At 39.9% G+C, this 288,358-nt stretch overlaps 7 protein-coding genes and 1 long non-coding RNA gene across 21 annotated transcripts in view; 3 read left to right on the top strand and 5 right to left on the bottom strand.

Moving 5' to 3' along the window:
* LOC142059756 (thiamine transporter 2-like) overlaps nucleotides 1–3,255 on the top strand; it is a 9,305-nt gene extending 6,050 nt beyond the window's left edge. For all 3 annotated transcript variants that reach the window (XM_075098783.1, XM_075098781.1, XM_075098782.1), the window contains 3 exons: nucleotides 1,174–1,366; nucleotides 1,906–2,047; nucleotides 2,816–3,255. In XM_075098783.1, coding sequence (XP_074954884.1) covers nucleotides 1,174–1,366; nucleotides 1,906–2,047; nucleotides 2,816–2,938 — 458 coding nt within the window. In that variant the 3' untranslated portion in view covers nucleotides 2,939–3,255. The remainder of the gene's footprint in view (nucleotides 1–1,173; nucleotides 1,367–1,905; nucleotides 2,048–2,815) is intronic.
* A 3,792-nt stretch (nucleotides 3,256–7,047) lies between these two features.
* AGFG1 (ArfGAP with FG repeats 1) lies at nucleotides 7,048–43,910 on the bottom strand. Of its 4 annotated transcripts, none has more exons than XM_075098776.1 (14): nucleotides 43,523–43,813; nucleotides 34,105–34,198; nucleotides 23,714–23,829; nucleotides 23,041–23,203; nucleotides 22,017–22,173; nucleotides 16,041–16,160; nucleotides 15,344–15,415; nucleotides 14,169–14,378; nucleotides 13,135–13,318; nucleotides 12,347–12,426; nucleotides 11,969–12,061; nucleotides 8,856–9,014; nucleotides 8,163–8,254; nucleotides 7,048–7,797 (listed from the first exon to the last, which is right to left on the bottom strand). In XM_075098776.1, the coding sequence occupies exons 1-14, from the start codon at nucleotides 43,687–43,689 to the stop codon at nucleotides 7,738–7,740; spliced, it is 1,767 nt and encodes a 588-aa protein (XP_074954877.1). In that variant the 5' UTR covers nucleotides 43,690–43,813; the 3' UTR covers nucleotides 7,048–7,737. The 4 variants fall into 4 exon arrangements, with proteins under 4 accessions (XP_074954877.1, XP_074954878.1, XP_074954879.1 ...); XM_075098777.1 differs by having other exon boundaries at nucleotides 8,856–9,011; XM_075098778.1 differs by lacking the exon at nucleotides 15,344–15,415 and having other exon boundaries at nucleotides 43,523–43,910.
* Nucleotides 43,911–64,420: 20,510 nt separating this feature from the next.
* On the bottom strand, nucleotides 64,421–68,382 carry MRPL44 (mitochondrial ribosomal protein L44). Its single transcript, XM_075098780.1, has 4 exons — nucleotides 68,128–68,382; nucleotides 67,279–67,747; nucleotides 66,010–66,188; nucleotides 64,421–64,752 (listed from the first exon to the last, which is right to left on the bottom strand). The coding sequence occupies exons 1-4, from the start codon at nucleotides 68,334–68,336 to the stop codon at nucleotides 64,581–64,583; spliced, it is 1,029 nt and encodes a 342-aa protein (XP_074954881.1). The 5' UTR covers nucleotides 68,337–68,382; the 3' UTR covers nucleotides 64,421–64,580.
* A 1,660-nt stretch (nucleotides 68,383–70,042) lies between these two features.
* MFF (mitochondrial fission factor) lies at nucleotides 70,043–94,676 on the bottom strand. 7 transcript variants are annotated; one of them, XM_075098766.1, is made up of 9 exons: nucleotides 94,378–94,610; nucleotides 89,489–89,706; nucleotides 88,400–88,572; nucleotides 87,433–87,521; nucleotides 83,352–83,426; nucleotides 79,726–79,884; nucleotides 73,866–73,928; nucleotides 71,079–71,163; nucleotides 70,043–70,728 (listed from the first exon to the last, which is right to left on the bottom strand). In XM_075098766.1, the coding sequence occupies exons 2-9, from the start codon at nucleotides 89,703–89,705 to the stop codon at nucleotides 70,597–70,599; spliced, it is 993 nt and encodes a 330-aa protein (XP_074954867.1). In that variant the 5' UTR covers nucleotide 89,706; nucleotides 94,378–94,610; the 3' UTR covers nucleotides 70,043–70,596. The 7 variants fall into 7 exon arrangements, with proteins under 7 accessions (XP_074954867.1, XP_074954868.1, XP_074954869.1 ...); XM_075098767.1 differs by lacking the exon at nucleotides 94,378–94,610 and adding an exon at nucleotides 93,717–94,225; XM_075098768.1 differs by lacking the exon at nucleotides 83,352–83,426 and having other exon boundaries at nucleotides 94,378–94,676.
* A 5,428-nt stretch (nucleotides 94,677–100,104) lies between these two features.
* Nucleotides 100,105–167,553, bottom strand: COL4A3 (collagen type IV alpha 3 chain). Its single transcript, XM_075098775.1, has 52 exons — nucleotides 167,132–167,553; nucleotides 153,415–153,471; nucleotides 150,474–150,563; nucleotides 148,861–148,905; nucleotides 148,334–148,378; nucleotides 147,976–148,038; nucleotides 147,175–147,228; nucleotides 146,307–146,333; nucleotides 145,614–145,691; nucleotides 144,533–144,595; nucleotides 143,995–144,030; nucleotides 143,838–143,879; nucleotides 142,300–142,377; nucleotides 140,751–140,813; nucleotides 140,433–140,489; nucleotides 137,986–138,030; nucleotides 136,491–136,544; nucleotides 136,054–136,095; nucleotides 134,659–134,746; nucleotides 133,535–133,570; nucleotides 133,024–133,188; nucleotides 131,800–131,892; nucleotides 130,943–131,038; nucleotides 127,304–127,374; nucleotides 125,888–126,076; nucleotides 124,802–124,970; nucleotides 123,456–123,548; nucleotides 122,248–122,352; nucleotides 121,288–121,385; nucleotides 119,722–119,872; nucleotides 119,477–119,590; nucleotides 118,573–118,740; nucleotides 117,365–117,454; nucleotides 116,665–116,799; nucleotides 115,924–116,022; nucleotides 114,486–114,575; nucleotides 113,966–114,105; nucleotides 112,808–112,934; nucleotides 112,458–112,538; nucleotides 111,394–111,492; nucleotides 110,354–110,404; nucleotides 109,187–109,372; nucleotides 108,516–108,646; nucleotides 107,990–108,062; nucleotides 106,463–106,534; nucleotides 106,221–106,340; nucleotides 105,067–105,165; nucleotides 103,668–103,880; nucleotides 102,819–102,996; nucleotides 101,661–101,775; nucleotides 100,515–100,687; nucleotides 100,105–100,239 (listed from the first exon to the last, which is right to left on the bottom strand). The coding sequence occupies exons 1-52, from the start codon at nucleotides 167,213–167,215 to the stop codon at nucleotides 100,155–100,157; spliced, it is 5,016 nt and encodes a 1,671-aa protein (XP_074954876.1). The 5' UTR covers nucleotides 167,216–167,553; the 3' UTR covers nucleotides 100,105–100,154.
* On the top strand, nucleotides 167,253–244,487 carry COL4A4 (collagen type IV alpha 4 chain). The gene is made up of 49 exons (XM_075098774.1): nucleotides 167,253–167,558; nucleotides 171,574–171,651; nucleotides 172,737–172,935; nucleotides 175,383–175,422; nucleotides 178,438–178,515; nucleotides 189,342–189,476; nucleotides 190,375–190,419; nucleotides 191,347–191,463; nucleotides 194,280–194,348; nucleotides 194,574–194,609; nucleotides 195,374–195,436; nucleotides 195,914–195,949; nucleotides 196,119–196,160; nucleotides 197,193–197,273; nucleotides 198,464–198,517; nucleotides 199,731–199,790; nucleotides 200,467–200,511; nucleotides 201,487–201,540; nucleotides 206,143–206,212; nucleotides 207,722–207,826; nucleotides 208,411–208,575; nucleotides 209,136–209,228; nucleotides 209,564–209,727; nucleotides 213,429–213,501; nucleotides 214,800–214,906; nucleotides 215,358–215,541; nucleotides 216,312–216,380; nucleotides 217,421–217,525; nucleotides 218,051–218,269; nucleotides 219,191–219,352; nucleotides 220,011–220,181; nucleotides 223,073–223,216; nucleotides 223,903–224,010; nucleotides 224,274–224,452; nucleotides 225,598–225,661; nucleotides 226,759–226,833; nucleotides 227,297–227,404; nucleotides 227,728–227,835; nucleotides 230,623–230,694; nucleotides 231,484–231,612; nucleotides 233,417–233,524; nucleotides 234,995–235,150; nucleotides 235,810–235,908; nucleotides 236,177–236,185; nucleotides 237,056–237,187; nucleotides 239,299–239,415; nucleotides 240,148–240,336; nucleotides 242,096–242,382; nucleotides 242,967–244,487. Exons 3-49 carry the CDS (start codon nucleotides 172,880–172,882, stop codon nucleotides 243,228–243,230), a joined length of 5,046 nt encoding a protein of 1,681 aa, XP_074954875.1. The 5' UTR covers nucleotides 167,253–167,558; nucleotides 171,574–171,651; nucleotides 172,737–172,879; the 3' UTR covers nucleotides 243,231–244,487.
* Nucleotides 197,174–271,362, bottom strand: LOC142059752 (uncharacterized). The gene is made up of 7 exons (XR_012661508.1): nucleotides 271,263–271,362; nucleotides 242,921–243,164; nucleotides 242,051–242,236; nucleotides 240,129–240,299; nucleotides 203,337–203,459; nucleotides 198,691–198,764; nucleotides 197,174–197,255 (listed from the first exon to the last, which is right to left on the bottom strand). It is a non-coding gene; the product is annotated as an uncharacterized LOC142059752 (long non-coding RNA).
* Nucleotides 271,281–286,495, top strand: GYG1 (glycogenin 1). 3 transcript variants are annotated; one of them, XM_075098765.1, is made up of 8 exons: nucleotides 271,353–271,548; nucleotides 274,809–274,944; nucleotides 276,834–277,008; nucleotides 277,401–277,563; nucleotides 281,298–281,424; nucleotides 284,555–284,774; nucleotides 285,420–285,470; nucleotides 285,693–286,495. In XM_075098765.1, the coding sequence occupies exons 1-8, from the start codon at nucleotides 271,368–271,370 to the stop codon at nucleotides 285,861–285,863; spliced, it is 1,224 nt and encodes a 407-aa protein (XP_074954866.1). In that variant the 5' UTR covers nucleotides 271,353–271,367; the 3' UTR covers nucleotides 285,864–286,495. The 3 variants fall into 3 exon arrangements, with proteins under 3 accessions (XP_074954864.1, XP_074954866.1, XP_074954865.1); XM_075098764.1 differs by lacking the exon at nucleotides 285,693–286,495 and adding an exon at nucleotides 285,553–285,676; XM_075098763.1 differs by lacking the exon at nucleotides 285,420–285,470 and having other exon boundaries at nucleotides 271,281–271,548.
* Nucleotides 286,496–288,358: the final 1,863 nt, after the last annotated feature.

The raw sequence follows: 288,358 nt of genomic DNA, 5'->3' as shown, positions 1-288,358 counted from the left end.
TAGGAACTTTATCTCACATTTCTACAGGGAACTCTCAGATTCCTCTTCCTCCCTGCAATCAGCATTAAAATGCATTTTACTGAAGCTACCCCAAAACTTCTCAGACTGCTGGCTTGAACAGTATTCCCAAAGGCTTTCTTGCTTTTGCACCCTCTGGCACTTGATACTATTTCAGAGTACAGAAAGCACTCACAGTACTAGGAACCTCTGGATATAGCAGTGATAGGCCAAAGGAGTAGGCCTGCTATGACCTTCTGAATTCTGATGAAGAGCACATGCAACCAGTAAATGAAGTTCAATTTTGTACTAGTGCGCTAGCCTGCCTGAAAACATCTGGGCAACTGGCGCTCTCTGGACTCCCATAACCCGCTGCTGTGTAACCTGGCTGGACCAAAACTTCTCTTTGCATTTGAGCTACTACAGCATATTGTGTTTCAACGAGCTTTCATACACCTACAGGAGGCCCTGTGCTAAAGAAGCATAAAACCCCCAAACCATAGCTGGATAACCTTCTTGCAGCAGTAAACAGTTTTTCTCTAGAATTTATATGGAGAGAAAAGTAAACCTCATCATTATTCCAGATATTAAAAAAAAAAAAATCAAGGCACTGGAGTTTGTTATACCATATGACGCTCAAGTAAGGGCTTTTGTTATACATGATGGTCAATAAGCTATTGACAAATACAGTTCATAAGATTTTTCACCAGAAACTGAAAAAGATGCTTTCGTAAAAAAAGCAAAGCATGAAGGACTGCAATAGATTTTAATTTCATAACGATCTTTACATGAAGGAATTAAGCTCCATTATGCATGTTTTGGCAGAAAATGCTTGGTGGGATTGTTCTTCTCTTTGCTTACAGCTTTCAAAAAAATGGAGTAACAATAAACCGTACACTGCTGCCTCCAGCCTTAGGCACGAGGCACTTTCTCTGTAAAGGCTCTGCAAGCAAGGTTAAAAAAAAACAAACAAAACAAACACACACCACACCCCAAACCCCCGCACCCAAAAAAACCCACACCAAACCACCAAACAGAAGACTTCCACACCACTAATACAAAACATAAGCCACACTGTTAACAAAGCCCATTGTGGCTGCAACAGTCTCAAGAGCTCCTGGCATGATCCAGGATGATAATGTTTCAGAGTTTTGATTATTACTTTCAAATTTTTAGGTTCAGCAACATCCATGGCAGTTGGATATGTCAAAGTAAACTGGGATCTTTCTGGAGAGCTGGCTTTGGGAATTTTCTCTGCAATGGATGCTGGTTCTCTGTTTCTCATGCGCTTTACTGACAACATCTGGGCATGTTATGCTGGTTACCTTGTGTTTAAAGCATGCTATATGCTCCTTATAACAATAGCAACGTAAGTATAATACACAACTGTTCTAATTGAATTGATTTAAATCAGTGTCACATTTTAAATTTATCAATTTTACTGAAATTTTTCCTAGAAATAAGATTTTAAATAGGTCATGACAACAGCACGTACTATTTCTAGCTTATATAAAATTATAATCTAGTTTATTAAAAAAAAGTATATGACCTAACCATTACAGTAGGTTACTCCAAGTCAGAAACTACCTTATTCTGCATTTGGCTGTTCAATGATCTAGGTACAAATATTCCTTAGATGATCAAATAAACATACATAGGTCTTTATTTCACAAAAATATCCACTCAAATAAGTAAAGTAAGTAGGATGCATGGAAGTGCTGAAGCCAGAAAAAAAAAAGGGATTTCTGCCAAAATGAAGCTGGTAAAGCTTATTAGCCAAGACTGAAGAGGCTTTATCCTATGAAAAATCCACTGTGCACATTAACGTGTGCCCAAACTTCCTCACATAAGTCAATTGCAAGCCTCCATGTTCTCCATAGCTTAACCAACCTGTACATCCATTTTCAGGTTTCAGATCGCTGTCAATCTAAGCATGGAGCGTTACGCCTTGATGTTTGGCTTCAACAACTTTGTTGCACTGGTGATTCAGACAATTTTAACTATTGTTGTAGTAGATTCAAGAGGTCTGGGACTGGATATCAGCACTCAGGTAAGTTACGTTACTCACACTGCACTCAGTTCCCCTATTCTCCTCCAAAAGAGGATTCTACTCCAATATTAGCCTTTGAGAAGCTATTAGGGAATGGGCTATCTTAGGACAGTTACTGACTTGGAAAACAGGTTTAAAGTGAACTGGCAGTAGCTACAACCTACTTGTCCTCTAGTCCTGCTAATTTTGCATTTCTCCAATAATTTTAAGAATATTTTCATAGAGCAGAAGGGAAAGACCACCACCTATTACTCACGTGGTGGTTGATTTTGTTTTTGTATTTAAAGGCTTACTATTCACAAGTTTATTGTCAATATACCCTAAACAGAAGCAGGAAGCAAGCTGAAGCGCAATCTGTGGGTCTATTACTAGAGTAATTCTAAATGACAGTTTCCTTGGATGAATCTTTAAGTTACTGTAATTCAGCAAATTAACAAATCTCATGATTCCCCATTAAATCTCTGGATTTAAAATTTAAACGTACATACTGAACAAGGTCCAAGCCTCCAGCTTTCACCTTTTCAGAGAAGGGACAGAAAGCGCAGGGCAGCTGTCCTCCTCCCTTATTCTCTCCCCCTCCTTTTACAACCACAGACTTCCTACAGTATGAAGGCAAGCAGCCAGACTTCTTGAATCCTTTCAAGATGGGATCATTTTGGGCATGGGTGACAGGGAAGGGAAGGTGACCATGGAGGAACACCCCTTTAGTTATTACCTAACAGCAAAACCAGTTTTTGACTCTCCTTCCTCCCCACCTCCATTTCCCAGTTTCTCATTTATGGCAGCTACTTCACAGTCATAGCTGGAATTTTCCTGATCAGAAGCATATACACCATTATCTCTATCAAATGCAGAAATAACAGCGTGGCTGGTGAAAGCATTGATCATTAACAAAGGAGACAAGAAGAATGGCCGCAAGCAACAGGACAGAAGGCTGCATCATCTGAACAATGAATTAGGAGAAACAATGCTCAACCAATTTCACTGATCAATGGTTAAACAGGCTGTTTATACAAGCCTACATCACAAAGAGCTTCATCAATAGGATGATGCATTTTGCCTATTTTCTTCACCAGTAGCTCTAATACCAAACAACCCTCAATCTTTTATTTAAACTAAAATTTAATGATCTATTAATGCTCGATAAGCACAAGCAAGTGAATACAGATGCCTGAACCTCACAACAGAACAACTTACAGGACACAGCCTTTGAAACACACAGTAGAGGTAACAGTTCAATTAAAGGTAATTTAGTCATAGGTTTAAGACCTTCAAAAATTCCTAGATGTGCTGGTTTTGGTGGGGATAGAGTGAATTTTCTTCACAGTAGCTGGTATGGGGCTCTGTTTGGGATTTGTGCTGAAAAGTGTTCATAACAAGGATGCTTTAGTTCCTGCCGAGCAGGGCTTACACAGAGTCAAGACCTTTTCTGCCTCTCGCCCCACCCCACCAGTGAGGGGCTGGGGTGCACAAGACGCTGGGAGAGGACACAGCCAGGACAGCTGACCCCAGCTGACCCAAGGGATGTCCCACACCATATGGTGTCATGCTCAGCACATAGAGCTGGGGGAGATGGAGGAAGGGGGAGGACTTTCAGGGTAATGGCATTTGTCTTCCCAAGTAATTGTTACACATGATGGAGCCCTGCTTTCCTGGAGATGGCCGAACACCTGCCTGCCCGTGGGAGGCAGTGAATTAATTCCTTGGTTTGCTTTGCTTGTGTGCAAGGCTTTTGCTTTACCCATTATTTATCTGTCTCTATCTCAACCCAGGAGTTTCCTCACTTTTACTCTTCCGATCCTCTCCCCCACCCCAGCAGAGGAGTGAGCAAGTGGCTGGGTAGGGCTTCATTGCCAGCTGAAATTCAGCCACAACACTAGAGAATCTAGAGAAGCAGTTGCCTCACAGCAGCAAGGTGATCTGTTGGAAAGCTTGTCACAGAAACCTTTAGAAAGGCTTAAGACTTTCAGTTGGAAGTTGTGACATGCATTTTGAAGCAAGTTAACAAATAGCAATAAACCATTTTTTTCCAAAAAACACTACTATATGTTCAAAGGTGGATTACTACAATGCTACATAGCACAGCAATGCTGTCACTTCAGTTTACAAACAGCCAAATGCAGTAATTTCAGATTCCACCCAGACCATGCACTCCTCAGAAATCTGAGGTTCCAGGACTAAGAAAAACATGTCACTACATACAGATAAAGTGCTAGTGATGCAGTGACAGCTTTACTGTGAATTTGTTGAAGATATACGAATACAACACACTAAACTTCCCTTTGAGGGTCTGTCTGGATAAGCATATGCATTAGTTCTGTCTGACAACTGTCATGACCCACATGCTTATCTTTGGAAGCAAAAACCCTCCTGAACTAGATATTTATTTTTAAGCCATGGGGAGTCACTTTAAGTGGTGGTATTTAAGTAAGACTGTCTTGTATAGAAATTAAAGATTAGATATAACTTAAAGCTAGTTATGGAATGTTCTTTCAACTATGTTCAGCAACGTCCACTTTGGAGTCAACTATCAGACAACAGCAAATTCCAGTGTGTTCCTTTACCACAACTTACAGATTTGCCAAGAGTCAGAACTAATGTTTTCTCCAATTCAGCTTACAAGTAAAAATCATTAATTCCCCTAAAAACATAATTTTTAGAAGCTGCTCGAGCTTGCCTTTATGCCTTAATAAGTTTTCCCTTCAAGAAAGCAGAATACTTGCACCACATTTATAATTATTTTTCAGGAATTCTAGCTAAATTTGGTCCTTTTCAAATTAATTTCTTGCTTCAACATTCGTTTGAACACAGCGCTTGGGAGTTTAGAGCCATTAAGTAACTTTGAAGTGCGGAAACTGAGCATCACATCTGCCTTCTAGAACTCGGGATGTACCTCTTACAGCATCTTCTGACACACAAGAGCTGACCTATTAGGAGTAAAAGTATTAATCCAGAAGATCCCAAAATTAATTTCTGTATAAAAGGGCTAAAGTTATCAAGTGCTTTAATGCTAAAGAAGCTACTGAAAAGCTAGCTGAAGTATAGCTTTTTGGCAACTATGCTAGCTGCATGAGCAATTACGTGAACAACTGTAGAGATTTCTACGACAAAACATTTATAATCATGGGTGAAGAATCCATTTTGGAAATACAGCTATTTAAAAAATCTAATCAACAAAACAAGTATGGTGTTGGTTTCTGCTCAATACAAAGGACACTCAAAACAATACAAGATCTTCAGCCACTTGTTTGGAGTTTGACAAACTTCAAGTTAGTGAACACACACTAAACAGATGTGGTTGTGTATGATAGAAGTTGCCAACCTTTCTTCTGCATTCAAACTAGTTACAAAAAATAAGGTATTCCACTATTTCTATAGCATCACCTAAAACTGCATGCCTTGCATACTTAAATGAATTTCAGTATCTCATCAGCTTCATTAGGATCACAACAATTTCAATAGATGACCTCATTAGCCCTTGCCCAAAGCTTAATTTGCATCAATTTAGGTGAAGGAAGCACAGGATTGTTCCTCTTCCACAAGGCTATTCCTCATCTCGTTGATTTGGTTGCTTTGGTCCAGTTCCCTGCAATAAGCATATTTAAGCATTCCAGAAGTCCTTCGGAACCCTTGCAGCTCCCCACTCTCTACTACATTTATGTGTTACTATCCCAAACCAGGTAAGGTCAACAACAGGGAAGAACTACAGCTATTTATACTATGCTAAAACACTGGTGAAAGCAAGAGCATCGCTAACACCCTGGAAACCCTCAATTGCTGGAGATTTTAGTGAATTTCCCAAAGAGTCTTGGGAATTAAGCCATACACCATACTCTGTCCAGCAGTCCTCATCAGAAGGAAAAGAAAGACTTCAAGTCTCTTAACTTTAAATATGTCAATAGGACAAACCCAGACATTTAAGCGAGGAATGCTACTATATAAGCAGCTTGTATAACCTGCCTGTCTCCTGCTTTGGGATCTTCAAAGCTTAAAATAAGTATAGAAATTACTACCACCCCATAGGCAAGCAACAGAAGTCAAAAGCACTGGCATAAAGAGTGTCTAGAAGCAGTGGTTGAGTCTTTCAGCTCCCCTAGAAATAAGCAGATCTAACACTCAGGCAGTAAAGTACAAGGGAAATGTCTTACCTTTAAGAATTTTCGTATTTGCCTCAAGTGGGTTTGCACATCCTTTTGTCAAAAGTCATGCGACAGCTGATCTTATTTATTCCTGTTATCTTGAAAGCTGTTAAGAGTTTTGTTCTCTGGCTGGTCAGAAACCTTTAAGCTTGCAGTTTTTGTATTCATAATATATTTACATTATTTTCTTAGCTCTGATATTACACTTGAACTCAAGCCAGTTACGTCTGTGTTTTAAAACACCATCACCAACTACTCTGATGCAAAGTTATATTTTTCTTGAACCTTCTTACTATTACAGACTAGACAAGCCAGACATTTTTTGCCCCCTCTACAAATTGCATTTTAGTATGACAGAAAATATTCCAGTAAATAAAAAAATTGATGAATTTAATATTCCACAAGAGGTCTTACTAATATATATCAATTTTTAATAAAGAGAGTGCTGTTACATGTGTGGTACCTTGGCCTGCTATTACACATACTGTTCTGATCACAACTAAGTCTTGTTCAAAGACTGTCCTTAGCTACCCATAATTACATGGGTAATTATCGCAGCTAACCATTTCTCAAGTAACTACTCTCCTCAGTGCTTCCAGTGTCCTTCATTGCACAGCTATTCTGTCAAAATAATCCAAGTTCACTTAACATTTTCCTGTTCAATAGGTCACTTCACTTGAGCTAGAACAGCAAGCTTAATCACTAGGACACAAAGAAACATATCCAAGTAAGGCATGCAAAAATTTTAAGCTTAACTCACCTTTAAGCATATTGCTTCTGATAACTCATCTGTGTATCAGACTCACAATATGAACATTTTAACACAAAAAAGTGTTATTGCACAGAAATAATGCTACACAATTGTTTTTTCTAATATTTATTTTTTTCACCTGCAAACTGTAGCAAAACATGATCAGCTTTATTATGCAGACAGATATCCCTCTAACATTAGAGATTTAGGCATGTATAAATAGAAGAGCTCTTAGGAAAGGAAAACATTGTGTTGAGAAATGAACAAACCTTCAATTTAACTTCATGACTTCCAATACCAATGGTTAAAATGATGTAGCTCATTCATTCCAAGAGATACAACAGCACCTTAAAGTGGCTGATCTATTTCCCAGTAACATTTTTCACATAACAATGTGTTAAAGTTACAAATACTGATATGCACAAATAGCTATTTTCTAAGAAAAATATGTACAGTACTGCAGCATAATGAATGTGGTATCTGCAATAACTTATTAGCCAATTTTAATATACATGATACCGCTACTTTTTACCTGCCAGTTCACAGGTTCAAGGATGTTACCACAGCCCTCTGTTTTGCACGTTATTACCTGGTGGGGGGGGTTGATTTTCTTGGATTTTGTGGTTTGTTTGGGGTTTTTTTTAATTTTTTAAAGGTACACAATGCAGGCTTTTATTTTTACTTCTTAAAGACTTCTTTTGTGTTTAAAGCTAATATCAGTGAAACAAGACAACAGTGCAAGAGGCGCAGAGATGTTATGTGACCACATAAGAGTTCTTTTGGGTAAAGTGTCTATAAGGCTATAAGAAAGGATTGGTTGATGAGCTTCCCGTTGGAAATTGTCCTGTTGGTGCACCAGCCTGGGGGAAAATGAAAGAAAAATAAGAAAAATATTCAAGATCTTTTCCATATCATAAATCATATATGCAGGATACATAAAAAAGAAACAACCTATTAGGAAGTTTTTCTGGTTTATGTTGCAGCCTTTTTTTGTGGTTCTCCGAAATGACTGCTGTAAAAGCATAGTATACAAGTACCTCTGTTTTGATTTTAACAGTCTTAAAGATGCCATGTCATCATAACATTGAATTGCACTTAGGAGATCCACATGCTGCCTTCCCTTATTTGAAGCAAAAACCCCCCTTTGTGTCTCTAAATTAAGTGTTACAGATTATGCCCCTTCAGACATACAGAAGTTATTAATATCATGCAACAACGCACTCACCATAAAAGGGTTACTAGATACTCCAACAGCTGCAACTTGTCCAAAAGGAGTTACTACAGGCTTTGCCTGTCCAAATGCAGCAAAACCTGCTCCTTGGAAAGATAAGTAAAAATATTAATATTAGTAACCAGTCTTCAAAGAGTTCTTTGCTGCAGCTTCCACACAAAAGTAAGTGAAAGCTTTGACTGCACAATCAGGATAATTGATCCTACTTAAATACTATCGGGAATGCAAGTGGAAAAAATATGGCTAGGCTTTGTTTTATTTTCAACTGCTCAGAACTAATCAATTTACAATTTTTACATATGCACTTTTTTCAATGTTATTTTATCATTTAAATTTAGGGAAAAACTACTTTCCAATTTTCTCTTGCCTGTATTCTATGAAGTTAGCGAAAGTGTTATAATCTGCTGCAGACACTCCAGATATGAAGACAAAACAATCCTTCTTGAATAAAAACCCTTTAAGCCTGGGAATACTTATTTTAGTATCAGATTATGGTAAAAATTCAGTTATGTCACTGCACAGAGCCAAGTCAGAAAGCTCAGCCAAAGGGCCAAAACAGAATGTGGGAATCCCTTATCAATATTATCAAGTTAATACCAAAATAAATACACACCCATTGTTGCTAACTCAGATAATTTTCTCCATGTTTCTGATTTAAACAAGATTATCTAAAGTGTATAGACCTACCATTTGGCTGCTGAGCAAAAGCAGTCTGTTGAGGGAAAGCTGCCTGGGTCGGGAACGTGGGCTGCTGGAAGTTGCCACTAAAACTAGTAGGAAGACTGTAGGAGGCAGGAGTTCCAAATCCTGCAGGCATACTCATGGACGCAGTACCAAATGTTGCTGCTGGTAGGCAAAAAATAATATTCAATTATTTGTAAGAAATCACTTTTTTCATGAGACGAATTACTATAATGTGATGTTAAGAAAAAGTCTCCTAATGCCTCAGTGACGATACAAAGTTAGGTTCAACTTCTACACTGAACTGATTCGTTAGCTTGGATCACCACCAACATGGTGCATAATTTACTTTTGTGCTTTAAAAAAAATGAATGAAATTATTTAAAATTTACTAGATCCAGCACATTCAGATATACTTTCTGAAAAGGAAATTATTTTTTATGTTCTCTGTGTTATCATATACTTCCCGCAGAGTTTTTCTGGTAAAAGCCCATACACATCAGAAGCAAGCACTTTCAGGCAGCATAAGCCCCTCTGTTTTTCTCCTTCTGAGAAAAGCATGAAAGGATCTTCCTTACTTCAAGCTGCACTACAAGAAGTTACAAGTAAAAAAAAAGAGCTAAAGGATACATGCATCCCCTCTCTCTTCATCCCATCCTTAATGTCACTTTAAGGAAGTTTTTACCATGCATATTATTTGCACACAACGTTCCTATTGCAAACACTCTTACTGTCGAGGTAAGACTTAAAACAAAAAAAACCCGAAAACTTTTCATCTGATTCTCTGCTGAACATTTCAAGTAAAGAAAACACAGCTCGTGTGCTATTCCACATGCCTTCAACAAATAAACAGGAGCACATCAAGTGCAAAAGTGTAGTAACAAAACCATTATTCAGTCTTTTGGGAGTTATTCTTGAAAGGAGAAGCGTATAGAAGTTTTTTTTGGTACAAATACAGACACCAGGCATTTTATTCGTGGAACATCAGACAGGACTTTTAAAATATTACAAGTTAGGTTTTATGCAAGCTCAACTGTTTAAAAAAAATGATATATTTAATGAATATTGGGATAAATTTTTCAACTGATAATTACACTGAAGTACTCAAGGGCAAGACATTATACACACATAAACTGCTGACAAAGTACACGCAAAACTGATGTACTAACATTGTTCTCAAGTTACAGATAGCAAAGAAACCATTCCACAGGAAAACTTGCTAAAACAGCAAAACAAAAGCACACAAAAAAAGAGCACTGATATCCCAAAAGGCATCAAGCTACCGTTGGTAGAAACTTCAAGAGTCACTCGACTTGTTAGCATTATATTGTGACCATGGAGGAGATCAATAATGGTTTTGTTTTAGTTGCTTAATAGGTTGTCTATGTATGTTGTTCTCTCCCTTTGTCCATACCCGCTCCATTTTAACACACAAAGTCTTGTGAAATTCTACAGAGAACCAGATAGCTATCAATAAGCTTTTACAAGCAAGAACAATTAGCCACAAGAAACTTGATACCAAATGTGGCCACCTACCAAAATGAGCCTGAGGAAATATGTGAGAGTGCATTGCTCCCGAGAGGCCTTATGGAAGCCACAAAGAGACCAGACAATGTCAAATCATTTATACACTCTTGAACAGTTATTTCTTAATTTTTTATATATATTTACACACACAAAAATATACACACATATGTGTACCAAACAATTTGTCCATAGCTTGACCAGCAATAGATTAAGCTAAGGAAACCATTAGAAATAAAACGCTACAAAACAGATCTCCCATGTAATAAATAGCAAAGTTCATGCAGAAAGAAAGCTTAGCATAAAAGGACAAGCTACAAGTTTACACCTTACACGGGGTAGAATGTTATCTTTACTTATAGTCATTATCTCCATTACCTAGTACATATATAGCTGCCAAAGGGTTGGAAACTCTGCAAGCCAAGGACAGCAGTTTAGAAGGTGGAAAGATAGAGTTGCCATATTCGAACAAATTTATCTAAAGAGGCTAAAAGTTCTTAATGATGATCCTAAACAGCACAATTAGAAATGAGATTAAAATAAGGAAAAAGATATTCAGCTATTTAATGCCCCAAGTAAGTTTAACGGCATAATATCTCAAAAGGGACTGAAACCAGAATTCATTTCAGCAGAGGACATGAATTTGATCAACTCAGTTTTAACTCAGACTGATCAGTTTAATTAAATCTACCTAAAACTCTGAGCAAAGCACAACTCAGTGTTAAAATTAATACATCAGCAGATTTAAGTCTGTGGGAGTCCACTTAACCAATAAGAGTGCCAAAATTTAGCAGTGCCTTTGGAGAGGAAAATTAGCATAATCTAATAGTCATTTAAATCCAAGTTCAGTGTTTTAAAGAAAAGTACAAGTCTGTTTTTTAAAAAGTTATGTTTTTGTCTATGCAATTATGAGTCTACAGAATCGTCCCCCAGAAATTTATGTAAATCATGAGTGTAAAGATTATATTTAAACATGTGCTTTACTGTTTTAAGAGAGAAAAAATAAAGGACACCACCAATGTACTGAGTAAGTGGACTGGCAAGGAGCTAACAGCCCAAAAGCCTTGTCTTTTCCTGGTTCTATCCCCAGCTCTTTGGTTTTGAGGGCTTTAAAGGCTTTGAAACAAAGAGAGGAAAAAAAAAAGCAAGTGTACAAGCTTAGCAGCAGGGCTTTCAAGATCCCTGATTTCCAGACAACCTGCGATGAAGGATGCTTCAAAGCCACAGTTACAGTCTTGGAGGGTAGTCAACTCGTAATACACAGACTACAGGTAGCTTAGGTAGTTTTAGAAGATCTTAAACAGATCCTTCTGACATTTTTCATGGCCACCATTTGAAATCCTAGGATTGGGCCAGAAACAGGAAACCAGTGTCCTCAGCTCAATAAGAAAACATCACTTACCTAAAATAAGTTGATTTCGGCAGCCTATTCATAAACATTGTACTCTACATTGGACACACACACACACAACATGTCAAATAGACTAGACACAGATAATATAGAAAACCTATATGGAACAAAGTTACACACTATGAAAAAAAGAATCAATGCAAGTCTTGAAAGTTTCCCCAACACTCTGGGTTTTTTTCCTAACCTGTTGCTCCTCGGCTATTGGTCTGGAATGGATTTGTTGAAGGTGCCACTGGGGCAACAGGGGCAGCTACAAATGGATTTGTGGAAGGTGTTGCTGAAAGATTAAAAACATTTCATTTAATATAGTCTTTTAAAAGTAGCAAATCTGACTCACATGAAGTTTATACAGCTTTTATACAGATACATAAATATCTAAATATCTAAATTACATGAAAAATTAGGAATTGATAAAATGCTTAATTTGAAATGCATCACAACAATACTTTTTTGACCCTTTAGTAACTTCAATATCACTAGTGTCAAAGTACAGCATTATCAACTAAAAATCAGTAAGATATTTGCTTACAGTCCACAAAGGGTGTTAGTAACACTTATATACCTCCAAACGGAGCAGGCACACTTGAAGATGCAGGCTGTGTCTGTGCAGTAGCAGCCACGGGTACTGTTCCAAAAGCATTGCTGAAAATAATTCATACATTCAGTGAAGTCAGAATTGCTTGTTTAACAATTAAATACAACTTACAATTATTACTGTTGGTATGTAAAAGAAAAGGAATGCTTACATGCAGTTTGCAAACTGCAATATAATTCATGGTTGCCAGGAACTAAGCCCCTGATGCCAGAGTCACAGACTGTAACTATTGCTGAGCAATGAAAAGTCCTCTCCACCAAAAGCAGGAGAAAGAATATTCAACAGAGGCTATCAGCATAAAGGTTGCAAAGCAGAAGCTTCAGGGGTGTTCGCAATACCAAGCAGAGCTATAACAGGCGTTTGGTATTTATTACTTTAATGAGCTAAAAGATAAGTAGTTGGGACCATTCACATTATAATTATCTGAATTTTCTTTTTGCCAGGGATGATGCTATGATTTTCAGTATGCATGCAAATACCCTGTACAGGAAAGTGTTACCATCTAACAGCTTAGCATGTAATGGCTAGAAAGGTGCAGAATTCTGCTGACAGCAGGTATTCTTAATTTTCTCTTATAATATCCTATCAGACAGTACTGCTATTATTTAAAAGAAAGGATGCAGTTTCAGTAGTACCTCTAAAGTCGTTCAACATTTCCCTATTTAGATAAGAAATTAAACCAGATTTGAGAAACAACTTTGAGCTGCTTTTCTGCATATTGCTGAGGTCAGTGTAGAAAGTACCTAACAAAGTACCTGCTAACGTTACTGGTGGACGTATATGCGTTACTAGAGGTTGCTGTGGAGCTGAACACGCTGTCTAATTCTGCTAGAGCTGCATACTTGTCTGAAGACGCACTTGACTGATTTGGGGCTGATAGTGCAGGACCTGCTGATGCTGACACCACTGTACTGAAGCCACTTCCTTGCTCACTACCACCTAGAAAGAAATCAGATTAAAAGTGATGAACATGGTTTCACTTTCTGCCCTACCAACATTGAGAACTAAATGAAAGTTCATGGACAGTTTAAGCTTCAGGCTTAAAAATTAAATATGCACTATGGCATACAGCAAAAAAAGAGATGTTTAATCAGCCATTAGCTACTAGAAAAGTGTCATCCTTTTATAGATATTCTGCAGCTCCAGAGAGACTCTGGTTTCCCTGGAAAATAATGACTCAGTACTACCATCATTTTCAACTAAAAAATTTAACAGAACACATACCCTCAAATTATCCATTTCAGAACAAACATCTACATTACAAACCAATCCAAGTTTTTATATGCCTTTTGAGAAGAAAAACCTAGTTGTTCTTTAATTTTTTTCTCCTTAACTTAAAATCAACTAAATCCAAGTATCACTGCTACTAGTTTATAAAAAACTAAAGCCAACTCTTTTTGTGGCAGAGAGGTAGGAAAGCTACCCTGGCAGTTCTCTGCAACAACTGTACTTCTCCAAGAGCCTCCATTATAGGTTTTAGCACAAATATGAAATACATACTTATATTTTTATACATTTTTATTATTGCAGTAATAATTATTTCCACTTAGAGGTATTCATCTTGGCAGCAAGTAGGTTTCCAAAAAGCAGTATTCTGCTGACATCCTTTCGGCGCGATGTTAGTCTTAAAACTTACATCTTACATGTTAAGGATACCAGTTGAATTTCATGCCAGTGTAACTTAAAGAATGGACACTTTGAAATACAGTTACCATTTTGAGATGCACAGCCACCCTTATGGTAAGTATACACATGGAGAATTAGCAAGTCAACAAATGAAGTTTAATACCTTGCCCTGCACTGAAGATATTATCTAAATTAGCAAGAGCTGCATATTTATCAGCTGACTGGAGGTTCGGTTTATTCACTGCAGCTTTACTGGCTGCAGTTGCTGTTGTGTTGCTCTGAGAAGCATTGAAGGCTCCAAAATCAGCACTGGAGGATTTGGGGAAGTTCTCAAAGTGAGCAAAGTTAGCGTTCACCGATCCAGCGCTTCCACCTGTAACAAAGTTAAACATCATCAATGCTCCAAAGCTAGAGAAAGTCTCTTCAACTCTAACTGACAGCACAATAATCCCACCTCTTTGTGGTTACATGAGGCAACATGTTCCCCTACCCCATCCCACACATTTAAGACCCTTTCCCATTTCCTTCAAAGTTACATTGGGTCATCATAAAAAATAATTTTTTAATATTTTTTCAGTCTGCAGATCAGGGACAAAAAACCATCAAGCTTCAACAGCTTAAATCACAGTCATAATTTGGTCTGGAAAAACTTCATGCTATTTATTAGCTGTTAAAGTAATTTAAGCCATAATACTTTGCTAGAAAAAAAAAAATCAGTATTTGCCTGAATCCTTAATATTCAAAATACAGAAGCTTCATTTTTGTGTCATATGTTCTAGTGAATAGCTACTATTTGCATTTACTTAATAGTACAATGTTGAACCATTTCAGATGTCAGTCATTGTTCCAAGAAAAAAAACAGTGCCTAGGATTTCAAAAATAGTATGATTCCATGCCAAGGTTTAGAGAGATAGTTTAGTTCTCTGTTCTCAGATTTTTAGACTACATCCAATCAGGAAAGTGATGAGGGGGAAGACACAGCACAGCTCTTTTTATACCAAGTCTCCACTGATGTAAGAGATACATAAATCAATTTTTAAAATCTTACTGATGTCCATACAACTGAACTTCAGTTCAAATATGAAACCAGGAGCTTCCATCTCTTCAGTGTCCAAACAATTTAATCTCGGCAGGTCATATACTTAAATTTAGATGAGTTGTTCCATTAAGCATACATATCACATTTTATAACGGTTGAGGATTCCACTCATACTACAGAATACACAACTTCAATAGCATAATCAAGAAATTAAAACATATGCAACAGTAGGAATGAAAATGCTATACTACAATGGCATAAAAAGTAGCAAGCTGAGTTTTCCACTGCGTGGAACTTACTGTGTACAGCCTGGAGAGGAAAAGCTGAAGTAAATTCACCAAAACTGCAGCTAGATGAAAGCGTTCTGAACGCTGGACAGCCAGAAATTGTGTGTGGGTTAAAGTTAACATAAGGAGGGAGAAAGAAAATTTGAAAAAAAGTTTAAAACGACACCACACTCAAAAGAAAAAAAAAAAAGGAAAAGAAAGTCAGTCAGCCAAAGATCTGGACAAACAGCAAGTGTAAGCTCAAGCAGAAGTTCTAAAGCACGATCAAATTAAAGGAAAGCAAAACAAATCCTAGCAATAGGCTCTACACATGAAGTCAAGCATACTGCAGTGTGTGCATATGTTATACACAGACACACCCTGTTTTTGGTACTGTGATGTGCTTTTGGGTCTACTGAAACATTTCTCTTACAAGATAAAGAGTCAATTCAATATTTCTCAAAAGCAAGTATGGTTTACTTTTTTCATAGTTATTTCAGGTGTAGAGCTAACAAACACATAGTGCCAAATCAGACTTCTGAGTAGCATTAGGGAAAAAAAAAAGAAAATCAACACCAAACAGAAGGAATTAATTTTGAGTTTCCCCAGAGCTTCAGATGGCTTGATTGCATTAAAGCAAGCAGATGCAAGAAATAAACTCAAGTACCTTCCAACATAAAGGTAAGGATTATTTCAATTAAGTATTAATCAAAAGTGCTAGGAGTTCTACCTGTATTTTGGGGCTGAAAATAAGACTGACTTGCTGTGGGGAAACCTCCAGAATTACTCGAGCCACTAGACTGTCCAAATGCATCAAAGTTTGCAAAACCTGCACTTGCAGAGTTCTGCGCTGTAAATTGCAAAGGAACAAAACATGTTAATGGATATGAGAAATAAACACAAAAACAGATGTATTAACTGAATTCATGATCATGACAGCCTCCAAGGGTTACGTCCTACCTTGTAGTTTCTTTTTACATGAAAAAATGTGATATTCTATGACTGAAAGTTGTCTTTCAACAAGCTTTTGCAAATCACCTTCACGGAGTTGTACCAGTTAATGCTACTTCTCCTCATATATGCTACTACTCACAACTGCATGACCTGATGAAGTCCAGTTCAGCTTAACCCTAGAGTGTTTGCAGTGGTGGCTGGTCAGGGAAAAACAGCCCAAAAGTACAGAATACTGACATATACCCATAGAATCAAAACCACATATCATTTTAAATGCTAGTTTCTAAAACGAGAATTTGTTGACTAACTGAACACTTCTTTGAGACTAAAAACTAGAAGGTATTCTTGTAAAATAGTGATGATTTGAACTTCTCATATACAAAGAGCTTCTTCATTGGGTGAATTTAGTTTCGCAACAACTTGAATAGTTTTGGCTAGGTTTATAAGTTAATTTTGTTGAAAAATTCATCTTTTAGAAAACTAAATCAGTACAGAAATATGGAAAAAATCAATACCAATATCAAGCAGATAGCAATCAAACTGTAACCACAACATAAATCTATGGAAGTTTCAAATAGAATTTCAGTTTTCACCTTCCTTTCATGCCATACTATAGGAAAAAATAAAAGCTAACACCCATCTAACTTCAAAGAGCTGGACGTTCAAGCATCCATAGATTCAACAGGAATTGCATGCCTAAGTAATAAGCTCCACAGAAAGTCTTGAACATTGTTATAAGGGAGAAGGGAGAAAAATGTTTTTAATCAAATGCAAACCAAACCTGTATATATAGGTAACTTGAGCTACCATCTAAAGAAAGCCAACAAAACACCTTCTGGAATAATAGATGCAATGCATTGTATTTTTGGGTCAGGATTTGTTTAATCTGCAGAATCCCTCCAGGATAAGTATATACATTATGTATTATATTACACTGTACAGATTATATACGTATATAAATTATGCTGATTGTTTAAGTACTGTTACTTAATAGCCACATAATGCTAATAAAAAGTTGCATTATTTCACTTCTATTTAAAAAGCACCTGTAATACAGATTTATAAACTAAAGGGAAACGCAAAACTACTGTATTCCACAATGCTGCTAACAAACGGAAGCGCAAGTATTTCTTCACAGGGGATACTGGGAGAGAGGGTGAGGTTTGACTTGACAATACTTTTTATTAGAAGTGTGCATACATGTGCATACATATTGGGTTTACATGGCACGGTTTTGGTAGCAGGGGGCTGTAGCAGCAGCCCCTATGGGAAAAGATCAGAAGCTGGCCCCATTTCTGACAGCCAAAATAGACCCACTGCTGCCCAAAGCTGAGCCCATCAGCAATGCTGGTGGCACCTCTGTGGTAACATATTTAAGAAAGGGTGAAAAACACTGTGTAGCAGCTGTGCGAGAGTGGAGTGAGAAAAATGCAAGAGAAACAACCCTGCCAACACCAAGGTCAGTGAAGGAGGGGGAGGAGGTGCTCCAGGCACTGGAGCAGAGATCCCTTTGCAGCTCATGGAGACAACTTTGGTAAAGACGGTGGTTGCCCTCCTGCAGCCATGGAGGACCATGGTGGAACAGATATCCACACTGCAGCCCATGGAGGACCCCACACCAGAGCAGGCAGAGATGCCCTGAAGGAAGATGGAGCTTGTGGAAAGCCCATGCTGGAGCAGGCTCCTGGCAGGACCTGTGACCCTGTGGGGGGCCCATGCTGGAACAGCCCATGCTTAAAGGACTGTACCCCACGGAAAGGGCCCACGCTGGAGCAGTTCTTGAAGGATCTATTTGTATCCATTTGTTTGTAGCCTATTGCAGGTGAGGGACACCACAATGGCGCAGGGGAACAGCATGAAGAAGGAATGGCAGAGATTAAGTGTTATCAACTGACTAATTCTCGTCCCCCATCCCCCTGCACCACTCAGGGAGGAGGGTAGAAGAGTCAGAAGTGAAATTGAGCCTAGAAAGAAGGGGTGAAGGTGGTTTTAGTTCTGTTTTTATTTCTCACTATCCTACTCTATCACTAACTGACAATAAATTAAGTTAATCTTCCTCAAGTCTGTTTTGCCCATGACGGTAACTGGCGAGCGATCTCCCTGTCTTCATCTTGACTCAAGTCTTTTTCATCGTATTTTCTCCCCTCATCCTGCTGAGGGGGGGAGCGAGAAAGCATCTTGGTGGGCACCTGGCAGCCAGCCAAGGTCAACCCACCACAGCACGGAAGTCAGCAAGCAGGGGAAGGGGAACACAAAACAAAAGCCCAAACAAACAAACAAAAACACCAATAAGAAAGCAAGGTCTCAAGAAAGTTCTGTCCTAAAATGTCACCTTTAAAGTGTGCAAGGAGAAAAAGCTGACACAGAGGCAAAATAGTTTCTATTATACCCTCTGTATTGGTTCAAACACCATTCTACAGAAACTCCAAATTCCACAGTTTGGGTTTTTGTTTGTTTTGTCTTTAAACCAGGAGCTTTTTAAGAGGAATAGATTAAGAATTTAATTTGCTTTAAAGTGAAAGCATTGCTTTAAACCTGATGCATCAATTAGATAGGGGCTACATGAAGACTGACATTTAATTGACCAAATATGATTAAGTACATAAACATCGCTCCTAGAAATGTGAAAAAATTTTTTATTTTAACCACTCACACAAACAGACTATAATGCCACGAATCTTAAATGAAGTATTTTTTGGGTCTAGATTAAAAACTGGAACATACTATATTACAGGCCACTTAATTTTATTGCAATCAGCTGACACAAAGTATGACTTGCAAGTGGACCCCCATTAAAACCGTAGAGCTGTGGACTCTTCTGCAGAGCATTCAGATGTTAATCTTGCTTTATTTTATGTGGTAAAGTTCAAACTTATGTAAAAGCGGCACAAAGGTAAAGACCAGGTAAAACTTGTACTTTCTGTACCTGAACAATATGTAGATTGACAATTCCAAAATGCAGCTCTCCGCAGGGAAACCCAAGAACAACCCTAAGTTAAGGAACTGCAGTGGATTGCAGATCGGCACAGATTTACAACTGCTGTTGTAACTGCAGACCAATGGGGCAGTACAAAAGCTAGCTGGCTAAAGCTGGCTCAAGTATGACAGCACCACGGCAATGCAAGCTGCCCCTACAATCTTTGCATAGTTTCTTCTCTGAGGTTTGCACTAGGTAGAATAAAGGCATGAAACATTGCAAAGCCAAGAAAACCTAAATAAAGTCCACATATATTCAACTACAAAATTGAAAATAATTCTCCAGAAGACAATAATTATGTCGTACTATTTTATTTCTTTTGGGTAAAGCCTCTTCTCCCCTCTTACCTATCACAGCATTGTGCTGTGTCACTACGCTTTTTTTTGATCTTTTGTGCAGGTCTTCTATTCCATTAGTTAATGGAAAGTCTACATACTAAAAATTATCTTTTTGTTACCATTACCAGTCTGTCAACTACAAAGAACAGCTACCATCATCTTCAAAATATCATTATTTTGCAGAAGTTATGGAACTTTGTAAATTAAATAGACAGTAAACATAAGGTCAGCATGTTTCCCCTTCAACATGCAACAACATCCTGTGCCAGCTTAGAACATTAGAAAACTCAGAAAAAAGGAACACATCAGAAGTTGCACTTCCTGCATAATTTTCAAGCTTTACATATACACTTTACAGATCACAGCACAAGTCTGTTAACATTTTCCTATCAGCTGCTGCACTCAGGTTGTGCCTTAATTGCAGAAACAGTAACTTATACTGGAAGACCTTAAATTTGCTGGTGCTCTTCAGTGATTTCTTTAATCATAGTGAACATGAAGGGAAAGAGAAAAGTTCATTCCCTGTAGGCATATCTAAAACCAAGTCCTAAAACAAGAACACTGGACCATAAACTGCAAAAGTAGTGCTGCACTAAGTGCAAGTTCTTCCATCCTCTGCTGTAGCATGTGATTGCTAACAAAAATTACATGTTTGTACAGCTCCTTGAATGAGCATTTAAAACTCATTTTTGCCAAAGCTGGCAGACTGGTCAGCTCTCCTTGTGTTCCAAAGGGAAGAGTCTATAACATTTCATTATTAGTTTCAGTTAACACTACCCTGTGGTTACTGCACATAGCACAAGCCTTAGAAATGTTTTACCCTTACAAGTCAGAAAACACCTTCAGATAAACCAGTCTGCAATACACATTCAACTACCACACGCTCAGAATTAGATTTTTGTCTTTTAGAAACTGATTTACCCGCCCTGAAACTGTTTTGGGTTCTAAAACTAATGGAAAGGAGTAATGGGAATTACCACAAAGGTTAATTATTGAAACAGAAAACAAGTCAGTACAGCTGAGCATTCCTCTCAGTTTTGATTTTCATCACTTATTTCAACCAGAAATTAAGACTTTAAGATTATATTTTTTCTTGAGCGTTCATATTGCTTTTTATCCTTTTAAAAATTACCCAACAGAGGTGCAGTGAAATTTTACCTGGATTTGGAACATGGTATTGAAATGTTGCTTTAATGGAATTTCCATCTCCTGAAACCCACGAGGAGTAATTACAGGTATATAAATACAGAATCATTCAGCAACAAGTTTGGAAAGAGTAAGTTATTAGAAAGAATTAAAGATATGCAGCCTCTTCAGTAACACTGTGCTGACTGGCCAATGTTGTACAAGGTCTCCCAGTTAAATATACCTCCAAAAAGATGATTAACATGAAAACTTATGTTCAGGATTCTACCAAATCCACTGCAACAACAATTCATATTCTGTATTATTGAATTCAGCCAGCTATTTGACAACATACTTTTTTTTGAAGTTAACTCTGAGATAGCCTTGATACTTCGCTCAGTTCCCCGGGTGGGCTTTAAGTCCCCTCCATCACACTTCCTCCCAGCTGTTAACAATTTCAGGACTGATTTGCAAGAAATCTTATTCTTGTTGGCTTAGCAGCATCAGTTTCTCTCAGAAAAACTAGATGAAAAGCCCATTCAGACAAGGCAGGCAAAGGTACTTTCCCACAATTACAATGCAAGTTAGCAACAACATAGTTCAGTGACCACAAAATCAACTTTTTCTTTAGGAGAGACTTCTATGGCTCAAGATCTTTGGCTGAAAATAAACCCTGAGGGCTCAGTATATTTTACTGAAGTCATTCTTTAAGAATTCAAGGCCTACCCCCACCCTCAGTCAATACATATGCTCAAAAAGCTTGTTTATTCTTCCTGAAACTACAGAATACTACCCACACAGATAGTATTCAGTTTTCAAATAGACACACACACAAAGAGGAGGTCATTCTTTAAACTGAAGAAGCCTTTGTTTTTCCTTTTAAAAAATTGACAGTTATTGTCAATACATTTGAACTCCCTTAATATCCTTAATATCTGCTTTCTTTCTATGAACGCTCTTCCTAATAATTTTCAGAAAGAAAATTGAAGGTCTAATATCAGCTTCTCCCTACATTCTGTTACTCATCCTCTCACTCTCTCCCCTGAAGAATCTAAAGTTCTAGTAGTAGGCAGGAACAGTCTAATCATACATATAGAAAATAGCTATAGCAACTCCCGCTTCAAAAAGCGGGATTATCAGCCTTTGTCTTCAACCTTTCTTTATAAAGATCTAAAGGAAATCTTGAGCAATACAACAATCTCAAGGCACAGAAGTTACATATACCTCGTGAATAAGTTTTAGACTAAAAGTAATCAAAAATTAAAATTACATTTTACACTATTAAAATGGATACGCTGCTCAGAATACTTACCTGTATGACTGTTGAAGTGTGCAAAATTAGCAAAATTTGCTGTAGCAGTTGACTGAGGCGGAGCAGCAGCAAAGATATCTGAGCCAAGGTCACTGAGGAGGTCAAATTGTTTCTTTTCTTGTTGCTGCTGTCCTTGAGATCGAACTACAACAGGAGACTATAAACAACATTTCAATTAGCTAGTACAAAAAAGCTGATATTTTACCAAACTGATTTTTTGAAAATACTAGAATAGACTACGCATATTTAACAAGCTATTTTTTCCTGAAGTTCAAGATGCTGTATACATCACAGACCTTCCTCTTACAGTATGAGGAAGACAATATATTTATGCTACTATGGTGGCTTTGAAGTTTTCACTGCATTGGGGAAAAAAAGTCTTTAGAATTCACTATAGGAGAAAAAAAATGAAGAATTCCATAGCAAGGCTGCAAGCTGCAGATTTCTACTATTTGAGTCTTAAGAGGTCCATTCAAGAGCTGCCTGTATCCTAGAGGTAAAACATTTTTTAAAATCTGTCTTCCCTCCAAAATCTAAGTACATAGTGTTGTTTGGCTTTATATAACAGCATACAGACACTCCCTGAAAGCTTCTTAATAAGACAGGTCCAGAATTCATAGCAAGTAATAATGAACATGCATGCTTTTCATCCACATATTCATGAATCTCATAGTTAACAGTATCAGCCTTTGTTTTTTTAAATAAAAAGGAAACATAAAAACATATCACATTAGATTCAAAGTTTTAAAGCTATTTAAGCAAAAGATATTCATAACTACACTTGTCAATCACACTGGAAGATTCTGCTTACTGAAAATAACTATAAAAAAATCAATTTTGTCAATAGAAACAAACTTAATTTAGAACCTGATCTGCAAACATCTGTATACTGCAATAAAATACATAAAATAAAGTTCTTTAGCGATCATATTATTAGACAACAGTTCTTACGTCAAAAACTCATGTGCCACTAAAAAAAAAGTACTGCTGACCAGTTCTCTGCTCTTCAGCTGTCATTACTCACTTGGCTAGGTGTGCCCTTGTTTAAGTGCAGTGTGGGTGCAGCTTCTCCCAAGAGGGATTTGAGTGGCTTCACCTCAGGTGTGCTGCTTGTACTACTAGCAGAAGACCCCGATATGGACGCATGGACTGATGCCACCACCTTTGCTTGCTCTGGAGGAACATACCTACATTCAAAGAGAGCAACGTTTTTAGAGGCTTACCATGAAAAGCTCTGTTCAACATTCGTAAGACTCAAGTGAGAGAACTGGAAGATCTCAGCTTTGCTATTTTAACCACTGATGCTGCAAAAAGTCCTATCAGTAGCTTGCAAAATACCCATTATTTAAATATGCCAGATATTTTTTAAAAATGAACTAGAATTCCAAATTACCAATATTTTATAGCACAAACCACATGGTTTCCACCTCTTGATAAAAGCCTGCAAATGCCTTACTTTACACTGTTGTTGACATCCCCTTAGGCCACTTCTGTTCCATCACTATGAACTACACAGAGAAACTTCAAATAGTTTGTCTTCTCTGAGCTCTGAACAAAATCCAGAAATGGTTTTACTTTATAGAGCTGTGCAATCTAGTCTACTGAGCACACAAGAAGGAAAGCACACTCAAAAACACGATAACTGTCCATCTTCACTTGTCATAGATGTAGTCTTTGTAATTGTAAAGCTATCTTACCATCTTTTCTTCTCATATTTTTCCTGTAGAAATTCCTTTACTTTCTGTGGATCCCTGAAGTCTGGAATTGCTGATGATCTATCGTCAAACAGGCCTAGCCAAATCTGTTTGCACACCTTATAAAAAAACACAACCATGGGTTAATCAGAGAAAATACCTTCATTGAAAACCTATTTAAGTTTACAGTTGTTAATACATGAAACCATTAAAAAGTGTGCGGCTGCACATCTTTTGTTCCAGACTGAGTTGCTTTAACAACTTACTGGTGCACCATGTACCGGTCTGAAAGACCATCTGTCACAGCAGGACAAGCAAATGCTAGCATCCAATTTCATGAGTACATACTACAAATATTTTGCAAAACAGTATTTGATGGTGAAGGGGCAATGCACCTGATTTCTACTTGTGATCTTTAAGACACTTCTTCATCTAATTCTACATATTCCCTTACCTGTACTTCAGTATTTCAACTGTTTCAACAGATTCTATATGCCATAAGCCCCGGATGGTAGCTTTTAAAGGATCTGACATTTAGTATTTATAATTACTATTTGAGTATAGGAACTTTTTAAAAAACAGCCTTTCTTACCATGATGCAGTTTCTATGGTATCATATACACTTAACTTGAGTGAAGATATGAAAGAAGGGGGAAAAGTATTCTTGCTCTGCTTTAATTTTCTAGGTGTAGTTGCGAGCAAGCAAAAGTTGAAGCAATTACAAAATTCTCAGTATGTTCAGCTTCGCTTCCTGACCAAGACAAGAGGAAAATCGTGACTGTTCTCTAAACAAGACACAGGAGTTGCCACACTTAAAATATTTTCTTTAAGCACTTTAAGACTATTCTGCCAGTAACCTGACTATGTACCCAAACGATATACCAAACATTAGCTACCCTCCAGAAAAAGACTCTTACCATTTTAAAAGTTTTTTTCCAGAGAAGCAGAGTCAAAAAAGCTTTGTTTTTATGATGTATACCCTCTCTTCCCACATGCTTTCTGAAATAGTCCTGACCATCCCTCTTACATGCCCCCTACAAATGTTGCCCTCTCTCCCTGCAATAGTGGCAGGTTTTCAGCCTTGTCCCCATGACCTTCAGAGGAAGCACATGTGCTGACAAGCAAGAGCTGCATAAACCAATTGCCCTGAACGTTGGCAAATCAAGGTAGAAGCTGTAATACTTCCACTACATCTTCCCCAGAGAGGTTTTCTTCTTCTCTACCTGGCCAGCTAATGTCACCAAACTTGCAGCAATGTAGCATCTTCAGGAGCACTAGTTATCAAGTGTTATCTTATAGGTCATTTCGAAGATTGCTTAGGATTAGAGAGATTAGACAGACAGCGTAAATATATATTTTGTACTCGATGTCTCAATTTTATATAGCCTGCTTGTATGTCCAACACTCCAGTCCTTGCTGTCATCTATTCACTAGAGACACAATGGGAAACAGATCTAACTATCAAAGGATAGCTCCAAATTAGTGATTTAAACTCTCATCTAAAAATAAGTTCAGTAGTTCTTACTTCAAATACACTCAGCTATTCAGCATTCATTCAGCAATTACACTCCACAAAAGGGTTAAGTTCTACGCACTAATTTGAGTTTGCAAATTTAAACAGTTATTTGCGGTATGGTAGTAGATTAAATGAAACTGAAGGTATTTAATACTAATACTTGTTCATACAAAGTTAGAAGATATAAATTCAGTCAAAAAAGTCGCAAGTCTGTTCTAAAATAATAGCCAATAGCATGAAGCGCTATTTTAATAGCGGTAATCTTTCACATAAGCGCTACTTTTTGCTGACAAAATTTATAGTCAGAACATTTATCAGTATAGCTTTAAATATCTGCAGTCAATAGTCTGATGTGGGCCAGCAGTAGTATTTCTATACTTAGATTTGTGAGTATAACTGTACCAACTAGTAGGCACATGATTGCTAGGAGGAAGAGAAGTCCTGCTTATGGCTAATTACAGAATACCTGGCAGCAGGAGTTGGTGGTGTCCAAGTCTACAACAGTCCCCTCCCACCCTGCCCCCCCACGACACCCCCAACTTCAGTATCGGGAGGAACAACAGGAAACAATACAGAGAAGAGTTGTGCCTAATTTCAGAGAAGCAGAGACAGATGTTGGAACAGCCCTTACTTGATCCCAGCACCTACCAGAATAATGCTCAGGGCTATATTATGATCAGTTTGCATCCAGCCTAAGATGTGCTAGCAAATGAAGAGGGGGTCCTCTTCCCCACCCATATCAATCCATTAAATTATTCCTCCTTCTCCTACCACCCAAAACAAGTCAGATCAAAGAAACTCATCACAATTACCGTATCACTAGTACCACTCAAACCTGTACTGAGATCAGCTCACAGCAACAGCCAAACCACAATCCAGTTTTTCACCTTTCTCCCTCCCACTTTTCTGCTTCATCCTCACCCTGAAGTGTGTAAGCATTCAAGGACGGGGGAGGGAGGACGCCAGAAAAAAAAAAAACACCTCCACGTCAAGTAGTCTTACAGCTTCCTGACCACTACAGGCGATTGCTACAAGAAATTTGAAAACAAGGTCCTGTGTGACTTTAGATCACTTAGTAGCTATGCAGATATAGTAGATAAGTTTATGAGTATGCAAACAGGTATGAAGGACTGCACTGCCTAAACGCACTGTTGGTTTAAAGTGATGCAAGCTTCTTAAGGGCATCAATTCTTGCACTGCATTGCAATTTTTGGAAACCTTCAGAGCGCAGGCTTCTAAAAGCATTTCCTGGAGCAACTAATTTCTTCCAAATACTTAGAACAAAAGCAGTAACAACTGAAATATGCCTTAAGTCACTATTATAACTTACTTAAACCTGCCGGGCACTGCTTATCGGTTCTCTGTTACTGGTAGCAGAGAGAACAGTATTACTAATGGGCAACACACAACCACCAAGCAAAAGAACCTAGACTTGGCTGCACATGCTTCAGCAAGGAGTTCTCATTTTAACAGAGTCTGACAGCAGTAGCTATACAAACACAGGTTAGAACGTTTACTTTACCACACCAGAGATGCAAATTAAAATTTTACATAGGTTTCTTTACCTAAGAAGTTCTCAGAGAAAGTACGATTTCTTACAATGCTTAATTACAGACAAGTCCTTTAGAAAGCCAAATTTTAAAGCTTTAATATCACACAAGAAACTATTAAAAGGCACAGTTTTGTCTGTTTCTGTATGAAGTACCACACAATGCTTTGATCATCAGCAGCCATTCCAAGCAAGCATTCAGAACACAATAAAAGGCCCGTTGTCTTTCCTTGTTTGCTGGTGACCTGTCTGCTCTTTCTAGCTATACTTTTGTTACTATCATCTGACTTGACAGGGATCCACAATACTGCATTGATTATGCTTCAAGTGAGCCATAATACACAATTTTCAGCTATCTACAAAGAAGAAAATGGTAGTGTGCTGTGCAATACCATAGGATGAAATAAAAATTGGAAATTTAAAGAAATATTGCCAGAGACAGAACTCACCTCATCATACAACTGTTTTTTTGAAACAGTTATCTTTCCACAGTCTTAAAATAAGTCACTAACAGTACTGAAATTTGTTCAGAGAGTTTGCTGTGAGAAATGTGAATATTTTTACTGATCAGGCCATCACCATTTTTTGTTTATTTCAAAGCTATTTAGAAGTTACTCTTATGATAAAGATCAAGGAAATTTATGCCATACAACTTGCTGTTGAGTTATGGTGGGGCATGATCACTCAGCATTTAAATCTTTGCTACCCCAATTATTTTATTCCCCACTACTCATAGCTTTTAAATCCACTATCCGAATTTGACAGCACTTGAGATACTAAAAGATTAATCATTATAAAAAATTAGTGGATATGTAGAATAATCTGCCAATCCTTCAACATGAGCTTCAGCGCTGTCTGGCCTGACAGCTGCCTGGGCAGGACACCTGAACAAATTAGCACACAGTTATGCACAGCACGTGCTGACTCTTGCCCAGCCATTACTTGCAGGACAAGGGGAAAAAAGTGCAAAAAGGCAATAAAGGACATATAAATCTGCACAAAACCAAGCTTTAAGCAACCAGTCACTCTATTAAACATGAAATTTTCTTCTTAGTTTTCTAATACAAACACTATTTGAGAAAACAAAGAAGTATTTTTCAAAAGAAGCAAAAATTCGGAACAATGCAGGCTTTGAGAAGTTTGACCTAATATCCCAAAGAGCACATATTTCAAAACATGTCTCCACTCTAACTATTCCATATATAAATTAGATTTGCAGAGCTGACTCAGAAAATACTACTGCCCAAGTTTCATGATACATCTTAAGGTCCACTTTAAACAAATTACTCATTCCTTTGCTTTTACAGATAATAGATGAGGCAGCATCCCAACTCACCACAAAGTTACACAAGATTACTATTAAGGTACCAGGCCTAAAAATTCTACAGCTTTCTGAAATCCTTCTATATTGCACCATCTTCTTGGTAACACTCTGGTTCAGCCATTTAATATTGTTCTTTTTGCAACAGCAGCACAAATAAGCCTCTGCTCAAAAGCTCTGTTCATTCACCAGAAGCCTTGCTATACACCTCCTTCTGATAACCAAAGCTCTACTAAACAAAATGCTCAGCTTAGGGGAGAAGAGCCTGGCAAGCTGGAGCCAAGAGTAAACATTCAAGTTATGTGGAAGCCCCTAGAAACAGTGGAACATATCCAACAATCCATAATCATTGTCCACTGTCCCCGAAAAGTATAATTAGTCCATGTCCCACTGGTTCACCAATGCAGCAAGACGAAAAAAGACAGCATTGAAGTCAGAATGATTAAGCACATGCAGCATTTGAAAGTCTACTTTTGTTGAAGGGTTGACAGAAGCAAGACTTTGAAGTTTCGCCTGCCTCTACTACATTGTGGGAGCTGCAAAGTAACAAGGCAAAGCAAAGTTTTATCTTGTCAGGTAACAATAAGTAGAAAACAAGATTCAGCAGTTATCTTCATCAAATTTGAAAGCTCATGAGAATCCTTTTACAACTAGTTTGGGAAGAACAGTACCTGTTCTTTGCCAACAGGCTCCAATCCTGCAAGGGATGCCATTAGACATTTAGCAACTAGATACTGGGAAGTTCAGAATTAGATCAGTAAGTACAACATGAATCAAAGAGGGAAAGAGAATCACAACCAGCTTCAACCTACTCACCCTGACCTAAATAAAAACCCAGGAGGTAGCAAGGCAGAAACTGTGAGTTGCCATAACTTAAATATATCTTTGAAAGGAGAAATTGGGCCAAGTGCATATTGTATGTTATAAAAGTCTTTACCTATATTTCTCTTCATTACCATCTGCACTCAACAGCTATTCTATTTGAGGGAGAAACTGTTTTTCCTAGAAAAACTGCATTTACCTGTCTTGTTTTCCACACACTATTTACATTTGTAGTCCAATAGTTTGAGTAATTACCCTTGTTTTCTGCTTTAACACAAAAGGAACAAAGAACTCATCCTATTCATTGCACATCTGGTAATCCACAAAACAAAGCTGACCAGAAAGGCTTCCAGTTTAAAACTCAGCCTCATAGTAACATTTCATGCCTTCAGGAGTTCTAGGCAGGGCTCAAAGGCAGACACGAACATAAACATACCTGTTTTCCACAGATGTTTAGCTTTTGGTTTAGTTTCTGGGTTTGTTGTCATGTTTTGGGGCTTTTTTTGTGTATGTTTTTACAGAGTCAGGAACATGGGGAAGGACAGGCACACTAAAAAACTGTAATGAAGAAAAAAAACCCTCACTCAGCAGCATCCATCAAATTTTGCAGAAGGCCTCTGACAATCTGCAATTTCAATTATTTGTATTTCAGTGCTAAATATTTCAGCTAGCAAACAACACTTTACCATGTCATAACTATTTCACTGATACAGATCTCCAGTGTGTGTGGGAAGAAGGATATGGGAGAGACAAAGGCCTTCTGCTTAGACAACACATTGAGCCACCATACTTTAGAAACTCCTGTTAGCATGGCTGTGCTAGTTAGAAATAATAAAAATTCAGTTGGGCAGCAAAATTAAGTTTTTGCTCATGAAGCCACCTTCTCTCATATGCAGTGAAGGCAGCACAGCAAGGAAAAGCTATCACAGGGCAAGTTCTTCTGCTGGTAGAAGCTGCATTTCAACTAGAAAAAACACCACTAGACCTACAGGAACAGAACACTTCTTGTTTAGACCCAGACATACCATTGCATAGAAATTACACTTGTCAGTCTAGTTTAAAAAGTTCTAATGAGATATTGCATTTCAGGAGTCTGGTAAATACCAAATTAGATTTCTTCTTCTGCCCCCCAATAAAACATCCTCAGTTATGCACCAAATGTAATGCTGACAGTGCAAAGAACTACAGATTACAACACAACAAAACTATGTTCCAAAACATAACACTCACCACAGGAAGAAGGATTTGGAAACAGTTCCCTTATGTAAGCAAGCTATAGCTTTGTTTAGTAATTCAGCACTTCTGATGTCAATATTATTCATTAATCTCTGTAGGTTAAAAGAATTTTATACCACCAGTATACTGATTTCGAAGCAAGTTTAGGTCCAGAAACTATAGCTGTTTTCCTAAGCACAGAGTCCAAGCTAGTAAATCCTTCTAATGAAGACATTGTTCTATACACAATCAGCTCATGTATCTCTATATCGCATTAGCAGAACCAGGGATGTACTACAAGGACACCTGACTGCACAGCGCATTCTGTCAGGACTCGGCAGCTCTTTCCAATCCAAGGTTTCTAGGGCATGTCTCGTATTAAAGCAGATTCTAGGAAAGCATTTTGGTCAGGCCAGACACCAGCTCTGAACAAGACCCATGCAGTTCTGCAACTGTAGGTTCTCCTGGAATTTAGAGTGGTAAGAAACACTTGCACAGGTACTATCAAGAGTCAGAAAGACTGGCACAAAACCAAAACTAAGCACTGATAAGGTAATTACAAGCAGCTGAGCATACCCACGTAGTATTCTATTCATTAGCTCAGGTAAACATGCTCTTTGCCCCCAGGTGAACAGATTTTTCCAAATCCGAGACTAACCAAATCATTTTCTTTCACCATATGCGTATTAGGCTATTTGTAAAGGTTCTAAAACATATGGAACTTTTCAAAAGTGTAGTAGAAAAGTTAACTTTGTAACTGGTTTGCCTCATAATACTATCTTTCAGCTTCAGGGGAAAGCTTCTGAATAAATATTCACAGCTATAACCGCAACATGAGATGAGTACCACCTCCACTTTCTGCAGTGAGTTCACTTTCTACTATCACTGCACTACTGAATCAGAGGCCTAATCAACATTAGCATCATTTGATTATGAGTATTCAAACAGAATCTTCTCCATACCACTCTCTCCTCATTATTCCTAACATGAAAATACAGTGTGAAAATACCTCTCTTCATGAAGATAATGAGGATGGGGAAAATCCTACCCAGTGAGTCAGAATTGCCTTTATCCTTCAAAAGGACTTCAGAAGGAGCTTAAGGAACATCAGCTTGAAGATGTCTCCATTCTTGCTGCAAAAGTGAGCTAACCCCAACATTACACAAAACCAGAGTCCGGACTTCTGTTTATAGTTGCAGATGAATAAGCAACACCAAAACACAGATGACTTCTAGTACAGTAAAGAGGTTTAAATCTGTATTTTAAGCAGTAAAAACTCATCCAAAAAAGAGTTCAAGTTACCTGTGCCAGAAAGACATTCCTTGGAGGTGTATATACTGGGAAGGAGATGGTGTCTCACACCTGAATAATCTCTTCCCAAAGCAGTTGCTTTGTGGAAGGCTTTCACTAACTGAATGTTTTACCCATGTCTGTCAAAGATGTCACTTTGTGACAACCGGGGAAAAATTATTCTATCAGAGATTAGGAATTTTTTTTAATTAATTAGATAACTTAGATAATTAGATAATCCTCATACAATACTCTTTGAAGGAGTGGAAAACTACTTCCTCTAGGAAGGACTCACCCCCACCTTAATAACTATTTTATCTCAGGGAAGCTTTCTTGCTGTCTTCCTTTCTATTCAGAACAAGCTCCCTGTTGTACACCATGATCTGCTCATCTGGAAGCAAGAAAGCTTACCACAGAGACCTTGGCCATGCTGGAGAAAGACTGGGAGGACAAAGTAGGAATGAGAGTATTTTACAAACTACAGAAAAATGGAAGTTAAACATACTAGACTGTAAAAGGTTGATTTATATATATATCTAGAGCTGCAGAATGGAAACAACTGAATGTTACAACACCTAAACCATTTAGTGACTGTAGAATATGGACGTGTGAAACGAAGTAAAGTTTTGGACAGTTCCATGTTTGAACAAGTTTATCCTAGAAAATTTCATTTCTTTATATACACAAGAGCCACCTATACTGAAAAGCAAGATAAGCAAAGAAGAAGTTTTTTTGTGAGGTCAGATGAACTTAATCAGCCCAACAGGTTATCTTATCTGCAGGTGAGTGTTCCAAAGTCCAGTACCAACAAGAGAAAGCAAAATGCTTATTAACTACTGCAACATACACTGTGACAAAGTGAAAACATGTTTAACTAAGTTTTAGATCTCTAACAGTGTCTAAACCAATATAATTTCTGTTCAGTATTTGAGCTCCTGTTAAATCTACCATCTGCGATTATAAATCTGTTCAGTGTTACTTCAGAATTAAGGCAATGCACTGCTATCCAATAACCCAAAATTAAACTTAGGACACCTTCATTTATGAGGTAACTCATTTAAATCATTGCAAGACTTTAGAGGAATAAGTACTAGAAACACAAAGACCCCTGCTTTTCAAACATAGTATAGCATTGGAGAGACATGAATTTTTTTATGTCAATACTAAATCATGTATCAACTAAATCATTATGATTGGCAGACTAGTCAGGTCTGTAATGAGAAGGACAACTATACTAATAGGGGATCACTTAAGGCTTCAAATCAGTGAAAAATGAAACCAGTAGCATTCTCTAGCCATTGCAGATTCAATGAAAAACTGAATGAAAACAGATGCGGGGGGGGGGGGGGGGGGGACACACACACATTTTCCTTTACACTTGTGAAGCTTAAAGCAAAGTTTGAGTTTACAATCTAATCTTATGGAAAGAGACTCCAACATACTATATTGAAATCCATGAAAGATTTGTTATTATTCTCCCTGTGCAAAAAGTCAGCAATATGCTATATGTGTATATACACACATATGTACATACATATATACGCAATGTTATACAGCTTTAACATGCCAAAACAATTTAAAAAAACAGTCAGAGCCATTAAGAGTATTTTATGATGTCTGGAGGAGTTTAGACTTTGTTGTAGACATGTCTAGAGGAATCATCCACTAACAGTCATTTCAACAAATAACACACATTTACCAGGACAGAAAAGGAAATTGCTGCTTCTATTTTCATTCTTCAACCTGACAGTTATGAATGGGCCAAGCTTAAGAACGTCATGTATCAGCATTTTCGCTAACGATGGGATTTATCTCTACAAAGCTTCACAAGAACACGTTGATAAGACAGTCTGTAGCCTACAATCAATAGTTCTAAAACAGAATACAGATGCAAACAAAGTGAAATAGAACTTTTTCTAATTCAGAACCAAAGAAAAAGCTTCCTCTAAAATCCTCAATGCTATAGTATGGTATTAAAATATAAACACATCATCCTCAAATTGAGGACAGCAATAGCCACGTCCAGGATCTATGTGCTCCATGTGTCCCCACAGAGCCAATCCAACATTTACCTCAGATTTAGTTTTCATCTATTAAAAAGACCAAAAAGGCAGTATGCTAGAACTTCTTGTCTTCAAAGATGCCCAAGCCACTCTAAACATAGACACTTAATAGATAATAATCCTTAGATGAAAAAAATTCTCCCTTTCCCTGCTGTCTTCAAGAACCTTCAACACTGATATACTTTCATTAAAGAAAGAGGATGTTGAGACTACTAGAAGACTTTAACATCTACTCTGAAGAACTACAGCTATAAGCAACAAATTTGTTTTTGTCATGGTATGCTCTTTCAGGAAACTCTGCTGTAGTCAGTCTCAAGGTCTGGGCTTGCAAGAGAAAAAACCAACACAGATGCATGTTGCCTTACGCAAAAGCTAGAGAAAAACTAATTCAGAAACACTGATCATATGAATCTAGATTGTCTGGGCAATAACATGTAGCTTTATGGTGATAAGCTACCCAAGTGAAACAAGCTCTTTAGAAGCATCACTTCAGACGATGTTGGCTTCAAAATACTTCTTTTTTCCACCAAAAAGCCAAGTTTTCCTTAAGTAGTGTTTTAAAGTTTAATTTAATATTAAAGTGCCCAAACCACTTGATATTCTCCAAATGATACTTACTTCATTTCCATGTTTCTGCAGAAATTCTATTTCCTGTTGTGTGAAAGTAGTCATTGAAATTGACTTCACTCTGTGGGGTGGATTCAAGCCCCGTCTAAAAGAAGAAGCAAGAAGTATTTAGTCAGTATTCAGGAAATCTGTCATTATACATTTATAATGTTCAAAGTGATTGTAAGTCAGTTTTAAACTCAGGCGCCATCTCTGTAAAATGCACTCATTTAGGTACTGCTAAAGAACTTAAGGCTGTGTAAGCTCACCTCAAAATAGCATTCAGCATGCAAAGTCTAACTGAGCTTTCAGGGAGACTAACTGCACAGGGCAACTCATTCTGATCCTTTCTATTGAAATTTATGAAAGCATAATTAGACTTTTTTAGAAAATGCTAAACTAGTTCCCCAAACTTGTTCACCTTTGCCTCTACCTTTCATCTCTCAGTCTTGGGCCCCTCTGTTGTAGTTTTCTTTCCCACCAACTCCTCCCTCACTTCAGTCTATTCTTACTACAACTTCTACCCAACAGCTAGATTTCTTCAAGCTGAACTCCCCAGCTCAGGTTCTTTCTTCTCTTGCTTTAACCCATGCTTCCTGTTTCCTCCCAACACCCTTTTCTAGTTTACTTTTTGCCCCTCCATTCACAGGTCGGTCTGTTTTCCTCCTCCTGAACACTACACAAGCAACAGCAACAAAAGCAAAAAGACAGTGGTTTTATTGTGCTCCTGAATGAGAGATACCATCACTAATGCAATAGCTCAAATCTTCCGCAGCTCTGCCTTAAGCAAAGACTGGCACCATTCTCACATTCACACCAGACTGCTGCAGCAGAGCTAACAGAAACTCAAGTCACTTATGCTGCCAAAGCCTGACATTGTCAAACCCAGTTCAGTCAAAACCTGCAAGCATAGAGAAAAATCCTGCTGAGCAACAGTGCCAGTGTAAGAAAAAGCTTGCTTTCTTTTCAAGCTTTTTCTTTAAGTACATGCTAACTACTGCTTTTGCCCACAAATACTTACAATTAAAATCAAGCCCTGTTTTGCTCAATGGAAACAAAAACATTACATCCCACACACACCAAACAGTGGAGACGCTAACTCAGGCAATACAATGGGGTTAGTTTAACACTCAAGTTAATCAGGCCTGGATTTTTGCGATACCATCTTAAAAAAAATAAATATACATTAACTATGAGATATCAAAGAACACAAAATTCTGTGGTTATGCATATGAGAAGAAAGTTTCCTGAAAGGAAGTTGGGGGAAAACTTTCCAGGGATGTAATACAGGGCTAACAAATTGCTGACAAATCAACTGATGAGATTTAGCTTTATTGCTTATTTTTGTTACTTCACTGTAATTATAAATATGCTACAGATTGCTTTTAGGAATAAAAAAGATAATTGACATCCAAGTTAAGATGACTAGTAGTGATTGTTCCAAGAACGCTAACTATAAATTAAATTGTTATTGATCAAAACAGTGAACGGCAAAAAACTGGTGTTCCAAATAAAGACTTTCTATTCAGCTTTCAAATATTTTTAGTACTTTGAGTTTCTAAGTACAATAAGAAAAAAATTGTTGTGTATTTAGCTTGCAAATTCACCTTGACACAGAAATTCACACTGTACCTGTAAGACGACAATTCTGATTCTGTGTTAAAAAAATTTCCACATTTTTAGTTAAGACTTGGATACTGATTAGTATACTAAACAGTAACATTTTAGCCTAAGTTTCATTAAAAAAATAGATTTAAGATCCTCAATATCTGAAACCCTTGGATAAAAATACATTGCATTTTGCCAAGAAATGCAATGAACTTAAGAGTAGCTTAAAAACAGAAGTCATATACAAACCTATTGGCATATGAGAATTAATTTTACAGAATGCTATTTGCTTAAGCAAATTTTTCAAATCTGAGCATCTAAAATTAGACTCCATGGTTCAGCACCTCGACAAGGCGGCAGAAGTTTTAAGGTTATGAGAGAGGTTTCAAGGGAGTTTATTCAACTCAACCATCAGCAAATTTATTTCTTGCTGCAAAGTTTAAATTTAATGCTAAATTGAAAATAGCAATTTAACATCTTTCATCTAGTTGTAAATCAAATCCACATCTACATCACAAATAAACAATACTTATTTAAATACTCTATTATTTTCTAAGATTTTTTTAACTACATAGTAATTTTAAGATGATGCAACTTCAAAAAGTCTTCAAGAGTTCTATGCAATTAAAATTCATTGTTTCAGAACTGGTGCTAGTATTAGATGTAGTTGTTTGGGCTTTGGCAGGTTTTTTGTGTTTTTTTGTTTGTGTTTTTTTAAACACCTTCTTGGTCTGTGCATGTGTAATTATATTTCACTAAGTGACACTGTAGAACTGCATATTAAGTGACAGCACAGAAACAAAGATGGCATCGGCCTGGCACTTCGCATAAATATTCTCCATCAAATATTATATGATAATCACTGTTCCCTTGCTTCTACAGTAAAAATAAAAGTGGTTCTGTCTACCTTAGCCTGTTCAGTTTAGTCTCCTCCTATTAAGATACACAGATACTTGTAAACTATTTAATGACTATTTTAAAAGCTTGGGTTATTCACTAACACATTCACGTTTTTCAGCACAGGCAGTATATCTTAACTTTCATGCTATCTCCTGCTGGAAAATAATTTTTACAAGAAGTATAGTTCAAGTGCTATACTGTACCTGTGTTTACAATTTAAAGGCACTGCACAAATTATTTAAGCCGTATCTACTCTACATTGATCTACAAGGGCTCTTCAAAGCATTTACATCAGCAAACACATATCTTCAGTTCTGTTAAGCAGCAACATTACACGTCCTTAAAGCATAGACTAGATTTTGTTTAGGCTAACTAGAGACTTCCTACATGCCTCTCTCCGGTGAAGACTGCTCTAGAATTCTAAGGTTCAAGTTATAAAGTTCACCGATTTACACATTGTATCTATGATGTGGGATAAGATGAATTCTCATTTCTTTTACACCCTCCTGCTGAAGGAGGAAGACATGCCCCACTCCTAAAGGTCAGATCACACCACAAAAGTGTCAGATGGCTTGTGTTATGAAACACAGCATGTCACCACATCAGTGGTCCAGGAAGATGGGAAATCCTGAACATAACTTTAATAACCATAAATGCAAAATCAACTATCAAGCTGCAATGCTATATGTACATGTAATTTTTATGTTTATTTTACATGGCAAGGGGTGGGGGAAAGCCTATGAAAAACCTCCTCTTATGCTAAACCAGTGCAAGAAGTCAGACTGGTACAAGGAATTCAAGTCAAGAGGCTGTATTACGCAGCATACGAATACAACCCAAAACATAATGCGTTATGTTCCTTAGATAAATTACTTTGACTCTACCATTAGAACAACTAAAACCCTGGTTTTTTTATGATTTCTAACTAGCATGAGCCACTTTCTAGTCAGTTCATGGGTCTAATGTTATTGGATCTCCCTAAAACAGAGCAGTTGTCAGATTTATGAAGCAGAACTCGAGAAGCAAGCTGAAGTACTAAAGCTACTCTTACTTCAAAATCCTAAGATATTTTTTACCCTTCCTTACCTACAGAGGTTGCTTGATGACCCAAATGATTCAGAAATAACTCATCTGCATATGGGGGAAGCTTGCTGGCAGACAGCCAAGTACAGTTACACCTTATGAAGGATTAACAAACCTTTTTTATAGGAAAAAACAAGCTACCACTTGCTTTGTTTGTTTCTTTCAATATATTTGACAAGTGTTTTGCACAGTTCTAGCACTTTGCAGTATTCCCTATTTAACAGTAGAGAAAATGGATTACAGTCCTAAATTTAAATTGACGCTGAACAAATACTTACAACCTGTACCCGTGCAGCGGTACCAGTTACTCCTTTTTCTACTGGAGTTCCGAGGAAGACAGCAACCAAATGCGACCTCAGCGCTTAATCCACATCACAGCTATCTCCTAAGAGGCCTTGGGGAAGATGACCGAGTATGACTATTCCACCATCTGCTCTTATCCAGCACACCAAAGCTGGAACATCCCACATGTAGATCCCACTCATCGCTGCCAGCTTCTTCATGCTCATCAACAGTTATTTCTGTGGAATAGCACTGTGACCAGAACTTCTAGCTATGAAACTATCTTCCACTGACCCTCCACAGAATCAGTCAGCCCGACCTTCTAGTGACAGAGCCTATCATAGGGGCAGGTACAAGGAATGTGAGCAGAACATGAGATCTCTCTCCTTCAGAGAACACTGTTAAAACTGGTGCTGCCACAAACAAATAAAGCTTTAAGGCCACTGATGCAAGATTCTGAAGTCTGGCGACTGAAATATTAAACACTCAAAACACTGTCAACCAGCACTGAATGTTTGTTACTACCATAATTTAGTAGCAAATTATGGTTGAACTTGTGATTGTTGGCAGAGCAGCCATTCCTGCACTCATCTCAAACAAACATTGGCAAAGTTGTTGAAGGCGAGGGTAGAGAAAAAAAAAAGAGTGGACTCCGCTGGGATAGAGGGTCCCTTCATGGGAGGAATGGTGGGCAGATGGCTACTCAACACCACTAATGCCCCCCTGTATCAGATTCTAACACTATCTGAAGTCTAAGCCAGCAAAATCTGATCCCTTAAGAAGCAGGAAGTTAATGAGGCAAGTCAAATGCCAAGCCATCGTAGAGCACCTACATCCCCAGGTGTCTGGAAAACAAGTTTTAAAAAACCCGATGTTACAGCATTCATTATTATTTCTATGCTACTGTTATTAGCAAAAGAGAATATAAGCAGTACTGGCCATTGCTGATACTTGTAGGCCTCCCTGGAGACCCTCCACCATCTCACAAGCTCATTTATTTTTAACAGCAAAAAGCTCACATACACACTTAGAAGGACAGTCAAGGCTAATTTGACTTTTTTTTCTAGGAAAAACACCAAAACACACAAACCCCAGAAACAAAACAAAAAACCCATCCTTTCTGAACTGCATAGTATTCACTGTGGTATAGACATTTCCTTTGCTCTCCAGCCATGACACTGAAAGCAAGAAATACAGTAATATAGGAAATACGCTTGGAAAAAATACATATACACACACATGTATATAACACATGGAGCCATTTTCCAAACATGGTCCAAAGGAAAAAACGGGACTGGTAAGTCATGCCAACACAGCCAAAATCACCTTCGCTTTAACACTAGACAGTTTTCATTTTTGCAGAGCTTCTTTTGAGGAAAGGGACAATAATTCACCACCATTGCAAAGACTTATTTTTAGTCTGTTACTAGTATCTGCCATCAAATACTCCCATCTGGCTGACACAGAAGTCTCTTAGCCAGGAAAATTTTAAATTTAAAATTTCAACTAGGAATATCATAAGCAGCCAAAGGAAGGCCACATGATCCAATAATTGTAAGAAATAGCATAAAAGGGCTTCAGCATTCCGCACAGCGACCGTATGTTCTAAACATTCTTTGTTGCTCCTTCCTGACACAAGCCAGAAGTGCAAACATCTGAACAAGAGACTTCCTCAGTAAGTTGGGAGAGTAAAGAGGGCACCAGTGAGGGAAAGGGTAGAAAGAGTGTCCTAACTATCACAGCATTAAAAAAAATATATTTAAAAAGTCAAGATTAAATACAAAATTTCCATAGTACGAAACATGTGGAAGTGGACTCTTAAGTCAAACAGCAATAGTTTCCATTCAAGAATTTAAAGACATGTTAATTTTATGGAAGTTAGGAGCAGGCTGACCAGGAGTGGTACAGAAGTGCTTGAAAGCAAAGATATGCATAGACAGCTGAGAAGTAAGATAGAGAGGCCTCTGATAAGACAAAGGGAAGGATGTCACTGTCAGCAGGACACATGGTAGCATCCAGAGACACAACAGACATAGCTACCAACGTAATCCTTTGAACCAAAGGACTTCTGACAAACCAGAGGAATCTCTCTGCCAACATTTCCTGAGATGCGGTTTTGCTATAATAAAGAGGAGTCTTCTGGTTTGCTATTACCATAATACTTGGCCTGAGAAGACTGATCCTCTAGAGCATCTCCTCCCACTCTCGGGAAAGAGGAAATTGTCTGTATATTTCTACACATCCTATATTCTTGTCCAACACCAAAAAGTTGAATTAGGCACAGCTTGTGTGATACTAGTGTGCTTCCCTCCCCCCACTTCCAAAGCGAACAGGGAACAAGCAGAGGTATTTTACCAGGAAGCCACTATCCACACCACTATCCATGAACCTTCTCCTGCATGCACCATGTTGCACAGCAAAACTTTTGGTCTAGTAAACCCAATCTGATGGGAAACTTAAGACTTAGGTATTACAGAAAAGGACCTCCTCCATGTTATTCATTCTTTTAACTTGCCAAAACTCACCTTCATCACTAAAATCAGAAAGATCTTTTTAGCAGAGTCACTAGTTCTTTCATTTTTAGCAGTATTTGAATAAGGGATACATACTATTTTTGGAAACAGTTAAGAAAATTGTATTTTTTTAAAGCCAGATCTAGTAATAAATAGTATCGCTCTCTTTCTACACATAGAATCATTCCTGGAAATTTATGATGGATCCAGAATGAAGGTTTGGGTTTGAATAGACTGTCCTTACTAGGGCAGTGAATAAACACTGCAGAAAACTTTTAAAATCTGAAGTCTAACTTTTTTTTTTGCAAGTTTAGAGTTAACCATACTTAGAACAACATGCCTGTCTAAGACTGATGTTAGCAACCACTTTTAATTAATTAAGTAACCTTTCTGAAGGAGACTTGTTAATGTACTAGTACTTCAACCTTGCATTGGGCACTTCATACTTGAAAGAACTGGTCAACTCGACTCCAAGAATACTTCCTGTACCAGATTAGAAAAAATTAATTAAAACAAGAAGCAATGCAAGTCCTTCACATAGCATACAAACAAGATGAAGTAATAAGATTATTAAAGCCTTACAGTAAAGAAAGTATTACAAGGTAGAATGTAAGCAGCCATTAAGCACTACAGAAGCAGCAGTACTGTTACACTTATTTGCCATTATGTGGTTTCTTCCCAAGTAATTTCCCTCCACTGTGGAATTCTACAGTGAAAAGCATTTGGAAATAAGTTGCATGAAGGACTATTCTGATAGACGTGTTAAAAATAACAGTTTCTAGTTATGAGACAGACACAACCTATCTCTACACTAAGTCTCATCGCTAACAAAGATATTCCACTGGCTAGGTTCTAAGGTGTTAACCAATACATATGATCTTGCACACAAAATTTATGAAAGCATTTCCAAATCAACATGAAAGAACAAGCCCAAATTTATTTCAAAAGAAAGCTTTAAGTCCTCTTAAGTCCTCTACTCCAGCTTTAAGGGTAGGTGTTACTAGCTGCAACAACGAAAAATGTTGTTTGAGGTTTCTTTTTTATAGCAATTAAAAATCACTGCATATTTAGAATGAAAGAGCTATTTGCTTTTTATGAGAATAACAATATATTAACAACTGTTATTCAGAAAAAGTCCTCCTCCTCCTTTAAGCATGTTAACATCCAAATGATGGCCAACTTAACAGCCAGCGACAGCTGTCCCCTGCTTACTAGCTGTTTCACCACATCTACATCCTTTTGGTTACTGTAAATTGGACTATGGACTTAGTAGTCCATACCTCCCAGCCAACAGATAGAAGGAACGAATCCCACGGAACCCACATTAAACATCTCTGCAGCACTCACAATATATTTGTCTATTAAGGTCAAGAAACTTGAAAAATAAAGGAAAATATTTTCATGAAGCAGGTTTATCATGCTGTCAGTTTAACCAGTAAGAACACGTGCAACCATTAAATAAGCTCTGTGCAGTAGCTTAAAATAGTTTCACATGCCAGCACAAATAACAGTTTGCTAACAGAGCAAACAATAGCCAGAGCTGGCTGATTAAGTAGCACATATATGTCAAAAACTAGAGTCTCTTTTCAGTTCCACAACCTGAATGCATTTTGTGTATTTGCATCAAGCCTGTTCAAAAGTCTACACTAAGTAGAAGTTAGAAGGAAAAAAACCCCAAGACTAATTAGCTGTCTAGTAATATAAAAGGCAGCTTGTTCCATGTAAATTCAGCAGAGAACTAACATGTTTGCTTTGGTTTGAATCTCAATATAATTACCAACCTTGTTCTAAGACACCAGATCTTACTTGGAAGGCCTGTGCGGGGTACTTAGTCCTTCTTAGTACGGGGACAAAAAGTAGTTCAGGCTCCTGAATGTCTTTTATGAACTCAAACCCTTACAAACACAAGCCTGTATCCTCGGACATACTATTTATTACCCACTTTGGCCTCTCTCTGATTCTGCTCCATTCCATAAGCACAAGACCACAGAAACATGAACAAGCAAACAGATTTAGTTACAGGAACAGTAATGCTGAAGACAGTAGGGCTTGTTCCCCCCCCCCCCGAGTTATGCATATGTAACTGAGCTTCAGAACTGACTGATCTCAGCTCTTAGTTCATAGACACTATCGCGGAGGAGGAAGGGTGGAAAAGGGAGGAGTGGAGGGGAGGCCCATGCAGGAATGAGGAACAGGAAAAATGCAATCCACTTTATCAGCGCCAATCCCTTTCTAAGGTTTATATATATAGCTTGTAGGAAGTAACAGATCCAAGAAAAAACCTTCTACTCCTTTTCTGATCAAGTATATTGAACTATTAAGGCTAGAGTTTATCCTCTAAGCTGGAGCTTAAAGAGTTATCTTACAAACTACTGCCAAGAACAATTTGATACACAAAAGGCGAGGCTGGTGAGTTAACATTATAGTAAGATTTTTGAACGTTAAGCTCGGCGTTCACGACAGGGTTAGTCTCCCCGGCGTCTTCAAGAGTGCCACGAAAGTGAACCGCTCAGCCACGTGCCCCCTTCCCTTCCCAAAACGGTTCTCCAAACGCTTAATTAACGGCACCTTCGATGACTTCCAGGGGAGTGGCGGTGCTCCCCGCTCCCCGAGCCCGCCGAAGGCAGACGCTCGCACTCCCTACGTGCGGGGAAACACCTCACCAGCAGCAGCCGCAGGACGAGCCCCGGGCTGCCGCTGCCCGGCCCCGCACACACACCCGGCTAGCAACCCGCACCGCCGGGAAGCCCCCCTGGCTGCCCCCCGTCCCCGGGCAAGCCCCCGCCGCGGCTGCCCGGCACAGCCCTGCGGCAGGCAGGAAGGGCAAGCCCATGGGGGGAGCGGCCGGCGCAGCGAAGCCAGAGGCGAGGAGCTCCAGCCCCAGGAGCCGCCGCCCCCGAGCAGAGGCGTCTCCCGGCGGCGAGGCGAGCCCAGGGGGCGGCGGCGGGCAGGGGTCCCCCCGCGGCACCGGGGCCGCCCTCCCACCCAAGCCCCCGGACCGGCCAGAGGAAGGCAAGCCGAAGGCCGGCACCGGCCGCACTCACAGGATGCCGGAGCAGGAGGTGCACACGAAGCTGCCCACCGTCATGTCGGTGTAGGTGGGGCCGCGCTGGTCGCAGTCGAAGCACTTGCGGTTGGGCGGGAGGCTGCTCATCTCCCGCAGCAGCTTCAGGTGCTTCTCCTCCTGCTTCCGCTTGGCGCTGGCGGCCATGGCCCCGCCGGCGAGGGGACGGCCCGGCACGGCGCCGGGCCCCGCTCACAGCCCGACGGCGGCGGTGGCGCTCCGGGGCCCGGCCGGCGGGAAAGGGGGCCGGGGCGGGGGGAAGGGGGGGGGGGGGGGAAAGGAAGGGGCGGGGAGGGCAACCGGCGCCCGCCGAGGAGCCGGGGCGGGAGCGCGGTCGCCGCTCGCGCCGGCCAGCGGCACCGCGAGAGAGGGCGGGAGGGGGCGGGCCGGGAGAGGCCGGCGGCGGTGCCAGGCCCGGGGCGGCTGAATGACGAACCCAGGCGGAACCTGCGCGACACCTTTATGAGATCAGCGAAAGAGATGGCGGCGGAGCTGAACGCGCTTCCCCGGGGGCAGCGCCCCCTCTCGGGTGGGAGGACGCACTCCCTGCGCGACCGCCGCCGCCCCGGTCCGGGGGCCAGGACACAGCGAATGCCGCCGTCGCCCCCCACCCCAGCGCTCCCACCGCCCCCGGAACAGGACGGCCCTCCCCTCCAAACGCCTGGAAAGCCCGTCACGGGAGCTCGCGAGAGCGGGGGCTGAGGAAGGTGGTCTTGGAGGAGGCTCAACAAAGCCTCGCCTAAGCTCCCGGGCGGGAAGGTTTCACTGGGGGGGCTGCAGTGTGGCGCCCGGGGAACAGGCTGGTGGCCGTGGTGCTTCCCGAGGGCCCGGGTGTACACTTAGTGCGATTTTCACAAGGCAGCGGGATTTGTGAGGAGGACGTTGTTATGCGTCTCTTTTTCGTAACGGAGATGAAAAGCGCTGAGTTTCCCCTTGGGAATTTGGCTGTCGGTGCCCGGCTGGACGCTTTCCTCATCAAAGGAAAGAAAACAGAGCCAGCAGTCACGTATATCTGCTGATATCCTTGAGGAACCCTTGGCTCTGCCTTGAACTCAAATCTGCCGCTGATCTACAAAATATGCGTTTGTTCCTTACAAAGGTGCCTAAAGGAATATTCTTCAACAGAGCACAAAATATTCTGATAGAAAAAAGAAATTCAGTGTACTTTATCGGTGATTTAATTTGCAAAACTTCCTGGCAACACTGATTAAAATATTTTAAGGTTAAATGACTCCCAATGCTGTCTATTTAAGGTCAAGTTTTGCACTTGTGACATCAGTGTATATGTTAGCACTAGCTTTTGTAGTAGGAGCAAGATCTGATCTGCTGTATTTTCCTCATAGTTCTAGTTATAAAAAAATGTAGGACTAGGTGTTCAGCATCAGTAGTTTGGCATTCCTCTGATTCCTCTGGATGTGCTGATTTACATGAGCTGATCAACCAGTCCTAAGTTTTAAACCCAGAGTATAATGCACAGATTTCAAATTTTCCTGATATGGATGGCAGGAGTTGTTAATACTGAAAAATCAACATCAGGAAATAATAAAATAATCACAAATGCTTAAACAGCATTCTTAAAACTAAACATGAAATATTTCCAGTCTTGTAAGGACCAAATTCTCACTGCTTCCTCTAATTTTTCACTTCTCTCTGAAATGCTGACATTCTTGTTTTTCAGAAGTTTTCAATTTTTTTGCCTTGTAGAAAACATGCTAACATTGGAGATTTGCCAATGACCTAAATGACCTAAAGTAGATGACCTAAATTTAGAAAAAAAAAGTTTAAAGGTTAAAAAACAAGGTTTTTTTCCTGGAAAATACTTTGGAGAGCAATGATCGGCCACACCACCTGCTGCAGCAGAGAGTTGCTACATACAGTTGGGTTTTGCTTCATCAAGAGTCAAAGGTGCTTTGTAACTGAAGCAACAATGTCCAACTTCAATTACTTGTGTTGCAAACGTGCTTACTTGAATAGTTCTTCATAAAAACAATATTGTTGTCATTGAAGTTGTCATTAAAAGGTGGAACTGAGCTCCCAGGGAAAATCCTGGTACTGTTTAAGTCAATCATGCAGATCAATAGGAGTCTAATGGATTTCATATTACTCTAGAGCAGGCTCTAATTTCCTTCATGAAAAAACAGTACTGACATTATTCATGGTCAGCCCCAAGATGGATTTATGCTAGTAGATAAATGACCTTTATTAACATTAATTTGGTTTAGAAATCACTTTTTAAAAATGCCAAGTCTCTCCATTCTATCTCTTATAAAGCCAATTTACCCCAGCAAACTGCATAAAGAGACTTCAGAGGGTTGTGAGGATACACCCTTCTACAAATATGCATAAGCTCTCCAAGATCTGGATTCTTCTAGAGACTGTGAGCAGATCTGCTCCAAATCTTGGGTTCCTACAATCAAGCATCTAAATCTCACCATCTTGTTTCTCATAGGAACCAGTGCTTGAGAAATACAACTACCTATGTATAAATGCATTACACTGTTGACTTATATAGGTCTGAAAATTGGCTGTGTTAGCTTCCAGCCCTGTTTCACCTCCCCGCAAGCAATAATGTAACTTGGGCTGCTCTTCTACTCCCTCCCTTTCTATTTTTTTGTTCCTCACAGCTAGCATTAATTTACTCAGAACAGATGGCTTGTGTTTTGCTAAATTAGTAAGAGGGGAAAAAATCAATGAATAAAACCTCTACTCTTCAGCTTTACTCTTTGGTTTTCTTTGCCTGATATATTCTTCTGTTCCTCTACCCTAGGACCGGAACTTCCTTTCCAACAGCTCCTCTGTCCAAATTTGTTCTTCATTCTCTCCTCCTAACGACCAGACTTTTGTGGTTGGAAATATACTGGCCAGCTGTTTATTCTGGAAGTGCTTAATCCCTGCTGCACCTGCTACAGTTTTTAGCATTAAAATTAATGTCTTAACAAGAGGTAAAACAATGATTCCCTATGCTTGCAACATAAAAAACAGAACTTAAAAGTTAGCCCAGTCATGGGTAATAATATCTGAAAGTCGTTGCCTCAGTAAGCCCTTAAATATGGGCTAATAGGGTATAAATCATAATATACAAGCACATAATCTAGGGGACTTATTGTCAGGACCAAAAGAAATAAGAGTCTAAGAACGTACATTTGGGAGATGAATAAGACATTCTCTGTTTGTCACTAGGATTGAGGTCAATAATATCCATTTTAAAGCAATTAACCCAGCAGGCTAAGTGACACGAAAATTATCGTGCTGAAAGACTAATGGGCTATTAAATCCATCTTGCTTCACTACTGATGGGCACACAAAATTAATCCTGGGATTAGGTATATCGGATCTGTGGTAAACGGCTACTGCAATATTTGTATCTGAAGGGTTTTCTGAAAATGCTAAAAGAGAACACGGCAAGTGTATCTGGCAGGAAGGCTCACTGATATGCTCTATTAAAGACTCAGTCGACTGAGTAGAAACTAGTGTGTCTGTGCCTGGCCTTATTTAAGCAGTAGCTTTTTGTTAATGAATAGATATATTTTAGTAAGAGAGCAAAACAAGAGAAAGCCATAGTAATGTTTATATAAATCATGATTAATTGTTGACACTTATTTAAAGCTAGAAAATGTAACTGCAGGAAATGGTCAGACAAATATGACTGAATTACAAAACTGTTTTTATTTGAAATTCCATTTCCCTTTGACATTTCCCACCCACTGCTGTGACATTAACATAGTAGAAAAGGTAAATGATCGATAGCCTCGCCTTTACCCATAACAGCTGTTGGTAGGAAACAGAACTCACAATAAAGAGCAAGCCACAGCCATAGCAGCTTGGGTTTTTGTAATGCAGAAGTTAGTGGTCTTTATTTTTTCCTTTTTAAATGTCAGGTTTTATTAGTGTGACATACACCTAATTTGTTTTGAGTAATGTCACGTAGGAAGTGATTTTCAGCCACCACAGCAATGAAAGTCTGAGATTCAAAGCCGAAATGCTGGCTCTGAGGATGACGTGGAGGCGGTTCCAGGTATGGGGTGAGAGACGCAAAAACAAGAGCTAGCAGAAGAGCAGGAAATATCAAAAAGACCAAAAACATAGACAGAAAAAGCAGTTCTTCTCTAGACTCTTCCTTCAACAGTTTATGGCCTATCTACTATGTCTTTATTACTAGAATAGCTTTTACAGTTTCCAAGTGAGACAGACTGAAGCTGTGTAGAGCCAGGTATCAGGCATTCATAGCAAGACGCGTACTCTCCTTGCTGCAAAGTAAACTAGAATTTTCCTGTTAATCTGAACAAACCAGACAGGTTTCAAGAAGAGGACCATAAAAGGTGTAGAATGCCTTTCTGAAGTTAACACAACAGACCAACATCAGAGGCGGTTAAAAAGCCTTAAGTATCTATCTTTCCCCTTAGCTTGATGTTCTGCTCTTGGTGATGATCGCTAAGAATGATTGTCAATAATAATTTAGATGGGCTTCTTGCAGTCATTAGTTTGAGTGGAAAATTTGAATTGCAATGAATCAACCAGTGACATCCTAAAGTTAGTGTTGTTAAAAATATGGTTCTTTTTGTCTGAATTAAATCTATTACCTTGCAGTTCAGTTCAAGCTATTTGAAGTTTCTCAATGGGAAGGACTGAGATTTCCTGGATGGACTCCCAGGTAGCACTAGTTATCCTGTACACCTACTTCTCTTCAGTTTTTCAAGTTAACTAAACTATTAACATCTCTCTCATGGAAATACACTCATTGGGCTTTCTTCATCCTCTACTTCTGTTTTCTTCTAAAGAAACTAAGAAAATGAAATAGAAATCCATTGATAAGATAAAAAAAAAAATTCTGTTATTGATTTTTAGCTGTTTAGAAAGCAATTCAGAAGAGTGAGCAGCTCCTGCATTACTTAAATTGTGCTTACAGTTATTAACTAAACACTGTGCTCTCCTGGCTGGCCTGGAACTACTAGGGGACCTTGTGAGCCTGTCTTGCCTAAGATTACAATTGGTTTACTGCCTTAAGATTTACAAGCTCCTTTGGGCACTGTCCTCGGTGAAGAACAGATTTTATTATTTTTCAGTGAGGGGGTTTTGAGTGCAGGATTTTCCCAGCTCACTGTGTAATCCAGTCTAGTTCAACAGGAGGTTTTCATATCCAGGGAGGACATTTCAGCAGATTGACTTGTTCCAAAGGTACAGGAATTTTTCGTTTTTTCATTTTTTCGTTTTAGTCATAAGTTTTGGTAGCTCAGGAGGCATTATTCTCTTCGTGCTTTCTAGCTTGGTCAGTGATGTTAAAAGGTTATCAATATTTCAACCTTACCCCTTTATTTGACAAAGATCTTGAATTTCCATCGTGCCTTAAGTGTACAAGATCATATTCCAGTTTGTAATCACAGACTAAGTACTGCAAAGAACACGCCTATATACAGTTGCAGTGAAGGCAAAGCATCTGTCATAGCAATATCTTGTACATGAGTAAATGTGTTTTATTTTTAAGTTTGTCTTTACAGTACCTTTAGTTTTAGGCTACGTGCCAAAGTTTCTGTTACTGATTTTGATTTGTACTGGTTTATCATTACTCTGCAAGATCCTGTAGTTGAATGACGCTTTATAAACCGTACCACAAATCACAGGACTGTTTGTAAAATGATTGTTTCATGCATCCTTTCAGAGGAACACGCCAGAGGAGAGTGGAAGCCTTTAAACTTAAAAGGGAGTATATTTATGTTTGATCGTATAAACAGCAATAGAAAAATAACGGTAAGCCAAATCATATTTTACATTTGCTGGAACTGCCCACGGGAATGTTAGCAATACAAAAGGCAGCCTAGAGCCTGTAGGAGAAGAGAGAGGTTGTGGAGCTGATATGAATAAAGCGAGAAGGAAGCAAACAAATGTCCTTAGGAGGCAAAGAGCTGAAAGACAGACCTCAATAGTGGAAAGACAGTTTAAATCTGTCTAACTTTTGGTTCTAAATTAGAAGAGGGAGAGATGGAATCAAAAGATACCTAAACCACCAAAAATTTCTGTAGCATTTGGCTACATAAAGTACTAAACCAGGAAATGCTCTCCCAGCTCTCTTTACAGGAACAACTTAATTTTCACATTAAAATTTATATAATATAACTTATTTCTTGACCTATGAATGAGATTTGTATTTAAAAGCCAGTGTTATTTTCAAGTTCAATTCTTCCTTTTCTACTTGATGTTGAGCATTTCCTGCCTGTTTTCTGTAAAACTCCCATGGGAATGAAGAGAGGCCTTTGTTCCTCTCCACTAATGAATCTGAATTATTGATTAGTCAGTCTAATTTGTGGGAACTACTCTTGGTTAGTGCTGTCTTGGAACTGCCTTAGATTTGGCAAAAAGAATTACAGGTAATAGGACAAGCATCTTCAAAGAGGGAAGCAATATTAAAAGAGAAGTAATATTCTCAACCAGTGTTCTTTTATTTGCCTACCCTTCACAAACCTCTTCTAGTCTCCTCCAGACTTCCCTAAAATTTTAATTCTTCTAATAAACATCACTTGAACACTGATTTGGGGAACACTAGAGCAGGCACCCTTTATTGCTCATGGTAATCCTGAAGCGGTGTTTACAACTGGAATCTACACACAGGAAACAGGTCCAAAACTTTCTACTTCTCTAAATCAACCTGAATATATAAAGAATGAAAAAGGTCAAAAAGGAAGGAAAAAGTGGGCCGAGTCTAAGATGGCAAGACAAGCCATGAAATACCTATCATGCACTCCATTAGCTGAAACACTGAGATGGTAAATCAGTGACTCCAATGTAGTAGTGTTTGAATCTTGCCTGATAAAGAGTTTTGTACATTGCACTGAACAAATCAATGAATATAACAAGTATCACAATAACTAAAAAATCAGAAAACATCCATTTGGATTTGAAATGGGATAAAAAAGAACTATCTTAAAGCGATGGAGATGGACATAAAATAGGGAAATTTTGGAAATAGAGCTTTCAGATATCATACCAAGAGAAGAATAAAGAAAATAAGCTATGTAATGTAAGTATAGGAAAATTCGGTTCTTCAGCCATCCCATGTCTGAAAGAAAGTATTTTAGAAGTAGACTACAAAAGGAAACCAAATCCTTCAAATTTAGTGTAATGTTTCTCATTACTCATTTAAAATCTGAGATATTGCCACCAATATTTTTTCCATGAATCCCTGAGAATTTCCTCTTTTTCCAAATTGCAGAGAGAAGGGCTTTACAACTGGTACTATTAACAGGTTAAAAGTTGCAGGGATGAATGTCACGGACTCCTGACAGATGTTTTGCAGAAGACCTTTATTGTCAGATTTTCACTGCTTATATATCTTTTTGACACATTCCTCACGTGATCACGTGCACAAACAATTTCTGTTATTCGTCAGCTAGCTCTAAGCACACGCCTTATGCTACATTCTGATAGGCTGTTCTATTGGCGCTACTTCGTTTTTGCTTACTTAAATTCTTCTTGGCATTTCCCACATTCCTGTCACTGTTTTTTACTGCCACATTGCTTCAGTTCAAGGACGTGTCAAACAGTGCTAAGTTACTTGCAAATTCATCCCCCACATCTCCCCCAATTTTATTTTGTATTAGCCAGACATTTTTTACTGTTCTCTCTCTTAATCGCTGCAAGCACTGACAAAAGAATGGCAAAATTGAAAGCAAAATTAGGAATATTATTAGAAATACTATAGCTGTTTTTACTATTTCCTTGAACCATCCTGTGATTCCCCATCCAGTCAACTATGAGTCCCCACAAGACATGTTGTAAAGGGGTTATCCGCGCTGGCTGAGGACAGGCATATCGACTCCTGTCCCGTTAAGTTTGCGAGGGTAACCCAGATGTTTTTTCGTGGTTGGACGGAGACCCACGAATGGCAGAGGCTGATGATGGCGAGGAAGGTGATGAGGCTGCAAGCCATGGTTTCACTCCTTTTGCTGGAATCCCTTGGGGACCGCAACCTGTGGAGAGACAAGCATGCCCTCTCCCCCAAGTTATTAGTGGATGAGGGGCTTCCCACAGGCCCGTGCTTAGAATTTTTGTCATTACTACGGGCTGTTCTCGATGTTCAATAGACGTTAGGGCTTTGCTTAAGGATTTATAGTGTTTTACTGTAGGTGGCGTATCATTTTGGAATGGTAGTGACAAATGGTTCATCACATATAATATGTTTGCTAATTGGTTGTGTGGGGTTTCTTGGCTATCTCCCCCTTTTTGGTTTTGGAGCAGTTGTTTGTGCGGTGTGCTCGTTCTACTATAGCTTGACCGGTAGGGGAGTGGGGAATGCCAGTAACATGGCGAATACCCCATTTGTGAAAAAAGGTTTTAAGTGAGCTACTGCTGTAGGCTGGGCCATTGTCAGTTTTAACTTCACTTGGGATTCTGAGTGCAGCAGAAGCGTCTCGGAAATGGGCCTGTACATGCCTGCTAGTTTCGCCAGTGGCGGCCGTTGCCCATATTGCATGAGAGAACGTATCAACGGATACGTGAACATATTTAAGTCGTCCAAACTCAGGAATGTGAGAGACATCTGTTTGCCACAGGTGGAGGGAATGTAAACCTCGAGGGTTCACCGCTAAGGCGGGTAGACACACAGGCTTGACGGTCTGGGCAAGTTTGCACAATTAACTTGGCGTCAGCAATGGTGATAAAGAATTGTTTCGCTAAAACCTTTGCTGATTGGTGGAAAAAATCATGAGAGAGTCATGCTTGCGGCCATACATTCGGTATGGGAGCAACAAGGGTTACATTAGTTAAAATGTCAGCACGGGCATTACCATGTGTAAGAAAACCCAGTAATTGCGTGTGACTTCGAATATGAATTATACAATAGGGGTGTTTCCGCTGTTCGATTAAAAAAAGAAGCTCTTTAAATTTTAAAAATAGGGTTTGCTTTGTTATATTTTTAAGATGAGCTCTTTCTATTCGTTGAACCACGCCCACCACGTACTGGGAGTCAGAAACGATATTAAGAGGGGCGGTAGGCCAGAATCGAAAGGCCATTATGACTGCGTGCAGCTCCACTATTTGTGGTGAGCCGTGGAGAATCTCAACTTCATGCTTCCAGACTCCTTTCTCTTCCCACATTACCACTGCTTTGCCTGACTTCCCTGATCCATCGGTAAATACCGTACGGCCATCGACCGGCTGTCTTTGATACAATGGTTGATTTTCTATTTTAACATTATAATAAAAGGTAAACATCTTATGTGGGGGAAGATGGGTATCTAGCTTTCCACTAAAGCCCGCTAAGGCTAACTGTAGTTCAAGACTATGTTGAATACTCCAAGTCAGATAAGTTTTTACGATAGGTAACACAGTAAGTGTTGGTTCTTCCCCTGCAAGCTCTACTGTTCTCTCCCGTCCCTTTTTAATAAGGTCGGCAAACATTTCTATTCGTGTGGCAATGGTCTTGGCAGGTTGGTGGGGTAAAAGGACCCATTCTAGAATAACAAGAGGGTCGTTACGTCGTGGATCCCACTGTCCAATTATAGCAAGAGGCTGCTCCTCTTGGTTACAGACAAACCGTGTGAGCGGGATGTCTTCGCTGCGACGATGGCATTGTTGATTCGACAGTTTGTCGCTGATTATCTGTAGCGCTTGTTGTGCCTCTGGTGTCCAACTTCGTGGTGCATTTATATCGGTGTCTCCCTTCAACAGGCCAAACAGGGGAGTAAGAGTGGCGTCATCAACGCTGCATTGAGTTCAAATCCAATTAATATTACCTAATAGTTTCTGTACATCATTTAAGGTCTGAATATTGGCGGTTACTCCCACGTTTTGAGGCTGGATAGTTTGTTCCAAAATTTTCCATCCTAAATACCTCCACGGAGGTTCAGTCTGTATATTTTCAGGGGCTATCTGAAGTCCTGCATCCTGCAGTGCTTGCTTTAAGGCCTGAAGGGCCTCTTTGAGCACAGTACGAGTTGGTCCCGCTAACAATAGATCGTCCATGTAATGGTACATGTAAATATTTGGATAACATTGTCTAACTGGCTGAATTGCCTTTGCAACATATGACTGACACATTGTTGGGGAGTTTTTCATTCCCTGAGGGAGTACAGTCCAGTGATATCGATCCATTGGCTCCCCCTTATTAAGTTTTGGCACCGAAAAAGCAAATTTTGGAGCATCGTCTGGGTGCAGCAGGATGGTACAAAAGCAGTCCTTCAGATCGACAATGATTATATTCCAATTGGATGGAATCATTGTAGGTGATGGTAGGCCAGGTTGTAACGAGCCCATATCCTCTATGACTGTGTTTATTTGCTGTAAATCATGAACAATCTCCATTTTCCTCTTTTCTTTTTGATTACAAATACTGGGGAATTCCATGGACTGTTTGTTGGTACCATGTGTCCTTGTGCAAGCTGGTCCTGGACCAGCTTCTGTAGGGCTCCGACCTTTTCCTGGGTAAGCGGCCATTGATCCACCCGTACGGGGGTCTCTCTTGTCCATTTGAGGCAGAGTGGCGGTCGTGCCTCGATGGCCGCTACCGAAAATTTTCAGGGGTGGAGATGGTAAATCTGCACTGTCCCATCACATCACGTCCCAGCAGGCTGATGGGAATTGGTGTGATATAAGGACGAACAGTACATGTCGTTCCCTCTTGGGTCTTTATCGTGAGGATTGTAGAACTCTGAAATGCGCTGGACAGGCCTCTGACTCTTACTAATCCGCTAGCTGGGGATGCTGTAGGCCATGTGGAAGGCCAACCTTCGGCTGTGATAACTGTAACATCTGCGCCTGTATCTACTAGCATTGTGCATTGGCTCGTCTGTGGCTGCTCGGTAGGATTCCACAGGGTTACACGTATGGTTGGACAACGTCGCGTGATATCTGACGTCCAAAAAACAGCCGGTTGCCCTGTGGATCCAAACCCAGCAGAGCCGCGGCTTGTTTCACTGGCTGTCGGTACTATTGCTGGAAAAAGTATTAATTGCGCAATCCGGGTTCCTTTCGGAACTGACAGCGGTGGGGCCGGTGTCCAAAACAGGCCTCTGTGTCAAACATTGTCAAACAGTGCTAAGTTACTTGCAAATTCAACCCCCACAAAAAGTAATAGCACTAAGCAAGACGCACAACAAATAAAAGATTCCCTGGAGAGTGTAGCACAGGCCAGCACAGTTGCAGTGAACAGATACAGATAATCCCTGGTGGCTGCAAATATCCTCTTAACGGAGGTTTTCTGCAGGAGAAGCCTAATCTCAATCCAGACATGGGAAAAATACTGCAAAAACTAGTAACACATTCGCACTTTATCGCCATGTCACTTAGTTTGGAAGTAAAAGGGCAAACCCTCAAAATGTTGTTTAGAATAATTAATTTAACAAGAAAAGTGAATCCCCTGACATTAAGGCCTCTTGTACATTCTGCTGTGCAGCAAGAACATCTGCAGTTTCTTGCCTTGAACTGTTTTCAACACTGCAAGCCATAGTTATAGATAAAAACAGCTTGAAGAAAAAATTAAGATTCCTTTCAAGAATGCATTCTCTGGGTAAGTGGCAATGACGGGCATGTCTCCCTGAAACAATGTGGGTGAATTGCAGTTAAGAATGCAGATTTTGAAACTATTTGCCAATTAGAAAAACTCCTTCTTAACCAAGAGGAAAAAGAAAAATGCTCATCAGCATGTGACTTAACTAAAATGACTTGACATGAAAAAGAAGCTTTTTCCATGACATGACAGGAATATTTCGTATTTACTGGTTACATGCTTAAATAAATTAAATTTAAAAAAAAACAACCAAAACACAAGAGAGGCATAAACAAATTAACAATTAAGGCATGGTGGGCATAGTAATATTCCACCTACTGTGTTTTGGCAACTGGAAAAGGGTAAGCGTTCAGAACATTATTGCAGCCTGACTAGAACAAAACCTTGTTTTGGTTTTTTTTCCCCAGTTTGGTTTGTGGACAAGGGAGTTCATGGACGAGAATGAATAAATATGCTGAAACACCACAGTGAATGAAAAATTCAGGATGTTGTCTGCTCAGAGCAATACCCTAGTTATTGAAGAGCAGCGTCTTACTGACGGAAACACAGGGATTTAAGAAATACAGCCCCCAATGCGCACGAGTTTCAAACAAATGGAAAAAACTAAAACAAGTTCCTCCAGAGTACCATGAATGAGGAAAACTGGCAGGGAAAAGGAACCTGACAATTAATAAATCACCACAAATATGGAAACAAAAGCATGACAGAAGCTATTAGGTATTTTTTACAACTTAGAACTTTTAATCAAGTCTCTTGTAATTGTTAGAATATATGACACTGTTACTATCACTCCCTTACAGGTCTTTAAGTGTACCCTGACCTTCCTAAATTATCGAGATCCACTTTATGAATACATAGGGGGTTTTTGCATCCTGCTTCTCTTTCTGTGGGATTGTTTCAGACCTCAGTACTTTACTACTTAAGGTCCAGTTTTCCAATTTTTCAGGTTCAATGTATTCATAGCCAGCTTATAAATATTGCTCTGATGCCAGAACTACCCTTCAGCTTATTTTTCGCTCCCTGTATGTACCTTTGTGCACACAGATAAATGCCCAACTGAAATGTCAACACATGCAGGCAAGAGATACAGGAGGTCTGTGCCCAGCCGTGCTGATTAGCGAACAGCTGCTGTTCAGTGCTGTGCGGCTGGCTCTAGGTGCTGACTACAACTTTGGTAACTCAGTGTGCTGGTTTTGGCTGGGATAGAGTTAATTTTCTTCACAGTAGCTGGTATGGGGCTCTGTTTTGGATTTGTGCTGGAAACAGCATTGATAACACAGGGATGTTTTAGTTCCAGCTGAGCAGGGCTTACACAGAGTCAAGGCCTTTTCTGCCTCTCGCCCCACCCCACCAGCGAGGGGCTGGGGGTGCACACGGGGTTGGGAGGGGACACGGCCAGGACAGCTGACCCCAACTGACCCAAGAGATGTCCCACATCATATGGTGTCATGCTCAGCACATAGAGCTGGGGGAAGAAGAAGGAAGGGGGGGGACATTTGGAATGAAGACATTTGTCTTCCCAAATAACCACTGAGCATGATGGAGCCCTGCTTTCCTGGAGATGGCTGAACACCTGCCTGCCCATGGGAGGCAGTGAATGAATTCCTTGTTTTCCTTTGCTTGCGTACACAGCTTTTGCTTTACCTATTAAACTGCCTTTATCTCAACCCACTGGTTTTCTCACTTTTACCCTTCTGATTTTCTCCCCCATCCCACCGGGAGGAGTGAGCGAGTGGTTGTGTGGGGCTTAGTTGCTGATGGGGTTAAACCACAACATTCAGGGTTAGGATTATGAGTCTAATAATTCAAAAATAAAACAATATAAGCAAAGTAATTATTAACAGAGAAAGACTTCATATTAATAAATGAAAAGTTTCAATTTTTTGGAAATAACTAGATCAGAATCTAGACATTTCCCTGGGTAAACTCTTGTTTTACACTCCTCTTTCCATCATTGATAGAGATCACTGTGCAAACCCACCTGTCAAAGGGTTTAATTCTATTTCACCCTCATTACAAACTAAGCGCCCAACAGTCAATGAATTTTCAGAGTATTGTCCACAATCTCAGCTTTGCTCTGAAGTACCACATTTTCTTTCTATGCTAGCGCCTCTTAGCACTGCCAGGCAATGGCCACAATTGCCCTCGTTCCTCTTTACAGCGAATTTCATCCCCTTGTATAATGAAATCCAAATAACCATTCGTCAACGCAAACTCTTTGGAATGACATCTTCATGGTAAAAGGATGTATTGTTATGCTTCAAAAATGGAAATTATGTTGAAGCATGAAAAGCATTCATTGCAGGTTTCAAAAAGAATCTGGCACGAATCAGGTAATTCAGCAGTGGATTCTGTCACTAGTAGCAAATCCCATCTATAACAGGGAGAATCCTTCTCTAAAGGAAAATTTTGAAGCTTATTGCAAATTTTATCATACTTTATTATTATTAGTTATGATTATTTTCATCTAGTCCCTGATATTTTTGGTTACTAGGAAATTATTAGTATAGTACTCCAGTCCAGAAAAGTGTTCAAATTTGTTATTTTTAAATTGCCCATTTTTACCTCTCATGAGGTAAGGAGATCACCTAAATTCAATCTGATCCATGATCAATCATCTCCTAATCACTTGGTCTTACAGCCAAGCTCCCAGTAGGCAGCTGAAATAACCAGTTAAGAACTGACAAGTTCAAAACGAATCTTTCAGAGAAATAAACCATGAAATAGATTACCTACCTCTGAAACCTGGCAACAATCAACAGCTTTGCTACTGGTCTAGATTTCAATGAGCTTCAGCAGCCTGTCTGTTGTTCATGCGGCACACAGACTGAATCACAAACCTCACTTTGACATCATACCTGAAGTCACAGGACACTGAGCGTCAGTGCAGATTCCCAGCAGCTGGAAGAAAAACATGCAATGCCATGGGTCTTGAAGTGAAACTTTATGGATATGCGCATCTAGGGTAGGTTCATCCTAAACTAATAAAAGCAGCAATCGAAGCAATAATGAATTGCCATGTGGGCATCTGCTAAATGCCAATGTGAATGTCTTTTTATTATTTTTTTTTTTACCTCCAAAGTATTTTCTCTACTTGGCGGATACAGGCTGTTGAACATGTCTGCCTGACTTAAAACATGCTGAAACAGCACCACATCGTATTTGAGATAGAAACATTTAACATATATTTCTACTGCAAAAGAAACATAAAAGCAAAACTGAACTGTACTCTGATATTATAAGCAGGAAATGATAGGTAAACCACTACAGTCTAAAACCATTAGCCCCCTAGTGATGAAAGCCCAATCAAATTACAAAAGTAGTTCTACTAAGCTCATTGCCAGAGTCATTACTTGATGCAGGAAGCCCATGTAATGGAATGAGCAACCTTTGGATACACACTTTTAGATTAGGCAACCATTTTTTCTTCTGATGGCCTATAGAAAAAGTTATTTTGTAAACATTTTCAGTTTCTATCAATTGAAATTAAAGGGAATTATTTCCATTAGTGTTCAGCTAGCACTCAGCAAATGAAGCCATTTTCTCTCTGGACTCTTTTCCTCCTTACACGTTCTCTGACATTGGAATTGCTTCTACAAATCATTTTGTTACATTATCATCACAAGCACTGATAATTTTGCCCCTAACTTAAGAGGATGAAGCTGTGCCTCCTAGTTCTTTCTACTGAAATTATCATTAGAGCAACGAAATTTCTTTATTGGACCAAGCCAGGACTTTCAGACAAATTATTGCCCTCTGGTGGTGGGAACGCTTCCCCCGGTTAATCCTCTGCGCTTACAGGACTAATTCTGTGATACCTCCTCAGTTTCATTACTATTTTCTTAATTATGTAGGGTTGCCTCCATGAAGGAGATACTCCACAAGAACAGACTGCAGAATGGCACCCGTGAACTCCAATTACTTGAATTTGCTGTCATAGGCTTAGATCTAATGTAGGACAGTAGTGTTCCACTAGTGTGCTTCTTCCAGACTCGAGGAACACCTGATTTTTCATTCAACTAGGCTTAATTATTTGTTTGATCTGGCAATATGCCCTGCATTACCTCAAAGATATTTGTCACAAATCTAGATATGTCCCCACAAAACTGTCAGCTCAACGTGGCAGGGGGTCTGTTATCATGTACTATGGAAATGGTGGCACCATTCTGTAGAAATGGTCAAATGAGCAAGAGCAGAACATTTTAAAGCTTCCAAACCTAGCAACTTCAGAAACTGACCTCCCACACCAGGCAAAAGTATTTATTTTCTCACTTCTATAAGGTGGAAAAATTGCCAGCGGCACTTCCCACCACCCCCACCCCCTAAGTGCTAGCCACAGCCTACAGAAAGAGACAAATATACTGGCACTGATGAACCAAAGATTTGATTCAATACTTTCCTAAATATGTGTGAATCATGAAACTATAGAATCTGTTCCCAGAAGTGACGGACTACAGCTAACCATTGTCTCTCTCTACTGAAACAACTTGCATTAAATACTGTTAAAGGTTATTTGAAGCTGGATATCAAAACATTCTTTCAGAAATTTTTTTTTTTGCAAGTATGCATGTTTTTAATTTAGTTATGCTACATAAAAATTTACCACATCATCTGAATGACTATTGAGAATACGGTCTTTTAATAGACACACCCACCTGTTGATGCAATGAAATTTGGTTGCCTGCATAAAGTACCAAAATGAAGTACTTCAAACCAAAATCATGCCTTCAGGACAAAGAGAATTAAACTACAGATGTCAGGTAATGATTAGTCTAAAATATGTTACTCAAGTTACAAAAACAAATGTTGCTCTGATTTATAAAAGCATCCCAATCTAATTAGGGGAAAACATAGCACTGCAGAGCTGTTGAGATACCCTATAAAGGGGAACTCTCAAGCACATTTGAAACTCGATGAAATTTTCATCTCATTGAAATTAAATGCAAAATTCTCCCAATGTCAATAAAATTAAGATTTCTTCTGATAAAGAACCCTGGTATAAGAACAAGTGAACACAACTGGCAACTAATACTTACAGAGGTAAAGCATAATTTTTAATTTCCGTATCAGAACAGTGAGGTTCTGTAATTGTTCCCAGCTGGAGCAACAGGAGCAAAATACCCAAGGCTTCTAAAATGGAGCTCAATCTCTCTAGGAAAAGGATCATATGACATAGCTATGATGATGACAGATTGTCTTGATGATCCAGGAGGTCCCCGACAGTCGTGCAATACCTGGGCTGTAGTAATTCAGATAACATATTTGCACATGAAACTGGAAGTTCAAGAGCACAGCCACAAGCATAGCTGCCGCAGATTGGCAGAAACATTACACTTATTACACAAAAATAGGAAGGGGTGATAACATTTGCCTTCTCCCTAGAGCTACCCTTTTCCCAAGGACCAGCCCCAGTTTTTAGGTGCACCATGAAGTGCTGCATTACAGTATGACCCAAGACTTAAAGAATCACCGACAGCCCTCAATGCTCTGATTCTGTCAGGCAGATCAGACGTGTTTCCCCTGTGCAACTTTGCACTATGACAGTGGCTATTTACTGACCATTCTATCTTCCTAATTTATCAACAATTTCTTAGACAAGCTGAAACAGTGAACACACAAAACCAGTGCCATTAGATCAGCGGAATCAATTTGAAAAGATAAAAACAATCTGTCCTTAGATGCTTGCTTCTCTACACTAAATGCGTCTCTTTAATATTAAACTTCAAAGCTCAGATGTAAGAGAAACCAAATAGTTTAGAGACTGTTTAAAGTTTACCTCAGCGCTCAGTAAACTTAAGGACAAGAAAAAGTAGGGCTTTTCTAATGTTTCTGTACTGCATCATCCCTTTCCCCCGCCCTACAAAAAAGAATGACAACACATCTTTTGATGTTTTGAATTCTTCATGGCTTTTTATAGCAACATAATACCAGAGCAGCTTATTTAAATTTTTGATTTATCATAAAACCCAGGAGTTTGGTATAAGAAATTTCAATTCAAGCTTTAACTTTTCACCAGCAATTTCAATCTCCGAATTAACATGGAGATAACTGTAAATTGATTGTATTTTAACATCCTGCCTTTAAGTCACAGCCACAATTAACAGAGGAATTATTCCTGAACTTTTTCTTTACTGAACAGCTTGTGACACATGAGCAAAAGCACATACTGGGAACAGAAGTAACTTAATAAAAGAGCATGAAAGCATATTAAGAAGTTTTTCTCCAATTACTTAGCTGGGACCAATACAGTAGAACTTCTTTTACCTTTCTCAAAATCACTTTTAAAACACTTTCAAGAAAAAGACAAAGGATCTAGATGAGAGAAACAGAATAATCTAAGACTATTCACACACCAAATTTATTTAACATTTGGAGTAAAGTCAAGTCTAGACCAAAATCAATAGCAAAACTGCCACTGCTTTTAATGGATTAATGACTAGTAGTGCATTTATTTCATAATTTGACTGATATCTGCGTCTAAGCATATTAGCACACTTATGTGAATTAATACAAAGATCAAGAAGGAAAAGAAAGCTAAAAAAAGGGTTAGCTTATAGCACGGTACTTTTGTCAAAATGTAGCTGTTAGTACACACATGACATCATATTTTAAGTTAGCACAGAAATATTGTTATTTTTGTTCTGGTTTACCAATTATAACTTCACTTAAAAAAAATCTTGATTATGAGAAGGTTTGAATGAGTTAAGGGAAGGATAAATGCAAATACAGTAACAGAAATGTCTGTATCAGATAAGGTTAAAAGGTAGCATACAGAAAACCATAATCCAAGATGACTCGAGATGATGTTAATGTATTCCAAAATTCCATAAATGCTAAAGAACATGTTTTCTACTCTTAAGTTTACAAATGTAATATTCATAACAATAATCAATGACTTGTTCAACGGGCTGCAAGAATAAACTGTTCTGATTCCTTTCTGTCAATTATTGATACGCTGCTTGATCTATTGTCTTCTCTGAAAAATAAATAAAATGTGATTTTAAGACAGGAACAACCACTGGGAGATGTAAATGCACTTGTACACAGCACCTAGGTCAGAACCAATGCAAGTAGCTTACAAAGTACTTTTCAGACATCAAAACTACCATGGAATTTCATGAACAATGTTTCGAGTAGAAGAAAAGCTGCCATTCTCACCAGAATTTGTAGATACTGATTTCTGTAAATCTAAGACATCTTGTAATGCCACTTAGATATTGTTTATGGCTACTGAATCAGAAAAAAAAAAGGAAGAAAAAAAAAGAAGTTATGAATCTGAAATATGTAAGTGATCCCACTACTGCAACAGTAAATCCTTAAATATATGCTTGAGTGCCAGAAATTAAAGCACAGATACTATATAAAATGCTTTTCTGACCTTTCGAAGCTTGAAAGTAGGACACATTTTCTTATAAAGACTCCTTTTTCACTGACACCTCTATGAAGACCCAGTCCTTTCTTTCTATGTCCCCAAACTGTCTTTCCATTTGAGCTCAAGACATTCCATACATGTACTACACAATAAATTGGTTTATCTTGTGTTACTCATTTTTCTCCCAGCACGCTATTCAGTAATCCATTTTTCCTAGGACTTATGCCCATATTCCAAACTGGAAAGACACCGTAAGCAGATCTTAAATATTCTTTTAAGGTAAAGTGCCTGAAAATTGCTTTTTTCTCTCTCTCAAAATACATGAACTTGTATATATATATAAAAAAGTAGGTAGAACAAACTTTGGATGTAAAGAACCCCACCTTTACTATTGTCCTTTTAAAATAGGTAAAGGTAAGAGAAACACCTCATCTGGAAACTAAAAATAGCATGAGTAATTTCTATCCTCTTTTCAGATTTTGCTGTTATTCCCCTGGAATATAGTGACCTTATTGGCTTTGCTTATGTAAGTGATAACAGATTACCTAGCTAGAATTTTTCACTTAAGCAATTTTACGCTGGACTGATCTTTCTGCTCTCTTTTTTATATTCACGCTTTTGTGCATGTGACCTCTCATGCCAGAACACAGAAGAAAGGTTTCACTTCTATCCAGCCACATAAGCGTTTTATACACACTTAAGATGCGGGTCACACAAAATACTGAAGACACACACAGATCACAGACAACGAGTTCTTTTGCTTGAATACGCTAACACTGTTTCCATCAAGCAGACCAGAGTCAGAACTCATTCTCACCCCAGGGGCAGCAGGGAATGTGCCACCTGCACTGTACGCCAGATCTGCTTAGGAGCCACAACTGCAGCTGGGGACCTTTCGCTGCTACATGTCCCTCACATAAATCCATCCTGGGGGACGAAGGCAATGGATGCTTGTTGCTGTGGACAGTAACATCCAACCTGTCTGAACGGCCACCTGCATATTTTTTCTCCTCCAGATTAATGAAGGCACATTTACCTGCTGTCTTTTTTCACCACCAGTGCTCACAATGGGATAAGGCAGGAAACACTTTAACCACCGTCTTACATTCAGCTTCTTCCTTTGAGGGCTCAGTCCCAGTTTGTAACAGATGCTCACTCAGTTTAAAAGGAAATTATTTCAAAAGAGTCACAGCCCTCATGCATCTGTTGTTTTCTGGTACACAAACTGAGTTTCTATGACATTTAATAGGAACATGGTACAGGTACCAGAGTTATTCTTAAGTGACCTTCCATGTACTTGGAGTTGCACTGGAAGAGCTACAGCTGGTGCAAACAAAACAAACACTGATTTCACTGAATCAAACACTTCAGTCACGTGACTGCTTAAATTAAGCAGCCAAAAGACAGGAAGAAAATGAAGTATCTGGAATAAACAGGAAAAGTAGCAAAAAGAAAAAAGAAAAGCCTATTATTAAATCATGTTCTCCAATTTCTCTGGGTTCAGGCCTTCATGATCCTTATTTTCACTTATTCCTAGTTTTGCAACAGAGAAATTTCTACAAGTTTTAAAATTGAAAATACACCCTCTTTCAGAGTATGCTCCAATAACAGAAACCAATGTATACGGCAAACAAAATTCGTATGCAAGCAGTAAGACCCCAAGAATGCCATCTGCGCTTTTTTTTTTTAAATTGGATCACCAACAGTGTCAGTATCACCAACATCATATTTGATGTTTTCACAGGGTCAAGGACAAACGAATCCAGATGCAATCCACAGACCAATGTTGCATATGTAATTCAACTCATCTTATTAATAATACCCTCAAAACAATCTCCAAGTAAGCATTCATGCAACCTCTCTCTATACAGTGAGATTTTGTCACACCTTATTAAAGATCATTAAAAAATGGTCTCCTGTGACGTATGGGAAAAATTCTCAGCCAAAAGTAAAAAATTCAGAATAAGGGTACTTTTGTTATGTTTAGGAAAATGAGCAAATATTAAACATTGTGCAAAAGGAAAAGACTTTATTTTAATACCATGTTTGATTTGAAAGTTTCAAGCACTAAGATCAGAAAACCAAACTGAATTTTGCTTTCCAAATTACATATATTTTCAGCATGGAAGCCACTAATTCCTAAGAGAAATCAGAAATGTCTTTTATCACCTAGTTACTGCCGATAGCCTTGTCAGCTGCAAATCCCTGTTTGGGTCTCGAGTAATCCCAAGGTCTCCTGTTCTCTGTATACCCATATAGCTTCCGCAGTGCCACGCGGGCAGCTTCTTCCTCTGCAGCAAGCAGCGTTTCACCAGGACCTTCAGCTATAATCTTCTTATCGCTTGGGGGGAAAAAAACAAAACCAAAACCAAAACATTTTCATCATGAAATCCTGAGCACTGCTGTGTGTCATGAATAAGGGTTGCTAGATTTTTTTTTCCTCTGTTGTCTGTGAATACTGAAGGTAATTTCTATATATACGCAAATGCAATCATTTCCGTTGGGCTTTCCTGCAACGGTAAGTGATTGTATATTCAGTCGTGGAAACTCAAATCAGAAATGCGTCCATTTCCTGGAAGAACACTATACTGTGTTCATTTAGATTCCTAACATGTCACTGATTCTTTACAGTGTTCAATTTGTTAGCCGTGTTAAAAATATGCAAATTCATTACTCTGATTAGTTTAAATGAAGAAGTGAAATGCTTCTGTCTCTTCTCCTCCCCTGGTAATAAAGCATTTTAAAACTTCTTCAGAAGGATTCACAGAGAAGTTTATTTTATGAAGTATGTTCTCAGCTCTATTTAATCAACATCTCTAGACACTGAACAGGAACAGTTTGTGAAGGGACACCATGGATTGCTGAGAAAATATAGTCAAAGTTCCTTTCTTTTATGTAAGATAATAAATCTTTGGAGGCATATAAATCAAAGCATGATAAATCAGAACAAGCTAAGTCAATCTTACCATGCGTTTATCTGCAGCTCATTTAGCAAAGCAACGATGTGGGTTTTGGTGCAAGAAGGTCCTGTCCTGCTCCAGAGGAGCAATGTTAGCCCTGGGCAAGAGACCAGGACAAGCACTGACCACACCTGAGACAAGTGCACCAGGGATGACTGGAACTTCCTAAGCCTTGTCTGGATACAGACACTCCTCTTGCCTAGTTTACAGTGCCCATGATTTGAAAATTAAAAAGCTTATCTGGAATATAAAATAAGTCTCTCTTCAACCCCACCTCTCCTGATGTCTATCTCTCTTTACCCTTCTCTAAGCCCTGGATACAGCTGTGGACCCTCTGAAGCCATTCAGTTACGGTCTTTGCAAAGTTCCAACGTCAGGTGACCCAGAATATACACCCAGACTCTCCTGTGCACCCAGCTTAGACTTTGAAGCCCTTTCGTCAGATACTGTCTTTTTATGCATCACCACAGCAAGCTATGGCCAACACTTAAATGGCTGATTTTATAAGGATGTCACTGTGAGGTTTCTTTTCTGTAATAACTTGACCAAACAGCATGAGTAGATAAGCAAAAGATCATCATCTTCCCTCCTCCCCTTTCCCCCAGCTTAAATCCATTTCACTTTAACATTGTACTAACCAGTACAACCCAACAAAGTACAGTGGTAGAACCGTGCTGACTCCCAACTGCCTGGTAATTCTTGGTTCTGGAGAAGAGATATTCCTCTTGGTCAGTTCTTCCACTAGTAAGCCCATAGGATTTACAACTTCCCAGATCTCAAACAGGTCTTTTCCAATGAGTTCAGGAATAAAAAAATCCTAAACAAGAATATTTAGAAGTTACAATTAATGGGAAAGCTAATGAAGGCTCTAGCTTCTGGTGTCTCCTAATAAAAACACAATATGAAGAGGCATTAATACAGTTGACAATAAATCGCTGAGATGAATGATGAAACTGCTCAGCGCTCCATCACAGCTAAGCACAGCTAACCAGTGTCGCTACACATTGCAGCTCTGGTTCCAATTTAGCCCCTGACAGGGTGTGTGCCTTGGGCAAAGTCAGCTGCCCAGACCTCAAGAAGGAGCAGCACCAGCCCAAGACAGGGGTTATAACAATACTTATGCACAGCTCCGAGTACGAGGTAAGCAACTCAGTGCTGCTACCAAGCAAGAAGCTGTACATCAGAAGAGTTCTGCAAACAGGTTGAAGGGAACGTGCAAACCCATGGGACTTTTCACCTGTTGGTGAAAAGTTTGGACTGCTCTCTTGCCTGTTAACGGCTACTTGCTCTTGGAGACCTCTCAAGGGGCTTGTATCAGAAATAAGATTTTAACAAATATATCTCCATTGCAAGACTAGAAATAAGTGAAAAGGACAACTAAAAGGACAGTAGCTGCTAAAACTCTTTTGTAACGCTACATTTTAACTGAACATTTTTATGTGAAATACCTTTAGGTGCTTGCGCTTCTACATGAAAAGCCTATGAACTGAGTGCCTGCTTTATATAAAATGTTAATTTTTTTTAAATTGAAGATATATGTGACCTGACATGGAATAATTTCATTATTTGCTACTATAGTGCATGGAATATAATACTTTCCCTTGGCAGGTGTCGGCAAATACTGAAATATCACCATTATAAACCCGAAGTATATAAGTTTATATACTTGACCAGCCTGTGCTTCCTAAAGAAAACAAAAAACCCACAACTCCAAAACCCCACCCAACCATCGCCACCAGATCTCATTGTCAAATTGTCTTGTTACAGGTATTACCAAACTTCTGCCAATCTCTGGCCATCAAGGTATAAGAAAATATTGGGGGGTTTTTGCCTTCTTTTCCCCTGTAACTTCTGAGACCCTTAGATGTTGTTTTTGTCAGTACAAAAACATATAAGTAATGACTTACCCTGACAAAGATCCCCGTTTTCTCAGGCCCACTGCTATTGAGCAAGGCTCCTATTACAGCAAAGAACGTCCTCTGTAACACATTTGGTGGGACAGGAAACTCTTTGCAAAGCGTCAGGTCCTGTATAGACAGGTTTTGAGCCACATAAGAAACAAGTTCCTGACTGGTAAGAAAATCAACGAGTGCTCCTATCCCCTTTGCAGGCAAAGCTGGGTAGGCACCTTCAAAGCACTGCGTCAGGTAAGAACGTGAAAAAGACATCCCTTGTTCAGCAAGTTTACTGTTATCTTGTAGATTAAGAGCAGCTGCTTCTTTGTCTAGCCCAAGTTCTTGGCGTCTTGCCTTTTCACTTTCAACATAACAAGAATTAACAAATGCAGTCTTGAGAAGATCCACAGAAAAATTTTCATGTAGCCGGTGGCTGAAAGCTTGTATCTCTGCCTGGTAATCCCAGTTGGGCTTCTCCGATCTACAGGCATGGAAAACAGATTCAGAAACAGAACAAGGAGTTACCCGTACTGCAAGCATCGTGCCTTTCAGATGACTGAAAGGAAATGAAAAACTAAATTGGCTTTGAAGATCAAAACTGGTGTTTAAAAACCCTAGCGCCAAGCACTGCTTGCCTGCCACAGGACGGGCCCCTGCCACGGTCAGAGACGCGGCTACGCTGACCTCCGGGGCTAAAAACATTCTGCTCCGAAAGGCGACGTGGTGTTTAAACGCTTTGATTTTACCTATTTGTCAGCCTGTTGCGCTCCCCCTCTCCCCCCGAGCCCCGCCGACACCGCCACCGCCACCGCCCTCATCCGCCGCCGCCCGCCCTCTCCTGAGGGCCGGGCCGGCTCTCACCGCCGCTGGGGGGGCGCCTCCAGCCGCTGCTGCTCCAGGTAGGCGCGGAGCCACCGCTTCTTTTCGTGGGGCGGCGCGGTGCTGAGGGCAACCCGCCCGGCCCCGGCCCCGGCCCCGGCCCCGGCCCCGGCCCCGGCCCCGGCCCCGGCCCCGGCCCCGGCCCCGGTCCGCAGCCACTGCGACGCCCGCCACAGCAGCCGAGCGGCCATGACGGAGGAAGGCCCCGTCCCCTGTCCCCCCCGGAAGCACAGCCCCCGCCCCGCTAGTTCCGGGCGGAAGCGTTCCTGGCCGGGGACAGCAGCGGCGGACCAGCTCCGTCCCGCCGCCGGGGCGGGTTCCTGCCGCCGCTCGGGGCGGGGCCGCGGGGCCGCCGTGGGCGCAGCCGCGTTGCGCTGCGCGAGCCCGCAGCTCCCCCGCCCCGCCCGTCACCAGGAGCTCGGCCCCCGCAGGGCGCGGTGCGAGATGTTTTTAAAATCTGCTCTTTGTTACTTGGGTTTCATTTCCACTTGCAAGGCAAAGTCTTCCCTTAAAAGAAGCTTTATTTCTTCCTGTTACCCATACAGCTCTCAAATCTCTAATCTGTAACCTTCTTTTGCATCATCAGAGTTCATACAGTACACCTTTAGCTTAAAGGTCGTGGTATAAACGCCAATACAGGAAAGGTGCAAAGTGGGCCCCTTCCTTATGTGTTTCCATCCCCTAGAAGACAAAGGTGCACACTTTCACAGCGAGAAATCGTGCACAGTGAGTGCCCTAAATAGCCAGTGGAGTCACGTAACAGTGAACAACGCTTAAAAACAATATACGCAACAGAAAAGCGCAAGGAAGCATGCGCAGCAGCCTAATCAATAGTGCAACAGCCCGTGACACCGGGTATGCGCCCTGTTTTAACTTGAGAGCACGTGGAACAGATGAGAGCAGCATTCCTTAACCAGGCACTCACAGCCAACGTTACCAAAATCCGCAGGGCTCCTCATACTCCCTGATCAGCCCATCCTTACCAGGGCACAGCTCCACCGCCGCCAAAGCCGAGCGTGCAGCCACCGGGTGCCCAGGCATACCCATGACCTCCGCAGCTGGTGGGGGTCTCTGCACAAAGGTAGTCCTGCTACTGTTCTGCGGCCTCTGCTGCTGCAGGGCAAGCCGAGGACATCACTGATAGAGGCCCCACATCCTTCTCTTCCGCAGCCGCTTGGTACCATCATCTCCTCACCAGTTTGTGCACTTCAGAGCCCAGAAACGGTCCTGCACAGTGGGCTAAGTCTAGCTGTTCTAGGAAAGGTCCCCCCTGAAGAGTTGTTTTGATATCATGGCACATCCTCTCACACACCAACACTACCAGTTGTTTCATCCACCCCCAGGGAAGGGGCTGTGGCCGCTACACCACTGCGTGTGAGTGGAAGCAGCAGCTGCAGCCATGCAGGGGCAGGAAGGCTGAGATCTCCCCAGCAGCACCATGTACAGCTCAGCACTCCCTGATAGTAGCCACCAAAAATGTAGTAGGTCGTGGGACTGAACAGGGGATGTTTAAACTGCCCACAACACGGGGGGATGCCAGCCAAGCTTCCCATACCTGCACACTCACCACACGCACAGAGAACAATCCCACACGTGCAGCGGGTGGTAGCCTGCAGCAGGCTGGTAGATGCCCACCTGCTACTTCTAAGTTGTTCAGTCCATCACTGCTACTTACTTCAAAGACCGATAGTTTAGATGAAGCCTCAAATAAATATTCTTAAAATAATATTAAACAATGGTTTGGGATTTTTTTTTTGAGAATTTTATTAAATATACTACATCAGTATCTTGTACTCCATAATCTTTTGATCACTCACGGACTGACTTTCTTAAAAGTGTGTTTTATAGAAAAACATATGCAAAATTAAATTAAAAAAAAATACATATTACACACCTCTGAACAATCTGCATGTTAGCAAAGAATACGTTTTATTATTTGACCTGAACATGTGCTTAAACAAGGAACATACTCATGAGACAGGACACACTCCTTGAATATGGCACACTTCAAACTACTCAGACTAAAGGAAAACTAGTGCAATCATGTTTAATTGCATCTAACAACAGAACAATAAAAACTACTTTTTATTCCTTTGTTTTTATATTTTTTCCAAACCCATTCCATTTGTTCTCTTCCCACCACAACAAAACATCCAGTGGTTATTCCTGTAATCACTGTCTTTACATTACATGAAGCAAACTTCGTATCAGTCGATCCATATTTACATCGAAGCATGCAAAAGAGGATACTGCAAGTATTTGCAATACAAATTATTAAATACATTATAACTGAACAACAGGTGTCCTTTTAACACTGCAATTCTATAGCCTTTATCTGTGGTGGAAGTTTCCAGTGTATGAATTATAAAACAGCATATAATTCAGAAACAGAAACAAAGAATTTTGCAAATTGTTTGTATTTTCAACTATTAAATCCTTCCAAGAGCTCATCTAGCGCCGAAACCAAAGCCAGCTGTTGAGTAGCCAGAAAGCTACAGTAATTGAATACATGATCATTTCCCTTTTAGCACGTTCTTTGTTTTCTTCTTCCAGAAGCTGTAGACGGCGATTAAGTTTGATTATCTAAAAATAAATAAAGGCTTTTAATATTTCATTAAAAGTTGCCAGACTTTCTAAGCCATGTAAAATTAGTATCTCAGATAAATGGATTTTAAACACTTGATAATTTGGCTTTCTATCTTCAGTTGCTAGTGATCAGATCTTGCTGTCCCTAATAAGTAGAAACAGAAATGGGGTCGGACTCTCCGGATTCCCAAAGAACACAGGATACGTGAGGGCAGTCTGGCAGGGGTTCAGAGGGGATCTCTCATCATATCTGTTATGGATAGCTTTGCAGCCACACAGAAAACCTGTTTCCCCCACTTTACAACTAAGCTTTTTCTTAATATGATCAATTAATGCGCTTTACATACCTGTCTTCTTAAGGAGGCAGCATCTACAACTGTCATGTCATCTGGTGTTCCTTCAAGCATAGTATCCAAGGTGGAAAGACCATATCTATCAAATAAGGGAGATAGCTTAGCTGTCTCATCCATGCAAAGATAGCAAGTGCCATATTTTATCAACATTCTAGTAGATGTATTTGTTGGTGGTGACGGAGAGAAGAATTATAAAACTTTTTTCCCAGCTTTTACAGAGTTGTCTATTTCAATAGGATCCTAACTAAGTAAAGCATGAACACATATGAAGTGGGCAAGTGCTTGATTGAATCTGGGTTTATTGCTCTCCACGCTGAAATATTTTTGAAGAGGCTCCATGCAGACAGACTTCTTGCTGTCACTTGGTCTCTCAAAAGACTGTTTCCAGTTATGTAACTGATTAATGAAACCTGAAAATTGCCTGAGCTAAAATGCCAAAGTTGCAAGAGACCTGGCAACAGATTAGAAACAACCAAATGAAGACTTGGAAAGAATTGGGTGTCTTACGCTCGGGTACCTACTTAAACACCCCGAGTGGACACCTACTGAGATTAATGATCTCAGTCACATTAATCTCAGTATTGTAGCAGAGAACCTTGCAAATAGAGTCTAGTGTGGGGTCACTGCTTGCTGAACTTGGCATGCCTTAGAAAGTTTGTTCCCAGAGCACCTCTCAGTTTTCTTAATGTAGCAATTCCGAGAAAGCATTGTTCTAACTCCAGGGCAGTTAATTAAATACAGCACGTTTATTACCAGTTGGGAAGTGGCAGAAAGTCTACGTAAAGAATGTGTTTTCATCATCCAAATGCTACCTTTTAACCAGATACTTTTCCAACAACTAACAGGTAAAAGTAGTTCCTGATGCTGCACCTACCACTGAGTTTCTCAAACCCCATCTTAAAACCTCAGTTTCCAGTATTAGTTCCCTTTGACTTGCTTTCTCATTAGGACATATGAACAACTGCTGGAAACAGCTTAGGAAATGGAACAAAATAACATGAAGGCTACCAAATCCACAACAAAATACACCTAAAAGAATGTTTAGCATTTAATGACAGTTAATGGTCGAATACAAGTAGAATTCCTGAAGCTTGCAGACTGCACTGAAGTGCAGATACTACTTCTGCACTGCATGCTCTTTCACTGCTTCCAGCAAACATCTATAGAACGCCCTCAGCTCAGGCAAGATTCCCCCCAACCCCAACAGACAACCTCTCAAAAGTTTCCCAGTATCATTTTTCATTAATATGTTGTTTCTAAATAAGAATTGCTGTTTGTAGATGAGAGTTGCATTAGTCTGAACTTCAGTGAGATCCTTAAACAACACTGTATACAAGACAGGAAGTTAATTACATTTTGATCTGTGTGGTTTTTGGGTTGAAGGGTATACAGGGAGAGGGAAGCCTTCTCCAGGTGAGATTAGGATAAAAACAGCTTTTAGTAAGGGAATAGTCAAATAAGCAATTGTCTGTCAACAGAGCCATAGCTGTTTTAAAACACAGTATGGGATGAAAAAAGAAAAGTTTGTGCAACTTCTTTTTTTGGAAGATTTTCTCATTAAGGCTATTCATTTTTTATTCTAAGGAGACTTCAAACATTCGCTTCACTGTAATTTATGCTATTTACTACAGTTTGGGCAATATTAAAAGACAAACTGTTGGGTTGGTTTGTTGTTTGGCTTTTTTTTTTAATTTCCACAGTACTGTGAAGCTCACATTGCTAACTCAGCAGTTATTCTGAAATAAACCTGTTAATTATAAAACAGTTAGAACATTTCTACTGTTAAAAAGAAGTCTGAAGCTTTGCATACACACACAAAAAAATATCACGTTTTCCTTACTGCTACAGGTCCTCTGAAAGCCAAAGAGATTTCCAGGGAGGGGGTTTTTGTAGCCATTTTTTAAAATTTGTAGTAGGTGGTAAAAAAAAATTAGAAAACCCCACCAGATCCGCAGCATAGTTGTCCCTCACCATCTCTTGGGAAAAGCAGAGGGTCATCATTTCGGTGAGATGGGCACACCTCCCTCCCAGGTCACATAAATTTAATATGAAGTCACAGTATGTCACTGCCACTCTACCAACTTCCAAACCATTCCATATATTAAATCAAGGAGGTTATCGGCAAGAAATCCCTTGACACAATCTCTTGGACCGTTACAAAAACTGAATTCCTGATTTAGAGAAGAATCACCTGCTTGAATCCAGTGTCTACTAAGCACAAATGTAATCTCCATTTTGATGAAAACAGAGGTGTAGTGGCCAATGGGAACAACAGATATGGAAGGAACTATTTTTTTCCTTCATCCTGACCATGAGATTACGTGCGAATCTTGTATCCAGCTTCACTGGAACGTCGTCAGTCTGCCAAGATAATGGCAGTGAAAGGGCATCCAGCCACAACTAACAACCACAGGCATGTTACTGAGAACACCTGGAAAAACTAAGGTGATGCAAGGCCAAATTTTCTAGCAATAAAAATATAAAACTCACTACTAAATAGAAAATACGTGAAGGACACTGCTAATGTAATTTAAGAGCCTCCCCTCACACATTACTTTGAGTCAGAATTCTGTAGCACGTTGTATCTATTAGACAAGTGAGGTCTTTGCAGGTGACTTGGATGGGTAACGAACAAAGGCCTGAAATATCTCAAGAGCTGAGAGGGAGGATAGAAACAAGTATTGTGTTTTAAAGTAAGGACACTAGAAATAAGGAAATAGAAGTCTGAATTTTAGAATCTAAATTAGTGGATCATGACTAACAAAAAAACCCACTCTTTACCTGGTGTTGTCATGATGAGGGTTAGAGGAAGTGGTAGCAGCTGACCCACCACGTAACACTGGCCTACAGCAGGATTTGTAGATAGAAAGAACAAGACAGAAACAGGAAATGACAGAGATAAGAGGTAAAACACACAGAAGAAAGGAACATCAAAATACTTTCAGTTACATTGTACAATGTTTCATTACAATATAGTATCTATTTATTTTGTTGTAAATTGCACTTTCATATTTCTCATTCAAATTTAATCAACACTGAATGTTTATGCAGCTAAGACATCTAGGTAAGCTTTCTATGCTATAAACTCATTTATGGAAGACAAACTGTTGGAACAGAGATTTGGGAGGAGGTTGTCAGCCTTATTTTTTATAAAATAGCCATGCGAAACTTCAGGTTTTTTTTTTTAAAAATTGCTCCCAAAAGTCAAAACCCCACCCAAGTACAATGGAAAAAAAAAAAAAAAAATGTGTCTATACACACTTATAAAATCCTTTTTAATCATCCTGTCCTCCCTCTAGGGAAAGGGGAGATTTGTCTTTTCTTTATTCATCTATACTAGATGTAATACAGAAAACCTCGGGGAGTAGCCTAAGGACCAAAAATAGTCCAAAAAGAAGCAGATCTCTCCAGGAAGACGTGACTAAAAGCTTCAAGTAGATGGTATGAACATAAGTGTTGCTCTTTCAATTTCTTTTCATTTTCTTTGTAGGCAGAGAAGAAAAGGTAGAACTTTTAAAGTTGCTGCAACTGTATTATATACATTAACTTCGCAATTAGAAGTTACTGTGTCCCAATCTGCAGAAGACACGAATACCAGCAGATCTTCTGACAAAGCCGGTACTGTGTCTTTTCAGTCCCTCTGGTAATGAGGCATTAGTGTTCCACATCTATGACGTGTAACAAACTGTTCAAGAGACTGAAAACTTTTTTCAATTCCTTCCATTTTCCCCATGCCAAGAGGAGGTACTTGTACCACACATTTAACCCCTGTATACTCCAAGCTATAAAATTCCTAGAGAGGCTAGAGAATCTAGGTGTAAAGATCCTTACAGCAGGTACATGTAGGAGGCAGAGGCTTGGTGCTGAGGTGGCTGGGAGAATGCTGTAGCCTGGCCTACAAACGAGCAAGAACCATGCAAAAATATCACAACCACTCATTTCCTTTAAAAGAATCAGGATCTAGGAGCCTTAGCAAACTCTGCAACCCAATACAATACTTAGTGGGATTAGGTCCTACTCTAATCAGCACCATAAGTGCATACCACAATGTTTTTCCATCTAGCACATGAAATAAGCCAGCATGATGTGTTTTACAAAGCAGAAATTCCCATTCCCAATACATACAATAAAAGAATATTCTTACCTAAATGCATGAGGCCTTGCAGAAAGTTATGAAAAAAGGTATTCCTATTTTTTAATCAGAGTAATAATTCATCTAGTCTAAAGTCTTGTGTGACAGATGCTAGAACTAAATACTTTGAGAAAGCATAAGAAATTCAGCAAACAGCAGCTATGGAACAGGTCACAGAACTTCTCTGCGAATAAAAGTCACCTGTAATTAACTAGCAGATATGTGACACCAGCTTGTCAGTATCCAGCAGGCATTTCCCATACTGTCTGACACGGGACAACAACATTTGGATTTTGTGTAATGAGAACGATAGGTCTCAAATGCTCTCTAAACTCTTGGCCTCTGTGGTATTTTGTGGCAAACAAAGTTTTACAGCTGTTGTAGAACTAATCAATACTAGCTAATTCACCCTACCCTTCCAAGGAAAGCCATGGGCTTGGAAGTAGCTGAGGGCTACAGCAAGAAACAGAACTAGAGCACTCTGGGATCTGTGTAAATCAGGAATTTAATCTAAACTAAAGACAAGCCTTCAATCCCATTTCCCAGCACAGCCAGGCTGTTAAGAAGCTGCACAACTTCTTCCTTTTCTTTGCAGTTGACATTTTATTTCTTTACACATAGGCCCAAAAGGATCACCAGAATATTCCTGTGCCTCTCCCACACTTTTTACTTGCTTGGTTTTATATATCCACAAAAGAATTCATTATATAGATCAAAGTGGCCTCATAACTGAGAACACCTTACCCCCAAATCAGCAAGTTTTTGGTAAATACAGAATGCACAAGTATAATATCATCAAGCTATTAAATACATGGCCTTCATTAAAAAACTGAGTAAGAGTACATTAAAACTTTGAATTTTCTGGCTACTTCCGTCAATTCCATCCTAAATATTAACACATGATCAGAAGAAGCCATAACTCTGAGGTCATATAAGCTCAACACTTAACTATTTCACTGCAAATATAGCGGAAGCCTGAAACATGAAGGGAATGCAGAGTAATACAATTTAGTAACAGTGGGAAAACAGGTGATCAGGCAGTGACCAAATGAATCTGGTCTGTCTTCCTCTGCTTAGAGCAGAGCATGCAATGGAAATACCACAGTAATGATGCAATCATAAACACGTGGTCTGGGAGGAAAACAAGGTGTGGACAATCCAGGTAACTGGGTCCAACTTCCATTGCTTCTGTGCATTCACGCAGGGGACTGAGGCCAGCACGTTCTCTTTGTTCAGCAGAGGTATCAACTGTGTTCACCTCTCACTGTACTTTAAAACACCTCCAGAAATCTCAGAAAGGCCATAAGAATAGGCACTAGGACATTACAGACATGTTCTGGACATGAACTAAGTGAGAAGCTCAGCTTCTAAAGTACAGAAAGAATTGCTGAATTGAAGAATCAGTGATGGGCTGAAACTGCTCTCCTCGCTTGTCTTGGTGCTAGAAGTGGTTACTTCAATAAAGCAATAGGCTACTGGTTTTCCCAGGCTCCTTCACATTTGCAGACCCACTGCATTTTCTTCTGAATTATATTACCCCAATCCAAAGTCCTATGTAGCCCTCTTCAATGCTTTTAAGTCACATCCCATTTTATTTCTACCATTAAACTTGCTCAATATAAAAAGTTATAACACCTCAGGATATGATTATGTGGGTGAAGTTCGGCATTTAAGAAGGATAGCGGCTTTTTAGAAAGGGCTATCCTGAAGAAAGTGAATAGTAATAAATTTCCATAGTTTTTTTTCATCCTAAATTAAAAGATATTGATCCAAGAGTTGAAAAATAGTTCTGATAAAGTACAGATTTCAACAAAACTCTATTCAGATAGGAAATAGCCTTTTTCCTTGCATTTAAGACATCGCTAAAGTATCTTTAAATGTAAAGGGTTTGCGTTTTGGGGTGGTTTTTTTTTGTTGCCTACAGCATAAAAGTTCAGTCTCTAAAAGACACTAGGTATAGGCCCTATAGTCATTCAATAGAAATTGAAACAAAAATGGTTAGAACTGGAAAACAAAACTGACCTACTGTCCTTGTCCAAGCTGAAGGAAATGCAAGAGTAAACAGATAGTGTAAACAGTGATCATTAAATTGTGCCCATTTAAATAACCTATTATGCGAGCAGTGCCAGCTAAACTAGGCATAATTCATGACCTGCAGCAGTACAATCAGCACCTGAAGTCAGCACTTTTAGTGGATTGGAAAATATTTGGGAAAAAAAGAAAAGCAAGCCATGAAACAAGTTTAAAATATTTCCAGTGAGTAACACATAGTCAGAGCTTGTTCATTTTAAAAGATCTCTTCTAGTATTAAGCATTAAATGTTAAAATATATAAGGTTTTGAGATAGAAAGCACATTACACCGAGCAAAAGAACAGACTGCAGGTTTGGAGCAATTTAAAATGAACAATATTTTGCAACCATGCAAGTGGATCATCCAAATTTCACATTCCTACGCCAGCTGTAGAGTAATGGTGGGTATCTAAACACCCAACCACAAAGAATACACTTTCACCTTATTGAGAAGTTAATTTTTTTGGCACCTATTTTTTCATAGGTGACTATAAACAGGTTTCCCATTTCTTCTAGGAAGGTTAGTAAGAACCCCTCAAGAATTAATCCAAACCAGGAAGACTAATGCAGCTTTTGAAGTATTCAGAACCCTAGAAATTCTGATAATTGAAGTAAGTAGAAAGTGTATGTATGCACACATGTATGTTTTCCAGAATCCAAGAAAACATGGGCAAGAACATGCCTAATGGAAGCCAGGAATAAAACCTGTTAGCTTCACTGCAGGCTAGGGAAAGGGCTAGAATTTCAGTTTATATTTTAACAAGGACTCTGAGCACAGCATCTGTAAGTGCTATTATTCACAGACAGTAGAATCCCTCCTTATCTGGGAGCTTTAATTTTGTAAAACAAAACAGACTTGTAATTCTGTCTAAACTTTAATATTGACAAGGAAAAAAGGTATTGCTGTCCAAATGTTGACAGGCACCAAAATGTTAACAGCTACAGCCTGAAATTTCAGAGTCAGGCATCCAACATTTTTAAGTCCCAGGATAAGAACATAAAGGCCAGCAAGACTGGGCTTCTATATGATTCAGGAATATTAATATGGGCATTTATATACTGTCAGGTCAGCAAACATGGTGAGCTACAGGAGGTGCCAGTTTGAAAAGTAACTGCAAACACACAGATATTCGCAATAAGATTGGATTGATAGTCAGATGTTATTACCAAAACAACTAGAAAGCAAATAATTTAACTTCATGTTGCAAAATATTAGGAGTGCTGCTGGGATATTAGCAACCAGAGGCAGATGGCAAATTTCAAATAACTTCCTAGCACAGGCCACACTGAAGTGCTGCAGGAGGAATGAGCAGTTCCTCACAATGTTCTTGCCAGCTCTCTCCTCTAATTCAACCTCTTGGCAAGCCCTAGAGGTCTCAGCTAGCCTAGACTAGAGTCTAACTGTGTGTAATTTTTACCTGAACCTCTGTGCTAGCATACTATTGAAATGAGAATTACTTTCGGTAAATTAACCTTGCCATTACTAGTCTTTATAAATGTTTCTGTAGCATTCAACGTGCCATTCTTGTAATGCTTAGAAGTGCCAAACCAAAACAGTCCAAGGATATATCAACTAGGGAAAACTCCACTGAAGAAAATGGAAATCATAGAATCATTTAGGTTAGAAAAGACCCTTAAGATCATTGAGTCCAACTGTAAACAACACTGCCAAGCCCACCACTAAACCACGTCCCTATGCACCTTGTCTACACGTCTTTTAAATACCTCCAGGAATGGTGACCAATTGCCACGAGGCTTGTGTTGGCTCTTCACCTCTCAAATTGTCAGTTTATCCATAAAAACAGAGACAGCAACAGAGACAGAAACAGAGGAGCAACCAGCTTCTCGGTATACATTGCCTTTCTTGCTCTGAGCATCCAGAAAAGTGGTCGCCAGCAGTCAGGTATCAACCAGAGATAACTATTCCCAGAATAAACCGAAACAGACTAAAGTCTCAATTTGTTATCAGAAACAGTGTCTGCAATGCCCTGCATAATATTCTACCCTGTTTCTGCACATTTGTTTTAATGATTTATGACAACATCAACCCAATCTTATTGATTTCCACCATTGCTCACCAACAGAAAAGCAGAAGACAAGGCTAATAAATTTGCAGGCTCAGGGTCAAGTATTAATTGCAGAGAACACTGACAATCTGGGAACAGCAAAATCCTTTGCAGTCACAGACTAACACTTCCTATTTTGATTTTTATTTGGAAGGAAACCAAAACAATGCTATATTTGACCAAAACAGAAGCATTTTGAAATGTGAAATTTTGGACAATTAAATTGCTTATGAATAGTGAAAGCAAAGGAAAGCAAAAGCAAATAATTTCATCTCATTATTTTGTAAACAGAAACCAAACTCCACTAAAAAGGAGAAAAGAAAAAAAAAAAAAAAGCAGCAAAAGCTGGCAGAATCAGTGACAACCAATCACCTGCGGTTTTCATCCAGCACATCCAAGACCTGCTGGTAAGCCCTACGAGTGGAAGACTGGATAAACGACAAAATGCCACGAGCAGAGTAAAGATTAGTTCCATCTTCAGGTAACATATTGGGAGGACAGACACGAGCCTGTTGCAGTGATGGTGTCACACTGTTCGTACAAGCATAGTAAATGAAGAGAGAAATACTATAGTCAGATTTTAAATTAAAAAACGCTTTTCAGATAGACCCCATTCCAAAATGCTCATCGCTTGCTTTCGGTTTACCCTTCTCCCTCCACTATAAGGTAACACTCCCAAATTCTAGTAGCATAGGGATCATGGGCTACATTTACATATGTTGTTCAGAAACAAACACAAGTAATAATCCAAGGACACAGTAATGATCTGTTACATAAGTTAGTTTTAGAAAGTCCTTGTCGAGCTAAATCTGTACCTGTTGAAAGTCAGTATTCAAGTCCTCACTGACAATCAGAAAATTGTTTTTACAATCAGTGGCATTTTAAAAAATCCTACCCATACTCTCTTTCAAAACACAAGCCTTTTTCAATACAGAGAATCTCACACAGAACCATCAATAAAAATTTTTCTACAAGCTGTGACTAACGATGAAGATCATATTTTGAATTGCACATAAACAAAGTTTAAAGGCAACTGCAAGAAATTAAAAAAAAAAAAAGACACAGAATTCATATACCAGGGACAACAAATTACATGATCTGAGTTTTTGACTATGATGCAAAAATATTTAAAATACATGGGACTGAAATTCAAATGTGACCATTTGGATTATACAAACTTCAACTCTGTCTGACAGAGTTTAGTTTTGATAAACTGCCTTTGATTTGCTCATGTTTACATTCAACCTGACTATACACCTTGTCCGTCACACATCAAGATATTTTTATTTATTTTTTTTTAAATCAGGAAACTTTAATGAAAGGTGAGATGCTTTATCAACAGGAATTAATTTATGTTAACTTAGTTGTAAATATTAACACAAATGCAAAACAAAGTGAGAGTCACTGTACCCTTTAAATCTTGGGATAGTTTTTATTCCAAGATTAGCATCCCTAATTCAACACATTTTCTTTCAACTTGCCACTTGTGCTTTGCTCCAACAGTTTCTGAAGTTAGAATGCCAATCTTCCCATTTTTGGCATTTTTAAGAAATTAAGTAAAGCATTAGTGGCCAAGTGCTTGGAACCAGGTTTGATATTTGGAAAATCTCTAGATGAGTCATAATTCTATCAGTACTCTAATCTGGGGTAGAGTTGCTCTGCGAGTGGCTGGCCCCAAGATCACAAAACTGAGTAAGGAAGAAAATTCAGTTGAAAAGACAGATTCAAAGCATGTTACATGGATGTCACTTCACCTGCAGAAAAGTTCAGCCATCCTGTGCTTCAAGACACATGGAAAGACAGCAGTGGCTGGTGCCTGACCAATACCGGTCATTATTTATTACTTAAACTGCAAATATCTTTTCATGTTGCTGTAGAGTACATTTGGACAAGAGAAGGTAAAAAGGAGAAGGAGACATTAATGAATATCCACTTTTCTTCTTTACAGCTTTGATTGTTCTCCAAGACTTGTAGGATCCGTCTTTCTTTTATATCTATCATGACTTCTATTTTGCAATCAGTGGTAGTGTTCACATCCACACATTTTACTCTTGAATTGCATCGGAAATGTCAGTTTTCACCAGAAAAATACCAAGAAGCAGGAGCAAGTGTGGAAATACTGCCACTAAAGTGAATTTATGAGAATTATTACTCCTTTGTGGATTTGCTGGCTTGAGGAAATGAGGTGAAGGCTTGAACTCATAGTATGTTTTATATTAGAAGTAATTTTTCCTGTTCATCACTTCAGATATTTACAGAATAGGCTGAAAACAGCTTAAAAACCAAAGGTAACAAACAGTGTTTAGGCATATTGCAAACTGGAAGATATCGTGGAATTCCTGTTGTCCAGAATGTATTACTGTAAATACCACAGTAATGTTATTTGCATACAAAGTCTTCTGTAGATACTGAAAAAAATCCCCTAACAACTATTTAACGAAAACAGCACAAAGTTCTCTAGAAGAAAGTTACATGTGCTGATTAAATGGAAAGTGCATATAATAAAGGAAAATCAAAGTGGACTCCAGAACTAGATAATTCCTAACCCTATAATCTAGTTCCTGAACTATTTTATGCTCGTCATTTTATAGGTGGCTTGTAAGAAAAGGCAGTTTCAAGAGATTACTTCATTCATTTTAAGATATTATTTAATTCTTACTGAAGAAATGTTTAGTTTCTTAAATTATTAATTATTTAAGAGACTATTTAAATCTATTTGCTCCTGGATATGAGCTAAACTGTAGTGCTGCATGAAATTACTCAGATTTTCTCCATAAAGGGTATTGCCTTTATGAATAAAAAAACCAACCAAACAAATAGAAGCCAAATTTTTCTTCTATCCTCCTTTTCAAGATTCAAAATTATTATCCTGTAAACATGTGTCAGTCCTTGGGACTATGTCAGAGACCATGGAGAAGAAATATTACAAGGCAAATATCTGATATACAAATCAGCCAAGATGACATAAGAAAAAAATCTCCAACATAAGGAAAATTCTCTAACATTTAGTATGACTACTTAGCATTAGACATCGTGGCTATCCCACTTCTCTCCTCCATTTGTAGTTAAATGGTCTTAGTCCTAGGTACAATTTCCTTTCAAATTTCTGAAAAGAACTCTTACATACAGCTCCAGCCACTTCTTTTAGCACTCCCTGGTAACAAATGCCAGTTAACCCCAGAGTTTGGAACCAAAACAAACAACATGGAATTACAAAACTTACTATGGAAGAGCACAGTAACATTCTCCTATATGCGGAGTTTTTAGCTTAGCAGTAATCTCCCCTAAACCTTCTCAAAACATTTGTGATGTACTCAGGGTTTATTTCAGATATTTCTCTGACTTACAGTTCTGGAAGTATCAACAAGAGGTAAACAGATTTAACTAATCAAGGTTACTTTAAATTCAACCACACAGGCAGACTGTATTTTCATTAAAGATGTGCACACCATTACCTTTTCCCCCACGACTTGCATCAAGAACAGAATTTCTCAAACTGTTAAAATGAACTCTCTAGAGAGATGTGTTTTTCTAAGGGAAAGGCTGGACCAGAAAAATAATGAAATGCTGTCCTCTTTTCTGTGTGCTCTCGGTCATTGTTGACTTCCAAAGCAGGAGTGGGATCCTCACATTCAACATTGGCTGGCAATGGCCCACAAAAAGCTTTGTTTCTCCAGCTATTCAAAAACAGCCAAAGAACCAAACAAACTAAAGGTATTTTGAAATTTAGTTTTTCTTTACAAATTGGTTCTTATTCGAACCTGTCCCTTTCCTTTTGCTGCCAAGTGTTTTTCCCTATGTTCTTTACATAGGGAAATGATTTGGGAAAGTTTGAGAAACCCTGAAGCAAAATTAGAAACCACACATTCAGTGTAGCAAAGGCTGTTTTAAATTTTATAGTCTAAACTACAGATACTTAGTCAGAAATTAGTATTGCAGAGAGCTACATAATTAAACACACTCTTGATTTTCATATACCAGGTAACATTTAGGCTTACGTGCAATCCTTAGTAGAAAGACGTGACTGGAACCGTGGCATTTTATTTCTTGGAACAGTATCTGATCTGTGCCACCTTGAATAATAATTGTAATCTCTTAAATAAGCATCCTTATAAATAGAGGGATTGTAATTTAGAGAGCTGTCATTATTGCTATGCAGATATAGTTATTGTACAAGCAGGTGCCTACTTGTTAGTCTCAAGTTTTTTTAAAAAAAACATTTGAGAATTGCTGTCCTTAATAAAGCCCAACTCCCGAAAAATTATCAGAACTGTCTCTGCATGCAACTGGACGACAAGAAGAGAAAAACAACGGAAAAGAAACAACTATTTGTACCATGCAGAGAACACTGTGATAGGGAGACCAGCCAATTCTTTCGCTTTGATCTGACAATCTATTCCAGAATGTTTAATTTTTTCACTTTGTAGGTCAAGCACTGCAATTTTCTGCAGTATGTCTGAACATTTTGTCCAAGGAGGACAGTAGTGTTCCAGATTAAAACTTAAGTATTATAGTCCTATTTAGAAAGCAAAGGTTTTAAAAGGCTGTGCTCCGTGTGCCTTTCCAATGGGGTCCTCATCACAGCATCCAAGTAGACTATCATGTCTATGAGGAAGTTGAATCAAGGAGGTAAGAGAAACAAATATTAGAAAAAAAAACCACCTAAAAAAAGGTATTTTTTGGATAGGAATTAAATATTTGAAGTAAAACATGGACCCTCTTTCCTATTTGAAAATGTAAACCTGACTCACACAAGCTCAGGAACAAAGAGCTGATCTTTGCCAAGTTAGAGTACCTTAGTATTTGCTACTGCAGAAGTAAACTACTTCGACATGATACGAACTTAAAAGTCAAGCCAGTTTTGATGAAGCAGCAACGTATCACTACAGTAATTAGAACAAAGACCATTTCTTTCAACCAACACCACCGGAAACAGGAACTTTAGGAGCAGCTGGTTTCTTGTGGTTTTGTACCACTAGGAAAAAAATATTATTACTAGATGTTAAAGAATTTTCAAGATGACATAAATGAGGCAACAGGTATACAATTACATTTTCTGTAGTGCAAAGAATACATTTGTAGTAGAACTTATCTACTTAAATGGTCTAATTTATCAACAAGGAAGCTAAACTTAGAAGACATGCATCACACTTACCATGAATCTCTAATAGAAATAGCAGTCTACGAGCTAGGTGATACCCAGTACCATCTGAGGTAGCATAATTTACATCAAGCAAGTTTGCCTATATTGCCTATTTTGAGCTATACAATAACACTTCCACATGGGTAGCTTCTCTAAGTAGCTACCACAGTGAAAACAGAATGCCAGGTTATCAATTTTTTTTGTAGAATGGCTACTTCCGGTTTTATTTACATGAAACTTGCAAAATTTTTTTTCTCTTTATAGTATATGTCCTGTGGGCCTAAATTGTGAGGAAGCAAGAGCCAAGAGATATCTTTTTCACCAAGCACAAAAGACTTGGCTTTCCTGCATTTGTGTAAGCCATACAAGTTCCACTGTGAACACAGTGTTTGCATAAGCTGAATTCACATAACATTCTCCTGAGAGTTAGCCAGGTACGTAGTCACATTTTCCACTTGAGGACTGACAAAGCCTGCGTGAGGGAGAAATGCCAGACTAGGCATCACTGAGAATGCCACAGCACATTCAAAGTGATTTCTTTTTTTGGATCGCACTGAGTCAGAAGAAGCAATGATGACAGAAAAAGAACCAATTTCTAGGAACCTCAATGATATCAAAGCAGATGATCTACATGTTAGGCACAGCATAACTTCTGTCACAAGAAAACAAGTACTTGCGAGGACAAGAGGCAAATGAGATTCTACTAAAATATGTTATCTGCAGGTCAGCAAGCGTGGAATGCTGCAGTGAAGAAAGACAGCTTTTTCCACATGGGCAGCAGAGAGCACAAATACAGCAGGCTTGGTGTTAGCTAGCTGATATTTTTCATACAAACAAAAGAGAATATATTGTGGATCAATCTACAGTTTATATAATTTTCCTGAAAGACACTCATAATGCAAACTGCTTGGCATCAGAAGTTTGATTCATATGATGGACATTATGCAGGCACTAGCACTGGCAGCAAGAGAGGAAAACTAACCTCTAGAGGTGTCATAATTTCCCAGCTTTTGTACATGATAAACTGAGTCACACAAGCTACCAGTTTTATGTTCATTGATCATATCCTTTTTCAATTTACAGGATTCCAAGTTCGTATTGCATTGCTAAGCCTCTGAAGGACTACTTGTAGATTAATAAATTGTGACAGCAAATAATATTCAGACCATTTTAAACCAGTAATTCTGTATGTATCTACTGAGCGACAGCAAAGCTCACAGGTGAGTTTTAGAAATTTATGATTTTTGGATTCAAGAAGTCCAAACATATGTGAGAAATCTGACAGCAACTGTCAAATCCGGTCAGGGCTGATCTTGCCAGTTTCTGAGGTGGCTGGCTGGGCAGACACAGCCCATGACTGTTGGAAGACTAAACTAACCTGGGGAGCAAGGATGAAGTGATTTCAAGGAACTGCAAGAATTCATATACCTTCTGTTTCTCGTTTAAGGTCAACACATTGCAAAGCAGAGCTGGTAACACCAAAGGGGTAAACTTTTTCACAAGCAGCTTCCAGCACATGAAGACCATCAATTCCAGCATGCATCATGTGCAAACTATCAGAGAAGTAAGTGAAGGCCATTTCTGCAGTGAAATTCTAGTATGACTGGTCCAACAGGACATAACTGGATGACCGAAACCACAAGGAACTTGGGGACTTAGTAGGCCACTAGAATATTTGGAGACTGAGCTGATCAGGAGCTTATGGATGTGAATCTGGTTTTGCCAGCTCGGTGAATATGTATGACTCAGAAGACTTGAGTACCTAGACACATGCAATCTATAAGCTTGTATGAACCAAAAGCCTGATTAGATAAGAAAAGGAAGATATGCAACAATATTTCCATGAAGATCTGGGAGGAGAATTGAAACGTGTCTGGAACATGCATCAGAGTACACTTCACCAGTTTTAGACAAACTAACAGGTAGACAGATATGTAGTACATATAGTACCTCCTAGTGCCCCTGCTGTAAATAGAAGAAAACAGACATTTCTAGGACATAATTCACTTGATCTATTTTAGACTAAGAATAGGTAGACCTTAAGTAGGTCGTGCACTTATTTTCCCTCTAGTTACTGAAATTAAGTTTATGGTGCTTTAGCAATAGCGTTATACAGTCTACATTAAAGCAGATGAATCCCATCTTTTAGGTCTTAAATCTAAGATCCTTTCAACAAGGGAAAACATTCTTCATGGTAAATGTATTAGGAATCTATTATATAAGAGTTTTAAGTGTTACATTGCAAAAACAGTTACTGCCAGATGGAAAGATGCTGTCACTCAGAATAAACTGTAACTAATCAAAGACTATCATATCTAATAAAAATATGCAGACCTGTATGTCTTCAGAAAGCACCACAAGAATTGCTACCTCAGATGGTATCGATAGATGAAGTTTCCTATTCTAAATGCTGCTTGCCATTTTGGTCTCAAAAAATTAAGGTATATACTCACAGATTCCAAAGCATTAAGTACATTGACACCAAAGAAAAATTATGTATTCTAATATTTATAATACATATTCCTTTTCCTATGAATGAGAACTGTCACATAATATCAACAGTGAGAGAACCAGGAGCGTTTTCATGCACAAAGAACTTAGTTTCCTGAAAAATCAGGGGAAAAAAATATTACACTAGCTCAGAAACTGAAAAATCCCCTTAACTTCACAATAACTGGTGAAACCAACTGTGAGCCCACAAACACTCCCACCCATCCACTGCAAGAAAACACTTCACAAATGAGTGAAATGAGTGACCCCACCAAACAAAAAGCATAGAAATTAAGAAAAATGCTGGCCTTATAATATTTAAAATTATGTACTTGCTACAACGTACAAAATATTAGTGGGAGAGGACAAATAACGAGAAGATAAGAAACAAAGGAAATATGTAATCAAGCCATAGTTGTGTCCCTGCACCCTGTTGCTCTACTCACATGGAATCATTTCGGGCCAGCTGGCCATTCTGCCGAGTGGCGTTTTCACTCATGGAACGTTCCCTCTTCAGTCTTCCCACTGAGCGTACCTGCATACAGGGGGAGAAAAAGGGAGATAAAAGACAGGGGATTCCAGGAGACATTTAATAACTTGCATTGGAGACTTGTAAATTAGATCTGCCCTCATATGCAAAGGCACATTTTCATGGGTTTCACAGTGATTAGGAGGAAAACAACTGATGACAGGATCTGATACATGGTACATGTAAAACCAAGGTCCTAACTTATTGCAATCCTGTCGTTCTCTATCCATATGATCCAATTCCAAAAGTATGAACAGAATTTTTAATATGTATGAAAGCACTATTGTGTTTAATATTACTTCCTATCACCATAAATAAATATATTTCTTTTTTTATTTGATGAGTCTATAGAATACACAGCCTTATAAATATCCTTCTGTTTTTAAGATGTCCATTACACATCCTCCACCTGGATGCCAATGTTATGTCATTCTTGGAAGCTGGCTTTCAGTTTTGTTAAAACTCACTAATTCTATGTGGTGTTATATCATCTGGCCACGAATTCCAAAGGTTAACTGCACTCACTGAAAGACTCTTAGTTTGTTTTCTGATAACCTGCAAATTAAAAAAATCTTGCAGCTTTCTCTTCAATCACAAGAGTATTTTTTTTTCTTAAAAGTATTTTAAGTAGTTCTAATTATGACTTTATTTTTGTAAGTACTGTGTAAGCTTACTGAGCATGGCAACCCCTAGCCATCCGCCAGTTAAATATGGACTTCAAAGTCATAATTAGAACTACTAGAGTGCTAATAAAAATATTTCTACACTTCCCTAACTTATTTTAACACCAAGTAGATCTGCACCACAGTAGAGAAATAATTGGTCACTTCACTTTCTTTAGTAGAATGCTTCTCAACTAAGGCAAAAGCAAAATAAGTACTAGCCTCTTCATTTTGAGGTGTTTGCTGTGGAGGTTTTTCTAGGTCCAAAAAATCTAGCGGTCGATCACTAAGAGAAATAACACGGGGAGGAGTTTTCAATGCCAGCGGTTTGAATGGAGTAGACTGAAGAAGGTCAAGGTCTGGTGGTCTGGAAAATGGAATGTCTTCACTATTACCTGCAAGAACATCAGTTGTCAATAGAAAGCAAGGTGTTCTGAGGCCTGAGGGCCAATGCTAAAGTTCAAAGAGACATCACATCAGTTACTTCCCCTGACTATGCCAAATAATTAAGTATACCTTTCTTTAACAGGGCTTGTATGTTAAAACCTATAGTTAAAGCTCTCATAAAGACCACATTAATTGACACTTATTTGAGCAGTTTCTCTGAGAACAATGATCCTGAGTAATCCTGAGCAACATCAACTGTTATTGCAAGTAAGGGCACTTTTAATCTGAAAACATAGTCCTATTAAAGGTGTATTTGTTTAGAAATACAATGACTGGGGATGTGAAGATATCACTCTTTCAAAGCATCAAATATCTGCATGTCACACATTTTGCAAATTGTAAGGCCTTCACCAATTCCAGGTCTGTCACTGTAAAGCCCATGACCATAAATACTAAAGTAGTACTGATAGAGCCCACCCAATTATAGACAGATCCTTAATATAATTAGCACTCTGACTATAACAAAACACATTTTGCATGGCTCGTATATAGCACATCCCCAAAAAACTTGTTATAGGTACTATAGCCTTTAGTTAATTAAGAAAAATCAAGTGTAAACCAATAAACATGTTTTTTGCTCCAGATGTGGTTCAGTAAGATGAAAAGTCTGCATTTAAACTTTCTGTTCATAATTCACTTAACTGTCTCAACTACAAGCTATACCAAAACTACTCATGAAACATTTTCCAAGTTTAAGAAACTTCCTAAGTCAGAGTTGATGAGCAGCAACTTGTCTGAAAGCCAGAAAGCATTTTACAGGTTCTTCTTTTAAAAATATATCAATATAAATTTTTGTCCATCCAGAAATTTGGGGAACTAATTTAAATTTTTGCCTATTTTTTTTCTATTGAGATGCAGACATACCTGCCACTACAATCCGCTCTGGAACCTGCATAGTTACACTGGCATTTGGAAATCCTTCTTGGATGCCCTTCTCAAGGTCAGCGTTTTGAGGAGCTACTTTGAGTTTTTCTGGGACCCTCATGCGCTGACTGATTCCTTCGGTGTATTCCATTTCATACTGAAGGCGATTAATTTCTGCCATCTCAGCAGCTGGAGATGGAAATGCAGCTCCACTCATTCTGGCAAAAGGAAACCAACAGTTATAACAGCAATATAAGAAACCAGCAGAAAGTGCATAAAGAAAACTCTTTGTTCTGATTACTAGGCAAGTGGTAGATGACCTCAACTGAACAAACTTAGAGAAACAAATTATATAAGATTCATAGGACACATAGTCACAAGAGGCTGAGAGTTAGGGGCAATGACAGAAGAACAAAGCAATGCTGTAGGCAATGCTGAAAGCTGCAGTGAGGGTCCTCAAATCGAGCTGTGACAAAACACACATAGAAATTCTGCATGTAATGTACTATCCCTGCACTGGCTGGCAGGAAAAGAAAAACAAACAAACTAACAAACCAAACAGAATTGGCAGGATTGGTAGGAAATCTATTCAGGATTGGTAAGAAATCTGAAATATTGATCTGTATTTACACATATCCAGTGTACCAATATTTGAGAAAATGGACAAAGCCTTACAAAACTGCATGTTGATGTAGGGGAAGAAAAGAAAGGGCTCAGCTTCGGCAGCAGCCTTCTGCTTGCTGTCAGTCACCCAGATCTCACTTCATCTTACAAGGACAAAGTACCTTATCAACAGCCTGTCAAATCAGCTTGAAAACCTAGCATATTCACAACCAGTTCCCAATCGCAAGCAATTCTGCAGACTTCTCACTTCTGAATTTTTCTGTAAATGAAAATCTTACTTTCGCAGAACAGATACAAGATGGGCAGAGAGAGAACAAGACTTTATTTACACTTAAAAGGGTTTGCCAATACTTTATATATACACATTTTCCTAGAAAAGCAGGGGAACTTCATACGAAGCAGTGGGGGGAATTTCATAGAAACTGGGTTGTGAGAAACTTGCTAGAACAGCAATTGCTGGGAAACGTATCGAAGACAAAGACCAAGATAACTGGGTTTTTTGAGGTTAATTTTAAGGTTGAGACAAAAAGAAATCCTAGAGCTGTACTTGGGCTGGAAAGGGGCTGCTGATGGCAGCTGTGGGCTGGAAAGGGAACCTGGATGGCTGAGAGAAGTTGTTCATCTGGGCAGTGGCTAGTGGACCTTGTAGATGGCTCAGGACAAGATTATGGTTATAGGCTCAGTCAAGACAGAGAGACATCCTGGAGCTGCAGTTAGAGGGGGGCTGGAAAGGGGCTCCCCACAGGGAGCTGTGAGCTGCAACAAACTTTTCATCCAGGCGATAGCTGGGGGGTCTTGTCAACAGCTCAGACTGAGATAACAGTTATTTTTAGGGTTAGGATGAGAGAAATACATATTTCTACACATATATGTACCCACTCAATATGTAAATATAGTTATCCTGGCAAATTCACCTATGGGAAGCACAGCTTACTCTAGCAAGAAATCTTTTAGTGGTATTGCTTGAAGTCGTTCCCTAGATGAGGTAATCTACCCTGGCAAAAAGGCAGGTTTTGCCACTATAATTGCAACTACATTCTTTTACTATTTTTGGCAGCAAGGCAAGACTATGTCTGTTGCTGCGTGCGTGCCTTCCTAAGCTGAACGCACCAAACGTTGCAAACAAAATACCTCAGTGCGGACCATCTGTGTGGCAGGTGAGACGGACCACAAGCCATTCCTCCCACCATCACGCAGAGCAATGCTTTCCATATTTATCAATAAAACCTCAAACTAATAGTAACCTTCAGACAACAGAAAGAAGCACACAGAATGATCTGGAGCATGTAACACTATATTGAATGCACTCATTTAGTATATTCAAGATGTGATCCATTGGGCAATCCATCCTGGGATCCTCAGTGTTATTTTCAGGACTTCCTATCACCACAGGTCAAATGAAAGAATCTCATTCATCTCAAAGTCTCACTTCAGCCCAGTAGGAGAACTGGGGTCAGGGAGAAGGCAAGAAGGTCACTGTTCTATGTAAGCTTAAAAAAAAAGTAGTTATAAAGGAAATACCTGAAGCGATGCAGATTTAATCTATCTGTACTAATTCTTACTGTTGGTATGTATCAAGTAACTGGAACAAACCATTTAATTAAACTCTTCATAGGAGTTCAAGAGGTGCTTAAGCAGCTCTGTCACTTCAAAATTCTTAAGATTTCACTCTGGGGCTTTTTTGTCCCTGCCCTTTGGTCTTTCGAGCTAGATTTGTCCCTCTTGCAAGGCATTGGCTAGATCAGCCAGTGAATTGAAGAAAGTACACAGTCTTCTGACACTTCCACATTCCAAAAGGCGCTTTTCATTTCGAAACATGATCTATGACCAGTAAAGCACTTCCAGATCAACAGAAGTAAAAATCATAATGTCAATACAGAGACTGAATTTTAAGAACTTGAAGTACCCAGAATACCCACTGGCAGCAGCTTAAAGAATAATTATTGCTCAGAAGACTTGGCAAAAGGTGTTTCACTGCTTGTTCACCTTCTCATTTTGAAATACCTGTACAGCTCTAATTTTTACAATCAAGTATCGCTACACTGCGGCAGCGTTTACACCACAGCTTCCCTAAAGTTTGGCATTGCTTTTGTCTGCATGACAACTGCTTTCCAGCTGTAAGGTAAAACACACACAAAAAAGGACAGGATTAGAACAGTTGCTTTATAAACTATTTATAAACCAAATATCACTGTGTGGGCTTGGCTGTACTTGCCAAGGACCTATAGATACAATACCACAACGCCTTCCTACTCTTGCCTAATTCTCATCTACTTTGCAACATTGAGAATTGTATTTTCTGTCAAAGTGATTTCAATTTTTACCCCTTTTTACAAGACAACAGCAGAACAAGAAACAGTGAGGTTACAGCAACAGAACACTTAAAATACTTAAACAGGGCTTGTTAACAAAACCCCCCAATTATTTAAAGAGAACAGAAATCAAAGTTATATTTTTTGTAATGTTCTTGTTACACAAAGCATTTTACAGAACACATTAATGATAAGCAGGGAGAAGGATTTTAAAATTAATATTTACAGAACTAATTAACTCTAAAGAGGCATGATAATAGAAAAGTCTGAGAATAATGAGACAATAAAGGTATAATCACAAATACAGGATAAATAAAGGACAGAGAGTAGCTGAAGCACAAATGAGCATCAGTGGCATTTAATGAGAGAAAGGAAGGAGAAAATCCAGGAGAAGAATAAGGGAAGACAGAGGGAGTGAAATTATAAGGTGAATTATGTGTGTTCAGAAAGACATAGGGGTCCTTCCTTCCCCCTCTCCTAAAGAGGAACAGCAACAGAAGAGAGGAGGCTGAAGCAATGCTTAGGAATCTGAAGGATGACTTTTTGTCAGCATTCAGGCAATAATCAGACATTGGCCATATCTGTGCTGCAGCCAAGAATGTTATGCACAGTATGAATCACATAATTACAGAACGCTGGGGGTTGGAAGGGACATCTCGTTCAGCCCCCCCTGCTTGAGCAGGCACACCCAGAGCAGGGGCACAGGCAGGGTGTAAATGTCTCCAGGGAAGGGACCCCACAGCCTCCCTGGGCAGCCTGTGCCACTGCTCTGGCACCCGCACAGGGAAGAAGTTTTTTCTCATATTGAGGTGGAACTTCCTGTGTTCCAAGTTCATCTGAGACACATGAAGATGAGTACTGGTAACACTACAGCTGTGCCAGCACCGAGATCAGAGCAGGTTTTACAGCCTACACAGAACTAATTGTAACTTCTCCAGCTACGTTACTGTTTGTTCCCAATGTGGCTACTTTACAGCTAGTCTGTTCACCTGCACCTAAGCTACAAAGTGCTCCTTTGGCAAGTGTCTAGATATCCTTTGGCAAGTAAAAGGGGAAGAGGAGGGCTTAGAGCAAAGTTGAGAACACGTATGTATTATAGGATCCAAAGGACCCTATTTTGGGACCCTAAAACCATCAGAACATACATCACAGAGGTATTTGGGGCCACAGGCTATGAAATAACAAAGCACTAACGGAACAATTTGAGGGAAAGAAGAGCTAGGGGTAGGCTAAATGCTGAAATCTGTTCTGCATAGTACAGATACATGTGTTGAACTTTTAAAATATATTACCTCCTCTTCTTGGTACAAGGATGACGTGAACAAAAAAATATCTATCATACATAAACAAGGCTATGGGATCACAAAACACTTAAGGCTGCGTTCTTTCAAGTTTGAAACCTCCAGCTGGAGCTTTTAAAGCAAAACACTTTTTTAAAAAAAAAATAAGAAAAATACTGGAAATGTTAAGAGGAAAAAAAATTGTCACGGTCTAACAACCATTTCTCTGAAACACCCAAATACTCATCGTGTTGCGGCAGCCTTAGGAGCGCGCGGCGGCGGGCCCAGCCAGCCCCTGTCAGAGGAGGGTCAAAGAGGAACCGGGCGCTCGGGGGAGCGGCGCGGGGGCCCCGGGCCTGCCCAGCCCCGCCCGGCACCTGCGGCCACCCCGGGCGGCCCATCAGTCGCCTCAGGGGCCGAGTCCCCAAAACGCGCTCCCGGAGCCACGGCAGGCGGCTGCAAGCGGCGCTCGTCCCGCTACTGAATTTACGCTTGCATTAAGGCGCGGGGAACACAGAGCTGAGGCCGCCGGGAGCGTTCGCCGGGGGGACGTACGTCACGACACGACACGACCCCACCCAACCTAGGCCGAGGGGGCGCTCAGGGGGGTGGCCCCCAGCCCCCTCGGGACAGTCCGGGGGTGCTGCCGCCAGGCCCCGCAGCCCGTACTCACCCAGAGCGGCGGGAATCCGGCCGGCCAGCCCCTGCCCTGCCCCAGCCCTAGCCCTGGCGGGGCCGCTCCTCCCGCGCTCCGGACCCCGGAGCTGCCTCAGGCGGGCTGTTAAGCGGCACGGCGCGCCCCCACTACGCTCCTCAGGTGAGAGGCACAAACCGGGCCGATTGTCCCCATCGGGCTCCCGTAAGGGCTGCCGGGCCGGGGACCGCGCGTCATGTGACCGAAAGAGGGCGGAAGCGGCTCTCGTTGATGCCTCACGTGCGAAGGAGCCGCAGGGCATCCATTTTTAGTGAGGGAAGGCGGGCGCCGCGCAGGCGCGCTGGGAGGTGTCCCCGGGCCGCGGCGGAAGGTCACCCGCGGGACGGGGGCCGGGCCCGGGGCTGCTCTTCGGGCGAGGGGCCTCCGGTAACCCGTGGTGCCCGAGGGGAAGACCCTCGGCTCCCGTTGCCCATCGCTGGCCGCGGCTCGCGCCTCGCCGCCCGCCCCGTCTCTTCGGCAGCAGGGCTTCGCGTGGAGCCCGTGCGCTCCCTTGTGCTGCGGGGCTGAACGTACCGGTGTAACAGGGACACGTGGAGATGTAATTGTGCGTTAAGTGGGTGGAAAAACCTGCCGGGTGTGCGATGAACCTGGCGTGCCGCCCTCGGGCCCCAGGGCAAAAGGCCGGTCACTTCAGGGCGCCGTTTCTGAAGGATGGGCAGTTGCCGAGCTGCCGCTCAAAAGCAACCCCACACTTCAAAAAACCCGGCTGCTAGCGAAGGTTCGGGTCTTACCAGCTGGTGGACTTCACAGAGGCTGTCCTGTTAAACAGTGTCTTTGCTGTATCAACCACCACCCCGTTAGTCGTACAGAGAATTTGTGAGCAAATGTGGTTGACGGAGCCATCCGTTAAACCCAGCTGCGGGTCAGTTCTGACGGCAGAGCGCCCTCTCCTTGTGTTCGTAAAACGCTTCCAAGGGCCCCGCTCGGTCACCCTTCCTGAAACTGGCTCTGGCTGGCAGCAGAGGCTGCCTAAGAGCAGCTGCCTCCCTGTGGTGTAGGTAACGATCAATTTTCCAATTCCATACAGAAAAATGAAAAATGCTACTATATACAGAGGTTCATTTTTTAACGAGAGGAAAGTAGCCTCTGAGCTTTCCTTATATTTTCATTTATGGTCAGAATACATTTTGGAAGTCAAAATGAGTAGCAATGCCAGAAGTATTGAAGGGTATATTGATCCAAGGCCTGCAATTTGCTAATTCAGTTCTTCACAAATACCAACACGCACTGTTTTACAGACAAAAGTAGCCTGAAATATAATCTCTTACTAGATAAAAATAAAAGTTGTGTAACATTAGAGATAATTCTCAAAGGCAAATAATGTATATGATCTTACATTTGACATCCTTGAAACAGATTGTTGGCCTGAGCACATCTTAGCAGGCAATCCCCATCATTCTGTAGGATACTCCTCCTCAGTTTTACTTCTCCAGGCTCTCAGATTTACAATAAATAGTGATTTAGTCTTAAAAAACAAACAAAACAAAAAAAACAGCAAACACAGACCTATAAAAGGTCTAAACTGGTTCTTGAAGCACGCTAGAAATATGGTCCTTCTCCCATGGTTCCCCATATATAACTTTATGTTGAGGTCAGTTATGTAACTATTTCTATCCCATTGAATATGATTTATTCAAATTCAGGGGTCACACAATAAAAGCGGGCACAGACTAGTCACCTGGGTTCTTCTAATCCATAGGAAATTCTCCAGAAGAGCCCCGGTTGTGATTTCTAGTGCAGTATCATGTATGAATTACCACTAGTAGATCTTGGACTACGTCAGCCTGTCCAGGCCCCATGTAGCTGTCAGATCTCAAACAGAATTGCATCAGGCTGTACCCTCACCCCCTTCAGGATGCCTTTTCACCTTTTTTCACTGTGTAGAAATCCTAGCACAAATAATTTTCTTTGAGTTTTCAGACCTCTCTGCAGATATCCTTGATTTTCTTGTTCAGTGATTCATGCTGCATGCAACACACTTCTATCAGCTTGATTTTCAGCTATGTCTTCCCTATTTTCACACTGAAATCTTGATGATAAATTTAGGTTTATCCTTTTCTTTCTGATGCGCACAATCTGCTTGTTTGTCTGTGTACACTTAGAGAATACTTCTGGGTGCTGTCTTCTGTCTGAGGAAATACTACAATTGCTACTCTTTTTTATTTTTTACAGGTTTTGGCTTCCTTGGTGGCCAGGCATTTCCTTTCTTGAACCTGGAGTTACAGTGGTTCCCTAGGCAAGTTGTGAGTGTTTGGCAGCAAGCTGCAAGAGTGGCTTCCTTCCACGGAGGAAGACAACCCCAGCCTAGGCAGGGCAGTGACCTCTCCAACAAGGGCACAGCCCCACCATACTGGGCACAGCAACACGGAGCCAGGCTGGTGACAGTAAAAGGTTCCGTTCACAGTCCAGCAACCATCAGGCAAATGCACAGTGACAAGTCAGATCCCAGGCCAAAGACAAGTGAAGTTGGTAGTGTTGGGGAGATGACTGGGCATGGGTCTACCTACAGCAGAGCTCAGCCAGGGCCTGGGATGGAGCTTGGATGCAGCGCCTGGACCTGTGTTGAAGGGCCAGGCTGGGCAGGGTACTCTGGGGCTGCTGGTGCGCTCAAGGCCCCATCAGCCAGCCTTCATCTTCCTAGTTTTTCCTCACTGTCATCACAACCCTTTCTCTCATACTATTTCTGTCAACAGCAACTTGCCACCCACCTGTGCTTCATGCATATGAATCCAGCAGAAAATACAAATGAATGCAGTAGAAGAACATGGCTGAGTTGTTCCAGATCGAAACCACTGTCTGTCACCAGCCCATCACAGTATTCTATGCAGAAATATGTCTGGGAAGAAAGAGAGCGTCCAGCTTGGGTATCTATACTGAAGTGCTAGACTTCTGGTGTAGTCTAAGTAGAAGAGAGTAAGTCTCATTCTGAAGGCAAACTCCACCTACTGTCTTTTGATCAGATGACACTTTTTTGGGGAGGTAAATAATATTACACATAGGTTGTGGAAAAGATCATTAGCACTGGGAATAACAAAAAAACCCCAAGTGAAATGGGTCTTTTATGTAGTCAAAATATTTTTATTTGGCTCTATTTACCAGAAGGTTTGCTTTCCTCCTTTTTCTGCTCCCCCATTATTTGCTCATTTCTGATTTCTCATGCTTCCATTCTTTCAGTACAATACAGCACCTTGCATCTCTTCAGCACTTTCCAGTTAAGGCTCTCAAAGCATTTACAGACATGAGTTAACTAATCCTCACAACTATCATTAGCAGTAGGGAAGTAAAATGATTGCACCTGCAGACAGAAGGTAATATGAACCTTTTTGCTAGTTTTTCTTTTATTTTCAGTGTCCAACTTGATCAACATATGTATCCCTGCAGTTGTATGTCATGCTTTTGAAAGAAAGACTGCATTTGAGCACTCAAAATGTAAAGCTATTTATAAAAACCTTTTAGGAACTTGTTGAAGGCCACACAGTAAGTGGGCAGCAGAAGCCAAAACTGGGAACAAGGCATAACTTTGAGTTATGTGCTATACTATGAGACATAACTCTTTGTAACTTACCTTTGGACTTTAAAAGCACAATCCATTCCCTTCTCCTTACACATTATCGTCTGCTGACCATTTCCAGCAGACTTCAACCTCTGATACTTATATTCTTTATTTTACTAGCAATTTTACATGAGGGTCTCCACAGTCATCAACTGTATACAGGATGCAATGCCTTTGGGTGACCGTAAGGAGCCTTAATTGGGCGGGGGGCGCAGGGGAGCCAACACAAAACAACAAACCAAACTAACAAAAAAACCCACACCAACGAAAAAAAACAACAACAAAAACCCCAACAGCCTAACAAGCAATGGGTGTGGATTTTATCTTTGAGAATTTAAAGCACACTTCAGAGTTTATGGAAAAACCTAGTATATGATTGTTTTAAAGAGAACAGCCCCCATCCCCAAACCTGGTTCTAATGGAAGACTAAATATTAGCTTGACATTAATACCTTATCAGTAGTGCATCTGCAAAGACATTCTTCATAAAAGCCTGCAAAATCACAATTACACCTTGCAAACAGAAGTACTATGACTGTTCAAGCAAACACTAATTTTAAAATATCCATTCAGTTCATGTAAACGCTATCTTCACAGCTCCATTGGAAGATACTGGCATGAAACACAGATGAAACTTTTTCTGCATTAGGTTAACACTGAAAATTCAGTCAGACAAACACAGTGCAAATATTTTAACAGAAAAAATATAAAATTTCACTGGCTTAAAAAAGATCTAAATGAGAAATCTTTTTTTTTTTTTTCAATGAATTGCTAGACCCTACATTTAAAATGATGCATTTACAGAACTATTCAGATGAATTAGGCTTTTTCTATAACACTAAATACTGGAATTCTGAAAGATTATGCAAGTATTAAAAATATTAACATTTTAAATGTTAACTTTGTTAATTTTAAATAATCCTACAAGTGCAATGTAACAAATATTAAAAAAACGCTCAGAGCTACAATTTTATATAAGTTATATGAGTAAATGAAGGTGCTTTTCAAGTATTTAAATTCATTTACAGTTGGATTCTCTTGTATAAGTCAGTGCTCAGATGGTACAATTTAAATATCAGTCTTTTTAAATTTTGGACATGTGCATTTAACTGGATGGATTAAATAGTTTCATTTGCAGAAATGTGTGATAAATATTTAAATACAGAATATAATTTGTGATAAATATTTTTAAATGGACTATTATAAAAAGTGAATATTATATATTTTGTTTTCTATTATGAATAAAATAGAGATCACATCCTGATGGGCATGTAATAACCTGATAATGCCATGGGAGCCCTTGAGCCATGCAGTAATTGTTAATTCCATCAAAATCCCAAATTATGATATGCTAAATAGTTCTTCAGTAGAGACAAAAGCATGTGATCATAATAAAGGCCCAATACTGTCAATGTTTGAAGAATTTAAAAGATCTCATGATCTGTATCAAAAGCCATGGAATGTAACAATACACTTCCAATTAGCCAGCCCTTAGCTGCAGTCACTCTGGAGAGCACAGCTAGTGCGTGTCACCACTGTGCTGCCTGCCCAGCGCATGGCGCGGCTCCCTGTCTGGCTAGTCAAGAACCATCACTATTCAGTGATACAAAAATGACTGTATTCCTGTTTGCCAGCCAGAGGAAGGGTGAGGTAACTGGGGAGATACTTGTTTATCAGACAAGAAAACCAAAGCAAAACAACCCTAAATAAATAATGATATTTAAATGTGCACTGAAAATATTTCTTATTGAACCCTATCTCTCCTAAGTGCCAGATTTTAGCCTAATTTATATCCATTTTGAACCTAACATATATATGTAAGCTGACATTAGACAATTTAGTTTGTCCTGCGGTTTGAAAAGCACACGACACAAGGCAGCATTAACATCTTTCATTAAAGATCTGATGATGCCATAGTTTTATCATGAAGATGCAGCTTAGAAGTGACATCATTCAGCAGAAGTTCCTGCAGACTGCCATTACAAGCTTTCTCCAGCAAAGTGCTTTGTTATTTGCCAAAGACAAAAGTCAAACTGTTGCTCTACCTCACCACAGTGCTGCACTGGCCATTTATGATTTTCTTTCCAGATGCAGTTGGACATCAATAAATTGTAGCTCTTCAGAGTTAGGCAATTTTTTGTAATAAAAGCAGAGTTTAATGTTCCATCAAGAGTGGCCACTGTTTAGACTGGTCTCTTCATGCAGACCTGACAACGGCTGATGATATTTTCTAGTTCTCCTGCTTTCAAAGTCTGTGGCACAGGTTTCCTAAAAGAAAGAAAACAAACATTTGCATTTTTCTTTAAAAAAACAGGGAGAGATGATGAAATTTTGGATATGGAATTATTGACAACAACATTGAAATCCTTGGCTCACTCAAGGCACTTTTGTGTTACAGAATGACCCCAAACCTCATGAAGGGGGATGTCTAAATGGAGGGGAATCACTAGGGCAGCCCCCGTATGCTCTGCAAGCAGTTATTGTCGCTTTGGGCACTTGCAGCATGGACACGATGCGTGTGGATGCAGGGAAGTACAGTTTACCTGAACATTCTTCTTGGATTCAACGATGCCAACCAGAAGCTGTAGGAATTTGTGTAGTAGTTGCACGTCCCCCTGCCATGGCACTCTATGAATGGGATAGCTCGAAATTCTTCCAAACAAGATCCAGGAGAGGCCAATGCTTGGCCGGAAGCTTCTGAGCCGGCACTTGTATACTGTAACCACCAATACATTTTTTAATGAGAACTTGTCCATCAGCCTTTAGTAAACTGCAGACAAAAGAAAAATCTCCTTCTAAAATATAGCATATGTTCTGGGTATATCTTGGACAAAACAAAATGAATACAGATGAGTTTTATCAGACTTCTAATGAAGCACAGAACCTTTCTGAAAATTCAAGCACAGTTATGGCATTTCTTAACTCCCTGCCCAGGCCTTTTTCTGCTCCATGAAAAGGCATGAAACTGTAACCAGTAGCAAGACTAGAAAGCAGCTGGTTTCTGTCCAGTTGAAGACTAAAGTAACTGAACTACAAATAAGCCAAATCCCCTATCTTGTATGTGTTCACATCTTTTGTTGCATTGATTGCTTCTCCAAACACAAAAAGCAAAGGCGGCATTTTCCTTCTCCAATATTGGTAAGTGGTTGTAGAAATAGCTCTAAAATAATATATGACAGTAGAAAATTGGCTAGAAGATACCATTTAGAATTGCTGATGTTGGAAACAAGCAAGTGATTTTAACCAGATGCTGCAAAAATGCTCTCATTCTTTTCCAAGATTATTATTATTGTTGTTGTGGTTGTTGTTATTATTACTCCTGCTACTATTAAGAGCCAAATCCCAGGAGAGGTGTATTTGTGTTCAGGACAGGTTTAACCACTCCACTCCCCAAACCTGTTTCATCCTAGCATGACACATGAAAATGAGAGCATGCAGTTATTTTTGTCAGACTAAAATCCTGTGGTTGTCCCTCCATCCTTACCCCTTTTCCTCCTGCCACTTATTTTTGCAGACAGATCAATGCTTCTGGCATTGAATTAGAGTTAATAGAATTATTGTCTGCTTCTTGGCAATGGAAAAAAACCCAGAATCTAACAATTATTAATTAGCAAATGAGGTATGAGCAGATGAACACCAATGAAAGTCAGAGGACACAGAATTAATAATACAAGTGTTTATATCCTTACCATAACAAAAGAAAAACCCTTCCAGAGAGATATCCAGCCTTCTGGACATGCAGGAACTACAGTTGTTTGGCTGTGAACGGCTATTACCATTGCAGCTCCTTCACAGACAACACACCTATAAGAAGAAATGCACATGCAGTCAGTGCAGATATGAGGGAAAACAAGAGAGCAGACAAAAATTCTATTTTCTAGGATAGTACCTACCTAATGTCGGGGCTTACTATAAATGTTACAACTCACATAGGTTTTCACTGTTTCGTGAGGAGATAAATAAATTGAAGGTAACCCAAATACCTTGTTTTACAAATGCTTTGAAACCTCTACTAGTAACGCCAGACAAAAATTGGTGTAATATGGGAATTAGTCCTGGGACATTTGAGCTTCCTAATTTTGCCTTTACTGAAGGAACAAGCTCTATTTTACCTCTTCATGTGATCACTACTTTCTGTTGTTATGGTTTAGATCAAAGCCCTGTGCCTTTAATTTGCTAAGATTAGAAAAAGTAAACTTTATTTCCTAAACAAAGAAACTATGAAGCAGAGCTACTAGATTGCAACAACGGGGTACGGCAGGCTAGAAGACAGAGCGCAAAGCTTGCCTTCCCATCTTTGATTTTGCTTCTCTTGGTCTTTCCTGCTTTTAGAGCTTTTCCTATTAAGATGCTCTTCATCCATCTTAGCTGTTCTAAAGCAACTAGAAAAGGCCACATTTGCAACAACAGTGTTTCATAGCAGAGAACCTTCAGCCCCAACTTACAATGTTCTTCACCAACTACAGTAAATGTATCACACATAATTGAAAGCGGAACTTGATTCCAAATAATGAAGCTGTCTTTATTTAATTTAAGTCTGCCTCCAATATACTCAACAATAGGTTTTTAAAAAAACATCACCACAATCAGTAGGATCGTGTGCCATCTTCTCACGTCATCTATGCCGATTAAGCCCTGTGGTGGGACCCTAGCTTTAATCTAACTTTTCTTAGAGTATATCACTGAATATCTAACATATTCAGGTGAGTAATCAAAAATCAGGTGGTTAAAAACAGTGCTTGTACTGGCTGAGATGGACAGGCCTTTGCCTAAGATTTGCCGTTCAAAAGAGTTTATGAAGTCTTTATAGTTCCAGGCCAGAAGAGCTAAAATTCTTATACTCTTACCTGCTTATATGGGACTCTAGGGCCCTGCCAGAAATTGGTTCCATGTCTACTGGCATTACTGCTGCAGCTGACAGCCAGTAGGAATAGTCATTGCGAGAAGCAAAACTACAAACATCATTGGTGTTACAGAATAAGAATGGCATGGTAGTAAATCTCTGCAAGCAACTACCAGCTGTTCCTAAATGACAAAAGAGGAGAGTTTTGTGACGGATAGGAATTTACATTTAGTGCAGTGAATGAACAGAAGCTACAAATGATGGCATGCAATCCACTATAGTGAGAAGTAAAACAGTAACTATAACGAGAATTGTCTGTACAGTGAAATTATCTGAAAGCAAAATGCTTATGGTATATATAAATATATTTATGTAAAAATAAGGGATAAGGACAAAATCTGTTAAAGCAGTAATATCTTCTTGAATGGAATCTATCCCTGACATCCCTGGCAGGGATTCAGCTGCTTAAACAAAAGCTTCTGGTGCCATTTTTGACACCCTAAAACATCCCATTTGGTCTCCAGAAAAGCAAGATTGTCTTTCAGAGCCTGTGTTGTTACTGTCAGACCTGTGCAGATCTTGTGAACGTTTATACTAAACATTGACCCACAAGTAACTGAATTCTTCCTCAAAATGTCTAGGGATAGCAAAAAGGGAATATAGGAGCGCAGGAAAGAAAGGTGTCTTTCAAGCCACGGTTCCTGAATTGCCTGAGAGCAGCAGAGACCACTCTGGAGACTGATGCTTGAAACCAGTGTTCGTCTTAGACACGTACTGTGAGTTTGGTTTCATGACAGCTTAGCATTACTGGACTCTAAAGAAAATGATCTGAAAATTTTTACCAATACAGTACCAAGATCTTGTCCATGTGCTCGTTCATTTCCTTGTACAAAAAGCAGTGAATAGCCAACATAGATCTGTGATGTCCCATGTGGGCATGAAGGAATCTTTGTTGATTGGCTATGCCGGGTAAAGATAAACCCTCTTGTTGTTGGACCAGCAATAGTAGCACCTGGTGATCCAGGTAACCCCTGTAGACCTGGAAAGCCAATCAGTCCAGGTTGTCCTGTGGAGAGAAAAGAAATATGACTGCAACCTTATACTTTTATTTGAACTTTTACTTCATTTAAATTAGCAGAACCACTTGAAAACTAACAAAAAATTATCAATAAGAAAATTGTACTGGTTTTGACTGGGGTAGAGTTACTTTTCTTCACAGTAGCTGGTATGGGGCTCTGTTTTGGATTTGTGCTGGAAACAGCATTGATAACACAGGGATGTTTTAGTTCCAGCCGAGCAGGGCTTACACAGAGTCAAGGCCTTTTCTACCTCTCACCCACCCCACCAGCGAGGGGCTGGGGGTGCACACGGGGTTGGGAGGGGACACGGCCAGGACAGCTGACCCCAACTAACCAAAGGGATGTCCCACACCATATGGTGTCATGCTCAGCATACAGAGCTGGGGGAAAAAGAAGGAAGGGGGGGGGACATTTGGAATGAAAACATTTGTCTTCCCAAATAACCACTGAGCATGATGGAGCCCTGCTTTCCTGGAGATGGCTGAACACCTGCCTGCCCATGGGCGGCAGTGAATGAATTCCTTGTTTTGCTTTGCTTGCGTACACAGCTTTTGCTTTACCTATTAAACTGTCTTTATCTCAACCCACTGGTTTTCTCACTTTTACCCTTCTGATTCTCTCCCCCATCCCACCAGTGGGGAGTGAGTGACTGTGTGGGGCTTAGTTGCTGGCTGGAGTTAAACCACAACAAAGATACAACTTGAAAACTCATAGTATTTGTTGCTAGTTGCATTAACTCCCTTCAGACCTAGCTCAGGTAGCTTTACATTGCATAGTTTAATGGAATAAGGAGGTATTTTGAAGAACCATGGTCATTTTTTACAAAAAAAGTGGTAAAGTAAAATCATTTTATGGTGACTAAATGAATATATTTAGTTCTATTTTGATGTCATAAAGGTACGCTGATACCTAGGGATTTCAGGTGGATAAATAAACATGATTAATAACAGAGGAGCACAGTCAAGGCATATTTTTTTAAATTATTATTTCAGTTGTGAACATGCATGTGTGAAAGCTAGAATGTGCTTACTTGTGCTTGCAGTCCTTCCTAAAGCTACTGTAAATGTTACAAAATATCAATACATGCAAGAGGAAGGATTTACAGAAATCAGGAATAAAGTTTATTTGTAAATTCAGTAGTAGCAGCAGTCAGAGATGTCTGCTTCCCTGTACCTCTTTGTCCCGGAAATCCCCTGTCTCCTTTTGGACCAGGCGGTCCTGGTTGACCTGGATGACCAAAACTTCCTGGTAGGCCTTTTACTCCTTTAGGTCCTAAATTATAATCAAGAAAAAACCAGACTCATATAGCAGTAGTTATTCTAGATTTTAATAACTGTTAATGAATAAAGTTAAAATCCTTATGTAAATGTAGCTGCATTAGAATAAAAACATCAGCATGAATTTACTAAGTTTTGAGACTGTCTGTAGTGTTACTGTCACTGTATTTCCTATCAGGAAGATCACAAGGTAATATTGAATGAATTGCAGAAAAATAATATCCTCATAAGAATGCTCACAGAAACCAAAACCAAAAAGCTATTTGCTTAGCACGTGTCATACAATGGAAATATTTTAAAAAATACAGTAACAGGCCATAATCATCTTGGTCAGTGTTTGTAATCCTATAAACAATGCAGCTCCTCTGTAAAACAACTTTAAGGGAAGTGTAAAAGAACCATTCTTTAGTGACTACTTTGTTATGCCGGAGGCAACTGTCATTCCTGAGTGGGGCATGCCTTCTGGCAAGCCTGCATCCCTGAGGAGCTCCTTTCCTGGGGTGGAAAGCTGTGGTATTGAGAAGGGTGGCCAAGTACCCACTGCACATCCACCTCATCCTACCTGCTCCTTGCTTCCCCGTTCCTCACAGCCACGGCAGGCTTCACTTCTAGTGCCAATGGAGAAGTAGCCAGCCTCTCCTTTCCCTTCCCACCCCCAGACTATGGCAGACACAATCGCTTTGCAGCACATTTAGAGTACTTCTATTCCTTGTGGTAATTTCCCCCAGAAATTATAAACATCCTGAGCATGGTTCTGGTTGTATGAAAATGGTGCATGTTTTGATCCAAGTTTACTTCTTATTCCATTATTTTGCTTAGGCTCATTTCAGGGAGAAACTTACTCACTGACTGGGAGGAGTGTAGGGCAAGATGGAATGGGACAGGTTATAAATACAAAGTTGTTAACAAGGTACAAAGAGCTATTTTTAAATATGGGGAAGTATTTTTAAAAACATGTCAATTTTCTATGCAGACACGTTTTCTGACCAAACCAAAATGTTCCACTAAGCAGCACACACAAACATGTACAGAGATAAAAATATAAAGCACCTTGTAGTCCAGGAATCCCTTGAACTCCTTCATCGCCTGGTGTTCCTGGGACTCCTGGCAGTCCAGGAGGACCCTTGCGTCCTGGGATGGAGAATACTCTCCCAGAGACTCCACGTGGACCTAGCAGCATAAATATAACAAAAGAGCTATTGCTTTCTATTAGAGGGAAGCAAACAAATTACAAAACAAACCAAACAAATCAACCTAAGTCAGCTGGTATTAGAATGAGAAGGGTTGGTTACCACGCTGGCCTTTTGGTCCCCTTGGCCCTTCTGCACCTTGTGGTCCAGGGGGTCCTTGGTTACCTTTTTCTCCTAAGAAAGATCAGGGATATATTTGTCTGGTTTGAAATGTCAAAACAACTGTCAAAGTTTCAGAGGCTTATTTAAGAGTCCTGCATAATCCATGTAACCTTCCCAAAGAATAACATAGCCTGTAGACTCATCTGAAATGCAAAATCGGATTTATACATCTCTGCTGCTACTGTATAATTTATAGGCCAAGTGCAGTCAATTTATCAGAAGATGCTTCCATGCCTATCTTCATATAATGGCTGGTCCATAAACCTGGCTTTAAAAATCTCAGCTTTAGACTATGTCCTTTTTATCTCATGCTCTTTTGTCACTGAGTTTTCAGGTCAAGTGCTGCTTTCAGTGATGCTGTGCAGTTCAACTCCCTTTAAACACTACTGTCAGTTATGCTGATGGCTGTTAGGAGGGTTGTACGGTTTTTCAAGTGTTTGAAACTTAATAAGCAATTCTTTTCACTGTGCAAAATATGAGGTTACATACATATTACACACCACTCTGCTGGAAATTTAAAAGAAAAAAAAGTATTTTGATCCAGTCAGGAGATTTGACTGAATATGCCATAAAATGAGAGCTTTTGCTTAAGAAAGTATAATTACTGTCTGTACGGTGACTTTGAAAATTAGAACAAATTTAAAATGCACAAAAATTAGCATGGAACAAAAACCAGTAGGTTAAACAGCTAATGAAAATTTTTTGTCATTGTAAGTCATGTAATTGAAAAATTAGAATATTGGAGTAATACAGACCTGTATCAGATTTAAATCATTAGAAAAATGTCTAAATTAAAAAGATTTTTAGCCAGTTACTGATCCAACTAACCCTCAGGAATATGAGCAGAGTCTGGACAGGGTGCTGGGCCATCTTGTTTAGACTCTGCTCTTCCTAGAAAGGTTGGACTAGATGATCCCTGAGGTCCCTTCCAATCTGATTCTGTGATTCTGTGAAATTAATAAAGCCAATATATTTAACAATTTATCTGTTGACAAACTGATAAATTAGATTGTAATTGGGACTATTCTTACGGCAAACAGAGGACCCAGTGCTCTGTGTTTTAATTATGATTAAATGCTCTTGAGTTCTATAGCTAAGAGGCTGCCAAAAATTCACATCATCTAGCAGTGGTGTGGCATTTCTAATTAGCAGACTCAGTCCTAAAGTCCTTACACATTATTAGCCACTAAGGACAAACTTATTTTGAATTTGCCAGGAATGGAAGCCATTGAAGTTTCAGCCCCTCCTCACTTTAACATCAGTTTGGGCACACCCATAGCACCTAACTCAAGGAAAATGCTCTCTTAGTGAACACTTTCATTTATAGCTGACCTAAACTCTGCTCTTGATGGAAAAACCCCATGTCTGTAGGACCACATCTGGTAATATTACACACAAACTATTATAACGCAAATGTAAGTGATCGTATTTGGTTCACAGTCATGTATGTAATAAATATATTAATACCTTTTACACCTGGGAATCCAAGAAATCCAGGGTCCCCTCTGGCACCAGGATAACCTGATCGACCTTCTATTCCCTGCAAATCAGATAACACCAGTAATAAACAGGAAGCAGCATCTGCAGGCTATGAGGTACATTTTCTTTTTGTCCAGAATATTCAAAATGTTATGTTCCCAGAACATGCTACAACTAGAATTATCTGCTCCATTTGTGAACTTATTAGAAATAGTTATATCATGGTTAATATTATTTTGTAATACAGAACAGACAAGGAAATGACATGCCAGAAATTCACAATAATTTCTTTTTAGTCCCCTTAAGTCCATAAAAACTGCTTTTCATATCCATTTTAGTGTCTTTCCTCTATGACAAGGAGTTTTGGGGAGGATGCGGGGCTGTTTTGGTCTGTTGTTTTGGTTTTGTTTTGGTTTTTTTTTTTTTTTTTTTTTTAATTGTCCTGGGTGTTATTTTCATGGTAAGAGCAATATTAGCAATGGAGTAAGAAACAAGCAATGTTCCTTTCACTGACTTTTGGACCAGGAGGACCAATGTCACCGGCTGGGCCTGTTGGCCCTGGTATGCCATCTGCTCCCTTAACACCTTTGCTTCCTTTCATGCTGGGAGTAGGAAGACCAGGAGGCCCTGGAAAACCGGGAGCACCTGTACAGAAACATCGGAGTAAGTGAAGAGTATAGCCAACAACATTTCACATACATACAATTCAGTACAACATTCAATGACTCTGTAGTGGTACTCACGTTTACCACCCCAGTGATTCCCAAGAAAATGCACTCATTTCTATAAAAATCAACCTATTTTTCCCAGCCTGCTAATTTAGTCTGAGATTAGAGCTGAGTTCTTGCAGTACTCTATAGCACTACAGTTTTCTGAATATCCTCCAGTTGTAGTTATGCCTGTAATTACAGTCATGCTATCTCACTTCTTTAAACCACGTGGGAAGAAAGCAAAATAATGCAATTAAGTGGGCCGCAAAGCTTAGCATTATTTTATTTTACATCATACTGCATAGACCATCACGGTGTTTGCAATAGTAACACTGCATTAACTGGTAAAGCAGCTACCTGCTTAATTATGAAGTTTTCTTAGGGCCCCTTTCAACCCTGAGTTCTGGACAGGCTGAATTTTGCTTTCAAATATCAGTGTATCATTTCAGACAAATAAGGAGTTATAACAACACACCTGGTCTTCCATCTGCACCAGCAACACCTCTGTTCCCTTTCTGGCCAATAATTGCCATGCCTGTTGCACCTTGAAATCCAGGTAACCCTACTAAGCCAGGAGGTCCAATGGGTCCTTGATCACCCTGATGACCTTTCATACCTGGTGGCCCAGGGAAACCAGGCAGTCCCATGTCCCCTTTGATTCCTGCAAAGTGTAAGTATTACATGTGGGGAGAGCTGTCAAGACAGTAACATGATGTGACTACACAGAATATGTGCATTTACAATACCGCAAAGGTGGAATTCAGCCTTTGTTTTCAGTATGGAGAGTTCCCTTGCTACTGTAGAGCAAAATAGTTGTGAGAAGACAGGGATCACCAAAAAAGAAAATCCAAAAACCCCAAACAAACCCCCTCAAAAAAAATCCCACCCAACCACCTCCACTTCAGAGATTGCTCACACAAAGGAATAAACTTGAGAGGAGGGTAGAATGACCAGAGCATCCCTATTTCTTGATGCATGAGTAGAAGAAATGCTTCTTTGAACATGAGAACTGGCAAATAATTTTGAACTATATTCCAGCTAAAAGCATCAATATGAGTACAGTAAAATAAAAGACAACTCCAGAAGGGTATTGTTCTAAGGTTGATCTTACAGTGCATGATCTATATATGAAGGGTATGAAGAGAGAATTTTTTTTTAAAGTAAAGCAAATTAAAAGATTTCTACCAGTACTAGAAATACAATGCAAAGGCCAAAAAATGGGAAGAGTCCCCTCAGTCAACTGTTCATCAATATAAAAGGGGAGATAAAATTAAAATGCAATCACTGTAGCTTTCTTAAAGTATGCTTAGTATTCAGCAGCATCATGTTTTCATTAGAACATACCCTGTTAATCTAATTACGTACCAAAATGAAATTTCAAAAGCTCTAGAGTGTGTCTATCACCTTCACAAAACCACAGAAGTTAGCTTCTTCATTTCCCTTTTACAATAGTCTTTACCAGCAAGAACTCTTGACATTTAATATATAGCACAAAATCATTGATCAAAAGCACAGAATCACTCTTGATTTCCTCTGGCACTTTTAGTGCCTTTTCAAGCATCCAAAAGCATGAGGCAAAAGATGAAGATGATGATTCTGGTATTTAAAAATTAAGCTTTTGCTTTCTGAAAAGACAACTCACCTCTATGACCAGGAATACCTCGAAGGCCAGGGATTCCTCTCCCTGGTGCTCCTATTAAATATTAGGTAATGTTATACTCAAAGTCCTGAATAATTGTTAGAAAACATCATAGATGTCTAATATTTCATAAATTTCTTCACAATTCACTGAATCAAAATGTAGATTTTAGTTATATGTAAAATATAATTTATTGGTTATTTCCATTTCTTCTATCCAGAAATACAAGTTAAATTTATAAGTTTTTCTTTATAGTAGGAACTCTTATTGATCAATCACATCTGAGGTACATTCTATATTAATGAAGCTTTTTCTTTTTTTCAGAGGAAAAAAACAGAAGAAAATGTGCATTTAAGTTTCTTACTAAGAAAAATAAAGGAAGAAATGTAAATACCTAAAAAAGAAAATATGTTAATAGTGATTACTTCAAACTTAATATGTAAAAACTTAGTAAATACTATGAATGCCTTCTCAGTATCCTGTTTATATTAATATGCAATGAAATGTTTTCACTGGAAGTATGAAAACACTTTCTGTCAGAATTCAGTGGAAGACTAAATCTATCTGTGGACCTTGATCACATCTTGAGTGACATTTAAAAGAAAGATTTACAATCCAAGGGTCAGGTCATGAAAACCTTCACTATTCATGTAAGTAAACACTGATTCTTTTTATCTTATTTCCACATAAGAGAGGAGACTCCCTTAAAAGTATTTTGGTTCTTTTCATCTCTTTGAGATTAAACACATAAAAACAGTTAACAGCTATACTTTGACTCTTGCAGACATTAACATTTTTAGGGGAAGTAGTGACAAATCACATGTATAATAGAGCAGTGACATATGCATTTGGGTTGTTAACAGCATTTACAATTGTTACATAGAAAAACCTGTGAATTATGTAGAAGTGAAAAACCTTCTACTTAGAAACTTATCTTTGGCTCCACAGAAGGTCCTTATTAATCCTTCCCAAATAATCCTGTCAGTTTAACTAGGGAAAAAAACCAATTCTAAAATAGAATGAAAATATTTCATTGGTGTTACCTGGTTCTCCCTTTACTCCTGGGGGACCAGGCATACCATCCTGACCTTGGTTACCTCTTTCACCAACAAGTCCATTTTTTCCAGGGTCTCCAACAACACCTGCAAATTATAATGGACCACAATATCATCTTCACTTCTATTATTTTTCATTTAAAAGGCAAAAGATATGAGTCCCCTTTATTAAAATATAATTAGTTAAGCTACTTCAAAGATAGATGTAATTGTGTTGGTATATAAACATTTGTAAAGAGCAGCATGTAATTTTTATCAAGCTCACTGGACCTCAGTGGATTTAACACCCCCACTATTTTCACCGGCAATAACTTCCTGTCTTTCAAAGACATTTTAGGACCCTGCCTTTGATTTAACCCATGCTAGCGGGAATCCTTACAGGCAGCGTGGTTTCTCTCCCTGGCTTTATTGCAAATTCAGGGTTTCTCTAAACAGGGAGTAGATTCTGATCTTCGCTAACTCTGCTGGTAAGTCAGTGCAAATTCACTAAAGTCTACAAAACCACATCATCATAATTTTGATGAGGATCTCTGAATGCAAGAGCATTCAATGAACTTTTTGAAGACAGTGACTGGCACTCACTTTAATAGTCTGCACTGCATGCTTCTCTTTTGCTGCGTATTTACACATACCCCCTTATGTGTATTTTAAATGGTTTGTCTTTTCTGTTGCTTTAACAGACAACTGCAACTCTGCTCCCTCTCTTCCTCATCTATTATTCTCTTTTAGGAGGCAGAACAAGCCTTTCTTACAATCGTGTAGATATCACACCTTGAGACCTCTGGATTTAAAAAAAAAAAAAAAAAAAAGGCAAAAAGCTTTACAATAGCGAAGCAAAGTTAAAACCTCTTGCCCCAGTTGAACTGAAATCAGGCTGTTAAAGACCTCAGCTGGAACTAGAAAAAGGTAAACAAACCCTGGAACTAACATAAAAAGAGACTGCAACTGCATCGGTTAAATTCCAAAAAGTTCAGAACATCATCAACTGCCTCATTACAAAGAAAATAACAAACCAGGGGGCAGTGATTCAGGAGAGATGCTATATACCATACCAGGAAGGCCTGTCATGCCTTGCTGTCCAGGGCAGCCCTGCCCCCCTTTAACACCAATATCTCCAGGAGGTCCAAGCTTCCCTGTAAGAAGAGTGTGGGAAAGGAGAAAAGGCATTATCATTAGATCCAGACTCAGTCTGAGAATTTCGCTATAATTTCTGCTTTGAACAGCTGCAAAAGATATCCAGCTGATGTAAGCTAGCTTGGCTGCACTGACTAGAAAGGAGCAATTCAGGTTTGCAGCAGTTGAGTATGAATGTGTCACCCCACAGGTACCTTGTGTAGTTTATTGGGAAATTATCTTCTAGAAGCATGCCGACATCTTACTACCCCTCCAAAACAAAACATACCTGGGATTCCTGCACCTCCAGTTTCCCCTCTGATCCCATGTGGTCCTGGTACTCCTTTATGTCCTGGATGACCTCGGGATCCTTTTTCTCCTTTGCTGCCCAAAACTCCTGGGGAGCCTGGATCTCCCTGAGAAACAGCAGGTAAAGAATTACATTACACTAAATACATTACATTCCATATTTGAATAGAGAAATCGTATGTAATTTTAAAGATTAAGTAGGTGAAATGGTTCATTATGATTTTCAGACAAAACATCAAGGTAAACTAGTCTTCTCATAATAGCACTGATCCTTTACACATAGCTAACAAAAAAAAAGATCTTTCTTTAATCTGTACAAAACAACTTCAGTCTTTAGATGTTTTCACCGGCACACAGGCTTTGCTTCAATTTTATTCTAACAGCTCCTCTTTTGATCAAACATACATTCCTTACATAATATGTAGCTACATAAAATACTGAGACACATATATTTCCTTGAATTCCTACTGACTTTCACAACAGTGATCTCATTGTGGCTACCCAGCTAACACAGAAAATAAACAGATAATTTTGACAGATTACAGGAGTTACAGTACAGTTTACAGCCTCAACCATATATTTCCGATAATCTCTCATGTAAAAACACTCCCAGTTGCTCAACAACCAGAATATGTTGAATAAAATTGTACACAACTGACCTAACTTAGATGCTGGGTTTTTTCTTAGTAATATATTATATTCAGTAATAAGAAAAAAAACAATTCATCTTGTGTAACGATATTACTAGACTGTCAAAAAAACCAGCAGTACAATTTCAGATTACAAAACTTGCTAAGATTAGGTTTTTCTGTACTTTTTAACATAAAAGTATTCCTACTGGTGACTTTTTAAGTGCAAGTCCTTGTTCGTAATGGATTAGCAACTTTTATAGAAACAAAGTTATTTCCAAGATGTTCCATCTTTACAAATAAGAAATTCTTGCACTAAGAGAAAAATGAAATATAATGAAGTAAAAAAAATTTCTCCTGAGTAATGACACAATAGGATTTTCATGTTTCTTGTCACTAACAAGTCACCTCCTTCTGCAAACTCTGCAGCTCTTGCTTACATGTTCTGTTTCTACAGTCAAAGGCTCTGCTTATTGCCTAACATGACAATGTTTCCATTGCCTTTATACCTTTGGACCAGGTTCTCCTGGAGGCCCAGCAGATGGGTACCCAGGGTCTCCTTTGTCACCTGGAGAGCCACCATAGCCCAGTGGACCAGGGTCACCTGATGGTCCTGGAAAGCCTGGAGATCCCTTCTGCCCCTTCGGACCTGGAAAAATACAGATACTGATACAATTCTTAACAGGATAATAACTGTATACCACACTTCATGTTTCGTAAACTCCTGCTTGTACATTCAGATATTCATTCTTCATTAATTTACAGCCAGTGATTTTATTTCTAAAACACATTAAAAAGAGGTTCTTATGTATAACAATATGTACATTAAAGAAGTTATATTTCATTTAGAGAGAGGGAGAACTGCATTCTGCCAGTCAAGCAAATGCTGGGGTGGCGAGGAGTTTATAGGTACTGCAAAGAATAAATTAGTCTAAGTATTGGGTAGTGTGCTTACAGCAACTGCCCAGATCTGTGCAAATGCTTCTATACAGCTCTATGAATTTGTAATATGGCTTGATAGAAAGTGACCTGGAATTCCCATGTCCCCTTTGTTTCCTGGTACACCTGGGAATCCTTGTCCTCCGGGAATCCCTGGAAGACCCATAAATCCTTTGACACCTGCAAGATGAAGAAATAAGTGTCATCTTCACATGTTTGCTTTAGGCACTGGCTGGCTGACAGAGCTGTCATTTATACAGAATCCTCTACTGCCCACCTTGTCATGGTATCTTATTGTTTTATAAATCAACATGCAGCCAAAGTATAATTCTTCCTCTTGCCCCAGACACAGATAAATTATCATTATTGTCAGAAAGTCAAGCAAATAACAAGCATCTTATGTATCAACATTAAAATTAAGGTTTCTGACCACAGCACTTAGGGACAGCAAAGGAAATATACTTTTGCAAATTTTCAAGATCATGAATATATGTTTACACACCAGACTCTCCTTTCGTTGTCCCCGAGTCAGCCTGGTTTCCGTGCATGTCACAATCATGTTATTACTTACTCATTATACACTTCTCATAACTAGTATACTCAAGAGCTTTTTTTTATATGGCTTAGGCACTTCTTCCCCTATTCACTTATCTTCAGCTTAATTTAGCTAAATTAGCATTTAGTTTAATGACTACAAGATCTAGCTGCATTTAGAATGTCCCGATGTCTTAATTCCAAGGTAGTAGCAATGCTTGAACATTTATGCAGGTGAGGTCTTATTTTCTTCCATAAAAAGTTAGGGAATAGTGGATCATTTGCAATTTTTCCTGCAATGGCAAAACTGCAATGACTACACAAAGTATCTTAATGACAGAATATAGCAGTGATGCTATAATGACATACAGCACAGATAATTGCCATCATGAGAGCAGCCATTTTGATTACAAGTTTAAAATTATTTCTAATTGTCACCATTTTTCTGTATCTAATTATAGTGTCATACTGTTTTCTAGAAAGAAGTTCTCGGCTTTTCAGTGAAGATCTCGTAACTTTCAAAATATAAGCCAAGCATGTAGGCTTTTAAAAGGGAATTAGAATAATTCTGGAATAAAAAAAAGCTTCTGAAATATTTTGTGAACAACTGTAATGCTCGTATTTTAGATTTTTTTTCATAATATTGGGAATTCAAACTTCTCTTTCATTTTTGTAAATACCGATTTTTATTCATTGGCCTCATCAGCTTTTACATTTCAAAGTTATAATTATTCAGGATTTAATATTATTTTCTATTTATCACCCCAAACAATGGTCTATATTTGGAAGGAAACAAAGAATCACTTGGTGGTAGTTGTTCTGATTTTCAAATAGCAGCTTTTGAAACTGCTGTTTCAGAATTCTCAGAAAAGCTTCAGAATTAACACACAGGATGCAGTGCTGCTGCTGGAGCAGAGCTTATGTGCTAGCATTGAGGCAGTAATATCTCTACCCTCCCCATAATACAGTAATTTTCAGTATACATATTCCACACCTGGTAGACCAGGTAGTCCTTCATACCCGTCAAGACCTGGGGGACCTTGCACACCAGCATCTCCTTTTTCTCCTCTTAGTCCCATTCTTCCTTGAACTCCTAAAACAAAGTTTCATTTAAAAATATTACAAAACAACATCTTACATTCTAAGTTGCATGTAAAGTTTAAAGTTTTGTAACTCTTAAAACTAATGAAGCAGAAGTGGAGCATAGGATTTTCACTCTGTGAAAACACACAAGCAAGACACAAGCTCACAGTTAAGGCCTTCTATACTTCTCATATGGAGACAGAAGGAAGTTTCTGAACACTTCCATAGGAAACTGTCTACACAAAAAGCCAGATAGCATTAGTTAAGCATGTACAACTCATATACAGAGAGTCTCTATTAATATTGCAAACAAAGGAATTCTTCTGACAGTCATGTATTTCTGAACACACTCAATTTCTTTACAATCCAGCATCTAGTTGGTAAGCACACTCATTGCTGTGCTCACAGCCTAGTAAATGCATACAAACATGAATGTATAGCATACACACACATAAGCCTCCTAGTACTACTGAAATATTAATACTGGTTTAACATCACAATAAGAGTTTTTTTAAGGAATACGGACTTGTCAAAATGGAAATAAATATTCAGTGTAATATCCAACTATCCCATAAATAAAAAGACAGTTACAGCATTCAGCAATAATTATTTCAAAGCCATGTGACATAATGACAGAACAATGAACATGTACCTTTTAAGCCTTGTTCTCCTTTAGTCCCAATACCAACCAAAATCTCGGATGGTCCAGGAAAACCTTTATCTCCTGGTTCCCCTTTTGCTCCAAGAAACCCTTTTCTTCCCTTTGGTCCTGGGAAGCCAGAAGAACCTGCAAGAAAATATCATGAAATTTACTGAAGAAACCTGACTAGACAATAGCGTAAAGGAAGCAGTGAAACTCCTGCCTTCAAGGGCAGCTGCATATGTAAATATAAAGTCCAAATCAACAACCTAAACTAGCTTAATTACTACAGTCATCAATAAAACATCTATGAGCACAATTATGGCAAGAGATGGTAATTATTTCCTATGGTCAATATATGTATAATTTTATATGTGTTGCATAGATATAATAATGATGATATTTGGAACACGAATGGGATAGAAAAAAAATATAGAGAAAAAAGCTCTCTGCTCTTTATTTAGCAAATCACCAGCCACTCTCACAAATACCAGTGAAACAAAAGGTAGCAATTCAAAACTGCTAAAACACCCCAATGTTGTCATTCAGTCTGTAGACTGTACATACACAGAAGTCAAAGATTTATCAAGACTCAAAGAAATTCCAGTATGACACGTGTACTCAGGAGTGATAACATACATCAAGATTGATCACAAGCATGGAAGTTCCTATATTCTAAGTAATAATGAAGACAGATACTATGGCCACTTGCCTCTGACACCTGGGTTGCCTGGTCTTCCAATGATGCCAGGGGCTCCAGGAGTTCCTAACCGGCCCATTATACCTGGCTCTCCCCTTAGGCCTGTGGAATTGAAGCAATAGGAACATATTTGTTAGTATTTGACCAGTGAAACAGAACATTACTTCAAAAAACTGCACATGTGGCTGTCATTTAAGTGTTTGCTTCTTTTTTTCTCCATTTCTGCAACATAATGTGGAAGTCAGTTTTCTAGTCTTTAACCACATGAACAGCACTTACACAGTAACCCCCAGACTACCTAGATTAGTAGCTGCAACAGTTTCTATCAATGAATGAAATAACTGGCAGTGAGGAGAATGTGTCTGATATATGGACAGAGAGATGGGAGACCTGCCATGGGATGTTCTGGCTCAGGAGATGAAGGCCAGATGGGACACGAGAACTCCCTTCAAATGACATCAGAAACCAAGGTTTGCATTACTGAGTCAAGTGCTACATGTTTATCATTAGTTTTACAGGTCGTATATATAAAAATGTGTGTATCATCTCCTTCCCACAGAATAATGCAGGACTGGATAGTAATGAAAAAATCCTTGTCAGAGATAAGAAGCATTACATACCCTATTTCTTTTAGTCTACATATCAAATTTGAACACATTTTTGAAAACAAATAACCAAACAAAACCGAAAAAAAACAAAACAAAAACACCAAACCAAAACCCTACAGGGATTACCTACCTTACTTAAAGTTAGCTCTGCCTGACATGACAGAATTTGATCTGACTCCACTCTGTCACACTCTAGATCTGAACTTGCTTTTTAAGAAAATGAAGATCGCACTAACAAGCTATCTGTTTGAAAAGGGATGGTCAGTAAGAACTACTAAACACTTTACACTTCCATTATGCTGGGGAGTTGCTTTGAATGTTGACTAGTCCTATTGCAGGATATTACTGTACCAAAAAAAAAAAGAAGTAAGGCAGCCTTCTGTTCTCAGAAGACTGTTACCAAAAATTCAGTACTATGTCATGACACTTCAAGGTATGCTTGACATTTAGGGAATGATGATTCATTTGTTTTCCATATAGATCTCAATGATATATGAAAGCTATTGATGGAAAAGTATTTCAGCATCTTCAATTTGGAGAAGCATGACCGACACCGTTTTGCAGAGACTGACTTAATTTCTGTGTCAAAACAAGTTTTTTGGAAATCCTTACCTGGCACACCAGAGATTCCTGGCCTTCCAGACTGTCCCTTGGGACCAGGTAATCCTGTATTTCCCTGAAGACCTACTAATCCAGGTTCCCCACGCTCTCCATAGATTCCCGGGACGCTCAAACCAGGAGGACCTAGGTTTCCTTTTGAACCTTGCAAACCTCTTCCTCCTAAGAAAAATGCATTACAGTGTAGTATGGTACATCTGTCTGGAAAATAAACTTTCATCTCTATCTTTACATCACGAGCATGAAACTATTTTTGAACTCTGGCTGTTTGGGGGCTAAACGTTAGATCTATAAGACAATGTATATGTTCAGAAAAACATTAAAAGACTTGTGGTGGTGTTTTATTTTTTTCTCAGAAAAAAAGAGAAAGAACCAAACATGAAAACCCCACCAATGCTGCATTCATTCTCAAAAACAAAAAAAATTCCTTTCGAGATTGCATACAGGAGAAGGACTGTGGTGCTGGGTACCCAAATGTGTTTCTCTTGGAACAGAAATCACATGCAGTGTATGCTGGTACTTTTGAGTCCCTAAACTGGTTTTCTACCTACCTGAGCTCTTCGTCTGTTTTGTTTATCAATCACATTGCACCAAGGAATCTAAGTTCAGCCCCATACAGGAGATGTGACTGAAATATCCTTTTTACTGCGGAATTCGGGCCAGTTTGTGATTACTTTTTGTACTGTACAATGGAATCTGAATCTTAATCCATCTTAATCAGTGCCTGTGTTTCCTCCCATCTCCAGAAAGTGTATCTTGTAAATGGGGTCACATTTTGTCACATGCCATCCTATAACCAATACCTAAAAACAACTTCAGCTTCCCCAGGCCATTGGAAGGCAGAAACAAAACCCAGAACCACCCAGCCAAATGGCACATTTGATTCAGAAAGTCCTACCTGGTGGGCCTGTAGCTCCCTGGCCACCTGGCAAACCTGGCAGGCCAATAAGACATTCGGCAGGTTTCCCTGGAAAACCTGGATCTCCAGGAACTCCAGGTGAGCCACGATCTCCTAAAAGAGAGGAGACTGGATTAACAATGGAATAAGTAGAATTTTCAGGCTTTGTGTGAGCATTGTTTGACTTGGCTTCCCTTTCCTTAAAATAACTTGCTGCACTCCTTTAGCTTGTTTGACAACAGTACCTCTTAGGCCATCATCACCATCACGTCCAGCACGCCCTGGTAGGCCTAGAAGTCCTGGAAATCCAGTATCACCTTTTGAGCCAGGAATGCCATGACCTCCTGGTGAACCCAGTCTACCTGGCTCTCCAGGAATAACCATGCCTGGGTCACCCTGCAACACAGAGAAATGTAAACAATCCACCAAGTACTATGCTTTGCAAATCTACTGAAATATTTTCTCCACTGTGTGATCAATTGAATTCTTAGGTTAATTTTCTCCATTCCCTGGGAATCTTTCACATTATAATTTTTAATAGCTCTGATTCAGCAGACTGCTGGATGTTTCTTATTGACCAGCTGCAGGTTCCATACCAGAGGAGTAGTTTGTCTAGACAGCTTTTGAACTCTGTCTCCTAACTCTAAGAAATTGCTACGAAGTAATGCAAGACGCTTCCCTCCATTTGGCCTTTACTGCACTGTGATGCTTGCTGTAGCTGTGAAAAGCTTTGGACCTGTACCTGAAAATTTAGTTGAAGTCTGTGCAAATACATTTTTTCTTTTATTTTATATGACAGTCACATTTTTATAAAAAAATTTATTTAAATAATTAAGGTCAGCACCCAGATGTTTCTCAGAATACCCAAAGTCAGTTACTGGGGTTTTTTTAATCATTCTTCTAAACATTGCTTTCCATGAAGACTATTTTATCACAAATGTCCCAAGTTTATGCCTGAAAGGAAAGTTTGAATTGTTTTTTTTTTGGCTGACTGAATTGCTGCTTGTTTTGAATACTAGCTTTGAGTACCAGCATATCAATATGTTCATAAAACAGTTCAGCAGAGCTGAGCTTATACCAGTCACTGATGATATATTTGGGCTACAAAGGCCACTCCACATCCAGCTGTTCTGTGGCATCAAATGCAGATTAAATAATAACTAAAAAAAGAAAAATAAATCCACAAACCCATACCCCACAATTTGTCATGTCAAAAAAACCCACAAAAGAATGACATATAAGCACACACAAAAAAGAAATGCCACCTTTTCAAAACATTTAGGTGTTACTATTCTATTCAAATTTGAATCCTGACTACAGAGTAGTCAAGAATCCTACATTTACATAAGCCATCAGTAGAGTAGCTTCTGCTAATCAGCAAGAGTGGTTGCTTTTACCTCCAACCTACTTTTACACTTCAATCCAACAGAGCAGTTGCTTAAATTAAATACATCCTTACTTGTCACTGACCTCCATCAAATATGTGCTTAATTGCAACTGCTGAATAGTCATCTTTTCAAAAGCTGTGGCCTTAATTTCTTGCTGTAAGCAATGAAATATCCTCCTCATGCTCTGGAAACTGAAGTATCAAAACATCCCAAATACTTGGGGTTCTGAAATCCTGTATCTGAATTTAATATTTTGGCTTGAGCCCCTGTATATATCTAAACAATTTCATTTCTTAATTTGTGCATCACTGGTCAGGAGATACAGGAACTCCTATTTTCCTTACAGTTCTTAATTTATTTGCTCAGTGTCACATTTAATGAATGGGACCTATGGAAAAGTCTGTGCTGTATTTCTAACCAAACCTTTTCTCCTGGTTGTCCTAGGTTTCCAGCTCGGCCTGGATCTCCAATCTTCCCTTCACAACCTGGTGACCCTCTGCCTCCTGCAAGTCCTTTATCTCCTGCATAAAGAATTAAATGGCAGTACAGATGCTATGGTTACGACCTTATCTTACAAACGGCTATTTGTACGGATGCAATTGAGAGCCTCTGACACTAAAGTATCTTACATGAGCTAAACACAACATCTTGATTTCAGAATTTACGTGACACACTGCATCTTGTTCCTTACATATTCACTCAACATTGACTGTAACACTGCTTGGTTCCTGGCTTCAAATCAGTTGTTTTAACATATCTATTTTATTTTTTTTTTAAGTGAAGCTATTCTGATGTCAGTTCCCTACTGTTTTCTTTAACAAGCAGCTTGGCAGGAGTTTTAGTATCAGAGCTTTCTTCTCCTCCTCCCTGCACCTTTGACAGGATTATGAGAATAGTTCTTAATATTTTTAGTGGCTGAAGAGGGGTATGACTTTGCATGAGAAATGGCCAAATACACAGAATTCAAAATGCTTTTTATTACCTGCACGTCAGAGCAGGAATTGCATTGTACATAACCAAAACTGTTTAAAAATAAAGTACTGGCACTTATACAGTTCGGTCTCTGTAACACATATCCAGGTAAAGAGAATCCATCTGAAGTAAGCATGGCACTCAGATGAGCTACACCTGTTTAGGCAGTATTCCAGGAAGTATCAATGTCTTTTAAAATATTTTCCTACTGCCAGCTTTGATACTTAATTCTCTGGAATACATAAAAAACTTTCAAACCTGCAATTTGTAATCCTGAAGGCAGTAAATTACAAGAGCATTAAAAACACTTGCCTGTCTGATTTTTTTTAACTTGTTGATTGTTTTTAATGCAGACTAAAAAAAAAAGACCTTTTTTTTTTTTGAAGATGAAGATCAAAATTAGTATTTTACCTTTTGGACCTGTTGTTCCAGGAAATCCAAGCCCTGGAAAGCCTGTGTCACCTGTTGGCCCTGGATGTCCTGAATCACCTGGCTGACCTCTTGCTCCAACCTTACCTGTACAAAGAAAAGTAGTAAACTGTGATGTATCTTATGATAGAACATCAACTTGTAAGATTAGATGTTTTATAGTTTATCTTTATTAATTAGGACACCACTGTAGATTGTTAGAACTTAGACACTATTTCTCTTCCACAGCAGGTTTTCGCAGTTAAAATGTTAATTGTGTTCACAGTATCAAAGCAGACATGAGTCTGTGACTTAAGTTTTTATGCAACCTGTCCAAATTCCAGAATTCTAGGAACAACTATATGCAGATACAAACCTTGCACTTGTTGAGAGCATACAAACACATATTACAGGGGTGAGACTTGGAACAGAAGCAACTACAAGAACAGAAGCTACCATAAAGCTGCCGAGAAATTTTCCTATGCTATTCAGGGCATTTTTAAGGACTATTGCAAAATCAAAGCAAAGATGCCTTACAATTAGCCTCAATGTCACTTACTGTCCTTCAGTGCATTCAAAAATTCTGAAAAATTTAAAACACCAGGAACCAAAAAAATCCCACCTAGAACCCAAGCCCAAAGCCCACCCAAAAAAGGAAACTCAGGTTCTTACTATCTTAGAACAATGGTTACTAACAGTCACTTTGAAAAGCAACAAGGAACTTAGTAATACAATTACTTTTTTGACTGTGCCCCTGCAAAGCATGAGAAGGACTAAGGGCTTCAGGAAGTTTAAGAATGCTTTAACCTAATTTTGCTCCTTCTGGTTTGAAGGTTGCAGCACTCCCAGCATAATTTAGGATAGGCTTTTGTCAGAATTATGCCAGAGGTGCCCTTCTGGATATACAAGGTGTGGCACATGCATCAGATGTTTCTGGTTCTTGGAGGAACCAAGTCATAGCACAGGACTGCTTGGAATCTCTGCCATACTGCACACCATGGACATGGCCCTGTGTGCCCTTCCTATTCACATCCACTTCCCCTAGTCTTCTTGAAAAGGATGTTACAGATAATTCCATAGTTTCTGTACCACAGAAATGCCTTTTATAGTTATTTCAAAGTATCCCAACAGTTTTATCTGGCCAGAGCTGGGAGAGAAATTCCAATCAGATCAGCTCTGATTTTTACTGTATTTAGTGCAGATGTACTCACCAGGCACTCCTGGGGGTCCAGGTAAACCATCTGGTCCTTGAGGTCCTGGCAATGCAGGTAATGGAGTTATCCTACTGGTCTCTCCTTTCAGACCTTCAGCAAATACATAATCAAAGATTACAAAGGCTTATAGGTTGGCAATATGTAATCTTAAGCATTTAAAAATATTAGTGATCAATCTAACTCTTTTAAAAATGCAGTCTTCTACAGTTCCAATATTTCTGAAACTCTAGCAAACTTTGAAAAGCCTTCAGATCCTGGCTTCATAAAGCAAAAGAATTTTATTGACACCAAACCCACTTGCAGCCTTCCTCTCAGCCCTTCCACAGTCTACTGGAGACCCAGAAAAGGAAATACAAAGTCAGCAGGAAAATGATGCAATTGAGAAATGCTTAATCTGCGACTCCATTTCATAAAGATTTAATGAGTATTCTCTTTCAGAAACGTTGTCTATATCTGCCATCCAACTTTGAGTTCTTCCAGATAGTGCTTGCCTATAAATACATACACTGGTATGTTTTCAGCACTCAAAAATGGTTAAGTCCTTCATATTTGGCTGAGGGGAGACCTTATTGCTCTGTACAACTATCTGGAAAGAGGTTGTAGTGAGGTGGGGGTCAGTCTCTTTTCCCAAGTAACTAGCGACAGGATGAGAGGAAATGGCTACAAGTTGTATCAGTGGAGGTTTAGATTGGATATTAGGAAAAAATTCTGTACTGAAAGAGTGGTCAGACTCTGGAACGGGCTGCCCAGAGAGGTGGTGGAGTCACCATCCCTGAAGGCGTTTAGAAAACATGTGGACGTGGCACTCTGGGACATGGTTTAGGAGGCTTGGGGGTGTTGGGCTGACAGTTGGACTCGATGACCTTAGAGGCCTTTTCCAACCTTAATGATTCTATGACTCTATGATTTTTCCCTAATGACTTAGCTCACGCTGACGATGATGATGACTGGATACGTATTTAAAGACTTTTTTCATGGTGAGGACAGTCAAGCACTGGAACAGGTTGCCCAGAGATGATATGCTATCTTGGTCCTTGGAGGTTTTCAAGGTCCAACCGGATAAAGCCTTGAGTAATTTGGTATGATCTTATAGCTGACCCTGCTTTGAGTGGGAGTTTGGACTAAAGACCTTACAGGGTTGCTTCCAACCTCAATTATCTTATGACCCTTAGGCTATTGCTATTATCTGCAGTGAGACCAAAGTTGGAACAATGCTGTGTAAATCTCGTCCCAAGAAAAACTTACTGTTTCATGATCATGTCTTTGACTTCAATCTATCTCTGCAATTTTAATCAAGTGCTCTGTAACATAGGTAGAACATGGTAAAATAGGAAGTTACAAACCAGCTCCTCCAGGTAATCCAGGTGGACCAGGTATTCCTTTAGAGCCTTTGAAACCTCTTATTCCTTGTGGTCCATATCCTGGCAGTCCAGGAAGCCCCATCTCTCCAGGAAGACCAAGACTGCCAGGCAATCCAGGTAGTCCTCTATCTCCTTTTGAACTAGCGAGTCCCTATTAATGATTACACATGTGTGTATACCAAGCGTTACTTGCTTTCCACACCAGCTTCCATAACAACACGACCGATACTCTGTCTGACTGTAATCTTGCATTACTTTAGCAACAGAGTAGCTGTGCTAATTTAAGAGCAATTTTTCCTCTGATTTACTTGTGATTAAAGGAATATAAATGTTCATATCAATGGTTACGAATAGAGGGCTATTATATATAGTACAAATAAATACAACAGCTTGATTTTTCAATCACTGTGTCATTACACCGTACACTTTTTTTTTCTTTTTAAAACAGGTTTGGTTAAAAAAACCCAACGAACCCTCAGCTCTAATCCTCCTTGAATACTGTCAAGTGAGGTTTAGAGACTTATATCTGAATCACTTTTAGAGTTTCTCAGCCAACAGAATACAACAATAATTGTTACTTTTTGTTTCTGCTGAACAAAGAGCTCTGCCCTAATGATTCTAGTTTTCTGGTCAGTCCTCCCAGCTTTTGTGGTTTCTCTCAGCCCTCACTGAAGATTAAGTCCTAAAGACTGAACAGAAATTATTTGAATTATTATGTCCGTTTAAGCATTATAAGTAGTCAGTTTTTAATCTCATTCATCATAAGAATCCAAGACAATGGTCCAGTATAAATATCCAAACTAACACCACAACAGACTGCCAAGGTTTTTCAGCAACATGTATCTATGCTAGCCTCATCTCTCTGGTATTACATCATTACTCTCATTCTTTCATACATATTGGTTATGCATATTGGTTGCTATAGGTGAGCATAGTACCCCTAAATCAGGTAGGTAGAGGATATTCAGTAAAAGTATCTGAATAGATAAACCAGACTGTTGTACAAGATTTAAACACTGACTTAAGTTTTCACAAATTCTATATTAATTGCAAATGGTGCATACCTACCTCTTCACCCTTAGAACCCTTGGATCCTTTAGAGCCAGGTCTTCCTGGAAATCCACTTGAACCTTTTCTTCCTTTGTCTCCTTTGGCCCCTGGATCTCCTTGCTCACCTTTTGGCCCTTCTGGATACACATATCCTGGCTCACCTTTTGATCCTTTATGTCCTTGATCTCCTCTAAAACCTGGAGGTCCCTGGAACAAAGCAATCAGAAGAATTTCAGTGCTAGACATATGTCTGCTTTTTTTTTTAAAAAAAAAAAAAAAATCAAATACCTGAGAGTGGTTCTCTTTATTCTCATCTTTATTCACTGTAATGGTACACTTCAACGAACATGGTTTTTCAGGTTTGTTTTTCTTTTTTTTTTTTTTTTCTCCTGCCTTTACTGCTTTTGGCTCTGATTATCATTTCATTTATAATACTATAAGCAAGAATGATGCAGGATCATTTAATGGATCAGACTGTTAGCTACCTTTCTTGCACAAAAGGGCAAGAAAGTACCTTAAAACCTAATTAGAGATTTCTCCTTCACATGGGAGTATCTCCCCAGGGACACTAAAAACAACCACAGTTGGCTCTGTTTGCAATTAACTTCTCCTCTCCCTTCTTTCCCTCTCAAAGTGGGTACTCTATCCTAGCCAAAACTAGTACAAGCTGAAAGTACACTGGGCTGTAGTAACCTTGGGCTCATGCACTTTTGGGAACCTTCTGAAAAAAAATGATTAGCAGACCTTTCATTCTGCAGCTGTATGGCAACCACCACAACTACTTGCACATGACGTTTTTTTATTGTTCAGCACCAACTGAAATCTCCCACAAATAATTACTACTACAGGTACAAGTTAGAACAACCAAGCGGTATGTCTGTTACAGCAAGTGTCAGCATTCCCTCTCCGTAATGTTTCCCAATGGGAATGTCCTTTGCAGCCCTGAGGAGGGTATTATGAGAAGCAAGTTTCTCTGCACAGCTGGGGCTTTAGCAAGTCCCGAGTATGCTGGAAACAAGAGAAGAAGTCTGACAACGATCACAGCACACAAAACTATATATATGCTTTACAGCCACTACCATGATTATAGAATTATATAGATGAACAGAAGTTAACTGTGAACTACCCATATCAGGCAGAAAAAGCAGCCTAGCCATCATGAAATACAGCACAGGTTAATCACACAGGTATTTACCTGCCTCACTGCCTGGGCTGAACTTATCACTGCACTGAACAAAACAGGTTAGTAAAGCTAGGTCAGCTGTGTACACATTACAGTCTCTACCCAAGCCTCCCATGCAGACACATTCATTACTACAGAAAGAAAACTGTTGAGATCACCCAGTAAGACAATGCATGTAACACCAGCCATGGGGTTTCTTTGAAATAATTCTTGCGGGATCCAAAAAATAATCTGAAAAACCTGGGTCTTACTTGAGCTCCTGGAAACCCTGGTGCTCCTGGGGAACCTGGAGAACCTTTTGGACCTGTTGTTCCTTCTCTACCTGCAAAAGAAACAGCATATTTTGTAAATAAAAATGAACATAAGGACATAACTCTTCCATGTGGGCACAAATGACGCTGCAAGCCAGAGCCTGGGCAGAACTAAGCAAGACTATAAAGCTCTGGGAAAGTAAGCCAAAAGTATTGGTGCCCAAGTTATCTTCTACTCCATATTACCCGTTGGAGAAAAATGGGTGATTAGAAATAGGCAAATAATACAAATCAACTCCTGGTTCTGTGGCTGGTGTCAACGTGAGGGTTTTGGTTTTTATGACGACAGGAGGTTTTTTAACAACCATAGGCTGCTAGAGAGGGATGGACTCCACCTGTCTGGAAGGGGCAAGGGAATCTTTGGCAGAAGGCTGGCAAACTTGGTGAGGAGGGCTTTAAACTCAGGAACTCGGTGGGAGGAGGACAAACTGGCAATGCTAATGCCACCACACACAATGGGGGAATAAGACAGGACAACCTGAGCAGTGATAAAGGTGCCATAGTGGCCCCATGCAATGGCAACTAGGAGACCAACCACCTCAAGGGCTTGCATGGCTATACTAGGTCCTCATACACCCCTCTGGGGAAACCTGTATGCTCAAGTACCTTTCTGAAACGCCTGTACACCCACGCACGCAGCATTGAGTGCGTGCATTGAGCTCTGCCTTGGAGTGGAAGAAGAGCAAGTTGAGAGCTTATGGGTAAAAATTAAGGGACAGCCAAATATGGGTGACACTGTAGTGGGCTTTTGCTACAGGCACCTGATCAAGAAGAGGAAGTTGACGAAGCCTTCTACAGACAGCTAGAAGTAGCCTCACAATTGCAGGTCCTGGTCCTCATGGGGGACTTCAACCACCCTGATATTTGCTGGAAAAGCAACACAGCAAGCCACGCACAATCCAGAAGGTTCCTGCAGAGCGGAGGACAACTTTTTGATACAGGTGGTGGAGGAGCCAACGAGGCAAGATGTACTGCTCAACTTTATCCTAACAAACAAGGAAGGTCTGACTGGGGATGTGAGAGTTGGGGGTAGCCTTGTCTGCAGTGACCATGAGATGGTCAAGTTTAGGATACTGTGAGGTAGAAGCAGGGCTACGAGTCAGGTTACAACTTTGGACTTCAAGAGGGCCAACTCTGGCATCTTCAAAGACCTGCTAGGAGGAATCCCATGGGCTAGGGCTCTGGAAGGCAGGGAGGTCCAAGAGAGCTGGACAGCATTCAAGGACCACTTCCTCCAAGCTCAAGATCGGTGCATCCCCAGGAGGAAGAAGTCAGGCAGAGGAGCCAGGAGACCCGCATGGATGAGCAAAGAGTTTCTAGAGAAGCTCAGATGGAAGAGGGTGGTTCACAGTATGTGGAGAAAGGGACTGGCCACTTGGGAGGAATATAGAAATGCTGTCAGGGTATGCAGAGATGCAACAAGGAAGGCCAAGGCCCACTTGGAATTAAATCTGGCAAGGCATGTCGAAGATAACAAGAAGAGCTTCTTTAAATACACCAGCAGTAAAAGAAAGACTGGGGATACAGTGGGCCCACTGCTGAACAAGGAACAGGCCCTGATGACGCAGGATGCAGAGAAGGCAGAGTTACTGAATGCCTTCTTTGCCTCGGTCTTTACTGCTAAGGCTGGCCCTTGGGCATCTCAGCCCCCAGAGAAGAGAGGAAAAGTCTGGAGAAAGGAAGACTTACCATCGGTTGAGAGGATTGGGTCAGAGATCACCCATGCAAACTGGATCCTTGCAAACCCATGGGGCTTGATGGGATGCACCTACGAGTGCTGAGGGAGCTGGTGGATGTTCTTGCTGAGCCACTCTCCATCATCTTTGAAAGGTCGTGGAGGACAGGAGAGGTGCCTGAGGACTGGAGGAAAGCAAATGTCACTCCAATCTTCAAAAAGGGCAAGAAGGAGGACCTGGGAAACTACAGGCCAGCCAGCCTCACCTCTGTCCCCAGAAAGGTGATGGAGCAGTTCTTTCTGGAGGTCATCTCCAGGCATGTAGAGGACAAGAAGGCTATCAGAAACAGTCAACATGGATTCACCAAGAGAAGCTCATGCTTGACCAACCTGATAGCCTTCTATGATGGCATGACTGGCTGGGTCGATGAAGGGAGAGCAGTGGATGTTGTCTATCTTGACTTCAGTAAGGCATTCGACACTGTCTCCCATAGCCTCCTCACAGGCAAGCTAAGGAAGTGTGGGTTGGATGAATGGATAGTGAGGTGGATTGAGAACTGGCTCAACAACAGAACTCAGAGGGTCGTGATCAATGGAGCAGAGTCTGGATGGAGGCCTGTCGCTAGTGGTGTTCCCCAGGGGTCTGTGCTGGGTCCAGTCCTGTTCAACATATTCATCAATGACCTGGATGATGGGATAGAGTGTAACCTCAGCAAGTTCTCTGATGATACCAAGCTGGGAGGAGTGGCTGATACACTCGAAGACTGTGCTGCCATCCAACGAGACCTGGACAGGCTGGAGAGCTGGGCCGAGGGGAACCTGATGAAATTCAACGAGAGCAAGTGCAAGGTCCTGCACCTGGGGAAGAACAACCCCATGCATCAGCACAGGCTGGGGGCTGAACTACTGGAAAGCGGCTCTGTTGAGAAGGACCTGGGAGTGCTGGTGAACAACAAGTTGACCATGAGCCAGCAATGTGCCCTTGTAGCCAAGAAGGCCAATGGTATCCTGGGCTGCATTAAAAGGAGTGTGGCCAGCAGATTGAGAGAGGTTATCCTCCCCTTCTACTCTGCCCTAGTGAGACCACTTCTGGAGTACTCTGTCCAGTTTTGGGCCCCCCAGTTTAAGAACGACGTGGAACTGCTTGAGCAAGTCCAGCAGAGAGCTACCAATATGATCAGGGGGCTGGAGCATCTCCCTTATGAGGAAAGGCTGAGAGAGCTTGGTTTGTTTAGCCTGGAGAAGAGAAGACTGAGGGGAGATTTCATCAATACCTATATGTATCTAAAGGGTGGGTGTCAGGATGATGGGACTAGGCTCTTTTCAATAGTGCCCAATGACAGGAGAAGGGGCAACGGGCACAAGTTGGAACACAGGAAGTTCCACCTCAATATGAGAAAATACTTATTTCCTGTGAGGGTGCCAGAGCAGTGGCACAGGCTGCCCAGGGAGGCCGTAGAGTCTCCTTCCCTAGAAATATTCAAAACCCGCCTGGGCGCGTTCCTGTGCCCCCTGCTCTGGGTGGGCCTGCTCAAGCAGGGGGGTTGGACAAGATGATCTCCAGAGGTCCCTTCCAAACCCTACCATTCTGTGATTCTGTGAACTTTGACAAACTCCATAATCACACCCAGCATTGCATGTTTCTTCTTGTCACATTGACTGCATCATCATAGACTGGACCTGGCTTCAGGGTGCACCTAAGCCTATTAGCACTCTGACTTCACTTCTTTTAGGGCTTGTGCTCCTATCAGTGGGTGGAGCTGCATCAGGCACTCACACTCATCACAACCTCAGGGCTAATTCAAGACCCGCATGCTGCAGACATGCCCATACCCGATTCTCATGCTAAAAGCAAAATCACTGGCATTTCCTACTATCCTGTTAGAAACAACAAGATAATTTACCAGGCATGCCATCTTGGCCATGTGGCCCAGGAGAACCAGGAAGACCAGGTATTCCTGGAATATAGCTGCAATCAGTACACACACAAGCTTCATCACCTAGAATGAAAATAATTCATTAGTTGTTCCACAGCAAGTCATTCCCAAGCTTAACTAATGTGTTACATAGTTTGTTATAGAGAACAGCTAAGACTTTTGGCCAGGGAGCAGTAGGAACATGGCCTTAGTTTTAATAGAAGATCACTTCCAACACAGTACAAAATTACCTGTGGTCAGAGGGTGAATCAGAACTGATTACATATCATTTAGAATGCAGGAACATTTAGTTTAAATCTCATTATTTTTTTCAAGTCTAGTTTTAGTAAACCATTTGGATGTAGTCACTCTACTAATAAGCCAAATTCTTTCAAAAGAAGAACGGGATGTAGGCTTCAAACTAACATGGCTCGTTAAGCACCTGGGTAGCTTTAATGACTGGCAAGTGGCAAAGAGATTCAGCAGCTCCTGTGATGATATTTGCAGAATTAACCTTCTCTCAGAGAACAATTGTTGACGTTGAATGTACCAATAGGAGAATATGAAAGCCCTACCAACCTGTAATAATTGTTTGTCCCAGTAAAAATCTACACCCTGGCTGCAGTGCTGTACTACCAGTGTGCAGCACTGGCACTTGCGCTGCTTTTTTAGCTGCTGTTTACCATAAGGGGAGGAAGACATCTTGCTATCCCTAATAAATTTTCTTAAATGTTTGAACTCATCAAATGGCTTAAGAGGTAAATTAAATTCAAAATTTCATGAGGATCCATGAAGATTACTGGATTGTACCATCTATCTCTGAGTGATAGTTTTCTGAAACTGACCTTTCATGCCAATATCTCCTGGAGGTCCCGGAGGTCCTGTACACCCTTGCTCTCCAGGAAGTCCTGGTAGCCCTGTTCTAAATGTTACTCTACCTGTGAATGAAATGAGCATGGCACCATTACATCAGCAGATTATTCTGACAAGTCTCTATTTGCTAAGAGAGAAAAAAAGTTGCAGGGATAAGCTGGAGACAGTATTCTGATCCTTATGGGTCCCTTCCAACTCGAAATATTCTATGACTCATTCAAAAGAGACAACTACCTGGATAAGGGTAAATCCAAAACACCAGTAACTGGAAGTACTTGAAGATAAATATGGTAATGCCAAAGTAAATCTCAGCAGATTGTTGGACCCATCTGTTTGGCCTTTAAAAAGCGTAGTCTCTTCTGGGGAAAGTATTTCCATTTTATTTGAATAAATAGAAACATAATTCTTTCTTTTACCAGGAATGGAAAGGAAACTTATCTTTTAATCTAAATTATTAATGCTGCCCATGTATCTTTGACAGAACTATTCTGGTGTATTTACTATTAGTTTAGAAAAACAGAACATGCATTGAGCACTTCCTAAGGTAATATATTTGGGGGATAGCTATATTTTTCAGAGAGGGAGAGACAAAAGAGAAGCACTACATTGGTACTGGTTCAGAAAAACTTCTTTTGGCAATACCACATATAAAAGAAACATGATGCTGTTGGTACTCCTAGTTAAAGAGGTGTTCCTGGTTAATATGTTTTCTGGAAGTTTTAAGAACTGCTACTGTTTTCTCTTCATGCTGCCAGAACTTCAGACCTGCTCTAAGGCCCACCAAGAACTCTGGATGCGTGCAAGTGATTTCTCTAGCTTTCAGATTAGCCCCTTCTCAATTTAGTTTCACAGATTTACTACAACTTTTGGAAGAAGTAATTTTAAGAACAGATTTTCTCTCATTCATCTTTCCTGTTTTTATGCAGCAGATTTTTATAGTCCCAGTTATATAAAAAGGTGAGAAATCTTTATACTGGGAAGCCATTTTATCTTCTCCACAGAATCTTATTAGTGATGAAGCACAGACCTTCGCTTCATGAATATCCTAAAACAAAATTTCCAAAGAGAAATTCTATTCAACCCTATTACTCCAAATACACTGTAGAAGTAATGTATTTATATAATCTTGTATATTAGCTATCAAGGTGACTCTCCATTTGTTCTTGTTCATTATATATACAATACTGAAACATCACCTGGTTCTCCTGGAGGACCTGGTAATCCAACAGAACCAGGTCTGCCTGTAATACCAGGTAGTCCTGGAGGGCCTACAATACAGAAGCCAGTTTGTCCTTTCTCTCCTTTTGTTCCTTTTGGCCCAGGAAATCCTGGGGGACCTCTCAGACCAGGTCTTGACACACCTAACCAAAGAGGAAAAAATAAAAAAATGAAGTTAAGGAAATAGAATTTTAAAGCAAATTAAATATTCAATAGGATGAGTGAGAGACAAACATACCGAGTTCATCCCACAAATGATTTTTATCTTGCCAATATATTAAATAATCACAATGACAATGTAAAGACATTTAATAATTATCTTTAACCTCTCTTTAAATACTTAGCCCATCAAAGCTTTTGGGTGACAATTTTTTACCCCTTAGAGATATGTTTGAAGTCATCTGAAGTTAAGATTCCACAAAGCTGATTCAGTATAATGGGCAGGAAGAACAATGTATTTTATTGCTGGTACTGGGCTATTACACGTACCTGGTCTACCAGCATCTCCGGGAGGACCATGTGGCCCTGCAAAAGCAAAATATTTAGAACGTGAGTTAAACCACTGTGGACTCTGCAAAGTCTCTACTCATTAACACTGACTGCAAACTTTGGCCTTCTGCATTTCAAGCGTATTTTATCTTTTAAGAATTTAGTTTTGCCTGAGTAGACATCTACTGCATATGCAACTGTTGCATACTTACAATTCTCACTGAAATCTGGCAAGACACAGACGTTTACGACAGGTAGGAATAGGATCCACTGCATTTATCTTAGATCGGGATGCACTCAATTACTTGAGAATGACTTACAGGCCTGCAGACTTGCTACTCTCTGCCACTATTTGCTCTAAAAATATACCACCTCTTAACAATGCATTAATACCTTTGCAAGGCTCAACTTCCCTGTTGCCATCCCTTGGAAGCATATAAGTAGATTTATAACAACAAAGAGTATTCACTGAATGCAACACGATCACTTGGATACATAAATATTTGTAAAACTAGAACATCAAAACACAGAAGGCAAGGATTTGCTGGATAAGCATGAGATGTAGCATACAAGATGCTGCCTCAGAGTTCAGCCCCCAAGTCCTTGTTATATTGTGACACAGCCCAAATAACAAAACAGTACATTTTAATTTTACAGCACAGCCAAAATAAACAAAATGAAAACTTGCAGATTTTTGTTATTTTGGAATGAGAGGCAATAAAAATGGCATAAGACAAACTATGAAAGCTACAAAAAAAAAAAAAAAAAGATAAAAAAGTGCATGACCTTTAACAGGAGCCCTAGTGGTTTGTCTATGGCATATGCAAATAATGTGCTGATGCAGTAGTCCACTAAAGTCATGAGGAAGGACACCAGTGAGCTTAAGAGCTCTAGTCAATTATCTGCGCAAAATAGTGTGCCAGCTTCATTATTTTTAAGAGGAAATACAGCCACAATTCAAAGTCTCAGGATACATTTCAATTCTGGAAGTCAATGGGAGTAATCTGGAAATACTCTTATAAAGGCAGAAGCAGGTTTTCTGGGTGCTCAAAAACCTAGCCTGGAACAAGCCCTTTGAGTGGACAGCTCTTGCTGAAAGATTCTAGTTCTGGTGTCCCACTCACCAGGCATGCCACGTTGACCTTTTGGTCCTGAAGGTCCAGGGGATCCTTCATCTCCTTTTTCACCAACCACATAATCATAATACTCTGTCTTAAGAGAAAGATGGTAAGAAAAGAAAGAATAATAAGAATGAAGAGAGCAGCACAGTGCGTCATATAGAACATTAGCTTAGAACAATGTTATGATCTCATTGATAATTTTGATGTTATGATACCACAAGACCTCTCTAATCACATGTTAATTACAAGCAGCCAGAAATGTAATCATAATTGTTATAGACAGATAATCCTAAGAGACCTGTACAAACAGATGGAGCTGGGATTTCAGCCCAATTCCTCAACTCCCAGAGAACACCTCTGTCTGCAGATGTGATTATACAGGCAAGGTATAAGTTGAAGACCCAATCACGAATATTACAGTAGCATGAAACAGAAAATATTATCTAGGAAACCGCTAGGTTTCCTATTCCATTGGCTCAAAGCAGCACCAGCTGTATCTAGACTACTCTCTTAAATATCCATACATGAAAACAGACAAAAATCAACTACTTAAATCACATGTGCATTAAAAAGACATTCCTACAAAAATTAATAATTAAGTTTAATACTATGTTATTTCAAAGTTTCTACAAATGACAGGCAAAATCAAAATGCAATTTGCTGTAACTATTTTTTTTTTTAATAACCACAAATTTTTGCTCTTTTATGGATTATTTTGCATGGGCACTATTACCAGCAAATCAGTATTGTAATGATATATAAACATCACACTGAAATTTAAAGGGACTACTAATGTACCCATTATAAAAGGAATAAAAACCTGCTTAAAATTAGAATTTAAAATTTTTACTTCTCTCCTATTGATTTTTTCAAAAGCAGTGTTTTTTTGAGTACTCTGTTAATATCACAAATGATTTGACTTTTTACAAAGTTCTTTCTTTTGAACAATTTGGGCAGAAGGTTTCCATTAGGTGCGCATGGGGCCTTTAGGAAAGACACTGGCGAGACAGTGTAACTAGACAGAGAAATTATAGCATCTCTTGCTCTCTTGAAAAAGTCTTCCTAGGATTCTACAATTACCACCACCTGTTCTGGAACTGATTAGAGATTAGTTTAAAAATTAACCTCTGTGAGTTTTTGTAACTGTTCTGTACAGTCCAATCTCCTGCCAAAATTGCTGTAACTCACTGAGGCCTAACCAGGCCCTGATCACGTATCCAGGTCTACATGAAGGAAGATGCCATCTCTGTGAGACTCTTGGCAACATCAGCATTTTGAGAGCACCATGCCTTGATTAGAGCACCACAGGACACCTGTTATTGCCTCATACAGCCAGTTTAGCTTATTCTTATTCTAATGGTTTAGAAAAATTATATGATGAAGATAATTTATACTTACTCGACCACAAGCTCCAGGTGGACCAGCATTTCCTTTCATCCCCTTCATCACAGGACAGAGATGGATTTGTTTATTAAAAACAGTATATGACATGATATTTGGCACCTGCTCTTACTTCAGTACATTGCTCATAACATTGAAGACGACCTTCTGGTCCTGACCAGTCCTTCACCACCCCTGTCTCTGTTTCTTATACAACTACTCAGTCACATACACCAAAAACTACAGGAACACATCAGCAGGCATAGATGGACACCATTTCAAACACATGATCTATTTTAGCTGATCCATATCCTACTCCATGGTATCATTACTTGTCATCTTTTAGGTAAAGCAAAACATATTGTGTACACAGTGATAAATAAAATGATGTAACACCACCAAAAACGTACCTTATCCTCATCCTCAAAAGCAACAACCAAACCATCAGACAATACCTTAGCTCCTTGCTTGCCAGCCAGTCCTGGTTTGCCCTGTTCACCCTTTTGTCCCTGCAGGTGACAGTACACAGTTTTATGAGGATTAATCTTTTAGCACTGTCATCAGTAAGATCTAAAATGGAAAGTTTTACTCTTTCATGGAGATGGCAAGGTAAGTGTGACTTGTGACTTGCTCAGGGGAGTAAATGTCAGGAAAAGAGTCAGTCTGGGGAAAAGAAAAATCAGGAAAAGAGTCAGTCAGTTCCATGTCTGTGGGAAACACCACAGGTGTCTCATCCAAGCCTGCCTTTGTAATGGCGCACTCCACCAATCCCAAGGCGGAGCTGCTCTGGATAGTACAAGTGTAGGAGGCTCTGGTTTGTCCTCCTCTACAAACAACTATTTCTAAAAGGGGAGAAACTGAAGACAATGTGAGACTCACGATCAGCAACTCCCTCTCCCAGAACTTTGTCAGTCTACATGACGGTGCTGATATCAAGAGGTGTCACTGAGACCAGGAGGGAAAATAGTGCAGGCTGCTGCTAAGGCTTTCTGCAAGTGCGTACAGGCCAGGAAAAGGGACTTCTCAGAGGTTTATGCAGTTGAATGCACCGCCAGTTAGTAAAGTTGAAATGGGAACAGAGCAATGATGTGTCTTTGTCATGACAGGAATTTTTCTTTCTGTTAGCTGAGGCAGTAGAGCTTTGTGTTCTGTCATTCCATGTTCTTTGTCAGACTGGAATATGTTTAGACTGTCTGTGAAGGTTGTTTTGGTGCAATGAAGATGTTTTAGTAAGATATACATGAAGTTAGCTATTCTGACTATAAGAATTTTGGTAAGATATTTGTAAGGTCACTGTGACCCTACTGATGATGTTAAAGTGGAAGTGAAGTAAATACAAAAATAATTTATATTTAACCAATTGAATTCAGTATTCCAAATACATTTGAACAACTTTATTTTTAAAACTAATACACAAATAAGATAATTTAGGTTCTAAAATGGCATATTTTAAGAATTATATGATGACAAGATGACAGTTTTAATATCTCGTTTCAGGCCAAGGCAGCTGTGACCTTGACAATAACTTTTCTTTGTAAAATAATGTCTTTGATCCTAGAGAATAAGAACTATTCATTTTGCTTCTTGATACACGAAGTGAGCTCTTTTGCAAAAATGTCGATGTGACTAGCCAGAATTAAACTCAGTAGAATTAATTTTGCATAACTTGGACCATGTCTCAAACTCATTAGATAGTCAGCAGCAAGCAACAGGTCTTTTTATTTCACACAGAAGAGACAATATCTATGAACTGAGCCACTCTATTTGCATGAAACTATTAGGACACGGTATGTCCCAAGGCCAGCTGTGTGAAAGGAAGTGTTTCACAGTATACTCAAGTCAACATTTTCAAACACATTCTGCAATAGGAAGAAGCTGTGACAGGAAGGTATGACCATGATAAACAGATGACTATTACTTAGAAAACATTTAGAAGGCTTCCTTCATTACCGGTAAGCCAGGTGGGCCTGGGGCACCTTCTTTTCCAGGTTTACCCTGCAAAAGGAAAACATACAACAAAATTAAAAAAAAAAAGATGATCAAAAGAGGGGTCATTGCATTCAAAGAGCATAACAACTAAATGCCATGCATATAACTGTGTTTTAGGTCTTTATAAATTTTGAAAAGCCATTAAGGTTATTTTTAAAATGTTGATTATGACATTAGTTATGATTAGAAATAAAACTCTACAAAACAGGGAGTAAGATATTCCCTGGACATTCCTCCTCCTATGGAGAATTAGTTGAGGTACTCCACCAGCACAAAGTGCCAGGCAAGTGCAAAAACCTTGGTGCAAAATCAGGTCCTTGCAGAAGCAAGACAAATGATAATACAGCAGCTAGCAGCCCCCCTGATGGTGAGCCTGGAAAGATACTGAAGGAAACCTTTTCTCTTACAGGAAATGGGGTTATGCGATGAAGATAAATTATTTAATCAAAAAGAATAGGGAGTGCACTTCAAAGTTATTTTAAGTAGGGAAGTAGATGGAAAAGTGAACACAGAAGTGCCAGAGGTATCTGCTATTTTCTATGGGGCACAGTAAATTAGGCAGCTTTCTGCTGGGGTCCTGGCATCTGGTGTGGCAACAATACATGTTAAGCAATTCATAACGACAAAAAAAGAAGACAAAGGGAAGGGAGAGGAGGGGTGAAAATGGGGAGAGAAACAGAAGAAAATTAAACCATAATTCTGAATGTGGATACCTTATTTGCCACCCTGAAGGCAGAAATGAGGAAAACCTGGTTCATTAAAATTGACGGCAGGAAGGTAGTGATAATATAAAAGGGGGGTGGACAACTATGAGCTCAGAGGAACAGGGGAGAAAGTACATTTTAGAAATTTGCACAAAATAAATCAATGAAACTTAAGATAATTTTGAAAAAGATGACCAGACCATGAATTATGATGCAATCATCAGGAAAAAACAGCAATACTCAAAAGATGGCAGAACTTAACCAAAGGTGATACGCCAGAAGAGAAGAAGGGGAGCTGGAATGATGTCACCACAGGCTCAAAACTCATTTGCATAAAATAATTTTTTTTCCTAGAACATAGAATCCAGAGCCATTTGGTATTTTGTGCTCATTGATATAATTTCAATAGCAAAAGGAAACATTTTGTTTTCATTTTAAAATAGCCAGTCAATGTCGTAACACTATTTGTATTTCCTTAGCATTCTTCAGGGTCAACAGGCAGAAACGCAAGGGTGCTCTACTATTTGCTCCACAAAAAAGGAAGGGAGACGTAAATTAAGAAGACTTCTAAAATACACCGCATGACAGAACAGAGCTTTTGCAAACAGATGACATAATATGGAAGAAACACATAAGATGAAGAATAACACACATTGGATAGCAAGAACTTTTAGTACTTTACACCAGTAACTCAAATGTAAATTAAAATTTTCATAAGGTATAGGAATAATAAAAATAACAATCAAGTTTCACTATAGCATCACCATCATTATAGCACCATACAGCTGAACAAAGAGCAATCTAGGGGTAGTACTGGTCTTGTCTTGCTACCTTTCCTTGTTGAAGAAAATTTATTACAACAAGAAGTATGGGAAGTTTCAAAAGATATATGTTTAGACTGAATATTTCATTTGAAAATTATTTTTCTTAATATTGCTTCCAAAATGTATTCAGAATCAAAATGTTTTGTTCAGAAAAATGTCACAAAACATTTTGATTCATTTGGATATTTTACAGTTCTTCACCAATTACATATTGATAAACTGTTATGAATTCATAAAGTTTTAGTTACTAAGAACCTGCATCTTTCATTGATTAGGTTTTATCTGGAAGTTTGAAAGCCATGTGAATGCAAAGTATTACCTTTCTATTTAATTCTGTTAAAAATGTAGATATACTCAAGTAAATTACACTTTAATGCGTATGCTTTTAAAAATAAACATATTTTTTATCATGTGGCCATAAAATTATGTAACATTATGCTGTTAATAGAATAACTCTTATGACAACATTCTGCACATTTCCACCTACCTGATGGTTGAGCATAATAATGTAAGTCTATTGCCTGAAGTAAACCCAGTGTTTTAAATTCTCTTTCTACGTATACACTGGCACTATAAAGTCAGTATGTGTTCAGAAGAGCACTTTTTTTTTTTGTACACTAAGTTTCAACAGTAGAACCTTTACAGCAAAACAAATAGAACTGCATCCACCATCAACTGATCCTTACTTCATGTACTCACAGTATGCGACCCTACAAGAACAGGCTTTCACCTCTCTAGTCTGGTTTACTGGATGAAAGAGTTTTTGAATCTAAGAAAATTTGCTCTGAGTGGCATTGAAACAAAAACTGGAGAGCAACACTTGAGCAAAACTGCTTTTCAGGAATGACTACCACATGTGTATTCAATTGTTTGCACATACCTGTGCTCCAGGTTCTCCTCGGTCACCCTTTTCACTCTGAGAATCACCAACTGGCCCCTGTAACAAAACCTCCATCAAGACACCCATGCTTTGAGACTCACATTTTCTAAACTAAGTATATCTTTTATAATTTTACCTTTAAAAAAAAGTACAAAAATAAAGCATAATTAGGATGTTAATAGATATTCTATTCATTAGTTCTATTTCACTCAGTAAAGGTTGGAATAAGTAATGTAAATACTGGACTCTAAAGAGAGCTTTTACAAGGTGATGCTGCCTGAACATCTAAATTTAAGGGATTTACTTCTGGTCACTTACTGTAAACCCCATCGGCCCTGGAAGTCCTCTTGATCCTTTTTCTCCTTTCTCTCCTTTCAAGTCCTATTACACAGAATATAAAAAAAAATTAATATGGTCTCTTGCATTTTTCTGTGCTTACCATAACACTCTCAAGTTTTACAAATAGGAAATCCTTATGTTACCAGCAAGCTTCTTCAAGCAGGCATGGTACCACTTAAATAACTAAAAGAAACAGAAACTTCATATCAGCACGCCTGCCTAAGTCTATGATGTTTGAAAAAGAAACTGGCTCTGCACATCTGAACATAGCGAGTTCAAAAGGACCCACCTGAGACTGCACGCAAGGGGACTGGAGTAAATACCCCCAGAAATGGCAACAAATTGCAAGTGAAAAACAAATAAACCTTAGCTGCTAGTTACCTAGCTGGAGCTAGTTACCTCCAATATGTAAATGCAGTGCCTACCCACATGATCCTTGCCTCTGTGGCTTCAAGATTAGACAACCCTACTGTGTCGTACTATTACGTATTGGGCCACACCTTAAGGTTGTTGTAAAGCCAAAGTTTATGGACTACCTAATCATCACCTGGTTAGACTTATACCCAAACCATTTATATACAGAGTTTTGAGGGGTTTTTAAACCTTAATGCCTAATGTGTCTCAAAAGTCGCCAGTCACCGGTCATGAACTGCCACAGCTGTGACTGGGAAGTGCTCCAGGTGGTCCATATTTGATTTAAACAGGGAAGAGCTGCTGTGCCTAAAAGCTGAACCTTGCTTCTGCAATCTTTCTCTTTCCTCCTCAACATGATCTTGATGCAAAATCCACTTTTTATTTTAGCACATAATTGAGAGGAAGTTTTAGTAACTCTATAGATTAGATACAAATCAAATAAGGAAAGCAGAGTCAAGAAGAGGTTGAAAACTTCTTCTGTTAATATATGAAGACTTCAAACTGTGTATCAGCTACTGCTGTTTTAAGTTCTATAAGAACAAAATGCAAGAATTTTAATTCACAAAGCAATATTTAAAATGAAAGTTGAATCAGAGTATTTCCTTTCTCCAATGCTCATTGTTCTCCCAATGCTTTCCATGATTACTCATGTTCCAGTAAAAACAGTGAGAAAATGAACTATGAAATGTAAGCAAACATGTTGTAAGCTTTTGTGAAATTCTGGTAGTTCAGAGTCCTGATATTTTCAGTGATGAGGCCAGGAGGTTAACACAGCTGTGGCTTTGATAGCCATTCAGGAAAATCCATGTTGATTTGGTGAAGCTAAAAGTGATTTACTTTTCATGTATGCAGAGATCCATAGCAGGTGGGTTACTAATAAGCATTTAGCATTCCACTGTGCACATAAATATTTATGTGCACGTAAATACAGAGGCCTCAGCTGAGTTGACTCTACAGACACACTCTAAGAAGAGCTTAGTACCTAACTAAAGTCTGAAAAATGTTAGGATGGGTAAAAGGAAATATTATGGGAACAATGAAGATGAAAACGTCCTCTCAAAGTAAAACCTAGTAGAATGGCTTATCTGAATTTGATATTTAACCATTTTACTACCGTCACGTTGTCTGGTCCACTTAATGTCACAATAACGGTTCCTGGTGGTCCAGGGGGTCCAGTTAACCCAGTGTCACCCTTCAAAGAAAAAAGAAAAATAGAGCAATTACAACCAGTGTGTTTTTATTGTTTCAAATATCTGTCACTATATTTCTGACATTGTGAAAACTTTTCTGTCATTACACTTAGCTGTTAATACAGTTTATATTTCTCTTTGCTTGCTATTTTTCTTCCAGTAAAAAGGCAGACGGAAGACTTAAGACTACTACTATGACAACCCTCTCCTAGCTAAGAAATATAAAAATGCATATGCTGATTTCTGTTAAATTATCTAGAATTAACTTAAATTTTTAGTACTATTTGTTTAAAAGTTATACAACCATTTTAACTCTAAAACAGATTTAAAATCTCCTTGATTACAATTTTTCTCTCAATTTGATTTAGTCAATCAATCAAATACATGAACTGTCTTTAATGACATCCTCAAAACTGCAGTCTATGTATTACAGGGAGAGGATTGTAACATAGTGCTGACAGATAAAATTAGCTTTCATGGGTCCTTAACCAAAAACATTAATATTACAGTACACTTTTTCATTAAGGGTCTTTCAGAACAGGGAAAGTCCTAAACGTGATCTCTCCTATGGAGCTCGGCATAACAACATCCATAATTTCCAGTGTTTTTAAGCCAGTGGAATGCCTTTGCATGCACTGGCACTGTAACATCAAGGAATGCATCACTCCTTCATAAGGAAGCAAGATGCTCCATGGTCACCTGAGCTAATGCTAACAAATAATCAGTTCTATTTACTGAAATCTTCCTGGGAAACTTCTAGCACGTTCCTGGTAGTAATTACAAAGTTAAAACCAACCCACTGACAGATAGTGCTGTTTCGGTTCACAGCTGAATCTCTGCAGGTCAGTTAGCGCAACTGTGAGATGCCCCAAGTTCTTGAAAATGTCCTGTAAGGACATTCAGACTGACTATGCTGGTCCTCCAACTGCAGGCTGAGATCCCAAGAGACAATATATGTATTTGTAGTCATTTCTAGCTTAACGTCAATTACATGGGATACAAAGTAAGAGCGTGGATGACAAGTAATTCAATTTTTATTAAAGATCTGGGAGGTTTTCAGGCATCATAAAGGCTGACACTGAAAAGATGATGACCATAGGAAGTTGTGAGTCTACAGATGCTATATATTTACCAATATTTACATGCTTAGATAAGCATTTAGGAACACTCTGCAAATGATATACAAATGAACTTAACGCCATGTGTCAGTAAATGTTAACTGCTGGTTTTTCTTAGGTTTTTACCCTTTCATCAGGAAGTTTATATCATTGGCTCTTATGTTAAAAGTTTGTCCTTAGATATTAATTGCTATGTTTCCGTTTTCCAGTAAAAGACTTCCACATATGTACTGAAAATTATTTTACAGTACGTACTTCCCCAAACATTTCACCATAGTATTACAGAAAAAGCAGAAAACAGAAACAAAACTTAGAAGAATATTTTAAGCATTTTATACAGTTACCTTTTTTCCTTTGGTTCCTATTACTTTTAGTCCCATAAGACCCTGTAAAAAAATCCCCAAATGTTATTTTTTTTTAATGTTAAAAAAACTATAAAATGAGTTAATAGATGTTGCACATAATAGGCAGTTTTCATTTTTATTACCAATCTGAGACTACCTTAGGTCCAGGAGGTCCTGCTTTCCCTGGCATTCCCTACCAAAAAAGAAAAAAAAAAAATCTCAATTTAAAAATTACAATCTTCAGCATCAATATAGCTGTTTTGAAGCAACCAACCCAATCTTCACATGAGTTACATCACTATTTTTATTCTTTCTTCCACCTTTACAACTGCAATTTGTTTTAAGTGGGTTATAATGTCTATACAGTCTAGTTGCAAGCATACACATATCTCCTAGAGTTATACAGGTTATTGTTTAAAGTGAATTTATGGGTAATTATTTGAAAATTCAAATTTATGCCTACATGGAAAAGGATGCTTCTGAAAACAGGGAAATTATCATGGATAAAAATAATCAAAATAAACTAAGAAAAAAAAAAAAATCGATGTGTGCAGAAGGATATGGATTTTGCATACACATGTCTCTAGACGTCAGACAAGCCTGGGAGAGTCAGGTACTTCTATTTGTGCAATTCTATAGGTTTCTGGGAAAAATCAAAGGTTAAAGTAACAAGTGAGACATAAGTTCATACTCACTGACGCTCCTGGAGGGCCCTGTGGTCCAAGTTCCCCAGGATACCCTTGAGCACCCTGGATACCCTGCATATTAAAAAAGAAACAGGAATAAATCTCCTGGCAAGATTATGAACCAACCACAACGTTAAGTTCAATGAACTGAATAACAAACAGAGGAGCAGCACTGCCTCTGATTTCCTTTTCATGTCCCAGGATAACACTGAAGTATAATTCCTCCACACTGCTTCATTGGTTGGCATATGTTTTGAAACATGAGAAAACATACCTGTTCTAAAGTTAAACTACTCAAGTGAGGGTGTATGTCCTGTTTAACTGTGGACATTCTCATAATCTATATAGTCCTGTTGCTAGCCTTTAATCTTCTGAATATTCTACACAATAAATTCTACACTTTAAAGCTTCATTTTCAAAGAAATGGAAAATCAAAAATTGTTATTTTGCTTTTATTTTAATGTCCTCCATTTATTATAACAGCCAAAAGAGATGTCTCTTCTGCCTTCTATAAATCTCCATTTTTTAAATATGGATCATACTGTCCTTTGTTGGTACTCTAGAAGTTGAGCTGGTCTAATCTGTTCTATATTAATTCATGGGGAATTTTTGCAGTGGGACTTGATGGTCATTGTAGGTCCCTTCCAACAGACCTATTCCATTCTATATGTAGGGGTAAACCTCCAAATCTATGACTAGTTTGTCTCAATTTCTAAAGTATTGTTGTTTGTCTGCAATCTAACCTCCCTATCTCACTTTGCTAACACATAATCGACACTACTGATTCTGATGGCAAAATTAATTACTGTTGTCTTGGTGTACTCTGTTTTGTGAAGTCAGAAGAAAGACTTTGAATATACTGTATCAAGCAGATTATATAAAGTTAATATTTTTTAAAAGACGCAGAATTATTTTCTGGTTTAGAAATCAGTGAGATACATATTTTTATATATAGTATTTTTTACAACACAATAAAATATACACAATATATAAATATTTGTATATACACACATATTACAGACAATGTGTTTTATATAGATAATTTCTAGATATAGATATAATCTCACAGTCTGAATTAATTCTGAATTACCTGACATCCAGGCATTCCTGGCAATCCAGGATCACCTTTTGCACCATACCCTTGGTTGTATCCATCTGCAGGGCACCCCTGGACAATTAGATAAAAAGGAAGACAAAAAGTTATGCTGTAGAACTCTGTAGTGGAACAAATCATCTAATACAGTTTGTAGGGAAATAACCAACATCAGAATTGCTTAGTGATGACAACTGTCAACTATGGATAGTTCTAACTTTAAAATAGATTTTATTAAACAGGATATACCTTTTTCAGGCACTCCAGTTCTTTGTTAGGAGCAGTCTTCATTTCAGACATACATACATTGCTCACCCACAGTCCTGACCTTCAATTTTTTATTTGGTACTTTTTATACCTTTAAAATACTCTAGTGCATCTGCAGATTTCCATATGAATTCGTAAGCTGTTTGGGGGAGGAGCTTAGTTATTTGTGTGCTTGACAGGGTTAAATTCATTACATTCAATAACAGTAGTTAAAGAGGAAAAAAAATTAAATACTGTTTTGTAACCCAGGGTGACTGCAACGAACAGACAAAGCATCAAGTTTTGTGATTGATTCTTCAGGAAAGCAAACCTTCCGTTTCCCCATGAATGGAGATGTTAAGAACTCTCTTCCAGCAGCGCGCACACACACAACCCTGTTGACCACCAAGAAATATTTCACATAATATGGTGTAAATAACTGACCTTCTCTCCTTTGATGCCAGTAATACCCTAGGGAGAAGAACAATCACATTAATAAAACCACAAAGTAAAGGAGACAATGGTGAAAGGACACATTCTAAATATTCTCTATGTTCAGTGCTCTTGAAATGATTTATTTTCATGGACTCAGTGTCTAGCCAGGTACATGTTTACTGTGCCAGCCTTCAATTTAAGAAGAAAGTGCATATTGTTAAAAAATAGTCCAGTCTCACAGTTACAACCCTACAAGTGAAGGCAGAGCAGTTTTGAAGCCTGACTTTTATAAATTAATAAATAAAATCAGGAGAGCTGGTAAAGTAAAGATCACATTTAGAAGTTATTAGATGCGAAGCCACTGGAACTTGACAGGCAGCATTTCTTTTCCATTTGTTTAGAAGTTTCTTTTAATAACACATTTCTACGGAGAAAAAAACCAAATCCTAGGGTTAAAGCAATGCAGCCAGCATGAGAAGTTCTGGGTTTAATTCCTGGTTCTTATTGACTTAATTATGCTATATCCTCAAAGATATTTAGGCTTGAACTGAAACGGCAATCTATCAAATATATATTGGACGTGTTTAGAGATGTGCGTGGTAAATTTTCATTAATATCTCTTGAGACACTAAAGAGCTAACACCAGTCAATGAATTTGCATGCAGTCATTAACTAAGAAGTTGAGGCCCAACATGCAGCTGATAAAGCATTAGTTTTAACTTTGGTTTCTTTACCACACAGTTTTCATATTAATAAAATGAGGCTACCTATGTATTCCAACTGTTTTCAATACCAGCTAATGTGAGGCTTTACACTCCTACAGTGACTGGCTTTATGGGATAGATATGCACAAATACTGAATTTCACAGACACCTACTGGAACCCCTGGAGCACCTCTTCTACCTGGAGGACCTGGAAAACCTCGATCACCCTGTAAGTAGTAAGAGTGACTATTAATGGATATTATTGCTTATTATTTGGTCTAATTCTAGCAAATGTGATTACAAAAGAAGTTTTTAATGTCATCATACTAAAACTGTGAGTTGCATTACCACCATATTTGGTAGAAAGGGCACAGCCTCATTGTATGGGTCTTGACTTCTATCCCAGACTCCAGGCTTAATTAGCTGTGTCAGATCACTTCACTATTTCACTAGAAACATATGATTTTCTGTAGCAGGCATTCTTCTGACTCCCTCTTTCAGAATGCTGGAAGCATTTGCTCATCCAGCAAAAAAAACCCCTAGTAAACCTGTAACTTAACATTAAGCCTTTTCTTTTAATTGCTTTCAGGACTTATGACTTGTCAACTGCATGCTAGATACAAAATAAAATAAAATAAAATATAAGATAAAATAAAATAATCTGTCTCTTCTATTACCCATTTCAACAGAAAGACAGGTTGGATAAAATTGATTAGGTCTTCCGGATTTTATGAAAAAGTTTTATCTGTCAAACTATCAAACATTATTTTTAACTTTTTTGCAAAGGCACTAACATGTATTATTTAATTATCTACCCTCTTTCCTCTGGCCTCATGATTCCAATTTTTCTAGTTCATAAAGTCACAAAACAAAACAAATCAAAGTTGTATATTGGAGGAACGATTCAGAATGCTTTTTGGCCATTCCTAAGCACAGCCAAACACAATCTCCGTAACATTCAGCTTGGTTTCTACCTTTGTGCCGTTGCATCCTGGAACACCCGGGCGCCCAGGAGGACCAACAATTCCCGGTTCACCCTAAAAAGAAGTGCTCAATTGACATAAGCTTTGTTTTTGCACATTCATATTACCCTACAGCAACATTGAAAGAGTTCATGCTGGAGCAGTGTTTCACAAGACTTGACAGATTACCATGTGTTCTTAAATTATTACAATGCGTAAGAATTGCTGATACTAAGATTTTTATCTCTAGGCTAATTGACAGAGACAATGCTGATGTTGAGACTAGAGTGAACACATTGGGTTGAGGATAATTGTGTACTGAAGACTGTAGTAAGAGAGAAATGGTTAAATCAGTTTCATTTTTACTTACTGGAAGGCCAGGGGGACCTGAAAATCCAGGTATTCCTGGGATTCCCTAATGATATAAAAACAGAGGAATAATCTTACAAATATTAAGCAAAAGCTCATGATGCAGGGTTTTGGTTTTTTATTTTTTAATCGCATACAGAAGGAGGAGTGCAATTATGACTCTATGAAAACATCACTATTTCCTTAACCCTTCTGACTGTGAACCAAGTATAATCGTAGCTTACACACTGTTAACATAGACTAGTTTTGCCCACAGAAAAAGCCCCAGAACAACTCTGCATGGAATTCTAGTCTGACTTTTTCATAGCACACCCCAATACAGAATACATACAGCATGAACCTCATACAAAAGGTGTATCAAAAAAGGCAAAAGTTCTGAAAAATAGATAATGTATGTGCATACTCCATGTCATAAATTTAAAAAATACTTTAAAATCATATATAATGTCTTGGTTTTATTTTTCACAAATTATTGAACCAAATTGGCATTCAATTACCTACAAGTTCTTTTAAAATATGAATACTTACTCGTATACCTTTGGGTCCAACTAAGCCCATAAGCCCTGGGGAACCCTAGATCACAAATGGAAAACAATGTATTTCAATATAATTGAGAAAAAGCACATATTCATCAATAGGACATGCAGTATTTCTATTATTTTACCAAAACCAACATGCCCACACTAGACTATATAAATAAATAAATGATTTGCCTATTACGGACACTAAAGCAAACAAGCATTTAATACAACTTGCAGAAATCGTGGCGTCTTACCCTCCCTTTCAGTGTTTACAGGAGATATATCTCGTTATAGGTCAAAAAAATAACAGTCAGGGTATGCTGAGAAAGCAGTTGCTGTGGATCTGTTCGAAGTATGATACGTGGAAGTGCTTCCCTGTGAGTAAATAGCTGGAAGACTATCGGTGATGTCCATGTAATGATCAGGTATATGAATGTACCAGCCTCTCTCACCTGCGCTGTTGTGCATGGAAAGGAAAGGCAGGAGCAGGCTGAAAGGGGGCTAAGCTCAAAAAACTCTGGGCAACATTTCATTTAAGATAACATACAGGCACTGAACGGGAATAGCTAACTGGAATACACTACAGTAGATTGCATTCAGGCTAACAGAGATGTTCTTGTTAGACAAATTATCCTCACTTTTTGCTATTCTTGCAGCAGTTATTATCACCTATTAAGAGGGAAATGCTCTACTAAACGCTCTTCAATGAGTTCAAATAAATGGCTCATCAACATGTATGAGATCCACCATGAGTATCAGTTCCACAAAGTATTGTAAAAACATGATAAGACAGAATAATACAACAATACCCAAACAAATTATAACTAGAAAAAACACTTGTTTAAAGGTGTGGATAAGTGCTGGAGCCACATTAGTGCAGGTCCTAGACATAATGTGATTGTGGCAGTACCTTCCTGATTTATACTGTGGCTGAATTCACACTGTATTTAGACACAAATAATTCTTTCACCAGAATCAATTTATTGATGACAGTTCCTCAAGACAAATATAAACAAAATGTTCTTTAATGAGCAACTTATTTGCTTTTTCTGCTCATGCAGGAGTAATTGAAAATCCTTATTCAGCCTCAGTTTAGGCATACAGGAAAGAAAGAAAGCCCAAGTCATTGAAGTCACTCTCTCCATACTGCAAGCAACTAGGTATTTCCTAAACAGACCAAGATTTACCTTAAAAACCATCTTTCCCTTCAAATTTTCTTAAATATATTTTCACATTTGCCTCAGTAGTAGCTTGTTTGCTCTCTTTCCAGCAATAGATGTCAGAGTATACTGTTAAGTCAAAATTGAGGTTATGCTGCTAAAATCTATTTAGACCCATGTTCCTTGCCTCTGGCAGCTCAGTCCAGGTGCTTTAGCACTGGCCAGTGGACAACTGACAAAAAAAGCCCATGTTCATATCAGCTACTTCGACTCAGTCAAAAATGACTGTTGCAGCTGATAACTACACAACATCCCTCACCAAACAGGAGACTCTGAAACAGGTTTTGGTTTGTTTTGGTTTTGTTTTTTAAAACAGAATTCTCTACCCAGTAATATCTCACTTTCATAGTCAAGCACAGTAGTTTCTCTGTGTCTCCCTGTCTCTCACATACATACCTACCTTTGGTCCCTGTGGCCCTGGCGGCCCTTCTGGACCAGGAAAGCCTCTATGACCAGGTGGACCTGGCACACCAGGAAAACCTTTTTCGCCCTGTAAATGTTAAGAGAATTAAGTTCTTAAAATATCCTTATTTCTAAGGCATTCATTACTTTTGGCACCTCTTAACTTCTACACATCTGTCTGCTGCTGTGGCAGATACATTACCCTTGCCCATACTGATCTGTCTTTGTGGTCCCACATAAGTGCAGCCTAGGCCACATGATACCACTGAAGTAACATGCTCATAAGATTGAAGTTTATATCTTCAGTTGAAGATATCAGAAGACAACAGTACTCAAGATTTTTCAAAGTACAGAAGTTAACTGGCAGCATGTAAAGCTTAAGAAAGCAGCTGATACATATTCCTTGTTTATATATCTATATCGTGTTTAGTCCCTACAAGCTAAACAAATCCAAATCCATCACAGCAGCCCTAATTTGTAGTTGGCAAACTTAATAGCTGCTGCTATACCACAAGGTCAATTCCAAATCATCAATACCTCCCTTCACGCAAGCCATGGGAGTCAAATGCAACGAAACCGTTCAGATAGAATAAAAGACATTTGCTTTAAGCAACAACTTTTTAAAATTGTTCTGAGTCTCAGAGATTAAGACACCCAATTACTTTTTCATGTATTTTTAAGGTCAAATTCAAATAACCAAAAATATAAAGGCAACATAGAAGATTAAAGCTACACAAATAGCATATGGGAGGCTAAGTTACAGTGGAAGGGGCATTTTCAGTTTTTTATTGAAATATAATGAAGATGCAGGTCTTATCTTAGTAAAAAATAGTGTTTCAAGCCTAGAAACTCACAGAAAAGATGTTTCAGCTCTTTAGATACCAGCAATTTAGCATGCTCAATTTTTACATCAGTGAAGAGCTGCCTATTTGAGACCTTTTACATCACGGAATGATATGGGAGATAGTGTATGGGATTATCGATTCTCTCAGTCAATTTTCCTATTGCTTTATCAAGGAAGAGTTATATAAAAAAGCATTTGAAATTCTGCTGTGCAGAAGTTCCGGTTTCTTATTATTTGATGTACAAGATAGGATCCAAAATAATTCTCGGGGAAGCCAAAATACCTTGGCTTGTCCCTCCACCAATTCTCGCCCCTCAAAATCCCACACTCACCAGATTTTAAATAGGTTCTGAATTAAAAAAAAAATTCCAGAATATTTTAACAAAAATTAATATAAAAATTGCATTATGAAGTATTATGAAATCTGTATCATAAACCGGCATAGCTTTTAATAACAAATAATTTATTTCATCCACCAGCGTCCCAAGAAAGGCAAAAAAAGGATCATGCCATACCAAGATGTGCCACTGGAGGGGGTGTGGTACTAACTCACATTAAAACGAAGGAAGTCCTTGATCTTCCTCCACTGAGCTGCTACCCCCTCACTGCAGCAAGCCATAGGGTGCTCTGCAGATACAGAGCAGCACTGCGCTCTCCTGACAGCTTCACTCCCCTCCATACAGTACAGGCAAGTTTATCCACACTTTCTTCTTGACAGATCAACAGAGGATTCTCAGGTTGGAGAATTTCTTAACACTGAACAGTTATCAAAAAATATTGATTAATGCAATTGTCCTGACCTTCCAAAGCTGCCTGAAAAACTTCATCAGTGTAAACAATGATGAACACTTACCTACTAATTGCTCAGTTGCTTTAACATGGAACTGATGAAGACAAGTTGCAGGTGTTCATTCTTATTGATATTTCTCTTTTAGTGGGCAGCTTATTTTTTTCTAATTTTTCAACTGATCTCTATTTTACTCGTTAGGACAAAGTCAGGTTAGACCAACTAGGAACATGAAAAATAAGCGCTGAGATTTTACTAAAGACATGAGTATTCTCCTTTCCCACTTAAGAAAATATGTTTTAATAATTAATATATTTACTTAGTGAGAGCTGTCCTTCACCACTGAAACGAAGCTTCCTACAGGCAAGGCTACCAGTCTTTACTGTGGTGCAATATGACATTTTTTCTTGGTAATAAAAGTACATGAGTGAAGTTGTAAGTTATTCTTTACCAGCCAGATGCGTCCATCAATGGGACTAATCACAACCCTAAGCCTACACAGACATCTGGAATCTACTGATAAGGTGATGGCAATCACTGTGTCCACAGTTAGCCTGAATTACAGCCATGGCTTCTTTAATAATGCCCCTTTCATTTGTGAATCAGTTGTTTTTCCAACTACAAGCCGGAGTTTGAAAGAATTTTTTGGCACTTGTGTAATTCAGGTTTGTCTAAAAGCCACTCCGAGCCTCTGCCAAGCTGCTATTGGCAACAGGCAGAGCTGCGGCTCTCTTATAATGGATTTGATGCTGTTCCTTCACTGCTGGCAAGGTGGTTGTGATTAGGACTCAGAAACCCATCCCCTGTGTCAGTCTGCAGAAGATATATCTGTCTGATGCCAGCACATGTAGCTTTCCTTCAGGAACCAGAAAAAGGGGGAAGGGGTAGAAGGGCATGGTCCAAAGATGAAAAGGGGAAGCACTGAACATGACACTCTTGATGGCATTGTTAAATTTGTAACAGCAGAGCTGCTGCCAGGGTTATGGTATCTGTGGGCATTTGTTAGGAGTTTGTGAAAAAGAACCTAGTGCTTCAGACAGTTGTTCTGTTGGTTTTCAAACACCAGGCAATGCTGTAAACAAACTAATGCATTGAAAAATAAAATAAAAAATCTTAGTTGAACATTGTCCCCAGAGTTATTTTAACAGATTTTTGTAAGGTAATGCAATCCTTTTACAATTCTCTGTAGACTGTGTTGACAGAATACCATCACACAATAAATTCACTCACTGTATCAACTCAATTAATGTGTTAACAATTTCCAGGTATAAGATAATCTTAAAAAATGAAAAATATATCTGTTCTTACCTTATTACCTTTCATGCTATCACAAAAGCAGGGATTTTTACCTTTGCATACACAGCTCTGAAAAACAAAAGGACAAACTTAATAAAATTATTTTTCTCATTGTGCTGTTTGGTGAGGGGCAAGTAAGATCTCAGTGGTTTTAGTAAGGTAATTATTTCACAGATAACATAACTTTAAAAAAATGTTCATGAAGAATGCCAATTCTCAACAGCAGAAGAACTCATTAATCCTCTGTACTGTCTTTTGAGACAGATAAGGACACTAGTTCAATTTTATAGTCAGGGTGAAGACCAAGAAGCTGTGTCTAACACCACCAGGGTTATAATATCAGTATGAATTATAAAATTCAAGAGCTTGGGCTAACAGCACTAAACATAGATGATTCTTTAAAAAACTTACTATAGAAACAAACATATATGTTGGTATTGTTTTAGACTACAATGATAATTCTTTTTATTTTAATCTATTAACCAATAATTTTCTGACATTTTGTAGCTGCATTGATCTCCTGATCCTGGCTCATGGTACCTAATACAATTAAAAAGGACCCTCAGCTTTGTTGTTTCTTAATTCTGGAGGTTTCCTGAGCCAAGCTGTGTGACAGTGAGTGCACTCACACAGCCGTAGCTGTTACCCCATCATGTCCATGTCTTCAGGTGAGCCTGGAGTTCAAAGCCCTCCTTGGAGGGCTGAGTGTTGAGTCTGTGACCTCTACTGCTGGAGTATGGCATGGCTTTCTCGGAGCAACTACAATTTGGGAAAATTCAATGATTAATCAAGTATGAAGAGACATTTAGTCTTTTATTGTTCACACTTAAGTGAAAAAAACAGCCAAACAAAAACCCAAACAAGGATAGTTGGTATGTAACTAGATAGACAGCATGACTAAATTAGCTAGCTCTAGGTAGTTGTGGTAGCAGGGAGCTAAGCAGAGCTGCAAAGCAAATCTGAGATCCTGGGTGAATGTGAGAACACTCAACCCTTCTGTGCCCTGTTCCTGCTACAGCTATCACGCGCTCAGTACCTGAGCTAGCCCAGCCTGGCTGGGATAACTCTGCAAAGGACTCTTCTACGCTCATGTAGACATATCCTATTTCAGTGGAGTGGAGGAGAAAAAAAAAACAATCCTTTGTCAACATAAATATTATATATACACTAAAATATCACTGAGGCTGTTGAAGCCAGGTATTTCATATAGATGTAGAATAAACTGCATTCTTTGTCCTTCTTCGTACACTTAAAGTCTTTGTTTTTGAAGCTCTTGCTGAACAATTTTTTCAGTTGTACTTGTGTAGAAAGAGGGTTATTTTTCAGTTTATCCTCCCACTTTAGTATCTTTGTTTATCACAATGACCATATACTATGGTATAGTTACAGACAGAAAGGGAAAAATATCACATATTAGTATAAAGATATTTTTCTAAGTTGCATAAAATTAAGGAAAGAAGGAAGAACTGTATTTTTTTCTTACAAGATTAAAGCTTTTAAGATGGAAATTTCTATTTAGATCTTGAAGACAGAATTAATTAGCCCCTACAGCTGGTCATAATACAACAGCAGCACTGTTCCAAATTTATAAACTTTCCAGTGGTGTTCTTAAAAAACAGAAAACAAAAGGGGAGGGGAAATGTTCTTCATTAAAATGATAATGTCAGATTGTCATTAAATTTAATTTTTCCTGTAGCAATCTGTTCAGGTAAAAAATTTTACAGAATTAAAGCATCTTTTCTTCCCACAAGCTAGGATCAATTTATTTGATCTTTATCATATAAAACCGAGGTATACGGTATCAGTTAGCTGCCTTCATTTCTTACACTGTTCATGGCGTGTGTCTCTTTCCATTGATGACGCAAGGAAACTTGACATGTAAGTTTGGAACAACTCATCCAGTCTCTTGAGGTGACTCTTTTAGGATGGAGGAAAGATGCTGCAAGTACTTGCTGTTCTTTATGGACTAGACAATTACTGACAGTAGTTGCCTGTCTTTTAGGTGGCTGAAGTTAGGTGAGATGGTGCCATCTATTAATTTAAAAATAGATGCAGGGGGTGTTCCTCAAGTGAATGGCTATTTAAACATTCATTTACAAATTAAAACAGAATTAGAATCAGTTGGCCATAAAAAGCAAATCCCCCAAGAAACGATTGCATCTGCCTGTGTTCTATAGACAGATCAGTAGGTGACTACTTGATGTTTCAAGCTAGATTTTTTAAGAGTTGCAAACATTAAATACTTAATTCTTTGGCATATTTAAAGACAACTCTTTCTTCCCCTGACCTGACAGCTAGAATTCAAGTGGCACTGCATCAGAAATTTGGAGAACAAGGATGTTGTGTAAAACAGAAACCATGTGACTATGCTACATTTACTATTATTTTGATCAATATGATTATGTCACCAGAGACACAAGAATAAACACTAGTGCAGAAATAACAACAAACAGTATCCTGATTTCTTCTCGGTGAGGTCTATCAGTTTGGCACTAGATAATCTGAATTCATCAAATAAGTTATACGACTGATATCTTAAGCCTTTAAGCATAAATACCAGAGGATAGAGTGACATATGTCAAAATAAGTTTGGAATAGTCTATAAGACAACCAATTTTCTTGCTCTCTATTCAACAACAGTTCCTTCCACCCCAAAGTATTCTCTTCAAAACAGGTAACAGGTTATTGGTACATGTCTGCTTAGCAGTATAAAAACAGTAACTGTTCAACATTCAGCATCTCAAGGAAAGATATAGACACAGTACACAATAAAAGTAGTCTTAAACTGCAGGCACTGCATTTTATTGCTGTATGGGGCTGGTGAGTGACTCAAGCTACCACATTCTTAAGGCTTATGTATTAAAATTTTAAATTAACTACAAAACCTATGAGACCCATTTACTCAGCAATCTCAACCACTGAAGCAAAGATTTAGTGTACAGATTTAGAAGACAAATGTCTGAGTCCAGAAAAGGTGCTAGTTACTGCGGAAAAAAGTGTTTACAGTACTCCAAATTCTCTGAATTTTGTCAGTGGTAGCATATCCTGGCTGACAACAGAGAGCTTTCCTGAGAAATAGCCACAGATTGCTTCTAATCTTCCTAGTACCGGTTGTTTACCATTATAGTCCTATAGACCTTCCTGGAGTTGCACCTTATTTCTATCTGTGAAAGTAAAGCTAGAGCAATTCTTTAGAGTATTTGTATGCAAAGCACATTTTTCAGGACATGTAGATAAATCGTGAAATGAAATTACTCTTCTATAATAGGTATAATCTGCAGAAGCATTGATATGTACAGGTACAGAAGCAACTTTTTCTTTTAACTTACAATCACAGATAATTCAATGTGAAGTTAAATGCATGAACATGTAGAAACTTATGATGCTACATAACTAAACAAGGTTATTAAACTACTTAAAGAAAAAGAACCTTTGCTCTTCAAGAAGTCAGAATGCTTAGAATGTGTTAAATTTGCCATTAGTAAGTTGCAGATCAATTTATGCCTTTCTGTGTAGGCATATCACTTTAAACTGAAATAACCAAAGACAATTTTACATTACACAGTCAGTTAGATGGATAATACTAAATGTTTTGGCATATGAATTTTACGTAAGATTAGATTCTGCCTTCTGTAAAAGAGCTTTGAACCAAAAATCATTGCTCACTGATACTACTGGATGTTTCCACATCCTTGCAAAAATGCCTGCAGCTCCTTTATCAAAAGACCATAACAAAACAACAGTATATTGCCAGATTATAAGATAAGGAAACTGAGTATTAGTTATTAATGGCTTATTCAAAATCCTGACAATAAAATCTACATAAGTAAACACATTACCAAAGCCACTGTTTTACTGCATGGTTTTCAGTTTTGTGATTTTTATAACAATCACCTACATTTATTTAAAATATTTAGATAAGGTAGATGGCACTAGATTTTTGATCTAAAAATCTAGGCCAAAGGATAAAGTCAGATCATTATATGAATAACAAACCAAATTAATTTACTGATGAACCAAAATTTTAAGAAAACCCAACACTTTCTTGGAGTAATTTATGGAGGACCTTTCAAAAGTGTTTTCAGTGATTGTAGTAGTATTCTATGTTCTGTAAATAGTTACAGTTGTACATACTGAAGCACATCTTCTGCAGCAGTTAATGTTTTGTTCAGTGGGTGCAACCTTATCTATAACACTGAATTGCTCTGCTTACGCTATGGGATTGGATTCCATGGGGCTCTGACCTCATCCTGCCCCCAAATCAGAGACTAACTTAAGCATCTGTTAAAAAAGTGTTCCAGTCCTCTACTTCACTTAATCCCTCAAAGAAACGACTAAGAAGGAAGAAGTAACATACTACATTGTCACCTATACACCTTAATGTAGATTCAACATGACACTGCTACTCCTACCATTGCAGCTGTGGGAACTTAATTTGGAGTATCAGAGAGAATCCTACACAGCTCGCAGACATTTCCCAATAGAGCTGGTTACACAAAGGATGTTAGACAAGATATTTTGGGATGTTATCAAACCTGAATATGTCAAAAGGAGATCACAAAGCATTAATGTAAGGAAAAAAGCAAACAATGATAAGCATTTCTATCAATAGCACAGGCTTTGAGTCCTGTCACTCATATTTTTGGGACAATACAGTCATACTGGGAATGATTTTAAGGCAGGAAGATGGGGAACAGACCCAGTGAGGGTGATGAGCCAATATTTCTCCATTGATCTCTTTTTGGAATGACGATGAAGAACAGTCAGAATATTTGTTTGCTTTTTGACATCCAGAGAACATGAAAGTAGGTCAGCTATGATTTCAAAATACATAATTGTATTAAAAATACTGCACCCAGGACAGAGAGGCAGCCAAGTGTGTTGCTGCAGGTAACAGGCACTGTATTCTTTGTTTCAGATGAAGATTACATCAAGACCACACAGGACATTCAGATGAAAGCTGAGATGAAATTAAATGTATTCTGTAGGAACATGGTAATCTGGCTGCAATGGGGCTTAAATTTACACTTTGGCTTTATTAGTCTTTAATTTCATGGGTGAACTCCACCGATTCCAGAGGTAAATCCTGGTTAACATAAATGAAAGATGACTGTGCAGCATGAGGAATTTTAAGTTGAATTAAAAGCAGTGAAAGTGATAGCCATTAATTACTCTGGACAGTAAAAATAGCCCAGGTGTCTCCTCTCAAGTGGGTGGTGAAGCTGTCATGTTCCTTCACTGGTGGTTCTAATGGCTGATCAGGCTCATTTTTAAATATGCAAGCCTGATATGTCATTTAAACTTGATTTTTATTAGCATCTCACCTATTCTGCCATTAGGTCTTTATCTTCAAATTTCAAGGATCACTAAATTAGAACTCCATCAAAACACGGAACAAGACTCATTGAACAAGATTTATTTTTCTGTGATGCAACTTTTTTTCTTTTCAATCTTTCTGCTCATTATTACTACCCTGAGTAGCCTACAAATATGCAGGTTATCACAGTGGTCTTTTCTAAGTGTAAGTAAATTATCAGCTAACTTCCAGTTTTCTGTAATTTCTCTTTAATTCCAATACTTATTAAAAATTACATATCAGTGAGCCAGCTCCTTTAAGAGTCTTGACTGTCAATTTTAAAGGGCTGCTGACACACTGAGATTTCTGAATTCTTCCTGAGCTGCCTCAGTGCAGCGCAATCACTTTACACATTCCAGCTGCGTCTATAAACCACAACTGAGCACACAGAATAATATTGCTCAAATAGTTGATGTTAATATAGTGCTTAAAACCACAAAGGGCCCATTTCACTAATGTTCTCTACTACATATTTTCTATTACATCTAATAAAAGTGGGTGTAAAGCATTATTATTACAGTAAGTGGAGAGTTTTGCTTTAACATTTATCTACACTACAGACTTGTGTTGGGGTAGGTATGCTGCACAGAGGTGTGAAATGCTGCACTTTCTGAAGGACACTGTGGTACTAGCTAAAGCTTCTAGCTTGGACACAGCTATGTTTTTGAAGATTTATCCTAACCTGCTCAAGCAGAGGATCTGAGAGCAGAGCTGTATAGAAAAAAGTTCCTACTGCAGAAAAGGCTACATAAGGAAAATCTTTTTTTTGACTGTGATGCACCTGTGTTAGGATACTTAGCTAGACTAGCACAGCCAGTAATTCTATCTAGACATGGTTAGTAGATATGTGACCCTGGCAGCATATTCCTCATGTTGCACAACTGCAAATCACCATGCAGCATACAAGGTACTGGAGAATGAAGTTGCCTCACTCCTAAACATTGCTATCAAAACAAAATACTAGTCTCACATTTACAATCTGTATACAAGAAGTTTTTCATGCATTTAAGCATCAAACACAAATTCATTAAAACTATCAAACACCATGAAGAGCTCTGATTTTTTTTTTTTTTTTAGTGATTGCTGGACCAGTAAAACAAAACCAAATTATTAAGCCTTCAATAAGTATAGACAACATAGAGCAGAAATAGGAGATGATGAGATGAAGGAAAATATGCCAGTTCCCAAACCCTGAAACATTGTGTAGTCACTTGTGACCTGGACGGCAGCCAGACATTCCTACCTTAGAAGACTCCTGTTAACAGCCATGTATGCTATCAAAATTCACCGCATTTTGCCTAACAAACAGTTGAATACCGAGCACCCGACAAAAATTATTTCACTCTGACTTTTAATTATAAAGAAATACAACTGTAATTTTATTATTAAACAGCTTGGTCAATAATGTCTAATGTAGAGAGACCGGATCTCAGAGGACACAGTGGAAGACAACTGTTACGCTACAGACAGTGCAGTTGTTGAATAAGCTCCATTAAACACTTGTAATGGGAACCTTGCTCAGGGAATAAATACCAAATCAACATCCCTCCTTGGTGACATAGGCCTTGTACTACTGGCTACGTGCTGTTTTCAGTGTGATGTGCAGAAGAGAAGTCCTAAGCATTTAAGATCATAGGAAAAAAACTTTGTAATGCTTCACAGAAGCAGGATTTTGTGTCTAACTTAGACTTGCACAACTTAGGATCTCACATTGTGAACACACAACATGTGCCTATCTGAACTTGATAAGAATTTCCTTATTTTCTACCCTTAATTTTAAAATGTCAGGAGTTCCTCTGGAAGGGATTTGTTCTTTTATGTAATATAAAGGTATATTTATAATGGTATTTGCAAATAAACTATGGTAAATGACTGGTATGGAGAAAAAGAAGAAGCTGCTGTAAATGAACATTTAAACAACTTTCTATCATGTCAAGGGAACGTGTATGAAAACCCTTTTTCACTTCAGAGATTGAAACCGTTTTGAAAACTTTCTCTTAGTTTTTAAAACAAAAACCTGTCCAGCAAGAACTTTGTATAATAACAATTTTGTAGTGTTAGCCAAGTCTCTTCATTATAACTATTCATATTTATCACAATTTAAAAAAACAGTAACATAAACCTTAAGTAAAACAGTATACAGCAGATGGAAAAATATTTTCATAGAACTTTTGGTATCTCTTGCCTATGTTTAAATGGAATAAATTATGTCCTTGGGGGGAAAAAAACCCTACTAAACACAAAAAAACCCAAACAAAACAAAACCCATAAAACACCCTGCAGTTTTTTTTTGCAATATACTTACTGAATAGTTTATCTTTTTTGCTGTGAATGAGCCCGTCTGTATGGAAGTTCCAAGAAACAACCATAACACAGCTGTTCATACTACTCTTATGAAAGCATATTGTTCTGCCATCTTGCTTGTAGTTCCACATACAACTTCCATGGTGCCAACCATATCTCTGTCCAAGCACATACAGTACAATTAATTATATGGAGCTTCTCCCTTCTCTCTCACTCACTGACAGTAAAGAATTAGGGAGTGTGAGAACAGTACGGCTTAAAAATATTCCCTATGCCTGCATGTTATCATCATTGTGTTAGGATAAAACTGGTAAAATGTTGTAATTTAGAAAAAAAACCCTCACCCTGAGTTTTCACAAACTCAAATTGTTTGTGAGGTCTGCAGTGATGACCACTAAGGCCTGTATTTTAGAAGCTGTGTAAAACTACTCAGTATCTATGTACTTAGAGCTGGCATGTTGTGTGCAGTTTTGGAAAACTCTAGGCTATCAATTAAATCTCCATTTTTTGTTTTTTTTTTAATTTCTTTTGGTCTAGAAAGAAAAGATACAGAATTACTCCCTCTTTAAACAGAGAGAATGATGGTTGGCTTTCTTCTGCTAAAACAGAAAATTTTGATACTTGTATTTATAATGACCGATATCTTACCCCACAAGTAATCTCACTAGGGTGGAAATCACTGTGATGAGGACTACCAGAAACTGGACCAAACTGTTCATCATATATTCAGATGGGTAAAATCTCCAAAGGCAGACCTATAAACCCCATCTCTGTGGGTTTCTTCTCCTGACCTTGGACAGGACACAGGGACAAAAGAAATAAATATTCTTCCTCTCCACAAGGAAAAAAAGATTAGGCAATTCAGGCCACAGAATTTTTTGTGTAGCAAACTCTTAAGGGTGTTTAATCAGCTTATTCATCCGTGCTCTTCCTTCCTAACAGACAGTCATCTTAAAAGAGCAATCTAATAACAAAGAATACACACCATTTAACTAGTGAATTTTTGCTTATCTACCATAATACGGTTAGCATTACATCACACAATTTGTATTTCTTCCCAGCTGTTGAGTGTGGGAATGGTATTCACTACAATTGTTGTCTCCTCAGGCCTGTATATCTGTATATGCATAAAATTCCTGCTGTGCATCTTCTGTTAAGTGGTGCAAATAGCAATGAAAGCAACAGTAGCTTGTTCAGAGAAAGCTTATTGCACATGTTTTGGTTTCTCCTTTTTTGAAAGGCTGTGCAATTTCATGGAGGGGGGGGGGGGAAGGTTACTTTTTCTTGCAGCTTTGTCAAAATGATCTGTGGAAAAATGCAGCATAAAGCCTTAGTTAAAAAACCTTCATTGAACCAGGCCAAATGAAAAACCTGTAAACCTGTGAGACTTGTACCCTGTCACAAAACTGCCAAGTTAAAAAAAAGACAAACCATGAAAATTGAACCGAAAATATACTACCTGTGGCAAAAAGCAACTTTTCCAGTGCATGCACAAGAGACTGGGGCTGTAAACAGTTAAGAAGAAAAAAAGCCTTTTTGTATTTCACCTTCCTCCTAGGCTCCTGTAATCCATGCCAACATACTGAGCCTTCTAGTATTACTTTGTTAGGCGGTAGGGTGAGAATGTGACAGTAAAACAGATGACCGGACATCCCATACTAGTTGCACTTAATAGCAAAGTATTTTGTTTCAAAGACATGTTATGATAAATCATCTCTAGGTATTGCAGAAGAGCTTACTAGATGTTGAAGTAAAATGCTGTTATATCTATATGAAATGCAAAATAATGACGAAAGAACCAGTGTTTGCCTGCCTACTTTGATTATTTTAATATTACTCAGTCAGTAAAATAACTTGAACAATACAGTTTTGCTTAAATGTGTATTTACCTTGTAGATTTGTTAGAAAAAGGCCATACAGCAACTAGAAACAGTCCAGTTTTCACAGGTGTTTACTAATACCACCTAAGGAGGTTCATCTTCTTTCAGCTGTATGATGCAGCAAGCACATAAGCACACTTAACATTTCATGGCCTTCAGAGCAAGCCTCCATGTGATGCAAGACAGCAGGACTCCATAAATTTTGATGCCAAACATTAGGGCACCTTTGCTAATTTATGTTAACTCTCTTGGCCCAATAGGAAAAGCATTGCTCTGCAGTGCTCTGACACCAGCCTGCTTCTCTACGGAGATGGCGGCTGAATTACAACTAATTATAGACGCAATCAGGATCAGAACAGTCTAGTATAAATTGGGCCCAATTACCAAAGTAACGCCCCCATTGACTTCAGAGCTGGGATCATATTAAGCAAATCAAAGAGAGCACTTCACAAAGGACTTGTTTTTCTAACATGCTCCATGAACTCTCTTTTGTATATTCAGGTGCACATCTTCCCTCTCAGCTGCCTTGAGCGACAAAGAACCTGGCCACTTCCAAAGGCCAGCAGAGAAGTAAAATTCTCACTGTGACACTTTGCCCCTCCAACATTTTGATTCAGAGTTAAAGCAATTTAGCCTGCATTCGATTCTTACCAGCCTTGGAGATGCTCATGGCTGAGCCAGAACACTGTGTTTATTCCTTCCAAAATGACATATTAAGATCTATTTGTGACAGCCATATAGTTTGCATATAATTAGGAAAAAAACATTGAATGAAGACTAGTTTATAAGTATTTGCATGCAAATTCTAACATTTGTAAAAAATTAATTGGGAAATATGAACACTTGCATCTAGTCATGGACAATAAGCATAAGTGAGAAAGGGGATGTAAAAAAGATCTTCTCAAGCCTTTACAGTCACTGAATGTTATCTCTCCTCCTTTGCTAGCAGCACATTATGAAAAAATACAAAGAGTAATGACTGATGTAAATACAGAATACTGAGCACTTTATCCCATGAGCTAATACAATATTGCAGTTGTATTACAATGCAAATAAAAAATGGTAATAACATGAGGTGCAGCTAACTTGCAATCCAGTAATCTTACCCAAGCAGAAACCCTCTTTTATCCCACTCTGAGCACAAGCTAACATGATGCCATCATAAAAAATATCAATGCCACTAAGAAGCAGTATCAATTCAGTGTTAATGAACTTGACCTAGTTATTTTCCTTACTAGCGTCATTTGAAGCAGCAAATTCCAGAAAACATTTTAGATTAGTGTTTAATTTCAAGACATACAAGAAGGACATGGATGGTATCAAAAGACAGGACACACTCGGGAGAATTAATTGGATTGTACATGTGCATCAAGACAGTATCAGCTCCAGGTGCTGATAGAAATTAAAACAGAAATGAGGAATTAGAACAATCGTGTTCCCTAAGGAAACATATTTATAATTTGTATTAGTCTTATAAAGTATTTTAATAAACAGTGGGAAAATCCAAAGAATTATAACATCAGTATTTGGAGTGAAGGAATACATCAAGCAAGCTGAAAAGCCTTTGACATGGGAAGATGCTACTTCTGCTGAGTTTTCAGATGATGTGATTAGGGCATGCCAGTGGCCAAGAATGCAGATAATAATACTCCCTAGCAGGTACCATAAAGTTCAGCCTCCTAAGGGCAGGAAAGTCTGGGCTCTGTGAAGGGCTGTGAGGACCAAAATTTGCTGTATAAACAGCAGCAGGCACAAATTAATATTTTTCTTTCTTGTCTTTAAGAATAAACTACTTATTGAGTTATGAAGACATACACTTAAAAGTTTTCTATGTTGAAACTTTTTTTTTTAATTTATGCATACAGCAAAAATATTACTTGCTGGTCAAATATCGTTTTACTTTCATATGAAAGTGTAACACAATTTTAAAATGCAAACAATATCTGTTTCTTTGCAGTGGACAGCCCAGCCAAGATGCAATTATTTATTTATCAATCATTTACTGTCAATTAACATTAGCCACTAACATTTAATTAGGAGCTTAGATAAAATTTGCTCTTTAAAAGTTTGTTTCCTGCATCATCTAAAAAATTTAGTTGCTTTCTCTTTTGAAAATATCAGCATTTTCATACAGTAATAGAAATTATGACATTTGAATCTTAAACTGATCTGTTACCTGTTCCAAACCTAGTTTAAACTGATCTCAGACATCTGATATCCACTGAATTTTCAGAGCACCACTGAATCAATACATCCTGTTCAAACTTGGCTTAAACAGCAAGATTTCTGTAGAAGACACATCTTACCATACCAAATCCTGTCTTTAAGATCTAAGTGTCAGTAAGAATCTACTAATAACAACGCTCTAGAAAACTGGTATCTCAGAACTTCATGACCTACCTTAAGCAGAAAGACTGCTAATGAACTAAGGTACATGAATCTGCAAGACTGGCAAACGCAGGTTGCTAAACAGCGTTGAAATGCTTTACTGGGCCTTATGTAGGGTCTTATTTGTCAATGTACCTCCTTTTACCTCCCTTTGTAGATAAAAACATGAAACAGGATGACAAGATCAGCACAGCCAGAAGTGAGGCTTAGAAAAAGTGTTAGTGAGTGTGTTGTGGGAGGCAGGGGAGGAGTTCCCGGTACACAGCCTGCACTTGTCAATAGCCATCCAGAAGCATACATGATGATGTCCACCTCTTAGGAGCAACAAGGGCAACGGCTGGAAGGTACCACCAGACAAAGAGAAGAACGGAATACAGGACAGCAAACTGAATAGAACAGAGGCAAATCTTGAGTTTATTCATCTTCTACATCTTGCTTTCGAGAAAGGATCAGATCTGGGCAGAGCCTTGTTACAGCTCTGCAGAAAACGTGTACTTTGCAAATAGGTCTGGTACCTCTGTTCTACATATGAACTAAGAGGTATTTTAATTCCATTAAAAATAAAACAATTAGATCTTTCTTAACTTGACTGCAAGTTAGTTAGAGTGCCATGCAAGAAAAGTTGGTGAGGTACTTATGCTGTTTCCAGATACTTCACCCAGAATGGATGAGTGAGAGAGACGCAATATTTTAGAAGAAACGTTATTACAAATTAGTCAGCTCCAGGTAATTACAGCATAATGCGGCTCTATTTTGACAACAACAAAGTAGAAGATAAGATTTCTTCCTTATAAAGGTGAACTGCAAAATGTTTTGATAGGCGGTAAACGATTTTGATGTACTGTATTAGAGCTTCACTCACACATGCAAGGAGGAATTAACACTGTTGACTATTATGGGAGAAACAGAACTTGAACTTTACTGAAACTGGCAGTTTCCTGTATTGGACGTCTGTCAGAAACTTACTGAAACTGGCAGTTTTCTGTTTGGTAACTGCCAGAAATGTTGAGAGCTACACTGACCCATTTACTCTCACAGCTGACTGCTCTCCTCCCAGTTGGGCATGTACAATCTAAATGTTATAACCAGCCAGAGGAGATAGGAACAGCAAAGATTACAACATGATCTAGGAGAATTTATCGACCAAACTGTGACGTACAGTCATCATTAAACCTGAAAGACAAACTGTAAAGCGAGTTTGTAACAAAGGCGGCACAGGTGGTCCAGACGATGTGCTGCTCTGAGCGCGTTTACCTCAGAGACCATCCAGACCAAGCACCACTCTGTCCTTGCCGTCCACACCCGCTGCCTCCTGCGAAGCGACGCGCTGCCCACGGTCAGGCCTCCATGGCCGCTCCCCGGACTCCCGGCGGGGCTGAGTACCCCATGCCCTCACGGGAGCCCCTCAGCTGGAAAGGCGGGAAGCCGCCCAGCGACGCGCCCGCCTGGGCCGCCCACACGCCCTGCTTCTTCGCACCTGAGACAAGCGGTGACCAAGCGTCCTGCGCGGGGGCCTCCCCGCCTTTACTCATCCTGCCTCGTCAACGACACCTCACGGCCGGGCGAGATGTACCTCACCTCAGGGTGCCCGCGTGCGATGTACCCGACGCAGGTGAGGTGTATTATTTTAAATACAATAAATTAACCTTTTCTTCCTCATTACTTGCCAACGCCGAAACGCAGTGCGCCGGCACAGGGAGCCGAGGGGTTGAAAGCCCCGCTCTGCCCCAGGTGAGGCTGTAGCCGCCGCAGGACCCTGCGCCGCCGTTCCAGCCCCTCCACCCCGCGCTCCCTCACTCACCTCCGCCGCCGCGGCGCGGCCCGGCCGGAGCAGGGTGAGCAGCAGTAGCAGCGCCAGGCGGCTGGGGCAGCCCCTGCCGGCCATTCCGGCGCTCTGCACCACCTGCGCGGCGTCCCGTGGAGCTCGGCCCAGGACGCTTGGACTCCGTCCCCCGCTCGCCCGCAGCTTTTGGCCTGGGGGCTGCTGCTTCGCACCCGCCTCGGCTCTCCCCGGTGCCTAGGGGTGGGGACAGCGGCCGCAGCTGGCCGGGGTGGGCCGGGCCACCTCTCTCCACCCCCTCCTCTGCCCTCCGCGTCTCCTGCGTTGGCCACCGCCAGCAGCCGCCGTCCGTCAGTCCATCCGTCCGTTCGTCTGTCTGTCCGTCCGTCCGTACTCAGCGGGCATGGAATGAGTCAGGAGCCGCGGGCTTTCCCGCCTGGGAGCTGAGGTGAGCAGCTCCGGGCGGCGGTACCTGGCGCTCGTCAGGGGATGTCCCGCCTGGCCTCGGCGCCTGCCGGGGCTAGGCAGCTCGCTGAGGTGTCCCAGCTGCAGATGTCCCAGGTTACTGGGCCGTCTCCGTCCCCAGCCCGCTTCTCCCACCCCGCCGTGAGGGCGCAGGTGGTGAGTGCCGCCCGAACGGCCTCGGGGCTGCGCGGCGGGAGCAGGGACGGGGACCGGCCCGGGGCAGCCCCGGGCACCGCCCGAGCAAGGACACGGCCTGGGGTCGGCTGTCGCGCCCCTGCGGGGAGAAGGGGTCCGTCGAACGGGGGCGGGAGCGAGGCGGGCGGCGGCAGCGCTGGGTGCGTGAGTGAGGCGGTATCGGGGAAGGCCGGCGGCAGCCCCGGCCCTCGGCGCCATCCCGCTGCTGCCCGGGCCGCCCCCGGGCACTGACGGGAGTGTTTTCCCTTCAGCAACACTTTCCTCTCCCTCAAGTGTTTTCATATTGAGACAGCGAAGACCAAGCGGCTGATTACACAAGGGGCAAAGTGCTGCCCACTGCATAAATGTCAGTCAGTGAGAAGTGTTTCTCCGCAGGCTTTCCACATAGCTTTGCATGATATGAAGGCTTTCTGAATGGAAGTGTGATTTGTGAAGTGTTGGTAATATGTAAAGTGTATCACATTTACGCTGTTGACAAAAGTACTGCATGTCCAACATAACATCTCGCCAAACAAAGTGCTGTTCTTAGATGGTGCCAGCTTAGAAAGTACCTTGGCCAGGCCAGCCACAACGATCTTACCTTATCCATAGTGTTCGTGAATGCTGTATAGGCAATCCTGCATTACAGGTTTTGTTAAGCACTACAAGTGACACAGTAAAAGCTTAATTATTCAACAATACAATATATATAAAAAAATGTATTTTGGACTACTCACAAGATACAAATCTAAAGCTTGTCATGAACATAAAGCTAACCACAGAGTTGTGTAAAATAGCTGCTTTTTACAGGCATGAGAGTAAAGACTATTGACAACCCCCTAGGAAATCCTCTGTGAAGGCTATTTAGTAGAGGCTGCTTTTCACAAAAGTTTGGTACTAGCAGCAAGAACACACGTCTGGAAGAGCAGAGCAGTGTATTCAGTGTCAAAGATCTTGTACATAATCACAGATGTTATCACCTTGGCTCTAAAATCTCAAGCATCAGTAAGAGCAGGCTGGCAGGTATAGAGAGAACGGGAAAAAAAATCCTGTTTTCATGCCAGATTGATGGTGACAGTGTAGAGGAAATAATATCTTAGGGATAAAACCACTAAACTGATGCATTTTATTTGTCAGATTCCTAAACCTGTCAACTGTAACAGTGCAACATTTTTTATGTAGGAATACTGTAATAAGGACAAAAATGGGGTCTACAGTTGTTTAGCATTAGAAGAACTGGTGTTAGACAGTAGGTAGCAGACCCATTTACACAAAAATGAAAACAAAAGGTGCAGGCTTGTTTGAGACAACAAAGTGGGAGCAAGCCAGACTATAGTGGAAGAGAGTGGTCAGTCCTCAGAAATGATGCAAATTCAGATGCAGGATGAACAGTATAACTGTCACTGAGTAAAGAAGATAGTACTTAAAAGGAGAGTTCTTGGATACTAGGCCAAAGAAATATTGGAAGATACAGAAGAAAGCAGGCAAACCACTGTCAGGAGAAATAAACAAATATATGCAGAATACCTAGTGATGAAATACTGCTGTAATAAAAAGATATTGAGTCAGTTTTCAAATAATGAAAACCCTGTGTAGAAATTTCAAAAAAAAGAAGTCAGCAAGCTTGAAGCAAAGATGGGAAAGTGCTAACAAGGAAGATGCAACAGAGATAATTTTTTAAAAAAAGTCTTCTCCGAGACCCGTCTTACTCCAGTACCACCTATTTCACTGACCTTGAGCAGCTGGCTGCTAAGTAGTATGGCCCAAATGGATGGCAGTTGTATGTGTTACAGATAAGAAACAGCAAGTAATGTTGCATTATGAAAAGCATATATGCCTTTACGTGAGTTTTTAGGAGAGGTAAGTGACTTTGAAGTAGCATTGAGCTGGAGCAAAGGTAAGATCAGCTGTTGATGTTCTCTTGGCTGCTTGTTGCTACCATAATTGATGGCAACCATCCAAAAAAAGTCTATGAAACCTTAATGCAGACTGTGCTGCTGATACTGTTGTAGTCCATAATATCTTCAGAGACCTACAAACTCAGGGAGATTGTGTTGTCTGGCAAAACAGCTGGCCAGGCAGGCTTAACATCGGTTGCACCAAAATGTGTACCTGTAGCTGCCTGTAGGGATGCTTTACCGAAAAACCACCAGGGCATGAACAACAGATTAATAGCTTTCTTAATACTAGAAAGCAATTGAAAGCTGCAACAAATTCAAGTTTGGCTTTTTTTTCACAGTAATTGATATTTAATGATTTTAGCTTTGATTCTGTTTCCTCAGTTCTCTATGGTAAATCAAGGATAACAGTATTTTCTCTTTTTACAGATAAGGAATATTTTTGTGGGAGACACTGCAGTTGCATGAATTCAGCATAAAGCACAAAGTTTCATAAGACACTGTAAAATAAGAAGTAGGGCTTAAGGAAAAGGATGAAAAGAGTACGGAACATATCCATTGTGAATGAGGCAGAAGTCCTATGGAAAACAGCATATATGTTCTTGTACTTAAAATTACTGTCCTGATCATACACATAAAAGAACCACATTAAAATTGAGCACACAACCCTAATTTTTTTCCTAACTTCTGAATCCTTGACTTTGTAACTTCAACAGTCTTGCTATGCATAATGTTGGTTTATTTGAATGTAAGGAGAATATAGTTAGGGCTGCTCTAATTTTTTATGCCTCAATAACTGTAGCTGTGTGTCTGCCTCAAACTATGGCTCATGTCCTGTGGTCTTATTTTGTCAGTCCCTAAGAATGAAATTGTCTTCCTTCTTGGTCCTTGTGTAGAAACTAAACATCTAGGTTATGTTAGAGTGCCAGCTTTTCCTCCTCTGGCTTTTGAGATTTTTATGAGCTGAGATTGTTGATGCTTGTATAAAAACCTGTTCCTTTGGTGGTATCGAGTGTCTTATCCTAGGGATATATTACCTTCTTTCAAATTATGTGGTAGTCTGTTGAGGTAACTGTTGTGATTACTACAGAATATAAAATATGAGATCAATGATATATTAATCTAAATAACACTTTGTAGTCCTTATATTATTGCACTGGTTGCTGAACACTTCAAACCATAGGCAGGTTCTTCAGAAAACAATGGGGTTTTGGTAGCCATGATGGAATAGCAAGCAGAGTGGTTTAAGTCTTCCACTCATGCATTAAGTGTTATTTCAAACTGTGTCAATGGGTTGGATCAACATGGATTTTAATTTGAAAATAAAAGATTCTTTGCTAGTACAATCCAAATACCAAATTTCTATTTCATTTTCAGAAGCTGTTTGGATAATGAATGAGATGGATAGTGCACAACAGGATCAAATTTCTGCAAAGTCTAACACTTTATGACTGGCTTGGATTTTCCATTTGAGGCGATCCATCCCTGCAGTATTTTATTACTTTACAAATTTACTTATTTATGTTATTAATGTAAAAATCAGTGAGGTAGGAATGTTATTGGAATATTATGTTATTATTAGGAGTGTTGTTTTTTTTCTTTTTTTTCTTTTCTCTTTTATTTACGGCTGGGGAACTGGGGCACAGAAAGAGACTAAAATTTTGGCAGATGAAGGAAGTACTGTACAGTACATCTAGGGTGTGGTCTTGCAGCATGATTGGCTGCCCTTAGGTTATTAATTCATTAGTCAGTGCCCAGTGGCTTACAAAGTCTCTTCTTCATACTGTGGGATATGGATATACTGTGGTACACATAGGAGTCAGTATTATTTATAGATTAGTTCTGGTTAGAAAGACGTTGCACTATCTAAATAATAGAAAGCAAGAGAGAAATATTGCAGGAACTTCACGTTCATTTGTTTTACAGAGAAAAGATAGCTGCTTGATGAACAGCTATCAAAGAACAGCCAGTTTGCTGAAGATTTATGTCCTTGCTCCCTTCTCAGTAAGTGATTGGTTTTTGCTTACTCAGGAGACTTCTCCAAAGGAAGCTAACCCCTGTCAGTTCACTCTAGTCAATGTTCAGTCTCCTCAGAATTAACCTCCCCACATTTGGAAGACTACAGCACTAAAAAATAAAAGCGTGTGGTAATCTGTGCTATCCTAGGAAAAGCCCAGCATCTTAAGCCCTCAGTTTAAATAACCACTTTGAACCATTTGCCAGATGTGCCTTACTCCAAAGGGTGACAGCTTTTTTATTTGGGAGATGTAAAAGTTTGCACAGGAGCTGGCCATTTCTCTGGATTTGTGAAGCTTGAGCTTACAAAAAGGTAGGTGCAGGATGTTTGCACATAAAACTGCATACATGGTGTTGGACCTAAGTCAGAGCAGTTATTTTATGCATGCAAAATCTGACCGTTTGGGGCTGTAGAGGCCTCTGGTCAGTCCTGCACTTAAGGCTTCCAACTTCCTAAATCCTGGCTGATGAAAAAAATGGTCTAAAAATAAAGCTATAAAAATTTGGGTAGTGTTTCCAATGATTGTCATCTATCCATACATATGGGTAGAACTCCTGACGTGAAGATACATGCAGCCTATTCTGCGTTCAGAGTAGTCCTTTGCTCAGATGTACACACAAACACTTGTCTAGCCCAGTTGGCAGAAGATACTGTCTTGAAAGTGTAGCCAATATTTTCTTGACTTTTTTTTTTAAGTTCATTAGGTCTTTATTGTAGACAGGTGTCACGTGTTTCTTTTTAATGCCTTTAGCTAAAATGGTGGGTATGACAGCTTTTTAAGAAATAATGATGCAAGATGCTCGTCACTCATTATTTCAAACACTGAGTGAAGACTATCTCTTTTCTAGGCTGAAATCTTGTACCCTTTTTATGTTGATCTGTAATTTCATATATAGTCCCCTTGAAATAATTGGACTGCTGATAAAATAAAAATGCAGCCTATATAGGAATAATATAATGTAGTGCCAACATAAAGCTGTGCAGTATGACATATGTAAATAGGTAAGACATATTTTGGTTATCAGGTAATTACTTATGTTAGTACATCAGATGTATATTTTAATATAAACAGATTCCGAGGGGAAAACAAGAACAGCATGGAACAGTGTTTATAGACCATCCACAAACAGAAGGAAAGAGAAGACCTGCTGTTAAAAAAAAAAAACCAAGAAAGAAAAAAGAAGTGCTGCATATACAGATCCACAATCAGCGTGAATGGCATTAACAAAGGATTCATTTGCACGGATCAAGTGGCTTATCACAACTGCTGGGTGAGTTTTACAGATCACTAAATTTTTTAACTAGAGTCACTGAGATATAGTCTTAACTATCAGTTTAACAGTAATAAGAAATCACCAGTTAAATCATTTGTAGCCTGTCATAAACTTGATAAGCCTATACGATAATTTGTGGTCTTTGATCTTGATTGCTGGTCTATAAGTTTACACCATTTAAATTTCAGGTACTGCACTGCTTGAATAGTAGGAAACACGAACTATAATTCTGAGTCTGTTTTAAGAGGAAAGATATTTCTTCATTCTAGTGATTAACATATTTGGAGAAGAAAAAGTAATGACCAACTCAAACCTGAATGCCTGTCCCAGAAAAATTTTGCAGATGAGGGAGAATTATTAAAAGGCATGCTGAAAAGTTTTAGAGACTGTGATGGAAATACCTGGTAGCATCTGTGGCAGGAGCTCTTTCTGGAGGAAAACGATCCTTAGGAGATGATTAGGATCACTGTAGCCAGGAATTTTCAGAGTGATGTGTTAGATCAATGATTCCATCTCTATAATATCCTCTAGGAAAAGTCAATGCAATTTTCCTTCTTTCTTGAGGTCTTTAGAAAACTTCATGCACTGAGCTCTTCAGGAATGTGAAATTATGCTTTCCTAGTTGGGAACCTGGCCCAGCAAATGTACCTTGCATGAACCTGACACCCTTGCTGTTAGGCAGTCGTCTGCTCTGCTAATACGCCGGAACTCTCTCCAGTGTCTTTTTCCATGTTTATTTGGTTTGTGCAGACTGAGGCTGCTTGTTATTCAGGTGTTCCCCAATGTAGCAGTTCTATCCCAGCTGACTCTCCAAGGTAGCTGTTCTTGTCTTTTTTGTGCATTATTTGTGAATGACTTACCTCTAAGAGTCTTGTGCTGATTTGAGTACATAGGCAACATCTGTCTGGCTTCAGGAGGCAGGGATTTTGAAATGTCAGGGAACAGCCTGGCAAACACATGCCTGTCATATATGATGAAAAAGGGAGACTTTAGCACCATGCATCCAGGAGCAGCATCAGATTTCCATTTCAGTTGTGCAAGGGCTTCATGACAACTTGGCATTTTCTTAAATGAAAAATAGCTCACACCTGGCCAATGTTGATACAAAAGAAAATATTTACAGAGACTGGGCAAATTCAGAAGGTTAGAAGCAAAAATTACCTTAAATTAGTAACAATCACAGCAAAAACCCATGCTATTGTCGGTTACCTGGCTGAAGTGTTTCTGTGAAGTTAAATAATTTCTACACAAACTTACTTGATAAATTAAAGGATGAACTATTGCGGTGTACAAAACTTCTCCACCATTTACTGCTGTAGCTGATAATCTGGCAATCTCACACTGTTTAACCAGTCTTTGTTTCTCATTTGGCAAGAGTCAGTTACCACTAATTATTTTAATAAATATTTTGTTTTTGTAAAATCTGTGTATTAGAAAAAAGGTAGCAGGCAACATAGGTTTTAAAAGTTTATAAAGTAAATGTACATAAATGGCTAAAATGTTAATTTTGTCTGTATTGAATTAATCAGTGTATATCAGTGCATATACAGGTTATATTATATTCAGTCTGAATCTATGAATAATTAATAATCAGGGAGAGTAATTGTGTGTTTGCCGGCACAGTTCTCAGTGCTCCAAAGAGTTGACCATGTGAAAAACAAACAAAAAATAGAGGCTTCACTACAGCCTGGAGAATAATGCACAGTAGTCTATACATTATGACCATATCTAATTTATCATTTCATATAATGAATGAGCACCTTAGTTTTCAGTAATGGTAGTATTAATAATAATAATAATGCTTATTTCCTGTATTGTTGCAGAAATTTTGGGCTACCTTTCTGTTTTACTTTATCTTCTTTTTTTGTATGTGGAAATAATAAATGACATGATTTCAACTTTATAAGCCGTCACTAGCAATGGCTGGTATGGAGCATGCTGCTCTGGAATCGCGTGGCTGTTTTGAGTGCTGCTTTGCTCCCTGCCTTCTCTCGCTCGCTCTCTGAGCAAAAGAAAACAGCACTAGCTAACTCATTTTGGGGTGGGTGTGGATCACCTCCATCTCTGCTCAGTCTTTACCCCATGGTGTCGGTGGAGGTGCAGAAATCTGTCTGGAATGGTTTCTCTCTGGCCATTCCTAATTGTGGGATTGGAAGAAGGTTACAAGGGGGAAGTTACAAGACCTTTTATAATAACTTTTACTTTTACTCATGCCTATGTGTTTGTACACAGTCTCACAAATCCAAACGACAAATATATATAGCACGTGCTGAGCATTTCTTGATGGTGCATACCCTTTATAAATATACTCTTTTACTAAATAATCACCCCAAACAGGACTTAATCATGTGTACATACATCTCACTTTTTAGAGGCTACATTTTTATGAAGGTTGGATGTTGGAAGTCTAGTTTTAATTTAGCTTTCTCCTTCTTTTAAATCAGGTGGCTGCTGATTGTTTTTTCAGCACAAGAAATTGATGGGGTAAGTGACATTGATATTTACTTTAGACATGTGACAGATAGGATGGTAAAGGGCAAACAAGTAACACTTTATACACCAAAATTACCTATAGTTCTGCGGGAAAACTATGATATTTCTTCCAGTATTTCTGCAGTTCTCAGTTTCCTTTCTGTTCCTGCTGCTCAGCTTAGCTATTTTATAATTTTCTCGGTTGGATTCTTCTAGATTCTAACTTCGGCATCTTTAGATGCTTTTGGAAAGCTGCATGTAAAAAAACCTCTCTCATGCACTTAGTCTGTCTCCTTCCTCATTAAGTACATTTCATGGCTCTAAAATGTTGCATATATCATACTCATTCTAGCTTTCAAGCCCTTCTCTATACAGAACTGTAGAATCGTTAAGGTTGGAAAAGACCCTTAAGATCATCGAGTCCAACTGCTAACCTATCACTGCCAAGTCCACCACTAAACCATATCCTCAAGCAACACATCTGTCCTTCTTTTAAATACCTCCAGGGATGGAGACTCAACTACCTCCCTGGGCAGCCTGTTCCAATGCCTGACAACCCTTTGGGTGAAGAAGTTTTTCCTAATATCCAACCTAAACTTCCCCTGGCGCAGCTTGAGGCTGTTTCCTCTTGCCCTATCGCTTGTTACTAGGGAGAAGAGACCGACCCCCGCCTCGCTACACCCTCCTTTCAGGTAGTTGTAGAGAGCGATAAGGTCTCCCCTCAGCCTCCTCTTCTCCTGACTAAACAACCCCAGCTCCCTCAGCTGCTCCTCATATGACTTGTTCTCCAGACCCTTCAATAGCCTTGTTGCCCTTCTCTGGACGTGCTCCAGCACCTCAATGTCCTCCTTGTAGTGAGGGGCCCAAAACTGGAGACAGTAGTTGAGGTGCGGCCTCGCCAGTGCTGAGTACAGGGGCACCGTCACTGCCCTGCTCCTGCTGGCCACACTATTCCCGATACAAGCCAGGACACTGTTGGCCTTCTTGGCCACCTGGGCACACTGCTGGCTCATGTTCAGCTGGCTGGCAACCAACACCCCCCGGTCCTTTTCTTCCAGACAGCTCTCCAGCCACTCTTCCCCAAGGCTGTAGCATTGCATGGGGTTGTTGTGACCCAAGTGCAGGACGCCGCATTTGGCCTTGTTAAACCTCATACCGTTGGCTCTGGCCCAATGATCCAGCCTATCCAGGTCCCTCTGTAGGGCCTTCCTGCCCTCCAGCATATCGACACTTCCACCCAGCTAGGTGTCATCTGCAAACTTACTGAGGGTGCACTCAATCCCCTCATCCAGATCATCAATGAAGATATTGAACAGGATATGTTAGCCTAGATCTTAAACTGGCCTCCCTGTGCATTCCCAATTCTCTGGAGCCAAAAGTTCACATATAATATAGTCCCAATATCTCCTTTATTTTCCCCTCTGTACTGTCCTCCATTCTCATGTTTACAATGCCCTCACTGAAACTTCTTTCAAATCTGTCCTCTTTGTTTCTTTCAAATATTTGAAAGCTCTTGTTTGTTGTTCCCCTCACCCCCCAAAGTCATCCCTTTTTAACTGAATTGTTGAAATTTGAAGTTTTTTTTTTAATAAATGTGTTCAGTTAAAACAAAGGGTAACAGCTTACATGTTATTACAAACTCGCATTCCATTGACATTCCAGTAGAGGCAAGTTTTTAATAACTAGGTGAGAGACTAGTGTGGAGTAGATTAGGAGTTTCATGGGAATCCAGTGTGTGAAAGAGAAGCAGTCTGTGAGAGAGGCCATCATACCCTCTTGTTCTGTGGTTCGGGAGTACTAGATATTCTAAAAATACTGTAGATAGAAAGAACAGAATATTTCCTCCTTATCTAATATTTGTCAGTGTTTTCTCCTTGAAAAATTGGAAGTATGAACCTGTTGTGTTCTGTTGGTTATTAAAACCAGTAACAAAACAATGTTGACCTTGATAGAAATGAAATCCACACTAGCAAATATTTTTGTTATCACTGTTTAGTTATTTACTTAAATTATTCTTAAATCTTTTAAGTCCTGTCATCATTTTTGAAACCACTTTGATAATTTATGTAATTTTGCAAAAAAAAAAAGTAATGTCACCAAGTGGACATTCCAGCCATCTGAGTGAGTTTATAAATGCATATGGTGTATATAATTGGTTTAGGTTTAATACTACACTTTGGGAAATAGACGAGAGTAATAAAATCGTGTTCACTTACCACACAATAAAATTCTGAATTTACATTTTGTTGTTTTAGTTTCCCCTCGAAAATGATTTTTTTTCCTCATTGCAATTTGATGAAACAAAGCAGTCACTTCTTTGCTATTAAGAGGACAATGACAGAAAGTTTTAATACAAGAAATAAGTAAATTAATGGTACGCAATGCATAATTACACCATGCACATACTTCTTTTTCCATTTGATAGAGAAGAATTAAATACAGGGCGCTTTTGCTGAGAGGGCTTGTTGCTCTTCAGCCCGCTTTGCCTTTTATCATTTAATCATAGTTAAACGATCTCCTAACCTAATGAGATGGGTTACAAATTTCACATTGGAACAAATTAAATTCTGACTCTGTTAAAGTATTTCTAGATGCAGCGTATTTCATTTGTTGTATTTAGCTGTAATATTTAGCATTACTTAACATAGCTTGCAGTAATGTTTTTCACCTTCTACAGCAACAGTAATGAGGTTTTGCTTATTGATTCTACTTTGCCAGCATGTTTATGCTGATAAGAGGTCCAAAAAGGTTAGGAGGATTTTAAATGTAGTATTGATGTGTGTATGCTATTAAGCAAGCACTGGAAAAGGTTCGTATGTGTCAAGCTGAAGACCTGCACTAAACTCTGATGTTTGCTGCTATGCCAAGTTTCTTCATCAGCAGGAAATTTCCCTGTGGGTATGCAAGGGTAGCCAAATCTTTTGCCTTAAAAATCATCTGATTGGACAATATGTCCAGTTGACAATATTTGATTAAGTGATTTTTGTCTGATGCATATTTAAAAATCCATAAATTTTTAATTTTTAGGGAGGATATGCATATATTGACACATGTGGGGGACAGGATTGTTCAGTTTGTCGGTGCTTTCCAGAAAAAGGATCAAGAGTAAGTGATGATTAGAACTAAAGATAATTACTGTTGTAAATACTGTTCATTTTGTGCATATTGCTGTTCTTTAAAATCAATAAATCAATATTCAGACATAAAGAAGTCTGAATATAGCAAACTAGCATAATTCTCTCACTGGTATGAAGTACAGCTATCACAGAAGGAAGTTAAGGTTGTTTATAAACCGGTTTGCTTGTAAACTAGGTTTGTAATAATCGTGGTGCCTTTTTTGTGTTAAGGTTTCTTTGAGTAGTCAGACAAAGGTCATTCTTGATATATGTTAAATTTAGAAGTCTATGCTCGTTTTCTGCTAAGAGGCTGGTTAAAAGAGAATGTTTATGCCATTTACTAGTTTTATGAGAACTTGGGTGTGTCTTATTTGGGTTAAGTGGTTCTGGACAAGCTTGCAGACTTTATTTTGCTAGCTTAACACAATAAGTATAAAAAAGATCTGAATTGTCTTTGCTCTATAAATAATGTAAAACATTGAATGAAGTCAAGGCTTTTTCGTATTATACACTAAAACTAGTAATTGTGCATGTTGCTATTCGTTAATTGAAATATGGTCCAGTGGTGACTAGTTTATCTTCGTTGTTCTTTCTCAAAATACATATCTATATAGTGATAGCAAACGATGTAAATGTTATATGAGGAAAGGATTTATTTAGGTGCATGCCCTGATTAGTGAACAAGTGAAAAATTGTCAGTTAGCGATGGAAATTTTTTTCTTTCAAGTACTAATGTTAAAGTTTAGGGTTAGAAAGCTTGAACATGGTGCATCAGTTTTCAGAACAACTGCATGCCCCATTTATTTGTGTACAACCTGAGTCACCATAAAAGCAAGACACACCTTTTCCTTCCTGTGCTTCTGTAGTTAGCTGCATGCTTTGCTGTGCCATGAGCACTGCCCTGGTGTCCTTGGATTCTATCCTAATTATGGGTTATGTCTATACGAAAGTTCCCCATGCTGTAGGATTTTCATAAAAGGGACCTAGGATGTGTCTATCTCTGTAACACTGTGTTAACAAAAGGGCATCCCAGGAGAAGTGTTTTGACTAGCACTGTGTCTTTTGGTGCTAATGAATAGACTGTTTTGGATACCAAAACCCTGATCTGAGGTGCCATTTCAAAACAACTGACTTTGAAACTAGAGGAAATTTCCCTGATTCTAGTTCTCTTTCAGTATCCTGGAAGTCCTGAATTGCATGCCCATAACCAGTCAATAATAAATACTCACTGCAGTCATTCTGGCTCTTTCCTAAGCTGTTCTCCCCACCACAGGTAAACTGAACTATGATTCCTGCATTTGCAGTTAGCTTTCTAAATAATTCCAAGGATCTGGACCTCAGTGCCAAACAGAAGTGTAATAAACATTTCAAAATAAATTCAATGTCATTATGCAAATGTAAGTCTGAGAATTGTACCATTTTCTGAAACAGCTCTGAAATATGTATGCACACTGATGGATAAAGTCTCCCCAGTGTAATATGAATTTGTATTGCATGCAATCGTTTCTATTAATCAATATGCAAGAAATAGAAGTACTTATCAGACACTACATGAAATGTGGCTTAACTAAACACCGCTTCAGATAGTTTGTTGCAAGTATTTTTTATACTAATGTATGGTGATGAATTATTTTCTGTAGGATTACTTAATCTTTTCATCCTACAATCCTGTTGGACTCTAAATTTTGCTGTGTTCTGCCTTTACACACTGACATACTGTCTTTGCTTTCCTAGCTTTTGTGGAGACTACATGTTACAAAATAAAAGATTTGCTTATCTTATTGTTAGCCTCCTAGCAGGCAAAACATCTGCTTTATCTACTTTTCTGTCTGAATCCTGCTCCCAGGCTGCTGCCTCAAAGTTTTGCATCTTCCTTAATCCTGTCTTTGAAGTGCCAGAAATAAATGATCATTGAAAGCCTCTGGCATTGTATAGTGCGCAAGCCTAAATTTTGAAAGCGTGCAGTTTATTAAAAATCCTTCTCTGTAAAGAAGTTGAGATAAGGGCAACACTATAAATTTGGTTGCCTAGCACCATATTTTTTTCCTTTTTCACTATTTAGCACAGGCTGGCCGTCAAAAATAAGGATGGGTTGGCCCCTGCAGCAAACATTTGCTGGAAGCACCAAAAAAAATATCAAATCTAGAAAATTCATGTACTTGCTGGTGAAAGGCAATGGAACAATAACCTTATCCAGACCGGCTGGACAGCCAACCTTATAGCAGCCTTCAAAGTCAAGAAGTCTTTATTCAGCTCTGTTAAACCAACTGCAGTATCAGGGACCTTTGCAGAGGCTGAATGAGAAAGGTAGCATCTGGGTGAGCTACATCGGTATCTGTACTGAGTTACATTGATATACGTAGACCAGTCCACCTATTTTTAATTTTTTTTTTTTGTTTAGTTTTTAATCTTTTACCACAGGGAGTCAGATGTAGGGTATTCCCTTCGTGATCTTCCACTGAACATGGTAATCTAAGACTTACAGGGGAGCAAGGGCAAATTGTCTCTTTACTGTACTGCTAAGGTATCATCTATGTTAGAAACACACAAGATCAGACCTATTAGGAATTGATTAATCATGTTATTCAAACTCTTCCAAGAGCTGCAAACCCTTCATTAAACTAGGATGACCATTTGTATGCTATTCTGAATCTTTGTTGTTGGCTGATATTTCCAAATAGAGTTTCAGTTTCAATGGAAAGTGTCCAGTAACTTTTATCTCCCCTAAAAGCTGCGGTGGGGGAGAAGCTATTTAGCAAAGTGCATTATTTATAATACACCTAGTGGAATGTATAGGAATTATCCATAGGAAAGATGCTCATTGTATCATAATGTAGACTTCGTGCTAGATAGATGCCGTAGGCCCAACTTAAAAGTGATAGTTTAACATCTGAATAAGAACCTAAGCAGTTTGTTTCACACATTGCTAATGGTCCTTTCCCTATATCCTTCTCCACACACTAATGAAAAGGAGATTTTTCGAGAAGTCAGAATATCTATCTGCTGCGGAAACAGCAGTTGTATAGGTTCAAAGTTAAGGTGTGCCCATCTGATAAGGATTTCACTTTGTCAGCAGACCATGAGGAAAATATTGTTGCTAGTTTCATTTGAGGGATTTTTGTTTACATCTAAAACACTATAACAGGTATTTGATGACATTGCCATTTTACAGATTCTAGAATGTTACCTTCCTTTATAGACTTTCAGTGGAAGCATTGCCCACTGGAAATTCAGCTAGTAAAGTGAACAGGTTATTCCTATGTTTGGAGCAGAGTTATAGTCAATCCATAACAGAGATTCTACTAAAATTGAGGTAGAACAAAAGTCTTAGAGCTGATAGAAATCAGCTTTGTTTATTTGTAATAATACCAGTGACAAGTGAAGTGTGTTCACGTTTTGTAAAACTAAAAATATTTTAAGTTGCATATGGCATAACTGTAGCCCTTATCCTTAAGGTCTCTCCACTAAAAGAGTAAAAACTAGGGTAATAATAGAATGGACGCCTAAAATCAAACTCCTAAATATATTTAGGTTTATGATTTAAGTAGAACAGCTGTCAGGAGTATAGTACAGACTGAAGTTTCCATAGGAAAGTAGGACCTCAAGTCTTGCCCTACTATCTTTGGCAGAATGACCTTTCTTTCCATCCATTTGTTTGTATGCAGTTTAAGTGTGATGAGTTAAAGCTGTGGTTACCAGGACAGTGTAAGAAAACTGTGCAGCTGACTGTGAATGCAATGGGAATTAAGACTTTGCCTTCTAGTTTTCCATTTGGAAATCTTTTAAATGTCAACATAGAAAGCCTTCATTGTAAGTGGACAAGATAATTGAGGTTTTAGTGAGAGAAAAGATGACCATGGGAGTAAGAAAAGGAAACTGCCACAGCCATACTTGAATATATTGAAATTGGGCAAGTTGGAAGAAAAATAGAAGCAAATAGCTAAACTTTTATTTAATATTTATATAAAACCAGTACACTTAAGCATTGGTTGCTATAGTGGGTTTTAGAAGAGCTTGTGTACCTGTCATTTTTTACTTCTCTCAGTCTTAGATAACTCTGTGCTATAAACAGATTTGCACTACTATTCATTAGCAAGAAGTCACTGAAGAACATTCTAGTCACTATTGATAGTGGCATATCCCATTCTAATATCATTACAGCTGTCCACATCACCATGAAAGTTCAACTTCTGTTTAGCTGGGATTAAGCCTTGTTGGAATTAGTTTTACATTACACTGTTTATCTCTTGATCTCATGTCACAACTCAAAAGGACTCTTTCTTCCATAAGATACCATTAAAATGTGCTGTTATATCTCTTTGCACATACTGTGTGCTACTATACATATTCATTTAAGAACTATAGAACAGATAAATGAGGGGAGAAAGTAATTAGTGAAAGTATATATGCCAGTAAGTGTTCATGATTTTTAGTGCCAGCCTGAAACAACTGAGACTTTCTCCTGCCTTTTGTTTCCAGTCAAGATATATGGTCTTCCAGTAGGCAATAGCAGTCAATGTTTTTAATTAGAGGCAAACAGGAACTTCATTGTTTCAGATTTTTTTTCCCACTTCCTCTTTGGTCTCCCAAAAAGTCCATGATTTTAATTTTCTCCTGATATGTCCAACAGACAGTGAAACCTTTCCTCCATTTCCTTCTCTTTCTCTAACTTGGGAAGTAGTTTCCTTGATAACTCCTGCAGTGTGGAATCAAAGGCCTCCAAAAATGCTGGCTGCTCTTACAGAATTTAGATAGTTAAAAAAATGTTTGCAGTTAGCACTAACTGATTGTAAACCTGTCCTGTGCCGACCCCAGAGTTTGATCCCATTCAGTTCCTTTGGCTTTGTTTGCAGAGTTAAGAAGATTTAGAAAGCAAGCGTCTATTCATGACCCAACCTGATCTAGCTTCTATGAGATCATGTGAAATGCCTGGAGCAAAGTGAATAATAAATATAACTCAGGAAGACCGATGTTCGTTCTTTTGCAGATGAAGCGAGTGGCCTATTTTCATACTAGTGTAGGAGAGAACCTAGCAAACAGAAATCTAAGAGGAAGGTCTCACATTTTCTGGCATATTAGGTGTAAGGAGTAAGCACTCACAAGAGATCCTAAGTCAGTTGGTTGTCACAGGAATGTTAGAAAGTCAGCTGATGTGTACTTCAGGGCAGCGGGGTAAGAACGGTGAAATTTAACTCTATATAAGGTCTGTCTTCTGGCATCACTTCTCTTGTAACATCTCCCTAATAGATCTTGTGCATTGTCGCCTCTTCCTAGGAGATCCTAGTGGGTTAACTGAGTCCAATTTACAGCACAGCGTACATATTTAAGATACACTAGTGGGGAAACTGTGCAAATTCTGTCTGTTTTGGGGAGTTGGAGGCATTTATTAAATCATACTTTTCTGCATGCCAGTATGCAATGGCAGTCTGTCATTCACATGGAATATCCAACACTTGTGTTTGAATTTTAAAGCTGCACACTCAGGAAACGAATATGTAAAATCCGTCTATTTGATCTCAGATACAGGTGTTTAGCTGAATCCACTATCAGAGATGTATGCACACTAGCACCTGAGGAAACCCAGATCTCTTCCATTATTTGCCTCATACTTGTTGATAATTTTTCCCAGTATATTAGCTACGATACAGTTTTAAAATATAAGATTACTGAGACCAGTTATAAGTTTCTGTAGTATTTCTATTGCATTTCACTTGCATTTGCTGAGAACCATAGAAAAACAGATCTAGAGAAATAAGACCCCTAGATCTATATCTGAAGCAGACCACACATTTGTTTATAACTGGCCAGAGCAGTAGGCAGTTCTCTGGCTCCAGAAGTTAGGATTTGAACTGGTTGGGAATGGAGCCTGCTTACCGGAATGTGGAATAGGATCACTCCTTTCTCCTCATTGTAAGGTCTCTTTGAAGCTGTTCTTCATACCCAATGTCCAGCTACAACATCTGTAAATTAGCATTTTTCATATTAGACATGTTTTCAAATTCTTCTGAAATTTTGGTCTTATTAAATTATCCCTCCTTTCTTTCCTTAATATTTTTGTTGCCCCATCCCACTATACTAAAAATAGTGTTTTTCTCAGTTGCGGCAGATGGGCAAGCTTCTCCACATCAGGCAAGACAAAGCTCTACAAAATCGTTCTGTTTCACAGATTTTAATAAACAAAAAATTGCCACGGTGACCCTTTCCAATAAAATGAATTGGACCAAAAAGAGAAAAGTTTTGTTTTATTTTATTTTATTTTATTTTATTTTATTTGCTAATCTGGTGTTAATTATTTGTGGTCTAAAATGCTCTATTTGCAGCTCTCCTCTTTCAACCATTAACAGTGTTTCTTAAGAGTTTCAGTGCCAAATTATCTCTTGTTCAGTGTTTGTTTAACACAATAGTGACACCCACTGGCTTATTAGATACTTTTTCTTTTTGTGGTTCCACAGGGTTAAAACACAAAACAAAGTACACCATGAAAAAATGTTTTCAGCACTTCACTGTAATTTGTTGTGCTTCAATGAAGTATCACTATGAATACTAAGCTGCATCATCAGGTACTATGTTCCTGTAGCACATTGGACCACTGAAAAATATGATAAAAAGCACAGAATTTTCCAGTAGCTTGCAGTATGATCCAGATACTGAGAAAAGTCAAGCACTAAGCTACCATTGCATTGAGTCGGCTCAAAGTCTGCCTATAAAAAAGAAGTTATATAATACTGAAAAGTCGTTATGTGATCTACTGTTTCTGAACAAACTGAGAATAAAGTACGTGCCATATATTAGTCTGACCTTCACTCACTGTTTAACTCGCAGTCACAGAAAAATGTGCTCTATTAAGGACAAGAGAGTGGATTTAATGCCAAGTTGTGTGGGGTCTCAGATCTTTCCTCATCCTGATAAAGTTAATATTTGGAAAGTTTATTTTGGAGCCTTAACTGACAGTGAAAATGGTTTTGTTCCCAGTCCTATACAGTTACAGAGGAGGAGCAGAAAATTCCCAGAACGGACACCCCTACAAGCCCTGGAAGCTGTGGCTTTGCTGTATAATACACTGTTCTTCCAAAAGGGGGAAGGGCATGGGTGGAGCTTAGAGTAGCAGCAGATGCTCCCACCTCACTAAGCAAATGACAAAAGAAAACATCTGTCCGAAAATGCCTTTGTGTGTACTCCTCTCTTGCCCCCAAACTGCTGTACTTTCCTCTCTTTCTCTGTCCTGCTCCTGGTAAAATGAGAAAGACTGGTTACAAGCCAGAGTCTAGTGCAGATGAAAAAGGGCACTATATTTTTTGCCTACAATCTGATTCTGTGGGGTTGCTGGGCATTTTCATTTTTGTTCATGTGAACAGAAGGTAAATGCATTTCACATATCACTGGTACGTCCACATAGCCCATAACACAGGCTGCTGTCCCAGTTGAAGGCAATAACTGGACTTTTTTTGACTTTATCAATAACGAGAAACAAGACAGAATTCACTCCAAAAGCATAACCAGGTTTTTGATTTCCAGTTAGGACTCCTTTAAAGCATTGTGCATTCAGACAATTAAGTGCTCAGGGTACACTAAAAACCCGGTTCTCTTCGGTGTCTCAGGCAACTGAAAAAAGTCATTCCAACTAACCTTGGCCATTGCCTTTGCCAAACAGTATTAAATGCTTTGCTGCATGATTCTGAAGTATTTGCAGTCTTAGTTTTAGGAAGCATACTTAATTAAAAAAAAATACAGTCTTGTTTTGCCAAAAGTCAGTTCCTTACTGCAGGTCAAGCTCCGGATATGCTAAAATAACAGACCATAGTCTTGGCATGGGTAGTTCCTGACCTAGACAATTAACAAGACATTGAAATCATAAAGGAATTTATTGGCATCAGATGGCAAAGCAGGCATAACATTTCGTTCTTTTTAACTGAGTTAATTTGTCATTTCCACGTGAGCATGACTACCTTCAATCTCTTTATTTGTACAGCTGTCCTGAGACTGTAATACTGTGGTAGTCACATTGGTTGGGCACAAATAATAGATGTTATGACATTGTATCAGTTTGGTCATAACGAAGGTCCCAGTCATTATCAGTCTTTGAGCTGAAAGAGGGACAATCCACCAGCTTCACACGGCATACTAAAGTTTTATCAGTGGTCAAACCTATTGTGAATTCTGGATTCAGTGACACTGTTTTATTACTTCACTACCTCCTGCTGAAGACATAAACCACGGAGTCAATTAAATTCACAGGGTAGCAACTAACAAAGACATTTTATCAGCCTAAAGGACTACATGTCCTGGAAGTGTTTATTGATTAATTATGATGGATAATTACCAGAAAATTCATACAGTGTCTCAGGTTTTTTTTCTAAGTACTATCAAAATCATGTTTCTTCAACTGTCCAAATGATATAACATGATTTGAAAATTTTCTCTTTCAATTCTTGAATGTAGAGCATATGCATTATGAATTAAAAATCATAGAATCATAGAATGATAGAATCATTAAGGTTTGAAAAGACCTCTAGGATCATCAAGTCCAACCGTTAACCCAACACCCCCATGCTTCCTAAACCATGCCCTGAAGTGCCATGTCTACACGTCTTTTAAATACCCCCAGGGATGGTGACTCCACCACCTCTCTGGGCAGCCTGTTCCAATGCCTGAACACTCTTTCAGTGAGAAATTTATCCTAATATCCAATCTAAACCTCCCCTGACACAACTTGAAGCAGTTTCTCGTTCTATTGCTAGTGACTTGGGAGAAGAGACCAACACCCACCTCAGTATTAAGGTTACTGCAGAAACTTGTTCTCAACAAAATGCATTGTTAAGACAAAGGTACACTCAAAATTATGCTTTAATTAAAATGGCTGTGCAGTGTATTTTTTAGCAAGTATTTAAAGGGTGTAATAGCTGCTTTAAGAGTACTTCAGTGAATAAATTCAGTTATACAACAGAGTATGTGCAAGACACTGCCAATAGACAGGCTGCAACTGTTTATGCAAACAAATAAATTAAATACCCAGAATCCTGACTGTCCATTCGTTGTTAAGAAGGATGCAGCATCAGCAGATTGTAATACTAGTAGCCCTTAATTCGCACAATATTTTACACTGCTCAAATTATGGTATCAAGAAAATTGTAACTGTTGCTGAAGGCAACATGCTGGTTCTTCCTTGGAATTTTTGCCTGTGACTTCAATGGAAGCAGGATCAAGGTTTAAGTGAGATGAGCCAGTAAAGGCAAATGGAACATGATTTGTATGAGGATACTTTTTACACATACGGTAGTCCTTATGTGTAAGGGTAGGACTTCTTTTCCTAGCCTCTGGACTAAATTCCTTTTTATGGCTTCAGGACCAGTGGTGATCCAGTACTGCTTCCAGTACAGCATAAGCCTATAGTACGTTCCTATTCCAAGCATGTAGTAAGCTATGTTCTCATTACTTGATTTCTTTGCTGATTTGATTGGATGATACGTACCATACATTTCTTTGCTTCACGTCCAACTCTCAAATCATACTGTTGAAATGTTTACACTGAGAAGTGAGCAATTCAGTTCTGTTGTTTCAACATAATTGGATTCCTGAAGCTAACATACCTGCTTACAATCGCCTTTGATTTCTGTAATTTTATTTTCCTTCATTCATAGAAATAAACGTATGGTCTGTCATTACTGTGAATAGAGGTTGTACTGAAATGTCCTTTGCTGCCCTCAAGTTGTCTTAGAGCCGTATGCTTTTCTTGGGAATGAATGGGGCTCCATTTTGCTCTCTTTTTTTAGAACATGGTATAATTGATTGATGAATTCTGAAAAGAAAGCAAAACACTCTTCAGTTGGGTAACATAACAAGTTATAGCTAGACAAAGATAATGTTACAGAATGCAAAAGATGAGTAAGAGAAATAAGGACCTGTAAATATGTAGATTTTGTAGGGTGAAAGTGTAGACAGCTCACATGAGAAGTTTGATTAGAAAGCTTGCTTTATTCAGCACTTTAATCTACGATTTAATAGTTGTAGCAGCACAGAACAAACACTGCAACAAAAACAAAACAACTCCACACCAGTGCTGTAGACTGGAAAATCCAGTAAGGATGAGAAGTACTTTTATGTCAGGAGAATATATATTACCTTGGAAAAGTGAGTAGAACCATGGGGATGATCTGTATGGTGCTTTAGGTACAGATACTCACCTTAGAGCTATCTATAGATAAATAACATTCTGCAACCTCCCAAACCATTTTAAAACAATCTATTAAAATTGATACTTATGTAAATATGTTGGCTAATAACGATCATTTTTTTCTGCAGGAAACTTCACAACTTTTAAATAAGGCATTAAGATCTGAGAGTGATAATGGAAGATATGAGAACTCGAGAACTTAACATAATTAGCATATAGTGTGACTTAAAGAGGGAACTCTGTTGATTTGTTCTAATTGTGTACAAAGTCCCTTTGTCTAAAATGAGCCATCATTTCTCTGGTGGCAAAAATATGATGCTTGGTGGAGTCTTATGCTTGCAGAAGGTGATACTTACATTGGTAGAGCCAGGAAGGCTTGTATTTTATCCCAGGCCTCTCAGAGAGGTGGTGCTGGAGACCTGATGAATGTGAAAAGAAATTATCATCTTGAGCAAGTTACATCTGAACATCATGTTCCTGTAGCATCTAATGCATGGAACAGGTCTGCAGGCTGTATAGCAAGCTGTTTTGAATCATGAGTATGTATACATTGTAAGCCTTGTTTTATCCATACAGACATCTCTGAAATGTTGCCTGCTCCGAGGTTTACAGCAGTAGTCATTCACTTCTCTGACTCTTTTCAGGGTCAGCCTGGTGAGCTCGGACCTCAAGGTCCAATTGGGTCCTTGGGATCTACAGGACCACCTGGTCTGACAGGGGAAAAAGGACAGAGAGGTGAGAATGGGCAGCCTGGGCCAGCTGGAGAAAAAGGTGATAAGGTAGGAAACACCATAGACAGCTCTTTTAGGTGGATACAGTATGTAATGTTAAATACTGGCAAGTGAAACAGAACCTGAATGATCAAAAAGCAAACTGTACTCCCACTCACACAAAATTCTCGCTGAAATGAATTACAGCTTTCTTGAAAAAAAATGTTTCAGGGAATTTTTGCTGTGGATTACAAAATTAGAATTGTCAGAAGACAAAATAAAATGAAACAGACTCAGTCTCTGATTGTGATATACCATGTCATCTTCCTTAACCTCAAAGAGAGCTGTGGGAGGAATGTGGAGCTGGAGGGAGGAGTACGGTGCTTTTAAATAGCTGTACACTAAACAGAATTTTATTACCACTTACGGAGTATGAATTGCAGTTCAGGTCCATACCTGTCATAGCTGTACAATCCCTGTGCTTGGCTCTTGGTGCTTTCTATTAGTTTTAATGGCGTAATTCCACTGATCTCAGTGGATGACTGAAATCACTAATGTCAGTATCTAGCACACCTGAAATGTAAGCCCTGTGAATAGAAATTGTGCTGCTGGTATTATCAAAGCAAGAGCAGGATTGTAAAATTACGTACAGAATTATTTTATAAGTTATAGACAACTTCCCCTTCTCTGTCATTTTATAATCTTTGGAGGATGAATGAGTACAAGAGTTAGACATTTGTCCTGTAATGTACCATCTGTTACATGAGTAGCTATTGGCACCAGTCTTCTGCTAAGCACATATAACTTTATTCTGATATTTATTTCTGACAATTATGGGTTTTGATTCATATTTCAAGAAAGACTGTTTCTTGTTTCATGCTGTATAGTATCACATATTCTTGGTTTTCATTCTTTTTAAGAGGTAATGACCTCAGCAACTTTGTTTCTTCATGTCATCTGTTTTTAGGGCCCAACTGGAGTCCCAGGATTTCCTGGTTTAGATGGTGTTCCTGTACGTATTGAATAAATATCGCTTTATAAAAATTACAGTTTCTATAAAGTCATAGCAAGTCCTCTAACAGAATAATACACTCAATAAATTGTTTGGCTTTATACCTTTTGATATCATGTCACCTACAGAATTACATGTTTTGCAAAAATGTAAAATAGCCAGGTTAACTTCAACTGTGTTTATTATTGATAACAAACTCCATAAGTATCCCCTCTGCCCCACCCCCCCAAAAAAAAAAAATTGGGTCAAAACTACTATTTGTTCCTTACAGAAATGTTTAATTCTCTGAAAAAAATTTTTCCTCCAATGGAAAGATCATTCCAAGGGAAATCTCACTGTTTCTATTGCTTAGTGTCTAATCTTTAGTAGAACTAACCTCTATCTGGAGATTGGTTAGTTCTTGCTCAGTTAGAAAATCACTTCCTCAATTCATGAATTTATAGTCATAATCTCTGTGATTACTGTGTGCTTGAGTCAAGCTGTGTACTGTTTTTCCTTGGTTTATCCTATCCATTAAAAAATACGAGGCTGCTTGAGATGACTTTTGTGTATTTCTTCAGCTTTTCTTTACAGCCACAAGAAAGGTTATAGTTAGAGGGCTAGAGTCTGCTTTATCTGAGAAGATAGCATGTTACTTTTTGACTCAAGTAAGAGCTCAGTCTGCGCCTTTTAACAAGTGCTGTCCCTGTTATATTTGCTATGCATCAAAGAAAAAGATAGAAAATACTTATATCATGTGTTATACACTAAAAAAAATCTATTGATCACAATAGAAAACATTTCTATGAAGCTGGGTCCACTGGGACCACTGTGGGATGTCCTGTCTTTCAGATCTGAGATATTTGTTTCTGCACTGTTCTGTTAATTTAAAAAGTAATTCCGTATTTATCATGGTGTATCTCTAACAAATATTAAACTGTCTTTCAGGGATTACCAGGAAGTGAAGGACCCAGGGGCAAGCGTGGTTTAGATGGCTGCAATGGCGCAAGAGGAGATCCAGGATTTCCAGGCGAAAATGGTTATATTGGACCAAGAGGTCCTTATGTATGTGAAAGGCATTCCTACTGTCTATGAATACTGTATATGTACATTTCTTCTCCAAGCTAACAGCTCTTAAAATGAAAGGAGTTTTAGACTATGGCACTAGCTTTACACTGCTCAATAGTAAATTCTAAGGTTAATGGGAGTGAAGGACACTTGGTGCCTTAACAGATTAAGTTGGAGCTGGAATTTGAAATAAGTTTCTATATCCTCGAAGTATGTATGTCTACCTTGAGACTCAAACTCTGCTTTGTTTCCCCAGTACGTAACCACACCAAAGCTAATACCATTTCATGGAAGCACAACTGAGAAGGAGTAGCGTGAAACCATCTCGCCATTTATCAAAACTTGAAATTTCTTAAAAGCCTTGATAGCAGGGACTTACCTGAGATGAATTAGCAATAAGTGGAAGCGTCAACAAGTCTAAGTCCTGTAACTTTTGAGGATTTTTAGTGGTTGATCACCCAAGTGTATTAGTAAATCTCTTCCAAAATCATGCTCTTAGAGTTTCATATGCCACTTTCTACACATACCTATTCATCACTGCTCTGTGCACGCCTAATCTTGCCTGGATGTTTACCTGTATACGTAGAGAACACTTCAGTTAAAATGTTTTAAATTAGCTCTTTAATATTGTTTACTTCTGCTGTTAAAATGGAAAGCATTTTTAAATTGTTTAAATAGTTGTGTTATCAGTGCTCTTCTAATAAATAAAACACAGATTCACATCAGTAAGGGATATAAATTATTATAGCTCCAAAGAAATTTTGCTGAAAAGATCTAGTCCTCACTCTTTGAATTTTTGTGGAAACAAGTTTTAGTTCTGAATGATTAACAGCTGATTAGTTGATCTAAGAGCTTCCCTGAAATTTCCTAAATAAAACAATAAAACCAACTGCTATTTACATGAGAAGTCAAATGTATTTAGTAGGAGCTGAACAAGATGCTGATTGAGCCTTAGGGAATGAAAAAATATGCAGTGGGTGGCAGAGTGAAAAGATGTTATCAAAAATATAGCAAATAGAAAAAACATACAATTTCAGACTTGGACCTGTGATAAATACTATGAAATACATAACCTGATAAAAAACTTTATGATAACCGCATTTGTTATACTTCTCAAAGTAACCCATTAACCCTCCAAATGGTAAAATGACTTCTGCTCAGACTATTAGTATGGCTTTCAAAATAGAGTTTTGCCTTTAAAAATTAGCCAAGTAACATAAAGGAAAATGAGACATGGGACAAATTACAGCATAAATCCTCCCAGTTCCAGGAGCATGCTCTTTGGCAGGCCTGGAAAAGTATTTGCAGCCTACAAAGAATGGGAGACACAATGGGCATGTAGCCTTTGATACACACACTAAAATACCAGTGCAAATTAATTTAGCTACCCAGAAAAAAAAGGCATAGTAACCATATTTGCTTGTGTACAAGAATGTATTCCAACCTCTCTATGCAGAGATTGCCTATTTTTAAATCATTTTGTTGCACCAAGTACCAACTTGACTCTATATTAAAGCTAACATATTTATGTTATTCTTATTTATAACATTGTCTCATGTGATTTTATTTAACACTATGTACATATTCACCAGCTTTACTTACATTACCTTGTAGAATCTGTACATGCACCTCACCAATAAATTGGAAAAGTAGTTTATATTTGTAAGCCCTTACCTAAATCATGTAGAAAGTAACAAACTGAATCTAATAAAGATGTTTCATTACACAAGAGACCACATGTAAAGTAACCAAAGACAAATATAACTTTTGATGTGTTTACTATGTTTCCTAGCAGCTGTTGTTTGACCTGTAATCTGCATCCAGTCTACTGTAGTTATATCCAGGTGCAGACAGCTGTAGATCTTCTTTTTGTTGTGCCATTCCAGGGATAAGTAGTTCCCCTGATTCATTCTGACTCCAGGATTCGAGCAGCCAGTGTATAATATCAAGAAATTAGTACAGTTTTAAAGTAGTTCAATTCTATGAAAAACAGTAACCCATTTTATTGAGATCAATAGTTAAGTGGTTAACTTAGTTAAATTATATCCAGTACATTTGGATTTCAAATGAGAAAACTTCAGAAAAAATGTCTTAATATATCCGTTCTTCAGATATGTACATATCATGCCCTTAAGAGTCAACTGAGCATTACAATTAAATTTTGCAAAAGCAGTCGTCTGTTCCTGCCAAGTCAGATTGAGGCTTTGAGGGTGTTAACATTGGCAAAGTTGTGTAAAGGACTCCACAGCAAGTACCATGGGAACACAGTTTTTAGAAAGACAGAGCCTTTAGGTATCAGAGGTTTTTTTATAGACTGGGAAACCTATTTCCTAAGAGATGGAAATGTTGAAGATTATGCATGTAGCACAGTCCGTACTTTCAGCTTTTTAACTGTATGCAGAATCACTCTAGATTCTTCTGAATCACAGCATGAACTGTTGAAGAAAGCAGAGTGCTAATATTTAAAGCCACTGACTCACTGGAAGAAAAGCTAGGCATATTGATATACTTGACACTAAAGGCAAGATTTGTAAAGACTGTAGAATATTGAAGTACCCAAAAGCTAAGGAGCAGGAGTCCAGAAGCTGTGAGGAGCTGTTTTGCTCAGCTGTACAGAAGGCAGTTTTACTTTTAAGGGTCTTGTTAGATAAAAGAACTGCAGAATGCTCATGCAGTGATGATGGTTCTAGTGGATTACTTAGTGATGTATGGGTCCCAGAAAAGCACAGCCTGAGAAGTTATCATTCAATCTTTATAGAAATGTAGGATACCAGTAAGTGGATCATGTTTTAAAAGACTTTTTTTCTTTAAAGGGAAACCCCGGGCAAAAAGGAGAAAAAGGAAATTCAGTATATGTTTCACATTTTGAAAAAGGACCTCCAGTGAGTATCTGATCGTGAAAAAAAATCACATCTTGTAGGAAGACATGTATGGCAAATATAATTGTTCTCGTAACTCCTCACTGTTTAATAAAGCTTGGTGAAAAAAAAGATTAAAAGCAAATATACAACTGCAACAGATAGCTTGTGATCTTAATAGCCATAAAGTTAGAAAATACCCACAACAAAGCCTGTAATGATTCATTTGCTAAATGATTGTCATTACAGGGAGAAAGAGGTAATCCTGGACCCCCCGGCATGCCCGTAAGTACAGACAGTGGGTTCTATACATGCTTTTTGTCTTGAAGATTTTTCAAATTTTCCTTCTTAGTACATTAAAGAAATATTGGGGTTTCTTCCTGCCTGCCTTAAATAGCAAAATTCCAGAATAAAGTCTAACAAAAACCAAGTCCCTGTAGTCTGACCCAATGACCAGGTCATGCTGGCTGAAATGGAACAGAAACAGACCATACCCATCTGCATTAGCTGTGCATTGAACAGTTGTCGACCTGGTACTCACAGTTTGCAGAATATTTTCTCCGTGAAATTCAAGATGTGTAGAGATGTCTTCTTCAACAGTATCTGGTGGATCTCCCAAGAATATGTAGCACGCTGCCATATTTTGGCCCTAAAAACATGTGAGAAGAGAGTTTAATTTTGTTGCTGACTCACATTCTTAATGGCTTTGGGTTACTCTTCTTATGTATGTCCTTCAAAAAAAGTTCACTGATGAAGTGTATCAAGTCCCCACACTGTAGCACAATTACTGCCAAAGTATTCTTTCAGTCCATTAATAACATATAACTGTGCATTGTCCATTATCTGTACAGTATTATCCAGAAACTGGTGCTGAGCTGCTCTAGCGACGGTGAGGTTTCAGGCACGGTATAAGCTTCAGGCCATGACTGGAATGCAGCGGCCAGTAGACTAGGTCCAAGTGATGCAGGCATTTTAGAGGGACTAGTTTTGCGGAGCAAAGGGTAAGCTCTTGGTATTTTCACAAACAGACCTTTTGCCATCTTTTCCAGGGACCTAGAGGGTCAAGAGGTACAAAGGGCCCGTCTGGATACCCAGGCCAACCAGGCTTGCCTGTAAGAGCACCACAGTTACACAGCCTTACATTTTGGGGATATGAATAAATTCTGGTCTACCAATTTTAGAACTTGTCTTAATGTGAATCAAAGCCTAGAAATAATTTTTGAGGCAGATGATTAAAAGAGATTTTTGCCTTACTTTATGAGTTTGGAAGTTCAGAAATTGGAGCATATGTTGTTCCTTCCCATGCCTGGGTGAACACATTTCTTCCTGGCAGTCTGCGGTCATGGAGGAATGCTGCTAGTGCTCTCTCCTTACATCCTTTCCCCAAGGCCACCTTGTGGGAGACAGGAAAGTGGGAAGCCAGAGTTCAACCCTCCTGAAAGTGATCAGGTGAAGTAAAATGCACTTTAGGATAGGTGCATCCCACAAAGAAATTCTGCCTCTAGGTGCTACTGGCAAGAGGGGGGTAATTTTCAAAGCAAACTGTCTCTAACTCAGACATATTAACTTGTCTTCGTTCTCTTTTAAAGGGTATTCCAGGTTACCCTGGATTGCCAGGTGAACAGGTAGGCAATGACTTCCTGAAGTTGTTAGTGAAATAATAGCGTAATTTATACAAATATTTGAAATGTCCCTTATGATTATTTGTTACCAAGGTTTTCAAAGGAGTTATTTGATTAAACTGTAATGTCAGCATTTTCTGATTATCTTCAAACTGTACATTTTGTCAATTAGGGAAATCCAGGTATTGGAGTGGACGGACAAAAGGGGGAGCCGGTAAGAAAAAATATTATTAAATACATTATTGCTTTAGAATTAGAAGTATAATAGAGTCTTGTTGGGTTCCCTGGAACCCATTAGTTTGTGGCTGTGTGCTCCTATGAATCATGTTAGAATGGAAGGAGAAGTTAGTGAATCAATTAATTCTGTGCAGAAGTGATTCCTTCAGTGAGCTGCATGCAGGAATCAAACATATTCTGGAGATTTTTAAAAGCAACAATCATTATGTTAGTTAGCATTTACAGAGCAATTTCCTTCTGTACCAATGCTGCCTAAATAATCACAACAGTACCCTTCAGTAACAGTGGCTGTACCAGATCAGTCACTGCATTTCATCACTTGCTATGTTCAGCAACAGATGCCAAGGAAAGGGTGTAAGAAAAGGACAAGCACATAATCTCCACCTATTAGCGTACTTAGGACTTAGAGAACCAATGTGGAATGTTTAATTTTTCTTCTACGAATTTGTCCAGTCACTTCTAAGAATTCATGCAAGTTTCTAACATGCACATCTTCCCATAGCAAATAAATAATTTAATCTTTATATTCACAAAGACTTGTGCTCAAAGGCTTTGGTGTGGAGCATGAGAGACAATGTACAGACAAGAGATTTGACAATCTTGTAACTATATCCGCAGCAGACTCAGAGCAGGAGACATGAGTACTGAGTTCTCGTTTATTTCCTTAGCCATAACATTATTTTTAATGACTGAGGAGAATAGGAGAGAATTAAGATCATCAACCTGGCTTATCTGTAAGCATCTCTACCATCTTCCCTGATGTCAGTACAAACCGTGATTTATCTACAGGTATTAGTACGTGTTCAATGAGTACAGAAATACGTACTGCTGTAGTAGATGGTAGAAAGGCTTACAGATCTCACTACAAACCTATATGTATCTACAGGTATTAGTACATGTTCAAGAAGTACAGAAATATGTAGTGCTGTAGTACAACAGGGAAACATGAATTTCACTGAAACACTGCGTGGAACAGAATGTCTCTCTGCTGTTGCTTTGGCTTCCACAGGGCGATGTTGGACTTCCTGGGCCACCTGGGTCACCACTGTTAGTTGGACCTCCTGGAGCTCAGCTGTTCAAAGGAGAAAAGGTGTTAATTTGTCTTCATATTTAACTGTGGTGAACATGGCAAGTACAGTCCTGTGATGTAATTTTTGCAAGGACGGCATGAGACAAATCTTTCTTTCTGTAATAAACCTTCAGCTTCAGCAGAAATCCTGTTGTTCAGCACCCTTCCCTACAGGCTTTCAGGAGAGGAGAGCCCATGTGTACTTTAGCTCATGTCCTTGAGGGAAGACTGTCTTGATGCAGAAAGGAGATACTGCCCTTGCTTTAGTTTTCTTCACTTTTTTGTCATTAGCAAATAATTTTTCAGGCAGCTCAGATAAAGTTGGTCAGTCTGCTGTTGAATCTCTTGTGGCTTTTCACTAACACTTTGATTTGTCAGATCTTTGGCAATTACTCTCTGAGATTTCTTCAACGTAATGTTTTGAACTATCAACCATAACCCTTCCTAGGGTGCTCTTTTAATATGAACATTAAGTGTGATTTTGTTGTCTATTGTTAATGCACGTTCCTGTTATTTACTGCTTCAATATCACACCTACTGTAGCCACAGTTGAGTACCTTAAAATATTAGAATGTTTGTTTAAAAAGAACAGAAGTTACAAAAATTGCATTATGGAGCCCTATATTGGGGTGTCTATCTCCTCAAGCCTGACTTGCTTGAATACTAAATGCAATCAACAGATTTCACGTATTGGATCTTAGGCTTTGATTATGCAAATGGTTGCCATGTATGAGGAAGAGGGAAAGGACCAAAAGAACTTACATAAACTCCCCACGTCACTGCAAAGTGTGACATATGCTGCTGTGCAACACCCAACATGATCAAGACCATTCAGATTGGGGCTGTGCAGAAAAATGTGGATTTATGCATGTGAGTGCTTGCATCAAACTAAATGGACCACCAAACAAAAAGAACTACGGTCGTGCGTGTTTGTAGGAACAAAGCCTCAATTAGCAGGTCCCTGCAAGTGAAAAATTACATCTATCTCACTCCACAGTCATGCTGGTTTGACAGTGTTAACAGAAATAAAAATCAGTACCTAAGTATTTTTCTTGGTTTTGTTCTGCCTAGTACACCTAGAGGAACAGACCCACTGCATAAGAAAATACTATTTAATAGTTGCAATTCAGAACAGGACTTAAAAAACGTTAAACAGCACATTGGCATGTCCTGTATATTAATATACACAAAAACTTTCCTTGTATACTTAGGGCCAAAAAGGAGTACCTGGGGTAACAGGATACAGAGGGCCACGTGGACCCAAAGTAAGTGATGTGATTTTTTTAAAAATGATTCTGGCAATGTCCTTTAAAGCACAAGGTGATGGAAGAAATAACAGCATTTGTGCTGTGAAATTTAATCACCACCTAAATCAGTGTGAAAGCAAAAATATTTCAAAACCCTTTGGAAAACCTTTCTGAGCCTGTTATATACATACCTATTGAATGTTGCCTAGTAGCAAAAGGTCAGTGTTGTTTCCAGTTGGGCTGTTGACAATGTAACAGACTGGGGCTGTGAAGAAAATGGAAGCACAGATTATTTTTTCTCAAGAGGAGAAGTAGAGAAGATCTGCTTGTGTTATTAATGGGGCATGATGCTTTTTTCCCTAAGTACGATAAGGAAAGACTTTAATTTCACATTACGGATATCCTCAAGAGTAGAGAAGGCAGACCCACCTGTTTGGAGAAAGAGTTGCTCTTTGCTATGTGTTCTACATTTTCTTTTCTCTCTGTCAGCATGATTAATTTAAACATTGGTGTCCCAATAAGGAGTTCCTGGATGCTAAGCAGAACCAGCCACAAGAAAGATTCTGGAGTCTTTATTGCTGATAGATTTGGAGGAGGAAGATCCACAGGCAAGAAGCTACCAGATCTCAGAAATACAGAATATAATTGGGGACAAAAGAATGAGTCTAGTTTATGTTAAAGACTTATTCAGCTCTGTAGCCAGAAGAGAAGAAACAAGAAGCCTGAACATCACATTTCTAGGTCTAGCACTTTTTCAGAAATTCATTTTCCGTCATAAAAGGACCAACATTACTTAGCACTGGAAAAGGAGACAAAACCCATCTTTTTATATCAGATTTACTTTGAAAAAGATGGGCTTTATATGCTTGCTCTAATACTAGCTGTCCATGTAGATAATAGTACACTTGTTAGTTATAAGCAGGAACTGAGAAATTGACTGATGCCGTCCAAAAGAAGCCCAGAGCTTTGGAAAAAAAAAAAAGCCATTAAAAAATGAAACTGGTGAAAGCACATTAAGCTTGGAGAAGAGACCACAGAAGCTGAATAACCGCAGCTACGCAGGCACTGCTACTGGTGCTGTATGAAGTAAGCCCCAGTGACTGAGACTAGCAAGTGAAACAAGATCTATTAACGTAATATATATAAAACTTAATAAACATGCACAAAAAATAAAATTTGTGGCAATCTTCACTGAGCATCTTTTTTAAACAAAGTATTTTGAATGCTGCAGGGTATGCTTGGGAGAGGAGAAAAGGGTGAAAAAGGCACTCCTGGATTCCCTGGATTGCAGGTAAGGAAGTTGCAGAATAAATTACTTCACAAATTCACTACAATTAGGTTCATAATATCTTTGACAGTTTAAATTTGCATTTCCAAGGAAGATTTTAAGGATTTTTTAAACTACTCTGACATACTTTCCTGCCCTGGGATTTACCCTGTCTCAGACTTAAACATAAGCTCATACAGACCTTTAGTCCTTGGAGAGAAAGTGAATCTGTAGGGTTTTCTAAATATTTAGAGCTGCACAAAGCTGCTCTGGAGTAGCACAGTGCTAACACAGCAATTTGAATGTATTCTGTACATGCCAATGGCAGTTTTTTTCAGCAGCTTGTGCTGGATTTGCATAACAGCATTCGCATGGAGCAATGTGTCCACTACTGTGCTTGGTGCAATATGATAAAAAAAAATTAAGCAAAGACCTGTCTGGTTTACTTTGGTCTACAGTTCAAATTCATGTCCATCTCATATAAATTATTTGCAAAAGCTTTGCAAAGTTTTTGGGAAATACCCCAAATAATAATTATCTAAGGAATATTAACTGCTCAGCAATTCTGAATAATAATAATATTGGGAAATATCCCAAGTAATAATTATCTAAGGAACATTAACTGCTCAGCAATTCTGAATAGGTGTCGCTTTGAATAAGCTTTTACTGTTTTAGTTCACATTCTACTTGCTTTTATCAGGGAAATCCTGGTTCTTATGGACCTGCAGGTTTTCCTGGAATGAAGGTAAGAAGACATAAAGTATAAGCAGCTCCCTGAACAGTGGGATCAGTGAGATCTGATTTTCTGTGGATTTGTGCAGATTTGGAATTTCCACATACTTGACAGCTCAAACTGCATTCCTTCCTTTCTCTCCTGCGAACTGTTGCCACAGAAGTTGTATGAACTCTTTGTCTTTGAATTTCTGCCATTCTCTGAAATTTGGCTGAAATTGGCTAATGGGATCTGAAGTCGCAAGCAGAAGGAAAAGCCAGTGGGATGTGCATATAGCATGACAGAAAAGTTATGCAGCACGTTAACTTTGTTTGCCATGGTGACATTGTTTGTGTAATTTTGTGTTATATGCATGCTTAGTTCATGCTTCTGGCTCAAGAAATTTCAGTTTTGCTCTTAAGTGTGCTAAATGTTAGTTATGAACTTACAACATCTTACTGGAGAAAAGAACAACAGATGTGGGTATATATATCGTACCCTTTTTTCTATCTCCTCTCCCCAGCTCATTTTCAAATCTAGTGAAGTCAATGATCACGATTTTCATAAATCACATTAATGAACAGAACATCTGGAGTTATGTTCCACGTGACTTTTATCTGCAAAATTACTTTTGGCTTTGTTTTTCACCACTGCCTACCTAAAGATTTTGAATACTGGTTGGATGAGTGTATTAAGCAGACAGTCTGTTAGAGTCTGCTGGTATGTATTCCAGCTAGTTCTGTGCCTCAGCTACACTGAACCCACTGACCACTATCTAAATAACCTGGCAATACATGCTGTGGGGTTTTTTTAACAGAAGATTCCATGAAACATACAATCGCTTGTACAAGCCCAGTAAATTTTCTGAAACAAACTGCGAATGTTATTACAACATGACAGTATTGTATGACTTCCTTACTGGTTTTTGTTCAGTTCAGATTACTGAACAGTTAATTATATTAATGTCTTAACAGGTTAATCAAATTATATTTATGTGATCCTTTCCAGGGGGAAACAGGATTTGCTGGTTTTCCAGGACAACCTGGGTATCCAGGCATACAGGTAAAAAAACCCAATACACATATATGTGCACACACATGCTCCCCCCTGTATAAATGCTAATGATTCCTCCCAAATGTACCTGCTTATCAGACCATTTCCTTTCATACAGTTGTAATTACTTTTAAGATTTACTGTTTTCATGATAGTCATAGTCACTCACCACCATGGTAGTAAATAACAGTGTGATTAAACATTCCTGCTTGGCGTATATGAGAGTTGGAATTCTATTTTGCATGCCATAGGAACTTGTTAATCCCAATTGCCAATAGCTACCTTTAATCTGCCAGTATAGCTGTCTAATCGATGAATTGTATTACTTTGCAAGTTATTCAAGGTTAAGCTGCATTCCCCAGAGAGGTGTGCTAGGTAAAGGAACCTGCTATTTAGGTAACAGTACAATCATATAAACTTTGGTCTATGAACATATGATAATTGGCACAAATTAGGTTGCAAAATTTTATTCAGATGGGCTTGTTTGCATCACTTACCAAAACTCTTTGCATGTGTTCAACCTGTTCACATAAGTAGCTTTTCCAAGATGCTTACCAGAATGGAAATTGGACTCCTTCACACCAGCTTTGTTTAAACATTTCCTACTTTTGCTCACTTAGGTGACACTAGCCATTTTTTATTTTACAATACATGCTGCTTTCCATTAGGGATTAGACATGTAGGTGTCACATCCAGGGAACTAAGCAGTAAAAGAGGAGAATATTCATCTGAAAAGCATGGAAGAGGTGCTTAATACAATTTCAGAAGACCCAGGTGCCAGTCTTATGACATTTCAGGATATAAATTTATGGAATTTTCTTCTGCAGGCTGCAGAGCAATGATCATATTGTAATTATGACTACTGAATCATATTCTAATTCTGACTAACAAAAAAAACCTGAATGACAGGAACTATTATATTTTCTGTGGAATCTACAATGCTAAAGCACATTCAGAATGAAAGACCAGTTCTGGATTCTACTCTAGAAGGAGTAAAGCAGCAGTGAGTCTAGCCAGGGGGAAGGTCTAGAGAGTCACTGGGATAGGGTCCAAGTGGTCAGCAGTGTATGAGCAAGAGAAGTGAAATGTTGCAACAAAGAAAGTGGGTGACAGGACCATCAGCAGAGACAGCAAGGTTGGAAAAGCTCATTATCTAAGTTATTACCACAGTACAGCGGACAAAAACAATATTGCAGAGATTGTGGCACTGATGAACTTGGCTCTAAATATTCTGAAATACAAAAGTCAAGAGTGTTTATTTCCCTCTGAAATAGTCTTTTTGGAAAGCTGCGTATAAAACAGTAACTTTTCTTAAAGTTTTCTTAAAGCACGATTAGTTGCACCTGTGAAATCAGAGGAATGACACTCGAGATTTGAGTAAGAATCACCTCTGTTGATTGGAACACACTCTACATAATCTCTGATGACAAAACATACAGGTTTTCAAGAAGCAGGTTTACAAATGAGAAATGACAAACACATGGAGTAAATAACTAAAGTACAATCAAAACGTCTGGTTTAGTCACAGGCTGGCTTCTTTCCAAGTTAGGACTTCCAGGGGAGTGCTAGATCAGCTTCTTCCCCCAAGATTTCATTTATGTAGTCATGCTTGGGGTAAAAAAAATGGCCCATAGATGTTCATTTTTCTCCCGTTTGCTCATTATCAGCTTCACAACAATGTGGGATCACTCAGATACTAATTAGACAGAAATATTGCATATCTTATTTAAACAGAAAAATCATTACAGTCCATTACTCAAAAATAGAATTGAACCTTAAGCATTCTATTGTTAAAAAGCACTCACCCCGATGTGTGTATTGTTTCTGTTGGGGGCATCATTAACAAACTTGAGACAAGACATTGTATAGACAGAACAGTCTTCAATCTCCATTGATTAGCCCACAGCCTGAGAAGCCATCAATTAACACTACAAACAGTAAGCAAAAAATCACTAATTGTTGGTAGATCATGCTAGGGAAAAGTTTGAATGCCTGCAATAATGATTTGGAAAGATGAGATTACAGTTGCTAATGCATGGAGTAAAAGGAAATTAATCAAGTGTAGACATAACTTTAAAAATCAGGTTAACTCATACCGATAAGCAAAATTCAGAATGATTGCACAGATGCTGTAGTTTTGCTTGGGAAACAGTTGGATAGATCTGATTATACCTGAGAAGTGCAGATCTATCTAGACTGCATCAGCTGTTCATCTGACCTCATCAGGTGTTGCTTATGATCTGCTAAAAATCACATAAACTGGGGGAACAAGAGTATGATTAAAAACCCTCCTGAGAATAGCCTATCCTCACATGGATTTTCTGAAATAAATACATTCAAAGAGAATCTAAAATGCATTCAGATTTAAAAGAAAGAGACTCAGAAAAAAAACTGTTGCATTCAAAGCAGATTTCATCTTTAAAAAATGTTAACTGTTGCTTAAAGCAAAGAATGGGCTTCAAGGAATTGTTGGTATACCTGTTGATCCCTAAGTCTGGACACTGGCAACACAGTGTGGATCTTGAACATAAGCCAGCAACATGCCCTTGCTGCAAAGGCAGCTAATGATATCCTGGGCTGCATTAGGAAAAGTACTGCCAGCAGGCCGAGGGTGGTGATCCTTGCCCTCTACTCAGCACTGGTCTCCATCCTTGTAGATATTGGAAAGCTGTGTGGACATGGTCCTGGGCAACAGGCTCTAGGTGGTCCTGCTTGAGCCTGGCAGTTGGACATGATGACCTTTAGAGGTCCCTTCTAACATCAACCATTCCATGATAAATATGAAAAAACACAGAATACCTTCTTCAGGCAAAATACAAGGGAGGATATGAGTCATGTTGAAATCACTGAGACCATTTGTCTCTGCTGCTAATGGAATGAGGCTCATTAAAATAATGAATGGTCTTTACAGGCAGTGCAAAATGTTCTTGGCCATTAACATTATATAAAGCTATAGAAACTTACAGAACAAATACAGTGTTTGATGCTTAATAGGGATATCAGTGAAACTGATGAGTGACTATAAGCTTTCATTTTAAGAACACTCCAGGTCACAGAATACAGTAGAGATACGCTTCTGGTAGACATTTTTGGCATTTTTATTTTTTTTTAAATAAACTGTTGGCAAGTTGATTCTCCTGAAATTTTTATGGGAAGAGAAAACAGTCAACAAAATAATCCAAACATATATATGCCACTATGTAGGAGTATACCAACAGTGAAAAGACAGAAAGTATGAAGCTGCCATCAAGAAAGGGTCATAAGACTTAGCAGCCTAAAGACAGAGATTTTCAGAGACCACCACTGGAATTTGTCACTTAAGGAGGTACCAAGAACTGAAATTTTTGACCTTGGCTCACCAATTCTTCAGTTCTTTCTTGTGTTCTGATTGTGTCATTTTAAAATCAGCATGAAAGTCATATAAGACTTGAGCCATATCCATCTATTGTACAAATCTTTGATACCTTTGTCATCATTACGTTCATTTTAAATCTCAAAATACTTTTTCAGTTTATCAGAGGAGGAAAAATGCTAGGTTTATTTTTTCTTTCCTGCCACACGGAAGATTCTTCTATGTTGTTAGGGAAGACTAATCTACATTCCTGTTTAAAAGTAGCCAAAGACAACACAATGATGTAATTTCATTCTGCAAGATACAGTAAAAGGAAAAAGGCCAATCAAAAGGCCAAAGGTCAAGAGGACAGCAGTTAGTGACAGCTCCAGAACTGTTTAAATATTATAGAGATACCAGTTTATAAAAAAGCCCAGAAAAAGACATGGACTCCTTGTTTTAACTTGTGTAAGAATGGGTATCCAGTTTTGTGGCCCCAGTTCATCTTGTCTGTGTCCTAAAAGTCCCTGAACTCCAGTCCCAGGAATGCAACCTCACTACTCAGTTCCCACATTCACATTCTTGTTTTCTCAGTTCCCATTTCCTGCAGAGAGCAGGGTTGATTCCTAATCTACAAAGCAAAAAGTCTAACACAATTTGCCACATAAAAGAATTCCCTTAAGTCCACTTCACTTGCAATTCTAAATATCAAAATCCAAGCTAATTTAGAAATCCTCCAAGCAGAAGTGATTTTCTTTGCCATTAGTAGGCACTTTTATGCTTCCCTGATGCAGATGTTTTAAACTTCTTATAAGAGCTTTGAGTACCTCTTACCATCAATAATATCTGTCAGACTGTGAAACCTCTTCTCTTAATGCTTATCTGTCACCATAGAAGTAATTTCCAAATTCTGATTTAGAATTTTAAGGCAAGTAATTACAGCTTGGTTGTTAAATCAAAACATCTCAATTAAATGGCTACTGATTTACTGTAATTGATTTGTCTTTAAATTAATTAAATCAAATACATCAGTCACAAGCTCTGAAGAGTCAAATAGATAAGTGCAGTAGGTATATTACTGTTTAGTCACTGGTATACTGGAAGATAATGATTATATTAAAACTTTTTGCCTGGTTTTAAAAGCTATGAAGTGTCAATATCAAGTTCCCCAGGTGATAAGTGTCACATCCTTATATGCCCCATTGTTGAAATTTTCAGTTACATGCTAGCACGCTGCGTATTTGTATCTATTAGTAAAATTCATTGTTGGACTTTTACAGGGGGATCCAGGAGAAAAAGGGCCCCCAGGTCCTCCTGGAGCTGTTGGAACTCCACTGCTTCCTGTAAAAGGTTATAACTAGTTTTAATTAGTCTTCCTGCTGTTTAAAGTGTGTAGGACCTATTTTGTGAAGGTGTGGGAAGGTGATTGCTAGGGATTCATGGGCCAGGATCCTAAAACATTATCCTCCTAGTAGCCACATGCTGTGTTTGGTTGTGTCACACTGATCTTACCAGAATTACATTAAATATACAAGTTTCAAATTAAATGTTTGCTTGAAAGATCTTTACACATACAGCCACAGCTAGATCTGCAGGACTATCCTAGGATTGGACTTAAGCATACTTAAGAAAAAGCTATGAAAAATAAGCCCATCCTGGATAATAGATGGCAAATAAGAAACCTGGCCTTCCCATTGTAATTTAGCATTCCTATTTTCAGAATTGCCAAAACACACAGATTTTAGACTATGATTAAGCTTCCTATTGCATAGCAGAGGTGAAATCCTGGAACTAGTAATCCCAACAGAATACCCATCCACTTTATCATCTTCCTAACTAACCCTCAGGCTGGGTTTTTATGTCCCAGCTCCCTTTATCCCCATCTTCGTTACCTGATTAGTGAAAAGCTGGGTGGAAGTTCTTATTTCATAGCAGGGGCCTGTGGGGAACAGCCAAGCCTGCTGCCTGGGAGGGATTTGCTTTGGCATCTAACACTTGGGGAACCTGTACTGTAACAACATTTTAACAGAGAATATAAAATAAATTGTGTTTCTAGTGCAGAAAATGCTGCTTGTGGGCACAGAAGGAAGTTACAACACAACCCCAGTTCAGCAGAGCCTTCCCATTAGATTGGGGCCTCATCCAAAAATCAATTAAATCTGTTTTACAGATCTAATTGTGTTTCCAGGCCATGCCACAAAAGACTTAACCCCATGCTTAATATCTCAAGTAATATTTAAAGTTAATCATGTGCACGGTGTGTGAGTGGATACATTCTTCAGAGAAAGAGGCCTTTAGCAGAATTGTTTGAGAACAGAACTACTACCAATATTTTGTTTTTCCAATTTAATGAAGCCCTTTATATCTGATTCAGGTTTCCTTTATCAGTCCGTAATTGCAATTTTAAAATTTAAGCATTATAGCAATTTTGAAAATATGTTTTTTAAAATATGGATAATTTCAACTAGAATGATTCTGAAATTACCTCCCTGTGTGCGCTGCCAAATGTGCATAACATGAGATGCACATTTATTTTAAATGCTACATATATTTATTTTGGGCAAACACTTCTTCCAGCATTCTGAAATATGTAGCACAAGGATACTACTCTGAGTGATGAAGAGTTAAAACTGTGCCCACCAAATGGGCAGGAATCCGTAGAAAAGTAACCAAATCCTCCCACCTTAAAATTAAATTGTTACACATTTTAAAATCTTTCATAAAGACAAAAGAAGTTACTGTATTTTACTTATGTGTAGTTCCCAAATTATAATTTTGGTTGCAGTTTGATTTAGATTTAGATTTAAGCTGTCAATTGCATAAGGTGTTTAGTTCACAATTTTTTATAATTCTGTGTAGGTCCACAAGGAGATCCTGGATTTCCAGGTCCTGCAGGTGATATGGGGTCAGTTGGACCAGTTGGTCCTGCCGGCCTGCTCGGAAGACCAGGAGATGATGGAACAAGTAAGAGAAGCAGGGGATAAAATGTGAATTCTATACCAGTAGGAGAGAAAGCAGCTAAAACTGTTCTTTGTCTTGCTTGATGCAAGTCACCAACAGTAAGGATTTGAGCTCTACAGAGAGTTCATTAAAAATACTAGCTCAGCACTTAGTGGTCAAAAATGAACCCAAATAATCCAAATAGAACATTAGGAACTGCTAGAAAGGAAGAGAAGACAGCAGAATGCACTGTAAATCCATGGTATGCCTATATCTGGAGTGCTGTGCTCAAAAACTCTATTCTCCATCTCAAAGAGATAAAAAGGAAGGTGATGAGGATGACTTTGCTCTGTGTAAGGAACTAGAATAACTGGGATGTCAGGAAAAGAGACAATGAGGGAGGAGGAGAAGAAGGAGTAAGAAGGTCTAAAGCAGAAGCCTCTTTTCCTGGGAATCCTGGAAAACCTAAAGATTCAGATTTAAGTCTTTGTTATGTAGAAGCTCTTCTTCAGGACAGTTCATGAATGGTCTGTAATTTCCTGCTTGATATCTTGTGGTACTCGTTACTGTGAAGCTGTACGGACCAAATACCATTATTTTCTTTGTAGGTCTGCCTGGCCTGCCAGGAGTAGGTGGGGCACCAGGACCTCAAGGTTTTCAAGGTGACCCTGGTTTTCCTGGAACAGGTGAATCAATCCCAGGAAGACCTGGATTTCCTGGACCACCAGGCCTACCAGGGCAGCCAGGAAGACAAGGCTTACCTGGACTACCCAGTAGGTTCAACAGCAATTTATATGGCGAGAATATCATTCTGCCTATTACTAGATTCATTGCTTTTGTTGGGCCTACAAAAACCATAGAAGTGAAAAGTGCATTTTGACAGATATATCAAACTTTACATGTGATGCGGAAAACGTTTTTCCCATTAGTTGTCAATCAGTGAGATATCAAGATTTTCATAGTTTTCTGGGTGATTTAAACCCACAAAGTAACGTACATTAAAAACATCCCTAAAAATTTATCACCTGAAGTTAAAAACACAGCAAACTGGGGAGGAAACCGAAATCATCATCCTTTAGCAAAGAAACAAGAGTTGTGAAGTTCTACAGTGGAAAAAGGAAGTAGTGGCGACAAAAAAACTATGTGTCAACATCAACTTTAGCCAGACTGACTCTTGTAGTATGATCTATAAGCAACGACTTGTAAAGCATTTCACAAGATCTCTAGGTCTTCACATGATGGTAACAGGATAAGGGAGAGGAGAACATGTGACCTAAGCTGTGGAAACAATCAACCTGATTTATACTAGCTGTACAATTTGGTTTTTTCAAAGGTGTAATCTGTGCTGACAGAGGGATCCCTGGAGAACCTGGAGCAAAAGGTCAGATAGGCCTTCCAGGAAGAAAAGGTGAAAAAGGAGAAAAAGGTAAATATGCCTGGATAGCACAAATTTGAATATGAGACCTTTGTCAGATGTGTCAGACCTAAATTTGCAAGACATTTATGGTAAATTGGAGGATAAGGCCCATCAGAGTGTGGAGTTAAATGGCTTGTTGCCACTGGGGCTTCTAAACCAGAGGTCATGTCAGTGCAGCGGTTATTCAGCACTGTAAAGAGAGACTGACACACTTCACTCCTTTGAAGGCCATAATGAGATAAAATGGTCTGTGCACTACTAACAGAGAAAAGAAAAAGGGTAGTGTTATTTTTTGTGTACTAATTTTGCAACTGTTTCAATGTAATTTTGACACATTCACGTAGGAAATCAAGGCCTCTGCTCATGTAGTGCTGGTCCTCCTGGTGCCCGTGGTATGCAAGGACCTCCAGGTACTCAAGGAAGGAAAGGACAAATGGGATACCCTGGAAGACATGGAGAAAAAGGTGACCCAGGCTTATCTGGTGCAATGGGATCACCAGGCCTCCCTGTGAGTAGTTTTCGTAAGCTTCAGTAAATAAATAACATCAAGTTACCACTTATGCAGGAGGCATTTAAGCAGAGTGGTGGAGGAACTGCCTTGAAAAACTATCTGAAAGCTTTATCAACTTTTCTTATCACAGTCTTGTTGGAGGAGGCATTTTATTAGCTTCTATCTGATTTCTCTTGTAGCAGTGGGCAGAGTTTTACACTGAGGGACAGAATCCCATGCTGTGTTTGTGTGGTGGGCTGGAGGCTTAGGAAAGCCAGTAAATGTTCATCTTGTTTTGTTTTGACTTGTTTTTACTTTTAGTTTTGAATACGCATTGCTTTTCTTGAAAAAAATGTAGATGCACAAATTGCTTCACTGCAGATGATTTTTCAGTTATTTCAAGGGAAAGCATTTCCAGCAAAATCTTGTCAAGGCAAAGAATTGCATGACGTCAGCAGGTCAAGATGGATTTTATGTCAACATCGACCTGGGGGCAGGCAGGGTCTGAAGAAAAAGGAAAGGAACCCTTGATTTGATTCAGGCATTTCAAGTAATTTTCTTTATAATTTTTTTAGAAATTAATTTTAAAACCTAGTTTATTTGATATGCTTAAATTTATTTTATGAGGCAGTTTGAACATAATGTAGAGTCTCATTCCCACAGACTCTGAAAGGCATTGCTATTTTTTAGTGTTTATCCCTTTACTGTTCCATAGTACTTCATAATCTCCCATTTTCAGTCACTACTCAGCTGAAGTTTGTTCTCCACAAGGATCATCCACTATAGGCAATGCCTTATCTCTCCATGACATACATATTGGCAATGAAGCTGAAATGGAATAAAAATTTTGCCCTTGATGTAGTAGTTGTTAGAAAGAAAAACTCCTATAATCATCAAAATAAAGAGTTTTCATTTGCTTGAATAGCTTCCTTGCAATGTAACAATTTCATTTCAAGTTCCTCAAGAGCAAAAACTGAATGAACTTTTTGGCAATAAAGATTCTGAGTACTAAAATCATTTGACATCAGCATACAATGTTCATTTTTCCCTAAGATCAGTTCATTCCACTGTTAACAAATCTGACATCCAGATTTTCATGGAAAAACCCTACAAAGATTTTTGAAGGCAGGATGATTTATTGGACTTACTGTGATTTTCTTCCACTTGTTCTGGTCTGGCATGTGGACTGTACATCTAGGATGCTGCGTACAAAAATTATGTCAAATAGAGGGTTTTTTTAATATAATTTCTTGTGTGTGTGAGCAATTTCTTTGAAAATATAGGTAGATATGTGTGTCTTTATGACTGTTCCATTATGGGGCTTTATGTTTGGGGTTTTTGAGGTTTTGTTTTGTTTTAGTAGCAGAACTCTTTTTCACATGAGGAGTTGCTTGAAAGTTCCGTTCCAGGGATCGATATTAGGCCCAATGTTATTCAGCATCTTCATAAGTGATCTGGATAACGGGATCAAGTGTAGCCTGATGAAGTTTGCAGATGACACCAAATTGAGCAGGGAAGTAGACACTCCAGAAGGGAGGTCTGCTCTGCAGGGAGATCTGGATACGCTGGAAGAGTGGGCCAACAAGAACCTTATGAAGGTCAACAAGGAGAAGTGTAAGGTCTTGCACCTGGGAAAACATAATCTGGGAGTGCAGCACAGACTGGGATCCACCTGGCTGGAGAGCAACTCTGTGGAAAGGGACCTGGGGGTCCTGGTGGACAGGAAGCTCAACATGAGCGAACAGTGTGCTGCTGCGGCCAAGAAGGCCAACAGGATGATGGGTTGCATCAAAAAGGGCATCGCCAGCAGAGAGAAAGAAGTCATTATCCTGCTCTACTCAGCGCTTGTCAGGCCACGCCTGGAGTACTGTGTACAGTTCTGGTCCCCGCTATACAAAAAAAGATGTGGATGGGCTGGAAGGGGTCCAGAGAAGGGCCACCAAGATGATCAGAGGACTGGGAAGCTGCCATATGAGGACAGGCTGGGAGACCTGGGTTTGTTCAGCCTTGAGAAAAGGAGGCTCAGAGGGGATCTCATCACCATGTACCAGTACTTAAGGGGTAGCTACAAAGATGATGGAGACTCTCTTTTTGCAAGGGGTCACATGGAGAAGACAAGGGGGAACGGGCACAAGTTGCACTCAGGGAGATTCCAGTTGGACACCAGAGGAAAATTTTTCACAGTGAGAACAGTCAACCATTGGAATAATCTCCCCAGGGAAGTGGTTGACTTGGCCACCTTGGACACGTTTAAGATTCAGCTGGACAGGGTGCTGGGCCATCATGTCTAGATTGTGCTCTTCCTAGAAAAGGTTGGACTAGATGATCCCTGAGGTCCCTTCCAACCTGTGACTCTGTGATTATGTGCAAGTTTCCAGAACATTTTCTTTCAAAAGAAAAAAACCCAAAACAAAACCAATGTGAGACTGAAGAAAGAAGGTGGAGGGGCTCTGTCATTCTAGTTCCAATGGTTTCATTACAAGCTTTGCATTTGTTTCTATTTTTCTTTTCTTAAAATCCTATTACCTGAGTGCATTATGTGAGATTTCAATCTTCTTGTTACTTTTGAAAATACACTTTAGCCCTTGTGGTTCTGAAGTAAAGCTTGATGCCTTTTCCTGAACACTTTGATGTTCTTGGGGTACTTAAGTGAGAAATAAGGACAAGTAATCAGTTTGGAAAGAAATAATTCCCTTCAGTACAGAAGTGCTTTGATGTAATTGATTTCCTACATATATATATACTTTTTCAATATTTCTCCTCTCTTTTCTTCCCAAATATCTCATTTCACTTTTCAGACACTAATAACTGGTCACTGCCAACTTGAAGATCTAAACATTTTCACAAATAGTCACTGCTGGTTTCAGATACACCACATTTTTCAGAAGTCTCCTGCCTGTTTTACAATTGTCATCATTTACAATCACTTTATAAATTGTATTTTCTACACCTATTTCTGAAGGAAAGATTTTGAATAACAAAGGAAACTGGCTAAATAATACCCCAGTTTTTCAAACTTGGTGGCCTTTTACTTCTGTTTAAATTTCACGTGGTAAAATATATTTACCCACGTGTACTGTTGGACACAGACCCTCGCAAACCACATTCTGCTTGGAGAACTGAGAGCACAAACCAGCATAAAATATAGAAAGGTACTTCTTTTCCACTCTAAGCCTGTCAAATCATAGATTCTTCTGACAATACCAGGTACCTAACTAGACATAAATGAGACTTTTTATTGGCAGCTTTGTGGGCTTTCACTCAGCAAAAAAGCATCACTTACCTACTGACATGTTCACTTCTGGGAGGACAACCTCATCCAGAAGTCACCGTGCTCCAGAGATTCCCTTCCTGCGTAGCCTTGGTGGATTGTGGGTTGAAGTCTGCAGTGGAAAGAGTTTGTGAATTGTTTGCATCTTAATATTCATGCATTTATAGCCACAGCTGTATACAGACGTTGACCCAATTCTTCTAGCATTACAATTTCTTATAGTTGTGTATCTGCATTTGGTAGGGTCAGGCTGAAAAGGCCAGGTGCCATTCACACACCTCTTTATAGACGTCAAAAGATATAAGCGTTTCTTTTTGGCATGTTACTTTCATTGGTCTGATTCTGGGAAACAATGCAAGAGCAAGAGATGAATATCTAATTGTCCCCTCAATTCCCACATTGATTCATTGCTGCAGATAACTGACAAGTCTTTGTTTTTTCTGTCAAGGGGGCACCCGGTTCTGCTGGACAACATGGTGAAAAAGGAGAGAAGGGTGATCCAGGAAGAGTTAGAATAAAAGGTAAACACACATTTTATCATTAGCATTTTTGTTTCCTATATCATACCTAGGCAATAGTGTGAACCATATTCATCTACTCTTTATTAAAAAAGTCATAAGCTTAGTAAGTTACTTAAGCCTAGAGGTCATGCATATCCAAACTGTTTTCTTGGCGCCATCCCATTCATTTTCGTCTTGCTAAACACACAATCAACACAGTGTTTTGTTTGTTTTGGTTTTTTTTTACTCTATAGTTGAGCCATAAAGTTATTAATGCTAAAATCTACTTTTCATGTCATGTGATTGATAATCAGTCTTACAGAGGTCTGTATAGCAAAGACTAAGCAGAATACAATTATTGTGAAAGCTTGAAAAAATATTACTGTATAGAAGCCACCTCCTAAAGTGTCATATACCAGTATCCCAGCTGTTATCTCAAATTAAACCACCAACATCCTTCTTCAGAAAAACTCAAAGTCTCAATGGCTCTTCAGATCCCTGCTTCTATTTCTAAAAATTACTTTTGACCAGGCATCAAACAGAAACAATAGGCCACCAGTTGCACAACTGAAATTTTTGTAATTAAATAGATCAAAACATCTCCACAGTTATGGTTATGATTTGCAAAAGCAAAAGAAAGAGGACAACAAATTACAATAATCTGATGGAAAATCTTAGTTAGAAATGCTAAACTAATTATTCAGGCAAAAGATTGTCCATCTTATCGTTTGTGAAAAGTTAGCTTAGCTTTGCATGCCTGTGTTTGTTTACAGGTGTTGGAGCAGGGCAAAACATTTGCTGCTTATTTGCAGAGGATTTCTTGACACAGCAAAATGAATCTTTGGGTTAAAATAGTTTTATTGCCCTTTATGCAGAAATTACATTTTCATCAGTATCAATGCAAGAGAAATCTAGGGGTAAAAAAAAAATAAAAATAAAAACCTTTTGGGAATATCGATGCAAATATTCCTCATCATATGGCATTTCTATATCCTGATTTCACTGAAATCAAGAATAAAACTCTGACTGATTTCAATAGCAAAATATTTTCGCTTTGTATATAGCATGAACAAAAGCCACATTCTTGTGGTGCCTGTAAACACGTCTTTTACAGAGAGACCAAGTTGTTCCATGAGGTGTCCGAGTACATACTGCCTTCCTAAGCCTAAAATACCTTATTAAGGAAATGTGAATTCAAGAACTGGAAATTATCATACAGATATGATGAATGGTTACCCAGTGTCTACCTGAGCAGAAATAAAAAACCCCAAAACTTACTGCAAATATCATACTTCTTTTTTTTTTCAAATTGTTTTAAGGAATAAAAGGTAAAAGAGGTCCTACTGGGGTTCCAGGATTTCCAGGCCAAAGAGGTAATGATGGCAGAGACGGGGAACTAGGATTGCCTGGGGAAAAAGGAGCTGAGGTACATTTGACTTTCTCAGAATTTTTTCCATTTCAGTTAACAAATTGTCTTATGAAGGGGCTAGCTACTTAATAAAAAGTACCGTTTTATTCCAGATTCCTAACAGATTAAACACTTTTAGAATTTTATGTTAGCCTAGACCAAAACCCATCGTTTTTATCCATTGAAAAATTAATTCCTTGGAATTACTACTGTTTATTTTGGTATTCCTGTGTATAATCTTTGCATATACTGTGTGCCAATATTATGGGATCAGGAAGAAAAACCCCACAAAACTCTACCCTTTGTTCCTATTGCCTTTGAATATTTAAAACTACTAACATCATCCATGTAGTCACTTAGTTGTTGAAGAGTGCTTTCTCCAGATAATTCTCTAACATGGCTTTTGATAATCAAAGAGAGGAAAGAAATAAGGTCTTGTTATTTCTTATCAACAATTTCTTTCTTTTAGGGTAATTCTGTAGCACCACTGCCGGGTGATAAAGGATTCCCTGGGGTCCCAGGACTTCCTGGGGTAAAAGGACAGATGGGATTGCCTGGTTTGGGGTTTCCCGGCCCTCCAGGAGCAAGAGGTAGCCCTGGAGACATTGGTGATACTGGTAGTATTGGGCCACCTGGTCCAAAGGGCCAGAAAGGTAATTTTGAATGTTTACATTAAGAACCAAATAACAAAATACATGTTTGGTAGCATCCATTACAGTTTCATATGTATTATATACAGTATTATTCATTCACAGTGAAAATAAATTTTGGCAAGCTCAGTGGACATGTGAAATACGAGCACTGAAAGGTACCATACTGTCAGTATTTAGCAGCAGATGCTTGTGAGAATATGAATTGCTAGGGACCTTAAACCTGCAAAGTGCCACTTGAACACTCAGAGGAATTATTTTCTGGAGTGGAGAGTATTCCTGAGTGCAGGGATTTGCAAGGCAATGCTTTTTTGCTGAAGAGGCAGGAAAATACAACTCATGCTTAAGGCTTGGTCTTGGTTTTGGTTACAAAAAAATCCCTACCAAAATAAAAAAATCTACACTGATAGCAATATGCATGAACCAGAAATGTACGTAGATTTGAGATTAAAATATTATTTCTTACTACAGAGACTATTGTAAAGAGAAATGTCTGCAACAAGTAAATAAAATCTTTCTTTGCAGAATACAATTGTATTACAACCATTTGAATCATTACCAATATTCTATACAAAATAAGCATCATTAAAAATATATTTTAAGATTCTCCATCAAACCTTAAGTAATATGGAAGTAACAATGTGCATAAACAGTCCCTGCTCTTTACCGTTGCACATCCAGTTGGTTAATTCCACAGAAATGTTACAGTAAATGTTCAGACTCCATTTATTCTAAAATCAAATAGGCCATTTTCTTTCTCCCTCTTGTTTCAGGTGAGACTGTCTGCATTACATTACCATACCCTGGAAATCCAGGTCCCCCAGGTTTTAAAGGTGTTCAAGGTATGTTTACAGATGGGAAAATTTTTGTTTTAATTTAAATGGAGTTTTAAGTTGCTAATTAAAAAAAGAAGCTATCCTAAAAAGATACACTATTCTAGTTTTTCAACAGATATATCTCTCAAAATATAAAACTGCAAATACACAGGAATATACTCATCTGATAGAATCAAGGGCCTGACAGCTGCAGTTTGCATGATCAAAAGGCGTGCAGGCTGCCTCCATAGAAATGACTAAATGAAGGTAGCTTGAAACTCTGTCCTGCCTCAATTAAAATACATGAGAGAGTCTGTAAAATATGCAGATGGCTGGAGTCGGACAAGGCCCAGAATATGTACATCTGGATAACGGGGAAAAAAAGGTGTGAGAGGCCAAGATATGCTGCAAGTTTGTAATTTCTAAAACCATATTGCTCATGGCAAGTTGCAATTGAGCTACTTCAACTTGTTCAACTTAATTTAAATTCAAAGAATTCATCGAGGAACTGGCAAAATGTTGCCTGCAATCACCTCCAAAACCTTTGAAATACCCCAGAAAATCCTGATCCTGAAAATGGAGGTGCTGGATTTTCAAGCTGCTTAATATGGTATTACACAGCTCCCTGACACCAGTATTGTAGGTGGTAGCTAAAATTTATACAGACATGAAGAATATGGATTAGCATATTGAGCTTATCTACACCATTCCAGAGCATCATTATAGCGCAAGAGAATATAGGACTTTGAGTTAACACCTGTCGTTCACTAGGTTAATATTGATGTTCTGAAACATTAAAATGTTACAGGAGATTTTTTTTCTAATTTTCTCTGGTGATTTGCAGTCTCCTGTTTGTGGATTAGGGAACAAGTCCATTTAGAAAAACAGCAGCCATGCATTTGGTCATGACTTGGGTGGTGGCTCCCGCCTGAAGTGTTAGAAGCAGCTGAAATCCACTCGTCTTCAAAGTACATGAATTTGCATGGGATAGAGATGCATTACTGTTTCATTAGGCCACACATTTTAGAGCTCTGTCAGTTTTTTACGTATTTTCTTTCTGTTTCCAGGACCAAAGGGTTTAAAAGGACTCCCCGGTCATCCTGGACCAAATGGCTTTGATGGGCTAAAAGGTCATCGAGGCAGGCCAGGAGCAGGAATCCCTGGGCCAGAAGGTGAACTGTGCTTTTCTTAATCCAGGAGACCTGCTGGTCAAGCTTGTAACATATACATGCAGGGCAAGGTAGCTACCATGGTAGAATAGAATTGGAAGCACATTTCAACAAAAGCTAATGGAAGAGGAATCTTTACCAGTTTCCCTTTCTTTCCTCCAGCATTGCAGGCACTGCAATAACCTAAATTTCAGTGTCCAGAGAGGAAATATTCTCAGAAAATTGAGAATAATTAGTGTAATTTTAGCAAAGGGATTGAACAGGACAAGAATGACAGCACACAAGATAGATGCTGCCCCAAAGCAAACCACTGTCACTTCCCATGGGAATAATTACCTGCTTCAATTCTTGTGTATCATTAGCTGTAAATGAGAAACCTGAAACTTAATCTATTATGTTATTTTTCTTTGCAAAGTCATAATTCTGATTAAATTTGTATTACAATATTCCACAGTTTCTGGGGGGGAAAAAGACAAACAACCAACTTCTGAATTATGCCCTATCTGAATTTAAAAATCATATCAACAGGCTTTCGAGGTGAAGCTGGTGATCCTGGTGATGAAGGTGAAAGAGGATCTACAGTTGATGGTAAAACTGGCCCTCCAGGTCCACCTGGCATAGATGGTCAGAAAGGTGTTCCAGGTGATACCACATACGGTCCTCCAGGAATCCCAGGCAACAGGGGACTGCCAGGACCCCCTGGTGCACAAGGAGCAAGGGGTGATCCCGGCATTCCTGGGCTTCAAGGTATGAGCCAGTTTTTATGAAGTATTTTCATGTGTTCAAAGGAGACAATCTGAGCAAAGTTGGTACTGATTCAGATAAAACTTACTCTTACCTGGATCCATAATGGTGACTGTGAATGGTACGCCCTATTTTTACATTTACATTTTTACCATTAGGGTTGATCAGCCACTGAGATCTGCACTGCAGGAAGGGGAAGATGCCTCTACCCAGTCCAGGGAGTAACAGTGCAACTTCCTATTCTTACTCCTGTTAGTTGCTGCCTTGTGGCCCTCTGTGCTTAGGGCCTCCTGCGCTGCCACTCAGATAGTCACTCCTGCTTACTCAAATCTGAAAAGACTGGCAAAAGGTGGGAGAACACTCAGGGAGAGGGGAGTGAATTTCTTACCCCAGAGTTATACAATATAATAATCCTCAGTACCTTGGGCACTACGTTCCTCATTTCTGCACAGGAGTTTTGCTGGTTGCTGCAGATGTCTCCACAGTGCCACTTCCTTCCCACTTCACAGCAGATACTGCCGTTTGCTTTTATAGGTCTTTCTTTTGCCTGGCCCTAAGCAGACACACACCCCCTTCTGTGCAGTGAACACCTATAAAACTGACCCCAGTGTTGTGTAGCTGGTGCAGGCCAGTGAGCTCCTTCCATTCTGCTCCTACACATCAGAAACTACCTTTCTGTGCCATAAAGTCATCCTTGCCTATAGGTGAGAGTTGAATTTGTATTTGTTCCTTAAAGAAAGAAGATCTCCACAACAGCCAATTCTGAATTACAGAAAAGCATCAGTTTTCACAAACTATGCAAAAAGTAGAGAATAAGTAAGATATTACAATAACTGAACATGTACATTTCAAAATTGCAGTTAGGAATTCTGAGGGATGGTGAATAATGGAAGTAAAACATCTTATAATGTTTTTTGTTTCCAGGACAGCCTGGTACCCCAGGATTTCCAGGTGCCAAAGGTTTTAGAGGCCCAGAAGGTGATATAGGAGCACCAGGCTGTCCAGGCTTCCCTGGTTCACCATGTGACATGGGCTTACCAGGGCCACCAGGACGCAGAGGTGTCATGGGCCTGCCAGGACCTCAAGGTACACAACATCCATCAGGTTGCCTCGCAGCTCTAAGCTTTGCACATCTTTTCTATCAGATTTAATCACATGGTTTTTCTGGCTGGCATGACAAGTATTTTCATGGGGACTACTCGTTAGTGGGAGCATACATTTTGGTTTTGCACATTTCCTTAATCTCAAGGTATGTATAATGGGCATCACAGATGTTTCCCAACTTCCCTTCCCTTCCCATGCTGTTCCTTAGCTGGCCAAGTCACAGTGTGTTAACTGTGAAGTAGTAAATGGAAGAGTTATCCCATATTCTGTTGTCATGAGTAATTTAACTGAGCTCCTGTCATTACTGTGATACTTTTATCATCCTTATTCTTAAATGGAAGTGTTATTTAGGGAGAGCTAGGAGACATATATTTCAAAAGTATTTACAAATTACTAGGGATTTTTCGTAGGGCGCTTCTACTGATATGTCTCTCACTAAAGAAATACAATAAAACAATCATTCCAGGTGAAAATCTAGGCAGAGCCAGGACTCCAGCACGGTAGCAAAGTTTTCAAGTTATTTTGCCATGTTTGATGATATTCAAATTTTTACTAAAATCTATCACTTTCTACTTTTTAGATACAATTGCTGAACACATTTCCATAATTTACATGCATTGATTAAAGCTCTTTTTCTCAGGCTTACCAGGCTTTAAAGGTCAGAGGGGAGACAGGGGCCTAGCTGGGCTACCTGGAATCAAAGGTCTCAAAGGCTCTCCTGGCTCACAAGGTCCCCCAGGTCCTCCAGGCTCCCGAGGACTGCCAGGACATCCAGGAAATAAAGGATCACCTGGTTTCCCAGGACAAACAGGTATGTTGAACATCCTGCAAACCACCTCATCTATAACTTCCCTTGTAGAAAGAGCTGTTTCTACTGCTGTTAAAGCTAGGAAGTACTTTGCACCCTCTTCCCTTTCCAGCTTCGAGAATAAGACCCTCCAGCAGGGTAGAGGCAATAACAATAGCATCCTTTGTTCTTTGTCTTAGAATAAAACAAAGAGGTGGAAATAGTTTGATGCATTTTGGGGCATCCTGGTGCTTAGTTATTTTACAACACTGACATAATTTTCCATGGTGATAGAATCATAGAATGGTTTGGGTTGGAAGGGACCTTAAAGATCATCTAGTTCCAACTCCCCTGCCATGGGCAGGGACGCCTTCCACTAGACCAGGTTGCTCAAAGCCCCATCCAACCTGGCCTTGACTATTATTTCCTGACTATTTGTTGTTATAATATGATATAATAAGAACAATATACTTTTTGCTACATCCAGACTATCTCCTTTACTGATGCAGTCTGTGATTGTATGCTGATGAGTATTTGATTCTTGGAGAAGTAAGGAGTGGGGTCAGCACAACTGCTACCTTGGACTTCTGGAGGGCAGACTTTGGCCTGTTTAGGAGACTGGTTGACAAAGTCCCTTGCGGGGCAGTCCTGAAGGACAAGGGAACCAAGGAAGGCTGGACATTCTTCAAGAAGGAAATCTTAAAGGCGCAGGAGCAGGCTGTCCCCATGTGCCAAAAGACAAGCTGGTGGGGAAGAAGACTGACCTGGCTGAATAGAGAGCTTTGGCTGGAACTCAGGAAAAAAAGGAGAGTTTATGAACTTCCAAAGAAAGGGCAGGCAACTCAGGAGGACTACCAGGATGTCCTGAGGTTATGCAGGGAGAAAATTAGAAGGGCCAAAGCCCAAGTAGAACTTAACCTGGCTACTGCTGTAAAAGACAATAAAAAATGTTTCTATAAATACATAAGCAAAAAAAAGGTGGGCTAAGGAGAATCTCCATCCTTTATTGGATGTGGGGGGAAATATAGTGACAAAGGATGAGGAAAAGGCTGAGGAACTAAATGCCTTCTTTGCCTCAGTCTTTAATAGTAAGACCAGTTGTTCTCTGGGTACCCAGTCCCCTGAGCTGGAAGACAGGGATGGGGAGCAGAATGGAGCCCCCATAATCCAAGGGGAAATGGTTAGTGACCTGCTACTCCACTTAGACATGCACAGGTCTATGGGGCTGGATGGGATCCACCCAAGGATATGGGGGAAGCTGGTGGAAGTGCTCACTGAGCCACTTCCCATCATTTATCAGCAGTCCTGGCTAGCTGGGGAGGTCCCAGTTGACTGGAGGTTAGCAAATGTGACACCCATCTACAAGAAGGGCCAGAAGGAGGATCCAGGGAACTAGAGGCCTGTCACTCTGACCTTGGTGCCTGGGAAGGTTATGGAGTACATCTTGAGTGCCATCACATGGCACATATAGGACAACCAGGTGATCAGGCCCAGTCAGCGTGGGTTTAGGAAAGGCGGATCCTGCTTGACTAACCTGATCTTGTATGACAAGGTGACACACTTAGTAGATGAGGGAAAGCCTGTGGATGTTGTCTACCTAGACTTCAGTAAAGCCTTTGACACCATTTCCCACAGCATTCTCCTGCAGAAACTGGCTGCTCATGCCTTAGACAGGTGTACTCTTTAGTGGATGAAAACCTGGCTGGATGGCCAGGCCCAAAGAGTGGTGAATGGAGTTAAATCCAGTTGGTGGCCAGTCACGGGCTGTGTTCCCCAGGGCTCAGTGTTGGGGCCAGTTCTGCTTGATATCTTATCAGTGATCTGGACTAGGAGATTGAGTGCACTCTCAGTAAGTTTGCAGATGACACCAGGTTGTGCAGGACTGTTGATCTGCTTGAGGGAAGAAAGGATCTTTACTCAGCACTGGTGAGGCCACACCTCGAATGCTGTGTTCAGTTTTGGGCCCCTCACTACAAGAAGGACATTGAGTTGCTGGAGCATGTCCAGAGAATGGCAACAAAGCTGGTGAAGGGTCTAGAGAACAAGTCTTATGAGAAGCAGCTGAGGGAACTGGGGTTGTGAGGGGAGACCTTATTGCTCTTTACAACTGCCTGAAAGGAGGGTGTAGCAAGGTGGGTGTTGGTCTCTTCTCCCAAGCTACTAGTTATAGGACAACAGGAAATGGCCTCAAGTTGCACCAGGGGAGATTTAGGTTGGATATTAGGAACAATTTCTTCACCAAAAGGGTTGTCAAGCACTGGACCAGGCTGCCTAGAGAGGTGATTGAGTCACCCTCCCTGAAGGTATTTAAAAGACATCTAGATGTGGTGCCTGGGGACGTGGTTTAGTGGTGGGCTTGGCAGTGCTACGTTAACAGTTGGACTTCATGATTTTAAAGGTCTTCTCCCACATAAGCAATTCCATGATTCTATGAATAAGTGCAAAAATAGCTTCACATTATATCTAATACTTATAAAAAAATGTGACCTTGGTCCCAAATCATCACTGGCTAGTAGGCAAAAGTTCTGAAAGGTATACCAAAATCCTGTTTTCTTCTGTCATCTTGGTAGTAGGAGTCATGATTTCCAGTAGCCACATGCAAAATCTGGTCATGTCTTAGGCTATTCATTGTATTTAAGATTTGTTGGGGATAACTGCTTTATTAGTAAGTGTTGCCTAAATCTCCAGGGGGTAGCAGGAGGGAGGGGGAAGGTGTTTGCTTCAAGCCAATCTGGATTTCAAGACAAGTTTGATCTTGGCATGAAGCCATGCTCCAACTGTTGGTTCTCTAGCTTTGCTGATTTCCTGCGGAGCCCTTCTAAACTTCCTGCCTTTTGCTTTATACTTGTTCCTTAGAATAAGACAGCAACAGCATAGCAGACTGATTATGCAAATAAAGCATTTAATATTACCAGGAAACAAAGGGATTCAAGGACCCCAAGGATTCCCAGGACTCCCAGGAACACAAGGCCCAATGGGAATGTCCGGCGTAAAAGGTGAAGAAGGAAAAATGGGTCCACCTGGGCCTAGTGGAGAATGTGGGGATATGGGAATAAAAGGTTTGTAAAAATGTGCTTCACTCTGTAGCGATGTTACTGCCATGTTTAGTTTTATTACTGTTGTGTTAGGAACATATTTACTTTTTTGTTCTTGTTATAAGGGTATATTCACTTACATTTTCTGAGACACTAAATACTAAATCCATTTATCTCACTTAGGAACGCATAATGAAAAATTACTAAAGAAAAATAAATTCCACTCAAATAAATAGGTACATTTACCACTAAATCAAACAGAGTAAGATCACTTATTCAAACAAACCTTTAATTTTGTCCTATACACATCTGAAACTTCAGATTTTCCAAGTCTTCTATCATATTGCCTGTGTTCTTCAATCTACGTAAAACATTCAGGAAATAATCTCTCTAGATATTAATATAGGAAAGAGAATAACCATCTCCAAGGTGCAGTCACAGACAGCACACTGTGGAGTGGGCAATAAAATCACCATCTTACACATTCCAGACAAGCAGGGAATAATTCTGATTTAACATCACCTCGATTACTACTGAATTAACTAAAAACCAAGAGAAGGATAATAAATTCTGTTTGCAGTGAGCTGAAACAACTGAGAACTGCATTAGTAATTGAAGGCTTTCTCTGTTTGGGAAGCCTTCACTAAAATTCATTTTCAAGACATGTCACTCATGAGGATTTACTTATATTCCATATGTTTGGTTCAAAGGTGAAAGAGGGCCTCCAGGAGGCCGTGGCTGCATTAACATCCATCTTGAGAAAGGACAAAAGGGGGAACCAGGGTTTCCTGGTGAGAAAGGATTTAGAGGTGAAAGAGGTAAGTTCATAAAATAAAGCCCTGCATACACACACATTCATCTAAAGGAAATCACTGTCTTTTTGCACAGGTTTGGACTCCTAGCTGCAGTAACATCCAGCAACCTTATTGTGTTTACAGATTCCTAAACAAGCAGGCTAGTTTCTTTTGGCAATCACTAAGGCAACAACACACAAAGTGTGAAGGCACAGCCATATTCAAAATAAGTGTGAAATAATGGTTTGACTATATTGGTCATTATCTTCTTCTGCAATTAACTGCAGGTGAAAAAGGCAATACTGGTTTCAGAGGCATCCCAGGATTTCCAGGGAAGAATGGTGTCCCAGGACTGCCAGGTGACCATGGCGACACTGGGCTGACGGGGTTTCCAGGATCACAGGGTTGCCCAGGACCAAAGGGCTTTAAAGGAATTATGGGTTTTCAAGGACAACCAGGTGACCAGGTAAACAAAGTGGTAGTGAAATACTCTTGACTTTTCAGTTATCTCCTGCCTCTAAGAAATACGATGAAGGGTACTTCTGTTGTACTTACGCATTAGATGTTCCTCCTGAGAAGAGACTGCCAGTATAATAGGAAAGGTAAACTTCTGAACACAACACTTCAATTGTTTGATTACAGTTTAGCAGGAACTGTAGTCAGAGTCAACAAAGGGCCTCTTCCCTCTCTCCTAGCTGCATGTTGTGATTTTGTTCTATTGCCACTTGGTGGAAGTCCAGGCTACATTGCACTAATTAGGGGGGCAAGAAATGGATGCACAATCAAGTCTTCAACTTTATCCCTAAGAACAGATTGACAAATCACTTACTGCACAGATCATAACATAGCAGCAGGACAAGTATGAAATTCCTACCTTGCTACATGGAGCAGCCAAGCCAATAGATAAGACAAACCAAGTCTTCTGTGCCCATACCAACAGCTTGCACTGAGCAGAACCCAGGCAAGCAATGTTGCTCAAGAACAAATATACAAAACTGCACATATATCACATATGGATATAAGGTAAAATTCTTCACTGGCTTGTATGCTGGGTAGTCAGGCAGTGGGACTGCACGAAGCATAAAGCACGGTTGTTTTTTTGGTAAAGGGACATATCTTTGCTTGGCTTGGCGTTTATTATACTTCTTTGAAGAGATAATTTGTTTTGCTGATTATAGGTCATTATTCAAAAGGAAAAATAGAGAAACCTTCACATTTTTGCTGTTACAACATATTTCTGGTTAATGTTTATAGTAAAATTTGGGTAATACACAACAATATTTGGTGCATTTCTATGGTACCTCTTGAATCAATCTACTCAAGCTGTCTATGGGGGATTTAAGCTGTTTAAGCCAAGAGTTAGTATAAACTATAAAAGCACAAATTCAGAATGATTACCAGGTCTAATTTACAGTTTCAAGGAAGTGTTAGTGCCCAGTGTTAGACATGTAACAAAGACAGCGTGCTTTTCTGTTGAGCTTAAGATACAGTTTTGCTATTCATATTGATTGCTGGTCTGTTTACCAATGTAAGAGAACCAAATACTTTTATAGATCATTTCTGCTATGCATATCATATGCTAAACTTTTTTTTTTTTTTAAACAAAATCAGGGTGACGCTGGCTTACCAGGAATCCCTGGAAATCCAGGACTGAATGGCCCAAAAGGATCTAAAGGTATGAGTTTATATAGACATGCTTTTGAAAAGAGCAATGTATATGCTCTGATAGATGGTAGGTACTCACTAGAAAAGGGCAAACAGGACAGAAATGAAAATAATTAAAACATGAATGTCATTAAAAACAAGTCTGACTTATCTGAAGGCAAAATTTGTATTTCAGTACATTCTTTAACAGTTTGTTCCTTTTAAAGTAGGTCTTCCTAACTGAGAAGATGTTTGTGTCAAATTTCATAGTTTAAAAATTCCATCAAACACCTATAAAAATCCACTCTTACAGATCTGTAGAACTTGTCAAATCAAATAGCAGCAAATGCAGTCATTTATGGTATTATGGTATGGTATTATCAGATATGTAGGATTTTCAAGATACTCCAAAATGATTTATAATTTCTTTTATATCACTTATTTTCCAGTGTTCTCCAGGCTATCATTTTTGAATTCTTGGAACTTCTGAAAGTATAGCGTAACAAATCAGGCGAAGTTCATACCCATGCATGCAAAATTATTCAGTTGAAAAGATCAAGTTTTGCATATTGTTTTTTGCATAGGTAGAGATTAATCTGAAAATTTTATCTATAATATTTAGATTTTTAAAAGTGTTTAAAAGAAATACAAAATGGTGTCATCGATCATATTCCAAATTCCCTTGGAGCAGGATTTCATTACTAATAAATAACAAAATTAAATCATTGCCTGTAAAAAAGCACTAAGTTGTATTTTCCATTTCTTCAAAAATTCAAGACCTTCTCAGCCAGGGAACATATTCCCCCCCAAAAAAAGTAACTATAAAGAGAACTTTACATGCTAACAGTACTGGGAGAGTTCCCATAAGTTTTGGTTTTTTCATTATGGGAAATTTACATGGATACTGGCAGGACTCGTACTAAACACAAACTCATTTAGTACTTCAAGACAAGCTGAGCTGGCAGATGATTTGCATGTGCCAAAGCATTTTTCATTCTGTGTTCTCTCAGTCCCTTTTGTAGCTGTTAATATCTATGAGTAAATTATCTGATCTCACAAAATTGTCCGCTTTGGTTTTGTGGATGAAAAGGATACTTGTATGAAGTGAAAGTCATTGTACCTCAACAGGCAAGAGAGGTGACCGAACTCCTCTGCTTGGTACACATGGTCGAAAAGGGCCTCCCGGAGATCCAGGATTACCAGGTACCTCTCTCTGACTGAAGAAGAAATTGGACTCAAGAACTTAACTTTCTCTAAGTTTTGTTAGTGGAGACAGAGCTCTGCTTCCTGTGCATATGGAGCGGTATTTTCTATTGTTATAAACCCAGGGACTGGAGAGGCATCACAATGTGCAATATGGCTAGCGTGAACATAGGAGGCAGAGTCTACTGTTCCCTAGTACAGCACCGATGAACATACCAATACTTATCAGAATAAAACCTGGCTTGACTATATATTGCTAGCTATTTCTGCTCTTTCAGATATCACTAGAGAGACCAGTATAATTCATTGTTAATAAATAGATGCAAGGGTCTGAAATATTTTAATAAAATTCCTTTTCTAGTCAGGAAACCTCTTACTGAACTTTCATATTTTTAAACTTATCATGAGATGAAGCATGGGCAACTTTAAACAAATAAATGCTAGATTTTTATTTTTCTTGAAGGACTCTGTGGATTCCCAGGAGAGAAGGGTTCACCAGGTATCCAAGGGCAACCTGGAAGACCAGGAGAGAAGGGTGACCCTGGATACCCAGGAATACCTGGATTTCCAGGTAATGCCAAAGTTTAAAAAATAGTGCCATGTAACAGCTCAAGAGAGATATAGAACAGGAAAATGCAGCTGAGGAGGCACCCCTGTAGAGGAGACTAGAGAAATCAGAGATTGTATGACGGAATGTATTGAAAGCTGTTTCAGTACCTATAAACAGCAGCAATAGTCTGCTCAGTGTCTCAGAAAGCAAGATCCGTCAACTGTTCCCATACACTCCCATACACTTTCAGGTACCTCTAATTAACACAGTGTGCTGCATAGCGTGAAAAAAAATCAGCAGTTTAATAGATTTACATATTTACAGGTGTTTTTCTCCACTCTCAGGAGCTACAGGTCCTGAGGGCTTGCCAGGAGAACCTGGAGAAAAAGGGAAACGTGGAATTTTGGGACCTCCAGGGTTGCCAGGATTAGCTGGATCCCAAGGCAGAAAAGGTAAAGAGTATACAGTGCAGTTCTACTGGTAATGTAGCAGCACCAGACATAAATACCCCTTTAGTGGTGACAATGGAAAAGGCCTAGCTGTGAACATGATTTTGATCCTGTATTCTCTTAAACTACTAGAAGAATTAAGCCAGTTCCCATCACCTTTGAAAAGTAACATAAATGCTACCTCAGAAAATTGGGCTGCAATCTAAAATGAGTAAGAAAGAAGGTAGAAACAGATTCTGGCTCAGCTGATGTAACTGATGGCAAAAGTTAAGGAAAGAAAAAGGAGTTTGCAGTAATTCAGGTGTTTCACTTCAATTACGCTGTGTTCTTCCTTTTCACCATGGAGTGCCACTGTTACTCTACAAAACCAGCAGACTGCTATGGTTGGTTTTCTTAAAAATTTGTTTTAACAGATTGTGATGAGATAACTTGGGTTGGTTTGTTGTTGGTTTTGTGGTTAGTTTTGTTTTCTCCAAAAACTGATTTTTGGTGGATTTAACATAGAAATTCCTCCAAATCCTAATTTACACTTCTCACAGTGACTGTTATGTTTAGATTGAATAGCAGTTCGTATCTACAGTTGTTTTTGTTGGAGAACATTATTAACTTTTACTATACTCAGAATGATATAATGAAATTATAAGTTACATTAATATTTCATGAAGAAAGGGAATCAACTATGTACTTTGTATCCTCTCCCTGTTATAGTGTGCTTCATAACCAGTTCCTGGACAGAGAGAATAGTATTAGTGACCCATATACAGAAATAACAGTAAAGTAACACCTGGGGCTATGATAAATGGTTAGAGAGGACAACGGATTCACTTTTTCAGATTCAGCCTAAGGAAAAATTGAGAAGGTTTCTTACAAACTATTGAAAATTTAAATTAAAAATGGAAAGCATTTATGATTTCTTGCAGTAAATAAGTGGTGCTGATTTAAACTGTCGTGACAGTTTCCTTGCTGGTGCATAATCTGCAAGAGAACATTTCATTGTTGTAAACAATATTTGCAGTGACAGGCATGTCTAAATTGAAAGGGGTCAAAAATACAAAGGGCATTCTTCTGCTGAAAACTTCTTAGTAGCAGATGGACTCTTTCCTTCTAGTAAGACACTTCTTTTCTGTATTGTGCAGAAGTTATCCCAAGTCCTGCACAGGAAACATAAAAAATTAATATATGTGCTGCAGAGTTCACTTCCAAACAGCAATTCATTAGAAACCAAGTTGCCTGCTAAGCCTTAGGATTCTGTATATTGCCAGCGTAGTTGAAAAGATTAACACCTTTGAAATTACACCCAGTAATGAAAACTGAATGGAATTTGTATTCCAATTCAACTGGAGAATATAGATCTTAACGATATTTTCAATAAATATTGTTGCTAGCATTAGAAGTGAAATGGTTCATTTCATTGGCTGTCATAGTTAAGTACGCGGCCTAGTCTAACTGGTTCTCATTTACATGGGATGTCTTCTGCCTGAAGAACTTTTCAATTAAAAAAATAATTAGTCAAATGTCATCTACCAAAGCATAATCACATTTTCTTTATTACAGAGATAGTTTTACTAGTTAAGGTCTTAGTCTGGCAAGCTTCACGTGTCTGAGTAATCCCTGATGAAGCAAGTACCGTCAGGAACATCAGCAGAATTACTTGTGCGAGTAGAAGCTGAATTGTATGTAAAATACAGAAACAGTGTTATTCTCTGGAGCAAGAAGTATCCCAAGTCTATTCCTTTGTCTGAAACCCCTTTGAAACCTGTAACCAAATGACCCACCAGTTTTGCCAAATCTGTTCCTATCACCATGTGGCAGGCTGCCAGTGGCATTTAGTAAAAGTGTAGGTCTTCACATTTGATACTTCATCTACACAACTTAGGAAACTATAAAGTGCTAATGACATGGAGATATTTTTACCCTTCGCTACAAACAACAAACACAATCTCAGATTAGTTCAACTTTAAAAATGGATTAAAAAATGCCATCTATGTTTTTACTTATTGTGCTTTAGCAATTTTCAAAAAAGCACAGATTATAAAGCAGAAGTATCTGACCACTGTGAACACTCAGCCTGTGATCTGGTCATCTTGTGAACATCACTAGGGACAAAGCTGCTCTATAATATAACATGTTAGCATAGATGTCAATTACAGATTTGTTGTCTTCAAAGACCTTGTGCTGTTCAGTTTAAAGAATTTTTGTAATAGCGGGATACAAAAAGTATAGTTTTGCATGTGAAATCTGCAGGACCAGGGAAAAAAAAAGCCAGGTGAGAATTTAGCTCCTTTCTAGCGCAGCTAGAGTAAATTGCACTTACATTTGGAACAGAAGCCGTAAAGAAGTTCCAGCTCTAAAGTTATTTTAGGTGGTGTCTGCATCCCAGTCACCTGGTCATGTAGTGATAACACAGCTAACTTTGGACTAGTTAATCACATGTAGCAGTAGTAGTCTAGCCACAGACAGAAGGTTCGCTATAGAGTAAATTAGCCCATACTGAGCTTCCTGCTGCTAGCTGCAGTATAGAAATACCTAAAGGATTAGAAGGTATGTTTTCTGATTGCTTTGATGTGAAACTGTGTTATAATTGCTATTTTCAGATTTTCACATTTTCCTTTCCAAAAAGACTGCCCTCAGGTGCAATGTGATATTGTCTTCAGGTGCCAACAGAACCAAGCATAGCAAATACCCTGTCCTGAGCCAGAATGTGTTGTCAGAAAAAAAAAATGGGCTCACTTTTAATTGTGACTTTAAAGGATTATTGTGACACCCAGTCATGCCTGTAATATCTCTCAGGTCTTCCCGGACTGCCAGGACTGGATGGCTTGGACGGACTAAAAGGTCAAAAAGGTTCTGCAGGAGCTCCAGGTAAAGACAGGAAATAGTGATGTGGAACAGAAAATCTTCTTTTAAATCACTGTATGTGCAAGGAATGATGCATGTTATTTTGATATTTGCCTTGCCAGAAGATATCATTAAGGCTCAGACTAAACTTTCAAACAGAATCTAAAGTATGCCTAATGACACATCTGCAGTTATTTGTGGGGAAAACTTTAAAACTTCCGTTACTCATATAGTTTTGTTGGGACCTTTCAGGGCTGTTTATAAAACGAAGATGTTCAGTGCAGATGTTTCAAAGCAGAGCCAAGTCTCCAGGTTTTTCATATGTAAAAGATAAAAGTAACAAATTAAAAGGAGACTTGTGAAATCCCAGCCCCATTAAAGTCCATGGGATATGTGCCACAAACTTAAGAGGAACCTGGATTTCACTCACGCTTATCTATTTGCAACTTTCAAAAGGTGCTTTTGAAGCAATATTAAAAAACAGTGCTCACCATATATCTAAAGATTACAAATTTATGCTGACAGAAAATTAAATTTAGGACCATGCAATCAGTTTACTTTTCAAGTTACATTCAATAATAACCATATAAAATAACCCCTGAAGGAGAATATTAAAGCAAAGAGATTACTTTCTTGAAAGAGATTAATTAGGGCCAGATTCAACAAAACTCTGTCCAGCTTCCAAGAGAGAACCAGAAAAACAGCACTTGACAACCCTTGCAAGGAGGAACATCTGCAGCTGGTATTTCTATTCTGCGCATCTGTATTTGTACTCACTGTAAGCTTTACGCACGTAATTGTTTTCCTGTAAAGGTCATAGTGAATCAGGGCCCCCAGGATACTCAGGAGAACTTGGACCAAAAGGGGACAGAGGTGAACCTGGATGGCCTGGTGTTTCTATTCCAGGCCCCCCTGGAGAAAGGGGATTCCCAGGATTCCCAGGTAAGAAAGGGTTTTCTCCTTGGTGGTGCCCTATAGAGTTGAAACGAAGCTCATAAAAGCTCTTCCCCTGGTTAGTATGAACATTAATACATACTCAGAAGATTCCCTCTGTAAAAACATTTCTGTTGCAATAACATGCTGATGTTTCCTGGGTAGATACAGAGACCCCAGTATTTCTTGTTTATTATGTTAGGGGAGGTGAAAGAATGAGAATAAGAAAATGAGAGACTTGGACAGACTAAGGGAACTGCTAGGTAGAGTTGCCTCTTGAGAAGAAGTTCCTGAAGAAAAAGAGTGCAGGATATCTGGTAGTCACAGAAATATAGTAAATGTATTAACTATTCTGATGTAAATGCGAGGTGGAACTGTATCACAAGATTGCTATGATTATTTAAGAGCCTTGGTGATACAGGAATTGCATAGAAATAGGAAAAAAACAAGCGTTTGAGGAAGGGCCACTAAGAAGGTTAAAAGATTGGAACATCTGTAATGAGAGGCTGAGGGAGCGGGAATTGCTTAGCCTCCAGAAGAGAAGGCTCAGGGAGGATTTTATCAATGTGTGTAAGTACCTGATGGAAGGGACATGGAGACAGATTCTTCCTAGTGGTATCCAGTGACAGGACAAGAGGCAATGGGCACAAACTGACATACAGGAAATTCTACTTAAATGTAAGTGTTGTTTTTCCTGTGAGGGTAACTGAATATGGGAACAGGTTGCCCAGAGGAGTTATGAAGTGTCCGTGCTTGGAGATAACTCAAAACCCACCTGGACAGAGTCCTAGGCAACCTGTTTTAGCTGATGCTGCTCTGAGGAGAGGGTTGGACTAGAACGTCTCCAGAGGCCCATTCAAGCCTCAGCAAGTCTGTGATTAGAAGTCACATTAGCTTCACTCTACCATACTTTGCCACAGTTTCACGTAACACAGAAAAAAAAATAGCGAGGTGAATTCTGGTGAGGTAAATTACTCTAAGATGAAGACAGTCATTTTTTTCAATTTCAATTCAGTTCATGAACTGGGGGAGTCAACAGAATGGTGCTGTTGAGCAAAAAGAAAAAGTTTCATTCTAAGATGTATTAACACTGCTTGACACAGGATGAGCAAGGCCTCTCATGGTATACTGTGTGCAGCTTTGACAAATTAGGGAGAACTCACTAGCGAGTAAACGGAAGGATGGGGTCGAAACAAGACTGAAATTGGTTTTTTTGTAGAAAGCAAAAGGAACAGAGTGCAACACGTGCTAATAAGCTGCGAATATTCACAAGTGTTAGGCAGAGGGTGGTAACCTGTACTCTTCCTAACTGTCACATGTAATGTCACTGATGTCTTATTTTGCAAAAAATCCAGATTACAAATTAGGAAAAAAATACATTTAAGGCTAGTAATTTCATCTTGTTCACTGAGGTTTTTAGGAACCAGCTGAGCTCACTTTTGCTAGGAACAATCTGTGAATCCTTATCCTGTCCCAGGCAGAATGACTTCATAATCCCCACTCGTCTTACACTCTTAAGATTTCTTGCATTGTTAGAATTCAGGAGAAAGCGGCTATTTATGGCAATATGCCAATGTGTGCCAATAGTTTACATAGATTATATGGAAAGAATTAAAAATTTTTAAAGAATAACAAATATTTTCACTTCTACAAAAGGTTTTCATTAGCCTAATCACTGGTATGTTCAGTATACAAGTGAGAGCATACACTACCTCCATGATTAAACTTTCTCAGATATGTAGTTTATTTCTGTAATCTAGAAAACATAATATTTTTTTTCCTTTCTTTTTTTTCGTAAAATGTGATCCTTTAGGTAGAAGAGGACCTGTTGGACCCACTGGACCTATGGGAAGAACTCCTGATAGTGCTTCTCCTGGTCCTCCAGGTGACCAAGGACCACCTGGTTTAGATGGCATCAGAGGTATTAGAACCAAAAATACCAAATTTGATCATGTAAAAATCCTCTGAGGCTACTAGGAGTCACTGGGTTACTGTCTATGGGACAACTTATAAAAGTGCATAGGGAACAAAGAAACCAATCAATACCTCAGTGAATACATGGGGAAGTGAACACTGAACAGCTCACCAGAGCAAGGATAAAATACAGATCTCCAGATTCAGTTTTCTGGCCCATATGGTAGTTCTGTACAAGTCCTGCAGCTACAACATATTTCAATTTCCACAGAAGCAAACAGAAGTAAGATTACTGGCCTATCTTCCTAGCAAGAAGGATAAAACACATTGTCCGGAAACCTGCCATTGTTGATAAACCCACAAAAAACTTTCCAATCTAAATCCAGCCCTGGGAAAGCTAATGCTGACAACTCTCTTGTAAGCATTTATCTGGACCTCACTTCTGTTGCAAGGAGGGGTTGCCAAGGGGTCCAGTCAATTCCTATAGCTTCTGGTCATCAAATGGAGCTCTTTCAAGCTGTTCTGACCCCTTACATAAGTATTATCTGAATCCTTCCTTACCCACTACCAAGACTTACTTCCTATTGGGAAATAGGGGATGGAGATTGGAAGGGTAAGCAACACTATAATACATATAGAGAACCAGTGTCCTGTTTTTGGCTGGGATAGAGTTAAATTTCTTTCTAGTAGCTGGTACAGCACTGTGTTTTGGATTTAGTATGAGAATAATGTTGATAACACACTGATGTTTTAGTTGTTGCTAAGTGGTGTTTACACCAGTCAAGGACTGTTCCAGCTTCCCATGTCCTACCGGGTGCACAAGAAGCCAGGAGGGGAGGGGGCACAGCCAAGACAGCTGATTCAAACTGGCCAAAGGGATATTCCATATCATATGATGTCATGCTCAGTATATTAACTGGGGGGACCTGGCCGGGGAGGGGAGCGATCACAGCTCGGTCACTGGTGGCATCGGTTGGCAGGTGCTGAGTGGTTGCATCACTTGTTTTGTTTTTTTTTCCCTGGGTTTCACTTCTCCCTCTGTCGCTGTTTTCCTTTTCATTACAATATTATTGTTGTTATTATTATTTTAATTATTAACTGTTCTTAACTCACAAATTTTCTTACTCTTGCCCTTCCGATTCTAACCCCCATCCCACTGGGGTGGGGGCAGTGAGCGAGCAGCTGTGTGGTGCTTAGTTGCTGGCTGCGGTTAAACCACGACACAGTATCTCAATGCATGTAACATTAATTTGCCTCCTTTTGCTTGCACAGAATCTACATAGTTTTGTAAGCTATTCTTATTACTGTCTTCCTTACAATGCATTGGACAAAGGCTAATGCCAATATCTCCAAAAACACAAAAGGGCTGTCCTACATCCCAGGGGAAAAAACCCAAAAGCAAAAAACCCAATGGAACATGGCTATTTTTAGACATTTATGCTTCACACACATATTAAGAATAGTTTTTTTACAATAGGTCAGCCTGGGACTCCTGGTCCACCTGGAGAGACTATCTTTGTGCGAGGAGATCCAGGTGATATCGGTGTTCGAGGGGCACCAGGTAATCCTGGGCAGCGAGGGCAACAAGGAGCCAGAGGTCTTCTAGGAAACCAAGGAAGAGGAGGCCCAAAGGGTATGATCCAAGATGTTTTTAACTAGCGTGTGCACTTATGCCCAGCCCTATGCAACTGAGCCTTGTGCACAGGGGATTGCCATTGGAGACTGAGCCAGATAGAAGGGGTAGGCTGGACGTTTCATAGCTCTGCCCTGTTACCTACAGATAAGACAGGGCTGGGGTAGGTCAGAGTAGAGCCAGATTCATATGTACTGCTTCCAACAACTTGTTGGAAGACTCCCCTACCAACCTGAGAATGAGGCAGTAAAGCTTTTGAGTCTGACAGATAAAGCAAACCTTGACCTCTCTGCAAGGGTCTTGAGAAACTATGGAAGATGCAGATGTGTTTGAACTAACATAGAGTCTCACATCTGCTCCATATCAATAGCTTTGGGCTTTCAAAACAGGGATCTAGATAATCTGCTTCTTCCATACACTGTAGAGAAGTCCTGTATACACCAATCCCTTCCAATCTCTACAAGAAGAAAAGTCATAAATTTTAATTGGGCTCAAGACCAGGGAGAGAAGAGGAAAATGTGCATTTATTTCTGGGGGCAACAGAGTTGAGTTGTCCCAAGCATTTTTTTTTAACTCAAGCAGCCAGACTTAATCTTATTTATGTGTTCACCTTCTCAGAATGCAACCACATGTAACTGCAAAACTGGGTTTTTTTTCAGGTCCTATGGGAATCCATGGCCCACAGGGTCCACCTGGTGCTCTAGGACAACAAGGAGACCAAGGTTTCCAAGGAAAGCCTGGTCTCAAAGGTCCCACGGGTACTTACGAACCTGTTTCTCTTTGCTCAATTATAACTGTAATCTTTCTATTAATATATAATGTCACTAATGTTTACTTGCATACAGACAATTTAAACAATCTCAGAAAAAAAGAAAGTTGTGTAAAAATTCCTGATCTATGTATTTGTTTCTCATGTAAGTGATTTCAGTGCTCATTCCATTCTTTACTCTAATTTACATGCCTGAAACTTGTTTCCACCTGCACCACAATGGCTGCAATCTGCTCTCCATTTTTCAAATCCTTCAGGTTTCATAGGTAAGTTTATGACTATTGATTATTGTTCTTCTCATGTGAGCTTCCTTCTGTATAGATACATTCCAGTCTTACTAGAAGGTATTCTTGGCTTAGCTGCTAGGTATAGTAGGTACTGCTATAACAACATAGTTCTGATACATTTTTCATATGAACAGCTTAGCACTTCCAAGGAGACCAATATCATGATAATGCTACGTTGAGAAGTCTCATGCTATGATGTCAATTAGACTTGTAGAACAGACTTGTTTCAAATTATTATTTTGGTTTCTGGTTGTCACACAAGATGCTTAGCAAAAGCTTGAATCCTAACACTGGGTTACTAGAAACACAGAACTCTTAATCTGACTAAATTGATCCAGTTCTGATTTTGTTCCAAAATGCAAATAACCAATAGCTCCCCGTAACTTTCAATGCACAAAATTTGGCCGTTCTTTATATTTTATTATTATAATTATTTTAAATGGATACTGTGGGTTAGCTTCTGTGGCATGCTTATTGATGGTTTTCAATCCACAGAACAGGCAAATTTCTGTAAACCTTCACATGTGCTAAGGTGTTTGCACTGAAGTTGGGTAGACTTCAGGCTTTAACCCAAGTCAGTTTGGGGCACATTAAGACAGAAACTATACACCAAGTATTTGAAACATATCAGCTCGCATACATTTGCTAACACATGCTTGCCATGCTGTTAAATGCTGTGCTAAAGGACTAATAGTAAAAATAAAAGCAGTGAGACTCAATAGTTCAAGATTTTAAAGTACTTAAAGTATACACTTGAATACCAAAACCAGCTAACAGTTATGTTGATTTTTCACGTGGGAGCCATTAACCAACCTTCTGTCTAATTTACTTCCCTATTATACATTCCAGGTGACCCAGGTGAACCAGGAAAAACAGATGATTCATGCCCTACAATCCCAGGGCCTCCTGGGGAAGCAGGGCAAAGAGGAGATGATGGCTCTGTAGGGTTACCAGGGCCAGTAGGTCACCCTGGACCCCAAGGTAAGCTTGTGTTTTGAAAGCTTGGATGTCTGGTTTAGCCATTTAGACAACGAACTGAAAAGGGTCAGAGGGTTAGTGTTACTTCTCTGTGTTTTACTGTATCTCTTCCCCTTAAATGCTTACTAACAGTCTCCAGAAACATGTAGTGGGCTGGTTAATGCTGAGGATGGTGGATCAATGTAGCTGAGCCAGGCTGCCTGAGCCTACACTCTATGCCTACACTACATCCCCTTTTCCTAGGCCAGGGAAGGCAAAAGCACCAGGAACTGCTGAGAAGAGAGTTCTTCAAACAGTATTTTTCGTTTTTACTAACAAATGAAAAGGCAATGCCTCAAACCACTCCTGTGGTTTAGACAGGTTATATCTGGAGGATGTTAAAGATACACATGCTTTAAAATTTAGCAATAATGAATCACAAAGCTGTGCTAATCAAAGTCCTAAAAGGATGCTGAAGTCAGAGGGGCAGCTACGATAGCACTTTTTATCTGTTAGAACATGAAAAAGTTACTGCAAAAGAAAACTGACCACAGAGACCTTAAAAAGAAGCAATGAAAGACTGAGACATTCTTCTGATAAAGAAAACAAGGATGATGCTGGTACTGATGATTCCAACAGAGTGGCCGTCTTCATAGAAATATAGCAGTAACATGTCTGTGTACTGTCTGCAGTTTAGGTTGTGTCTAAATGTTGTGTCTTCAGTTTATATCATGGAATCCCTCGTGCTTTTAGATATTTCCTACTTGTGAAACTGAAGTTTGTTATGCTGACTGCGCTGGACTTCCAATGTCTCCAGAGACAAAAATATGTTATTTTCTCACAGGAGATTCCCTGCAGTAGTCATTTCCTCATGAAAGTGAACGCAGGCAATTTTCAGTGAACATATCTTAATTGATTTGCCAACTAAAAGGTGTTTCTGGGGTTAAATATCTGTGTTTGCATTATATATGTTACTAAAACAGTTTCTGTAAAACCAGATGATACAATTGATACACACTCACACTGTTTTTATGAAAGAAACACTTAGTAATGATTTTCCTTTTATTAATGTAGCAGAATTCCAATTTTCTCCTGGCTTGGAAGGCAAACTGGAGGTTTTTCTGGCAAAAGCAATGCGTATTACTAAAACTTCAGTGTACTTGAGCTTTGGCAAAATATGCAACCAATACTGAAAAGCTGCTAAATTGTTTCAACTGGTTTAGATTTTCTTAATTAATCTAGTAAAAAGTAACGTGGAGAAATTTTGAGTGTTGTGAGACAACCTTGAATTACCCAGTCTGCAGGTTAAATATCAAAATTTGCAAGGAATGAAACACACTGTTAATGAGAAACAACTGTGGTGCTAGATAAACATACTCATCTGAAGATTGGTTTTTAATAAAAGAGGAAAAAAAAGGCTGAGTGCAATAATACCCGACAAGTGTAACTTTGTTAAATTCAGACTATGTTTAAAGTAGCCAGTGAACATGATTGGCACTATCTGTGTCCTGCATGAGAGACGTATCTTCCACTGCCATGGCCACACCCCATTATATACTAATCTATAAAAACACATGTACATATGAGAAATAAAAAAAGGTGAGGCCATCAGGAGCCTAAAAACATCTTTACCCTTCCCCACTGGATGTAGTCCAATCCTGCAGTCCCTCCCTGTTCTGTAAGTACTCTAATACATGAATTACTTCACAGGAAGTTCAGTACATGTTTAAAGAATTTGCTGAATTGGATCCTAAAAGATGAAGGCCTGCCAAAGGACGAGTTATAACTCATTATACAGTACAGATACTGATGGCAAGTCTGCAAGAAGCTTGTCATGATAATGTTTGCTAGTGCTTTGATTTCAACCGTAAATCACACAAGTTCTGCAGAGAGGACATAAAACCTTATCAGCAGTTACTGTTACTAAAGTCATGCCTCTGAGCTACTACTATGGTCACAAGGTGACTAAGTTGTAAAGAGAATTCGCGAGTTCTGCACCTCCTTGTCCTGAAGCATCATTTCTTGGTGGTGTCAGTTCTGCTGACTGGCCCTTTGCATGCTGTGTATGTTAGGACAACATATAACGTTTAAGTGCAGCCATATGAAGGGAAAGTGCATACTTTATATTTATCTAGGAAGAAAAGGTGAAGAAGGGTCATGCGGCCTGCCAGGTCAAGATGGCTTACCTGGGGCACCTGGACCACCAGGTGACCAAGGGAATACAGGAGAGCAAGGATACGCTGGGCCACGAGGTAAGAATGGCACATGACTTTGCAGGGAGAGACGTGTGAGATGATGTATAAACTAAGTTTTCTCTCTACTCCCCCAATTCACACATGGCTACATCTACCTCTAGCCTGAGATACCATGGCACTTCTTTCCCCCTCTCAGTTCAAGCACTGATAGTGACATTTATGAATTATTTCATAACACATAAAAAGCCCCATGGAAGAAAATTTATCTCAGAATCCATTACTAACCAGAAAGGCAATTAACCACACATGCTTAAACACCATATATCAATAGGTATGCATTTCTGAGTCAGGGCTAATAGTGCAACTGTCTGTGAGTAATTAAAATTGTCTTTTAACTGTGACTGCTGTTTAATAAATTAATTGTTTAATATGTATGTGGGGAAAGGGCATTGACTGTTACTGCAGGAATTCAAATTCAGTCCAGACAAGTCATCCTAGTGAGTAAGTCTGGGAAGTCATTGTCCACCTCAGTTCATTTCTTAATCCATACAGCACAGGACAGAGGCACAATAGAAAATCCAACTGTCAAGCAATCTAGTTCATTTCTCTCCCATAAGAAGGATAACATGAGACTACTGGTGTCTTTATTGCCCTTGACAACCTGTGAAGTTGTATTATATTCAGTCAGGAACCCCTTACCGAACACTTAAATATAGTAAAAGATAAAAGTTCACATTAGCTATGTGTTCTTACAAGTAAATTTCTTTTACCCTTTCTCCTATGTCTAAGGTCCACCTGGCCAGACTGGTATCCCAGGACCACCAGGCCCCCGTGTTAGATCTGCAAGTGGATTCTTGCTTGTCCTTCACAGTCAGTCAGACAGAGAACCACCCTGTCCACAGGGGATGCCAAAATTATGGACTGGCTATAGTCTGCTGTACCTGGAAGGACAAGAGAAAGCTCATAATCAAGATCTTGGTATGTATTGCAGTACATAATTGCTCTCCACTGAAGTCTAATATGGTATGATCTATGCAATGAAAGACAAGTCAAATGGAACACACTGTAGAATAATCAATTATTTTCTAGAGTCAAAACTAATGATCTTGGTTATGCTGCCTTATTAGGTGACCCATTTAAAATGGATTTCTGCTGCTATGCAGTGGAATGAAAAAATATTTTTACCTCTAAGTAATTTTGAGAGGAGTTGGAGAGATGAGTGGTTTGTTTCACTCATCCTGGCTAGTCATTTTGGGCTGTCTTTGAGGAATCTCATTTGGCCACTCTTAAATAACTCCCTGGAGGATCTGCTCCTTTTTACTGTAGAGACAGCTTGGGGAAAAGAGTTGGTTAAATTAGGTGGTTACAGCTGGATAGTAAAAATAAGCTTTACAAATAAAATTAAGCATCATGCGTACAGCAGAATTTTGTGCTTTTAAGAGTCAGAAGCTAATATTTATTGGAAAAGAGAGAAATTTCTCTCAAAGACAACTCCTTTTGGTGTCTTGGGTTATTTCTTCTGTGTCTACTACAATTCAGACTAAAATTAGCTCTCTAAATAAGCCGCCTGACTTGCAGCCTGAGAAACTGATTGGCGGCAATCTGCACAGAAGAAATTTCCTAAATTCTTGTTGGCCTGTTATGCAAGAGGCAGAGAAGTCTCCTAGGAGAAAAGATCAAGGACCTAATAAGCTGGACAAAAAAAGTAGTGTTTAAAAGAGCAATAAAAAGAGATATTTTTAGTACAGCAGTGTTGTTCTGAAATGTTTCACTAGTGTGTGTTTGGCATTCTCCAGGAGAGCTGGTTGGTAACAATGCCTTAGCAGTGAAAATAAGATTCGAACAAAATAAGTCCTTGTTTCCTGTGTTCTTTTTGCTGGCATTTTTCTTACTCAAATACTCTGGGTCCTTTATTAGTACTGGAATGCAATATTAGCGATAAACAAAACTGGCTTCTGTATAGAAACGTCATATATCTTTAAAGAAGGCATTAGGGTTTGGGGGCATTACAGAAATAATACATCACACGCAAAGTTCAAGGCAGAACATACATGCAGTTGATTATTATTGTTAACTAAATAGGGCATCATGAAACTGTTCTAAATTCAGTTCTGGAAGAACTTCACCTCTGAACTAAGCTGAAGCATGCATTAGTCACTTCTTAATTCCCACTGGTGTCTGCCTGATGAGACTTTTGCAGGATTGGCTCTGCAAAGTCCCTCAATCCTTTTCTTTCACTTTGAGTGTCTGTGAAACCGTTCTGGAAGGCAATAGACAGTCTCTGAGATTTCAGCTTAATGCACTGATAGCAATGCTTATCATACTTCACAAAAATTTTCTATTTATCAGCATTGGCATTTGGTTTCTCGCTGCTCCTAATGAGTCTGTAAATAGCTAATCTTTTAAACCAGCCACTACCTCTTGCCTAATTTATTTTTCAGCATTGGCACAGCTAAGAAATTTGTTATTGTAACTGTTTCCTATGGTGACAAACTACATCAAATTTAAATACTGGATTGTGACACAGATGTTATTGGTCAAAGGAAGATACTGGTAAAAAAATTTCCTGTTTTCAGTATAGCTAGCCATTTTGGTAAGGAGCCTGGGAGGTTTAAGATCTATGAATTACATAACTCCTGTTAAGATACACAGTTTTGAGGCAACATTAGCCAGAATACTATTTTCAACTTACCTAGAAAGAAGCAGAATAACTTTCAGCATTTGTTATTATTTTCAGGTCTGGCAGGATCTTGTCTTCCTGTATTTAATACCATGCCCTTTGCTTACTGTAATATCAACCAAGTTTGTTACTATGCCAGTCGAAATGATAAGTCTTACTGGTTGTCAAGTGCTGCTCCTTTGCCAATGACGCCACTCTCTGAAGAAGAAATACAGCCATATATAAGCAGATGTGCTGTATGTGAGGCCCCAGCCCAAGCAGTAGCAGTTCACAGCCAAGATCAGTCAATTCCTCCCTGCCCAGTGAACTGGAGGAGTCTTTGGATAGGATATTCTTTTTTGATGGTAAGAGTCTTGGCACATGATCATATCATGTAAGTTTCTTTTATACATCTTTTGTGTTCTCAAGGTTCAAAGATTTTTAGCTCTGAAAAGTAAACTATCCAATGTCTAGCAAATATTAAAAAGGATAATTCACAAAAAGAAATGAAGCAAGGGTTAGTTCCAAATTGCAGAACCTAGCTGTGGCTCCATATACACTAAAGTCACAGCCTTAAATTACATGTTTCGTAAAATTACAGAGATTTTGCTTGCTTGTCTTTATTAAACAATGGGATTTTCATGTACAAAGACACACTTTTCAGCATTAGAGGTCCAGGTCTTTTTAATGCCACCCTCTAGTTACATTTGCAGCAGTTTAGATCACAGCATTGTTTAGAAACCAGAAAAATAACTGAGCTGGCTCTAGACTTTTGAGATCAACTCATTACAGAGCAAATTAAGATTTTCACCTGCAAAGGAGGCTTCCTCCAATTTACGGTCACCAAAAATAGTACAGTTAAAAGCAAATAAAGTCAGAAGAAGACAGATTAGCATACTTTACCTATTTTTCATGCACAGTTATCAAGTTCTTTCATTGTTCTTTCCAGCACACTGGATCTGGTGATCAGGGTGGCGGACAATCCCTTATGTCACCTGGAAGTTGCCTAGAAGACTTCAGATCAGCACCATTCATTGAATGCCAGGGTCAGCGGGGAACATGTCAGTTTTTTGCTAATGAATACAGTTTCTGGCTAACAACTGTGATGCCCGAATTGCAGTTTGCATCAGCCCCTCTGTCAGGAACTCTTAAAGAAGGACGAGAGCAGAGGAAAAAAATCAGTAGATGCCAGGTGTGCCTGAAGCATGGCTAACAAGCGAAACAAAAATAACAGCTAGAGTGAGACTTCCATAATGATGAACAACATGCTAAAGGTTTAAACAGTATTTAATATTTGAATATATTTGAAAGTGTGCAGCACTGTTCTTTTTCTCTGAATGGATCTAAGACTGAAACATGAAAGATCTGTTGAGCCTCATCCACCTCTGTACGCACAGCTACAGGTGGTAAAATCTAGTGTAAACGACTTAATTCAGAAAATGAAACTGTCACATTAGAGTCCATTGCCATAATATACAGGTAACAACAGTGAGCTTAGAGGGTTGTATCAAATTGGGAATACCAAGGAAACCATACTTGTGGTTTAGGACAGTGGATTTCCTGTTAGAAATGGCATTTGCAACAGGAAGGGTATGTGCATTTATATGGCATATTATAAATATTTATCCTTATAGATATAGATTTGCAAACATACAAGTGTCTTAAAGCCCTATAGCTGAATTTCCCAAGCTAAAGAAACTTGCATGTGCTGTTTCTGAGGGAAGGGGAAAATGTAATTGTTAAAAAAACCCTTCATAATAAAACCAATGAAGATCAAAGTCTTTTACTATTGCAGTACTGAACCAAACCACAAAAGAACTGTTAGTTGGGCTTTCATAAGCAACAAAAAAGCTGCAAATCCATTTAACAGCAGATTACGTAAGAAAATGAAATTAGCTGAGATAATGAACCTTTAAAAAGCTATATTTATATTCACAATTAATTTCTAAAAGCAGTTACATTATTAAGCGCCAACTCAAGCAGCTGAAGAAACCAAGCAGTTTCTAGTATTAATTGAAAAGAAACAGCATGGTGATAAAATGGGTGAACTTACCTGAGTGATGAATGTAAGTGTTAGGACAATTGTGTAAACTTGAAACTAATATATTTTGTTCATATTGTGCTTCTTTTTTTTGTAAATACACCACCAAAAAAAAAGAACCCTCACCTTTAAAATCTTTATGGAATCATAGCTCTAGAGATGCTTTTCATTTTTTTTAAAGCATTGATTGTTAAAACATTTATAAGATAAAGTAGTAATCACCTTTTGAAAAAGTTTAAACACATTTATACCTCCTTCATTCAGCTATAAAACCAGAACTATTAAATGCATATTTGAATCATGGTGAAACTACTGAAAACACAGATTGCAAATGGAGAATTCCTCACGTGCAGAAGTGCCACAAATGCTCCTTTTACCACTTAAATAAGCTACATTTTACTAGAATGGAATAAAATGTTTTTTCCAGCACTTTTCAGTTTGTGCTCACTAAGAGAGGTGCCCCAGCAAAAGGATTTTCAAGGAAACCAAGATCCATGTCAAAGAGTCCTAATTTAAAGAGCACCCCCTCTGAAGCCATCACGAGTGCAACAGCCTGATCAGCCAATTTAAAAGTTGGATACACAAATTCCAAGAGCAGGAAAAACAGACATTCCAGTGTCAGCCAGAAGAAAAGAAAATAGAGGATTAAGTGCATTCAAGTGTAAGTACATCAGACTGTGCAACTTTGTTCTGACAAAACCAGCCAAACCTCTCTGATCTGCTCTGCTTACATGATGCTCAACTAACTCTCCTGCTCTTTCACCTGAGAAAGGGTCAAGAGCCTTCCTGGGGCACATCTCAATCCCCACCTGTCTCAGAGAACATTGCCCTTTTGGTCCTAGTGGCCCACTGGGACAGGGCACACCTCTCGGTTCACTCTTCAGCAATGCCAGCTGCATGCTCAGATCTGGCATGCCACACAGTCCTTTGAGGAGGGACTAATCCTTGCTGTTGGACTCTATGAAAGAATTTAATCCCCCCCTGCTTCAGACAGCATCCCACACTGTGGCAGATGCACCTGCCCTGATAACAACTGGGGCTTTCTGACTGTGGAAACAAAGCGGCCGCTGATTCTTTTTGCACCCTTACTTCTCATGCCCTTACTGCCCACTGTGGCTGTTGTGCTGTACGCAGTTGCCAGTAGATACGGTCCGAGGGCTCTAGGAACGGACATGGCCATATATGACCACAAGATTCAGCTTGGGTACAAACAGGGTCCCGCTGTGGGGCAAACTGAGTCGGACCTCCTTGGAGCAGTGAGTCTGCAGTCAGGAACTCTCCCTTTTGGTCAGGACACCACCCAAGGCAACTCCCCAAAGTTGAGAGCCGCCACCTTATTATGTGAGTGATTGCGCATCTTGAGTCATCGTTGTAAAGCTTAGGAATTCTTAAGTCATCTGTGCAGAATTAATTCTCAGTGGCATCCTGAACCTGTGGTTTACTAATGTTAATCAGTGTACTAAAGCGATTTTGATTAGAATAAATATTATTTTGGGTTACAGCACCTGCCTAATTTGACTTTGTCTACCTCCACAACACCAGCAGGCCGGGGTGCTGTGATTTAACCCCAGCTGGCAACTAAGCCCCGCACAGCCGCTCACTCACTCCCGTGCCCCTGCTGGGGTGGGGGAGAGAATCAGAAGAGTAAAAGTGAGGAAACTTCTGGGTTGAGATAAAGACAGTTTAATAGGTAAAGCAGAAGCCATGCATGGAAGCAAAGCAAAACAAGGAATTAATTCACTGCCTCCCATCGGCAGGCAGGCGTTCGGCCATCTCCAGGAAAGCAGGGCTCCATCACACATAACAGTTACTTGGGAAGACAAATGCCATTACCCTGAATGTCCCCCTCTTCCTTCTTCTTCCCCCAGCTCTATGTGCTGAGCATGACAACATATGGTGTGGGCCATACCTTGGGCCAGTTGGGGTCAGCTGTCCCGGCTGTGTCCCCTCCCAGCTTCTTGTGCACCCCCAGCCCCTCGCTGGTGGGGTGGGGCGAGAGGCAGGAAAGGCCTTGACTCTGTGTAAGCCCTGCTCAGCAGGAACTAAAGCATCCCTATGTTATCAACACTGTTTCCAGCACAAATCCAAAACAAAACCCCATACCAGCTACTGTGAAGAAAATTAACTCTATCCCAGCCTAACCCAGCAGCAGATGGAACACCTTCTTCAGCTGCCTTCTTCAGCCTGCTGCCAGCATTTCCCTGGCTGGCCTGCTTGTGCCAGCTGCCAGCATTTCCTCTGCTTGCTTCTGCCTGCTGACATTTCCACTTATGTCTGCAAGACTAAGTCAAACCACTCACCGACACAAAAAAATTACAGTTACTGCTAAGGTGATTCAAATGTAGGTAGAGACCGATTAAGCTCAAAACCTCAGCCCCACAAATGTCAGAGGAGGTATGGTCAGATCTGAGCCAATGTAGACCATCACTGAGGTACCAGATACCAAATAGAAACATACTATAAGACAGGAAAAACAGACCGCTGTAGAGCACAAAGAGGGCTTTGGAAAAGGTTCTGACAGAACAAGAGGCATCATCACAAGTATTGGAGAGGTCCTGAAGGGGCCAGAGAGACCAAAAAACACCTTGGGGATATAATGGGCTCAAATGGGAATTGAACCGAGTACAGATGTCTTCAGGGCACCAGGGACTGAATGGAGGTGCACCAAACACAAGTGGACAGAAAGACTGACTAAGATAACGGATGCGGACTCAGGAAAGGTTCTGAGGGGAAGAGTGCAAAGTGCCCAGCTGAGCTAAAACAGGGCACTAGGGCACAGGGGATGTCTTGCGAGAGCTCAGCAAAGGGAGTGGAGGAGTCCCAAGGAGGCCTGAGAGACCAGAGAAGCCTCAGTGACAACAATGAGGAATACTGAAGGGGATTTCAAAGTACAGATGTTGCCAGGGAACCAGGCTGAATGAAGGCATCTGAAATGGCAGAAAATAAGATAAGAGTGCTCTGAAATAGAGAGGGAAAAAAAAACTGAAAGGGACCTTAAGTGCTACAAGAGTGCTGTGGAGTACAAGAAAATACTCAGATGACATTGTTACAGAGAGTAGAGGAATTATGAGGGGGAAGGGTAAAGAAAAGAAAGCTTAGAGACACAGTGAGGGCCTTGGAGTCTTCAGGGGGGCATCTAGGCAAACTAGAGATGACTAAGCGAGAGAGGAACCAAATGGAGACACCTGTGGTGGCAGAGAGAAGGATAAAGGAGTGCTGCATAGCAAAGGAAGACAGGAGGCTCTGATAGAACAAGGGAGATGAAGTGCTACAAGGTGCTACAGAGAATGAGGAAGGTCTCAGGAGGGATTGTGACTATGATGAGTGGGGTATTGAGGGGAGCTGACAGACAAAAGAAGGCTGGGGGACAACAAGGAGGATCTCAGGTGATCATCTAAGCAGAGTACAGATAGTCTTAGGTGGCTGGGGACTGAACACAGGAATCCTAGCTAGTGTAGAGGAACAAATGAGTGCCCTATGGCTCAAAGATGGTCCCACCTAAAGTGCTACTAGATGGATGTGGAGCATAAGGAAGGTTTTGGGAGGCATTGTGACTGGGAGGAAAAACATGTCCCGAGGGAGCCAGAAAAAGGATTGGGACACGATTAAATCCAGAGGGGATCTGAACCAAGTAAACATGTCATCAGAGGGCCAGGGAATGAATAGAAGCACAGCTAGAGGGAACAGAAGAGCAAATAACTGCTCTGGGTCACCGTTACGGACTCAAAAAGTCTTCTGAGAGAAGGAACAAGAGGGGTGTGAGGTCTGCTACTAAGCTACAGGCAACCTTAAAGGCATCAGTAGGCATCATGACACCATTAGAGGGGTCCTGAATAGGCCAGAGAGACCAAAGAAGGCTCAGGCACAAAAGGAGGAAGTCTGGAGGGGATTTGAACAGAGTACAGATGTCCTCAGGAGGCCAGGGACCAAATGGAGAGACCCTAGATGGCAGACAGGATAAGAGCACTCTGAGTCAAAATCAAACCCAAGGACAGGTTTCTGGGGGAATGAGAGAGGAGCAAAGTCCACTACAGCGCAGGGCTGTGGGACACAAAGGTCTTGGGAGGCATGGTGACTGGGAGCAGAGGGGTCATGAAAGGCTCAGAGGCATAACAGTGAAAGGGAAGTGCTACCAAAATGCTGTGCAGCACAAGGAATGTCTCAGGGGACTTTCTAGATGGCATAGAGAAGAAAAAGAATGCTCTTATTTGGGAATGGAGATCTTAAAGAGTTGTGATTGCAACAAAAAAAGTCCAAAGGAGGCTGACAGAGCTAGAAGTGTGCTCTGGAGAACATCCGTCACCTCAGGAGGCACTGTGACACTAGCAGAGGGGTTCTGAGAGGGACAGACTAAATAAGGCTCAAGAACATGATTAAGAAGTCCAGACGGGATTTGAACAGATTAAAGATGTCCTCAGGGGACCAGGAACTGAACAGAGGTGCCCTACCTAGCATAGAGGATAACATAAGTGTTCTGGAGATGAAAGATGGCATCAGGAAAGGTTCTCAGTGAGTAAGAAGGATGCAAAGCGTGCTACAGAGCCAAGAGGGCTGTGGGGCAGAAGGATGGCCTCAGGAGGCATGATGATGGCAGAAGAAGGGTGCCGAGAGTGAAAGAGACAGAAGGTGGCTCTGGGACACAACACAAAACTCAAGGTGTCCCAACAATGTACAGATGTCCTCAGGGGATGAGCGACAGAATGGAGACGTCCTAGATCAAAGTGAATAAATAAGAGAGCTCTGGGGCACAGAGAATGCCTAAGGAATAAGAGACACAAAGAGGGCTGCAGAGCTCGAAGGGTGCTGCGGGGCATGAGGACAGCCTCCAGGGGCATCATGGCAGGAACGAGAGGGCTCCCAGGGGCAGGGGGAACGCGGACATAGAGACAAACAAAGAATTGCTGACACAACGAGGTGCTTGGGACAGGATCTACAGAGTACAGATGTCCTCAGGGGACTGAACGGAGGCATCTGACATGGCAGAGGGAAGGTAAGAGTGCTCTTTGGCAAAATGAAAGCCTGAGGAAGAGTTGTCTCTGAATAAGAAAGATACAAAGCCTGCTGCGAACTAAAGGATGGCCACAGAACACAAGGACACTTGTAGGAAGCATTGTGACAGAAATAGAGGGGTGCTGAGGTGGCTGGAGAGATGGAAGAAGGCTCGAGGCCACAAAGGTGCTCAGGAGGGGATTTGAGTAGCGTACAGATGTCAGGAGGGAGACACTGTTGGAGGCAAGCGAGATGGAGGAGAGGACAAAAAGTTCGCTCTGAGGAAGAGGGATGACCTGAGAAGATGTACTGACAAACCAGGAGGGGTACAAATTACACTCCAGAGGAGACCCTCTGAAGCCTCGGGATGAACTAAGAGAAGAAAAACTAAACTAAAAGACCAAAGAAAATTTAAAAAGCAGCAGGGTATGTGGCAAACAAGAACTGAAAACCAGGGATAGACAGCTTGATAAAAGTAGACATGGAAAGAAAATTTTAAAAGCAAGAGAGTACAAGGCAGAGAAGACAAAAAATTAAAAATGGGGACAGAAAGCTAGGCAAAAGTAGACATAGGAAAAAAAAATTAAAAACTGAGAGAGTACCCAACAGACAAAAAAGAACTAAAAAAATAGGGACAGGAACTAGATAAAAGACATAGGGGGAAAAAATTTGAAAAGCAACAAGATGAAGGAAATAGAGGGGGGAAAAGTTAATAACAGGAACAGCAAACTAAATAAAGATATAGAAACAAAGTTTTTAAAGCAACAGGGTACAGCATAGACTAGAATGAAATAAAAACTAAAGACCGTGAACTGGATAAAAGTATAGAAAAAAATTTAAAAGCAACATGACACAGGAAAGACAGGAAATAATGTAAAAAGTAGGGTTAGACACCTGGAATAAAGTAGACAGAAAAGAAATTTAAAAAGTGACCATGTAGAAGACAGGGAAAAAGTTTTAAAATGCTGAAAAAAACTAAATAGATGGAGATATAGTAAGTTTTTTAAGTGGGTACAGGAGAGACTAGAACCAATTAAAAAGTAAAGGTGGCAAACTGGATAGAAGATGATGAGGAAAGACAAATTAAAAGCAAGAGGGTACAGGACAGACAGGAAACAAAAAACAGGGACATTCTGATAAAAGTAGACATAGAACAATAATTAAAAATAAAGACATTGAAGGGAAGAAAGTAGACAGAACATTTGAAAAGTGAGACCCGCTAGGAAAAAAAGGGAAAAAATAATAAATAGGGACAGTGACCCAAAACACAGATGTAGAAAGAAAATTTTAAAAGCAAAGGCACTACTAAAGCCAAGAGCTGACAGGTAGGTGGGCTGGCACCTACCCATCGGCCTTCACCGCCTCAGCAGCAGGTCCGTCGACGCTCCGCCACGAGGCTTCCCAGCGGCGTCCCACGCAGCCGATGGAGGCACCCCGCTCCCAGCACCGCGTGCTGGAGGTGCGCTCTGACAGGGACGGCTTGGAGTGATCCCTCCTCACCACGGGTACTGGCCATTCCTTGCTGGGGCAGCTGCTTGTGGGACCCCCCGGATTCCCTCCTCAGCCAGCTCCACTGCATCGGCTTCCTCCAGCAGGCGTGCCCGGGCAGCCCCTCTCCAGCCACAGCAGGGCTGGCCCCATCCGCAGCCGCACTGGCCATACCTGGGGCTGCCCCAGCTCCAGCCCCAGCTGGAGCCCATCAGGAACAGGGGCCACTGCCAAAGCCCCACAGCACATCGCCCCCTCCCCTGCACCTGTCTGCAGCCTCCAGCTCTGCGCACACAGCCAGGGGCACAGAGGCAGGAAGAGTTTATTCATTAATGCACATAAGAAATCCTGGTATTTTGCTGGCTGCAAGGCTCAGTGCCCAAATGCAGCAGGAGGGAGGGAGAAAAGGGAAGGAGAAGCAGGAGAAAAGACAGAGGGACACAGGTGTGTGGCAGGGAGCCAGAAAATGGGATGCTGCAAACAAGAGGGATGGGGAGCAGGCCAACTGTGTGGAGAGAGGAGAGCAGAGATACTGCAGGGAAAAACAGGGACAGAGAGCTGGAGGAATGAGCGAGACAGGGAGCAGGAGGGAGAGGAAGGGGATGAAGAAAAATTCTAAAGCGATGGGGGAAAGAAACAGGCAAGGCATAAAAATAGAAAGAGGGAGCTAGATAGAGGGAGATGTAGGAAAAAATTTTAAAAGTGACAGGATACGAGGATTGTACACAAGAATTAACAAATAGGTACATGGACCTGCATAGAGGGAGATGTAGGAAGAATATTTGAAAAGTGACAGGGTCCAAGAAACACCAGCAAGAAATTAAAATTCAGTCAGGGAGACAGAGAGAAGGAAGGTAGCAAGCCTTTAAAAGCAACTCAAAATCTGAAAAACAGACTCAACTTGGGGAAATTTATTTTACTGGCAATCAAAATCAGAATAGGATAAGGAAAAAATAAGAACAAATTGAAAAAACACCTTGCCCCTACCCTGCTCTTTTTTCCGGGGCTCATCTTCACCCCTGACTTCTCTACACCCTACTGCCGAGGGAAACAGGGAGCGGGCGTTGTGCTCCGTTCATCACACATCGTCTCTGCTGCTCCTTCCCCCTCACACTCTTCTGCTGCTGGTGGGTTCCTCTGCACCTGGCCACAGGCCCTGCCAGGAGCCTGCTCCCCACAGGGTCACAGCTTCCTTCGGGCACATCCGCCTGCTCTGGCATGGGGTCCTCCAGGGGCTGCAGGGGGATATCTGCTCTGCTGTTAACCTCCACGGGCCGCTGGGGGACAGCCTGCCTCACCATGGTCTTCACCACGGGCTGCAGAGGAATCTCTGCTCTGGCACCTGGAACATCTCCTCCCCCTCCTTCTTCACTGACCTCAGTGTCTGTGGGGCTGTTTCACACTCACATTTTCTCTAACACAGCTTCTGTGCAGCATTTTTTACCCCTTCTTAAATGACCACCACAGAGGTGCTACCCGTGTTGCTGATGGGCTCAGCTTTGCACAGCAGAAGATCCATCTTGGAGCTGGAACCGGTGGTGCCCAACATGGGCCAACCTGGTGTCTTCTCACAGAGCATGCCCCTGTCCCACCTAACAGAACCTTGCCACATAAACCCAATACAACAGCAATTGGCTACAGGGCAAAGAAAGGGGATTGAAAAATAGGGAAAGGGAGCCACAGGAGAGAGGCACGGGGTGGGGAAATAGCGATGGGCCACAGGCCAGAGAGGAGGAAGTGACAGGGAACCAGACCGAGAGATGGAAAAAACCAAAGAATTGTGATGGGCCACAGGGCAGAGAGGAAGGATTTAAAAAAGGGAAGGTGAGGTGGACAGATAAACTGAGAAATACCAAAAAAACTTCAATGAGCTGAAGGGAAGAGACAGAGGAATTAAAGAATAGTGACAGGGAGCCATGATATGACAAAGACATATCATGATAAAGACAAAAATGGCCTATGGGACAGAGAGGAAAGAAATTAAAGCATAGGAAGAGAGACCGGGAACAAGAGAATCTAAGAAAGAAAAAGTGTAGCTAGAATACAGGGCAGAGAGAGGAATTAAAAAATAGGGGCATGGAGCCAGACAGAGAGAGGTGAGGGGGTGGGAATTGTAAAGGGCTAAAGGGCAGATGTGGAGAAATTAAAAAAATTGGGATAGACAGGTGGAGAAGGACAAAAACAGTGATGGGCTGCACAACAGAGGATGAAAGAGGGTCAGGGAACAGGACAGAAGCAGAGCCCTCCATCTTCCACATGCAACCTATGCTTCTTCACTTAGCACAGCCTTCTCCCACACAGAACACAAGCACACAACACCAACACCACCCAAAGTTTTAGGCCATCTTCAGACTGCTCAAAAAGTAGCATTCAGCAAAGATGGGGGAAAACCCCATGGCCTTTAAAAACTGTAAACACTGGAAAGACTCAGCTAGCAGACACTCTAACCAAGAAAGTGACAGCAACAGGGTTTTCCTTCACTCACACTGCTTAAGAGACAACACAGGTGACCCAACACAAACAGACCTGGCTAGAAAGTCCTAGTGACAGACCAGTGTGCCAGGAAGCACAGTCAGGTCCAGGTTTCTGCTGCATGCAGGCAGAAGAGCAGAAAGAGGCTGATGTAACGAAGACACCAGTTTGCATAAAGACAGACCCATCAAGAAACAGGGCTTAATGCCAACGTCACAAGTGTGATTCAAGCTGCACTGCGCGGCAGCCCTGCCTGGGCACTGGAAAGGATGCTGTAATGGCAGACTGCACTGACACGGAGTACAGGCAGCTCCAGACTGCCCTACCACAGGCACCCGTCCTAACAGCCATGCAGGCTGCACACCAGAGTGGGGGTCCTAATCCAGAGGGGTGCCGGGTGTGTATGGGTGCTGCACGTGGCTGGCTGGCTCCTTTTGGGTGCCTGGGGAGACAGCAGAAGCAATGTGAGACCCACTGGAACACACAGGACTGAGGAGTCCCATGGCTTTGGGGCAACTGTATGGGGCAAGCAGGGCTCAGGGAGGCTCAGTGGAAATTTTCATTAGTTGGGTAGGCACCCTAGTCTGTGCCTAGGGGTGGGGGGAGCCCTCAAGGTGCCTGGGGGTGTCTATCAGCCTATTGTCCTGCTTCCCCCAATTCTCGGGTTATTAACTTGAGGACTCACTTATGTACCTAATGAGTAGGACCGCCACAGCAGGCCCATCCTGCCGCCCTGCAGGGAGCCACTGCTCCATCCTGCTCCAGGGCCTGTGTGTGCTTGCCCACAGCTCTCAGCTGTCAGCGTCCGCAGGACAGACAACATGCACCAGCTGCTGCAAGGGAGGAACAGGGCCCCTGAAGGGCAGGGAAAACCTTCCCTGTGCTCCACGCAGGCTCTCCCTCACACACCCTGGCGCCGAGCGTGGCAGGGCTGAGACCCTCAACGTGCTGCCAGCAGGGAGGCGGCTCCCCCAGGCCCACAGCCGCCGAAGGGTCCGGCTCGCCCCAGCGGCGTCCCCGGGCACCGGGCCCCGAGCAGTCCCAGCCCTTGAGGCGGCAGGCACCGTGCACGCGACAGCGCGCGGGCGGGGCAGGCGAGGCACAGGCGGCGGCAAGCGCCCGCAGCACGGCCTGGCCCGGCCCCGCACCGCTCCTGTTCTCCGTCCCCCGCCCTCGGCGCCCCCGGCACCGCTCCCGCTTCCACCCCGCCGCGCTCGCAGGGCGGCCCGCCCCGCACTGCCGCAGCGCCAGCGAGCAGAGGGTGCTGCGGTACGGCTGCGGGAGCGCCGCGGAGCAGCCCCGACACTGACTGCCCGGCCCCACGACAACGGGGAGCGCCGCGGAGCCAAGCGAGCCGGCAGCCGAGCTGAGCGGCGAACGCAGCCGCTGCTCCTGCTAGAGCACGGCGGGTACTGCGAACGGCAGTACCGGGCTGTGGTGACCTGAGGGCAGCGGCGAGCAGCCCCCGGTCAGTGCCGCGCTGCGCTCAGCCGCCCTGCATGACCGGGCTGCGGCCGAGGGGGGGCAGCGGTGAGCGGGACGCGCCGTGGGCAGCCCCGGCGGCGGCGGCACTGCCCATGCGTGAGGCGAGGGCGCGCAGGACGGCGCGCGGAGCCCGCATGGGGGCTGGGGAGGCTGGGAGCGGGGAAGACGAGCGATGGGCAGCAGGGAGCGACGGGGACAGGGAGAGGCGGGCGGCGAGCAAGCCGGGCGTACGGCTAGAGTTGGTGGGAAGGGTGGTCAGGCAGAGGGATAGAAACAGAGGGGCAGGCAGCTGGACAGAGGGACGGAGAAAGAACTCCTGCAGCTGCGGAAAACCCGTCCAAGTCCAGCCAAGCGTGCACCAATGCCGAGTGCTCGAGGCTGGCAGGCATTCTCTGGCATATATGAACTCCACTGCCTTGATGTCCATTGTGAAAATAATTTGTGATCTGCTGCTTGCCAACATAGTAAAAGGCACAATCCTATAAAAACATAAAGCAATGCAAAAACTGAAAGCCCCGGAGAAAAGCACAAGAAGCCAAATTTAGTATGCAGACATAAAGAGTAATCTAATACACACAAAGAAGGCAAAGGAGAACACGCAAGCCACAAGCACTGCTCCTCCAGCCCTGTTTTGAAGACTACCACAACTTTTGGGTTTGCTGCAAGAAGGAAATCAGATGAAGTAGTCATTGCAGGTTAACCTTTCGGGAACTTCCCGTGTCCACATTTTTGGTATAACCATACCATGCCCCTCTTTCAAGTCTGCACAAGCAGATCCACTTCTTCAAACACTTGCCTCATTACCTCTTGCTCATTGCCTCAAATCAGACCACAGAGCTGAACATTGGCTGGCACCAGGGCAAAGATAGAAACGCCCCAGCCTGCAGTTCAGGGTTCATGGCTTAAAATATATTATCTAGGGATTTAGTCCTTTTCATTTCACAGTAAGCTGTAAACCCTGAACTTTTAGCGTTAAACTACATATTTTGAAACCCAAATGTTTACTGCCGCTTTACAACATATGGGTGAGTTTAGATTTTAAATCCCACACCCTGATCAGTAAATAAGTAAACTGTAAGCCCTGATTGATAGACATGGAGTCCCACAGAATAAAGTGATAAACCATAACCCCTGAGTTAGAAACTGTAAACAATGACCTCTAAACAGTTGATGGAACACAAGTGACTGAACCCTCAATTTTAAGCAACGCTCACGCCACAGCACATAAAAGCAGAAAATGAGGAAAAAGAAGCTGAGGAATTTTTACCTACAGCTTTTGAAGTTTCCACTTCCTTTCGATGTGTAGCAGAACAGGAGGATACACACCAAGAACATGTTACAGGTGCTGTTTATAGGTCTGATTTTAGCCACCATATGCAAGAATCAATCCATAGGATTGCAGTAAGCTGCACTTCCACTGAATCTACCTCCATCACCGTGAACTCATCTCCATTAGAGACAACTAACACAATATTTTGGTGCCCTCAGCTCCGTGGTCTGACATCCAGAGGCAGTGCCACTGGAAACCACCAGCTGATTTTTAGCTGCCTTGTCACTTGCCCGCACGCTCAGGCAGGCCTGCCAACAGCAGGACCATCTGCCCCCAGAGCTGCCACATCACCACCCGGCTCCAGGGCCGACCTTCCTCCCCGCTGCTCCGGCTGTCTGTGTCCACAGGGACGACTGCACACCCTGGCTGGTGCTGGGGCAGAACTGGGGCCTTGAAGTCAGGACAAGGGATGGGAAAGTCAGATCTGTGGTCTTAGCAGACTGCCCCCAGCCTGCAACGTCCACCTCCAGGGAGCCACAGCCACAGCGGGCAGGAGCCATCCCCAAGCCTGCAACCGCCAATGGCCTCACTCCCCTGATGGGTGTCCCTGACCCTTACCTGCCCCTGCCATGGGGAAAGGGGTCCTGCCCTCTGCCATGCCGCTCCCAGGCACCGCACATGCACTGGCTGCAAATCAAGGAGGAGGGCATGTTCCCAGCCACGGTGAGGTAAATTGAGACCTCAGTCTCCTTTTCTTCTGTCTCATACAAGATTCCTCGAGGATTAAGGCAGCCTCCTCTGTTTTCTACTTGCCAGTCTGAATATAGCACATGCAACTTAAATAACCGCGTTAGCCATGAAGAGAAGGCTGAGGAATACATTTCTTTGATTTGTTACATTTTTTTCCCAAATCTATATAGTAGGCAGAGAAAGTCAAGACTGGAAGTACACCATGGCATGTGGTTTTAGCACAGTTCCTCTTCTGTGCGGTACTTTGCAATTCTAACTTCCTTAAGTTGTATCAGATACTTTAACCAAATCTTGCACAATAAACAATTTACAGTGGTCACTATTTAAAAGAAAAGCAAGAACAACTGAATGCTTTTCCAGGCAAAATGAAAATCTTTTTTTGACAAGAATTTCACACGGCAACGTAGAAAGAAGGACTCCAAAGACATTTCAACTTCATTAACAGTGCTTTCCCCATTCATTCTTAAATACAGTTGCACTCAAATCTTTGCTCATGAAATGAGAAGTGTTTATGAGGAGAGACTGACTGTACAGGGCCAGCATCAAAATCATACATGGGCTTCAATACAAATGGAGGTTTGAAAACATACATCATCCGAACCCGGCTAACAAAATCTGTCAACATTCTACACCAAATCGAAGACAAATGGAAGAAAAGAGTGACACTGTAAATCACTCAAAGCAAATGTTTCAGTTCCTACAAGGAACAATGGTTGAGGAGATTCAGGAGCAGTTAAATATACTGGCCAGATTCTCCTTAAATATGTAAAATACCCATAGGGTACATTTTATACCACATGGGTAAATACAGGGTGGCATGAAAGCACTTCTTTCCTGAAGTCGTACTCTTCCGCAGGCAGCACGCTTTCTGATACAGGATGGGTTCTCCACCAAGATGAAAAAGGAAAGTTTCAGTCCTCAGTAAAAGTAAAATATCAAAAGCGACTATGTCTGCGCATGTCAGTTTTCAGACCCATAACTTGGCTGGAAAAATGAACACTTATGAAAATTTAAGCTGAATTTTCAGATTTTTAAAAATGTATTTACTGTCAGATAAGAAGCATACTTGTTCCTTGCTATTTCAGCCATTAATAACAAGAAAGGTAATGTTATGCAAGCACTGAGTTTTTTATCATCATACTCCATGCAAGTACAATTTAAGACAATTAAACATATGCTGCATATAGACCTACCAAGCCAGCTAATTCCATTCCTTTATTGGAAAGTGAACAGAGCAGTAACTCTGTTAAGGAAAGATGGAGCAGAAAAGATCTAATTGAAGCAAAGTGGAATGCAAAGTATCCTGCAGCATTAGTTGCTGTATGCCAGCCCCAGTGAAAGTGCTGACTGTATCTCACTCTTACAGATCATAACCCACTGGTTTCCTAAGGAGGTCTTGCTATAAGGAAGCTTGGGTAGCGTCCCTCTTATTTTCCACAAGTCTTTCTGGGCAGTGGTTTCAAGAGATGCTGCCAAAAGTCCCTACCTAACAAAGCACGCCAGCCTGTCTTCAGACTTCTCTCCCATACAATTCTTTAGCTTTCCTATTCTCTTAGCCTCAGCAGTGAAGCCTTTTTAAAATTCATCTCACTTAGTGTCCCAGCCAAAGTCCCTGATTTTGTCTCTTCCCTCTTCACTACATCATTGTCATCCCATCACCAAGAAACCCAAAAGAAACATTATTTTTATTCTTAAAGGTCTGTTCCTTTTCCAATTCTGAAAACTCCTTAGGGCTGAAATTCTTTTCAGCCTTTCTTCTCTTTCAATTTCACTTACTCTCGTTTATGCTGTGTCCCCTCCAGCCGCTCCTCAGTTTCCATAAATCCTCTCCTTTTCCCAGGCCTACCTCATGTTTTTCTTTCTCTCAACTATTTCGCTTTACTTTACAGCTTTTCCTACATTCCCACTCACTATATAGATGCAGATAAATGGTCACTGCAAGGCCAGCAACCAAGTGACTCTCAGGCCTGTTCAGTTCAGCTGAGCTCCATCATTGTTTGGCCTGGCTACTCTCTTCCATTCCATAATAAAAGAAGTCAGGGAGCTAGGCCACAGCCTACAGAAACTATTATCTGCTGTTTGTTTTCTGTCTTTGCTGAAAAGGAACTCTGAGAAATCTAAATAGACAGTTTCTGCTGTGAGGGCAAAAGGTAGAGCGAGATTTTTGTCTCTATAATTACAGCTGGGGCAATCTTGAAACCAAGAAAAAAACATTCCTGTTGCAATGTCCTAACATTCTGGGTCATTCAGAGACTGCAACATAGCAGTGTAACAGATGCTGAGAAGGCACAAAATATTCAAACACTTCTGTGTTGATGTTAGAAAGGACACATTTATCATTAGGTGTTTGTCACTAAATGTATTTGTAGCAAACTCGGCCATGGGAAACATATTTTCAAAGAACTAGAAGTCCTGCAGTGGAGTCCCAACAGAAAGTCGGGAAAAACAGATAGAGGAAAAACAACACTGGAAATATGCATGACTTACATGCTTTAAAGATTCACCCCAAGGGGACGGGGGGGTATCATTTTACTGGTGTGATCTGGTACTAAAGGTCTGGCAACAAAGGGCTAGGAACAACCTCAGTGGTGGCCCTCACATGAGCATGCGTGTTTGCTTGTCCAGGCTTATTCATAGTCTACTGGAGAACTGAACTAGGGTCACAAAGTGGTGCCAGGAGGTGGTACCAGATGATCTAGACAAATCCTGAGAGCCTGCCTGGTTGGATGGGATAACAGTTTGCTGTTTTACAGGAGGTTTACTCCTATAAAAGGTGTGACTGAATAAACAGTACTCAGCTTTAGAGAAGCTGGGATGGTCAATAACCTTGTTATTGCAAAGGAGAGAAAGCAAAGCCGTGGAAGTTGCACTAATTACTCCTGCTATATCCTGGCACATTTCAGAAGACCACATGCTGGAAGGCAGCAAATGCAAGTTGCTGCCCCACTAAGCTCACCAGAGTACAGCCAGAGGTCTAAGTACCAACGAATATGCCTAAGGAGATAAGAAAAGGGTGAGAAATGCACTTAAACCAGAAACTGGTATCAAGATCTGCCACAAAGGTTACATGACTCTGGAAACATTTTGCCTTCACAATGTTCAGAGTAAGACATACCTATATTAGGGATTATGAAGATCAGCATTTCTGGACTGCTTCCTGAAATGGTAACCAGTAGAATTGCAAGGCTTGAAGACAAAGGTAAAATCAAAGGTAAAATGTAATAGTTCTTAAATGACTAAAACTCCTGTCACTGCTGTTTTCAGTCTGGGGGGTTCATGCTGCATTAAACCAGTTGCTATAGCTGTAAAAAACCAAACAAGCTTATGTAAAATACAAACAAGCTTTGAACACTCAGCGGCCGTCATAAGGTCCAAAATAGATGCGGCAGACCTAAATAAAATTAGCTGAGCTAAATACAACTAGAAAGCAATTGTTCAGAGTTTAGCTAGGTGCATATCAGTTAGATCATCTCCAAAAGACAAGATAGTTGATGTTTTTGAAGTAAAAGAGAAGTTATTTAGGGAATAAGAGAGGAAATAATGTTAGGGAAGAGAAACAGGCTGTTTGTTGCCTATGGAACAGAGAGGTTAATGAGGAGGTATGTTATGATATGCCATAAAACCAGTAAGGCTATTGAGTCCATGGTTTGATCTCAGACTAAAGAAGAGCTCATGTGTCCAAAAGTTTGTTTACTTCCTCCTACTAAATCATCTGATCTAGTAAAAGACCTCTGCCTACAAATTCTATTTCTTATGTCCTGCTCTACTGTCCATGGTCATGTTTCACTATCACCTGTGTCATACTTAAGTAGGTGGAATTCCACAGCTCCCTCCCTGTTACTCTGCAACCAACACTAAAACTCTCTTCATACCAACCATGATTAACTCTGAAAGTATATTTGGACACTGAGGTCTTTGAAAGATATGATGAACAATTACAAGACAAGCATTATACAGATGTCCCTCTCAGAGTTCTTTAATATGAGCAGATTTTAAAAAGCTAGATTAAAAATTTAAAGAAGCCTACTGTAATCTATAGCTTCTGGTCCTGTCCATCTCATTTATCATCTTTATAGTTTAATGACCACATTCTCCGGCATGACTCTGCAGTGCATAAGAGCTGTCCTACTGATTATCTGACATCTCCCAATCCTTTCTCCTATCACAGATGCTCCAAATCGATACTCCTGCTGCTGTCTCACTTCTTGATCCTCTTCACTTCTTATCTGGACCAATGCACATCTTTGATATGTCTTAACTCTCCAAGTTCAGTTAAGAAACAATACAAAACTGAAGAAAAACAGCGTATAAATGGTAAGCATTAGGAAAATGCAGCACACTCTCCTTCATTTCTATTACTCCAGAACAAAATTCTGTTGGCCCCAATACAAATAATCACAAAAAGGTCTTATTAAAGATTTGCATAGAATATTTGAAGCCTGCCAGTGGTCTAAATATACCTAAAATGCTAGAAGGAAAATGCACATTAATTTCAGTGAAGCTACAGATGTTAAATGTTCCCGGGCTGAAGGAGATACTGGATCCAAAATATTCTCTACTATGCTTTTCATAATTGTTACTGGCTTCATAAAGAGAGGTTTACTCTCTGCTGTACCTTTTCCTAAATGAAGCACATTTCCTCAACATATATTCACATAAGTGATACTGTGCTTTATCCAAATGGGCCTCCTGAACATAAGCCATATCAATGTTAAGTGCTTAATAACTACAGGCTAAATCCTATGACCTCTCAGCTGGACCATTATACCCATTAAACATCTAAATAAAACAATTTTCAACTTATGTAAAAGTGGGGTGGTTTGTTTTGTTTTTTTTTTTAAGCAATAATCATGTCACAAATTATTCTGTATTATAGCTTTTATAAAAGATATAAAAAATTTATTTAGATGAAAAATAATGGCTGGGAACTCCTACCTACAAAATTTGTATGTGTTGTAGCAGGGAAGGTAGCAATAAAATCCAGAAACTTCATAGCAGTCATCCCTCTGTGATCTAAAATATTCAGAACATCCTTAATGCTTTATAAGAAGAACTTATAGGACCCCTCAAATAACAAAAAGGATGCCTTAAGCCTTTCCTGAAGCACTAAAACTATCACTTTAAGCAGGGCTTCTTCAGAAGATACTGGGGAACACAGAATGGGAAGGATCCATAGCCTATACTTAGCACTGGCAAAATGTTAAAGTTAACATTAATATAGAGTTCACTTCATAAGATGTTATAGTCAGAAGCCTTGCAGGGCTTCTAAATGTCTGACATATTTATGGAAAAAAAAATATGGCCACAAAAATATTCCTGAAAAACTCTGTGGTTTAAAACCCACTCAAACCCACCTGCTTCAGATCTTAAGTGCCAGCCACAACAGCTATATCAGTGTAAACTGCTGTAACAAACTGACCTTCATAGGCAATGGGCTGCATCAAATTATAAACAGTCGCCAGAAAAAGCATCAGAAAGAAGCAAATGAAGCTTAGGCCTTCTTATTATGGCAATTGTCGCTTTTAAAACAAACAACCAAGTGTCTGTTCGTCCCCAATTAGTACTAGCTATAATCAAATTTGTCTTCCTAATGTAAAGAATGCAGGGCATGGGTAATGCGATTGCTGTTGCCCAGCCCAGTGAACAGAACTGCTGCATCTGCACTGTGAACAATCTGGAAGCTGTGGGGAAACATTGCTGAAAATCCTGATTAAAAGAAAAAAAAACAATGAAGAAATAACCAGACTGTACAGTGAGAAATGCATGAGGTGTTGTTTCAATGTTTGCAAAGGATAAATAATGCTATGGTCTGTGTGAACTATGCAGCTAGAAAATCATCACTGAGCCATGCCTGATATATGGGGACCAATACATACGAGAAGGCATTGTCAAACTAATTATGTCCAGCTTCCTCATATAGCCCCAAAATATTTTTAAGGAATCCACTTCATATGGCATATACTGCAAGGTAGCTATATCTGACAGTTATTTTTACTATGACAGAGAATAAACTTAAGGATCGTCCTTTTAACATGGGGATATTTACTTTGAGTGATACACCTGAGATAGCAAACATACCCGGCACAGCCAGCATGGATGCTGTGAATACGACAGAGCAAGAAGTTGTTTTCTGCAGACTTTCAACAGAAAAACAATCATCCATCTCTTAAGTGGAATTTACAGCACTACAGCACATATCAATCACTGTGAACGAGGAATTCATAAGGCTGACTCAGTTAGCGCTCCTTTAACTGTTCACCAGACACATTTCTATTTATGTCCAGCCTAAGCATTTTTCAGCACTGTGACAAGACCTCTGTCCTTCAGCATGTATGATATGGATTTTAGCAGAGAGATGAAGTTTAACACCTATAGACCATTTTGCACTGTGATGGTGTCATGGTTTAGCCCCAGTCAGCAACTAAACATCACGCAGCTGCTCGCTCACTCCCCCCTGGTGGGACGAGGGAGAGAATCGGAAGAATAAAAGTGAGGTAACTCATGGTTTGAGATAAAGACAGTTTAACAGGTAAAGCAAAAGCTGCGCATGGAAGCAAAGCAAAACAAGGAATTAATTCACTCCTTCCCATGGGCAGGCAGGTGCTCAGCCATCTCCAGGAAAGCAGGGCTCCATCACACGTAACAGTTACTTGGGAAGACAAACGCCATCACTCCAAACGTCCCCCCTTCCTTCTTCTTCCCCCACTTTATGTACTGAGCATGACGTCATATGGTATGGAATATCCCGTTGGTCAGTTGGGGTCAGCTGTCCCGGCTGTGTCCCCTCCCAGTTTCTTGTGCACCCGGCAGAGCACGGGGAGCTGAAAAAATGTCCTTGACCAGTGTAAGTGCTACTTAGCAACAACTAAAACATCTCCACATTATCACCGCTGTTCCCAGCAAAAATCCAAAACATAGCCCCATACGAGCTACTACGAAGAAATTTAACTCTGTCCCAGCTGAAACCAGGACAGATGGTTTTGATAACAAGGTCTTTCCTGCTCAAACCTGAACATCCGAAGATAAAGCTCCACTTAAAGAAGACCTTACTTATTAGCCCTTGAGCACAGTGGCACACTTAGGTCAAGAACCCAGTAATGTGTACCTCGAGGCTCATGGCATTCTCTGATAAGTACAAGACCTTGTCAGCGAGGTCAGGTGGAGAAGCCGTTACACCACAGATCTGTATTGCTGATGTTCTGTGCAGTCCTGAGGAAGTCATGTAAGACCAGTGTTGCCCGAACTGATGGTGTCACGCTGAAACAATTCCTTTAAGATCAATTAAATTGACCTCCCAGGCAATACTGCTGTTGCTTTACACTAGCATAAACTGCAAACTCTCTTCCCATTTAATCTACATAAGCCCTATAATCTTCTTCAGGAAAAATGGATGTGGTAATAGTTGACTGCTCAGAGATGTGGGATTAATGCTTATATAGGTTTTTGACAACTATTAATTGCTGAGCATTATTGTTAATGTATCACTTCTCTAGTAACATTCTAGTCCTAGACGAGGACTCTGGGATTGTCTAGTTTGCAAAGGAGGCAGCTGAGGGGTGACCTCATTGCTCCCTGCAGCTTCCTGAGAGGGGACACGGAGAGGGAGGTGCTGATCTCTCCTCCCTGGGATCCAGGGACAGGGTGCCTGGGAACGGTTCAAAGCTACATCCATCAGGGGAGGATCAGACTGGACATGAGGAACCATTTCTTTACCAGGAAGGTGGCCAAACACTGGAACAGGCTTCCTGGGGAGGTGGTTGACACCCCAAGCCTGTCAGTGCTTAAGAGGCATTTAGACAATGCCGTTAATAACATGCTTTAACATTGTCGGGTTAGCCCTGAAGTGGTCAGGCAGTTGGATCAGCCAGTCCCTTCCCACTGAAATTATTCTATTCTATTCTATTCTATTCTATTCTATTCTATTCTATTCTATTCTATTCTATTCTATTCTATTCTATTCTATTCTATTCCTTTCTATTCTATTCCTTTCTATTCTATTCCTTTCTATTCTATTCCTTTCTTTTCTATTCCTTTCTATTCCTTTCTATTCCTTTCTATTCTATTCCTTTCTATTCTATTCCTTTCTATTCTATTCTAATATTGATGCTATTATTCTTCTTTAGCTATGAAAAGGGTTGAACCATCCGAACTATGATGATACTGAATATGATATGAATCATAGAATCATTAAGGTTGGAAAAGACCTCTAGGATCATCAAGTCCAGCCATCAACCCAACACTACCATGCTTCTTAAACCATGCCCTGAAGTGTCATGTCTACATGTCTTTTAGATACCTCCAAGTATGGTGACTCTACCATCTCTCTGGGCAGCCTGACCACTGCTTCAGTAAAGAAATTATTCCTAATACCCAATCTAAACCTCCCCTGATGCAGCTTGAAGCCATTTCCTCTCATTCTATTGCTAATGACCTGGGAGAAGAGACCAACACCCACCTCACTACACCCTCCTTTCAGGTAGTTGTAGAGAGTGATAAGGTCTCCCCTCAGCCTCCTCTTCTCCAGACTAAACAACCCCAGTTCCCTCAACTTCTCCTCATATGACTTGTTCTCCAGACCCTTCACCAGCTTTGTTGCCCTTCTCCGGACACACTCCAGCAACTCAATGTCCTTGTAGTGAGGGGCCCAAAACTGAACACAGTATTCAAAGTGGCCTCACCAGTGCCAAGTACAGGGGCACCGTCACTGCCCTGCTCCTGCTGGCCACACTATTCCTGATACAAGCCAGGATCCTGTTGGCCACCTTGGCCACCTGGGCACACTGCTGGCTCATGCTCAGCAGGCTGTCAGCCAGCACCCCCAGGTCCTTCTCTGCCGGGCAGCTCTCCAGCCACTCCTCCCCAAGCCTGTAGCGTTGCATGGGGTTGTTGTGACACATGTGCAGGACCCAGCACTTGGCCTTGTTGAACCTCATACAATTGGCCACGGCCCATCGATCCATGATAAGAACTCAAAAGGGAGTAGCTGAATTCACTTAATATTAATTAGAAATGTGATTCCCAGTATATCATCCTGATTTTTTTTTTTCCACATGAGACTAAAGTTAATTACACAGCTTAAACTGAAGGAAGTACTAGTTTGAAATTCAGCATAACCCTGGCATGGAACTAGAGCATTGCTGTAAGTCTGAGTAGCTCGGTGGAGTATTACCACTGTTTCTTGCCAAATCCCTGCTAGAATCTCTACATCTTGAGACCTTTGCATCTCCAGGAATTTTATCATCTATTAGTTTGTTTGTTTGTTTGAAGTATTAAGAGCTTTAGCACTTCCTGTAGTAACAAATGAAATGAGGTACTAAAAGTCTTCTATTCTGGGACAGTTTAAGATTCTGGTCAGCACATCTGTGCAAGTAAGAAACTGTAAGATTGGCTGTTACCTACCGAGGCAGTAGCACCTACAGCTTGGATACATGACTGAGACTCCCCTGTACAAATACAGAGCAAGAGATGGACTTACTGTTTTTAGTCAAGTGGTAAAGAGAGAAAAAAAGGGAAACAAATACAGAGCTGCATTGCTTGCCCTTATCATCACAGCAGATGAGGAGTGGAACTGGGGACATACCCTGACTTTCTGCTCCCAGCCACGTGTCCTAATCAGTAGGTCTCGTGCTTCCCATCCTAAAAGAATCACTAGCAAAGGGGGTGTCGTGGTTTAGCCCCAGTCAGCAACTAAACACCACGCAGCCGCTCGCTCACTCCCCCCTGGTGGGACGAGGGAGAGAATCGGAAGAATAAAAGTGAGGTAACTCATGGTTTGAGATAAAGACAGTTTAACAGGTAAAGCAAAAGCTGCGCATGGAAGCAAAGCAAAACAAGGAATTAATTCACTCCTTCCCATGGGCAGGCAGGTGCTCAGCCATCTCCAGGAAAGCAGGGCTCCATCACACGTAACAGTTACTTGGGAAGACAAACGCCATCACTCCAAATGTCCCCCCTTCCTTCTTCTTCCCCCACTTTATGTACTGAGCATGACGTCATATGGTATGGAATATCCCGTTGGTCAGTTGGGGTCAGCTGTCCCGGCTGTGTCCCCTCCCAGTTTCTTGTGCACCCGGCAGAGCACGGGGAGCTGAAAAAATGTCCTTGACCAGTGTAAGCGCTACTTAGCAACAACTAAAACATCTCCACATTATCACCGCTGTTCCCAGCAAAAATCCAAAACATAGCCCCATACGAGCTACTATGAAGAAATTTAACTCTGTCCAGCTGAAACCAGGACAGGGGGCAGAGAGAGATGGAGTGGAGGGCAAGTTAGGACAAAAATACACGTATGCATGCCTTGGTTAGCCTATTTGCTGAAGAGAAGAGGCTTGTGGAATCATTTGTAAATGATTCTTTGTTCTCCAGTAACATTTAAATCTTTTCATTAAGTTTAAGAAAGCAGAGAGAGGTCTCAGCATTACTATTTTTTAACAGTTTTGTAAAGTCTGATGAGAGAGGTAACTCTTTCTCCAATGAGAAAAAAAGGCTTAGCATCAATTTACTTCTTAAGAGATGCCAGATTATTCATGCAACCAGGAGAAAAGCTTCTATTGTAGCTTTCATTATAGACCACTGAGAATCAAATCAATTATATCGATCAAAAGAAACCGAGACCTACTTGCTTCATTGCTTGTAAGAGTGTTCATTTTATCATGTTAGTTAGAAGAAATCATAAGAATTCCTTAATCCACTAAATGTATGCTCACTGCCATGTGTTAAGTAACACACACCAAGCAAATGCAAGATTTACAGGATAGAGCCTAGCTTTTCAGAAGACTATCATGTTTATGTAACAGGTGGATTTTTTTTTTGCAGGAAACGAGACCAAAGCTGTAACTGGCTCTGGGACAGGCAAAGAGAATGCCCACTAGGAAAGGAAAATGGGAAAGGTTGAAATAAGCTGGAGTGACAGCATAATATTTTGATTATTCAAATAGAAACACCAAAGCCTTTTCAGTCCTATTGGAATAAGTTACATTGTATTGAAATCCTAGCACTTTGAAAAATTTGTGCCAAATTTTAAAATTCTATGCAGACTATTCTCAGCTTCACAGTAAGTTCAAGGGCTTCAAAAAGCAGAGGGCATGACCCAGAACAGGTTTTATCATCAGGGAATTTTATGACAGGACAAGACAGAGAGGGCAGGAGAAAAATAGAATCAAACCTCTTAGTACAGACTTGACAAAATTCACATGGTGTAAATTTGGGGCTGTCCTATGCAGGGACAGGAGTTGGACTCGATGATCCTTGCAGGTCCCTTCCAACTCAGGACATTCTATGATTCTATGAATTGGGCTATATTCTTTTAATATTTTCAGCTATGTAATTCACACCATGGCATTCTCTTGCCTAACCAGACAGATTGCCATTTCAGTTGCAGTGTTGTCAAAAACATGAATTCCAGTACTTTAAACTTGAACCGAATGCATAGAGTTGACCCTTTTTCTGTTTTTCTTCAGATTTTGCAGAGGCAGAAATACTGTTTTATTCTGAAACTTTCCCTACAATGTTTTATTAATTTAATGGTTGGACTCACTGAGCACATTTGCAAAATTATTATATAGCTTAAGTGTAAATGGCTAATTAAGTGCTTTAGAAGTTTACACTTACCACAATCCAGTTACATGGGTAGCAGTTTCTGTTACTGCTATGTAAATCCTAACTATATTTCAAAGCTACTTCTTAGTATTTGGTGTTTCAAAATGTCTTTTTACTTAAGTTATAAACAAGCTCCTACTAAAATAACACTACTACTCAGTCATTAAAAGTAGTAAATTCTATAATCTGCAGTGGTAATTTGACTTCTGTGACATGCATTGTGATGTAATTTTTTAATTGCATGATTACAGGCTCATCTTCCATAGGACTGGCACCTCATTCAGTGTGCCAGTATTCACCTAATGAGCTGCTATACAGCACTTTGTCCATTCTTTCTGAAAGCTGTCTGTCTCTTTATTCAGCAAAATTTATCCCTTCCTCCTCCTCACCAGATTTTTATCAAGTACTACGGTGTGCTGACAAGTAATGCAGTTTCTCTGACTATCTCCCATCCTCATATACTTATCTTTCACCTGGACTTAAATCCTCTTCCATCAAAATTGAAGCCAAATTTTTTTTTTGGCTCAGCTTGTCCCAGGCTTAGATGCTTTCCCATCTTAGCCCTCATCTCATGAGAGCTTGTCCCAAGCATTCCTCTCTTTTTTCCTGGCTTTTTTCCTTCTATCCTCATGTCACATGATCTTTTCTTCCATTTGATCTGGAAGGCAATGGAACACCTGATTATCTCTCAGGTTCTTCCTGTCACTTTTTCCCTCCAGGTTGTGAGGGAGTGTAACCAGTCAGTACAGGGGCACAGATGGATGTGCAATCCAGTCACACAAGGGAACCACAGAATTCACAGCCTGTTCAACCATGAACACCTGAAAAATCTCAAACAAGCATATGCAAGCAGGTGTGTGCATGAGGGTGGGGGGAGCATTTCTCTATCACACTTTCAAGCTTAACACTGACAAATGTAGGGCTTTTGTTTTGATTGTTTTTAACACGGAAGCCAGGAGGAATGATGCTCTTCTGCTTAACTCTAACATAATACAAAGGAGCCGCGGGGGTGGGGGTGAAGGGAGGGCAGTCACCAACAGTGGCTATTCTATTGTTTTCTCTCAAAAACTTGGCAAAGCAACAAGCTACGCACAGCTAAAATGTGCTGGCTAAAAATTTCTCAAAACTTCCATCTGAGACAGACACAAACCATGCCTAACACCATCACAAAGTTTGCCAAAGCCATGGATACCTGAAAAAGGGCCGCATACCAGAAAATACTAGTAATCTCTGCTCACATATAACATTATCAGAATTGACTATAATTATGATTCATGCATTTTTATGCATGTCATGTTTTATAAATTACTGGTATGCTCTAAAAGCTTTTTTTTGTCGTTGGTCAAGGAGCACTTCCCTGATGTTGATATTTTTAACAGTAATTTGATTTTAACACAGGTCTACAAAAATTTTCTCGGCTCAAACATAGTTTCCCATATTGGGGAAATTTGGAGGTGGAATGTTCTTTGCTCATCAGTTTGCATTTGGGGGTTTGCTTAGTTTTTAAATCCTTTCATGACAAAACCCATTGGCCATTTCAGGTTAGAAAGGAATCTCCTTCCAAACAGACTTTCCTCCATTTATTATGGTGAAAAAGCAGGTATGGGTCATTGTCTTGAGGAAGATAATGGACTGCAGAAAAAGACCTGGGTGTCCTGGTAAACAGCAAGCTGAACATGAGCCAGCAATGTGCCCTTGCTGCAAAGAAGGTGCAGGGTGTCCTGGGCTGCATTAGGCACAGTATTGCCAGCAGGTCGAGGAAGGGGATCCTTCCCCTCTACCCAGCACTGGTGAGGCCACACCTGGAAGACTCTGTCCAGTGCTGGGCTCCCCAGTACAAGAGAGGCATATGCTGGAGAGAGTCCAACCAAGGGCCACAAGGATGATGATGGGACAAGAAAGCATCTCTCCTATGAGAAAAGGCTGAGAGAGCTGGGACCGTTCAGCCTGCAGATGAGAAGGCTCGGGGGGATCTCATCAATGGATATAAACACCTGCAGGGAGGGTGCGAAGAGGACGGAGCCAGGCTCTTCCTAGTGGTGCCCAGTGACAGGACCAGAGGCAATGGGCACAGACTGACACACACGCTGTAGGAGGTTCCCTCTGAACATCAGGAAACACTTTGTCGCTGTGAGGGTGACCGAGCACCGGCACAGGCTGCCCAGGGAGGTGGTGGAGTCTCCATCCTTGGAGATGTTCAGAAGCCATCAGGACACGGTCCTGGGCACCCAGCTCTGGGTGGCCCTGCTTGAGCAGGGGGTTTTGGACCAGACGACCCCCAGAGGACCCTTCCAACCTCAGCCAGTCTGTGATTCTTTGGACTAACACATCTCTTCACTTAGGGTGTCTTGTGTATCTATACCCTTCACTACTTGTCATTATTTTCAATTTCTCAGTTTTGACTAGAAGGTAGGGAGTCAAGTGAATAACCTTAATCCTCATCATGCTTTCAAGGTTGATAAAGAAGAGCACAAGAAACTTATTAACACCCTTCCGGTTTTACTGAAAAGGTACAGCTCGCATTTCTTCAGGAACTGAAATTGGGCGATAAAGAAAACTATGTCTAAGTACGGGCATATCTCCTCGTCTCACCTACTGACACACGCTCCCCAGAGGTGCCAAGCATTGCCAACACTACCAGTTACAGTGTCTTAACAGAGGCACGATGGTGTAAGCCTTCAAATGAAAGCACTTGCCTTGCACCTTTTCTAGGGCCCCTCCTGCCACCCCGCAGCGACCACCAGCAAACCACCCGGCGTGCTGCATGCACCAACCGCTGCATTTCAAAGCCCGACAGCAATCCCAGCCGTGCGTGCAGCTGCCTGCATCCAGCCCAGGGCACTCCTCACAGGAACACCATCCTCAGCCGCCATTTTGCAGCAGCATCATGGATGTCTCACCGGTGGCCACACTACCCTAACGTGGCTGTGGGCCTGGGGGTCTCTGGCATGTGAATACTGTAAATGCGCTCCCGATAGCTGCCGGTGGTTTTGGGCCTGGCGTGGTTTTACTTCTTCCTGCAGGACTTGGCGTCCACAGGAGCAACGTGCTACTTGTGCCACGGGCGCCGCCTGCCTGAGGCACCGCGCTCTCACACGGGCTCCGACCCGCCGTGAGTGCAGTGGGGCGTTTTCCCACTAAGCTCCGCTTACCCTGGCAGGCACCGGGGGTGGGAGTGTGTACGAACCTCTCACGGCGGGCTCCCCGGCCTCACCCGTGGCCGAAGGAGGGATGACGTGCCGCGGCCGCGGGAGGCCATGGCGGAGACCCCGCCCCGCCCCGCCGGGGCGCGGGGACTCCTCAGAGCGGGGCCTCCGCCTCCGCCGGGGACGTGTCGCGCGTGGCCCCGCCCCTACATAAGGGGCGGCCTCGGCGCAGCCCCCGCAGCGCGGCCGCCGTCCCCGCCGCAGCCGGTCCGCGGAGCCGGCACCATGGCAGGTCAGTGAGCGCCGGCGCCCGGCACAGGCGCGGCGATTCGCGAGGGCCGCGGGCGGGAGTCGCGGAGCCGCCGGACGCTGCCCGCTGGCCTCCGGGCCGCCGTGCGGGAGCGGAGCGGGCCGGGCCGCGGCGCGGCGGCAACCTATTTTTAGGCGGCGGTCGCTGCCAGCGGCGAGCGGCCGGCGGTGGGCTGCCGCCCTGCGGGCGCGGCGAGCCGGTGCCGCGGCCGGCGGGGCTGGGGCTTCCCGCGGCGGAGGAGTCCCGCCGGGCACCTGCCGCGGTTTGAGGGGCCGCTCCCTGGCCCGGGGCTCCGTCCGCCGACGGGAGCGAAGTGGCCCCCGCGGCGGGGGGCACCAGGGTCCGGAGGGGCCACCGCAGGGCCGCGGCGGCTCGCAGGAGAAATGCGAGCCCGCTCCCGAGGCGCTACAGAGAGCGCGCAGCTTCTGTGCACTCTCTGCGTTACGAGGAGCAGTTCCTTGCCGCCTCTCCAAGTGCGCCTGGCGATTTCCTTCCGGACTTTTTTTTTTTACCTTAGCTGAAGCTGTCAGTGCAGTGGGTTTCACTTTAACACCTAGAAGGCTGCAGAACGTCTGGTGCTCTGCCGCCCGATCACCTGTCGGTTAGATGCTCCTGGCACTTTAGGAATCCTGAAGTCAAGAAAAAAAAAATCAGATGTACTAGCAACTCACTCAAAGAACAGAACAGGCAAACACCTGTGAACTCTGGCTATGCCTATGAAAATGCTTCCGGGGGAAGTTTTAAAACATCTGGAGCAAGCACTGTGGTCCCCTCCTGCATGCTGTCACATGAAAGATAGCTCCTGGCTCAGACTGCCAGGATGCTCTTAGGAGCGTAAGGGCTAGCGCAAAGACCCTTGCGTACAGATACTATAGCCGATGCACTGGGCAGCCGAAGCAGCTCAGGTTTGCCTGGATAAATCAGTTATGAAGCTGTGCAGCTGTCTCATGTTCTCTGTGTTCTTGCAGCCACGCTACTACTAATAGTTTAGTATGTTTCAGGCGTAACAGTGACTGCTGCATGAACATAACCTGCTGTGGAGGAAATGTTTACAGAGAATGGAGAAGGACAGGGAGACCCACATGACTGAAATACTTGTGGCTTAGGTAGAATGGGCTAGTGTCTTACAGATGTAGCTTCCATATTAAGCAGCAACTGGTCTTGCCCAAATTGTAGCATGGACTCATGCATAACACGTCTGAGTGTACTTCAGAGAAGGCATGAAGGAGAACACAATTTATTCAAAACTTTGGAAAGCTATACTGACTTGGATGCTCTACAGCATGTCAGTATCTTCCTCCTGTCAGGCAGTCATAAAGTTTCCTCCTGCAGTTGGGATGTAATAGGGGGAGGCTTTGCCTTTACTCCATCACTAAATTGACTTTATTTCTCTGAGACCTTTGTGTGTGAATAGTCAGTTTCAGTAAGATGAGGAGACCTGGTGGCAGTATACCTGCTAACAGGTCAATGAAAAAGACTAGTCTTTCAGTGGCAAGGTCACTTTAAGAATTAGTCTTCTGCTTGGGCAGGGACACACACACAACATTCAGATAAACGTTGGGTACAATCCCGCTTTGTCTGCACTGGATTTCTAGTGAGCTGCCTGTCAGCACAGAGTGGCAGACTTCTATTTATTGAGTAGTTGAGGAGTAACATGCAAATGAATTAATGAAAAATGCTGCTTTATTAGATGTTCCCACCACTTAAAATCACGCCAATTAAAATCACACACTTGCCATTTGTAAAGCTTCACAGAAACATAAAATTGTTCTGTATATTGGTAGCTAAAGTGAGTTGAAAAATAATTTTTATTCCTGGGATTGTGGAATCTTTTCTGAATTTGGTAATTGACCACTATAATCTAAATCCCTTGGGCCTAGTTGGTTTTGCTGCTGAGCAAAATAGAAGGTTTTGTAGCTGGTGTGTAGAGCTTGCAGAGCTCATAGATGATTATGGTACTTGACTTTTGTCGTCAACCATTAAGATGGTATTAAGCTAAAAAGATACTGATGATGACTGTCTCACGGGCTGAGGAATTGTACCAAACAGTCTCTCTGAAAGTAGAGCAGTAGCTATTTTAATCTTACTACTAGACTTGATAGTAAGCTTCTAAGTGCCCAGAACCCTCACTCACTCTCAATCCTGATCTAACCTAATTAACAACTTCTGTAAAGAAAAGAAAACACAGTTGCTAAAATAGATGTGAATGTGAAAATCTACTCTTGAAATTCTTAGGAAGGAAACTATTTTGTTGATGGTGTCAAAAATAGTTTGGTAGAAAAGAGCACACTTTATAAAGCACTGTAGCTTGGAAAGGAGTAGTGCTTGATGATAGGGAACAGTCTACATGATGATAGTTAACAATGAATTGCAGAAGTTAAGAAGTTACTTTGCTTTTGTCAGTCCCACCCTGGCAGTTTAAAACAACATGACAATTGAAAGAATGAAAAGCTTGTATTGTATGGCCTCAATAAACAGCATGTGGCAAACTGATCCATCTTAATCTATTTTTAAGATACAGCTGGAGCAGAAGATTATAGTAACAATCCAACCTTACCTCTTCTTGCTTGAAGAAAAAAACCTGTTGCTGCAAGTCTTAAATTGCTTATCATATTACTGGTTACTTCCCATTTAAATCTTGCATTCTTGTGATAGAGCTGCAGCCATGGGTTGCAGAACAACTCATCTGCAAAATCCTGAGCTAGCCAAACTTAATACTGTTGTCCAAGATCTAATTCAATGCTTGCCTTCATTTGAAAATGAAACCTAAATTTTACACTGCCCTAGCTTCAGGGTTCAGAGCTGAACTTAGAGTAACTCTTCAAGACTGTACTGTTACTAACTTTAGACCAAATGCAAGCTCACTGACTCCCAGTACCTTTAGCTTAAAAATAATACATTAGTGGCCAGAATAAGGCTCTTCAGACTTTTTGTGTTGTCTCTAATGTTTGGAGTGACTTATTTGACCTGTGGGCAAACTGAAACTGGTTTTCTCTTGCAACAGTCTTGATACTGGGTTTTTTTTTTTCTGCATTTTGCCATGTGTCAAGTTAATAATAGCAAGTATAGCTATGCAAGTATAATCTGCTTCATTCAGCCATGTAGGTAGGCCCAATATGTAGAGCTAAAGAGCACCTTAGAGGCCTCACAGCATGATTACCTAACAACACTAGGTTTCTAGTGTATCTGTCTCAGAACAAAGTAGTGGATCATGGTAAATTGACCAAGTTCATTTCTTCCAGACCAGTCTTTTGTGACTCTAGCCACAAATGACTCCTATGTGAAAGGAGCACTGGTACTTGGTTCATCCTTGCAACAGTACAGAACAACAAGGAAGCTGACTGCACTCATAACTCCTCAGGTCTCAGATCTTATGAGGTAAGGTCACTTACATACTTCAAACTGCCACAGTGCCTGCTGAAGTGAAGGGTGAAAAATGGAAGTTAAATTCCTTAAGAGTAACCTTTCAAAACTCCAGAAGCTTAACAGTTAAGCTTAGCAGAATTCAACTTATACTATCTGGAATTCTGTAAGTTCTTCAACCATTAAATGTTTTATTTTTTCTTCCATAAGATGAGTTAACAAATACTCTGTAGTTAGAGCACTAAACTGTGACTTGATATTGATATTTCAACTGGATTTTTGTTCTTTCATAGTCCTACTTAGAACTGTCCAATAATACAGTATTGCCTGTGTGTTTATTAGTGCTGTATGTATGCATGTGGAGGTGAGAGTTAAGGGGATTGGTATTTATTTGTCTTGTAGAGGCATTCCAGATTGAGATAATGTAACACAAGCTCTCTTGAAATTTAGCAGACACTTCAAATCAGATTTTATCATGAGAGAAGAAAACACAGACTAAAGTAGCATCAAGTATGTCAAATCAACACATCAACAGAGGTATCTAACACGGTCACCACAGTACAACAAATGAAATTAACAGGCATCTGCTTCCTATAGACTCTCTAGAATAGTCTTGGTATGGAGTGGACTGGGTGCTCTTTCCACATGTAAGAGGAGGGTAAAAACCCAGTTAAGTAAGTAGCTACATGAACTATAGATGATAGGTCAAGATTCTCTACATGGGGAAGATCTGAAAAGATCTCTTGATTTATAGAGACAGTAGAGAAGTGGCTCAACAATAAACGGAGTGACTGTCCCTGGAGTCTCTTGGCAGCTAAACAGCCCTACCAATACAAAAATATTACATATAGGAACATCCATTCCAGTCTATTACATGCATGTGCTCTTCTAAGACAAATCATAAATGTGCTTATGTGCTAGCGTAAGCCAGCTAGTAGCTAGTACCATGCCCTTAGGGCAGCAATACCCACCGACCTAGTGGTGTAACTGGAACTTGCATTTCTCACTCTGTATCCACTAACAAGGTATGCCTTAGGTTCAGAAGCAACTGTGTATACCAAGCTGTCAGTATAAAGACAGCCGTGCAAGGCAGAGTTCTAAAACTCATTTACAGGCTCTGTGGCTCAAATTGTACTCATGGCTGAGCATTTGAGATTCTCTGTAGAATAGTGAGACTTTACAGATGCTTCATATTTTAAGCAGCATGAACTCCTTAACCTCTCTTGAACTAATGGGAATGCTTTACTGATAGTAAAGCAAAGGTTGGATATCTGCCACAAAATTTCACTACACTGTCTGGAAGTTTAAGTGTCACCCTGAGGTGAACATGATACTGGCTGTACCCACAGCCATGCTTAAGTGAGTCTTTAAAACTTTATAGGGTAAAGGAAGCTTTAGCAACTGGGTCTAGTCAGATGTCCCTAACAGTCACAAATCCAGAACAGTGTTGTCATAACTATTGCGTAAACTTCTATTTCAACTGTTCAGGATTCGGCTACTGTCCTGCCCAAGCTGTTCTGCCAGCTTCCCATTTCTTAATTGCCTGCTCAAAGTAGACTGTTGATTTGCCAGAAATCAGAGTCTGGCTGAAAAAAAACTGTGTGGAAAGCTTGTACTACATAGCCACGACCTACTGGACTTGGTGGCAATGGCAACTGAGCCCCATTTGTGGAAGAAAAATCCCCAAACAACTTTGTTCCCCAAAATGTGCCCATTACAAAGTAGAAACCTCAAGGCAGACAGGTGTACTTGTGCATTCTAACACATGCAGTCAACTCTTACTTGAGGGCATAAGAAATACTGCCAGATTCCCTATTATTCCACTTCTCTTTATGGAATCTGTTGCATGGTCTGGTGCTGGAATAGCAATAGAACTAAATCTTGGCAATTGACTCTTTCCCCAGGAAAGTGCTGGAAAAAGTCTTTGATGAAGTCATAGTGGTAGATGTCTTGGACAGTGGGGATTCGGCACACTTGGCATTAATGAAAAGACCCGAGCTGGGTGTCACGCTAACAAAGCTTCACTGCTGGGAGCTGACGCAGTTTTCAAAATGCGTTTTCATGGATGCAGACACAATGGTGAGTGGTCGTATCTCATGGTACCTTTTAATGACCTGGTAATGGGGTGCTTGGACTTTTTTTGTGGATTGTTTTTGGTTTTGTTTTGGTTCTGTGTATTTTTGAGATGTGTGTGGCGTTTTTGGGTTTTTCTGTTTAAGAGGAGGGGTAATAAGAGGCCTTTTTGCTATTTGGACTAATAACTCTAAAAATATATGTGCCTTTTTTATCAAAATTAATTGTAACGTAGTCCATGGGGACTATCTCCATGAAGTACTGTCTTCTTTAAGAGCATTGATAGAAGACCTTTATTTCACGTCTTAAAGTGAATGTCAAAATCCATTAAAACATGATACCCCAATTCCTAACCTAAAAACCAGAAAACAATTTTTTTTAACCCCTTTTACAACTAGGTTTTGTCAAATATCGATGAGCTTTTTGAGAGAGAAGAGCTGTCTGCAGCACCAGATCCAGGCTGGCCTGACTGTTTTAATTCTGGAGTTTTTGTTTACCGACCTTCTATTGAAACATACAATCAGCTGTTAGAGTTTGCCGCAGAAAAAGGCAGCTTTGATGGTATGTATTAATTTGTATTTCAATATAAGTTAGACCAAAAGGGTAACAGTGGTTGGGATGGCTCAGTAATTACATGTGTCATGGGGACTCTGTATGATAGAATTCTAAACTCCATGTAACTACACAGAAATTATATCCCTCACAACAGAGGCTATCATTACAATGTGTAGCAAACCTACTTTTTTCAGACTTCATTAAATTAAAAAACCCCTGAGATTGGCTTCCAAACTAGCAGCTGTAAGCATTAGTGATGTAGAATCGTGTAACAAGGAATCTTAATATGTAGCAAGCACAGTGCAGGCATTAGCAGATGAAACTGCAGTACTATGCTTTGTGCACTCCTAACACTCAAGGCTTGAATGTTCTGTGCTAACTCAGGTTGCTGTGGAAAAAATTGTACTGATCAACCTGAGTGCAGCTTCAGAGAAACAAACATTTGATGATGTAACTATCTCTTCATATGTTGTGTGATAGCTTCCTGTTATTATAGGGTGGTGACTGTCTTTTTCCCAATATCAAGTGCATGTAGCCTTGGCTGCTTCCCACTATAGGTCACTTGGGATTGGCCAGTGTGCTAGACTTAAGCTTGAGAAGCCAAGGTCTGTTGTCCTGTAAGTCTTCATACCAATCTGTTACCATTGCTGTAAATGCACATGTTGCTGGAAGACTGCTATAGGTAAAGGCTTCTGAATGACTCAGTCTCCTGTCATTAAATTTCATTATGTAACTCCTGTGGTACAGAACAGTCCAACTGAAAAAGCTACAGAAAATTACATAAATGAGACCATAAAATGGAACTCTTAGTAGAAGGTAATTAGTCAGCCTGTTGACTTACGTTTCACTACTTTGTAAAAAGCAAAAATTCCAGATGTCGTTCCTAGTCTGCAGAATAATCCCTGTTACTCTGTGGCCTCTGAAAGAACAGTAGTCACAACTGGATGCTTAATACTACCATATGAATAAACTCTAGTGAAGATGCTGCAGCGTAATGAAGGGTCTGTCTGTACCTCGCTGCTGACAAGGTAGCAGTTGGTAGCTCTGGGAGTCCTTTCAAATGTTTGGTGTAAATTTAATATCAGATGTGACAAAAGCTGTAGCACAGTACTGAACTGTTGCATTTAACCAACCAAACAAAAAACAACCCCTCAAAAAAACCCCGCTTTTGTGCAAACTGACTGTTGAGTAGCTCCAGGAACATATGAGTTTTGCTAATTGTCTCCTCTGAGCATTGTGCTTGACTGCTAGCAGACTGTATCTTCTATGCCTAAGGCGTCTGTCCTTTAAAAGAATAAACTGTTTCCAGAATATACTTCCTGACTGCAAAGCTGAAGCCACACAATGGTGAAATTTCCTCAGTGTCCTAAACATGAAGCAATTGTTGCAGCTCTTAACAGCAAAAATGGTGGGTTAATGGTATAGGTACCAAATTTCTAGAACTGTAATTTGTACTTCAGCTTTAAAATTTATTCAGTTTTTATTAAATGGTAGCACTGATCTGAGTAATGAGACCAGAGAGGTTTATACTACCTGGCATAAGCTGCTGCTGAGCTCATGAACTTGATGGCTAGAAAGGGGATTTAAATTTAAGCTGATCTAGACAGTAATAAAAGTTCCCAGAAATTTTTTATAAGAGAAACACCTGTGAAGGGTCACTGCCCTTAATAGCACACAGGGATGCAAACTCAACAAACTAGCGAGCTATGTGTAATTGAAGTCAAGCTCTAAGCAGCCCATCTGCAGTAGCAGTAACTAGGGAATGCAAGACTTTCCAGAGTATTTAATGTTTGTAACAGCAGACAGATGCCTCCTATGTATTGCTGTTGTCCAGAAATGGTACAGCGATGGCTACTTATGTAGGCAACTACTTTGACTATTTGAAGTTCACCTTTCTAGATATGCAGTAATTCTAGATACCATCTAAAAGTAGTGGAGAGTAAAAAAAAGTTTGGTTTTAAAAGAAATCTGGTAGTACTGATACCTTAAGAACATTGCTATTGCTTTGACAATCCTGTGGCTTTTTAGCCTGGGATCTAAAATGGTTGCTTTTACATATAAAGATACAATGCAGCAAGAATATCTGTAGACACGTAGCTAATGTAAACTACTGTCTGATTCTTATACCTTATGTCTATGGTCCAGTTTGTACAAGACTATTGTTGAAGTCTGAACTAGGACAACTAAACGCTGCGTTCAGTGGCTGCTTTGGCACAAATGCATGCAATGTGAAAAAGCAGGGGATGTAAAACAATCTGAGTGAGAGAAAGCCCTGTAGTGTAAGTTAAATACATTGTTGTGGCCTCTTCAGTTACGAGGTGTTTTGAGAGGGCATCCCAGACTTCCTCCTCTTTTAGATGATCTTACTGTTAACATACACATTCTTAACACAGCATTAAGTTAGAAGCTAAAAATGAAACATAGCTGAGTAAAGACTGGAGGACTTGTCTGGTTTGACTCTGTTCTCGTGATGGGCAGAACTTCTAAAGTGCTTTCCTCCCTTTACGGGTTGAGAGGCAAGCCAGAGGTTGAAATTTCTGGACTGAGTCTCTAGGCAATTTCTCACTCTGCAATCTGCATGTATGCTGACAGCTGTAACAGGATACCTTAGAATTTATATTCGTCAGTGTACTGCCTGTACATCTGAGTTTATGCCCAGTGTCTAGATACTTCAGTTGCAAAAACCAAATTCTGCTCAAACAGCAGTGAGAGTGTAAACCTTAGTACTGCCCTAAATCTAATCATAGGCCAATAAAAAGAAACAACTTCCCTGAGGAGAGACTGAGTGCTTTAGAAAATTAGAGTAAAACATTGTCTCTTTTCTAAGCAAGCCATCCATTTACCTACTCTTTAGCAATGTTACTTGTCAATGCAGTTACAAGTGAAGGGAAAACAGCACATAGGAGTTGAGGGACCCCCTTCAATCTCCTTCGTAACAGGAACTATAAGTACTTAAAGACTAAGTATATTCACTGCAATAAAGATGGCATGGATATAAATACATAGTTTTTACTTCTCAGTAGCTGCTTATAAACTAGTCTGCTTTGGGCAAGAGGCAACTTCACGCTCATCTGACCACATTACAGCCCTTGCTTGCAAGCTAAGAGGTGACCCCTCCCATAACTTAGATTGTTATCCTCACTTAGGGGTTAGTCAGCAGCTTTTTAGTACAGAACTAGGAATGCATACTGCCCATAGAGGGATTTGGTGAAGTTTTACTAGAGTTGTTACCAAGACTGAATGTGCTTTCCTTATCATACCACAATGTAGGTAGATGCATCCAGGGCTGCAGGTCTAACAGACTGCTGATACCCTGACTGGCATTGAGATGTTGGTCATGCATCTGTAAGCATAAGTAATAAAACGAATTGTTGGCACTTGATCTTCTGAGCTATAGCTTTCCTGAAGCTGAACGGTGCTCAATTGTCAAGTCCTGTTTTTTGCTGCCTTACACAGCTTGAACTTAAGCTGTAAAAGAAACTGAATGGCAGGGTTTGTGAGCAGCTCACTGTCTTTTAGCAAAAGTAACCCCACACATACTACCTTTTTTCTGTGGTTTTTTTTTATTTTGAAAGGCTGCAAGGTTTACAGGGTTGTTCACAAATAGAACTCTAGTGCTCTGTGCCAAACTCCTGCTGGATGTGACAACTGCATTACTAATGCTTAATTAGTGAAGTGATGGAAAAAGATCATAAAACAGCTATCTGATGCTTGTGGCCTATTAATGCTTTCTCTTTCAGGTGCAGATCAGGGGTTATTGAACACCTTTTTCAGCAGCTGGGCAACAACAGACATGAGTAAACATCTACCATTTATTTATAATTTGAGCAGCACTTCTGTATATTCCTACCTTCCGGCATTTAAAGCGTAAGTTTAAAATTCTAATAAGACTTTTGTAGCTTACATAAACTAATTTCTGGTAACAGAATGAACAGGCAAAATGTGAACTTAGACAGCTTTTCTAAAGGGAGATGATTATTGTTGCTAAAAGAAGGCAAAATAGTTCCTACTAAAAAAAAAAAGTTGAATTAATATAGTTAAGTGAATCATCTCATGGTAACTGCAGAGAGAAAGCTGTATCTGTAGCTTAAACCATTCATCCATGGAGGTAACACAGAAGTTGATTTCGAGTAAGTACATTTAATGGGTCACTTGCAAAAGGAAGAACCAGTACTCCAGTATGGGACACAGTCTATTACAGCTGTAACCAAAGGCAGTAGCTCTTGAATCAGCTTGAGCTGAACTTCAGCATGTCACGGGTGGTATCGTTCCCATGTAGATTACTTGCCCTTTCCTCTCTCAAATTACATAGCGTATTTAACAGTTCATCTAATCAACCTCTACCATTCAAATAAACATGGTGAACAAAGACTTGTGTAAAGCTAGAATTCTCTCCCAACAGTCCTTCTACATTTCAGTTCCTTAAGTAATAGCAAGATAGAACAAAGACTACAGCTAACCACCATACACTGCATGTTTCCTCTGTAAGGAAAACAACTGGTATCTTCCCTAGCTAGCAGTATTAGATTTGGCATGTGAGTAAAGCATATGTCAGTGGCAGGGTCACTCGGTGTTATAAGCACAGGAGGAAGGGGGGAGGGGGGGAAGCATGGGAAGCTGAAACATTGCACAGAAACTCTTATTCATTAAGAGCTGTAAAGGTTGGGGGGGGGGTGGAGGGAAAGTACCAATTGCATAAAAACAATCTGATCTCTGAATGACATCAGGTTACTAGTGTCTAAAGCAGCAGCTAGCATAAGCAGGACTGTTGCTGGCTCAGGGTCAAACTATGTCTTGTGATCAGAATACCATTTGAAATCCTGTCATGCTAAAAGTGGAACACTTATTTAAAGAAATATATGCAAGCGTAAGAATGACTAAGTAGTTGGATAGCATTTGATAAGCTAACATCTATTGTAAAGTATGTCCTCTTTCCATGGCTGGCTTGTTGTTAGTCACATGACAAATTTACAAATGACCTTGTTGCCACAAAAGACTAATAGGATTTGGGGGCTCCTGACAAAAATGCTATATAACTGAATCAATTGCATAACTGAATTCACCAGACCTTCAAAAGTAGAATGCTGGAAGTGCAGCCCTTTTAAGTAGAACAATTTCCTTTGGTTAGATCAGCAGCTACACTCCTGATAATCAGCAGTTGGAATAAAGTGCAATTTAAACCTACTGACATCAATAGCTAAATTTTTTGTAGCTTTGTATGGCAAGACTAGATTTCACAGGAGTCTCAGTAATCCTTTTTCCAAAGGAAAATGCCAGTTCATGACAAATGCTCTCTAACTTCAAAACATTGATGGACTTTCCTGGGAGATGGGGAAAGATGGATTAGTTGCTGAGGCCAGTGTGGACATAAAGCTTCCTAACAGTTGTGCTTAAATGTCAAAAGAAAGTACTACAGATCTAGAAAGTATCTATGAAGTAGATACTGAAAACATTGTAGAAGCTTGGCATCTGTCAACTGTTGTACAGGTCTTAAGTGGACAGAACACTTTTCCATTTGCAGCAAGTGTAATGTAACACTTCTTAGGTATTCTTTGGCTTAAATAGCCTTGATTTTTAAACAATGGCAAGCTTCCTCAGAACAGCAGCAGCTTAAGATGAAAAAAAACTCAGGCTGTTAAGTAGTGCTGTGACAGCCGATAAAACTAAGATAGTCCTCTTATGTCAAATCATGACATACGGAGTTGAGAGTTAAAGCCCAGGAACGGACCTCTTGAAGACAGATAACTTTTTTTTCCTGGCAATTAGTGCAAATACTTGACCTTGTTTCACACATGCATAGGCTTTCATTCTGCACTGAGATCAGTTGTGTTTGAAACACTGAACGTGAATATTGAAATACAGTCAAGGATCTTACAATAGTACAAACGCCCCGACCGAAATGCATACTGTCTTGTTTTGAATATTCTGAAGCTTTTGAAACACACCTGCATAGTCTCCATATGTAAAACTCCTTAAACATATGAGCCCTGGTCAAAATGATCATGGTGTGCTTAACAAAATGTTAGACAAACTAGTTTGGCATTATTATCCATTTTAGTCATATTTTTGGAGAAGAAATCCTAATGTGATGCAAACTGAACTAGGTGAGACAGTCACTAGAGAGACTGATACTGCTTGTTCACAAAACTCAATCAAGCTAACGCCAGTTTGGGAACCACAGAAGAATGGGATGAATGCTGTCTCTTTCAGTGTTAAGTCCTTTACTTCAAAAGGCGTGCATCTCATCTATACTCTTAATGCAAAAGAACGTACTGGTAACATTTAGGACAAAGCTAGAAGCCCATATTGAAAATGGAGTTTAAAATAGTTTTTAGAAGAAACAAACCCACCACCACAAAACCCACCCATGGCTAAACTAAGGTTATTTAGAAAGTAACAGTTGTTTGTGTAGCAAGACCCTGCTGCACCAAGATCAGAAGTCCTCTGAAATGCCTAGGTTGTATAAAGCTGTTATTTTGCAGGGACAGAGTCTTCCTGCAGCATGGCCTTCCAGTGCTCCTCTTCTATAAAGCTGTAAACTGAAAGGGTAACTCTAACACTGACCCTTCTCTGCGTAATGCTTGTAATGCCTATCTATCTGGATTACTGACTTTGGAGTAGAATCTTTTTCACTTTTAAAACCAGTTCCGATTGCAACGGCTGCTTGAGGCTGCTCTCCTGAGCTATGGACATCACTCTACCTAAAGACTTGAGTTGGCTGTAAGTACTGAAATAGCCCAGACCACTAGGCCTTGGCTGTATTCTGACTAGCGTAAAGTAGAATTCGTTTGCATTTTTTCTGTCGTTTGGCGATGCTTTCAGTCCCAGTAGGCATTGGCAGTTTGATCATTTAGTGTTTAGCCTCCTAAATATATCCATATTTCTGTTTTCCAGACACTTACAGAAACTGCAGGTTAAAAAAAATTGTCCGCCAGTCAAAACTCTTGTTTCTAGACACCTGCACAAACTGTGGGTTCTAACTTCTTCTGTCCGACAGGTTTGGTGCAAATACTAAAGTGGTGCATTTCCTGGGAAGCACAAAGCCATGGAACTATACATATGACTCCAGAACAAAAAGCATAAAAGGCAACATGGACGACCCTAAAATAGTTCACCCAGAATTCCTCAACATGTGGTGGGATACCTATACAGCTCATATTTTACCATTACTAGAACAGCATGGAATTGTTAAAGAAAATACTACAGGTGTAAACACGGTATGTGCATTAATACTATTGTAGAAACTACTTAACTAACTATGGGTGGCAGGTTCTTTACCATTCCAGTGATCTCCCTTCCCTCTGTCCAATGCAAAGCATGGGTGTGGTTTAGTTTGTGGGATGCAGGGTTTTTTGGTTTTGTTCTTTTAAGCTTGGATACTACAGAAGAGAAGCATGCTATAGCCATCTTGAACATAGCTGTCTGCCTGCTTAAAACAAACTATGTAAGTAGCTAATGGTGCACTGCAAGTTATACTGTAGTCACTTAAATATATTAGGGAGAATGGCCCTAACTTAGTGTGTTGCAGCTGATAAGGCTCTTAAGCAGAACCCCAGTTCAGCATGCAATATGTATATACAGATCTCGCAGAGTGAAATCTACATAAACCGAAGATAACTGGAGGGTGAATACTTATAGACGGGCAGTGATGAGTCCCAATACTTATCAAAGCCAAAGTAATGCTTCTAACTCTAGTTCTCATTCACAGAGTTTAGTAGCTTGCATCTGACTGAAGACATTATAGGCTTAGCTTAGTACATGGGCCAGTTTAAGTTCTCATCCTTTCTGAGACCAAAGTTACTAATCTCTTAAGATGTACTTTCTCTTGTTAATCTTACGCCTTTCTAACAAACTATTTGCAGCTATCGGGCTTGGTCTATACTCTGGCTTTCTCTTGTGGCTTCTGTAGAGAGGTATGAAGAACTTAAGCTTTTCTTGCCCTTTTTTCCCCCCCTCCCTGCTAACTTCTGTAACTCTGCTTTGTTATTTCGCTAGGAAAGCTGCACAATCCCTCCCCACTGGCAATGCTTGCTGCTGCGCATGAGAACATCTACTTCGTTGCCCCATTCTATGGCCTGTTGCTCACTCTAGCAATGCAAAATATTTCTGTATTTTTACTCTGCCTTTCCTTTTAGGCAGAGGTTACAGAGGCAGTATCCCACATATCAATATCAGCACCACCACCAGTATTACCAACTGTATCTTCAGAAGAACGCAAGGAACGGTGGGAACAGGGCCAAGCTGACTATATGGGAGCGGATTCCTTTGACAACATCAAGAAGAAACTAGATACCTACCTTCAGTAGAAATGCCTGTCTCAAACAGTGGTAATGGCAAGGACTTGTTCCGGAACTAACAGCTAGATGGTGGTCAGTTACTCTTGCTAGTAGATTGATGAAGAAACTCCTTGGCTGAAGGCCTCTGCAGTGCTCCAGATGAAGACCGAGCAAAAGCTAGGAAGCAGAATTCCTTGGGCCACCTATAACTGCCCGATTTCCAATTCTCCCTACTAGATAAAACCAGGTATTTTCAGCCTAAATTTTCTTCTGTTGTGATCAATTGGCTCAACATGTTCCTTGAAACCTGGGTTTGTTACCTCACCTTGCTAAGGTGATTAGCACGGATTCCTTTGCTTGCTGTTTTAGATGTAAAATCTAGTTTATGGGATTGCTCATACATGTGAGCGGTAGCCATTCTGCTTTGCCATAAATATATTAATGGCACTGGGATACACACAGATGTAACCGTAACAGTAACAGCACTGCTTTGCTCTTCCAGTCATAATTGCACTGAAGTTTTGACCACGTTCTTACGCACGGTGCCTACAGCATGGCAGAATGCATTTTTCAGTTCTATACACTATGGGACTAGTAAACTGAGTTCTATCTGTTATTTGCAATGTTGCACTTGATACCAAAATAAAAAGTTATCATGCGTTTTCTGGCTTCCCTAAACTCTTGGGCAATTAAAAAAAAAAAGAGGGAGCTCTGAAGCAGTCTAAAATATTCAACAGGTATAACCCTTAAGCTTTGCTACTGCTACTCCACTAGCCTTAGCAAGTGTCTAGCTTTAGTTCTGTGATTATTTACAGAGTATATAGTCATGTGCCAGGGAGCTGTTTAGGGCCAGTTGCCACATTAGCTTGCCCTAATTATAGGACAGGATAGTGGAAGAAGTACCTGCTGAAGCATGAGCTTTATCAGATTCATCAATCACATAAGCAACATGGAGCCCGAGAGGAGCTGCTGATGCTCTCAAGGGCAGAGAGGCCCTGCAGAGGGGTCTAGACAAATTAAACAGCTGGGCAACCACCAACTGTATGAAGTTTACTATGGCAGGTGCTAGAGTTTGTACCTGGGGTACAGTAACCCTGGATGTACAGACTGGGGAATGAGAGCAGCCCCATGGAGAGGGATCTGGGGGTTATGGTCAATGACAAGCTGAATATGAGCCAACAGTGCCCTGGGGTGCATCAAGCGCTGCATTGCAGCTGGTCAAGGGAAGTGATTGTCCCACTCTACTCTGTGCTAGTGCAGCCTCACCTCAAGTGCTGTGTGCAGTTATGGGCACCACAGTACCTGAATGATATAAAGCCACTCAAGAGTGGCCAGAGGAGGGCCATGAAGTTGGTGAAGGGTTTAGAGGGGAAGCTGTATGAGGAGCTGCTAAAGTCACTTGGTTTGTTCTGCCTGGAGAAGAGGTGGCTGAGGGTAGACCTCATCATGGCCTGCAACTTCTTCCCAAAGGGAGGAGGGGCAGGTGTGGATCTGTCTTCTCTCTGGTGACCCACAATAGGGCAGGAAAGATGTGCCAGGGGAGGTTTAGACTAGATATTAGGAAAAGGGTATTCCCCCAGAGGGTGGTGGAGCACTGGCACAGGCTCCCCAGGGAGGCATCACGGCACCAAGCCTGACAATATTCAAGAAGCACTTGGAAAACGCCCTCAGAGACATGGTATGAATTTGGGGTTGTCCTGTGCAGTGACCAGAGTTGGACTCAATGGGCCTTGTGGGTCCCTTCCAACTCAGAATTACAGAATGTCCTATGAAGTGGGAATCTTTCTTTGGGTCACTAAAGAAACATCATCCCTAATGTAAGCCCTGTACACTAGCAACTTGTTTTAAAACAGAATGGTGATGCCATTTTAGCAGAGAAAGACTAAATAGCTGCTTAAGTAACTACCTACCCTGATTTGGAAAACTGCTCTCTGTATTTGCAGTGAGTAAAAGAAAGTGCTTTTTTTGCCAAACTCAGGCAAACGCTGCATTTTAAGGTACATGGAAACACAGTAAAAATACCACAATAATGAGCATGCTGAAGACAGACAGAGATAGTACAGATAATGGCCAGAGTTTCAGATCCATCCTCTAGCCAAAAGTCTAAACAAAATCAAATTACTTAGTTGTCTGTCTTTCACAGCTATACTCTGTACTAGTCCAGGAACACTGAGAAAATACTTTGTTATTTCCTAATAAAGGAGGATTTTGGCAGGAAGCTAGTGAGGGTGCCAATCTTCTAGCTTAGAGATAAAATAAACAATCGCTAAGCTCTTACCATTTGCTGGTAAAGCAGAACATGTATTCTGGGTATGAGAGTTAAGTTTAACTTATTTTGCTACTTAACTGCTCTAAAATTCCTTGGTCACCATGTAGCAAAAATGCTGAAGATGAGGTCCAAACCAAAGTAGCTTGTAACTATTTCAAAGTACATAGCATCTGAACTCCCAGTTGTAACTAGCCCTTTCTTGTGCGGGTTTTCTTTTGCTGTGTTGGGGTTTTTTAACACATAATTTAAGTTGTTG

The sequence above is a fragment of the Phalacrocorax aristotelis genome, chromosome 7 (assembly GCF_949628215.1).
Source record: "Phalacrocorax aristotelis chromosome 7, bGulAri2.1, whole genome shotgun sequence".
Lineage (NCBI taxonomy): Eukaryota > Metazoa > Chordata > Aves > Suliformes > Phalacrocoracidae > Phalacrocorax > Phalacrocorax aristotelis.
Note: the sequence above shows the minus strand (reverse complement) of the source record. Positions and strands in the feature narration are given on the sequence as shown.

Coding starts and splice junctions, on each gene's coding strand:
- AGFG1 (XM_075098776.1), bottom strand. CDS start 43,689: ATGGCCGCCAGCGCCAAGCGGAAGCAGGAGGAGAAGCACCTGAAGCTG. Junction 14,379..15,343: donor TCCTCTCCAGGCTGTACACA/GTAAGTTCCACG, acceptor ACTTTGTTACAG/GTGGAAGCGCTGGATCGGTG. Junction 7,798..8,162: donor TATCTAGTAACCCTTTTATG/GTGAGTGCGTTG, acceptor ATTTTCCCCCAG/GCTGGTGCACCAACAGGACA.
- MRPL44 (XM_075098780.1), bottom strand. CDS start 68,336: ATGGCCGCTCGGCTGCTGTGGCGGGCGTCGCAGTGGCTGCGGACCGGG. Junction 67,748..68,127: donor GAGGCGCCCCCCCAGCGGCG/GTGAGAGCCGGC, acceptor CCATGCCTGTAG/ATCGGAGAAGCCCAACTGGG. Junction 64,753..66,009: donor TACTTTGTTGGGTTGTACTG/GTTAGTACAATG, acceptor TTTCCCCCCAAG/CGATAAGAAGATTATAGCTG.
- MFF (XM_075098766.1), bottom strand. CDS start 89,705: ATGAGTGGAGCTGCATTTCCATCTCCAGCTGCTGAGATGGCAGAAATT. Junction 87,522..88,399: donor AAACACCTCAAAATGAAGAG/GCTAGTACTTAT, acceptor CCCTGTATGCAG/GTACGCTCAGTGGGAAGACT. Junction 73,929..79,725: donor GTGCTGGATGAAAACCGCAG/GTGATTGGTTGT, acceptor ATCCTGCTGTAG/GCCAGTGTTACGTGGTGGGT.
- COL4A3 (XM_075098775.1), bottom strand. CDS start 167,215: ATGGCCGGCAGGGGCTGCCCCAGCCGCCTGGCGCTGCTACTGCTGCTC. Junction 123,549..124,801: donor TGGATTACCTGGAGGAGCTG/GTTTGTAACTTC, acceptor TATTTGCTGAAG/GTCTGAAAGGAGAGACCAGT. Junction 116,023..116,664: donor AGGAGAACAAGGCTTAAAAG/GTACATGTTCAT, acceptor ACTTTGTTTTAG/GAGTTCAAGGAAGAATGGGA.
- COL4A4 (XM_075098774.1), top strand. CDS start 172,880: ATGGCATTAACAAAGGATTCATTTGCACGGATCAAGTGGCTTATCACA. Junction 178,516..189,341: donor TTCCAGAAAAAGGATCAAGA/GTAAGTGATGAT, acceptor GACTCTTTTCAG/GGTCAGCCTGGTGAGCTCGG. Junction 208,576..209,135: donor AGGCTTACCTGGACTACCCA/GTAGGTTCAACA, acceptor GTTTTTTCAAAG/GTGTAATCTGTGCTGACAGA.
- GYG1 (XM_075098765.1), top strand. CDS start 271,368: ATGGCGGAGACCCCGCCCCGCCCCGCCGGGGCGCGGGGACTCCTCAGA. Junction 274,945..276,833: donor CAGGTCTCAGATCTTATGAG/GTAAGGTCACTT, acceptor CTCTTTCCCCAG/GAAAGTGCTGGAAAAAGTCT. Junction 277,564..281,297: donor AGAAAAAGGCAGCTTTGATG/GTATGTATTAAT, acceptor TTTCTCTTTCAG/GTGCAGATCAGGGGTTATTG.